This window comes from Oncorhynchus mykiss, chromosome 23, assembly GCF_013265735.2.
Source record: "Oncorhynchus mykiss isolate Arlee chromosome 23, USDA_OmykA_1.1, whole genome shotgun sequence".
In the NCBI taxonomy this organism is placed as follows: Eukaryota; Metazoa; Chordata; class Actinopteri; order Salmoniformes; family Salmonidae; genus Oncorhynchus; species Oncorhynchus mykiss.
The window spans coordinates 37,282,804-37,541,291 of record NC_048587.1 but is presented as its reverse complement, the minus strand read 5'-3'; the positions used below and the strand labels follow the sequence as shown (position 1 = coordinate 37,541,291).

General features: G+C 42.2%; 5 protein-coding genes across 21 annotated transcripts in view; 4 read left to right on the top strand and 1 right to left on the bottom strand.

The window, feature by feature from the left end:
- Window positions 1–48,684: 48,684 nt before the first annotated feature.
- LOC110502682 (KH domain-containing, RNA-binding, signal transduction-associated protein 2-like) lies at window positions 48,685–176,967 on the bottom strand. Of its 5 annotated transcripts, XR_005039183.1 has the most exons (14): window positions 176,635–176,967; window positions 155,162–155,289; window positions 114,482–114,598; window positions 103,201–103,347; window positions 84,061–84,191; window positions 80,692–80,866; window positions 70,636–70,718; window positions 63,402–63,460; window positions 63,107–63,183; window positions 61,009–61,092; window positions 59,116–59,159; window positions 53,207–53,322; window positions 49,753–49,810; window positions 48,685–48,958 (listed from the first exon to the last, which is right to left on the bottom strand). XR_005039183.1 is itself a non-coding variant. In XM_036960398.1 (10 exons), the coding sequence occupies exons 1-10, from the start codon at window positions 176,723–176,725 to the stop codon at window positions 60,979–60,981; spliced, it is 1,122 nt and encodes a 373-aa protein (XP_036816293.1). In that variant the 5' UTR covers window positions 176,726–176,967; the 3' UTR covers window positions 60,139–60,978. The 5 variants fall into 5 exon arrangements, 3 of the variants coding, with proteins under 3 accessions (XP_036816293.1, XP_021436582.1, XP_036816294.1); XR_002470359.2 differs by lacking the exon at window positions 63,107–63,183; XM_036960398.1 differs by lacking the exons at window positions 48,685–48,958; window positions 49,753–49,810; window positions 53,207–53,322; window positions 59,116–59,159 and having other exon boundaries at window positions 60,139–61,092.
- Window positions 176,968–187,267: 10,300 nt separating this feature from the next.
- On the top strand, window positions 187,268–202,025 carry si:dkey-103j14.5 (isoaspartyl peptidase/L-asparaginase). The gene is given in 7 exon segments (XM_021581453.2): window positions 187,268–187,454; window positions 188,860–189,002; window positions 195,956–196,119; window positions 199,421–199,552; window positions 199,656–199,749; window positions 199,752–199,776; window positions 201,495–202,025. Coding segments are annotated over 7 exon segments (951 nt in total). The 3' UTR covers window positions 201,701–202,025.
- Window positions 202,026–213,616: 11,591 nt separating this feature from the next.
- Window positions 213,617–238,484, top strand: LOC110502679 (exportin-5). Of its 5 annotated transcripts, none has more exons than XM_036960396.1 (34): window positions 213,623–213,947; window positions 216,033–216,154; window positions 216,284–216,356; window positions 216,597–216,734; window positions 217,035–217,217; window positions 217,316–217,342; window positions 217,504–217,689; window positions 217,928–218,004; window positions 218,102–218,146; window positions 218,316–218,412; window positions 221,996–222,079; window positions 222,264–222,389; window positions 222,673–222,763; window positions 222,915–223,043; window positions 223,480–223,595; window positions 228,348–228,503; window positions 228,621–228,662; window positions 228,792–228,881; window positions 229,128–229,327; window positions 229,423–229,519; window positions 229,687–229,868; window positions 231,366–231,466; window positions 231,601–231,697; window positions 231,842–231,978; window positions 232,788–232,885; window positions 233,160–233,206; window positions 233,315–233,412; window positions 234,468–234,527; window positions 234,625–234,725; window positions 234,812–234,919; window positions 235,417–235,554; window positions 235,870–236,037; window positions 236,314–236,466; window positions 236,511–238,484. In XM_036960396.1, exons 1-33 carry the CDS (start codon window positions 213,843–213,845, stop codon window positions 236,464–236,466), a joined length of 3,672 nt encoding a protein of 1,223 aa, XP_036816291.1. In that variant the 5' UTR covers window positions 213,623–213,842; the 3' UTR covers window positions 236,511–238,484. The 5 variants fall into 5 exon arrangements, 4 of the variants coding, with proteins under 4 accessions (XP_021436579.2, XP_036816292.1, XP_036816291.1 ...); XR_005039182.1 differs by having other exon boundaries at window positions 213,624–213,947; window positions 236,314–237,471; window positions 237,713–238,484; XM_036960395.1 differs by having other exon boundaries at window positions 213,624–213,947; window positions 236,314–238,484.
- Window positions 238,485–242,816: 4,332 nt separating this feature from the next.
- On the top strand, window positions 242,817–249,266 carry LOC110502678 (rho GTPase-activating protein 19). The gene is made up of 11 exons (XM_021580903.2): window positions 242,817–243,243; window positions 243,640–243,875; window positions 244,016–244,096; window positions 244,584–244,793; window positions 245,393–245,619; window positions 245,834–245,920; window positions 246,178–246,243; window positions 246,388–246,570; window positions 246,959–247,054; window positions 247,158–247,271; window positions 247,749–249,266. The coding sequence occupies exons 1-11, from the start codon at window positions 243,227–243,229 to the stop codon at window positions 247,803–247,805; spliced, it is 1,374 nt and encodes a 457-aa protein (XP_021436578.2). The 5' UTR covers window positions 242,817–243,226; the 3' UTR covers window positions 247,806–249,266.
- Window positions 249,267–251,806: 2,540 nt separating this feature from the next.
- The window catches only part of slit1a (slit homolog 1a (Drosophila)), a 163,775-nt gene continuing 157,093 nt past the window's right edge, over window positions 251,807–258,488 (top strand). For 6 of the 9 annotated variants that reach the window (XM_036960393.1, XM_036960389.1, XM_036960386.1 and 3 more), the window contains exon 1: window positions 251,808–252,420. In XM_036960393.1, coding sequence (XP_036816288.1) covers window positions 252,218–252,420 — 203 coding nt within the window. In that variant the 5' untranslated portion in view covers window positions 251,808–252,217. Of the gene's footprint in view, window positions 252,421–258,488 lie in introns of all 9 variants that reach the window. The other 3 variants (XM_036960387.1, XM_036960388.1, XM_036960391.1) reach the window with 2 other exon arrangements.

Below are 258,488 nucleotides of genomic sequence, written 5' to 3'. Positions count from 1 at the left end.
AAATGCAGCACAATATTAATTATAACACTGCCTTGTGATTCTTTTCCTTTCGAATTTACTCCAATAAGTCTACGCACAGCATGTCCACAATACCCTATGCCCCCCCCACCCACCCTCCTAGATGTTTCAGTAATGGTGTTTGTGTTCTCCTCCATCCTTCTCACTGTGCCCTATACAATCTACCCTCTCACTCACTCTGCCCTCGCCTGTACAAGCTCGTCACCCCTCTCTCCCAGTGCTCTGTAACAAGCTCTGCAGGCTAAATGTAGAGTCAATTAGAGACCCAGAGGAGAGGGACCTGCATTGTGAATTTAAATGGGTCCCCCTGGTAGGCCAAGGGAAAGTAATGGTGCCTTTTCTGCAGTCAAATTCCCTAATGGCCTTATGGGTGGAATGTTATTAAGATTTTTCATAATGAATAAACACTTTTTTTTTTATGCCAAACGTTCTGTGTTTCTATGTCAAACGGTTTTGTTATATTTCAGTCTTCTGTGATGTGTATATAAAGTGTAATATTGGGATGCAAACTCAAAATGGAATACAGTTCCTCTCTATATCTAACATGGTACAGGTGTATTGTTTTTAAGCCCGTATCCATGTGTGTGAGGTGTATACTTTTGTTTCAAAGTAGATTTGTTTAAGACTACCAAGAAACACTGTGACCCTGTTTTAGCCCACAATAGTAAAAGGTTCAGGGACAAATTGAGCTATTAATACTTACACCTTTATGTAACTGTATATTACTTAAACTTTTTTTTGTAACAAAGGCTGTCCAAGAATTCATGTAATTCAGTTGAAGTCATGGAAGGTTCAATCACTAATGGTTTATGGTAGCGTGATGGTACTTGAGTGACTTATTTTTGATAGCGGATGCTGTGGCTCGGGTAAAAAGTTTAGAGTTAGGTGCCATGGTTTTCCTGTGGTAGCTGTATGCAGAAAATAATTCCATATGTTCATCAAATGGTATTGTGCACATATTCTGTCCGTATTCTAAAACATCTACAGTGCCTTGCGAAAGTATTCGGCCCCCTTGAACTTTGCGCCCTTTTGCCACATTTCAGGCTTCAAACATAAAGATATAAAACTGTATTTTTTTGTGAAGAATCAACAACAAGTGGGACACAATCATGAAGTGGAACGACATTTATTGGATATTTCAAACTTTTTTAACAAATCAAAAACTGAAAAATTGGGCGTGCAAAATTATTCAGCCCCTTTACTTTCAGTGCAGCAAACTCTCTCCAGAAGTTCAGTGAGGATCTCTGAATGATCCAATGTTGACCTAAATGACTAATGATGATAAATACAATCCACCTGTGTGTAATCAAGTCTCCGTATAAATGCACCTGCACTGTGATAGTCTCAGAGGTCCGTTAAAAGCGCAGAGAGCATCATGAAGAACAAGGAACACACCAGGCAGGTCCGAGATACTGTTGTGAAGAAGTTTAAAGCCGGATTTGGATACAAAAATATTTCCCAAGCTTTAAACATCCCAAGGAGCACTGTGCAAGCGATAATATTGAAATGGAAGGAGTATCAGACCACTGCAAATCTACCAAGACCTGGCCGTCCCTCTAAACTTTCAGCTCATACAAGGAGAAGACTGATCAGAGATGCAGCCAAGAGGCCCATGATCACTCTGGATGAACTGCAGAGATCTACAGCTGAGGTGGGAGACTCTGTCCATAGGACAACAATCAGTCGTATATTGCACAAATCTGGCCTTTTTGGAAGAGTGGCAAGAAGAAAGCCATTTCTTAAAGATATCCATAAAAAGTGTCGTTTAAAGTTTGCCACAAGCCACCTGGGAGACACACCAAACATGTGGAAGAAGGTGCTCTGGTCAGATGAAACCAAAATTGAACTTTTTGGCAACAATGCAAAACGTTATGTTTGGCGTAAAAGCAACACAGCTGAACACACCATCCCCACTGTCAAACATGGTGGTGGCAGCATCATGGTTTGGGCCTGCTTTTCTTCAGCAGGGACAGGGAAGATGGTTAAAATTGATGGGAAGATGGATGGAGCCAAATACAGGACCATTCTGGAAGAAAACCTGATGGAGTCTGCAAAAGACCTGAGACTGGGACGGAGATTTGTCTTCCAACAAGACAATGATCCAAAACATAAAGCAAAATCTACAATGGAATGGTTCAAAAATAAACATATCCAGGTGTTAGAATGGCCAAGTCAAAGTCCAGACCTGAATCCAATCGAGAATCTGTGGAAAGAACTGAAAACTGCTGTTCACAAATGCTCTCCATCCAACCTCACTGAGCTCGAGCTGTTTGGCAAGGAGGAATGGGAAAGAATGTCAGTCTCTCGATGTGCAAAACTGATAGAGACATACCCCAAGCGACTTACAGCTGTAATCGCAGCAAAAGGTGGCGCTACAAAGTATTAACTTAAGGGGGCTGAATAATTTTGCACGCCCAATTTTTCAGTTTTTGATTTTTTTTGAGTTTTTGTTATAATTTAAATAACATTTTGCTTTTTGTATTGCTCTTGCAATACTTGCCTAGTTAAATAAATAAAACATGTAAATTGCTCTTGCAATCTCGAAACTTGCCACTTAAATTTGCGCATAAGCTTAAAATCCCCCTTCTCATGTTACCACCGTTTTAAAAAGTGTTAAGTCTACCTGGTTGTTTTATGAAACCTTACTTTGGCAAAGTGGCCTGAAGAGAGCTGCAGAGTAGCTCATCAGGCTACAGTGCATCGCAGTCTCACACATGTAATGCTAAAGCATTAACGCGAGGCTTGCTAGGTGCCTGCCTGCACCCTGCCACATAGCTAAAATTAAATTAGTTTTTGGAATCCGAGCATGACGCTTGGCAGAGAGGATTTACGCACAAATAATAAGGTGAGTGGATATGAACAGTGCACAGCTGCGCTACTGTCAGCAAGAGACCTTGATGTTTCATATTTGGTGGAGCTTGACTGCTTTTGACAAAGCTGTCCCTTCTCTAGCGGCTTGCATCAGTTCACCGGGGCAGTGTTCACCTCGACAAATGGATTTACAATCATTAGCCATATTATAAACTTCACTGGTTCACGCTGTGATTTGTTCTCTTCCATTAGTCAATACCTGGACTAGAAGCCTAGTGGGGATGGGTGCATTCACTACAAAAGGCTGATAGGAAATGTATAATGTATTCAGTAAAAGCAAGGCCCTGTGTTTCCTGAATGCCGAGGCACCATTTTATTCAGCTACACAGGGATAATTCCGTTCCATGTATCTTGTGGAGAGTGAGATAAATGTATTTACTGTGCTGTGTGTCTTGGTGTATGAAATGATCCAAAACAGATTTGATTTGGGACTTTTAGGTCATCTGGTTCCCCAGCAAATCCCATCGCTGATATTCTACGCCATTCAAAACCCATTTGTACTGTACATGACCTTGTATAAGGGTGCTCTTGTAACAGGGTAGAGCTGCTGAACATACCCCTATGGCCTGTTGTTAGCTTTGAGGACCTCATCTCATGATGCTTAAAGGTGGCATAGTATGGCTACAGTACATTAGATATACTGTATGGAATTTGGAATATTAATTGGTATGTGTTTTCTATATTCTCTGTTTATTTCTATGGAATTTTTAGGTCATTTTATGGATTCTGCTTGCATGTTAGTCTATCTTCTATGAAATGGTGGACTGAGCCTGGGCAGTACCAGGTTCAGTTATCTTGTGGATGCTTTTATTGACTCTTGGTATAATTCTTCCTCCTCTAATATTTTAAATAGTACACTGGAAATGTCATAAGCACCTTTTCAGTTGTTTTGGTTCCACAGGGAATAAGTCTGCACTTTGAAACACTTAACGTCATAGTGTTGAATAGAGGGCTATATTCCTCACAGACACAAGTTTTGTGATCAGGCATGATTTACAGAAAAGCAGTGTTTGTGTTGACAAAGGTGTGAGATTTTAGAATGATAAATAAGAGTATACTGAATAATGCATTTTCAAAAAGGACATTGCTCAATTACTTAAAAATAAACTTATTTGCTGAGCATGTTCTTGAGTATGTGACCAAATGAACATCTTTTTCTGTCAACCTCTCCTGTCCTCTGCATCAAATGCTCCTTTTACCTGACACTGAAAGTCATAGTGATTGAACCCCATCCAGCCAGAGCGCAACACCCTCTACCTCTCTTAATGTGTCTTGACGTTGACTAATTAACAGGGGCTACCAGTGCACATGCTGGCCTGCAGAGGATTAAATTCATCTCACGCTGATGGCCGCTTTCTCCCCCTTTTTTTCTCTTCCACACCTCTTCTCACAGCCTCCCCACCTAAACTCAGATCTCATGCATAAGAATGAGCGAGGGAGAAGTCGGGAAGGCATCGATGTTGTTGACTGATGTGCAGGTCTTTGTTAGTGCATTTTGTTTGTGATGTGTTGAAGTGTGGAGGGGAAGTTCAAGGCTGCTGAGGAGGAGAAGGAGGGCGTCGAAATAGATTATATCGTGCAGCGCAGAACTGTTGACAGTGACAGCTGCACTCGCAGGGCGCTCATAGCTGGTGTGGAGAGAAGATGGAAAGGTTCCATTATCATACGATGGACATGGTCCTAAGAGGGTTTCCGATGCTCGGTCCTTGGGAGTAGAACCGGCCATATTTTTTGTCTCCCTTAAGAACCTGTGGTTTAGAGTAGCCAAACATGCTCCTCAGATGTTTTGCGATTGGGAGAATAGGTTGTTTGGTCGAAGTTCAAAGCCACAGACACAATGTGAGTGTTTGTTCATTTGGTTGTAATAACAAGTTCAAATGAAGGATGATTCAGATTGCTTTCTTCTTGTGCTTGGAGATAGAATATCAGTTAAGTATCCAAGTGTAAACGGGCCTATTCCCTCTGAAATTTCAAGCAAATAACAGCATGGCCTACAACAACTTACCCATGGAAATTAATTTGTTCCTTGAAGCCCAGAATGTCTGATCTCCTCGCCCTCGAACCAAGGGAGAATAACAAAGGACTTGTGTCATGTTTACAGGCATAGAATGATTACAAAGGCATAATCACCCTGCTGCACAAAAGGATAGGAGAGATTTGAGGGATGCTACTGTATTGCTTTGCACCCAAAATTCTTCATCAAAGAGCCTCTACCTACTAATTACTCAAGATTTTGGGGCGGGCGGGGGAGGCCTGGATATACCAAATTGTTGATTTTAAATAGCCCCAGCATCCTAATATCTTTGAATTTTCCAATCTCTTGGAAGCAGCTTAACTACGCAGCCTGGTCTCATAGACTAGACGTAACATAGTAATTGTAAATCCGGGACTCTCAAACTAGTATAATACGTTTGGTATGGTTACGTTTGGTATGGTTACATAAGACAGATGGTTACTTAAGGCAAAAACTAAAGTAGGGTGGTTCGTTGGGGTGGATGGGTGGGCATATAATGCAAATGCCTAGCAACCCAAAGGTTGCGAGTTCGAATGTCATCACGGACAACTTTAGCATTTTAGTTAATTTACATATTTTCATCTACCTACTACTTTTTTAGAAACTTTGCAACTACTTAGCATGTTAGCTAACCCTCCCCTAATCTTAAACATCTTAGCTAACCCTAGCCTTAACCCTTTTAGCTAACCCTTCCCCTAACCTTAACCCTTTAACCTAACTCCTAAACTTAACTCTAACCCCTAGCCTAATCAACGTTAGTTAGCTAGCTAGCTAGCTTTAGCCACCTACCTAGAATTCATTACATTACATTTTACAAATTCATAACATCAAATCAAATGTATTTGTCACATACACATGGTTAGCAGATGTTAATGCGAGTGTAGCGAAATGCTTGTGCTTCTAGTTCCGACAATGCAGTAATAACCAACGAGTTATCTAACCTAACAATTCCAAAACTACTACCTTATACACACAAGTGTAAAGGGATAAAGAATATGTACATAAAGATATATGAATGAGTGATGGTACAGAGCGGCATAGGCAAGATGCAGTAGATGGTATCGAGTACAGTATATATATATGAGATGAGTAATGTAGGGTATGTAAACAAAGTGGCATAGTTTAAAGTGGCTAGTGAGCTTAGTGGGACTATCATTTGTTTTTCAACAGGACAATGACCTAAAACACACCTTGACTGTGTAAGGGCTATTTGACCAAGTAGGAGAGTGATGGAGTGCTGCATCAGATGACCTGGCCTTCACAATCACCCAACCCCAACCCAATTGAGATGGTTTGGGATGAGTTGGACCACAGAGTGAAGGAAAAGCAGCCAACAAGTGCTCAGCACACCACATGGAGGTGCTAAAATGTCATTTCCTGAGGACAACAGAGTAGCCTATGCTGTGGTGGTTTATTTTGTCATGTAATACTTAAAAAGGACTCTATGTTTGAAGGTAAGCCACAAATAAACCAACTGGCCCTCGAAGGCAAGGGACCTGCTCTTTTTCCACATTTCTCTTAACTCAAAGTCTAAACCCTGTCAAAGCCAGGGCTCGAATGTTACAGATGATTTTGTGAATGAACTATAAATAAGCCTCAAAACATTATAAAAACATGTATTTTGATATCATGGATGGTCGGTCCTTGCATCCATAGCTGTCTATTCATTTGAGAGTGGTTACATTCCTCCTGCCCAATCCCTCAGCTTTTTACGTTTAAGGGCCCTCAGCTGATTGCCCCTTTAAGGGCTTCAGAGACCGGCTCAGTGAAGTGTATGGGAGAGAAGACGACAATAATAGTGGTGCAAGCAATAAGACTACCACAGTTAGATCCTTTTTAATTGGAGCATTATGTTTCATATGCATTTTTTTTTCCTACTTAGCTTTGTCGGAACATAAACCTGTAATAAATTATGTAGATTATTCCTTTAGTATCAAAGTCCCTTGTCACCAGCTGGTAAAACTCCATGGTGGATAAAGTGTCCAAATACTCAGGTGCCTCAATTAATTGCGCTAAGGTTGGGAACATTCCAACTCTTACCCACTAGAGCCCAATGGACAAACAACTGCCAAAGCGCTTACTACAAATATACAGTCTAAGATAATTAAAATGTTGACCTTGTCGTACAGTCTTTGACACTGGACTGAGAGACTTCTGAAAGTAGGGTGCAGGCTTGTTTGGAAGGGCAAAGAGTAGCCTCACATTTCCAAATTTAAACGCTTGCAGAAAATGTACGCAATACACAATAATTATGGGTGAAACACATTTCTAGTCTTCCAAAAAGTGGGTAAAGAAGCAGGTGTTACGTTGAGTTGATTCATGGATGATAAAATAAAGTTATCTTTCAGTCAGTCCCTTCAAGTGCTGAACATTTTCTATCGCCAGCGTAGCATAAGGGGCCAAATCACAGTATATCTGTTCCTCTGCAAACCAGCCATTTCCCAAAGTACAGGAGAAGAAACGTGTAAATTCCTCGGCCCTTTACAGCACACCTGTTCAATGCAGTTGACTTCATGGCAGTCTTAGAGCGCATGAAGTGGGCCATCATGGCGGTTAGCATATTTTTGTGACAATGGGAGGCCAGAGGGAGTTGAAAGTCCTAATACTTTGGAGGACTGGCACCTCTTGAAGTTTCTTACCTGGCCCTGAAATGCAAATTGCTCTCTGAGGTCAAAAGGAAGTTAACGGGCCTATTTTTCCCCTTGCCGTTCAACTCTGAAAGGGACTAGTACCAGTCTTCAACAAAAGTAAGTGTAAAACTTGTTACTTTTTGTCTGTTTCTATTACCAAAACATGTACTAGATTACACAATACCCAGGTGTAATTTTGCCATTGCGTTATGCTAAATCTTCTGACAAAGTTAATGGCATGTTTGGCGCAAGGTTTTGTTAACAAGACCACAAAAGTGCACTTTGAAAGCAGAGTAATTGTCGAATGCCTCCTTACAATGTTAAATAGGCAAATGAGTTGACCCTTGTCAATCAAGGGTGAACTCATTTGTCAATCAAGAAATGTCAATCAAGAAAGCAATATTGCCTAGTTATCCTCTGGGTCCAGTAAGAAAAATCACTGATTCTTAGCCCCTAGTAACATTCTAGTACTGTCCTCACATGCTATTTCTCCCGCTGAGCTTGTACCCTTAGCAAACAACATATAAACAATTGACAGTTTCAAATCACTGTCTTAGCTTGCTGGAGGGACAGATGGAAAATACTGTTATAATTTTGAGTGCAGGGGCATCAATTTGGTATGGCAGTTGCTATACCCTAGCTCGACTATTCCATTAGCTCTATTCCAGATGTTATTATGAGCTGTCTTCCTCTCAGCAGCCTCCACTGCTCCACACCAACAATAAAAATAGGATACTAAAATCATTCCAATCCCAATTAAAGGCAAATGCAGTTTAGCGGTATTACTGGGGTGAATTTAGGACCATGCAGACGCCTGGGAGAGGGAGGGAAGGCTGGTTGTATGGATGGCTAGCTGGCTGTATGGATGGCTAGCTGGATTTATGGAGAGTGCATAGGCGCAGCTGCAAGGAACAGCACAACTTCTTCTAAAAACAATACAGAGCTAAAGATGGATGTAGTTGATGGCTTTGGCTATGTAACTACTGTTTGACTTGCCAATCAAATAAACTAGAGTTTTAATCCTGGTGCAGAGCTAGTGCGTAGCAGCTAATTATTGTATGTACAGTACAGTACCAGTCAAAAGTTCGGACACCTACTCATTCAAGGGTTTTTCTTGAATTTTGTACTATTTCCTACATTGTAGAATAATCGAGAAGACATCAAAACTATGAAATAACACATGGAATTTGTATTTTTTTATTTTTTTTATTTCACCTTTATTTAACCAGGTAGGCTAGTTGAGAACAAGTTCTCATTTACAACTGCGACCTGGCCAAGATAAAGCAAAGCAGTGTGAACAGACAACACAGAGTTACACATGGAGTAAACAATTAACAAGTCAATAACACAGTAGAAAAAAATAGTCTATATACATTGTGTGCAAAAGGCATGAGGAGGTAGGCAAATAATTAAAATTTAGCAGATTAACACTGGAGTGATAAATGATCAGATGGTCATGTACAGGTAGAGATACTGGTGTGCCACTAGAAAGTCATAACTGCAGAGGCGGAACACCAGCGATTAAACTGAAGATAACTCGAGAAAACTCAACATGAGTCTGTTTGTCAACCCTTTTTAAAGTCCTAAAAAGTAAATAAATATAAACAGTATGGGGATGAGGTAGGTAAATTGGGTGGGCTATTTACTGATAGAATCATGTAGTAACCAAAAAAGTGTTAAACAAATCAAAATATATTTTATATTTGAGATTCTTCAAAGTAGCAACCCTTTGCCTTGATGACAGCTTTGCACAATCTTGGCATTCTTTCAACCAGCTTCATGAGGAATACTAGTCTTGAAGGAGTTCCCACATGTGCTGAGCACTTGTTGGCTGCTTTTCCTTCACTCTGTGGTCCAACTCATCCCAAACCATCTCAATTGGGTTGGGGTCGGGTGATTGTGGAGGCCAGGTCATCTGATGCAGCACTCCATCACTCTCCGTCTTGGTCAAATAGCCCTTACACAGCCTAGAGGTGTGTTGGGTCATTGTCCTGTTGAAAAACAAATGATAGTCCCACTAAGTTCAAACCAGATGGGATGGCGTATCGCTGCAGAATGCTGTGGTAGCCATGCTGGTTAACCTTTTCACACGTGAGTTCCAAATATCTCTAACGGTCGCTCCCAGAGTGAGTTGTTTTATGCATGTGATTTCAGAATGCACTCACTGTTCCAAAATGTGATTATTACGCAACAGGACAGTTAACATACGTTGCCTGCTTATTATCTATAGGCTATGTTTCAACTTGTCCATTTCAAATTATTTTCTAACAAGTTGTATTTTCTAACAGTTTCAATTGAGGTGTGTTCCACCTCCTCATTAATTCACATAGAAGTAGTCCATTTCAGCATTGCGGACAATTTATGTTTGAGGCTTTATTTATTTTATTTCACCTTTATTTAACCAGATAGGCTAGTTGAGAACAAGTTCTCATTTGTAACTGCGACCTGGCCAAGATAAAGAAAAGCAGTTCGACACATACAACAACACAGTTACACATGGACTAAACAAACATACAGTCAGTAATACAGTAGAAAAAGTCTGTATACAGTATGTGCAAATGAGGTAGGATAAGGGAGGTAAGGCAATAAATAGGCCATGGTTGCGAAGTAATTACAATATATATATACTGGAATGGTAGATGGGCAGAATATGTATATATGTACATGTGAATGTGCAAGTAGAGATACTGTATTTTAAATAAATAAATACAGTTTGGGGATGAGGTAGTTGGATGGATTATTTACAGATGGGCTATGTACAGGTGCAGTGATCTGTGAGCTGCTCTGACAGCTGGTGCTTAAAGCTAGTGAGGGAGTTATGAGTCTCCAGCTTCAGTGATTTTGGCAGTTCGTTCCAGTCATTGGCAGCAGAGAACTGGAAGGAGAGGCGGCCAAAGGAAGCTTTGGGGGTGACCAGTGAGATATACCTGCTGGGGCGCGTGCTACGGGTGGGTGTTGCTATGGTGACCAGTGAGCTGAGATAAGGCGGGGCATTACCTAGCAGAGACTTGTAGATGACCTGGAGCCAGTGAGTTTGGCGACGAGTATGAAGCGAGGGCCAGCCAACAAGAGGGTACAGGTCGCAGTGGTGGGTAGTATATGGGGCTTTGGTGACAAAATGGATAGCACTGTGATAGACTGCATCCAATTTGTTGAGTAGAATGTTGGAGGCTATTTTGAAAATTACATCGCCGAAGTCGAGGATCGGCAGGATGGTCAGTTATACAAGGGTATGTTTGGCAGCATGAGTGAAGGATGCTTTGTTGCAAAATAGGAAGCCAATTCTAGATTTAATTGTGGATTGGAGATGCTTAATGTGAGTCTGGAAGGAGAGTTTACAGTCTAACCAGACACCTAGGTATTTATAGTTGTCCACATATTCTAAGTCAGAACCGTCCAGAGTAGTGATGCTGGACGGAAGGGCAGGTGCGGGCAGCGATCGGTTGAAGAGCATGCATTTAGTTTTACTTGCATTTAAGAGCAGTTAGAGGCCACGGAAGGAGAGTTGCATGGCATTGAAGCTCGTCTGGAGGTTAGTTCTTTGGACACAGTGTCCAACGAAGGGTCAGAGATATACAGAACTGTGTCGTCTGCGTAGAGGTGGATCAGAGAATCACCAGCTTAACTGAGCTGGATAAACTTCTCTCTTCCAGCAGAGCCCAGCGCACTTCACTCATGTTTGCGCAGATCAAGTATGCATATATTTGCGCAGTCTTGCAAGAATTTGAACATTTTCTTGCTGGCGCTCGCTTTGCCTTGTTGTTTTCCTTACACAACTTTGGACATGTGTGCATTCCTATCAAAGTAAGTTCTTTATTTTCTGTATATTGTGTTGTTGTTTCTACTGTAGGTGCATACAGTATGTATGTATATATGTATGTATTGAGCATAATGTATTTACAGTTTTATTCCCGTTTTCAATTACTGGTGACAAATATTGCATTCCGATTATTGCATATATTGCAATGCAATAATTTTTGAAGGTTGTACTGATTTAAATGAGCTAAGCTGTTTGCCAGCTATGTGTGGCGCCATGTTTGTTGACATTATACAACGCATTCTGGGTGCCACGTAATCTGTCAGACCAAAGATGTTATAATGAGTTGAAGGAATGGTTCACTCATCTTTTGGGTAAACTTCCGGAAGTGAATGAAGGGAAGTGGATGATCGTAGATGACACACCCCCTTCAACATGCATACTATAAACAGACCAAACTCATCTTGTCTCCTCTTATTATCTTTGGTTCATGCAACAAAAACAAAAAAACATGGCGGTGCGCACAAACTACTCATCGTCGGATTACTTTTGATTTCTAGAAAGTGTTTTACTCTTTAGATCAATGGTGAGCTCACGCGTGATGTGATTAATTATAAATAGTAATTAGCTAATTAGCTAAATCATATTGTAGTTTCTGTCAGCCGAGAGTTATAAAAATATGACCGCTTGTGTTATGTCAATCTTTCCTCAGTTAGTGCTAGGACAAATGTAGTCTACATTTTTCCGGTTTGGATGATTGTGTTATACTGTAACTACTTCTGTGAACATTGGATCCAAAAATAAACTGCATTTGTGCAAATGTTTCTGAAAAAAAGTGTGCTCAAATGCTGATTGTTGCTTCATTCAAAACTGGACGTTGGTCACACTGGTTTGATCGTACGCTACATGGACCACTGTAGAATGATCACACCCTTGTGTTGGTATGTGTGAAAAGCTTGTGTGCCTTGAATTGTAAATAAAAAAAAGCACCATCACACCACCTCCATGCTTCACTGTGGGAACCATACATGCAGAGATCGGTTCACCTACTCGAAGCAGGGGGGGGGGGGGGGGGGGGAGTCAGGCTATAGACCTGAGCCAACTCCCCGTGCTTACCGGAAGCAGAGTGGTACTGGTCAGGCACTGTGTTATGCCCTCAACCAAAATCCAACAGTGTGTCTGCATGGAGAGAGAGTCTCCTCCATGAATGGGGGAAAGGTGTGTCCCGGGACATGAACATTCAGGAACAGGGAGCACGAGAGAACACGTCAGCAACGACATAAACAGTCCCCCTAATGTGCCGCACGAAGATGGAAGGCTTGTAAAAATAAATCTCATTTATAAAAAATAAAAAAATTAAATCACATCTCATTATCCTCTGGAGCCCAAATCTCTCCGAACGCCCCCACTCACTCCGAATAAGGGGCTCTACAAAGACACTTTTGTGAGTCAAAACATACTCATCCGCCAAAACCGCAGCTTCGGAGACAGTCTTCATTTTCATTCATGTATGTGGCTATACAATCAAGGATTGTGTCCTTAAATTGCTCTAGCATAATCAGATCACAGCCACTAGAAAGTCATAAACGCAGAGGCAGCGGTTAACCAGCGATTAAACTGAAGATAACTCACGAAAACTCAACATGAGTCTGTTTGTCAACCCTTTTTAAAGTCCTAAATTGTTGGTGGTAAGCCTCAGGAACCAATTGGTAAATCTGTAACAGCCATTTTAACCTGATCATAACTGACACTGTCGGCTCCACCAAGAGATGAACATGCTTCCTGCTCTTTACCAGTCACACTGCAACAAAGTGCGATCAGAATCCGGCCAATCTTTGCGTCAGCATCATGCTCAAACAGCGAAAAGAAAACCAGGGTCCTTCTCATAAAATTTCGGCAACAACTAAGTTTCCAGCAATATCAAATGAGTCTGGGGCACGACCGAGAAAGGAATGACCCCTAGGTAAATCTGTTGACCTTCTCAGAGCAAACTCTGCCCTGAGAGCTTTCTTTCCCTAACCAACTCTAGCCGCTCTTGTTGCAGCTTGATTTTAGCACGCTCCAAATCCTGTTTAGATGCCAATTATTTTTCATAATTTACACGATCATGCTCTAGCTTAACACGATCCTTCTCACGATCATGCTCTAGCTTAACACGATCATGCTCTAACTTAACACAATCTTTTTCACGGTCATGCTCTAGCTTAACACGATCCTTCTCACGATCATGCTCTAGCTCAACACGATCTTTCTCACGATCATGCTCTAGCTTAACACGATCCTTCTCACAATCATGCTCTAGCTTAACACGATCCTTCAAACGATCATGCTCCAGTAGTAACAGAAGCACTTCTTTCTGTTGTTCAAAAGAAAGACTACTAGGGCTAACAGACAGAGCGGCCATTGAAACGAAACGGGGAGACAGCTGGGGAGGTGGCGAGTCCTTGGCAGAGGCTGCTCCAGTGGGAACTTCAAGAATACCACTTTCCATCAGATTGGCCATCAATATCAACCTAACAGAATTTTAGGCATTTATCATGTCAACCTTGTAGTGTTCATCGATCTTCAACAGCTGTTCTTTAGCACATAATTCTAACAGTTCCTCTGATGAAAAGCGAATAAACGCATCTACATTAGAAGCCATAGTCACAAGTAAATGCTAAAAATAATCTCGCTCTTCCCCTCTGCTGAGCACACCAGACAACAAGAGAAATGCCAATCACACTGGGCAACACAGGAGAGAAATGAGATATAAGGAGCTTCCCCAAATGTTACAATAACTCAACCCTAGTCTTCATGCAGATTCACGGTGGGTAATTACACACTGTAGCCCGCTGACATGGGAAAAAAAATTATACATAAAAAAATGTAAAAACAGCAAGCTGGTGGATCCCCCTCAAGCCCCGGATGTGCCCCCGAGACAACTGCTCAGTCCACGGACACCACACAAAAACAACAAAATAACCATGCTCAACGTATTCCAAAGTGAAACACGTCACTTAGCCTCTCTTTTACCCTGTTAGGCTATAGCTCCAGGTGGCAAATGGCACTACCTCACCTGAATCTCACACTGAGGTACACAGCCGATTGTACTCACCTCGGACCAATGTCCCAACAGCGAGTAGTTTCCAGCTTGGGAAGGGGCCTGGACACTAACCAATGATACTCTCTCCCACACAGCCAGCTATCCACCACAGTGGCACATTTACCAACCATAACAAAGGCAACCAACACTGGGCACCAAACATTACAACTCAAAAAAGCTGTAACAAAAGATGCAATCAAAGCACCTACAGAGTTTACAAACATTAACTCCACATTTTCTCCCAAATACAATACTCATACCAGTAAGCCCAACAACATTACTATTAGGCCCACTGGCATACTCTAGCAGGCAACGCACTTGTTTAATGACATCACAGGACAACCAAAATCACTCAAACGCATCTAAAGCACTATACCAAACACTTATAAGAATATGCCATGAATACAAACCAAAGCACATTCCAATAAGCATTAACCCATCATAATGCAACAAAATACTACCTACCAAATGTCTAGGAACCAACTTTATGATCCTGGATGAGCCCCCACTTGTCACGAACCGGCTCGAAGCCCTTAACAAAAAGACAACGTAGAGATCTATTTATTAACTGAAGTAACATATATACCATTAACAATGGCCCATGTAGTCAGTAGTGTGAGTGGTTGCATGCAGAGATGTGATGAGGGGTGTTGAAAGGTGCCAAAGCAAGGAACCGGGTGTGTCCCATTTCGCTGACAACCCTCCCGGCTCTGCCCACCGACATCCTATTAAGGAAAGCAGGAGCAAAGATAAAAGATTCGGCAAACAGAGTGGGAGGGTCGTCATACAAATCACATTTTAGAGTTTTTAAATTGTGTAGAAATGCAGTAAATGAGCTTCAAAGGTCACTTTGTGATACAATACCCTAGGTTTAACTGAAATGATTCCCCTGTGTGGGTGAGTTTTGGAGCTGGTTAAATTACAAAGACTCTAATTTGTCCCCCAGTCTACAAGTCCTCATCATTGATAGAAGCATCTCTAGCTACTTGATACCACATCTTCCTATAATTTCCCATTAACTTTTAACCCTCCAAATTAATTAATGAAGACAGCTGACTTAATAAAAAAAACAATTTGCATAGCACTGACCTTTACACTGTTCTGCTTAAATTTCATAAGAAGAAAAACCCACGTGAAATTTGAGAGAAGAAATAAAAAAGAGGAGAAGCCCGATAATGCAGTTATATACAGGTCAGTGCCAGTACCATTAATGCAATGTGCATAGGCAGTGGTGGGAAAAGTACCCAATTGTCATACCTGAGTAAAAGGAAACATACCTCAATAGAAAATGACTCAAGTAAAAGTGAAAGTAACCCAGTAAAATAATACTTCTAAATATAATATAATACGTCTAAACGTATTTGGTTTTAAATATACTTACAGTGTATTTGGAAAGTATTCAGACCCCTTCCGTTCTTCCACATTTTGTTACGTTACAGCCTTATTCTAAAATTGATTAAATTCTTTTTTTCCCTTCAGCCATCTACACACAATACCCCATAATGACAAAGCGAAACAGGTTTAGACATTTTTGCTAATTCATTACAAATAAAAAACAGAAATACCTTTTTCACATAAGTATGCAGACCCATTGATATGAAACTTGGAATTGAGCTCAGGTGCATCCTGTTTCCATTGATCATCCTTGAGATGTTTCTGCAACTTGATTGGAGTCCACCTGGTGGTAAATTAAATTGATTGGACATGATTTGGAAAGACACACACCTGTTTATATAAGGCCCCACAGTTAACAGTGCATGTCAGAGCAAAAACAAAGGTCTGAATACTTTATGTAAGCACAGACTAATTGTTTGGACTGAGACTATATTGTTTAACACAAATAAGGCATGATACGTTTGTGTGGTGGAGATGTTAGTGGATGAAGCGTCAGTGGGATAACAAGATGACTGGGAGGGAGGTGGCTTTAGCCTGCAGTCGGTCCCCAGTGGTTTCCTGCTGTGGAAACAGAGCGGGAAAACAAATTAGCTGCTCTCTTTCTCCTCATTCATCAGCAGGGAAGCTAGCGTTCCTCTCTCCCACGAGGCCCGGCCCCTCTCCTGTCGTACAACCTCCCATCCTGTTCGGCTCTCTTCTCCTCATGGTGTAACCCCCCCCCCCCCCAACCCCCTCTCCCATCTAAGAAAAATGAATACTTCTATTTCAAGTTCTTTGGAGGGTAAAATAAACAGTAGTGAGACATACAGGTAACTGCCAAAATAAAGGAAACACTTGTGTAAACGAGGGATACAAAGTATAATGAAAGCAGGTGTTTCCTCACAGGTGTGGTTCCTGAGTTAAGCAATCAAATCAAATCAAATTGTTTTGGCCACAATCACATGGTTATCAGATGTTATTGCGAGTGTAGCAAAATGCTTATTAATATCCCATCATGCTTAGGGTCATATATAAAAATGCCCAGTTAGCTATTCTGGCTAGAAGAAATCTCTGTGACTTTGAAACAGGGGTCTCAAATAAGCAGTGGGGGCGTATGTGTCAGTGTGTCACTCACCTGGGGTTTATTGATTACGGATATTGTTTACAGAGCAAAACAAGAGTTTCTATTGGACATGTTCAGGTAGGTCCCTCCCTATTTTGTTCTGTTGGTGTCACGATCGTTAGAATGAGTGGACCAAGGTGCAGCGTGGTAGGCATACATTTCCCTGAAGCTAAATAATAGTGCTAACAGGCAACTATCCATAGTCAAGATCCCACAAAGCACAATGGGGAAATGGCTGCCTAAATATGATCCCCAATCAGAGACAACGATAAACGATAATATAATTTTTTGGTACTTTTACCCCTTTTTTGTGATATCCTACTGGTAGTTACAGTCGTGTCACATCGCTGAGAGGCAAAGGTCGAGAACCATGCCTCCTCCGAAACACGATCCTGCCAAGTCACACTGCTCGCATAACCCAGAAGCCAGCCGCACCAATGTGTCGGAGGAAACACCGTCCAACTGGCAAACCGGAGTCTGCTTGCAGACTTCCTGCGTCAGCTTGCAGGCTCCCGGTCCGCCACAAGGAGTCGCTAGAGCTGGATGGGACAAGGATGTCCCGTCCGGCCAAACCCTCCCCTAACCCGGATTATTGTGCACCGCCTCATGGTGTTTTGCGGGTGATATTTAATGAAGCCGCCAGTTGAGGATGTGAGGCGTCTGTTTCTCATACTAGACACTCTAATGTACTTGTCCTCTTGCTCAGTTGTGCACCGGGGCCTCCCACTCCTCTTTCTATTCTGGTTATAGATTGTTTGCTCTGTTCTGTGAAGGGACTAGTACACAGCGTTGTATGACATCTTCAGTTTCTTGGCAATTTCTCGCATAGAATAACCTTTATTTCTCAGAACAAGAATAGACTGACGAGTTTATGGCAATTTTGAGCCTGTAATCTACCCACATATGCTGATGCTCAACTAGTCTAAAGAAGGCCAGTTTAGTTGTATTGCTTCTTTAATCAGAACAAGTTTTCAGCAGTGCTACCATAATTACAAAAGTTTTTTTTAAATGATAAACTTGGATTAGCTAACACAATGTGCCATTGGAACACAGGAGGGATGGTTGTTGATAATGGGCCCCTGTACGCCTATGTAGATATTCCATTAAAAATCTGCCATTTCCTTCTACAATAGTCATTGTAGCTGCCGCTGCCGCCTAGTGGTTAGAGCGTTAGTAACCGAAAGGTTGCAAGATCGAATCCCCGAGCTGACAAGGTACAAATCTGTCGTTCTGCCCCTGAACAAGGCAGTTAACCCACTGTTCCTAGGCCGTCATTGAAAATAAGAATTTGTTCTTAACTGACTTGCCTAGTTAAATAAAGGTAAAATATATATTTTTTTACAACATTAACAATGTCTACACTGTATTTCTGATCAATTTGAAGTTATTTTAATGGACAAAAAATGTGCTTTTCTTTCAAAAACAAGGACATTACTAAATGACCCCAAACAATTGAACTGTAATGTATATTATATAATTAATGGATTATATTTAAAATGTCCATAAATGTGTGGTTAATGTGTGTACATTTAAAAAATATATTGTTCAAAACAAGCTTTTCCGTTACCTACTACTCTGCCAACAGCAGCCCCGGGTGCTCGGCCTGCTCCCCAGCGCTTGGATGGCATTGCCAGATATTACATTGCTTGCTAATGGGGGGACGGCACCAATGAGATTGCAGGATTTTATCACAATTTTCACAGCCAAAAGTAAATGAACCATCCTTGGGCGTTGAAATGAACGCCCAGACCTTCTCTATCAGCTACTCAACAGATGGCGCAAATTGCAATGGACTTGTGAATAAATAATAATTGGGAGCCTCAGCCTGGGACCTGATAAACCAGACATCTACATCCATCAACAGTTGAAGGACAGAAGGCACACTAGCTAGAACCTTCTTGCAGACCTAGTAGGACAAAACAACCATGGCTCTGTGCCCAATTCGCAACAAAGTTTTTGGTTTCCCCGGCTGTTTATCAGATGCTAGCTAGTGGACACCAGCTGGCTCGCATGCCAATTTCAAGTCTAACTAAAGTTATCTGTTGAGCTCATCATGCTTTGTGACATTATGCTAGTTATCCCCAGTTAGATCATTTGTTTTTACTTGTCGCATCTGTGCATTGATGCCTTTTCCCTGTGCTTGTTTCACCGATGCACTAAAATAGTTGGTCATCAAAACAGTGGCAGCATGTGCAGCTGGGGTGATTCTGTTTTTACATGCAAAAGGGAAATAGGTGTATTTATGCTGTTGTTCAAATGCACAGGTCACTTTATGTATCTTCCCAAAGAAACAACCGGTCATTTGAAAACTTGGCATAATATTTCTGTCATGCTGCTTTGTTGACAACTCTCCCTCACCCCAACCCTCGCAGCCCAGTATTCGCCCAATCAACGGCCACCACTGCATATTACTTCATGTACGTAAGACCATTTGGTGTAAATGGATGGGTGCTGGGAATCTAATTAAAAAGAGGAATGTAAAACTGCACAAATAATAATCTGCAGCTTGATTCAAATCAACTCCTCTCAAATACCACATTGCTTAGCTATTCTTACCGCCTTCACGGCAAGGTTAATTAACTGCGCCCTCAATCTGATGCTTAAAAATGTACTCCTTTGTGGAGTTTGATTTGGGAATGATTGTGTATTTTGATACTCATCTCTCCTTGTCATTCAACACATAACTTGGAAGCTATGTTATGTTTGGATCTGTTTAACGTCAATAATAAAATGTTCACGATAGCATGCCAACCTGAACTGAACTGGCATTCCATAGTAGGGGTGACTTTAGGACATTTTGACTGTTACAGTTTATCATTAAAGGTAAGAATCAATATGAAACATCATTGTCATCAGCATAGATCTCCCAAACTGTCCTTCGGTGTAGTAGATCTCCCAAGCTGACATCAGTGTAGTAGATCTCCCAAGTTGTCATCAGTTTAGTAGATCTCCCAAGTTGTCATCAGTTTAGTAGATCTCCCAAGTTGTCATCAGTTTAGTAGATCTCCCAAGTTGTCATCAGTTTAGTAGATCTCCCAAGTTGTCATCAGTTTAGTAGATCTCCCAAGTTGTAATCAGTTTAGTAGATCTCCCATGTTGTCATCAGTTTAGTAGATCTCCCATGTTGTCATCAGTTTAGTAGATCTCCCAAGTTGTTTTACCTTCGTAAATATCTTGAAATAATGCAGAACTTTGTCATTACTCTATTTTTCATGCTAGTGTTCATTTGTTCTGAACAGTTACAGAGTAAGATCTAAACCATGAACAGAACACCATGTTTATTTACCCTTGAACTGAAACTGTAGGGAATCTAATAAAAATACCTAACTTTTCCAAGACATTTTATTCCTTAATTGGCACAAACAAGGGTATTCTGGGTGCACATTTTTCAAAAATAATTACTTTGAATTGGAATGCCATTGTGAACAAGTACCTCGGAGTGAGTCTGACAACATGAACTCAAAAATTATGGAGACAGAGATGGCGCAGGTAAATTTGAAACCCATTCTCATGTTATTGTACCCACAACAGGATAAAGTGGAGTTATAGAAACTATATGTCACGACTTCTACTGAAGTCGAAGCCTCTCCTTGTTCGGGCGGTGCTCGGCGGTCGACGTCTCCTGTCTTCTAGCCATCATTGATCCATTTTTCATTTTCCATTGGTTTTGTCTTGTCTTCCTACACACCTGGTTTCAATCCCATTCATTACCTGTTGTGTATTTAACCCTCTGTTTCCCCTCATGTCTTTGTCAGAGATTGTTTGTTATTCAGTGTTGTGTTGTTTTGTATTGGTGCGCGACGGGTCCTCGTACCCATTTTGTTTATTGTTACATTTAGTGTTTGGAGTATGTTTTGTTTATTGCTATTAAATAACTCCATTACACTGGGTTTGATTCTCCTGCGCCTGACTTCCCTGCCACCTACACACTCTGACACTATATCAATTTGTGTTAACCTTAAAATTGTTCCAGTTGGAAAAAACTGTAAAACAAGGATTTGTTGTCACAGGAGTGACCATGCATGTTGTGAAGTCACTGTAATTTTCACAGCCTTAATTTGTTTTCTTCTCAGTATCACAACTGGAAAAACGTCCAAGGAATATCTGCAATGACCATCAAATCAAGACTGTGAAAGCATATTCAGTATTGTATCACCTTGAGTTTCAAGGGGTGAATAGAGAGACACTCCTTGTTATTCACTCTGAACATCCCAAAGTACCTATAGTGTTTCAGGGTCTCAGATTTCCTGCAGGCTAACTGAAGAGTCTTGGTATGTACTGTTAGTCACAGCTACAAGTCTAAACTTCAAATACCAACCTTGACTCAAGGGTAGACGTAATAAATGTAAATCCGGGACAATTATGTTACGTTTCTTATGGTATGTGTATTTTTGTGGATATCCAGCATCCATTTCGTATGATACAGTGTCTTCGGAAAGTATTCAGACCCTTTTTTCACATTTTGTTACGTTACAGCCTTATTCTAAAATGTATGATGATTTTTTAAACTTAATCCATCTGCACACAATACCCCATAATGTTGATGCACAGATCTGGGGAAAGGTACCAAAACATTTATGCAGCATTGGAGGTCCCCAAGAACACAGTGGTGTCCATCATTCTTAAATGGAATAAGTTTGGAACCCCCAAGACTCTTTCTAGAGCTGGCCGCCAGGCCAAACTAGACAATCTGGGGAGAAGTGTCTTGGTCAGCGAGGTGACCAAGAACCCAATGGTCACTCTGATAGAGCTCTAGTTGCTCTGTGGAAAAGGGAGAACCTTCCAGGAGGACAAAACATCTCTTCAGCACTCCACCAATCAGGCCTTTATGATAGAGTTTTGTAGTGGAAATGTTCTGTATTTACCAAATCATGAGAGCAAACCACACACAAGTCAGAGTTAGTTATCACAAAGTCCATCTTTAATTATATGAGCTCCATCACAACCCTGTGACTCTCAGATCAATTCAGTGTCTATAAATGAATTCTCTGAGAGTCCCTTACACATTGCAACTGAGATCCTTTATAGCAAAGACACACATAGCCAGACAGCATTGGCATAATTTATCGTTCAGCTTTGTCTCCTAAACTATGTTATTTTCTCAAACTCAGAACCATAAACCAATCCTCCATATCAACAGGCATATATCAAATCCATCCTATCTTGACAAGATCACAGAGACACATTGACTGGCACACAGACATTGTGGAGTCAAGAGATACACGCTTGACCTCTCCCCTCTCTGCAGCCCAAATAACTTAGTCTTGACAGAGAACAGATACTGCAACCCTGCCACAGTATTATACAAACACATTCTGATGAGAAGTAACTTACAAACATATGATGAATATAAAACATCTTACCTATGTTACCAACTAATTCTGATTATTCCCCAACAGTGGCCAGACGGAAGCCACTCCTCAGTAAAAGGCACATGACAGCCCGAATGGAGTTTGCCAAAAGGCACCTAAAACAAGATTCTCTGGCCTGATGAAACCAAGATTTAACTCTTTGGCCTAAATGCCAAGTTTGGAGGAAAGCTCGCACCATCCCTTCGGTGAAGCATGGTGGAGGCAGCATCATGCTGTGGAGATGTTTTTCAGAGGCAGGGACTGGAAGACTAGTCAGGATTGAGGCAAAGATGAACGGAGCAAAGTACAGAGAGATCCTTGATGTAAACTTGCTCCAGAGCGCTCAGCACCTCAGACTAGGGTGAAGGTTCACCTTCCAACAGGACAACAACCCTAAGCACACAGCCAAGACAATTCAGGAGTGGCTTCGAGACACGTCTCTGAATGTCCTTGAGTGGCCCAGCCAGAGCCCAGATTTGAACCTGATCAAACTGGAGAGACCTGAAAATAGCTGTTCAGCAACGCTCCCCATCCAACCTGACAGAGCTTGAGAGGATCTGCAGAGAAGAATGGGAGAAACTCCCCAAATACAGATGTGCCAAGTTTGTAGTGTCATACCCAAGAAGACTCAATGTTGTAATCGCTGCCAAAGGTACTTCAACAAGGTACTGAGTAAAGGGTCTAACTACTTATGTAAATGTAATTTTTCTTTTTGACATTTTTTTAAATAAATTGGCAAACATTTCTAAAAACCTGTTTTAGCTTTGTCATTATGTGGTATTGTGTGTAGATTGATGAGGGGAAAAAAACAATTTTATACATTTTAGAATAAGGCTGTAACATAACAAAATATGGAAAATGTCAAGGGGTCTGAACACTTTCCGAAGGCACTGTATGTTTCGAATTACAATTCGTATAATATGTTACGAATTACAATTCGTATAATATGTTACGAATTACAATTCGTATAATATGTTACAAATTACAATTCGTATGAAATGTTAAGTATTTGCTAACTGTATGATATTTCCAATTTGTTGTGGCTAATGTTAGCTAGGTTCCTAGGTGGTTAACACTAACTTTAGCTAGGTGGCTAACGTTAGCTAGGGGTTAAGGTTAGGATTAGGGTAAGGGTTAGCTAGCGTGTAAAGTAGCTAAAAAGTTGTAAGTAGTTGCAAAGTTGCTAATTAGCTAATATTCCCAAATTGTCCGTGATGAGATGTCTTATGTAACCATACCAAACAATATATACAGAATCAAACTAATCTGAGTGTCCAAGATTTACATTTACTATGTTATGTTTGAGACAATGCTGAAAATACAGACCTTCCACTCATCCTCCAGCTTTTCATGCAGTGTTGTCATACAGTATGGTGAAACTATTTATTGTTGGTTGCAAAGTTAATTGGTGTACATGACCAATACGCGTTGATTTGACTTGATTTGAACTATTCATTGTTGGTTGGTGTCTTATGAATATCATGTTCCATGATCAGCCAGTGACTCGAGCTTGGTTAGTGACAGTTACTATCCACCGTAGCACTGGGATTGGCTCATCAGCCAGTCAATCAAATGCTAAAATGTTTTGGGGCGTGTCTTGATAATGGGTCAATTGGACCGTTGAGCCTTTTCAAAATATATTGTATGGCTCTGGATATCATTTGATCAATTCCATTCTATAACTTACATTGCATCAGCATGTCTGTGAATTCCTTTTTTAACATTGATATATAGATGGGGTTGGTGTGGATCTGAATAGGCCCCAGATGTTCATTTATGATGATTACTTTGACATTATTCAAAGGATTTGAAATTGGGTAACCGTGCACATGAATGCATTTTACTGCTCTCAATAGTGTGTATGGATTTGTAATGATTGGTTAGAGGAGCGTCAACTTCACACATCCACTCCAGACGTTAAGCACAATAGACCTCTCTTCACTGGCCAGAGAAAACAGGAAGAGGGGGACCACTAACAGCAAGTTCCTAGCAGAAGTAGTCCTTCCTCCCTTTTATTAATTTCACACCTCCAGGATACTGTAGGACAATGCCCAGGACAATACTCAGACAGCTTATAGGAGACACAAAACCAGCAGGGTCCTGATGAAGAGTGATGATGACTGCAGCTCAGCTAAGGAGATTCTCCATAGGAATTGATGGACTACACACAAAGTGCCTCAAAAACTTAAGAAACAGCATAAATGGACTGAAAATTACATGGTTGAGGTGTGTCTTGATTTTGCTGAAGGAAGTTGTGAGCCATCCAAATAATGTAAATCACTAATAGTCTAATAATATATCCGTGGAGCTAAAATCCTCTGGTGACAAAGAAATGTAAAGTTGTTTAATACATCTTTGTTTTATAAAGTATCTAATGTTCTCTGAGAATGTATTGCCTTGTCATTTAAATAACTTAATTACCTTCAGAGGATAATTGTAGTTATAATTGTAACTATTTTATAGTTTCTTGTTGACTATTAACAAACATGTTGCCCTAAATGAATTAGACGTTATCATATAGACCCTTCCTCTACAATTGCAACAGGATCATTCATATACAGTATGCTCTCATCAGAATTCTAACCTTGTATTGGTTCTCACGTACAGTACCTCACCTAGTATAAATCTATTGATTCTCGTGGTGCCGAGTCAATTAAACCACTGTTCGATGTGCATAATCTCCAAGGGAGAAAGACGTTTTTGTCGTCTTCAAAATGAAAGAAAAATGGCATTTAGCATCAAAGTCCTTCCTCTTGGGACATAATTAGCCCGGGCTGTGTGATACATAAAAACCCCCTGCTGGGTCTAAAATTGGATGCAGACTTCCTGGGGCTGTAGGTAAACTTGTTGTTATTGTATCTGGTTTTACTTCATTAACCTGGCAGACTCGTGAAACTGCTGCACATTTGATTTACTCCGCTCCCTAACTCTTCACTAGTCTCTCTGTGAGCTCCACCTGCAGCCATGCTGTCACTTCTCATTACAGGGACACATCACAACCCCTGAAAGGGATATTTCAAGCAGCATCGAATAAATGTCTCTAATACCACCACCCCCACCACATCGTTTGAGAGGAAGTGTTCAGTTTGATAAACATGTTTTAATTTGCTCAAACACCATCATGCCTTTTCAATCATACTGTCTTTGGAAGCACTTTACAGCACAGAATAAAAGGGTAATGACATGGTAATAAAGTGGAAACTAGTTGAACTGTGCTGTCATAATCTTTGTAATGTAGATAGACTTACAGCAGTTGGAGAAGGAAATAGTGACCTTCACTGTATCATTGAGATCTCTTTTTGCACAGAGTGAGAGATTCAAGTACATTTGTTTCCCCAGAGAATTTCCCATAGAATGGGGGGAGAGAAATAGCTTGCTCATCCACAAGGAATTTCCCAATAGAAACACTATTGGGCATGTAATTAATTTTAATTGGGATATTAAGTGACAAAAACAGACCATAATAGAGGTGGAGGAGCTGTTAGTGGGTTGTGGCCCTGTCTGCTCGGGGTTCTCACCCACGTGTGACACGTGTATTGATAGATCATCCCTTCTGTTATGAAGTTTAGCTATAAACTCCATCTCCACTTTACTGCCTGAGATGCCTATTCTGGAACACACTTGAGAGAGGTAGGCCTCATCAAAAGTTGTCATTGGGGGAGGGGAGGAGGGAGTTCTATAACTCTGGGAAATAAGTCTATCCCGTTCTTTTGGTAGATAAGTGGATCCTGTCACACGTATTAAAAACAAGTCCACATCAGTGTGACACATCAAAGAGGAAAATGGGAACCAAAACCCCTTGTTATTTGAGTGAATTGTGCGATCAGGGAGTCCTTGGATGATGTTAGGAGGACATAATGTTACTGACAATCAACCAGCTGAGAGAAGAATTATTCTCTTTTTTTCTATAGTGTGTATGTGTGTGTGTGCGAGTGCATGCGTGCGCATGCTATGTGTGTGTGCAGCCAGTCAGACAGAGCACCAGAGCTTGGTTATAGGCTCCCCATGCTGCTGCCGAAGAGTTGGAAGGCACCCTGAGTAGAATGGAGATAAGCACCAGAAAGATGTAAGGAGACACAGTTCACAGTAATCCTTCTGATGGCCTCTTTGACATTGATAGATTACAAAACATACTTCCTGGTTCTGTGTTGACAGTGTCATGGCTCTAAAGCTTTGCCAAGTTGAAAGGCTTTGGAAAATCAATCTCATTGAGTTCCACGCCAATGTACTGGACATAAAAATAAAGAGTCTTCCAAGTTTTTCATCCTCTCAGACTCTCAAATTTGGATCTTTCACAAAGCGAGAAAACGGTTTACACATCTTTCTGTACTGCCAATGATAAGCATAGCTATATTCAGTTTTAAGGAAAGGCAACAACTTACAGAATAATTCATAGTTTGGAAAGATAATGGTATTTATTTTTTAAATGTGGTGACATTTGTTTAAAGAACTCTGGTCTCATCCTCAGACTTCTCATGTTCTACAAACTTTCTTGCAAGAACCAGAAAGTCTAACCCATTTATTCCATTATTGTCATTTGTATCAATGTAATAATGGTGGGCATGGTCAGTCCACATTTGTATCAATGTAATAATGGTGGGCATGGTCAGTACACATTTGTATCAATGTAATAATGGTGGGCATGGTCAGTACACATTTGTATCAATGTAATAATGGTGGGCATGGTCAGTACTCATTTGTATCAATATAATAATGGTGGGCATGGTCAGTACACATTTGTATCAATGTAATAATGGTGGGCATGGTCAGTACACATTTATATCAATGTAATAATTGTGGGCATGGTCAGTACTCATTTGTATCAATGTAATAATGGTGGGCATGGTCAGTACTCATTTGTATCAATGTAATAATGGTGGGCATGGTCAGTACACATTTGTATCAATGTAATAATGGTGGGCATGGTCAGTACACATTTCTATCAATGTAATAATGGTGGGCATGGTCAGTACACATTTCTATCAATGTAATAATGGTGGGCATGGTCAGTACACATTTGTATCAATGTAATAATGGTGGGCATGGTCAATACACATTTGTATCAATGTAATAATGGTGGGCATGGTCAGTACACATTTGTATCAATTTAATAATGGTGGGCATGGTCAGTACTCATTTGTATCAATGTAATAATGGTGGGCATGGTCAGTACACATTTGTATCAATGTAATAATGGTGGGCATGGTCAGTACTCATTTGTATCAATGTAATAATGGTGGGCATGGTCAGTACACATTTGTATCAATGTAATAATGGTGGGTATGGTCAGTACTCATTTGTATCAATGTAATAATGGTGGGCATGGTCAGTACTCATTTGTATCAATGTAATAATGGTGGGCATGGTCAGTACTCATTTGTATCAATGTAATAATGGTGGGAATGGTCAGTAGTCATTTGTATCAATGTAATTGTTTAAATTATTTCACCTTTATTTCACCTTGAAGTTAGTGAGGGAGATATAAATATCCAACAGTGACTTTTGCAATTCGTTCCAGTCATTGGCAGCAGAGAACTGGAAGCAAAGGCGGCCAAAGTAGGTGTTGGCTTTGGGGATGACCAGTGAACTATACCCGCTGGAGTGCGTGCTACGGCTGGGTGTTGCTATGGTGACCAGTGAGCTGAGATAAGGCGGAGCTTTACCTAGCAGAGACTTATAGATGACCTGGAGCCAGTGGGTTTGGCAGCGAATATGTAGCGAGGACCAGCCAACGAGAGCATACAGGTCGCAATGGTGGATAGTATATGGGGCTTTGGTGACAAAACGGATGGCACTGTGATAGACTGCATCCAATTTGCTGAGCAGTGTTGGAGGCTATTTTGTAAATGACATCGCCAAAGTCAAGGATCGACAGGATGGTCAGTTATAAGAGGGTATGTTAAGCAGCATGAGTGAAGGAGGCTTTGTTCAGAAGTAGGAAGCCGATTCTAGATTTAATTTTGGATTGGAGATGCTAAATATGAGTCTGGAAGGAGAGTTTACAGTCTAGCCAGACACCTAGGTATTTATAGTTATCAACATATTCTAGGTCAGAACCGTCCAGAGTAGTGTTGCTATGCGGGCGGGTGTGGGCAGCGATCGGTTGAAGAGCATGCATTTAGTTTTACTAGTGTTTAAGAGCAGTTGGAGGCCACGGAAGGAGTGTTTTCTGGTTAGTTATCAATAACATGCACATATTTAATCCCATATAGCACATGCTCCGGTACTTTGGCGACTAAGAGAGTATGTTTTAAACCTCCCGCTTTGGGCTGGATGTATCAATGTGTAGTTCACATGCATAATTTGTGAACAGAATTACTGCCACCAAATCGCTAGATTGAAGCTGTGTATTGACATTTTCCTTACATTTCACAACACGATGGCCAGACCTCTAGCAATTTCAGTTCTAACCAATGAGTTTCAGCCCCTCGCATTTGAGTGACAGCTAGCAAGAGGCCTTCCCAACATTATCCAATGAGGTTGCAGGGCAGGTCCAATGGCTCAGGGGACACAGCAGAGTGAGAGAGCAATGACATGGTGCACATATCTGCACCAGTGGCGACCCGTCATTCGGGGCAGGTGGGGCTGAGCCTCAACAGTGTTGCCTGTTTGGTTTTTTTGCATGTTATTTTGGCATTAATATGTGCCACATATCAGTTTGGAAACAATGTAAAAAAAAATATATAAAAATCATTGAGTTAATAAAGCTGCATGCAAACATGGTCTCTTTTTTGCTTTCTTGAGTAAGGAAGCTCCAAAATGCAGGTGTTTCAGCCTAGCTCAGTGCTTTCTGTGGTGGTGGGGCAGTCAATGAAAAAGACGGAGCATAGGGGTTAGTAATGTTCTCTAGTTGCGCCGTGATTGGCTCAGTGTTCTGTCTCTCATTGGGACACTACGTAAATGCCAGATCTAAGGGTAGAGCTCGGAAAATCAAGCACCTTGGTGCTGCCATAGAGTTACATTGTAAGTGTTCGTCCAAGAAGGCTCAAGGTCATTGGCCACAGAATAATAGTAGCTTTAATAGTAGCTTTGATTGGACTACCCATGTCAACATCCTACTTTGAAAATCTTAGCAAGTAGTCATCATCATGAATCAAGTCAACAATCTACTAGCAAATACTTTTTAATCCTTGTCATATGAAGAGAAATAATGAATAGAAATGATAGATAAAACGTATCGGTGCTCATTGGCCGTTGGAAATAAACATTACACAACAAGTTGGAAATCGCAAATTCAACAATGAGTGGTTTGGAAGGAATCAATGGCTAACTGCAAGCATTGCAAAGCAATCACTGGCCTGCTATTCAGTGCAGTGGCTGTGTAGTCCCAAGTCTGGGTTTAAGGGTCTCTTTTCAATATTGGCCAATACTGTCAATCCAGCATGATTTCTGCCACGCTCAATCAACTGTTAACTCGGAACTGGGAAATCTGAATTCAGTGAGTTCAAGCCAACTGGGAACTCGACGAAAAAAAGCTCAGACTGGGAAAATAAGTTTTGAACAGTCATCCAACTCGGAATTGTAAGTTCGCGGGCCTCTTTCTAAAGCTGACCTGAAGATCACTGATGTCATCATGATTCGACCTTGTTTTTTTGTCTTGAAAGCATCATAAATCCAGAGAATGCCAGACTTTACTGACAAAATTTGCCCACGAAGGACTGCCGCGCCATGTTCCTGTTCAAGTGAGCACAGCACAACAAAGTGAGTCCAAAAATGTCTTGTATGCTGCTGCATAAATGATGTAATATGCCAGGGAGATACAGTATGTATACTGTAGCTAAGAAAGTAATACTACTAAGTGTATGTTATGTAGTATGCTGTTAGTAGCCTATGCGCTTCACCATAATAATTTGGTCTATTTTCCCCTCTTAATTTTGCCTAATGTTCTGACTTGGTGGTACACATGTAGCCTATAACCTGTTTTAGAGAAATGTAATCATCAAATATTATAAGAGCTTTCATTGTCTGCTTACATGCCCCCTTTATTTATCATACGGTTCTGACTTGGTGTACAAGGAGAATACTGTAACAATGGCCCTTGTTCTGAATTTTGTTACTGTACATTTCAAAAGTTCAGCATAAATAGTTATATTGACTACATACGTCCTAGCTGACTCATTAATGTCTTAATCGAAATTACAGATTGCCTCTTATCCGCTTGTTATCCCCTTATGCCATATTTTGTACATATCAATTGTCAGTAGAGACCACATTTGTTTTAGCAAGTCAGCCATATCAGCTATGTTTTTTTTAAAGGCAGTAAATGAGGCTGAATGAACTGTTTCACTGCCAGACAAGGCTCCGCTGATAGGTGTAGCAATGGTAAGGTGTTGGGGCTGCTGTTTGGACTTTCTGCAGGCCTTAACAGTTTATGGGCACGGTTTGTCGCCGTTATAGTGCAATTAATGTATTGTTTAGTGTTGTGTTGTGTAGTGGCTTTGCTGCCATGCATCCCCACATTTTTTGTTTGTTTGCCCCACCAAAATGTACATGCTAAAATCGTCACTGTATGTGACGTAGTACACAATTATTGGGGAACACATTTGGCTCGTGAGTGCTACTTTCAGAACTACTGGCTAAAAAGTCTGCAAATGTATCAGAGAATCTCTAAGTTTGATTCTGATTGTGTGAAGGGATGTATAATGTGTGTAAGATTTTTTTACAGTGTTTATTTTGATTTGATTAGTTTTAGACCACATGAACACACATTTCCTTGAGGCAGCAAGTCATCTGTGAGATTGTGATGCATGGTTTCACCCCTCACCATATGTCACAGAATCTGTTTCATACATTTTCTGTGGAATAATAGTAAAAACGAAGCTAGCTACCATGGGAACCCCCATGCAGGCAGGCAAATTGTTTTGATTTTGTTTTAGTCTTATAGGTAACATTTCTCATTACCTTTGTTTGTTTTTATTCAGGAGTCTGTTCAGCATCTCTCTGGTGTGACACATTGTGAGTGAGAAACATGAATGAACCATGCCAGTGTTGTTTGTGACCAGGGAGACTGTCTTCGGCAAGGCTGTTGCTAAGTCGACAGAAAATAATAGTTTATTGTTTACCTGACTTGAGTTGCAGCGGGTCCCTGTTGTGGCTAGAATATATTTTAAGCTCTGTTTAGATGGGAAACATGTTTTTCCTCCTCCAACATATATATTTCTGTTTAGGAACAGATAAGGCTTAAAAAGTAGACGCATCCCTCACCTCTCACACAGCAGCAGTGTCAATTTCCATCCTGTGGTTCATACAGTAGCTCCCTCGGCCACTCCTCAGGGAGCATGGCTTTATCACTTCTGAAGGCCATTCTCTGTCCTGTCTGTACAGGGACTCCAGCAGCACTCAGTACAGAGAATTACAATGAGGAGCTTCCTTCCATGGCTTAAAGTAACAGCACAGTGTTTCCAGATTTCTATGAAATGTGACCTATAATTACTTACAATATGAGTGAGGGGGGGGGGGTCATATTTTAAAACAAATGTGTGTGTGTGTGTGTGTGTGTGTGTGTGTGTGTGTGTGTGTGTGTGTGTGTGTGTGTGTGTGTGTGTGTGTGTGTGTGTGTGTGTGTGTGTGTGTGTGTGTGGGGCAGTTAGCTGCCTAGTGGCTATTCAGCAGCCTGATGGTCTGGGGGTAGAAGCTATTGGTCAGTCTGACAATTGAAGTCTGAGGACTGAGAACGGATGCTGGTGGAAAGAAAATGGCTGATTAGAAAATGTCAAAGTGCTGCTGTTCTTTTTGCAGTTCCCACACATTTCCCTTTTGTTCTTTCCAAAGAAAATTAGGTGCAGTGTTTTCACTTTAGACAAAGCAGAGCACATGCAGCTCCAGGGTTTGCCACATTGATAAGGTGAGGTCAATGTAAGCGCCTAATCGACTTCAACAGCTTATAGCGCTAACCCTCTGGGCATTTCTAGCCCAGAAACAAAGCACTGCAATGGAAGTAATAATCCAGTAATATCTGGACTGGGGCTGGGGACTGCCAATACCATGGCTGTTAATAGGAAAAAGGTTCAGAAGCAAAGGACGTAGAATGGGGAGAGTTACAGTGATTTATTGGCACTCCGTGAAGGATTGGATAAGTTGCAATCCCCCAAGCAGCTTCCCAAATGTCATTAAGCTCAGTGGTAACTCATTACTTGTTGTGAATGTAGAAACAACTAGCTGTGGTTAAATGCAATTGGTGTCCAAACTGCTTGGGCCCCGTAATGAATTACCAGTTGAGGGATCTGAGGCTCAAATCTGTAGCATGTGCTGCAATGTGATTAGTGCATTAGTACAGCCAGTCTCTTGTCCCATGTAGTCATACATCAAAGACAGGGAAATTTGATGGTCTGTTTTTATTTTATTTAACCTTTATTTAACTAGGCAAGTCAGTTAAGAACAAATTCTTATTTACAATGATAGCCTACCTGTCACGACTTCGGAGTCGGTCCCTCTCCTTGTTCGGGCGGCGTTCGGTGGTCGACATCACCGTTCGGTGGTCGACATCACCGTTCGGTGGTCGACATCACCGTTCGGTGGTCGACATCACCGTTCTTCTAGCCATCGCCGCTCCACCTTTCATTTTCCTTTTTTGTTGTCTTGTTTTCCTGCACACCTGGTTTACGTCTCCTCATAATTACTATGTGTATTTAGCCCTCTGTTCCCTCCATGTCTGTGTGGGGTATTGTTTATTGTTGAGGTTGGCACGCTTCCGGCTGGTTAGCACCGGGGTTGATGTGTACCTGTGTTATGTGGCAGCCGGTACTTTGTACTTTGTTTGTGGTACTTTGTGCTGCCTTACTTGTTTTGGGCATTTGTTTTTGTGACGCTGTTGCGTTCTGGTCTTACAATTTGCCTCAGTAAAGTGTTTCGTGTCCACTTATCTCTGCTCTCCTGCGCCTGACTTCTATGCACCAGCTACACCCACCATATGACACTACCAAAAGGCAAAATGCCTCCTGCGGGAACAGGGGCTGGGATTAAAAATTTAAAATAAATAAAATATAAATATAGGAATAAATACACATCACGACAAGAGAGACAACACTACATAAAGAGAGACCTAAGACAACAACGTAGCATGGTAGCAACACAACATGACAACAACATGGTAGTAACACAACATGGTAGCAGCACAAAACATGGTACAAACATTATTGGGCACAGACAACAGCACAACGTGCAAGAAGGTAGAGACAACAATACATCATGCAAAGCAGCCACAACTGTCAGTGTCCATGATTGAGTCTTTGAATAAAGAGATTGAGATAAAACTGTCCAGTTTGAGTGTTTGTTGCAGCTCGTTCCAGTCGCTAGCTGCATCGAACTGAAAAGAAAAGCGACCCAGGGAGGTGTGTGCTTTGGAGACATTTAACAGAATGTGACTGGCAGAATGGGTGTTGTATGTGGAGGATGAGGGCTGCAGAAAATATCTCAAATAGGGAGTGAGGCCTAAGAGGGTTTTATAAATAAGCATCAACCAGTGGGTCTTGTGACGTGTATACAGAGATTACCAGTTTACAGAGAAGTATAGAGTGCAATGATGTGTCCTATAAGGAGCATTGGTGGCAAATCTGATGGCCAAATGGTAAAGAACATCTAGCCGCTCGAGAGCACCCTAACCTGCCGATCTATAAATGATGTCTCCATAATCTAGCATGGGTAGGATGGTCATCTGAATCAGGGTTAGTTTGGCAGCTGGGGTGAAAGAGGAGCGATTAATTACGATAGAGGAAACCAAGTCCAGATTTAACTTTAGCTCAAATGAAGATGATCCCATTTGGAAATGGGTCAATCGCTAAATGAATGATGTCCTTCCTTATTGCCATGTTGAATTGGACAGGGTGGACAGGGTGTACAGATGACCCTAATGTAGCAAAAGTAAGTAAAAGGAAGGAAATTACACTTCTAGCTATACTTATGTGTGTGTGAAGTGAGACTGTTAGGTTGCAATTGCCTCAACGGGTCAGTTGTACAGAGCTGCTGGAGATAATCGTTATGCGCAAAACATGAGATCCTCGCCTGATCATCTTCATTGCAGTTGAGCTCCTGACACCGGCGCAGAATGTTGCAACAAGGTTAGGCAAAGTCAAGAACCTAACTAACAGATCCACAATAGAGTAATTGCTAATGTACCTGTCTTGTCACCATAGATGTAGAGATACTTTCCCCCTGGCTAGGGCTCTGTTTTGAAAGGTTGCCTGGTTTTAAAGACGTAACATAGTAAATGTAAATGTAACCCCTCCAATTAGTATGATATGTTACGTTAGTATGTTTATATAAGACAGAAGGTTACTTAAATAAATTGAAAAGTATGTTAAAAACGAACCCATAGCCTAGCTAACATTAGCCACCTAGCTAACGTTAATCAAATGCATATTGCAAATCCATAACATATTGTATGAATTTGAGGACGTAACATATACGAAATGGATGATGGACATAATACATATCATATGAAACTTAACATATCATACTAAATGGAGGCTTACAGCCTACATTTAAAATTGATTCAATTGATATGTTGTGTCACTGGCCTACACACAATACTGCATGATGTTAAAGTGAATTATGTTTTTAGAAATCATTCATTAAAAATGAAAAGCTGAAATGTCTTGAGTCAATAAATATTCAACCTCCTTGTAATGGCAAGCATAAATGAGTTCAGGAGTAACATTTGCATAATAAGTCACATGATGATTTGCATGGATTCACTGTGTGCATTAATAGTAATGTGCATTCCATGTGTACAAAGACTCACAGCTGTAATGTCTGCTAAAGGTGATTCTAACATGTATTGATTCAGGGGTGTGAATACTGATATAAATGAGATATTTATGGATTTAATTTCATCAATAGATTTGAAAAAAAGTATAAAAATATGTTTTCACGTTGTTATTATGGGGTATTGTGTGTATGTGGGTGAGAGAAAAAAAATATTTAATACAGTTTTAAATCAGGCTGTAACGCAACAAAATGTGGAATAGGTCAAGGGGTATGAATACTTTCTGAAGGCACTGCTTATCACTATAGTCACCTGTGTGATCTTACCAGTTCGGCGGTAAGCAATATGATACCTTGAGATCATCAAGGACATCAACCACCCGAGCCACTGCCTGTTCACCCCGCTATCATCCAGAAGGCGAGGTCAGTACAGGTGCATCAAAGCTGGGACCGAGAGACTGAAAAACAGCTTCTATCTCAAGGCCATCAGACTGTTAAACAGCCACCACTAACACTGAGTGGCTGCTGCCAACACACTGACACTGACTCAACTCCAGCCACTTTAATAATGGGAATTGATGGGAAATGATGTAAATATATCACTAGCCACTTTAAACAATGCTACCTTATATAAATGTTACTTACCCTACATTATTCATCTCATATGCATACGTATATACTGTACTCTATATCATCGACGGTATCCTTATGTAATACATGTATCACTAGCCACTTTATACTATACTATGCCACTTTGTTTACATACTCATCTCATTTGTACATACTGTACCCGATACCATCTACTGTATCTTGCCTATGCTGCTCTGTACCATCACTCATTCATATATCCTTATGTACATATTCTTTATCCCCTTACACTGTGTACAAGACAGTAGTTTTGGAATTGTTAGTTAGATTACTTGTTATTACTGCATTGTCGGAACTAGAAGCACAAGCATTTCGCTACACTCGCATTAACATCTGCTAACCATGTGTATGTGACAAATAAAATTTGATTTGATTTGATTTGATTTGAAAACTGAATAGGTGAAAACATGACCTTGAATCTGAAGAATCAATTGCCAAAACATATTTTTTGTAAGGGATGTTTCACCCATCCATCTTGGCATGACAGACTTGACACCTAGCTCAAATCCAACAATGGTGCATCTTCCTTTAACTGTGACAGGGTTGAGCAAAAATATTTTTCGCAGATGTCTTTGTCCTGGAATCTAGTCTTCCACACCAAGGTCTGACTGGTGAGAGAGCAATCTTGATCTGACCCAGTCTGATACTAAAAGGCCAGGATTCAATCAGATCATCTGTAACCCGCGGTAGATGACAAAAGCATAGCTTATCATTGCTTTTGTTCAGGCAGTGTCTGAGGTCTGAGTTGGAGCTGTCAAATCAGTGAGCGGCTGCTCGTGTGGTCCTTGTCACAAACCCACCCCTGTTAGAAGTTCAGAACGAGATGTTGTTATGTTATTTAGAAATAATGACACTCAAATTGAAAATCATTAAGCAAAATAATAAGGATTTATATCAGCCTAATCAATATGTAGATTACATCACAGTTGTTGAACATGTAACACGGCTGTATATGATTTCTACTAATGCGACTCGATGTGCATCCAATGGCAATGTCAGAGATAAGCATAATGCTGGAAGCCGCTTGTGGATTTGACAGCTCCAACACAGTTACACCTTCGGCTCTGCCTAAACAAAAGCAATGATAAGCGGGTTGCTGCTGACCTGATTGAATTCTGGCCTTAGTCATAGTTTAGTGCAATAACAAGTTGCCGAAGTACACACTGTGGAATTGGAAATCTCTTCATTGCTTGATGCATTGTACACCATCAGCAATTGGCTCAATCACTGCCTCACAATGCTTGTGTTGCTACTGTACTGTATCAGGGAGTGGTGTATGTAGGGGTGGTATACTGTATCTGGGGGTGGTATATGTAGGGGTGGTATACTGTATCAGGAGGTGGTATATGTGTGGGTGGTATACTGTATCAGGGTGTGGTATATGTAGGGGTGGTATACTGTACCTGGGGGTGGTATATGTGGGGGTGGTATACTGTATCTGGGGTGGTATATGTGGGGGTGGTATACTGTATGTGGTGGTGGTATACTGTATCAGGGAGTGGTATATGTAGGGGTGGTATACTGTATCTGGGGGTGGTATATGTGGGGGTGGTATACTGTATCAGGGGGTGGTATATGTGGGGGTGGTATACTGTATCAGGGGGTGGTATATGTGGGGGTGGTATACTGTATCAGGGGTGGTATATGTGGGGGTGGTATACTGTGTCAGGGGGTGGTATACTGTATCAGGGGTGGTATATGTGGGGGTGGTATACTGTATCAGGGGTGGTATACTGTATCGGGGGTGGTATACTGTATCAGGGGGTGGTTTACTGTATCGGGGGTGGTATACTGTATCAGGGGGTGGTTTACTGTATCGGGCAGTGGTATATGTGGGGGTGGTATACTGTATCAGGCAGTGGTATATGTGGGGGTGGTATACTGTATCAGGGGTGGTATATGTGGGGGTGGTATACTGTATCAGGGGTGGTATATGTGGGGGTGGTATACTGTATCAGGGGTGGTATATGTGGGGGTGGTATACTGTATCAGGGGGTGGTATACTGTATCAGGGGGTGGTATACTGTATCAGGCGGTGGGTGGTATACTGTATCAGGGGGTGGTTTACTGTATCGGGCGTGGTATACTGTATCAGGCAGTGGTACACTGTATCAGGGGGTGGTATATGTGGGGGTGGTATACTGTATCAGGAGGTGGTATATGTGGGGGTGGTATACTGTATCAGGGTGTGGTATATGTGGGGGTGGTATACTGTATGTGGTGGTGGTATACTGTATCAGGGAGTGGTATATGTAGGGGTGGTATACTGTATCTGGGGGTGGTATATGTGGGGGTGGTATACTGTATCTGGGGTGGTATATGTGGGGGTGGTATACTGTATCAGGGAGTGGTATATGTGGGGGTGGTATACTGTATCAGGGGGTGGTATATGTGGGGGTGGTATACTGTATCAGGGGTGGTATATGTGGGGGTGGTATACTGTGTCAGGGGGTGGTATACTGTATCAGGGGTGGTATATGTGGGGGTGGTATACTGTATCAGGGGGTGGTATATGTGGGGGTGGTATACTGTATCAGGGGGTGGTATATGTGGGGGTGGTATACTGTATCAGGGGTGGTATATGTGGGGGTGGTATACTGTGTCAGGCGGTGGTATACTGTATCAAGAGGTGGTATACTGTATCAGGTGGTGGTATACTGTATCAGGCGGTTGTATACTGTATCAGGAGGTGGTATACTGTGTCAGGCGGTGGTATACTGTATCAAGAGGTGGTATACTGTATCAGGGGGTGGTATACTGTATCAGGGGGTGGTATACTGTATCAGGGGGTGGTTTATGTGGGGTGTTAGTTCCTCTATTTTTTTCTCCTTGTGGAGCATGGGACTGCAGCAGAGCATGGGACTGCAGCAGAGCATGGGACTGCAGCAGAGCATGGGACGACAGCAGAGCATGGGACGGCAGCAGAGCATGGGACTGCAGCAGAGCATGGGACTGCAGCAGAGCATGGGACTGCAGCAGAGCATGGGACGGCAGCAGAGCATGGGACGTCAGCAGAGCATGGGACGTCGACAGAGCATGGGACTGCAGCAGAGCATGGGACTGCAGCAGAGCATGGGACTGCAGCAGAGCATGGGACGGCAGCAGAGCATGGGACGTCAGCAGAGCATGGGACGTCGACAGAGCATGGGACTGCAGCAGAGCATGGGACTGCAGCAGAGCATGGGACTGCAGCAGAGCATGGGACGACAGCAGAGCATGGGACTGCAGCAGAGCATGGGACTGCAGCAGAGCATGGGACCGCAGCAGAGCATGGGACGGCAGCAGAGCATGGGACGTCGACAGTGCATGGGACGGCAGCAGAGCATGGGACGGCAGCAGAGCATGGGACGGCAGCAGAGCATTGGACGGCAGCAGAGCATTGGACGGCAGCAGAGCATGGGACGTCGACAGTGCATGGGACGTCGACAGTGCGTACGAGAGGGAATTCCTAAGGATGACCAGCTGGTGAGAGCCGTGGTGAATGTCATTAAATAACTATTCTCCCTGCTCTGACGTGCCGCCATGGTGTAACGGCATGTGGAAGGAACCACGTGGACATTTACAGACTTATAATTTTTCTCTTTGGTTTAGGAGTAACTGTGTTAGGCAGCTTTTGGTTTTGAAGATATGTGGTCGATATTTTGCATGTATTTATTGGTTTGATATACTGTACACACTGACGTTTCTGTAAAGTAATGCCAATGTGAGATTCCAAACGTGGATATAACATCTGAAACTGAGATTGTTGTTTGCTCCTCTTTTATGTGGGGTGTAAAATCATTGTTTTCAGCAAGCTCCTCTGACATTCCCGTGCTTGTGCTTGCATATTTTTATGCAAGCACGGGCATGATAGCCCATCAATTTATTCATCTTTTGTGACCTATTTAATCCTATTCATGTCAGAAGTGTGAACTAGAGGCATGGTTCCTGAGGAATTTGACAATATCATGCTCTTGAATGCTCAACATACCGTTGGGTTTCTAAACACATTTACTACAGTCTACCCAGGTTGTGAAACTTGGGTGTACATCCATTAAATACTCGTCAGAAAATAAATACAAATAGCTTGGGAATAACACGACTAAACAATGATAGCAACGCTGTTGTGGGGGCTATACAAACCCTGCCAACAAGATGAGTTGGTTTTGCACACATTTTACTGTGGCTGAACATTGCTCTGGGCTGGAGTCTGTCTCTGTAAGAGTGTGTATTTTAGGATTCATTATATCTGTACCTGTGGCTGGCTGATGTGAACATCCCTGAGCATGTTTTGACCTGGTGTGTTAGAGATGGACGGTGCAGCGGCTGAAAAAGAGACGGCCCGGGGGAAATACCGCAGGGGCCATCTTGGCGAATGATGCAAGACTGAGCTGGGCTGTCAGTGGTACGGAGATACCAAAATCACCCAATTATCACAGTAATTGAAAGGTAGACCAGACCTGCACATACGGTATGTTCCACAGTAGCCTATGGTTGTTCTATATTAAAGCACGTACATTTTGTACTATAGATATTGCGCTATACTCACTGTATTGTGTCCTGCCTTAACATTTAACCCCATGGTCACAATAATGCCAGTGTAACTCTGTTCTACTTTACATTTATAGGCTCTAGAAAAGTTGTACGTATAAACAAATGTGTCATATATTATGCATAATCAAGGTGTCTGGTATCATTATAGAAGTTTCATATGAGTTCTCAAAATGGTCTCAAGCATATTTCTGAAATGTGTACTTTTACAGACAGATTTGGCACCACAAGTCTACATTCAACAGCTTAAAGGACAAATATATTGTTTAAAAATAATGTTTTGGTCAACATAATATTTAAAAGGTCTAGTTAACATGTGTGATTTCATATTCAATACAGGGTAGACCTGTTTTATTTGAGTATGAAGCTGTATGTCCATGAATTGACCTGGTTTATATGAGTAATGGGGTGTAGAGATGTACCAGGCTCATCTTGCCCTTTCAAATCCTTATAATGTATCTTAAGTTATATACAGATTTTCTGCAATTGCCGTCACACCCTGATCTGGTTCACCTGCCCTCGTGATTGTCTCCATGCCCTTCAGGTGTCGCTTATTATCCCCGGTGTATATACAGTGCCTTGCGAAAGTATTCGGCCCCCTTGAACTTTGCGACCTTTTGCCACATTTCAGGCTTCAAACATAAAGATATAAAACTGTATTTTTTTGTGAAGAATCAACAACAAGTGGGACACAATCATGAAGTGGAACGACATTTATTGGATATTTCAAACTTTTTTAACAAATCAAAAACTGAAAAATTGGGCGTGCAAAATTATTCAGCCCCTTTACTTTCAGTGCAGCAAACTCTCTCCAGAAGTTCAGTGAGGATCTCTGAATGATCCAATGTTGACCTAAATGACTAATGATGATAAATACAATCCACCTGTGTGTAATCAAGTCTCCGTATAAATGCACCTGCACTGTGATAGTCTCAGAGGTCCGTCAAAAGCGCAGAGAGCATCATGAAGAACAAGGAACACACTAGGCAGGTCCGAGATACTGTTGTGAAGAAGTTTAAAGCCGGATTTGGATACAAAAAGATTTCCCAAGCTTTAAACATCCCAAGGAGCACTGTGCAAGCGATAATATTGAAATGGAAGGAGTATCAGACCACTGCAAATCTACCAAGACCTGGCCGTCCCTCTAAACTTTCAGCTCATACAAGGAGAAGACTGATCAGAGATGCAGCCAAGAGGCCCATGATCACTCTGGATGAACTGCAGAGATCTACAGCTGAGGTGGGAGACTCTGTCCATAGGACAACAATCAGTCGTATATTGCACAAATCTGGCCTTTATGGAAGAGTGGCAAGAAGAAAGCCATTTCTTAAAGATATCCATAAAAAGTGTCGTTTAAAGTTTGCCACAAGCCACCTGGGAGACACACCAAACATGTGGAAGAAGGTGCTCTGGTCAGATGAAACCAAAATTGAACTTTTTGGCAACAATGCAAAACGTTATGTTTGGCGTAAAAGCAACACAGCTCATCACACTGAACACACCATCCCCACTATCAAACATGGTGGTGGCAGCATCATGGTTTGGGCCTGCTTTTCTTCAGCAGGGACAGGGAAGATGGGAAGATGGATGGAGCCAAATACAGGACCATTCTGGAAGAAAACCTGATTGAGTCTGCAAAAGACCTGAGACTGGGACGGAGATTTGTCTTCCAACAAGACAATGATCCAAAACATAAAGCAAAATCTACAATGGAATGGTTCAAAAATAAACATATCCAGGTGTTAGAATGGCCAAGTCAAAGTCCGGACCTGAATCCAATCGAGAATCTGTGGAAAGAACTGAAAACTGCTGTTCACAAATGCTCTCCATCCAACCTCACTGAGCTCGAGCTGTTTTGCAAGGAGGAATGGGAAAAAATTTCAGTCTCTCGATGTGCAAAACTGATAGAGACATACCCCAAGCGACTTACAGCTGTAATCGCAGCAAAAGGTGGCGCTACAAAGTATTAACTTAAGGGGGCTGAATAATTTTGCACGCCCAATTTTTCCGTTTTTGATTTGTTAAAAAAGTTTGAAATATCCAATAAATGTCGTTCCACTTCATGATTGTGTCCCACTTGTTGTTGATTCTTCACAAAAAAATACAGTTTATATCTTTATGTTTGAAGCCTGAAATGTGGCAAAAGGTCGCAAAGTTCAAGGGGGCCGAATACTTTCGCAAGGCACTGTATATCTGTGTTTCCTGTCTCTCTGTGCCAGTTCATCTTGTTTGCCAAGTCAACCAGTGGTTTTCCTTGCTCCTATTTTTCCCAGTCTATGTTTGTTTCTAGTCCTCCTGGTTTTGACCGTTGCCTGTCCTGACTCCTAACCCGCCTGCCTGACCACTGTGCCTGTTCTGACTACCAGCCTCCTATCCCCTTGTACTGTTTTGGACTCAAATCTGGTTTCTGACCCCTGCCTGGCATGACCTCGAGACTGCTAATCGTCTGGTACTGTTTGGACTCAGACCTGGCCTGTCCCCAACCTGCCTTTGCCTACTCCCTTTGTTATTATAAATATCGGAGCTCTACCATCTGCCTCCTGTGTCTGCATTTGGGTCTCTTATATTCCCTATATAGATTGCCATAAGTAATGCAAGCATATGTTGTATACTAGATAATCTCAGAAGAATCGCAATAAGAAGTTACCTTATTTGACTTTCCTGTGTACTGTACCGGACAAATAGCTCACATGTCAACACTCTGCATCAATCAACTCTGTGAAATATAGACCTCATGAGCTGGAGAAGGGCAAGACCTGTGCAGAAGTCAACCTAAATCTGATACACAGAGCCAGAGTAGCACAGAACTTCCTTGAGCTGTCAGCTCACCCTTTAACGGCCAACATTTTGTCACCCTTGCCTGGATCCCAGCCAGCCTTCAAGAAAATACGAAAAATCATCAAAACATGTCAAGGACTCTGCAAACTCAGCAAACCGGTTTCATAATAAATCCTCTATCGGGGAAGTGCCTTTTTAACTCTTGTGAGGATCAGCGCTCCCTTCCATTCTGGCTCATCAGTGTGAGAAACTGTTTAAGCAAAGCTGGGTTTTCTCAAGTACCTGTTGTCACGCCCTGATCTGTTTCACCTGTATTTGTGCTTGTCTCCACCCCCCTCCAGGTATCGTCTGTCTTCCCTATTATCCCCTGTGTATTTATACCTGTGTTCTCTGTCTGTTTGTTGCCAGTTCGTCTTGTTCGCTTAAGCTTTCCAGGGATTTTCCTGTCAGCGCCTATTGTTTCCCAGCCCCTCTTTGCTAGTCCTCCCGGTTTTGACCTTTGCCTGTCCTGACCCTGTACCTGCCCGCCTGACCTCTCTGCCTGCCTGCCATCCTGTACCTTTGCTCCAACTCTGGATTACTGAATCCTGCCTGTCCCTAACCCTGAGTCCACCTGCCGTCCTGCCCCTGTTTGCCTCAATAAACAGTGTTACTTTGACAGTCTGCATCTGGGTCTTACCTTGATTCCTGATAGTATGAACTGGCCATGACTGACCCAGCAGACTTGGACCAGCTCCGCTACGCCATCTCCTCGCAAGGTGCCACCATTGGTAGGCACAAGGAGTTGCTTCGCGGCATGATGGAGGGGTTCCAGGTCACTGCCGATCGTCACAACCAAGCAATGGACTTGTGGTCCGTGGGTTGCCTACTAGGCAGCCGACCACGACAGTAACCTTCCAGCCCCTCTGTAACCCGGCTGGTAGCAGCGCTGTCACCCCGGTTTCCCGGGAACCTCGCTTACCTCCCCCAGAGTGCTATGATGGAAATTCCAGAACCTGCCAGAACCTGCATTTCTCTCCCAGTACTCCCTTGTTTTCGAGCTGCAGCCTTCTTTGTTCCCCTCGGACCGCTCGAAGATAGCGTATACAATTACGCTGATGTCCGTGAGGGCACTTGCCCGAGCCCCGGCGGTTTGGGGGCAACAATCTGCCGTCTGCCTCAGTCTGGAGGTATTCGTGGCGGGGGTGAGAAAGGTGTTTGAGGCTCCGCTGTCCGGGAGAGAGGCTGTCCGGAAGTTACTCCAGCTTCGGCAGGATACCCTCAGTGTGGCAGACTATGTGGTGGAGTTCCAGCTGCTAGCAGCGAAGGGTACCTGGAACCCGGAAGCGCTGTTCGACACTTTCCTGCATGGATTATCGGAGAAGGTAAAGGATGAGCTGGCAGCCCAAGAACGACCGATGGATCTCGACTCACTCATCGCTTTAAACGTTCGGATCGATGCTCGGCTATGGGAACGAAGGAGGGAGAAAAGGTTTGATTGCGGTCCCAATCGCTCACTCGGGGATCCCACCTTGCAGCTGATAAACTCCAGAAGTCCCAGTGTCTACGTCCCCGAATGGATCCGTGCTTACTTCGAGTCCCTTCAAGAGCCTCCGGAGACTGCCGATTCACCCCGAGCCAATGTAGCAGGGCTGGGCTGTCTCCAGCCGAACGTGTACACATACTTGAGACCCAGAGTTATTTGTATTGCGGAACTGATGGTTAATTTGTGTCTACTTGTCCCTTCAAGAGAGGTAGCTCATTCATTGGAGTGAGTACACTGGTGGGTCTGAAAAATAATTGTTCTTCTCCCCTTACTCGCCCCCCTCTATATGCCACCCTGCTGTGGGGCGACCAGTCCAAGTCTCTCCAGGTACTCATTGACTCGGGGGCCGATGTAAGTCTCATGGACTGTGGCAAAACTCTTCAAGGTTAGGAGCGTTTGTCACAAATTAAGTGGTAAACTGTCACCAAATCACCCAAGAATGAGAGTTCTTTCGAACAGGACAGTACCTGTGTGTTTGTTTCTCCGTCCTGGTCCACCCAGGCCGTAGGCGAGGTCAAGGATAGCAGGGTTCGGTACACGAATCGGGTTCTCGGTAGGTCCAGGTCCAAACGCCAACAGGTAAGTCCAAAACAATCCAGCTCATACACGGTAAATCCAGCCAATCTCTATCGTCTCTTTCTCTATTGTTCATAGATCCTTCCAGCACCCTCTCTCCCTCTTCCTGGTTTTTCTTGACCCTTTATCTGTGGGTCAGCTCCACCTTCTGAGGGTTCCCCTTGCTTCTGGGACTTGTAGTTTTGGCGGTCGTCCATTTTGTGATCTGTAGTTCTGACAGGGGTGGCCATTTTAGTGATCGGGCAGAGACCGTTTATTACTTCTGCTCTCACATATCTGCCATTTATCACTCGACCCCCTTCTTTGCCACATGGACGTTACCCTGGCGTCCGAGCTGGGCATCCCCACTCAACCCCTCTCCATTCCCATGGGTGTTAGAACGCTGGACGGGCGCTCTATAGGCCGGGTCACCCACCAGAACAGCCGTCAGCCTACGAGTGTCGGGGAAACCACAGCAAGGATATCCAATTTCTACTGGTGGAGTCTCCGCAGGTCCACGTGGTATTGGGATTCCCTTGGCTCCAGCGACACAATCCCTCCATTGACTGGGCTACTGGTGCCATCGTGGGCTGGAGCCCATCCTGCCACACTCATTGCCTGAAGTCAGCTCTGCCTGCCCCGGGACATCTTCCTGGAGGCTTGTAAATTGCCCAGGACCTCTCTGCAAGCTCCGCAGAGTACCAGGACCTCCGGGAGGTGTTCAGTAAGGCCCAGGCCACTTCGCTTCTGCAGCACCGACCGGTATCCAAGAAGGTAAAATCTGAGGCACCAGCACATCGCTACAGGGCCGTGTCTACACCCCCGGAGGCCGAGACCTGTCCTTCCCGCTCCAAGATCATTAGATCATTAGCCCCTCTGCTGTTCGTCCTCTGTTGCCCTGTACCTTCCGTATTTTAACCTACATTTTTTGTGTCTAGAGTCAAAACCATGTCTGACTGCCCCTTCTGTTTCTATGCCCATCCCTCCCCTCGTGTCATCAAGTGGCAGCCAGCGTACACGGTGAGACGCCTCCTGAAGGTTCGACCACGGGGCACTGGTTTCCAGTACCTAGTTGACTGGGAGGGTTATGACCCGGAGGTGAGGTGCTGGGTTCCTGCTAAAGACATCTTGGACCCGGCCCTCATCGCCAAGTTTCACCGCCGGCACCCCAGTCAACCAGGTGGAACGCCAGATGGCGTCCCTAGAGGTGGGGTACTGTCACGCCCTGATCTGTTTCACCTGTCCTTGTGCTTGTCTCCCCCTCCAGGTGTCGCTCATTTTCCCCATTTTCCACTGTGTATTTATACCTGTATTCTCTGTCTTGTTCATTCAAGCTTACCAACGTTTTTCCTGTCAGCTCCTATCGTTTCCCAGCCCCCCTTTGCTAGTCCTCCCGGTTTTAACCTTTGCCTGTCCTGACCCTTTACCCGCCCGCCTGACCTCTCTGCTTGACCCTGAGTCTGCCTGCCATCCTGTACCTTTGCCTTACCCTGGATTTTCCCCTGCATGCCTTGACCTGTCTTTGCCTGCCCCTGTTTGCAACAATAAACAGTGTTACTTTGACAGTCTGCATCTGGGTCTTACCTTAATTCCTGATACCTGTCTCTGCCAGGCAGGGTGAATTCACTGCTGCTGTGTGTTTCAAGTGTCGCCCTGCACTGTCTTGCATCATTGAAAATTTCTTCTGGATATCTGCCTGCTTCCTGACCCACTTTCTCTCCTTCGTATTTTCAATATGTAGATCAAGATATATGAAGGCAGATGAAATGTGGCGTCGGTGGAGTGAATCGCGTTTTGAGGGAATATATCAATATTACATAAAGGTTTGAATTATGAATGTCTTTATTTAAGATGTCCATGGGGCGAGTTTCTCCTTATAAAATGTATAGGCTAAGTGAAATGGGATTCTGTCCTCCAAGTTCTTATTCTAGTACATGTTGAATAGCATCAGTGTCACTTATCCACATGGCTCAAGGCTCACCTGGCAATCTTCATTAAAGATATATAGTCCTTGGCAAGGTTACTGTACATGTCGGTTGTTTTGCTCTAGGACACCCACAAGCCTCACGAGACTTGTCTGAAAGTTTTAAAAAACTGAATGGAATAATATACGGAAGTACTTAGTGCCAAAAAAAAGTGGTTGAATATGGATATAATTTATTTGACAATCTGATCTCTCAGATATAAGAAAAACACTTCAAAACATTAATTTTGGACTATCTGTTTTGCCATGTATGAATATGAATATGTTAGTTTTTATGGAATAATAGCAGTAAGGCCAAATTCAATGTTTCATCAAATATTTATTTTTCATATCTGTTTTTATACTTACAGGGGTCCTACAATTCTAAATCACATAGCTAAATGATCACATGACGTATGACCATCTTAAAACAATCCTATATGTTAGCTTAGTAGAAACCCAACCCCTGGCCCTTAGACCTTAGGGGGTCCTCATTAAGATCCCGTAAATCACTTCATTATTCCCTTTTTGCTTACAAGGCTCTACTACAATAGCTTCTGAAATACCTAACTTCGCATTTAAAATATAAAAACATGAGATAACGAACCCGTTCACAAGGTTGGATAACTCTTGAGGTTCCTCGGGTCTCCACCAAACTAAGTAAATCCGCTTTTAGTTTTAAAGCACCTCATTGCTGGAACCAACTACAAAATACATTACAATTGGATTTCATGGTGCCGCTCTGGGAATTTTAAATATTGATTGAGGACCTTCTTATTGAGGAATGTCATTGTTTTTCTTGAATATTTGTGTTGCTCTGAATTTGACAAGTTTTATATTGTATTAGATTTTTTATTTGACTTGTATATGCAGGGCTCCCTTGTGAAAGAGACCCTGGTCTTAATGGTGACTGCATGCTTAACTGAAGGTCAAATAAAAGTTACAGTACTATATAGTACAAAGGATTGCAAAACCCCTACGTACCATCTTTGTTATAGTACTATAGTACAGAGAATGGCCAAACAGAAATTGGCCCTGGCAATTATTAGCCAAAAAGGACCAGCCCATCTGGCTCCTCTGGCCAGTCTGCCCCTATATACTATCTTCGTTATAGTACAGAGCATGACAAAAGCCCTATGTGCCAGCTGTACTGTCACCTTGCACTGTCTTGCTTGTGTAGTTAATCTCAGGTGTTAATCATGGCATACCATATGCAGACGTCCAGACACCAACATTCATTATCACAACCCCCCCCCCCCTTAGAAAGGAGTCTGAGGAACACGCCATAGCTGGCCACTGTCATTTGTTCAGTTTGCACTGACAGGCCACTGTATTAAAGTGTCTGTGACATCTGGTCTGGGTGCCAGCGGTAGGCTCGACTTGCCTAATGAACTAACATGCTCATGTTGGCACTACCAAGCACCATTTATTAGCAAGCCTGGCTGGATCACACACAGGGTGCACTCTCAGCCTGTGTGGCAGACAGGGTCGCAGTGCTGCGGACTTGGTCATGTGTTTTCTGAATGTTCGCTGCTGTTTGGTTTTAAAATGGGTTTTAAACCAGGATAATATATTTGATATTTTGTTAAAAATATAGTTGGGTTTTATTAGTGAGCTAAGAGGTCATGCCTACGGGATTTGAACAAGGATATCAGTTTCAACAATAATCATACATACATACATACATACATACATACATACTGTATAACAAAAAGGACTGTTCCTTGCAAAATAAACATACAGAGGCACATTTTGTTGGATTAAAAGGGATTTTAATGTAAATACATTAGCAAATTAGCTGCATTAAAATGTTTCACCTTTTATGTTGATGTCTTAAAATTGAAAAATGACACAGGACACTTTAAACTGCTTAGTTTACTTACAAACCTCATTACAACCCTGCATGTCAGCATTTGAGTGAAAGCAAAACACATTTCCTGTTTGTCCTCTGTCCCGTCTGTTTCCTTGTTCAGACACAGTAGAATCAGAGCAGAGGAAAGACGTAATACACAAACAGCATGTATACTTCACTGCCTGAAGTGAGGGGAAATAGAAAGAAAGAAACGTCACAGACATCTGAGGTCGAACTACAGTTAAGTAAACATCTAGTTCTGCATGCCTGTATCACCGCCTGTAATACATTTTGGGGGGCTTTTGTGGAGAAAATAAAATTATACAGAATGATTTAGAAACATAGAAAATAACTGAAATGTATAAATAGGACATACAAATAAAGACTCATCACTTATTTTTGAATGGATTCTGAGTCAACAGTATATACAATACATGACAGATGACACTATTATCCTTAGTTTGTTTCAACAAGATAGTGTGCTTCCGCACTGTTAGCTTTAAAGGTATCTGTCGAGCATCATGGCTGGTACGCCTGCAGTCACTACCATATTCCCTTTGACCGTATCTCTCTACAACCCCTGGCTACTCTCTGTCAATGTGGGTTTGACATCATGGGTGCAGTCAGCCTGTGGGTGAGGGGCTTTGGGGCAGTGGGGCTGTGCTTTCCCCTAGGTAACACATCATGTCTGTAGTAATGATTTGCTCTCTGGGATGGAAAAGGTGGGAGAGGTGATACTGGTGCAACTACAGTATGATTACTATGGTGAAACCAAGGTGAAGGGAAGAGTATAAGTTCTGATAAACTTTTCAGCATTAATAAAAGTATCAAATGCAAATGCAAATCCAATCAAATCTACTATATAAGCATGTCATTCATTGAAGGTTGTATGGAAGCACAACATGCTAGTATGATATGACTAACTTAATCAGAGTGATCAAACAGACTACATGCATTATATAGTCTATGCATTCACCTGGCCAGGTTGACTTGGACAGCGAAGATGCTACACATCCACAGAACCATACGCATATCTGAAAGAACAGGTAAGAGACAAAGTTTGACAATCTTATTGTAGTTATTGTTGTTATTATAGACTTTGGATCAGGTAGAGGAAACATCGCCTGGTGACTATTCTTTGTGATTTGAATTTGAAACAGCCATTCATGAGCTACTGAGTAAGTACACAAGGTGTTATCTGGAACCTAAAAGGGTTTTTCGGCTGTCCCCATAGGATAACTTTTTTTGGTTCCAGGTATAACACTTTTGGTTCCAGGTAGAACCATTTTGAAAAAAAGGGTTCTACCTGGAACCAAAAAGGTTTCTCCTATGGGGACAGCTGAAGAACCCTTTTTTTCCTTGAAAAAATAGGAAAGTTGTGGTTGATGAGCAATGACTCACTGACGGCTCAGTCTAGTCCAGACAAGATCGGCTATGAAAAGCCAACTGACATTTATTCCTGAGGTGCTGACCTGTTGCACCCTCTACAACCACTGTGATTTATTATTATTTGACCCTGCTGGTCATCTATGAACATTTGAACATCTTGGCCATGTTCTGTTATAATCTCCACCCGGCACAGCCAGAAGAGGACTGGCCAACCCTCATAGCCTGGTTCCTCTCTAGGTTTCCTCCTAGGTTCTGGCCTTTCTAGGGAGTTTTTCCTAGCCACCGTGCTTCTAGAGCTGCATTGCTTGCTGTTTGGGGGTTTAGACTGGGTTTCTGTACAGCACTTTTTGACATCAGCTGATGTAAGAAAGGCATTATAAATACATGTGATTGATAAGAAACTTCTTTGTGTGCTGAGCTGTGCAGACACCATCCTTGCTATGCAATCGACCCAGATGCCAAGGTAATTTGTGAACTGGCAGGACTGGGGGGCTGTACACCCCAATAGGTGCAACAACAGTAATTTAGTTGTCTTTCTCTATCTGTGAAATAATCAGGGAAAACAAACAATAATGAAAAATGAAATCTTTTCATGCATGGATAAGGCACTCAGCTGTAAACTCAACAAATTGTGTTGCTTATTAACTTGTGTGAGTGAATATTTTCCCTGGTAATACACCTAGATCTGCTCCAACTAATCTCCCTCTGCATACCAATTTTTCGATTTCTAGAGTGGAGAACATTCATAAGTATTTATATAAAATAAGTGCTATCTGCAGTATTACTATGGTATATATACTGTACTGCTTTTTAACATAATCATGCAGAATATAACATGGGGTTACTCCTTTTATTGTCAATGGTTAGTATTGGATTGAAAGCCTTGTAAATGCTTGTAAATCATTCCTTCCCAAATACCCAGGTTTACTCTGCCAAGCCAAGTGCATTGTGTCATGTTTGGCTAGTCGAACTCTTCATTGAGACAGTGCTGAAACATCAATCTATGGGCGAGTCACTGCCACATTTTAATTTGTGCCGAAATCAAAATTTAAAGAAAAGTTATCTTGCAAATTCAGCAGGCTATGGTGTGAAATAGGCTTTTAAAGTGGCGTCTAAATTTGACAATGTATCATTAATTCCGTCTTTGGCGTTCTTATCAATGCACCTATCACTCCTTCTTCTATCTGTGGAACAGCTTGTTGCATTGTGGCCATAGACATATAATCTATAGAAAGGATTTGGAACCTCTAACCCTGGCTTTGACTGTTAACCTCATGGCCACGCTAGCAATGGCTGCCAGTCTTGACTTGAATGGGAACTGCAATCTATGGATTATATGTCTATGGTTGTTTGCAGCTGTCGGTTTATTTAGAAAATTTCAAAATACAATCGCGCAAAAAATGTACTGTTTGGAAAGCCAATGCTGTCATTACTAAATGTGTAATGTGATAGGTATTTTAACATTTTTTTACACACAAAAAAAACCTTGATTAATAGAATATTTAATCAGTCGTCTTCCTCAAATGAAGGGATGACACAATCTTTGCCAGAGGGAGGGTATCTGATTTCATTGGTCCTCAACTCGTGGTTCAGACACTTCCTTCAGGATAAATTAGTTAACCCTGAGTTAACCTGTCCTGGAGCACTCCTCAAACTACATATGTACGTATGTAGTATAGGGCACTGGTGAATCAAATTGCATAGGACCACGTTACAATTATTCAACATGGGTCCATTTAACATAGTATTAATGAAATAGAGGTTTGCTCAGCTGTCATTTTTCTACAAAAAAAAGAGTAATCTGAGAAGCCTTGAAGCACTTCGGTCTTTAACAATTGCTTACATCACATCTAACAGAACAATGACTAATGGAATTCTCTTTGGGAATCCAGCTCTGGTAATGACTCACTGGAAATCTGTATGTGGGAAGGTTCTGAACAATGGACCATACTTTAAGAAATGTACACCAACATTCAAAGCAGGCTTGGGGATTTGAGCTCTTGGCTTGTGTCAAGCTGGCGACACGCTTGTTATGAAAATGGATCTGAGAGTGTTTTTGGCAAAGCCTTAATGAATGGTACTGGCAGACTTCTTTTAGCCCAGCAACAGAAATCAGTCCTAGTCATAACGGCAAATAAACAGCCCGCCATGCAAATCTGGTCTGGAGGCCTCCTAACGGGATGCACCTGCTGAGAGCCAAGTGCCTCATCTACAGGGAGAAGAAGATGGCTTTCAAAGTCAAGGGCAAAGAAGAGGACAGCTGTTCATAGAAAATAATGAATCGTGAAAAATAATACTTTTTGGGGAATTATTCAAAAGCCTTTGAAAGTAGGCCTATTGTCCTTCAGCAGTTGTCCTTAAGCAAATCCTTTGATGTTACAAGAGTGTAGAACAATAGGAACTAGATCCCTCTCTTCAGGCTTAATGTAACTGTTTCAAAAGCTTTTCAAAATCAACAAAGAACCCCAAACAGATGAATTAGTAGCCTTTTTCTGAAAGCTAAATATGAATTTCTGAACCCTGAATATGAATTTAAAGGCAATGTTCCCGCGTTCTCAGACTGCATTCGCGGTACACTCTGCATATGTCAGCTCAACTGCTATAGCGCTGAACTTCTGCGATACGGATTGAAGTGAGCCCTCCGATGTACCTATTCAACTCCTAATTACTTGGAGACACCTAACTGCTGTGAAATAAACAGTATTTTATTTGTGTTGTAAAGATCTTTTGTAGTTCACATGGTTTTCACATTTTGGATTGCAGCACAAATAGAAGTTATGGTTCAGAGCTCTTCAATGGATCAACTTAACCCTTCTTCCTCATGGCTTCCCACAAACTCACACATGTGAGGAGAGCAGAGAGCTACCACTTAAATAAGCACTGGCTTGCTCTCTGAATGGCTTATAGAGTTAATTAACAAAAGGCTGTGCCCTTCTTTGTCAACCCAACCCCTTTAGTTTTTGTAGAGTTTTAAAAAAAATAATGAGGACAAAATTAATTCATTTTACAGCAGGTGTGCAAGAAAGATTCCAGATACTTACCATGCTCATTTGCACCAGGCTAATTTATGATGGTGCCCAGCGCTTCTGGTAGGTTAAGGGACTCCACAGTCCCTTGGGAAGAGTTTACTGTGTGCTCCATACTGAGAGTTCAGAGACTAGAACAGGAAAGAAAACAGAGTACACAATATGTAAATGGTAATACAAAAGGAAATAGAGAGAGGAGGAAGGGACATACCCAAAGAAATGTGGGAAACATACAGTGCTCAAGGCTATTGTAAACGCAGCTATTTGAGATTGACTACTGGATCTGCGACTCCAGAAAATCGCTATTCACTTATGAATGTAGCCAACCAAAGGCTCAATTAATGGGCCATAGTGGCACCCTCCTCTTCCTTGAGAGCTGCTACAGTTCCTCATCAGCTAATTGTGCTGTTGTTATCCTCCTGAATTCAATTACAGAATCAGCAAGATACTTCTCTGGAACCGTGCTGTTCAACTAGAATCCTTTTAACACTCAATGAGGTGTGATATTTTCTATACAAAACAGTTTGATATCTTACATCTGTTTTATTGGAATCTGAGATGGATCACGACTATCTTTTATGAATTTAGCATCATACTGCAGATAATAAAGGCTGGATCTTAACTTACAGCTAGACATTTACAGCACAGTTTAAATGAGTTATGTTTCTTTATGGACTGTTTAAATGAAGAGAGTGTGTTTTCTGTGCCATGTTGGCCCACAACCACGTTATCTTGGCCAGAAAAAAAGGCAATTGTAAGTAATCCATTAAACAGGTTCTGTACCAGTTCTATGTGTAGCCAGTTTCATTGACTACCATGACACTCCACAGAGAAGACACATTAGTTTGGCTGTGACAAGGCTTTACCAGAAGCATGACTGGAAGATGGCAATCTTTCCACCTCTGTGACACTGATTTGAGCAGACTCAAAGCCCTGTGTACAGTACTGTACCTGTCTGGTCAAACATGTATGTCCTATCCCACTTTAGGATCAATACATTCGCAGCTTACAGGGAGTACAGACATACACTATCACTCAAATGTTAGGACATACCTACTCATTCCAGGATTTTTCTTTATTTGTATCAAAATTATGAAATAACCAGTGGTGTAAAGTAATTAAGTAAAAATACTTTAAAGTAATATTTAAGTATATTTTTGTTGTATCCCTACTTTACTTTACTATTTATATTTTTGACAACTTTTACTTCACTACATTCCTAAGGAAAATAATGTACGTTTTACTCCATACATTTTCCCTGACACCCAAAAGTACTCGTTATATTTCGAATGCTTAGCAGGACAGGAACATTGTCCAATTCACACACTTATCAAGAGAACATCCCTGGTCATCCCTAATGCCTCTGATCTGGTGGACTCACTGAACACATATTTTCGTTTGTAAAATATGTCTGAGAGTTGGGGTGTGCCCCTGGCTATCCGTAAATAAAAAAAAACAAGAAAATTGTGCCATCTGGTTTGCATAATATAAGGAATGTATATAAGGAATGTGAAATGATTTATACTTTTACTTTTGCTTTGGATACTTAAGTTTATTTTAGAAATTACATTTCATTTTGATACTTATATATTTGATACTCATATTTAAAACCAAATCCTTTTAGACTTTTACTCAAGTAATATTTTCCTGGGTGACTTTCACTTTTACTTGAGTCATTTTCTATTAAGGTATCTTAACTTTTACTCAAGTATGACAATTGGGTACCTTTTCCACCACTGGACAAAACACAAATGGAATCATGTGGTAACCAAAAAAGTGTTCAACAAATCAAAATATATTTTATATTTGAGATTCTTCAAAGTAGCCATCCATTGCCTTGATGACAGCTTTGCACACTCTTGACATTCTCTCAGCCAGCTTCAAGCGGTAGTCACCTGGAATGGTGTGCCTTGTTAAAAGTACATTTGTGGAATTTCTTTCCTTCTTAATGCGTTTGAGCCAATCAGTTGTGTTGTAGGGGTGGTATACAGAATATATTTATATTTGGTAAAAGATCATGTCCACATTATGTCAAGAACAGCTCAAATAAGCAAAGAGAAACGACAGTCCATCATTACTTTAAGACATGCTCAGTCACTGCAGAAGATTTCATGAATTTGAGCGTTTCTTCAAGTAAAGTCACAAAAACCATCAAGCTCTATGATGAAACTGGCTCTTATGAGGGCCGCCACAGGAAAGGAAGAGTTACCTCTGCTGCAGAGTATAAGTTCAGTAGAGTTACCAGCCTCAGAAATTGCAGCCCAAATAAATGCTTCACAGAAATCAAGTAACAAACACATCTCAACATCAACTGTTCAGAGGAGACTGCGTGAATTAGGCCTTTGTGGTCGAATTGCTGCAAAGAAACCACTACTAAAGGACACCAATAAGAAGAAGAGACTTGCTTTGGCCAAGAAACACGAGCAGTGGACATTAGACTGGTGGAAATTTGTCCTTTGGTCTGATGAGTCCAAATTTGTTTTCCAACCACCGTGTCTTTGTGAGAAGCAGAGTAGGTGAACAGATGATCTCTGCCTGTATGGTTCCCACTGTGAAGCATGGAGGAAGAGGTGGGATGGTTTAGAGGTGTGGAGGTGCTTTGCTGATGACGTTGTCTGTGATTTATTTAGAATTCATGGCACACTTAACCAGCATGGCAACCACAGCATTCTGCAGCGATACGCCATCCTATCTGGTTTGTGCTTAGTGGGACTACCATTTGTTTTTCAACAGGACAATGACCCAACACACCTCCAGGCTGTGTAAGGGCTATTTGACCTAGAAGAAGAGTGATGGAGTGCTGCATCAGATGACCTGGCCTCCACAATCACCCTACCTCAACCCAATTGAGATGGTTTGGGATGAGTTGGACTGCAGAGTGAAGGAAAAGCAGCCAACAAGTGCTGAGCATATGCGGAAACTCCTTCAAGACCGTTGGAAAAACATTCTAGGTGAAGCTGGTTGAGAGAATGGCAAGAGTGTGCATAGCTGTCATCAAGGCAAAGGGTGGCTACTTTGAAGAATCTCAGATATTAAATACATTTTGATTTGTTTAACGCTTTTTTGGTTACTACATGATTCAAATGTGTTATTTCATAGTTTTGATGTCTTCACTACTATTCTACAATAAAGAAAAACCCTTGAATGAGTAGGTGTGTCCAAACTTTTGACTGGTACTGTAGTATACTTTGAATGTCCAACTCAGGGTTAAATGCTGCCATTAGTAAACTATAGTATGAGTCTAGTAATCTGATTCCATGGATGACAATCAATCTCTCTGTCTGTTACCTGTTACATTGTTTATTAATACAGACTGACATTTAAATTGAAATCCATGTGTTGAAAGATAATAGAGAGAATGGAGACCAAGGGTTTACTAATCAAAGGGGTCAAATTAAATCTTCTTACATTACATTTTTTCCATAATGATGAGAACTGATGTCTGAGGATTTAAGGTAATCTAATAACTTAATACGTAATTCCCTATATGATCCTACACCAAGCGTATGCCCCCAAGCTACTGCAACATGCTTTAACAAAGTCCATGTTAGAGTCAATTATTCATGATCCTTCACACCTGCAGAGCACCTGAAGTAATACGCGTTTAAACCAAATACATGTTACATATTGAAGGATCTGTTTTTCAGAGTTGAAGCCATAGCACCAGCTGGGTCACATCTTTATAATCAGCTCTGTAAATGAGATCTCCAGTATTGGCAAGTGCTTTTGCAATCAATACATTGAGGATGGTTTGCAGGAGGTTTATCTAATATCTAGTTCAGAAGTAAATTAACTATCTATTTAATGTCACATCTTTATCAAGATCAGCCTGCCGACTATGCCATCGCTGCTTCAGAAAGACATTAACGACAGGAAGCATCTGAGCTGGCCAGTGGCCATTATCACTGCATCTATGTGTATCTGTATTGTAATAAAGATCCCAGCTCAGCCCTTAAGGTATTTAAGATTAACACATTTCTACTTAATGTTATTTGTATGACTTCAGGTAAGGCATATAATGGTATCGTACTCCAGAAAGGTATGGAAAGTGTTAGGAGTGTAATGTGAGCCACCAGATGCCAATAAATCCACTGGCATATTGAGATTGATTTAATAACTTAAAGGGCCAATCAACGGTTGAAACAATAACAAAGAGTACACCTGGCTATTGTTTCCGTAAAAAACTGACCATCCATGATATCAAAATTATAGTTTTAACCATGTTTTACTTTGTTTACAAACATTGGAGTACAACAAGCTTATATTTTGGGTTCTGATGGGGTACGACAGAGAAACTAAGCTCATGAGGCTAATATATAAGTTATAATCTTTGAGAATCAATGGGTACAAAAATGTAAAAAAGAAAAAAAACATGTAGCAACTGCAGATTGCCCCTTTAAGGGAAATGTGTTGATAGTGATGCCACTAATGAGGAAATGAATGGTAAACAGAAAGTAGTTTACCGATATTAATGCAGCGGTTTTAGATGCCTACATCTCTACCAATGTTTGTTTATGTTTGTTGTCTAATATAGTTTGAAGGACCCTGTGTTAAAAATAGGCAACCAGTTAGGCTACCACAAACAAGTCACCTCCTACAGCAGATCTCCCACAAATAATATGCTTCATTAAGTGTTCTCTAACTAGATATTACTTTACCATTTGATTTGCCTTGCTAATACTGCTGCATAATTTTTAATTGAACTTTTAATTACCCATATGTTAGAAGCATTGCAGTAGAAGGGCACAATTCCATTAGAGCAAAGATACTCCCAAAAGACTGACATTCATGTGTGTAATTAATATGAATATTCTATCCAACAAGACTGCATTCTTCAGCACAGACTTTACCTTCGAGCAAACCCCATGTATCTGCTGCTATGTTGTTCTGCTAAGTAGATTATTAATTGTATTGTGTTAACAGACTCCAACATGCAGTTCTTTTAGTTGCTGTATTTGAAACCAAGGCTGTTATGGAGGGGAATTCTGTACATTTGAACGAAAGGACAATTATTTTCTCAGTTCATTTTCTCCATTGTCAAGGGAATTCTATAGTATGTAGCGAAATAAACTGCAAATGTCCAACAGCAAGCCATTCCTGTGTTTTCTAAGTATTCTTTTCTGTGTTACAGTAACATATCTATCCCATGTGTTTATTCAAATTATAAAATCGTGTCACTAAAAATGAACATTGTATATGAGGTGTCATTGCTATTTCAAAAGCAAGCATATGTATAGTGACGTTTATGGTAGCTGTACATTTGTTTTTTGTGTTAATGAAATGTTTTAATGTGCTGGGTGGAGCAGTGCGTATATTTCTCTACATTTCCAAAGGTACACAATGCATTGAACAAATACATTAAGATGAAAATACTTGCAAAGCATTGAGCACATAACAACAAGCACGGACACAATCTGCTTTCCCCTCACACAATAGACAGATGGACCAGTCCCCTTCCAAGGAACAACAAGCTAGCTTTAGTATTCAGCACCGCTTACATTGCACTATTGGAAATGTATGTACATATTAATTGCTTTCCCATTTTGTTGTGGTGAAGTAGCACTACCCAGAATTCAATATCATGGTAGAATTGATCCTTTTAAAAAATCAGAGCGGCAACACAGAAGTTTCAGGTCTCTCAGGGCTGCTCTATGTTTTACTGTTGAATCTAGAGACATCTATCAGCTTCCCTCAGGCAAAGTGGGGACTGAAATAGGATGCTTGCCAAACAACTTCAAAGCTCTTTATCATGGTAAACTGCCAGATTACAATGTATGTTATTCATAACTGAGGGGGGCTATATTAAATAGTGTAGTAAAAGAGAAATATTGATTGTGATTGGTTGAGGCAAGACGATACAAAATAATAAATAGTTAAATGATAGTTTAGAAATGAATTCATGGATGAGGAATTAATACATTTACCTCTCACACTCCCCTTATCGAACAGTTCACACAATATGTTACACCTGTTGGGGGAAAACAATGTCATTATGACTGGACAAACCATTTCAAATAGTATCAAATATGAAGAAAAAAATTGTCAGACTGGAAAATACCAATTATCTTAACTACTTCATGATCGCATGCAATGCAACATTATGGACTCTACACAGGATGAGAAGCCTAAAGTATGTTACTGTCAAAAAAGTAAACCAATTCAGGGTAGGACAAAAGCCATAGGAATATGACAATTTAATTTCAGAAAAACTATTTGGTCGTTTTGTGTTCTGGTTATATAGCTAAAGTTTAGCTGGTAAGACATTCATTTTAGTTTTAGTGTCTTTAATTGATTGTTGTGTTATTTTCTTAATTTTGACGAGTCATTTTTTAAGTCTCTAGTTAACATGAATTAGTGGTTTTAGAGTGCCTCTTATTTGGGGGTTAGGAGGGACAGGTTTACTTTTTTAAGTGTAAGTAACTTTTTTATAGTCATTTATAAATTGGCAAACGCAAAATTAGAGTTATTATTAGGGTTACCTGCTTAAGGTTTAGTCATCCTTTGAGTCCCGCGATCTACTGCCTTAATAAGCCTTCAGTCTTCATGTCTACTAGTCACAAAACAGAATTCAGATCTCTAAACGGCCATCGGCGGAGGTGATATGTAAAAGCACTGGAAATTACAGCAGCTTTCTAAGGTAGAATAAGAAAAATGGAAAAGAGAAAGACAGCAGAGACACTGATGGGTTGCTGATAAAAGACACAGCAATCTAAGTCCATCCCATTCATTCACTCAGTGATGGCATACGAGTGTGAATGTCTACAATATTCACATACTGTTTGTCGAGAACTGTATACGAGCCAAGTTCAAAAGGTTGAAGGCATTTAGACAATATTATGGTAGTATAGGGGGACTTTCTTACCTCTTTTATCGCCATATCATTCTCAGAGACATGCTAGTGCAAACAATTCAATCAGAATTTGTGTTTAATAAGATCAAACTTAGAGAATAGCTTAAAAATCCATTTATTAGTCTAAACAGTTGCTTTCCATTAACATGTTATACATTTAAAATTACTAACCAAGATTCAAGGAACAATTTGGCTCTTACTTTGAAAGTATTTAACAAAAGATTCTTTATCGTGTTACTGCATGTTATCTACACAACAATTACGAAAGACAAGTCTCGAAAATTCTTTTTTTTTTGTTGACTTTCTGTATCAAAAAACATTTTAGCAATGACCTGAAACCAAGCAGGCATTTAGTGCTAGAAACAAGTACTTCAAATGTTTCTGTTTTACCAAAAAGGTTCAGCTTTATTAACAAATTATGGCAAAACAAATTTACCAATTTATGGCCACCTATTTAGAGAAGCGTACACATGGTGCTTTATGTTATTTTAATATATGTTTTATTTACAAATACAAGTTAAACACAGAACAGAGCACTTAGTAAGCTACATACATAGCTGAATGCTTTCAACCCAACACGAAAAAATGTTTAATTAGTTTTACAAGATCAAAATCTAACATCATAACAAATATAGAAAAAAATAAGTTATCACCTAGGTTAACTTTACTCAATAGTAGCAACCCATTTTCATCCTGAAATCAAAGTTCCCTAAGGGCTATCAAGAAGCATCAAGTTCTGTGACAACTTCATGCTTTTATTTTTCGAGGGACAGACAATCATTGACAACCAAGAACAACATTCCAATGTTTATTGAAACACAAGTGTATTTCTTTTGTTTTCTCTACTAATTGTTCTAAAAAAAGAGTCCATGTTATAAAAAAATCTAACATTTCTGGGAGGAAATTAAACAATCATATGGTTGTCTTATGTCAGAGGTCACAGGTGTGGAGCCCCTTCAATATCTACCATAGGGATGTTCTCTGTAGCCCACACGTGAGATCCTTGCTGCTGGGGCTTTGAGTGTTGGACGGGTTGTCGTCCACTCCTCTTCTGCAAGAGGTAGAGTTCAGACAACATTATATACTGTAGTAAGATACTAACTCATATCAAGTTCAAAGTAAGGAACTACTGTAATATTCTGTGGTAGACCAAAGACAAACTATAATAAGTCAAAGACAAACTAAACTTTGAATTCAATTCAACCTGTCTAAGCAATGCTTATGTTTTGTTTACATGTCTAATTGTGACATTTTTGTTTGCCAAAGTTTATCTATAGGTGGGTAATAATGCAGCAAATACATTTTCGCTGTAGAAATTGGTCTTGGTCAATGACCAATTCAATGATTCCCTTCACAGACGTGCTTTTGCTTCACGCTCGCTGTTCTTTCCACTTCAATGGTTGAGTATGCAATGTCACCCTAATTTAATGATCAATATGCTTCATTCATAATATGTGCTTGGGATCAACGCTCTATGGACTTTACAGAACATACAATACAAAGTAGTGTGTCCCTAGCCACTCCTGTTAGCCCTCATCCACATGTTATATCAAGTTATAAGACCAAGTCATTCTATTTCTATGGGCAATACTGCATCACATGATACTATTATGTGTATAAGGCAATACCATGTAACTTGTTGTCACGTGGGATGGGACTATAGCTTCTGGGGGAGCTGCAAAAGGGTTACATTAATACAGGCTATTCAAAAAATAGAAAATCCTTGTCATATCTTGGGCATTAATCCTTCTTAACAAGGGCATGCATGTCCATGAGAGTATTCTCAGGTCCTTGTTTTCTACTGCAGGTACCACTGGGGTTACTGCTCTCAGCACTGTAAATTAAGTACATGAGCGTTCTGTCCTCTGTCGGCCCAAAACTGAGCTCTGGCTCATTCAGGCTGTAGTTTCAAGTTTTAATGTCACGTGCACAAGTACAATGACATGCCTTTCTTGCAAACTCTAACCCCAACAATGCAGTAATCAATATCAATGCAGAGCTAAAAAAATAACATAAGGTAGTGTGTGTGTGTGTGCGTGTGTGTGCGTGCATGCGCGCGTGCGTGTGCCTATGTGTGTACGTGAGTGTGTAGAGTCCTGTGAGTGTGCATAGAGACAGTGAAAAAAATGTAATAAAATAAAAGGGTCAACTCAGCCATTTTGTTACCAGTCTTATAGCTTGGGGGATAGAAGCTGTTCAGGAGGTTGTTGGTGTCAGACTTGATGCACCAGTACTGCTTGTCGTGCGGAAGCAGAGAGAACAGTCTATGGCTTGGGTGGCTGGAGCTCATTTTTTGAGTCAAATTACATAAAGAGCAAATTCCTTCACTGTGCAGAGCTCTGGTTCTATGTCGCAAAGTGTTTATGGAGCAGAAAATCAAATCATTGGTTTTTGTTGCGTCCACACTTCATCGTGCTGAAAATGAATGACCGTGATGTAGCAGACCTACACTGGAAATCAGCTTCAGTGGAGAGCAGAGGGCTGAGAGCCAAGAGCAGAAGCATCCCTGATCTGGTATCCAATCTAATCCACAATGAGGGCACATGTTCAAAAGGCAGAACGCTGGCGGAACATCCACCTCCACCTTTTCAATAGGCATCAGTCAGGCCCCTGGGCCTTCACTGGCGCACATTGTGCTGTGCTGCATCTCTAATCAAATCCTGGCCTGTAGCTAGCTTGCTAGCCAAAGGGTATGATGGGCAATGCATACAAAAGCTGATCCTTGGACCTGAATGAAGCAGGTTGACCTTAGTCATGAATCTTGCCCTGGAGGGAAAACTGAGCGATTTCCGCTAGATGGGCCAGCTGCAAAGTCAAAATTGTCTATATCGTAAAAATGTATGAATGTTTTATTTATTTGGGGTCTTAATTTAAGGCATTAGGGTTAGCAGTGTGGTTAACGTTAGGGTTAGGTTTAAAGTCAGATTTTATGACTTTGTGGCTGTGCAAGCTAGTAACCCCTCTGCAGAGCTGATTCATGACAATAAATGCCTACTTTCCTGAATGACCAGGCCTAGGCCAAAACTATGGGCATCTTTCTTTATCTCTCAGCTGTGAAACATTACCTCCTCTATGGATCGTGATGGAGGAGCTGCCAGTATTGTCCAGTGAGAGCTGGGAGCCATGACTTTCGCATCAAAGCCTAGCAGGTAGACCCATTTAAAGGAAGGAGAAGCCATTCAGGTTATATAATGGAGGTGGCTTGAGGCAATGAATGACTTGGTTTTAAAGAACTCTCATGAATATTCAACCATTGGTAATAACACCGGGATATTGTCCATTAAGGGAGTCGGTTTGTGGCCTTCATTTCAGGGCTTCGGAACAGTGTAAATAAAATAAGTAAATGCACTATGGTTTTACCGTAATTGTTGTAGGCTTCGTCATTGGTTCCATGGCCATATTCATAATATTCAGAAATGCTGAAAAATAAAAAAGGTTATTAAAAAACAATGTTGAGACAAAGAGGAGCGTAATAACTTCCATTAGTCAAGCTCTTTACAAAGGGCTTTGGGCCTCTCACTAATGCAGTACAGTATACAGTTGAAGTCGGAAGTTTACATACACTTAGGTTGGAGTCATTAAAACTCGTTTTTCAACCACTCCACAAATTTCTTGTTAACAAACTATAGTTTTGGCAAGTCGGTTAGGACATCTACTTTGTGCATGACACAAGTAATTTTTCCAACAATTGTTTACAGACAGATTATTTCACTTATAATTCACTGTATCACAATTCCAGTGGGTCAGAAGTTTACACACACTAAGTTGACTGTGCCTTTAAACAGCTTGGAAAATTCCAGAAAATTATGTCATGGCTTTAGAAGCTTCTGATAGGCTAATTGACACCATTTGAGTCAATTGGAGGTGTACCTGGGGATGTATTTCAAGGCCTACCTTCCCACTCAGTGCCTCTTTGCTTGACATCATGCGATAATCAAAAGAAATCAGCCAAGACCTCAGAAAAAAATTGTAGACCTCCACAAGTCTGGTTCATCCTTGGGAGCAATTTCCAAACGGCTGAAGGTACCACGTTCATCCGTACAAACAATTGTACGCAAGTATAAACACCATGGGACCACGCAGCCGTCATACCGCTCAGTAAGGAGGCGCATTCTGTCTCCTAGAGATGAACGTACTTTGGTGCGAAAAGTGCAAATCAATCCCAGAAACAACAGCAAAGGACCGTGTGAAGATGCTGGAGGAAACAGGTACAAAAGTATCTATATCCACAGTAAACAAGTCCTATATCGACATAACCTGAAAGGCCGCTCAGCAAGGAAGAAGCCACTGCTCCAAAACCGCCAGAAAAGAGTGCACATTGGGACAAAAATCATACTTTTTGGAGAAATGTCCTCTAGTCTGATGTAACAAACAAAAAAGGAACTGTTTGGCCATAATGACCATCGTTATGTTTGAAGGAAAAATGGGGATGCTTGCAAGCCGAAGAATACCATCCCAACCATGAAACACGGGGGTGGCAGCATCATGTTGTGGGGGTGATTTGCTGCAGGAGGGACTGCTGCACTTAACAAAATAGATGACATCATGAGGGAGGATAATTATTTGGATATATTGAAGAAACATCTCAAGACATCATTCAGAAAGTTAAAGTTTGGTCGTAAATGGGTCTTCCAAATGGACAATGACCCCAAGCATACTTCCAAAGTTGTGGCAAAATGGCTTAAGGACAACAAAGTCAAGGTATTGGAGTGGCCATCACAAAGCCCTGACCTCAATCTTCTAGAAAATTTGGGGGCAGAACTGAAAAGGAGTGTGCGGGCAAGGAGGCCTACAAACCTGACTCAGTTGCACCAGCTCTGTCAGGAGGAATGGGCCAAAATTCACCCAACTTATTGTGGTAAGCTTGTGGAAGGCTAGGTTTGACCCAAGTTAAACAATTTAAAGGCAATGCTACCAAATACTAATTGCGTGTATGTAAATTTCTGACCCACTGGGAATGTGATGAAAGAAATAAAAGCTGAAATAAATCATTCTCTCTACTATTCTGGCATTTTACATTCTTAAAATAAAGTGGTGATCGTAATTGACCTAAGACAGGGAATTTTTTACTAGGATTAAATGTCAGGAATTGTGAAAAACTGATTTTAAATGTATTTGTATCACGACATCCGCCAAAGTCGGCCCCTCTCCTTGTTTGGGCGGTGTTCGGGGGTCGACGTTACCGGCCTTCAAGCCATTGCCGATCCACTTTTCATTTTCCATTTGTTTTGTCTTTGTCTTACACACCTGGTTTCAATTCCCCAATTAGGTGTTCATTATTTAACCCTCTGTTCCCCCATGTTTGTTTGTGAGTGATTGTTTGTTTTGTATTATGGTCTGTTATTTTGGGCTCAAATATTTTGTGCTGTATTTGTGGAATCTTGAGTAAATACGTTTATTACTCATATCTGCTGTCCTGCGCCTGACTCCTCTACACCAGCTACACACAGGCTTTATTACAGAATCACTCACCTAACTAATGGAGTCAGCAGGAGCAGAAGCCCTCCCTGTGGCGGTAGAGGAGCGTGTCCAGCAGCAAGCGACCATGTTGCAACGTCTGGGCACCGCCATGGATCGCGTGCTGCAGACGATGGAATGTTGGGAGAGAGGAGGAGGTCTTCCAGCGCCTCCACCAGCCTCACTACAGCAAGCCCCACTGTCCACCCCTCCTTCACCCAGTCCCAGCGGGAATCGGCTCGCGCTTCCGAGGGAGTATGATAGGACAGCTGCCGGATGCCAGGGGTTCCTACTCCAGCTGGACCATCCACCCGGCTCCTTCGGGACGTGAGAGCGTGTCCGCCCTCTTCTCCTGCCTCTCAGGCAAAGCCCTGGAGTGGGCCAACGCCGTATGAAGGAGACGCGGATATGGACCATTACGCAGAGTTCACCTGCCGCTTTCGGGCAGTTTTCGGAGAAGGAGAAGGATAGAGGATAGAGGTCTGCACCCTTGTATTGACTATCGGGGTATCAATCAGATCACTGTGAAGTACAGCTACCCGCTGCCTCTCATCGCCAGTGCGATCGAGTCAATGCATGGGGCGCGCTTCTTCACAAAATTGGATCTCAGGAGCGCTTACAACCTGGTGCGTATCCGGGAGAGGGACGAGTGGAAGATAGCATTTAGTACCACATCAGGGCACTATGAATTCCTTGTCATGCCGTACAAGTTGATGAATGCTCCATCAGTCTTCCAGGCCTTTGTTGACGAGATTTTCCGGGACCTTCATGGGCAGGGTGTAGTGGTGTATATCGAAGACATTCTGATATACTCCGCTACACGCGCCGAGCATGTGTCCCTGGTGCGCAGGGTGCTTGGTCGACTGTTGAAGCATGACCTGTACGTCAAGGCTGAGAAATGTCTGTTCTTCCAACAGTCCGTCTCCTTCCTAGGGTACCGCATTTCCACTTCAGGGGTGGAGATGGACAGTGACCGCATTTCAGCCGTGCGTAATTGGCCGACTCCCACCACAGTAAAGGAAGTGCCGCGGTTTCTAGTGTTTGCCAACTACTACCGGAGGTTTATCCGGGGTTTTGGTCAGGTAGCGGCTCCCATTAACTCACTGCTGAAGGGAGGACCGGTGCGACTGCAGTGGTCGGCTGAGGCGGACAGGGCTTTTGGTCACCTGAAGGCTCTGTTTACCTCGGCTCTCGTGCTGGCTCTTCCAGATCCATCTTTAGCGTTCATAGTGGAGGTGGACGCATCCGAGCCGTGCTCTTTCAGGGCTCGGGCACGCCACCAAAGCTTCGCACCTGTGCTTTCTTTTCGAAGAAGCTCAGCCCGGCGGAGCGAAACTATGATGTGGGGGACTGGGAGCTGTTGGCTGTTGTCAAGGCTCTGAAGGGGCGGAGACATTGGCTTGAGGGGGCTAGACACCCTTTTCTCATCTGGACTGACCACCGCAATATGGAGTACATCCGGGCGGCGAGGAGACTGAACCCTCACCAGGCAATGTGGGCCATGTTCTTTACCCGTTTTGTTTTCACTCTGTCCTACAGACCAGGTTCCCAGAATGCAGAATGCACTGTCCCGGATGTACGACACAGAGGAGCGGTCCATGGATCACACTCCCATACTTCCGGCCTCTTGACTGGTGGCACCGGTGGTGTGGGAGCTGGACGCGGACATCAAGCGGGCGTTATGCACAGAGCCCACTCTCCCCAGTGTCCCGCTGGGCGTCTGTACATTCTGTCTGCTGTCCGCGACCGTTTGATCTATTGGGCCCACATGTAACCCTCCTCTGATCATTCTGGCATCGGTCGGACGGTGTGTTATGCCTTAGTGAAAGTACTGGTGGTCCACCTTGGCCAAGGACGTGAGGGTTTATGTTTCCTCCTGCTAGGTGTGCGCCCAGCATAAGGCTCCCAGGCACCTGCCCAGAGGGAAGTTACAACCCCTACCAGTTCCACAACGGCCGTGGTCGCACCTGTCGGTGGACTTCCTGACGGATCTTCCTCCATCACAGGGCAACACCGGCCTTCTAAGTCCGGTTTTCTAAGTCCTGCCGTTTCCTCCCTTTGCCAGGTCTCCCTACGGCCCTACAGACTGCGGAGGCCCTGTTCACTCACGTCTTCCGGCACTACGGGTGCCTGAGGACATAGTCTCTAATCGGGGTCCCCAGTTCGCGTCCAGGGTCTGGAGGGTGTTTATGGAACGTCTGGGGTCTCGGTCAGCCTCACCTCAGGTTTTCACCCCGAGAGTAAAGGGCAGGTGGAGAGAGTAAACCAGGATGTGGGTATGTTTCTGCTGTCATATTGCCAGGATCAGCCGGGGGAGTGGGCAGCGTTCATCCCCTGGGCAGAGATGGCCCAAAACTCACTCCGCCACTCAGTACTGGGGTATTAGCTGGTTCTGGCACCTTGGCATCAGAGACAGATCGAGGCTCCTGCGGTGGACGAATGGTTTAAGCACTCGGAGGAGACCTGGGACGCCGCCCATGTGCACCTGCAACTTGCCGTGAGGCGGCAGAAGGCGAGTGCCGACCGCTACCGCAGTGAGGCCCCAGTGTTCGCACCGGGGGACCAGGTCTGGCTCTCGACCCAAGGTTGTGGAATTTTGAGTAAATACGTTTACTCATATCTGCTGTCCTGCACCTGACTCCTCTAAACCAGCTACACACAGGCTGGTTTACAATTTGGCTAAGATGTATGTAAACTTCCAAATTCAACTGTATATACATTTGGTCTTTTATTTTGAACCTTCATTTAACTAGGCAAGTCAGTTAAGAACAAATTCGTATTTACAATGACATCCTACCCCGGTCAACGCTGGGCCAATTATGCGCCGCCCTATGAGACTCCTGATCACGGTTGGTTGTGATACAGCCCGGGATCGAACTAGGGTCTGTAGTGACGCCTCTAGCACTGTGATGCAGTGCCTTAGACCGCTGCGCCACTCGGGAGCACTCAGAGGATGATTCATCATTGTAACAAACACCACAACCAACTACGCCACTCTCTGATGGCACTTTCACCGTAAAAAATGCTGCAATGCCGATTCATGATTCAGTATTCCAAAATTGTTTTAGATTACCTTCCGTCCTGATTGACTGTCTAATACAAATGGTACAGTTATTTCGAAGGGGGGAATATGGGGCCTTAATACTGATTATGTTAGTCCAATATTTACAGATGGAATGTGACGTGTGAAGTACAGAATATTGTACAGTGCCTTGCGAAAGTATTCGGCCCCCTTGAACTTTGCGACCTTTTGCCACATTTCAGGCTTCAAACATAAAGATATAAAACTGTATTTTTTGTGAAAAATCAACAACCAGTGGGACACAATCATGAAGTGGAACGACATTTATTGGATATTTCAAACTTTTTTAACAAATCAAAAACTGAAAAATTGGGCGTGCAAAATTATTCAGCCCCCTTAAGTTAATACTTTGTAGCGCCACCTTTTGCTGCGATTACAGCTGTAAGTCGCTTGTTTTCCCATTCCTCCTTGCAAAACAGCTTGAGCTCAGTGAGGTTGGATGGAGAGCATTTGTGAACAGCAGTTTTCAGTTCTTTCCACAGATTCTCGATTGGATTCAGGTCTGTACTTTGCCTTGGCCATTCTAACACCTGGATATGTATATTTTTGAACCATTCCATTGTAGATTTTGCTTTATGTTCTGGATCATTGTCTTGTTGGAAGACAAATCTCCGTCCCAGTCTCAGGTCTTTTGCAGACTACATCAGGATTTCTTCCAGAATGGTCCTGTATTTGGCTCCATTCATCTTCCCATCAATTTTAACCATCTTCCCTGTCCCTGCTGAAGAAAAGCAGGCCCAAACCATGATGCTGCCACCACCATGTTTGACAGTGGGGATGGTGTGTTCAGCTGTGTTGCTTTTACGCCAAACATAACGTTTTGCATTGTTGCCAAAAAGTTCAATTTTGGTTTCATCTGACCAGAGCACCTTCTTCCACATGTTTGGTGTGTCTCCCAGGTGGCTTGTGGCAAACTTTAAACAACACTTTTTATGAATATCTTTAAGAAATGGCTTTCTTCTTGCCACTCTTCCATAAAGGCCAGATTTGTGCAATATACGACTGATTGTTGTCCTATGGACAGAGTCTCCCACCTCAGCTGTAGATCTCTGCAGTTCATCCAAAGTGATCATGGGCCTCTTGGCTGCATCTCTGATCAGTCTTCTCCTTGTATGAGCTGAAAGTTTAGAGGGACGGCCAGGTCTTGGTAGATTTGCAGTGGTATGATACTCCTTCCATTTCAATATTATCGCTTGCACAGTGCTCCTTGGGATGTTTAAAGCTTGGGAAATCTTTTTGTATCCAAATCCGGCTTTAAACTTCTTCACAACAGTATCTCGGACCTGCCTGGTGTGTTCCTTGTTCTTCATGATGCTCTCTGCGCTTTTAACGGACCTCTGAGACTATCACAGTGCAGGTGCATTTATACGGAGACTTGATTACACACAGGTGGATTGTATTTATCATCATTAGTCATTTAGGTCAACATTGGATCATTCAGAGATCCTCACTGAACTTCTGGAGAGAGTTTGCTGCACTGAAAGTAAAGGGGCTGAATAATTTTGCACGCCCAATTTTTCAGTTTTTGATTTGTTAAAAAAGTTTGAAATATCCAATAAATGTTGTTCCACTTCATGATTGTGTCCCACTTGTTGTTGATTCTTCACAAAAAAATACAGTTTTATATCTTTATGTTTGAAGCCTGAAATGTGGCAAAAGGTCGCAAAGTTCAAGGGGGCTGAATACTTTCGCAAGGCACTGTATATTCAAAAAATATAAAGGAAACACAGCTATTACTATGCAATAAGTTAAAAAGTGCTAACGGGCTTATCTGAAACGGCCAAACTTCACTAAAAACCTTTTGAATAAGACAAAGTGCCCTCAGGAGAGGTTGTTTCACAGTACTATTGCAAATACTGCAGTTAAGAACAAAAATCTATATTGGGGAGGAAGACAAAGACTGAGAAATTGGCAATGTTCTAAACAAACGAGAATGGTCTGCCAATTATGTACATATGTATGCAAACAATTTTCATACTTCATCAAAATTACGTTTACCTTGCAAAAAGAGGAACGCTTAAGTATGCAAAGCTGGCCTTCTGTTAGCTAACTCACCTCTTTGACTGATTGCTGTAGTTCTCCTCATAGGCATCATAACTCTGGTCATCATATTCACCGTCATATCCATCATCATAGCCCTGCAGGTCAAAGAAAAAGCTAGAATAAGAAACCTCTGCCAATGTAAAAGCAGCTCTGTTTCAAACCTAGCAGGAGTCTTAATTGTTTAGGGTTGGGACATTTAAAAAAATCAATGCTTAATTCCATGGGCGAAAGATCTCTGTTACACATATAGTCCCTGAATGGGAGGGGTGACAACACTAAATCATGTCTAACACGGACTATTGATTAGGGTTTGCAGGGAAGCTGTCTTGCTAGCAGGGTGTATCAGACACTCTGTTCACCTCTGACCTTTAGCCAACACTAATACGGCCTTTACTCTTGATCAGTGACTATTGTAATGATCAACAGAGAAAAAAGTAACTTCAATATAAACCTGCCGCTCATCAATGAAGTACACAATAATAATGTAGTAAAATACATATATAATGTGTATAAACATGATACTATAAGGTCTGTGTACCGCTCGTCAAAAGGGCTTGTAAAGCAACAATACAAAAACAAGATCCCACAAACAACAGGTGGGAAAGGCTACCTAAATATGATCCCCAATCAGAGACAACGATAGACAGCTGTCTCTGATTGGGAACCATACCCGGCCAACATAGAAATACAAAAACTAGACTACACATAGAAATAATAAACTAGAACACCCCCCAGTCACGCCCTGACCTACTCCACCATAGAAAATAAAGGCTTTCTATGGTCAGGACGTGATAGTCTGACAACAAAGAATATCAATCCGGTTGTACATGATCTAATTATTGTAGACTGTACACTATTTTGTATCCAAGGAATGGGGAAAGCATATAAAAGGAGAAATGTACTGCTATTCGCTTCATTACTATTTAGTTCAAGTCCATACTTTAACTAAATAGTTGTAGAAACAACACTTGCTATCCTCGTGTCATGATTGCGAAACACTTTCCCCAGACTTCACTGTCAAAAACACCCACAATTCCCAGAGAGCAATTGTTTCAGCGACGATCTTCTTATTTTTAGTTCTAATACTTATATGATCATGTTTACTGTAATGTCTTCCCAGACACTGGAGAGAACAGGAAAATAGGCATACAGTATATCTTCCTTTAATGAGCCTGGCTGCACAGAGGCTGCAGACAGTCCGTGTTCATATTATGACAAGGCTGTTGCAGCAGACCCAGGCTCCAGGCTGAGCTACTCTTTTCAAAGTGTGCTACTGCTGTTTAATCCTCTCTGCTGTCACTGCCATGTTTATTTCTGGCCCTGCTATCTCCTCTGTCACATTTCTGAAGGTGAAGACACTTTCTAATCGTTGGATCTTGCTTATTTTAAGCGTTTTGGTTGGTTTTCAAAGTGCCTACTTTCTGTCAATCATCATCATCCTGTAATCTCCTGGGGTCTTCTCATCCTTGTACTCACACAAAAAAATGTCTGCCATTGCAAATTACAGTCAAATTATTTTCTCTTTCTTTTGATTAATAGCTTCAATATCCATCAAAGTTGGAGGATCTTTTTGTTTAACAAGGCAAGACAGTTAAGAACAAGAACAAATTCTTATTTACAATGACAGCCTACCCCGGTGACACTGGGGACAATTGTGCGCCGCCCTATGGGACTCCCAATCATGGCCGGATGTGATTCAGCCTGGATTTGAACCAGGGACTGTAGTTCACCTCTTGCGCTGAGATGTAGTGCCTTAGACCACTGCCCCAATCGGGAGCCCCACTGATGCCATCGGACTGTTTTAAAATCCTACCAGAAAATACAAGGGTTTGGTGCTACAATAATAACCCTGCAATAATCTTCTCCAAAGATATGAATATTATCCAACTACATGGATAGCTCTATTGCTATGAAAACCACTTCTGCCAAGACTTTCATGCGAGACTACTCATCAGCTGCCTTATGACAGACAGTCTTCATGTGACTTTAATAATTCCCTTCCCTCACAGCTACTTGGAATATATATGAAATAACAGTCTCTATTTTAATAACGCATGCTACAGTAGCGTCTCTACATAAAGTATGTTTAATAAAAAAAGGAATGGAAAAACTTGTCAAATGAAGCTTTAGTCTATTGAGATATCCGCCTGTCTCTTTTGTTGGCTCAAGACTTTTTAAATTCTGCTGTGGGCTCTTGTGTGGCTTTATACAAGTATGAACATGGATTTGACTAAATTGAAGTTAGGGATTATGTCAGGGATTAAGTTGTTCAGGGGATCTAATTTCACTTCCTCTCTCTATGAGTATTTTCCATAATGACAGGGTCAGAGGCCTACCTATCTCATTAACTGACCGTTTTGTTAGCATTCCCGGCTGACAGAACGCTCCACATCGCCTCGGCACTGTTTGCCGCTGACATGTAAAACAGTCAGGGGAGAGACGGCCAGGATCATGTCAATATAGGACAATTCTGCAATTACATATTGCTTCAATTTCAAGGTTATCATGTACTTGCGTTGTAACAGAATGGAATGGAATTTTCCCTACATTCTCCAGACATGTCCTAAAAATAAAAAAATGATTTGGTGACAGATTACTTTAACTCATTACGTATAATAAATATACTGCTTTCCAATTTCCACTACCATGACAGCTAGTCTGAATGACTGTTGTTGACGTTTTTCAATGGAAAAAAACATGAAACATTAAAAATTTAAATGTGACCTGACCTGTGAACTGTTCCGAACTACGTTGGATGTCAAAGGTGAGATACGGTCTAGCAGATTTTGATTGGCTACTGTCTTGCTACAGTATCACTATATCAATATCACGCTTGTTTACAGAGCTGTGGATTTTCACCTCGCTGAACTTTACATGCTTTTGCAAGACGCAATGCATAGCGGGTGCTGGGGTCGGCCAGGCCCTCTAGTTAATGAAGCATGATCCTTATATTTCAACGCTCATTTGAAAAACCAATTAACGCTGGTGCTATTGAACAAGCAAGGAGGAAATAAATCAAGTGTTAACACACGGGCTGGAGAGTCCTGGCTCACTGTAATTAGGACAGCGAGGAGCGCAAGAAGCTAAAGGCCGTCAGCTCTATGCTTCATTATCAATTGACAACCTGTATGTCCCGTGACAGTGACTGATCTGCACACAGGGCTGCCTCTGAATGCAGAGCTCCAAAATGAGAAAGGAGAGTAAATGAGTGGTGGGTTCCTTTGTCTTTCTGCTTCAACCCAGTTTTTGTGGCTGAACGGACTTGATTTTACTCCTCTGCATATTCAAGCGACACACTCTGCTTTATGCATTTCACATTTATTGCAGCATGTGAGAGACATAAAAAGAGTCCACAAAAAGGGAGAACTTCTCAAGCTGTTATTCAGTCTGGGAGTTTTCCTTCTATTTGAATCAAATGAGTAATATAAAGTAACATAATAAACATACAAATCCAAATAGTGAAGACCTTGGAGGACACTGTTCTCCTGACCAAATAGGGTTATGGTCCTAACTGGTCTCATAGAGAAATAAGAATATGTTGTATTTGCCAAATGTATTTTGTATCTTTCCTCCTCTTCTAAGGCTGTCGGGAATCCCTTGTATTGCAACTGATACCAAGGCTTTTGGGTATTCCGCCTACTTCTGAGTCAGAGTATGAAATGATTAAACAATCTATTTGAGGTGTGTGTCTTACATGTGTTTTATTAAACAGGGGAGTTGTGCATGGAGAATTCCATTTCCATAATTAGTTCACAAATGGGAACTCAGCAGTGTAACCAAGCCTATTGTTAAAAAGCAATTACTCCAGACGTGCATGCCATCCTTAAAGGTAGCCCAAGAAAAGCAATTTTGTTCCATTTTATCATGCATGGTGTTCCTAGAATGCAAGCTTTTCCCATATGTAGAATAGTGAGCATAAAAAATAGGGTGCGTAAAAGAGCTACATCAATATTTTATCTGACACCACATTTGAGAAATACACACATTTATTCAACTATTAGAATTTCACATATCTTTGGAGATCACATAGAGAAAAGAGTGTTCCATTTCCACAGTGTGACGTTGGGTTATTATATCTATTCTGTTCGGGGATAAATATATGTATTTCAAAGCCTCACCAAGCCCTGCATTTAATCACATTATGGCCTTCTCTGCGTAGCCTCTGTAGAGTTGGTGTGTTCAGGTTTATAACACTAAGAAATACAATACACATTCTTTAATTTTCCTTTTTCATGTGTATTGGCCTTAAGACTTATCAAGCCCACAAGAATCTGGTTTGGATCTTGGCCAATGATCTCGGACAAGAGTGTTGAGCTTAGTTTAGGTCAGGATCAGACCTGGGTTCAAATACTGTTTTAAATATTTCAATTACTTTCACACACATTTCCAAGTAAGGAATGTGGAATGTATGGAATGTATTTGGAAATATATTTGGAAAGTATTGTCATGTATTTTCAAATACAAAAATGTAAATGCTCCATGTATTTGAACCCAGGTGTGTTTGGTCCTCGTGTATTAAGGCATGTATTTGAACCCAGGTGTGTTTGGTCCTCGTGTATTAAGGCATGTATTTGAACCCAGGTGTGTTTGGTCCTTGTATATTAAGGCATGTATTTGAACCCAGGTGTGTTTGGTCCTCGTGTATTAAGGCATGTATTTGAACCCAGGTGTGTTTGGTCCTTGTATATTAAGGCATGTATTTGAACCCAGGTGTGTTTGGTCCTCGTGTATTAAGGCATGTATTTGAACCCAGGTGTGTTTGGTCCTTGTATATTAAGGCATGTATTTGAACCCAGGTGTGTTTGGTCCTTGTGTATTAAGGCATGTATTTGAACCCAGGTGTGTTTGGTCCTTGTATATTAAGGCATGTATTTGAACCCAGGTGTGTTTGGTCCTCGTGTATTAAGGCATGTATTTGAACCCAGGTGTGTTTGGTCCTCGTATATTAAGGCATGTATTTGAACACAGGTGTGTTTGGTCCTCGTGTATTAAGGCATGTATTTGAATCCAGGTGTGTTTGGTCCTTGTATATTAAGGCATGTATTTGAACCCAGGTGTGTTTGGTCCTCATGTATTAAGGCATGTATTTGAACCCAGGTCTGGTCAAGAGGTCTGCTCTAGATCTTGTGGTGTCTGGAACTGATGTGGGTCTGTGTAAGTTGTGTGTAAGTTCTTGTAGTCCCCTCTTTTCCCTTCCTTTGTACAGGGTTAGTATTATTTATTATTTCCTCTTATTTTTGGTGGAGTCATTGTATATGATATATGTTTAGTAATTCTATGATTCATTCTATTTAAAAGACAATTGTTGCTTGATATGCATAATTGTAACAAGTCTTCTGTTCAGTCTGGTCTAGACATCGATTGTCAAGCCCAAATCATGGAATCCCAATCACAACACCTACCGAAAACGTTTGTGATACAGTTTAGAAATAATTCAGTTCTGCCACTGCCAGTTCTGCCATAGTTGGCAAGCCAGTAAATTGCTACATTTCCTCTGAAGTGAGTGAATTCACAAAATAGCAGGATACATTTAGGTTGTTTTTTTTGTGAATTGTTGTTTGGCTTAAAGTGGGAGTGGGTGACAGTGAAAGCAGGAAAATAAACAGGCTTTAGCTGTGCTAAACCACGGAAGAGCTATGATTACCTGGATTTCAATACGTTGATTTGTTTAAACAAAAGAAGAGGTAAAGCCATGCAACATGATGTTTATTCATAGTATGTTACGGCATAAGCTAGGTAAATCTACGGGATACAAAAACAACAATTCATAGGCAGATCAATGACATTTCGAGATCTAGAAAAGCACTCAAATACAAAAATACCAAGCACAACAACGAGGTGCTTTCACTTCCTTTTACACTGTATATAATGTTTCAAAATATAGAGCAGGAATGGAACCTTGAAATTCAACCTCTCTCTCTCTCTCTCTCTCTCTCTCTCTCTCTCTCTCTCTCTCTCTCTCTCTCTCTCTCTCTCTCTCTCTCTCTCTCTCTCTCTCTCTCTCTCTCTCTCTCTCTCTCTCTCTCTCTCTCTCTCTCTCTCTCTCTCTCTCTCTCTCTCTCTCTCTCTCTCTCTCTCTCTCTCTCTCTCTCTCTCTCTCTCTCTCTCTCTCTCTCTCTCTCTCTCTCTCTCTCTCTCTCTCTCTCTCTCTCTCTCTCTCTCTCTCTCTCTCTCTCTCTCTCTCTCTCTCTCTCTCTCTCTCTCTCTCTCTCTCTCTCTCTCTCTCTCTCTCTCTCTCTCTCTCTCTCTCTCTCTCTCTCTCTCTGGATTGCAGCTGTGAATCAATACTATGTGTAACAGGTGTGATTATGGTCATTATATCAGTTTTATGAGGGAGACTGACAACCTGACAGAGGCCATAGCTTCCTCTGGAGAAATTCCTATTATAACCACAAGAAGTGTGTACTTCATGACATAGACTGACCAGCTGAATCCAGGTGAATGCTATGATCCCTTATTGATGACACCTGTTAAATCCACTTCAATCAGTGTAGATGAAGGGGAGGACAGGTTAAAAAAGAGCAAGACAAAATACTGAAGTGCCTTTGAATGGGGTATGGTAGTAGGTGCCAGGCACACTGGTTTGAGTATGTCAAGAACTGCAATGCTGCTGGGTTTTTCACACAGTTTCCTGTGTGTATCAAGAACGGTCCACCACCCAAAGGACATCCAGCTGAAACTGTGGGAAGCTTTGGAGTAAACATGGGCCAGCATCCCTGTGGAACGCTTTCGACACCTTGTAGAGTCCATGTCCCGACTAATAAAAAAAAAAAAGGGATGCAACTCAATATTAGGAACGTTTATATTGTTTTGTACACTCAGTGCATATTCAGTATTCAGCATATACAGTATGTCTTTACAACGACAAATAGAGGAAAGTAGCGACAGGAAAATAAAAACTTTTTGAAGATTTAGTCTACTAAGATACTCGCCTGTCTCTTTTGTTGCCTCAAGACTATTTAAATTCTGTGTGGCTTTATATGAGTTTGAACATGGATATGACAAAATTAAAGTTAGGGATAAAGTTATGTCAGGGATTAAAATACTTTTGTTGATTTATCTTGACCATGACCATATTCTGCACCCCCATCAAGAAGGAGGTACTGGTTGAGGACAGAGAACAGTCGCTAAGGCATCACAGCATCCTGTATACTTCAGTGGGAAAAATACCTTGACCTTATAGAGAGAGAGGTCTGCATACGCTCTGGGAAAAACACTCTGAGAGAAAAATGAGTCCTGGAGTAGAGGATAGAGCAAGGTGAGATTCGTGGGGGGAAAATAAGAGGGGAAGAAATGTTCTGGACAAACTCCTTCATTCTTTAATCCCCTGGTATCTGTCTGTGCTCCCACCTTCACTCCAAACCCCCAATTACTGTGGAGAAAAATGTCCAGCTTTTTGCCTCTCAAGAAATACACAGGCTCTCGCTCAGAACTCAATTCGGCTTTGGTAATGAGACTGTGCTTGTGCATTTCCCCATGCAGACAGGCCAATCTTCCAATTGCCAGCACACACAGAGACTTCGCATAGCGGGAAAGCTCGGTGGAAATTGACTAGTGAAAATATAGCTTTTTTCATTAGGTTACAATTGAATGTTCACCTTGTTCAACTCTTTTAACATGACTTTGAACGTCCCCGAAATCTGAGGGATTTAAAAAAAAATCTAAAATTGTAAATTGTTCTTTATCTGTAGGTCTATGTACTCTTATCATCATGTATTCTAAATTAAATATTTTCCATTTAGTCTAATTGCAATAAAAAAGAGCTGTTTAATTTTGTTTATATGATTTCAGTTATATGGACTGAAAACAACTTGCACACAGCAAGGCTGGGATAGAATGGACTGTGTTTTTACAGTCTACCCTTTCATGTTTCATTAATCATAGAGCAGCAACTGATGAGTATTTTGATACTTACCTCAGCAGATTTCATAAAGTCAACTGAGGTGAAACTTTTAATATCTTTCTGCTTGTCAGATATTCTCTGGCATTAACATTAACTACCTCATTATATACGTTCTTTTAAAGTTGTTTTTTGTATTTGTTTGCTGTTGCTGTGCAGAGGAACCTTTGGCCTATATAACATGACACTTTGGCAATGGATCATCTCTTCCAGATGTGCACCTTTGTTCAACACAACATTCCATAAAGTACATACACAGTATGACCTGACTTTCAGTTTAAGATGGAAGGTGGTCCCCTGTCATCAATCACTTACAGTGCATTCGGAAAGTATTCAGACCCGTTGACTTGTTACACATTTTGTTACGTTATGGCCTTATTCTAAAATTGAGTAAATAAAAATGTTTCCTCATCAATCTACACACAATGTACCATAATGACCAAGCAAAAATAGAATTTTGAAATTTTGTGCAAATGTATAATTTTTTAACTGAAATACCTTATTTACATACGTATTCAGACCCTTTGCAATGAGACTTGAAATTGAATTCAGGCGCATCCTGTTTCCATTGATCATCCTTGAGATGTTTCTAAAACTTGATTTGACTTGATGAAAACTTGTGCGTCCTTTCCCCAAAACAAAACCCAACCAAGCCGCACTGCTTCTTGACACAATGCCCACTTAACTCAGAAGCCAGCCGCACCAATGTGTCAGTACACCTAGTGACCGTGTCAGTGTGCACTGCGCCTGGCCCGCCACAGGAGTTGTTAGTGTGCGATGAGACAAGGACATCCCTGCCGGCCAAACCCTCCCCTAACCCAGACGACACTGGGCCAATTGTGCGCCACCCCATGGGTCTCCCGGTCGAGGCCAGCTGCGACAGAGCCTGCCTTAGACCACTGCACCACTCGGGAGGAATAAGGTCCCACAGTTGACAGAGCAAAAGCCAAGGCACAAGGTCAAAATAATTTTCCGTAGAGCTCCGGGACAGAATTGTGTCGAGGCACAGATCTGGGGAAGGATACCAAAAGATTTCTGGAGCATTGAAGGTCCCCAACAACACAGTGGCCTCCATCATTCTTAAATGGAAGAAGTTTGGAACCACCAAGACTCTTCCTAGAGGAGGCCGCCCGGCCAAACGCCCGGCCAAGCAATCAAGGAGGTGACCAAGAACTCGATGGTCACTCTGACAGAGCTCCAGAGGTTCTCTGTGGAGATGGGAGAACCTTACAGAAGGACAACCGTATTTGCAGCACTCCACCAATCAGGCCTTTATGGTAGAGTGACCAGACGGAAGCCACTCCTCAGTAAAAGGCGCATAAGACAAAAGGCGCCTTGAGTTTGCCAAAAGGCACCTAAAGGACTCAGACCATGAGAAACAAGATTCTCTGGTCTGATGAAACCAAGACTGAACTCTTTGGCCTGAGTGCCAAGCGTCACATCTGGAGGAAACCTGGCATCATCCCTACAGTGAAGCATGGTGGTGGCAGCATCATGCTGTGGGGATGGAGACTAATCAGGATCGAGGCAAAGATGAACGGAGCAAAGTACAGAGATCCTTGAAGATAACCTGCTCCGTAGCACTCATGACATCAGACTGGGGCGAAGGTTCACCTTCCAACAGGACAACGACTTTAAGTACACAGCCAAGACAACACAGGGATGGCTTTGGGACAAGTCTCTGATTGTCCTCGAGTGTCCCAGCCAGAGCCCGGACTTGAATCCGATTGAACGTCTCTGGAGAGATCTGAAAATAGCTGTGCAGCGACGCTCCTCATCCAACCTGACAGAGCCTGAGAGGATCTGCAGAGAAGGATGGGAGAAACTCCCCAAATACAGGTGTGCGGCTTGTAGCGTCATACCCAAGAAGACTCAATGCTGTAATCACTGCCAAAGGTCCTTCAACAAAGTTCGGAGTAAAGCATCAGAATACTTATGAAAATGTGATACTCTTATTTTGTTTTTACAACAAAAAAATCAAAACCAGATTTTGCTTTGTCATTATGAAGTATTTTATGTAGACTGATAAGGGGAAAAAAACTATTTAATACATTTTAGAATAAGGCTGCATCGTAATAGAATGCGAAAAAAGTCAAGGGGTCTGAACACTTTCCGAATGTACTATATTCAACATCAAAATTGAGTGGGGAAAAGTGGGTCAGACTTACGTAGTCGTCGTATGATTCGTGTGTTACGGGCAACAGTGGGGGTCTGTATCCGGGGTTCCCTGGTGTTCCCCTTGCCCTGGGAGTGGGTACTCCTCTCGCTAATGTGGCTTGTGGCATTGCACTCCGTGTACCCGCTGCCCCTCTGGGTGCAACTGCACCTCTGCCTCCCCGTCCCCTGTTTAAAAAACAAAACATCAACGAGAGATTAGATCACAACATGATATTACGTAGTCTGGTGATCTTGAACATTGACATTGTCCCTTGTGAATTAAGTATATTCAAAAAGCCCATGTGTAGCGTACTCCGAATATGTTGAGCAAAATACCGATGTAGGATCTTAATATGATCACCCTATTGCAATGCAGGAAACGTAAAACTTATAGTGTATTTAAGGTTTAAAATGGCTTATGAAGTTTGTAACTTCCCTTTTCCCTTACAAAAGATGTATCAATCCTTACACACATTTCCATTAATTATAATCCACATAATAATTCACATTTCCTGTTGTTTTAGGATTATTTCCCCGCTGTAGCAAACTGGCTCAAATTAAGATCCTACATTTGTATACCAGAAACCACCACTATGGGTATTGATGGCATCTCAAAAATGTGTGGAAATGAAATGGTCCTCACTTGATTTCAAACAACTATGTGCAACAATGGAATGGAAATTCATCAATCAGAATACCAAGGAAGCAAGTTCTGACCTCAACACTTGTTTCTAATGTATGCAGATGCAGTATTATACAGACTGCCTCAGTCAGAAGCTTGAGTGTTGTCAAGTGGAAGATAAGCATAACCTTTTCTGCTCAGACAGATTTAGTCATAATGATGTTTGAAGCAGAACAGTTATCATATCGCTTTTTTCCCAGACAAGCTATTCATTCAGAAGCTGCACTGTTATTCCAATGACCTGGAGAATCAGCTCTACCTACATTTGTAGAGAATCCTGAAGCAGCCGTTCCGGCAAACATTCCCAGTACATTAGCTAACATTCCCATTACGTCATAGTTAGGGTTTGGTAACATTAGGATGATAACGTGCCACAAATATTCAAATAATGTTTTTAACTACTCCCCCCCAAAATTGAATTTAAGTATCCTTTCAACATTCACCCAACATTCACTAAAATGTTGTTCACAACGTCTGTAAAAACTACCAGAATATTCCCCATAAGGTTCTCATTAGGTTGTCATTAGGTTGCCAGGGAATGTACACAATGTGTACACAATGTTCCGGTAATGTTCTGAGAACATACTGCCGCAAAAAAATGTGGGAGCAATAGAAGTGGTTAAGAGGAAACATTACAGGAATAAATGAACAAGACATTTTCATGTGATTTGCCATATATTTTTTGCTCCTCAACAGTAAGGTAACACTAACACAAGAAAGAACAGAAATAGTTCAAAACGAAATTGTAACATTCTGGGCAAATAAGAATAACATTCTGAGAACATTGAAGGAATGTTTTGTGCACCCTGATACAAACATTGTCAGAATGTCATAACAACTAGACAGATTTTGTGCTTTGGGAACCTATCTCTTGTGATGTACCCACACTGTTCCCACAACCTAATTAAATGTTCTGGGAACCTTTAAAGAACTCAAGATGGCTGTTTTGTCAATATTCTTGCAACATCAAAGGAATGTTTTTTTGCACATACAGTCAGATACATTATCTGACTGTATGGGGGTGGCAGGGGGTGGCAGGGTAGCCTAACGGTTAGAGCGCTGGACCAGTAAGGTTGCAAGTTCAATCCCCCGAGCTGACAAGGTACAAATCTGTCATTCTGCCCCTGAACTGGCAGTTAATCCACTGTTCCTAGGCTGTCATTGAGAATAAAAATTTGTTCTAAATTGACTTGCCTAGTTCAATAAAGGTAAAAAAAAAAAAAGCAGGATAGTTTTATTGTTTTGGGAACCTATCTCTTGACATATCCCCACAATGTTCCCAAAACCTAAGTAAATGTTGAACAAAATTGGAAAGAACTTATCAGGTGAATGTTTTTGGCACACTAAAATAAACATTATATAATCATCTGCACAACTGGATGGTTTTTGTGTTTTGGGAATGTCCCCACAATGTCCCGCCAGACTGTTCCCCTAACTGAATGAAACATTATGATAACCTTTAAAGAACAGACTAAATGTGTTCTGGGAATATTCTTGCAACATCAGGCGGATGTTTATACAAACATTGTATAATCATTGGCACAACTGGACAGTTTTTGTGTCATGAAAAATATTTTCCGCAACCTAACGAATGTTCTGGGAACTTTCACAGAACACAGAAGCAATTTTGGTTTGCTGGGCTGGCAGAAAAATTATCCGGGTCCCACTGACTCCCTGTGCTTATCCCAGTGAGGGAGGCTATACTTTTCAGGGTGCATTGACAGTAATTTGACTGTGCACACAACTCGCACCGATAGTCACAGATCAAAAGGCAAATGGGCCCGGACGCTGGTGTGTCTGCGCTGAAATTAGGGTGTTGGGAGGCAGATGCTGGGATGCTCTATTCGGTCCTGAGATTTTACTGCCTAAAAGAGCCAGAGGAGCACCACAGGGAGTGCAGGGTGGATTTAAGGTCATAAAGCTGTCTATATTTGGAGAACATCCAGACGTTTTAACACTAGCAAGATGGAGGAGGCCGAGATACACAGTCTTCTGGCACTGCTGATCCTTCACTAAAGCTAGCAGTCAATTATGATCCGAAAATACAAAGACTCCAAGGAGCATTACGGCCACATTACCGGTGCATATTTCTCATGGAGATTTACAGTAATAGCTTATCAGCGCAGCATAAGGAGCAAATCAGGGGAGGAATGTGGTGGTGATTCTAAATGAGCAGAATCAGTATCACGTGAGAACACGGGTGTGTTTATTTCCATTACCACCTGAGGTAGTATAGTGCAAGCTGTCACCGTACACTCAAAATCCTTCAGGGACTGTCACACTGAAGAAATGGCCATGGCCGGTGAAGATTGTATGAAATATGAATTATTGAGGTATGTCATGTCGTCTGAGATATTAAATATATAAATGATGAATATGTTACATAATGAATAATTAACAATATGTGCTTAAAACTAAATATGAATCATTCATCAAACGCGGTGTGACTATTAGAAGCAATAAAGCCAAGATCACATTTTGATTGTGATCGTTGAGTTAAAGTTCACACAGATGCAAAACAAAACCACACAAATACACACACACACACACACACACACACACACACACACACACACACACACACACACACACACACACACACACACACACACACAATCAATGACCAGTAATGATTTGGGATGGAAACCAACAAGCCAGCAGATCATAATCAACATGGCTGGTCTTTGCAAATACATACCGCGTGGTTGTCGTGGAAGCCAGCCGTAAGCCCCGCCCCCTTACTGTCCTCCCTCTGTTGGTGTCCTCTGATCCTCCGTTTAAGTAGGAGAGCTCCCTCAGCTGCTCCTGTCTGATCTCATCATTGTAGTCCTGTGGGAAAGATTTGTCATCTGAATGCAACAAAGTGCAAACTGCAACAAAGTTCTCCCAAATAAAAATTCTGAGGATATTCACAGGAAATGCATGATTTAGTTTAACACTGAATGTTCATTGAGAGAATGTTCTGGACAGATTAGTTTAGGGGATCAAGTCTCAGTCTACTGAGAGTTAGAACAAAAGTCACCAAAAAAAAGGCATTGTTTCTTGCCTTAAACTGGGCATCATTCACAAGTGATAATATACTGTATAATTCACAAGTGATAGGCTAATATGGTCAACCATCACACTATTCTTGATTTAATCTTGTCTTTACATATACTAAATAATATCTGTGTGAAATTTGTTTTGATTTAGAATGGACCATTATCATACACCTGTCACGAAACAGGGACAGGGGGAAAAATACATGTCATCTATGTACTTAAATAGCGAATGGAGGTCGCGTTTCCCGTGGTTAATTTTCATGCCAGCCAGGTAGGTTATACTCTTGTTGTAAAGATAAGCAACGTGCTTAATATTAGGAAAGTTGATGGGATCCTCCTCTTTTTAACAGAGGCCATCACTGTTTTATTTAGGAGAACAAGTCTCAGTCTACTGAGAGATGTTAGAACATTTTAGAACATTGAAATAGACGATGGGAAATTCAAGGACATAAATTAAAATCTCAGAATTAATAGTTTCTCAAAAGATAATGCCTGACAGCATTCCAAAACACACACAAACACAGAGGCAAACAGAGTGAAAATTTGATAACACTTTCTTTACTGTAAGGCATAAACATATAGCTAATGCTTTATAAATGCATTTATCTGCACCATAAGTCATTCAAGGTCCATGGCTTTGTCTAGCTACATCATGTCCAGCTTCTGTCCGTCCTCCCTCAATTAGGTCACAGAACTCAAAGGGCTGAATGGGTTAAAAAAAACAATGTTATTAGACACTCTGAGTTTCAAAACTCTGTTGGGCTTTTAGAGGGTCACGTGAGGAACCAGGGGAAACAACTTATAATATTTGTCCTCATTTGCACTAATAGCGGGTTGGGAGGGCATTGGAGGCCATATTGAAAGCAGCTATTACATTGTTCTTGTGTGTGAATATTGGGCGGCAGGTAGCTTAGTGGTTAGAGCGTTGGGCCAGTAACCGAGCTGACAAGGTAAAAATCTGTCGTTCTGCTCCTGAACAAGGCAGTTAACCCACTGTTCCTAGGCCATCATTGTAAATAAGAATTTGTTCTTAACCGACTTGCCAAGTTAAATATAAAATAAAAAACATTCCATTGCTGCCTCTTGATTCATCAATATTTCTCTCAGTCAGTCATTGAACATGAATAGGATCTGAATCACAGGCTAGATAACAGAGTGGATGAAACATCTGTTATTATCTTGTCAACAGGCTTAGACAGATAAACAGGTCTCTTTCCTCCAACCACTTATCCTCGTCCTGTTTGCAAAGCCAGCTAGGCTAAAACAAATATGAGAGATGGCATTGTGGACAGCACTCAGCCTCTACTTAGTTTAACCGCCCTGTACCGTTTTGGACTCTGATCTGGTTATGAACTCTTGCCTGTCCCCGACCTGACTTTTTCCTACCCCTTGGACTATAATAAATATCAGAGGTCAAACCATCTGCCTCCTGTGTCTGCATCTGGGTCGCGTCTTGTGTCGTTATAGTACGAACTGGCCATGATTGACCCAGCAGATTTGGACCAGCTCCGTCACGCTATCTCCCTGCAATGAGCTACCATTAAGAGACAGGAGGAGCTACTTCAGAACCTGATGGAGGGGTTCAAGGCGTTAATGGAGCAATTACATGAATTAGCTCACAGGGAGCATGGCACAACTGAGACCTCCAAGCCACTCAGTAACTTCCCTACTACTGGTGGGTTTGTTCAGCCTACCCTGGCTCCCCGAGAATGCAGCTTACCTCCTCCGGAGAATATGCAAGCGATCCTGGAACCTGCCGGATGTTTCTTTCCCAGTGCTCCCTCATTTTTGAACTACAGCCATCTTCGTTCCTTTCGGATCGATCGAAGACAACGTATCCAATTACGCTAATGTCCGTAAGAGTGCTCTCCTGGGCGACGGCTGTTTGGGAGCAACAATCCGCCGTTTGCCATAACCTGGACGATTTCATGGCGGAGGTGAGGAAGGTACTTGATTTTCCGGTGCCTGGGAGAGAGGCGGCCCGAAAACTACTGAAGGTACATCAGAACTCCCGTAGTGTGGCAGACTACGTGGTAGATTGTCGCACATTGGCTGCTGAGAGTGCCTGGAATCTGGAAGCTCTGTTCGATGCCTTCCTTCACGGACTCTCGGAGGAAATAAAAGACGAGCTCGCAGCTTGGAGTTGCCATTGGACTATTGGACCTTAATTCCCTCATCGCTGTTACGATTAGGCCATGTGGTGCAAGGACAACAACCTCTCCCTCAATGTGATCAAGAGATGATTGTGGATTACAGGAAAAAAAGGACCGAGCACGCCCCCATTCTCATCGACGGGGCTGCAGTGGAGCAGGTTGAGAGCTTCAAGTTCCTTGGTGTTCTCATCACCAACAAACTAACATGGTCCAAGCACACCAAGACAGTCGTGAAGCGGGTACGACAAAACCTATTCCCCCTCAGGAGACTGAAAAGATTTTGCATGGGTCCTCAGATCCTCAACACGTTCTACAGCTGCACCATCGAGAGCAACCTGACTGGTTGCATCACTGCCTGGTATGGCAACTGCTCGGCCTCCGACCGCAAGGCACTACAAAGGGTAGTGCGAACGGTCCAGTACATCACTGGGGCCAAGCTTCCTGCCATCCAGGACCTCTATACCAGGCTGTGTCAGAGGAAGGCCCTAAAAATTGTCAAAGACTCCAGCCACCCTAGTCATAGACTGTTCTCTCTGCTTCTGCATGGCAAGTGGTACCGGAGTGCCAAGTCTAGGTACAAGAGGCTTCTAAACAGCTTCTACCCCAAGCCATAAGAATCCTAAACACCTAGTCAAATGGCTACCCAGACTATTTGCATTGCCCCCCCCCCCCTCCCCCCTCCACTCCACTGCCACTCTCTGTTGTCATCTCTGCATAGTCACTTTAATAACTCTACCTACATGTACATACTACCTCAACTAACCGGTGCCCCCGGACATTGACTCTGTACCGGCACCCCCTGTATACAGTGCCTTGCGAAAGTATTCGGCCCCCTTGAACTTTGCGACCTTTTGCCACATTTCAGGCTTCAAACATAAAGATATAAAACTGTATTTTTTTGTGAAGAATCAACAACAAGTGGGACACAATCATGAAGTGGAACGACATTTATTGGATATTTCAAACTTTTTTAACAAATCAAAAACTGAAAAATTGGGCGTGCAAAATTATTCAGCCCCCTTAAGTTAATACTTTGTAGCGCCACCTTTTGCTGCAATTACAGCTGTAAGTCGCTTGGGGTATGTCTCTATCAGTTTTGCACATCGAGAGACTGACATTTTTTCCCATTCCTCCTTGCAAAACAGCTCGAGCTCAGTGAGGTTGGATGGAGAGCATTTGTGAACAGCAGTTTACAGTTCTTTCCACAGATTCTCGATTGGATTCAGGTCTGGACTTTGACTTGGCCATTCTAACACCTGGATATGTTTATTTTTGAACCATTCCATTGTAGATTTTGCTTTATGTTTTGGATCATTGTCTTGTTGGAAGACAAATCTCCGTCCCAGTCTCAGGTCTTTTGCAGACTCCATCAGGTTTTCTTCCAGAATGGTCCTGTATTTGGCTCCATCCATCTTCCCATCAATTTTAACCATCTTCCCTGTCCCTGCTGAAGAAAAGCAGGCCCAAACCATGATGCTGCCACCACCATGTTTGACAGTGGGGATGGTGTGTTCAGCTGTGTTGCTTTTACGCCAAACATAACGTTTTGCATTGTTGCCAAAAAGTTCAATTTTGGTTTCATCTGACCAGAGCACCTTCTTCCACATGTTTGGTGTGTCTCCCAGGTGGCTTGTGGCAAACTTTAAACGACACTTTTTATGGATATCTTTAAGAAATGGCTTTCTTCTTGCCACTCTTCCATAAAGGCCAGATTTGTGCAATATACGACTGATTGTTGTCCTATGGACAGAGTCTCCCACCTCAGCTGTAGATCTCTGCAGTTCATCCAGAGTGATCATGGGCCTCTTGGCTGCATCTCTGATCAGTCTTCTCCTTGTATGAGCTGAAAGTTTAGAGGGACGGCCAGGTCTTGGTAGATTTGCAGTGGTCTGATATTCCTTCCATTTCAATATTATCGCTTGCACAGTGCTCCTTGGGATGTTTAAAGCTTGGGAAATCTTTTTGTATCCAAATCCGGCTTTAAACTTCTTCACAACAGTATCTCGGACCTGCCTGGTGTGTTCCTTGTTCTTCATGATGCTATCTGCGCTTTTAACGGCCTCTGAGACTATCACAGTGCAGGTGCATTTATACGGAGACTTGATTACCCACAGGTGGATTGTATTTATCATCATTAGTCATTTAGGTCAACATTGGATCATTCAGAGATCCTCACTGAACTTCTGGAGAGAGTTTGCTGCACTGAAAGTAAAGGGGCTGAATAATTTTGCACGCCCAATTTTTCAGTTTTTGATTTGTTAAAAAAGTTTGAAATATCCAATAAATGTCGTTCCACTTCATGATTGTGTCCCACTTGTTGTTGATTCTTCACAAAAAAATACAGTTTTATATCTTTATGTTTGAAGCCTGAAATGTGGCAAAAGGTCGCAAAGTTCAAGGGGGCCGAATACTTTCGCAAGGCACTGTATATTGTTATTGTTTTTACTGCTGCTCTTTAATTACTTGTTACTTTTATCTCTTATTCTTATCCATATTTTTTTGAAACTGCACTGTTGGTTATGGGCTCGTAAGTAAGCATTTCACCTGTTGTATTCGGCGCACGTGACTAATAAAATGTCATTTGATTTGATTCGTATCTACGAAAAAGCCGGAGTGAGAGGAGTTCGGGTCTCGGGAACATGTGTTCCTCCGCTGCTGCTTGCTAACCTCCAAAGGAATCTGGAAGTCCCCGGAGTGTGCATTTCCAAGAAGAGCCGAAGCCACCCGAGTTCCCTCGAGAATCATTGGCGACGAGTGAGTCGGTTACTCCTGAGCCTATGCAACTGTTCAGAGCTGGATTATCGCCTAGGGATCATTCCCGTAGGCTGAGCTCCAACTGTTGTCTGTACTGCGGGGCCAGCTATAGCCAGCTTCCCTGTTAAGAGACCTATATCTTTAGTAGGTACAAGTACTCTGGTGAGCCAGACTGGGAATTATCCAATTCCCATCACCCGCACTCCTTTTCTTGTGATACTGCTCTGGCGAGACCAGTCTAAGTCTCTCCGGGCGCTCATTGACTCTGGGGCGGATGAGAGTTTTATGGATGCTACCCTAGTTTCTGAATTAGGTATCCCCACTCAACCCCTCTCTGTTCCATGAAAGCTAGAGCACTGGACGGTGGCTCCATTGGAAGAGTTACCCATTGCGCTGTTCCCGTTAATCTGCGGGTTTCAGGAAATCACAGTGAGTCAATACAGCTTCTCCTCATTGATTCCCCCTATGTTCCTGTTTTTGGATTTTCTTGGGTTGGAGTCCGTTCTGTCATTCTCATTTCCTTAAAGCGGCGCAGCCTTCCCCAAAACGTCCTCCTCAGGGCTTAAGTAAAGCCTCGGATTTCTCTGCCGTTCCTGCAGAGTACTACTTCTCTTCCCCCGCATTGTCCCTACGATTGTGCTATTGACCTTCTTCCAGGCAACACACCGCCTCGTGGTCGGCTATATTCTCTATCCGGCCCGGATACCAAGGCCATGGAGGAGTATATTGAGGACTCTCTGGCTGCTGGAGGGCATCCATCCTTCTGCATACCCTGCCGGCCCAGGTTTTTTCTTTGGGGAAAAGAAGGACAAGACCCTGCGTCCGTGCATTGACTACTGGGGTCTTAATGATATAACGATCAAGAATCGTTACCCCCTACCACTCCTCTCCTTGGCTTTCAAACCTCTCCAGGGGGCTACCAGCTTCTCAAATCAAATCAAATCAAAGTGTATTTGTCACGTGCGCTGAATACAACAAGTGTAGACCTTACAGTGAAATGCTTACTTACAGGTTCTAACCAATAGTGCAAAAAAGGTATTAGGTGAACAATAGGTAGGTAAAGAAATAAAACAACAGTAAAATGACAGACTATATACAGTAGTGAGGCTATAAAAGTAGCGAGGCTACAAACAGACACCGGTTAGTCAGGCTGATTGAGGTAGTATGCACATGTAGATATGGTTAAAGTGACTATGCATATATGATGAACAGAGAGTAGCAGTAGCGTAAAAGAGGGGTTGGCGGGTGGTGGGTGGGACACAATGCAGATAGCCCGGTTAGCCACTGTGCGGGAGCTCTGGCTGGTCGGCCCAATTGAGGTAGTATGTACATGAATATATAGTTAAAGTGACTATGCATATATGATAAACAGAGAGTAGCAGCTGGACCTTCAGAATGCATACCACTTGGTTTGTATACGTGAAGGAGATGAGTGGAAGACAGCCTTCAACACTGCCAGTGGACATTATGAGTACCTTGTCACCGGACTCACCGCTGTCTTCCAGGCACTGGTAAACATGTTAAATCGTTTCGTGTTTGTCTACCTCGATGACATCCTTTTTTTTTCCTGTTCTGCCCATGAACACATCCTCCATGTTCGACAAGTGCTTCAGCGCCTCCTGGAGAACCAGTTATTTGTGAAAGCGGAGAAGTGCGAGCTCCACCGTTCTACGATCTCCTTTATGGGATATGTCATTGCTGAAGGAAATGTCCAGATGGATCCTGAAAAGATGAAAGCAGTAGTGGATTGGCCCCAACCTACGTCCAGGGTGCAGCTACAACGTTTCCTAGGGTTCTACCTCCGTTACCTTTGTTTATTTGAGGCTACAGCACCCTGACGGCCCCCTCTCTGCACTCACCTCTCCCAAGGTACCGTTCACATGGTCCCCAGCTGTTGACAGAGCCTTTGGGGACCTGAAGCATCAGTTCCCTACAGCACCCATCCTTGTCCATCCAGACCTGTCCTGTCAGTTAGTGGTTGATGTCGATGCTTCTGACGTTGGAGTGGGGTCTATCCTGATCCTGTCCCAGTGATCTGCCCAGGACCAAAAGTTCCATCCCTGTGCCTTCCTGTCACGTCGTATCAACTCTGCAGAAAGAAACAATGACGTAGGTAACTGAGAACTCCTGGCAGTCAAGATGGCACTAGAGGAGTGGAGGCACTGGCTGGGAGGAGCAGAACATCCATTTTTGTTTTGGACCGACCATAAAAATTTGGAATATCTCCGCATAACCAAGCACCTTAACCCCAGGCAGGCCCGGTGGGCTCTGTTATTCACCAGATTCAACTTCACCATTTCCTACCACCTAGGTTCCAAGAATGTTAAACCTGACGCCCTCTCTCGCCTATACAGTTCCGCTGCCATACCCTCTGAAACCGAGACCATCCTCCCTACCTCATGCCTTGCGGCTTCTGTGGGTTGGGGTATTGAGACCCTTGTCCGCAAGACACAACATTCCCAGCCTGCCCCTGGAGGGGGCCCGGCTAACTGGTTGTTCGTAACTAATTCAGTTCGGTTCCGGGTCTTGGAATGGGCTCATTCTTCCATGCTTACCTGTCATTCGGGTTCCTGTCGAACCCTGGCCTTCCTCCGACAACGTTTCTGAAGGCCTTCGTTCCCGCATGCAATTTTGTGCTTAGAATAAGACTCTGTGGAAAGCCCCGTCCGGCCTCCTTCAGCCACTACCTGTCCCTCATCGTCCCTGGTCCCATATTTCCCTGGACTTTGTCACTGGGCTCCCTCCGTCTGACAGCAACACGGTCATTCTGATGGTAGTGGATCGGTTTTCCAACGCTGCTCATTTCATCGCTCTCCCCAAACTACCGTCTGCCAAAGATGGTGCAGCACGTCTTCTGGATCCATGGACTCCCGGTGGACATGGTCTCCGACCGGGGTCATCAGTTCTTGTCTCGGTTTTGGAAGGCGTTCTGCACCCTTATTGGGTTGTCAGCCAGCCTGTCCTCCAGATTCCATCCCCAATCCAACGGCCAGTCGGAGCGAACAAACCACAACCTGGAAACAACCTTAAGATGCCTCGTATCGACCAACCCCACTACCTGGAGCCGACAACTGGTCTGGGTGGAGTATACCTGGACAGTCTCCCCTGTTCGACCACGGGACTCTCCCCTTTCGAGTGCTCCATAGGGTATCAGCCTCCGCTCTTCCCAGAAGAAGAGCAGGAAGTCAACATACCCTTGGCACAGATGTTCATCCACCGCTGTCGGTGTACCTGGAGAAGAGCTCGGGCGGCACTCCTCAAGACCAACTCCGGGTATCTTCGACAAGTAGATCGCTGCCGAACTCCAGCTCCTCTCTATTGCATTGGGCAGAGGGTATGGCTATCCACACGGGACATGCCCCTTCAGGTGAAGTTGGTCCTTTCCCCATCTCCAGAATCCTTAGTTCCACTGCTGTTCATCTTTTGTTACCCCGTACCCTCCATATTCACCCTTCGTTCCATGTGTCTAGGATTAAGCCCGTGTCTCATAGCCCTTTGTCTTCTGTTTCCAAGGCCCACCCCTCCTCCCCGTGTCATCGATGGTCATCCGGCGTACACGGTGAGATGCCTCCTGAGTGTTCGACCACGCCTCCTGAGTGTTCGACCTGAGTGTTCGACCACCAGTACCTGGTTGACTGGGAGGGTTATGGGCTGGAGGGGAGGTGCTGGGGTCCCCGCTAGAGACACCCTGGACTCAGCCCTCATTGCTGACTTCCACCGCCGGCACCCCGGTCAACCAGGTACGCGCCCAGGTAGGACGCCAGGTGGTGCCCCTAGAGGGGGGGGTACTGTCACACCCTGATCTGTTTCACCTGTACTTATCTCCATCCCCCTACAGGTGTCGCCCATCTTCCCCATTATCTCCTGGGTATTTATACCTGTGTTTCATCTTGTTTGCCAAGTCAAGTTTTTTCCTCGCTCCTGTTTTTCCCCAGTCTTTTTTTTTTTGTCCTTCTGGTTCTGACCCTTGCCTGTCCTGACTCTGAGCCCGCCTGCCTGACCACTCTGCCTGCCCCTGACCTCGAGCCTGCCTGCCGCCCTGTACCGTTTTGGACTCTAACCTGGTTATGAACTCTTGCTTGTCCCCGACCTGCCTTTTGCCTACCCCTTGGACTATAATAGATATCAGAGCTCAAACCATTTTTAAAATTTAACTAGGCAAGTCAGTTTAGAGCAAATTGTTATTTACAACGACAGCCTAGGAACAGTGGGTTAACTGCCTTGTTCAGGGGTATACATTTTTTTATCTTGTCAGCTCGGGGATCCGATCTAGCAAACTTGCAATTACTGGCCCAACACTGTAACCACTAGGCTACCATCTGCCTCCTGTGTCTGCATCTGGGCCTTGCCTTATGTCCTTATAGTCTGAGACAGTTGTGGGATGTGATAGATCCCAAATTAATACAACCACTAGCCTCAAAACCACTTTTTGTCCACAATGTGGCTGACGCAACAGACCAGAACGTTTAGCTTAAAATGTTGATAAACTATTAGGCTATTCCTTCCCATTATAAGCGTAGTAGGCTATAAGCGTGAATGTTCCATTAGCGTAAAAACACCATTATCAAAAGTGACCGCAAATGTGATTATGCATGTAATGCTTTTATTATAAAAGGTGCATTTTTATGGTGAAAATTATCTTCCCAAAACTTGAAACTCAGGCGCTGTTTATGTATGCCAGTTAGGCTCTACACCCCTTGTAAAGCAGATTAATGTGCTTCATTTTAAGAAGTTATTTGGCCACTTTAGTTGTGATGCTAACCTTATCAAATCATATAGGCCTATGGGCTAGGCTACATTAGGTGTGTGATTATGATTAGAAAAAGTCACAAAAAAGGCATTGTTTCTTGTCTTAAACTGGGCATCATTCACAAGTGATAATATTTAATTCACAAGTGATAGGCTAATATTGTCACCCATCATACTATTCTTGATTTAATCTTGTCTTTATATATACTAAATAATATATGTGTGAAATTTATTTTGATTTAGAATGGACCATTATCATGCACCTGTCTCGAAACAGGGGCAGGGGAAAAATACATGTCATCTATGCACTTAAATAGCGAATGGAGGATGCGTTTCCCGTGGTTTATTTTCATGCCAGCCAGGTAGGTTATACTCTTGTTGTAAAGATAAGCAATGAGCTTAATATTAGGAAAGTTGAGAAATAAATCATGTAGGCCTAGCCTATAGAAAGCCGATGGGATCCTCCTCTTTTTAATAGAGGCCATCACTATGTTCTCTCCCGCAATTGCATAAGCTATAGAAATGTTGAGCAACATGAGCTCAAGGGCTCTCATGAAGTGTTTGATTAGATTTTGAAGACCTTTGCATTGACGTCAGAGTGATTAGAGTGACAAGAGAGTGCTGTTAGCAGGTTTGGCAGGCTACTAATGACCAGCAGTAGCATAAGAGCTTGGAGAAGCCTAATTACTGTGACTAAACGGTCACGTGGAATTTGACTGCCTTTATGACTCGTGACCGCCGTTGTGGCAGTAATACGGTCACCGTAACAGATCTAGGTGTGAATATTTTCTGAAGGCACTGTATGTGTTCCTTTTCTCCAAGTTGGAAAGGGAAATGTAGATTGCAATAGAGATTGAATCATCTGTGGATCTGTTGGGGTGGTATGCGAACTGGAGTGGGTCCAGGGTGCCTGGGATGATGGTGTTGATTTTGTATTTGTATTTATTAGGGATCTCCATTTAGCTGCGGCCAAGGCAGCAGCTACTCTTCTAAGTGTCCAAACACATTAAGGCACTTACATCATACATAAAAAATAAGATAAAACAGTACACCATATAACATTATTACAACACTACATATCTACAGTACAATATGTATGATACCACCATACAACAATATTACAATGTATGTGTGTGTAGAGTGAGTGTACTAGCGTTTGTCTGTACCTGACTCTTCACAGTCCCTGCTTTTCCATAAGGTGTATTTTTCTCTGTATTTAAATCTGATTCTACTGCTTGCATCAGTTACCTGATGTGGAATAGAGTTCCATGTAGTCATGGCTCTATGTAGTACTGTATGCCTCCCATAGTCTGTTCTGGACTTGGGGACTGTGAAGAGACCTCAAGTGGCATGTCTTGTGGAGTATGCATGGGTGTCCTAGTAGTTCAAACAGACAGCTAGGTGCATTCAGATTGTCAACACTTCATACAAAAACAAGTAGTGATGAAGTAAATCTCTCCTCCACTTTGAACCATGAGAGATTGACATGCAAATCATTCATGTTAGCTCTCTGTGTATATGTAAGGGCCAACCGTGCTGCCCTGTTCTGAGATAATTGTAAGTCCCTCTTTGTGGCACCTGACCACACGACTGAACAGTAGTCCAGGTGCGACAAAACTAGGGCCTGTAGGACCTGCCTTGTTGATAGTTTGGTAAGAAGGCAGAGCAGTGCTTTATTATGGACAGACTTCTACCCCATCTTAGCTACTGTTGTATCAACATGTTTTGACCATGACAGGTTACAATCCAGGGTTTTATTTTTTATTTCACCTTTATTTAACCAGGTAGGCTAGTTGAGAACAAGTTCTCATTTACAACTGCGACCTGGCCAAGATAAAGCATAGCAGTGTGAACAGACAACACAGAGTTACACATGGAGTAAACAATTAACAAGTCAATAACACAGTAGAAAAAAGGAGAGTCTATATACATTGTGTGCAAAAGGCATGAGGAGGTAGGCGAATAATTAAAATTTTGCAGATTAACACTGGAGTGATAAATGATCTGATGGTCATGTACAGGTAGAGATATTGGTGTGCAAAAGAGCAGAAAAGTAAATAAATAAAAACAGTATGGGGATGAGGTAGGTAAAAATGGGTGGGCTATTTACCGATAGACTATGTACAGCTGCAGCGATCGGTTAGCTGCTCAGATAGCAGATGTTTGAAGTTGGTGAGGGAGATAAAAGTTAGTCCAAGCAGTTTAGTCACCTCAACTTGCTCAATCGCCAATTTCTTCATTAGATTATTTAGTTGAGGTTTAGGGTTTAGTGAATGATTTGCACCAAATAGAATGCTTTTAGTTTTTTAAATATTGAGGACTAACTTATTCCTTGCCAACAATGCTCAAAGTAACTGCAGCTCTTTGTTGCAGTCATTTCAGTCACTGTAGTAGCTGACGTGTATTTTTTATTTATTTGTATTTATTTTATTTCACCTTTATTTAACCAGGTAGGCTAGTTGAGAACAAGTTCTCATTTGCAACTGTGACCTGGCCAAGATAAAGCATAGCAATTCGACACATACAACAACACAAAGTTACACATGGAATAAACAAAACATACAGTCAATAATACAGTAGAACAAAAGAAAACAAAAAGTCTATATACAGTGAGTGCAAATGAGGTAAGTTAAGGAAATAAATAGGCCATGGTGGCGAAGTAATTACAATATAGCAATTAAACACTCGAATGGTAGATCAGCAGAAGATGAATGTGCAGGTAGAGATACTGGGGTGCAAAGGAGCAAAATAAATAAATAAATAAATACCAGTATGGGGATGAGGTAGGTAGATAGATGGGCTGTTTACAGATAGGCTAAGTACAGGTGCAGTGATCTGTAAGCTGCTCTGACAGCTGGTGCTTAAAGCTAGTGAGGGAGATGTGAGTCTCCAGCTTCAGAGATTTTTGCAATTCGTTCCAGTCATGGGCAGCAGAGGACTGGAAGGAAAGACAACCAAAGGTCGTCTTGAGTCATCCGCATACATAGACACACTTGCTTTACTCAAAGCCAGTGACATGTCATTAATAAAGATTCGAAAAGTAAGGGGCCTAGACAGCTGCCCTTGGGAATTCCTGATTCTTCCTGAATTATGTTGGAGAGGCTTCCATGAAAGCACACCCTCTGTGTTCTGTTAGACAGGTAACTCTTTATCCACAATATAGCAGCAGGTGTAAAGCCATAACAAAGTTTTTCCAGCATCAGACTATGATCGATAATGTCAAAAGTCGGACTGGTCTAACAAAACAGCCCCTACAATCTTTTCATCATACATTTCCCTAAGCCAATCATCAGTAATTTGTTAAAATGTGCTGTGCTTGTTGAATGTCCTTCCCTATAAGCGTGCTGAAGTCTGTTTGTTTACTGTAAAATAGCATTGTACCTGGACAAACACAACTTTCTCCAAAAGTTTACTAAGGGCTGGTAACAGGTTGATTTGTCAGCTAGTTCAGCCAGTAAAGAGGGCTTTACTAGTCTTAGGTAGCGGAATTACTTTTGCTTCCCTCCAGGCCTGAGGGCACACACTTTCTAGTAGGCGTAACTGCTTGACTGAGGGACCTGAGCCATGACTGGCCTTTCAAAGTATTTCATGGCTACAGATGTGAGTGCTACAGGATGATAGTCATTTAGACAGGTTACATTGGCACAGGGACTTTGGTGGTCTGCTTGAAACATATAGGCATTACAGACTAGGTCAGGGAGAGGTTGAAAATGTCAGTGAAGCCTCTTGCCAGCTGATCGGCGCATGCCCTGAGTACACGTCCTGGTAATCCATCTGGCCCTACGGCCTTGTGATTGTTAACCTGTTTAAAGGCATCGCTCACAAGCACGCCCGTTGATTCATAGTATATATAAACAAATGGCCTTAAGAAACGTCTTGGTGTGAAGGAACGTCTAGCATCTCTCGTAATTGGAAGTGTGTAGCTTAACCAAAGCGCAACAATCTGATTGGGCTTGTGAAAGTTGGGTGTTGACAGAGGCTTTGAGAAAAACAAACAACTAAAGTCTACAAATAGCTGTAGGGGAGAGTGGGATAGGTTGAGCCAAAGAGGTAAGTTGAGCCCCCCTTGTTCCTAGGAAACCATACACACAATTAATAAATGGACCAAAAATTTAGGAAGAGGTCATAATTTCATGGAGTTTGTGAAGGAAGACACCACATGGAAAAAGTGGTAAATTAGGTCCAAAAAAAGGATTTTCCCCAAGTCAAATGAATTTATTGTGTTAGAGGTTTCATGATGCTTGTATCTAAACCAAAATAGATAATTTTAAGATTGTTCTATAAGCTTCAATGTGAAGTCATAAACCTAGCATGAAAGCGCATCCTTGTAGCTGTGTGGGTTAATCTAGTCAAAATGTTTGAGTTGAGCCAATGGTTGAGCCAATGGCAAGTTAAGCAAATGTATGTGTTTTCCTCCCAGGTGTAATGCCTGTGATGTAAAAAGTACATCATTGTCATACTTCAGTAAAAGTTAAGACAGATAACTTGTTTTGGTCACTTGATTGTGAACAGTACAGACGTCATGCCATGTAGCAACTGGCTACACTTAAGGACACTGAAAATGAAAGGCTAACATCACCCCAATGATGTCAACAATATTCACTCATTCATGCCTTTCCCTTCCCATCAGTGATTAATTTTGCATTTTGTGTATAATGTCCAAAACATATTGACTAGTGACTTGAGGACATCCAGACGTGATCAAAATGGCTGTTTTCCAACGAGTGAATGAAGTAAATGCAATCAAGCCTTTTCCTAAATAATTTGCTCTGCGAAAAGGAAGCAATGCCTTGAATTGCTTCAAATGAAATCACTTGATTGCACCAAGTTTCCCCATAGTCAAAACTTGATGGGCTCAAATTGGATCGCAAAATAAATGCATTCCGAGATGAATAGATGTAATGGCTAGCCTGATGAGATCATTATGGAGGCCGTTGGGTGGCCAGGCTAGGCTAATTAGCCTCTGAATGAAAACTGAGTGGTGAAATGCTTGTGACTGAACCAGGAGGCAACAACTTGGAGACAAAAAACAGTGATTGAGCTTCGGTTGTGAACTATTTCCAGAGAAGATAATGAAACACTGGCAGAAAGAAAGAGAGGTTAAATGTGCCCTTATAATAAGATGACCAAAATACCTGATATACAATATCATCAAAACAATTTTCAGAAGATTTCACATGAATTGTTTCCCTTTTAGACAATAGTGGTGGTAATATTATTGTATACTGTAAGGGGAGCCAGACATTGCAGTGAAATACATAACTAGAGCATTCTTACAGTACATTGGGGGATATGTGTGTTGTGGCGTACAGCACCCTCATTGGGTCTCCGTTAGCAAGTGAGAGCCTGTCTACTGTCAGTCTCCTCCCTAACAACGCCTCTGTGGTCCATACTGCTGATGACTGAGATATAGTACAAACACACCTTTATTAAGTATTAATGCTGCACATTGTGCTGCATGAATCACTACTCTTCTGGTACCAAGTGACAGTACATGATGCAAGTCCCAACTCCTCACATACAATTTGAGCCCATCATAAATGCTGTGTCTCCCGCGTGCTAGCGTAGTAACGACTACCCCGCGGCTTCCCTGTTCCGTCTATTGCTGTTCACTGGACCCTATGATCACTTGGCTACATAGCTGATGCCTGCTGGACTGTTTATTAATCACGGTACTCTATTTTACTTTTTGTTTATCTGTCGGCCCTGTGTGTAGTTAACTGACCCTCTCTACCCATTCATAGACATTTTACCTGTTGTTGTTGTCTTAGATGATTAGCTGTTGTTGTCTTACCCGTTGTTGCCTTAGCTAGCTCTCCCAATCAACACCTGTGATTGCTTTTTGCCTCGCTTTATGCCTCGTCTCTCTCAAATGTCAATATGCCTTGTACACTGTAGATTAGGATAGTTATTATTGTCTTAGTTTACTGCGGAGCCCCTAGTCCCACTCAACATGCCTCAGATACCTGCTTTGTCCCACCTCCCACACATGTGGTGACCTCACCCAGCATAACTAGCCCGTCCAGAGATGCAACCTCTCTTTTCATCACTCGGTGCCTGGGTTTACCTCCACTGTACCCGCACCCCACCATACCCCTGTCTGTACATTATGCCCTGAATCTATTCTACCATGCCCTGAAATCTTCTCCTTTTATTCTCTGTCCCCAACGCACTAGACGACCAGTTTTGATAGCCTTTAGCCGTACCCTCATCCTACTCCTCCTCTGTTCCTCGGGGGTGATGTGGAGGTTAACCCAGGCCCTGCGTGTCCCCAGGCACTCTCATTTGTTGACTTCTGTAACAGAAAAAGTATTGGTTTGTTTTACTCACTGCTTTAGCACACTCCGCCAACCCTGATGTCCTTGCCGTGTCTGAATCCTGGCTAAGGAAGGCCACCAAAAATTCGGAGATTTCCATCCCCAACTACAACATTTTCCGTCCAGATAGAACTACCAAAGGAGGAGGAGTTGCAATCTACTGCAGAGATAGCCTGCAAAGTTCTGTCATACTTTCCAGGTCTATGCCCAAACAGTTTGAGCTTCTAATTTAAAAAATGAATCTCTCCAGAAATAAGTCTCTCACTGTTGCCACCTGTTATAGACCCCATCAGCTCCCAACTGTGCCCTGGACACCATATGTGAATTGATTGCCCCCATCTATCTTCAGAGTTTGTTCTGTTAGGTGACCAAAACTGGGGATTGCTTAACACCCCAGGCAGTCCTACAATCTTAGCCAGATGCCCTCAATCTCCCACAATTTATCAAGGAACCCACCAGGTACAACTCTAAATCCGTAAACATGGGCACCCTCATAAATGTCATCCTGACCAACTTTCCCTCCAAATACACGTGTCACCACCAATAAATCCACGATAATCGAGAATTTCAAAAAGCATTTCTCTACGGCTGGCCATGCTTTCCTCCTGGCTACCCCAACCCGGACAACAGCTCTGCACCCCCCGCAGCTACTTGCCCAAGCCTCCCCAGCTTCTCCTTCACCCAAATCCAGATAGCAGATGTTCTGAAAGAGCTGCAAAACCTGGACCTGTACAAATCAGCTGGGCTAGACAATCTGGATCCTCTCTTTCTAAAATGATCCGCCGCCATTGTTAAGAGTCTTTAGGTGCCTTTTGGCACTCCAAGTGGGCTGTCATGTGCCTTTTCCTGAGGAGGGGCTTCTGTCTAGCCACTCTACCATAACGGCTTGATTGGTGGAGGGCTACAGAGATGGTTGTCCTTCTGGAAGTTTCTTCCATCTCCACAGAGGAACTCGGGTTCTTGGTCACCTCCCTGACCAAGTCCCTTCTCCCCCGATTGCTCAGTTTGGCCGGGCGGACAGCTCTAGGAAGAGTCTTGGTGGTTCATAACTTCTTCCATTTAAGAATGATGGAGGCCACTGTGTTCTTGGGAACCTTCAATACTGCAGACATTTTTTGGTACCCTTCCCCAGATCTGTGTCTCGACACAATCCTGTCAATTCCTTCGACCTCATGGCTTGGTTTTTGCTCTGACATGCACTGTCAACTGCAGGACTTTATATAGACAGGTATGTTCCTTTCCAAATCAAGTCCAATCAATTGAATTTACCAACAGGTGGACTCCAATCAAGTTGTAGAAACATCTCAAGGATGATCAATGGAAACAGGATGCGCCTGAGCTCAATATCGAGTCTCATAACCAAGGGTCATAATACTTATGTAAATCAGGTATTTCTGTTTTTTATTTTTCATACATTTGGAAACATTTCTCAAAACTTGTTTTTGCTTTGTCATTATGTGGTATTGCGTGGAGATTGATGAGGAAGGCTGTAACATGACAAAATGTGGAAAAACTCAAGGGGTCTGAATACTTTCTGAATGCACCGTACCTAATGAATGGTCTTTTCACAAATGTCACCTGCCCCTTTTAGGGAAAACCCTCTGAACCAGATTACACATTGTCTGACTACCATGGCAGTTTGTTTGTTTGCAAGGCGAGTTTTGGAAGAAGTCCATTGATTCTAAACTGAGAGATGAATATAGAGACTAACAGGATCTCATGCTTTGGTAGGCTGTAGTGGGTGGGCATGCCAAGGAAAATGCCAAGCGTTGGATTGGCTACTTTGGTCCTCCTCCATACTTAATTTGAAATAAAGATAAATACTTCAAACAAAAAATGATCCTCCTCCAACTCAGTTGCATTTAGGTGAGATTATCATCAGGCTCTGGAAATGAGTCTCCATGAAATGAGACAAATGGCATGGCGGGGAAAAACGAATCCCAAAAGTAGAAGTACATTCAAACCTTACCAACGCAATAATACTTGAGGGGTACACACAGGTGTCCTTCTACTTGACATTCTAGTCTGGTGGCGACTATGAACAAAGTGGAGATATTAAATATATATTGTCTGGTCTGAGCTGGGGGGTACAATGACCTGATCAGTGCAGCTGCCGAAGCTGAAGCATACCTCTGGCCCTCCAACAAAGCTAAGATTCTGTAATGTAAACCCTAAGGAAAGGAGGGGAAGCACAAGAAATGCCATAAGGAAACTCTCATCCAGCCCTTCTACCAGAGGGATTGGCAGACACTGCAAAGATGTATTAATATTTACAGCCTCAGCTGAGCATGCCTACACAGTACGCACATTAATTACCGTTAACTGCTGTAGGCTCAAAGTCGGCAGAGCCTTGCAAGTGGCTCCATACTGAACTTGTTAATTGTGGAATAAATTAACTAACTTGTTAGCTAGATGGGAACGGGTGCAGGGAGGTGTGTGTGTGTGTGTGGGGGGGGGGGGGGGGGGGGGGGGGGGGGCAGAACAAAGGGAAAGCTTTTTTATGTTGTAATATAAAAAACATTACTATAGCAACCTGCCAGAAAATATAGCAAGTTATGTGAAAAAAGTTCTTCATTTTCATTGTTGAGATATTTCATTTGGGGTTGTGCCAAAACTTTGTCAATGTCCAACATCCAACCTCAGTCGGTCTGGAGCTGTTTTAATCACTTTCTTAACCCTGTAAACGTTCAATTACATCTGAGAGTGCAAAAAAAGCCCCAGTAGAGGAATCCACAAGAGCAGAAGTGCACAGACCCATCTGAATGTACAACTCACAATTACCCTGGAGGAATTTGAGTAAATGAAATGGTTTAAACAAACTTACTGGAACTAGGAATTTCTTAATCTCCTCCAAGGCATGGCTCATGCGGGAATAGGCCTCTCCAGGCGGAGCGAAGACTTCAATTAAAACATGGAGATCGTTACTCAAATGGGCATACTTGGCTTCTCCACTTTTCCTCAACTCTTCTTCCTGAGGAAAAAATTGAAAAAAAAAAATCAGGTTAAATATTATTGTGGGGTCTGAAAGGAGAAAGTGAAAGCGATAATTACAAATAGTACAGTGGGTATGATGGAGATATCAAGTGAAGCATGTGGGGTTTACAAGAATCATTTGTAGCCCACAGCTGCCTGTTGATAAATTCAATCTCATCAGCATGTTTGCATTGACTTCCTCCCTCAAGCATTTGGGAGGTTGGGAGGGAGATGTCCCTGTTGCATGCCAGCCAGCCTATCAGACTGCATCCACCCACTGTGATTTACACCATGAAGCTGTGGCTGAATCATATTGCTGGTTTTGGTTTACATTATAAATAAGATACTACAAATTTGAATGATGTGTGAACCGTATTTGTGGTCTTCAATGACATACAGGGGTTGCATCCTAACTTGGAATGTATGTATTAGTGTGTGACTAACTGTGATGTTAATCAGTCATTACGCAACAATGCAAACACACCAGGTAGGAAGAATGACCATCACAAATGTGAGCTAAACCTCCTCACAGTGTGGTTGACAAAGCATTTGGACATTTAGTAGTGTGTTATATTGAATTTGTGAATGACTAAGAGATCCTATCTTCATCAGACAAACTACACTACCTCCCACTCTGAAGGACCAGTCACCATTCTAAAGTGTCCTGATTGCTGAAGGTCGCCACTACAAACTGTTCTTCAGAAAGCCGGTAATTACTTCAGCCAGCATTACCTTCTTATGTTGATTACCTTGGGCTCTGGCACACATTCAAAGACTGGAGGTGCTTTGATGTGGAAATTCTCCCTGATGCTTGATCAGTGGTGTGGTGCACTCCCTCATCACATCAGCCCTCTTGTTCATTTCTTAATAAACACTTCTTGATTCCCAGAGCGTACGACATGACAGGCTATGATGACCTAAGAATATATTGTATAGATAACTTCATTTGGTTCCAAGGTGAAAGAGTCACTTGAGCAAATGTATTCTTGAAACCCATAGCTACCCTAAAGGGAGGTAACCTAATGGTGTCGGTCTAAACATTCGCAAATTGCCAGAGTTTTTTAAGGATACATTTGTCTTCAAAATAATCCCGAGTGGCGCAGCGATCTAAGGCACTGCATCGCAGTGCTTGAGGCATCACTACAGACCCGGGTTCGATCCCAGGCTGTGTCGTGACCGAGAGTCCCATATGGCGGCGCACAATAGTCCGGGTTAGGGGAGGGTTTAGCCAGGGGGGCTTTACTTGGCTCATCGCTCTCTTACGACTCCTTGTGGCGGGCTGGGTGCCTGCAAGCTGACTTCGGTCGTCAATTGAACAGTGTTACCACTAACACATTGGTGTGGCTGGCTTCTGGGTTAAGCTGGCGGGTGTTAAGGAGCGTGGTTTGACGGGTCATGTTTCAAGGCAAGGCACATGTTTCAAGGCAAGGCACACATCGAAATATGTTAATGAGCCAGAGATTCTTTCCAAACCCAGTTCTAAACCCAAACAACAGTACCACCCATGACGTGCGGCTCCAGCCGTGCATCGACACCGGCCTCGGGGACGACCCGGAGGGCAAGGCGCAGGGCGATCCAGACGAAGACGGTGGAACTCCTGCAGCATAGATGGGTCGAATCCACCACCAGCCTGAGGAGAGACACATGGAACGAGTGGTTAATATGGTAATCGGGTGGAAGCTGTAACCTATACCAACCCTCGTTCACTCTCCTCAGGACTTTAAATGGCCCCACAAACCGCGGACCCAGCTTCCGGCAGGGCAGGTCGGAGGGGCAGGTTTCGGGTCGAGAGCCAGACCCGGTGCGAACACTGGGGTCTCACTGTGGTGGCGATCTGCATTAAACTTCTGGCTTGTCATGGCCTGCTGAAGGTGGACACGGGCGGCTTCCTATGTCTCCTCCGCAAACAAGGCCTCCGCAGTCTGTAGGGCCGTAGGGAGACCGGGCAGAGGGAGGAGACGACAGGACTTAGAGAAACGATCCGCTGTGGAACGGATAAGGGGTGTAGCTTACCTCTGGGCAGATGCCTAGGACCCTTACACTGGGCGCACACCGAGCAGGAGGAAACATAAACCCTCACGTCCTTAGCCAAGGTAGGCCACCAGTACCTCCCGCTCTAACAGCGCACTGTCCGACCGATCCCAGGATGACCAGAGGAGGGTGACGTGTGGGCCCAATAGATCAACCGGTCACGGACAGCAGACGGGACGTACAGACGCCCAGCGGGACACTGGACGGGAGCGGGCTCTGCACGTAACGCCTGCTCAATGCTCGTGTCTAGCTCCCACACTACTGGCGCCACCAAGCAGGTGGCGGGGAGTGGGATCCATGTCGCCCAAACAAAGAGAGGGACCAACTTCGGCGGAAGTCGTGACATGTGTCTGGAAACTTTGTTCCCTTTTATGCCAATCTGAATAGCAAAATGCTCTGTTGTTTTAAAAGCTGGGCTTGTCTTCCAACGTGAATGTAATTTTTTAAATGTTTTATTAGTTCAATATGAGTACAGCAGAAGTTGAAGATAGTTGAAGGCAATATGAATAGGTCTCATAGATAGACAATGGCACAAACAAATATGACTGTAGGAAATGGATGATTGGTAATCTGATATGCAACATTACAGGAATGTTGCATATCACATTTTATAAATGCTATTAATAACACTGGTCTACTATCTAGTTAAAGTAATTATTAGAACAGATTAAAGACACCACTTATTAATTACAATTACACACTGATTACAAAATAATCAACTTCCACAAGTTAGTAACAAATAATGAATAATCGATAGGTAGGTTATTAGCTGGATTTATGCTACTGTAGAAGAGTGTCATAGCACTGGTATGACAGGTCTGTTAAAAAGCACACTGACAATAAACGTTAAGGAAAACACAGAGTCAAAGTTTATCTGAGAACTGTTCAAATCATATTGCATTTGGAAGTTCTCCTCTGACAGCCAGGGACTTTATTGATCACAAAAAGACACAGGTCTCTGGCGTGTTTCTGAGGAATACGGAGAAATACAATGATGCTGCCTGCTGTACTGTACTGTATAGAAACACATATCAAAGGAGTGAAAACCACTTCACCCTGACACTTTTACTTAGTTTAATAGAATCTTATGACCCAGTTTCAGCAGCAGTTAGTCAAGTGCCACATGCCAAAGATCCCTTTATTTCAGGATTCCCAACTGCCACTGAGGTTGTTCTCATTAATATAACAGAACATCGTGTGACTACTTGTATGTAGGACTAGTTATGAAACCCTGGAATCACTGCCCTACACAATAATCAATAGCTTCAGTAGAGTTGAAATGCATTAAAATCTAAAAAACGTTGCTTATCTTGGGAAACAAGAAAATAAAAGGCATAAACCAGAATGATCAACTAAAACAATTATTTGATATCGTAATAAGATTATTTGCATTTGTTCCTTCATTATAGAAAATGGCTGTCCATGCCAATGAAAGTATTCACACCACTTTACTTTTTTTGGGGATTAAAACTGATTTAATTGTTCGTACATTTGTAAAAAAATAAATAATAATAAAATAAAACACTAGATAAGTATTCAATACATGTTTGAATCACCTTTGGCAGAGAATACAGCTATGAGTCTTTCTGGGTAAATTTATTTCTACCCCTTTTTCTCCCAAATTTCATGGTATCCAATTGGTAGTTACAGTCTTGTCTCATCGCTGCAACTCCCGTGCGGACTCGGGAGAGGTGACGGTCAAGAGCCGTGCATCCTCCGAAACAACCCAACCAAGCCAGCAGCTTCAATAAAGAGTACCCGCAAAAGGGTTTTCTAATGATCTATTAGCCTTTTAAAATTATAAACTTGGATTTGTAATGAACATGATGGGAGACAGAGAGCTGGTTTCAAGCACAGGGCACAGCAGGTGTTTATTGCAAAGGACCACAGGAGGAGGTATGTAGCTGGGTCCAGGGGCAGGCAGAAGGTCATGCACAGGGGGTCCAAAAGGGCAACAATACAGGCAGGGAAAAGGCTAGTAAAGTAGTCCGGGAGATCAGGCAATAGGTAGATAACAGGAGATAACAGGAAATCCGATAAAGTCCAGGCAGGGAATAGGCAAAAGGTGTCGTTAGTGAGGCAGGCAAAAACTATCATACACGGGAGGAGTAAATCACAGGAAACCAAGGGCTCAGACAGACGTGTCACAAAACAAACAATACCTCACAGTGAAGGGGTGCAAAGAACTGAACTAAATAGTGTGGGATAATGACATACAGGTGTGTGAACAGGTGATTAGAATTCAGGTGATTGGGATCTGGAGAGTGAGCTGCGTTCAGGGGATCTAAAGTGTTTGAGGGTGTGAGTTGGAAGCAGGCGTTACAGGATTAGCTAACACAACGTGCCATTGGAACACAGGAGTGATGGTTGCTGATAATGGGCCTCTATATGCCTAAATAGATATTACATAAAAAAATCAGCCGTTTCCAGCTACAATAGTCATTTACAACATTAACAATGTCTACACTGTATTTCTGATCAATTTGATGTTATTTTAATGGACAAAAATGTCCTTATCTTTCAAAAACCATGACATTTCTAACTGAACCCAAACCTTTGAACGGTTGTGTAAATTATTTACCTTCAGAGGTGAATGTATCACACCAGTTGCCATGATACATATTTTGTTGTTGTTGTGCACTCTACTCAAGCAATAGCATGGCCATTTTTCACTGTAATAGCTACTGTAAATTGGACAGTACAGTTAGATTAACAATACTTTTTTTTTCTGCCCATATAAAGCATGTCTATGTCCTGGAAGGTTTGCTGTTACTTACAACGACATGCTCGTCACATTAGCACATGTTAGCAACAACCGTCCCTGTATAGGGACACTGATCCTGTAGATCCTTAAGAGTTTTTAACATTAGTCATCTAAAAAATAAATATTTTAAGGAATATGTTTTAATATATTTTTCTACGTTTTATTTGTATGTTTAGCGCACACTATATCATTTAAAAGTATGCATTTAGGTGTCTGTAATGGAATAAATGTGGCAAAAACTAATCTAGGCATTTATGTCCCCACTAAGACAAAAAATGTACTTTTGTCCTTGAAACATTTAATTTAAATAGTGTAGAATTCCATGAATCCCTATGGAGGACTGCTCCTACTGGGGAGTGCCAATATGGCCGAGCGGTGGCCTCAAAGCCTCTCAATAGCCAATTCATAGCATCAACAATCCAGGGTTTGTATGCATCATTGGTCCCACCACTATAAACATTCCTTAAACACTAAATGGGAGAGAGGAGTTTACTGGAAAGTATGACATGGAGGAAAAGTAGTAAGACTTCATACATAGATATAACATGTGGGCTGACAGCTGACCTCTAAATATCTATGCTACACGCATCCAATGCATAGCAAATGAGTCAGCCTCGGAGAGTAGCGTTTGAAAATGCTTCCCTAAGACTTAAAGCATCAATTATGCAGCTTGTTTGGAATGAAAAATTGCTTTCATTGCAGAATATTCCTCGAAAATCAAACAAGACACCCTAGAATCCCTTGCCTTGTAGTCATTATTATTATTAGCATAAAGTCTAAAAAGCTGTTTGTGAGTCTGCCCGTAGGTTATGATACAGTAGGCTACAGTAGAAAGGGCATGAAATGTTTTTATTCCCTCCCTGTAGAATAAGCATAGGAATGTCTCATGTTACCAGAGAAGTAATAGAAATAGAGCTAGATACTGAAGAGACATACAGTATCACAGCAGTAAGTGGTATTTACCCCCAGAGAAAAAAACAAGAGAGCAGAAGATATCATCATTATGTACTGTATCTGCAGGGTATTGCAGATCTATAATGAATCAATCAAAACAGTGTGCTCATGTTTCTACTTGAGCACTGTTAGATTTACTTTGAATGAAATTGTTGTGTAACATTCAAGAAAGACATTGAAGCTCCTATTTTCAAGTTTTCTGTATCCATTTGAAAATCATTGCTCACTCAGGCTACATATTCCGCCGACGTAACAACACTGTGGTATCTGTTGAAATCAAGAGAATTTCATGACATTACTCAAACAAGGGTCAGTTGGATTGTCTGAAATCCCCAACATAAGTGTGGCAGGTAGCCTATCGGTTAGAGCGTTGGGCTAGTAACCGAAAGTTTGAATCCATCAAGCCGACTAGGGGAAAAATCTCTTGACTTGCCCTTGAGCAAGGCACTTAACCCTAATTGTCAATAATGGTTGATCCCTGGCTGTGACCCCACACTCCGAGGGTGTCTCAGGGGAATGGAATATGAAGAAAAAATATATATATTTTACACCACACATTTGTACATTTGTGAAACAGGACAAATATAAGCATCACCTATTTGACCCTTTGAGATCATTATTTATGCAAATATATGCATGCTCAAATATTCAACCTGAGAATCAGTACACAAAAATATGCATGTACCACCTCAATAATCAAATTAGATATGAAATACAAATGTCTGTGAAGTTCTGATGCGGAGCTGAACTGCTCTATGAAGCTAGCAAAACCAACATGTCTATACACACGGACTGATGAGGGTGGAGATGTTATGCCTTGATGTCTTAAGGATGTTTTTCACAATCTACTCTTGGCACGTCATCAACGCAGATGGGATTCAGGAGAGATGTCAAACTGCGCAGTAGGAAGGCAAGAAGCATCATCTCCTTCAAAATACATAAATCAGTGTTCAAATCGAGGCTAAAGAATAGTAAACATTGTGCATGTTGACTTTTTAGGGTGACCTACAGCATGGCAGGTGTTCCTGAGCCCTGCCACGAAAAAAACACCAGAACAAGTGTGTTGATTTGATTGTAGTCAATACAATGGATCAAGTCCAATATAATATTCAGGGTATTCATACACCATCTTATTGTTACAGTTGAGGTTGAGGTGAAAAATAATGATGTCGCAAGGATGTTTACTTTGCAATATGAGCATATGAGCTTTTCACAATCACATTCACCCATTTATATTCATGCTCATTTCATATAAAGTCAATTGTAAATGTGTCTGCAATTTATTGCAATGTTGTGCTCATAAAGAAGGGACATTTGATTTGGTTCCACAAAGAGCAAATCATGTTTACTCTAAGGCATCATCATTGCCTTGCTACAGTGTCAATTGTTCACCACTGAAAATAGTCATTGGAGGTGTATTGTTTGTAGGCATGTTTACTGTGTATATCCATTGTAATACAGTAAGGTTGTCTATGCAAGATGTAAGAAAAGGTGAAATGTAACAAATATAGAAGATAACTTCATGAGATGCTTGTACTGTATGTCACAAATAATGGACAATCTAAACGATGGCTGAAAAAGCAACCTCTCATAAAATGCATTGACTATTGTAAATTCTCTAAATACCAAATGTATGAAGGGAACAACATTCACTAAATGTAGAACATTTTAGAGGTTCAATACTGGGTAGAAAGAAACTATTTCCCAATCTGACCTCATAAAACCCTAACGATGCTGGTACTAAGACCATACTCCACGAGCTGTATATGGCCATAAGCAAACAAGAAAATGCTCATCCAGAGGCGGCGCTCCTAGTGTCCGGGGACTTTAAAACTTTAAATCCGTTTTACCTCATTTCTACCATATGCAACCAGAGGGGAAAAAAACTCTACACCACCTTTACTCCACACACAGAGACATGTACAAAGATCTCCCTCGCCCTCCATTTTTTTAAATCTGACCATAATTCTATCCTCCTGATTCCTGCTTACATGCACAAACTAAAGCAGGAAGTACCAGTGACTCGCTCAATATGGAAGTGGTCAGATGATGCAGATGCTAAGCTACAGGACTATTTTGCTAGCAAAGACTGGAATATGTTCTGGGATTCATCCGATGGCACTGAGGAGTATACCACATCAGTCACTGAATTCATCAGTAAGTGTATTATAGGAAATCCCACTATGCCCTCCGACAAACCATCAAACAGGCAAAGCATCAATACAGGACTAAGATTGAATCCTACTGCACCGGCTCTGACGCTCGTCGGATGTGGCAGGGCTTGCAAACTATTACAGACTACAAAGGGAAGCCCAGCCGCGAGCTACCCATTTACATGAGCCTACCAGATGAGATAAATTACTTCTATGCGCGCTTTGAGGCAAGCAACACTGAAGCATACATGAGACCACCAGCTGTTGCGGACAACTGTGTGATCACATTCTCTATAGCCGATGTAAGTAAGACCTTTAAATAGGTCAACACTCAAAAGGCCGCAGGGCCAGATGGACTACCAGGACATGCACTGACCAACTGGCAAGTGTCTTCACCGACATTTGCAAGTCTGTAATACCTACATGTTTCAAGCAGACCACCATAGTCCCTGTGCCCAAGAACGCCAAGGTAACCTCCCTAAATGACTACCGACCAGTAGCACTCACGTCTGTAGCCATGAATTGCTTTGAAAGGCTGGTAATGGCTCACATCAACACCATCATCCCAGAAACCCTAGATCCATTCCAATTCGCATACCGTCCCAACAGATCCACAGATGACGCCATCTCTGTTGCATTCCACACCACCCTTTCCCACCTGGACAAATGGAACACCTACGTATTAATGCTGTCCATAGTGCCCTCAAAGCTTATCACTAAGCTAAGGACTCTGGGACTAAACTCTGCAACTGGATCCTGCACTTCCTTATGGGCCGCCCCCAGGTGGTAAGGGTAGGCAACAACACATCTGCCACGCTGATCCTCAACACGGTGGTCCCTCAAGGGTGCGTGCTTAGTCCCCTCCTATACTCCCTGTTCACCCACGACTGTGTGGCCAAGCACGACACCATCATTAAGTTTGCAGAAGTTTGCAGCCTGATTAAAGACTAAACAATGATACGGCATATAGGGAGGAGGTCAGAGACCTGGCAGTGTGGGGCCAGGACAACAACCTCTCCCTCAACGTGATGAGAAAAAGGAGGGCCGAGCACGCCCCCATTCACATTGACGGGGCTGTAGTAGAGCAGGCGATACAGAGGGTAGTGCGTACAACCCAGTAATTCGCTGGGGCCAAGCTTCCTGCCATCCAGGACCTCTATAACAGACGGTGTTAGAGGAAGGTCCTAAAAATTGTCAAAGACTCCAGCCACCCTAGTCATATACTGTTCTCTCTGCTACCGCAAGGATAGCGGTACCAGAGAGCCAAGTCTAGGTCCAAAAAAGCTCCTTAACAGCTTCTACCCCCAATCCATAAGACTGAACAGTTAATCAAATGGGTATGCAGACTATTTCCATTGACCCCCCCCCCCCCCCCCGTTTTTTTACACTGCTGCTACTCTCTGTTGATTATATATGCATAGTCACTTTAACCCTACCTACATATACATATTACCTCAATTACCTCAACTAACGCATCACCAGGGGCAAACTACCTGCCCTCCAGGACACCTACAGCACCCGATGTCACAGGCAGACCAAAAAGATCATCAAAGACAACAACCACCCGAGCCACTGCTTGTTCACCCCGCTATCATCCAGAAGGCGAGGTCAGTACAGGTGCAACAAAGCTGGGACCAAGAGACTGAAAAACAGCTTCTATCTCAAGGCCATTAGACTGTTAAATAGCCATCACTAGGCAGCTTCCACCCAGTTACGTAACACTGCACCTTAGAGGCTGCTGCCCTACATAGACTTGAAATCACTGGCCACTTTAATAATGGAACACTAGTCACTTTATAATGTTTACATATTTTTGCTTTACTCATTTCATATGTATATACTGCTTTCTATTTTGCTGTATTTTAGTCTATGCCACTCCAACATTGCTCATCATAATATTTATATATTCCTTAATTTCGTTATTTTACTTTTAGGTTTGTGTGTATTGTGTGTATTGTTGTGAATTGTTAGATATTACTGCACTGTTGGAGCAACAAACACAAGCATTTCGATACACCTGCAATAACATCTGCTAAACATGTATATGTCACCAATAAAATTTTAATTTTTAGATTTTTTTAACCTGTACTGGTTGGGCACATTGACTTGGTACCGGTACCCCCTGTATATAGCCTCATTAATGTTATATTATTTTACTTTTTTAAAACTTTCGTTTATTTAGTAAATATTTTCTTAACTCTTCCTTTCTCTTAAAACTGCATTATTGGTTAAGGGTTTGTAAGTAAGCATTTCACAGTAAGGTCGAAACTTGTTGTATTCGGCGCACGTGACAAATAACATTTGATTGGATTTGATTTAACAGCAGGCAGAATTAAAGTGTTTACTGTGTGAGGTGTTAGAGAACATAGTTGTCCCTTTCCATCACTGGGGTTGTACTGCAGGTCTTTTATCATCCTGTATAGATGTGTGTTTTAATGTGTCCAGGTCGAACAATAGCTGTATAATTCTATACAGCAGCACTAGGACCTACTGAAGCTCCTGTAATGACCTGAGCTACTGGACCACCAGCCCTTTGTTCTCTGGGCCGGTGTTGATCCTCAGATAAGGCTGGTTTCAGGGGACCACGAGTCACTGAGAATGAATAGCCTGGCTGAGAAGCAAAATGCTATCTATACTTAAAACCCTATTACATTTATCTTGGCTATAGTAGTGATAACATAAGGATATTGTGGCGCATCCCTAAACCTTTTTTAGTTTACATTAATCTTGTTTTGTATTTGAATGCATTTCAGTTGGACTTTTCATATAAATATTTTGTGCAATCAAGCTATCACTTGTCACAATACATGGGTATATGTAATGAATGTCATTGTACATAATTCAACATATGCATAATTCAACATATGCATAATTCAACATATGCATAATTCAAATAATTTGAGAGATGTTCGTTCCTACCCCTTTTGACCATGAGTAAATAGCAGAAATGTAATTGCTTCATCTATGATTATGAATCTGTTTGTGTTCTATGATCATGTTTTGTATTTTTTTTCTTTGTATTCGTTGATTGCATTTCGTATTCGTATTTGATGTGTGTATTTTTTATTCTGCAAGGCTCGTTTGAAAAAAGAGCCCTTGGTCTCAACATGACTCCCTGTCAAAAAAAGTGAATAAATGTTAGCTACATGGGACAGTAAGTATTCCATTGAAGGTAAAAAAAAAACTAAGACAGTCAAAGAGCACATTCTAAGGAGGTGTTGTCATCATACCTTTACTTTGTCCCTCATGGAGCCTTTTCCGAGGATGGACATCTTCGCTCCGGTTTCTTCTTGTAATCTTTTCATGGAATTGCCCCGTGGTCCCAACAGCTTCCCAACAAAATTAAACTGCAACAGAGGAGAGGAAAAGCAATGTTTCTCAAACAGATTCCTTGACTGTTTTCAATTATATACCTTAGAAGTAAATGGAAATTAGGTTATATATTGCAAGGGAAAAAAATATTAGATAAAAATATAGATTACAGTTGGCTAACAATAAACCTTTTAAACTAAATATTATCATTTTATTCAGAATGTCTGAATTGAAAAAAATACCTGGGAAAAAAACTGTACAACAAATCAATAACGCTGAGCCATGTGTGCTGCATGACCCAGGTGAATGGGTCTCAGTCTCATCTGAGGTAGAACATAACAGGGGCTGAGTCCCAAATTGCAACCTATTCATTTTATAGTGCACTACTTTTGACCAGGATCCAAAAGGTAGTGCACTATACAGTATATGGAATAGTGTGCCATTTGAGACTCAGCCACGGTCTTCAGTTATCAGCTCCATCCCTTTGTTGGACCACTGAGGTCTAGTCAGTCCCCACTGGGCAAAAACTGGTTGACTCAACATTGTTTCCAGGTCATTTCAACCCACCAAAAATCTGTGATGACATTGAATCAACGTGGAAAACTGATTGGATTTGCAAAAAGTCATCAATATAAGGGCTTTTCGCCTTTTTGTTTTACACAACTTTTAACCTAACTCCAAAGATATGGTGCCATTTTTTTGTTGATTTCATGTTGAATTCACCAAATGTAAATCAAAACTAGACATTGAACTGATGTCTGTGCCCAGTGGGTCATGTGTCTTGTTAATGCAGCACGGTCATCAATGTTGTATGGAGAGGAAATAAAACGTGTGCACCAGCCAATAATGTCCCTGGCAATGATCGAGAGGCCAGAGCTGGGAGAGTGAGAAATAATGAGTTTCTTCCCAATGGGAAATCAAGGAATACTATCCAGATGAGGAACTATCAAACATCTGCCTTCAGCACTGGCCAACATAACATCTCACTGACCGTAGACTTGCTGTTGGTCATAAAACATAGCCCTTTGGGTTCTTACTGTTACTGTCTTTTTTCTTTATCACTGTTGGAGATCAGCACTGACCACAATGGTGACCCTCAACATCATAATAGCAGTCATTTAGTTGAGTCATTTGCTAATTGAAAATGTATTATTCTAGGTCTATTCATGCATTAAAACCACAATCAGAACACCAATTTGAAACACCCCATGTGTTAATAAGTCATTTAGATTTCCAACTACCGCCCCCAAATCCTGCTGAGGTCTCTTGTTCTCATTTCTCGACCACCCCAACAATATTTTCAAATGAATGACTTGACCTTCAAATGTTTGGTGTGACCAGCTGAAAACTCAACCTCCTCCAGAGCTGAACAGCTGTCAGCTGGTCAACCACCCATTTCAACATCACCTGCCTTGGCCTCAAAAATGACTATAACCTATTCACAACACTACTCAAGCCCCCCCACTGAGGCTGAGCACACAACTCAGCCAATAAGAGCCATGGCCAACTGTGTTCTGTATTGCAGCAGCCGTCTGACAAATACCAAAGAGGCACATGACTGCATACTCAGCTTATCTTATCTCTGACATCATGAAGGAGCACTGCATCCCAGGTCTGCATGAAAAGCAAAAGGATACGGTTGGGTGCTGAACAAAGCACCTCTCTACCTCCATCCCTTCATCCATCCATCCCTCCTTTCTGAGGTGATTGAGTTGAGGACCCTGGTGGGTTATTCTGTCTTCTCTGGGGCTGCTTTAACAGGAATATCCTACAGCTGGCTGGGAGCCCTTGAGCAGATGGCCGCCACGGCTACAGTAAGAAGTAGCTCGCTGGGCGGCAGCAGAAGAGTGTCCTGTTCTCATTACACTAATGAATGTCTGGAGCCGCTCTGAGGCTCCGTGGTGGGCAATTTGGGCTTTTAAGGGGGCACGGTTCAGAGTTAAATTAGGTTTGAAATGAGGCAAGGCACCCCCTGCCGCCCCAACACCGGTAGGCCTGAGGATGTTAGAAACTGGGTGTGTTACTAATTCAGCAAGTATGTGGAAATACTGCATGCATTACTATAAAAAAACTATTGTGTTTATATGAAGAGTATGATTATGATTGTATGCACATAGGATATCAAGTTTGTTGATGCTGAAAAGCAAAAGGATATATTATTTCTGTGACACTTTATTTTAAGGTACACATATTTTCCACTGGTTTGTAGTTTATAAGAGGCCTTATATTCACAGGAGGCCTTTTGTCTTTTGGTAGGCTATCATTGTAAATAAGAATTTGTTCTTAAACTGACTTGCCTAATTAAATAAAGGTGAAATAAAAAAATAAGGCCTTTATTATGTCTTATTATGTCTTATTAGGCCTTAATTAAGTGTTTTCTTATTCAAACATTATACATCATGTATTACTGGCCACTCCTTAATAACATCCTTGTTAGCTATAATAAAGGCAAATTAATAGTTAATACATTTAAAGTTACACAAGAAACAGACTCTTAGTAAGATGTCTCAATGGAGGACTAATAATGGCATATTACCTATGTGTTCCATATAACGAGGTGAGACAATATTTTTACTTGCAGAACATTTTTACAGAAACGACCTCATTGGATAGAAAGGGCCACACCTCCTCTCATATATGCCATACAGCCAACATTCAAGTAAAAATTTGATGTTAACAACTAAAGTTCCTTATATACATCCATATATATGAATGTCGGCTGTATAAGATTATATTATGACTTGCAAAGGGGCACACCTCCCCACATCCCTGAGCAAAAGCATATAATGTTTGTCTGAAACTGAGGATTTGTGTAGTTTAATGACATAATAAATGGTTTTCATATTCAGTTTCAGGCAAACATTATATGGTTTTGCTCATGGGTGTGGGGAAGCCATTGCCGTCATTGACGTCGGCTAATGGGGATCCTAATAAATCAAATCAAAGTGTGGCCCTTTGCGATTCACATTATATCGTTATATGCCATACAGCTGTGTATGCAAACCTATGTATGTATGATATATGGAAGCTTAGTTGCCAATTGTTTATTTCAGATTTTTTTTTGACTTGATTGTTGGCTTTATGGCATATATGAGGGGAGGTGTGCCCACCTTTGTGTCCAATGAGGTCATTTCTGGAAAATAACTATGCATGTAAAAATATAGTCACAATTTATTATAGAGAACACATACTGTAGGTACTATGCCCTTATTAGTTCCATATTAAGACAGCTTTGTAAGTGTCTGTTTCTTGTATAACTTGCTCTTTATTAACTACAAATATGCCTTTATTATAGCTAATAATGAGGTTATTAAGGATTGGTCAGTACTACATGACATAATGTTTGAATAACTAATCACTTAATTAAGTCATATTATATGGCTATTAAGACATAATAAAGGCCTTAGAGGTTACTTATATACATACTTATATACACTACAAATTATAGGGTAATATGTCCACCTCAAAATAGTGTTATCCTTATTTCCATTGCTAGTCCTGACTTGGGGTCTCTTTACAGGTCATGAATAGTGTGTTCAAAATGATTAAAAAAAATTAAAAAAATTAATAAGGGTACAGTAGTTGGACTGGGCACCTTTAAGGTGGAGTTGAACCTCCCCAATATAACTTATCTGGTTGAAAATGGCATATGTGGAATCAATATTAGTCAGAAACATTGATTATAGTGCCAAATATATACTACAAAGTGTACAAGCTTTATAAATAATGTATCTTCCAAAAACAGAGATTTTAAGAAAGTGATGATGTTCCTAAAACCTCTGATATTTGAGGGGTTGGGTTTTGATTTCAATCATGCCTTGTCATGCTCACTTGCCCACCAACACAGGGTGGTAACGCCTAGGGACAGTTGTCATGGACGGAGAAACAGCTGCGCTGAGTGCGCTTTATCCAATTGTAGCAGCAGAATCAACCGAAAGACAGACCTACCCATTTCTTTACAGACAACAGAAATACCAAATAGGACACAGCGTCTCTGACTTGTTTACATGAGACAACATACAAAACATCGTCGAGGCCATGTTGAAAGAACAAGACTTGGCTTTAATAAAGGGCTATTTTTTTTTTTTACTCAAACGCCTTCACAATCATAAGCTAACGTTAGCATCACAAACACAACTGTCATCAATGATACTCTATTGGGGAAATTAATAAACGCTCGGCGCTTCGGATGATCACTTTGTCATGGTGCGTCCCGCAGTTGCTAAGCGATTCATCGCGCAAAGTATGGTGTCCTTTTTGAGATATTTGAACTAGGGTGACTAAAGAAGGACAAACAACAAGAACTGCCAGGGTACAGCGAACATAACACATGCACATCGCACATCGAACAACACCCCCAAGACGCAAATCTAGTTTTTCTTATGAGTAGCAGAAATGTCCCTGCCGCCTGTTTCTTAAAGGCCCAGAGCAGTCAATATCAAATCAAATGTTATTGGTCACATACACATGGTTAGTAGATGTTAATGCGAGTGTAGCTTCTAGTTCCGACCATGCAGTAATATCTAACAAGTGATCTAACAATTTCACAACAACTACCTTATGCACACAAGGCAAGATGCAGTAGATGGTATAGAGTACAGTATATACATATGAGATGAGTAATGTAGGGTGTGAAAACATTATATAAAGTGGCATTGTTTAAAGTGACTAGTGATACATTTATTACATCCCATTTTTTATTGTTAAAGTGGCTAGAGATTTGAGTCAGTGTGTTGGCAGCAGCCACTCAATGTTAGTGATGGCTGTTTAACAGTCTGATGGCCTTGAGATAGAAGTTGTTTTACAGTCTCGGTCCCAGCTTTGATGCACCTGCACTGACCTCGCCTTCTGGATGATAGCGGGGTGAACAGGCAGTGGCTCGGGTGGTTGTTGTCCTTGATGATCTTTATGGCCTTCCTGTGACATCGGATGGTGTAGGTGTCCTGGAGGGCAGGTAGTTTCCCCCCGTGATGCATTGTGCAGACCTCACTACCCTCTGGAGAGCCTTACGGTTGTGGGCAGAGCAGTTGCCGTACCAGGCGATGATACAGCCCGACAGGATGCTCTCGATTGTGCATCTGTAAAAGTTTGTGAGAGTTTTGGGTGACAAGCCAAATTTCTTCAGCCTCCTGAGGTTGTTGTGCCTTCTTCACCACACGGTCTATGTGAGTGGACCATTTCAGTTTGTCCGTGATGTGTACTCCGAGGAACTTAAACTTTCCACCTTCTCCACTACGGTCCCGTCGATGTGGATAGGGGGTATGCTTTGTTTTGTTGACGTTGAGTGTGAGGTTATTTTCCTCACACCACACTCCGAGGGCCCTCACCTCCTCTCTGTAGGCCGTCTCGTCGTTGTTGGTAATCAAGCCTACCACTGTAGTGTCGTTTGCAAACTTGATGATTAAGTTGGAGGCGTGCATGGCCACGCAGTCATGGGTGAACAGGGAGTACAGGAGAGGGCTGAGAATGCACCCTTGTGGGGCTCCAGTGCTGAGGATCAGCAGGGGGGAGATGTTGTTTCCTACCCTCACCACCTGGGGGCGGCCCGTCAGAAAGTCCAGGGCGGGGTCGAGACCAAGGGTCTCAAGCTTAATGACGTGTTTGGAGGGAACTATGGTGTTAAATGCTGAGCTGTAATCGATGAACAGCATTCTTCCATAGGTATTCCTCTTGTCCAGATGTGGCAGGGCAATGTGCAGTGTGATTGCGATTGCATCGTCTGTGGACCTATTGGGGCGGTAAGCAAATTGGAGTGGGTCTAGGGTGTCGGGTAGGGTGGAGATGATATGATCCTTGACTAGTCTCTCAAAGCACTTCATGATGACGGAAGTGAGTGCTACGGGGCGATAGTAGTTTAACTCAGTTACCTTAGCTTTCTTGGGAACAGGAACAATGGTGGCCCTCTTAAAGCATGTGGGAACAACATACTGCGATAGGGATGGATTGAATATGTCCCGTAAACACACCAGCCAGCTGGTCTGCATATGTAGTTTTTCCTGTGATTTGTATCATATTGAACAACAGTTGATGAAACTAACAGTGTAAAAGTATGAAACAATGTAATCAGTGTTATTTCCTGGTAGTTGCAATTTCCTGAAATATAATCTCCACAGGACCTTCTAATCAGCAGGTGTTGCATGGGTGGGAGTTTCATCTTTCCATGCTGACATCACCAGGCAAAATCAGTACGTTCAGCCCCTCTTTAAACCTCCTGTAAGACTGTAAATGTGTTGCATCTACAGCTCGTCAGTCATGCTTCTGTGAATCTGAGGACCTGTGAGGCCCTGGTGAGCAACACGTTTTTACACGGGTCTCTGTGACGGAGACCTGCTTCGTGGGCAGATGTTTTTTTGAAGTAGATGGCATTGATTTTTCTAAATGTTTTCACAGACTGTACACTGCAAGCCACTTTTACCACTCAACTCAAATATTGCATGTTTTGAGCTCGAATTAGTATAATTCTCTTACAAATCTATTGCAATCCATTTACAAAATGGTTAAGCATAATCTGTTTGGAGATGTTTCCTGTGACTAATATGTTTCACATCCCACAGTGTCCCCAGTACGCCCTGCTCTACAAATCACTTAGATAGTGATGTGCTCTGTTCACATATGTGAAATGACACACCGTTGATGAATCATTGGCTTACCTATTTCAAAACATACAGTACTTTGAAAGAGCAACTTCTAAACCCTTGTTTCATCAGGTTTTGTGAAATTTCTTTGATAGATGATTATCTTACCAAATGCAAGTAGCCCATTCAGAATGCGTGCAAAAACTTAATTGAAAATCCAGTGTGTATTGGCTTATACACAACTTTACAATTTGGGCAATTTAATCGGTGGAATGTCTGCATCTAACAAGTAAGTGAATCTTTCAAGCATAAACTAAAGTCACAGGTTTAGATCCTGGATTGAAATGAATGCTCTTACATCAACAGCTTTTCTTTGTGATAAGTGACTGATGTGGCCTTTAAACAGACTCCCAGACACTTGCAATGCAAGGACAAAGATTCACATCTCCTTAGAGATGAGCCCTGAGATTTCAATAAAACAAAAAGGTGAAGCATCTTCAATAAACACTGTGGCAGCATTCCCACTGAACGTCACACTGGAGGAGAATTGGCTACAAATGACTGTCTTGTCATGCAGCTCACAAAGGAAGTTAACATGGCTGTAATCTATTTAGCCTCTCTCACAGCACATTTGTCTTCTGACTTCAGCGCTTCACACTTGGACAATTTGAAATGCATTATTCTCCATCTACATTTAACTGCCGTCTTTGGTTTTATTGCGTTTTCTGCTTGCTGAATAGCTGTCTATTTTGTTCTTCGTTGCCCTTGTTTACAACTGTATTAATGCAAATTCAGCTTTTTGTGTAGACTAGAAATTGTTTACAGAAGAGGCACGTTAACACATTGTATGCTTCAAAAATGATCCATCTCCATCTCACCTGTTAATGGACCAATGTTTAAAATGGCATTATCATTAAATTAGCAGAACGATAGAGCTGTTTACCTCTGTATTACAACAATGTAGTGGTTAATCCTACAGTAGTATTGTTAAACATTAAATTCACTACAATGCCGATGGTAATATCACGAAGGAGCCATTGTCATTGACATTCAGAATCCTCTTTGCCTGTTCCAGAGGGAAAGGTTTGAAATAGGCCTCATCTCCAATGCAGCCGTTTTTTAAAACTCAAAATCATATAATTTCTGGGTAACAATTGTTTTCAAATAAAATGGTCAAAAATAAACAAAAATAGCTTCTTAGCGAAGGGCAATTTCTCAAGTAAGAATTTTGCCGGGACTGTCTGATTGTGGTCTGAGTGGGGAGGGGAAACAAAACTAGGCCTATTAACTATTAACTAATTCACTGTATGTTGATGTCTTCATGGAAGGCCAAAACTCAATCCCACCAAAACAGGCTGAAATTGCAGGCAGTCTTGTCAAACAGCTCTTACCCTAAAAGGGCATTATCATAATTTCACAGTATTATTCCAACCTCATAGTGTTGATATATAAAATACAAGAAAATCATGTTTTCGACTGTACTGGGCCTTTAAGAAACAACTGAAAATGGAAACCTTACAGGTGAAGAATCTTATTTTGATCACCTTTGTTGCTGAACATTTTCACACTCAATCATCAAGTTTGCAGATGACACTACAGTGGTAGGCTTGATTACCAACAACGACGAGACGGCCTACAGGGAGGAGGTGAGGGCCCCCGGAGTGTGGTGTGAGGAAAATAACCTCACACTCAATGTCAACAAAACAAAGGAGATGATTGTGGACTTCAGGAAACAGCAGAGGGAGCACTCCCCTATCCACATCGACGGGACAGTAGTGGAGAAGGAAGTATAAGTTTTAAGTTCCTCGGCATACACATCACGGACAAACTGAATTGGTCCACCCACACAGACAGTGTGGTGAAGAAGGCGCAGCAGCGCCTCTTCAACCACAGGAGGCTGAAGAAACTTGGCTTGTCACCAAAAGCACTCACAAACTTTTACAGATGCACAATCGAGAGCATCCTGTCGGGCTGTATCACTGCCTGGTACAGCAACTGCTCCGCCCACAACCGTAAGGCTCTCCAGAGGGTAGTGAGGTCTGCACAACGCATCACCGGGGGCAAACTACCTGCCCTCCAGGACACCTACACCACCCGATGTCACAGGAAGGCCATAAAGATCATCAAGGACAACAACCACCCGAGCACTGACTGTTCACCCCGCTATCATCCAGAAGGTGAGGTCAATACAGGTGCATCAAAGTAGGGACTGAGAGACTGAAAAACAGCTTCTATCTCAAGGCCATCAGACTGTTAAACAGCCACCACTAACATTGAGTGGCTGCTGCCAACATACTGACACTGACTCAACTCCAGCCACTTTAATAATGGAAAAATGTATGTAAAAAATGTATCACTAGCCACTTTAAACAATGCCACTTAATACACTGCTCAAAAAAATAAAGGGAACACTAAAATAACACATCCTAGATCTGAATGAATTAAATATTCTTATTAAATACTTTTTTCTTTACATAGTTGAATGTGCTGACAACAAAATCACACAAAAATGATCAATGGAAATCATATTTATCAACCCATGGAGGTCTGGATTTGGAGTCACACTCAAAATTAAAGTGGAAAACCACACTACAGGCTGATCCAACTTTGATGTAATGTCCTTAAAACAAGTCACAATGAGGCTCAGTAGTGTGTGTGGCCTCCACGTGCCTGTATGACCTCCCTACAACGCCTGGGCATGCTCCTGATGAGGTGGCGGATGGTCTCCTGAGGGATCTCCTCCCAGACCTGGACTAAAGCATCCTAAAGCATGGATGGAGCGAGACATGATGTCCCAGATGTGCTCAATAGGATTCAGGTCTGGGGAACGGGCGGGCCAGTCCATAGCATCAATGCCTTCCTCTTGCAGGAACTGCTGACACACTCCAGCCACATGAGGTCTAGCATTGTCTTGCATTAGGAGGAACCCAGGGCCAACCGCACCAGCATATGGTCTCACAAGGGGTCTGAGGATCTCATCTCAGTACCTAATGGCAGTCAGGCTACCTCTGGCGAGCACATGGAGGGCTGTGCGGCCCCCCAAAGAAATGCCAACCCACACCATGACTGACCCACCGCCAAACCGGTCATGCTGGAGGATGTTGCAGGCAGCAGAACTTTCTCCACGGCGTCTCCAGACTCTGTCACGTCTGTCACATGTGCTTAGTGTGAACCTGCTTTCAGAGCACAGGGCGCCAGTGGCGAATTTGCCAATCTTGGTGTTCTCTGGCAAATGCCAAACGTCCTGCACGGTGTTGGGCTGTAAGCACAACCCCCACCTGTGGACGTCGGGCCCTCATACCACCCTCATGGAGTCTGTTTCAGACCGTTTGAGCAGACACATGCACATTTGTGGCCTGCTGGAGGTCATTTTGCAGGGCTCTGGCAGTGCTCCTCCTGCTTCTCCTTGCACAAAGGCTGAGGTAGCGGTCCTGCTGCTGGGTTGTTGCCCTCCTACGGCCTCCTCCACGTCTCCTGATGTACTGGCCTATCTCCTGGTAGCGCCTCCATGCTCTGGACACTACGCTGACAGACACAGCAAAACTTCTTGCCACAGCTCGCATTGATGTGCCATCCTGGATGAGCTGCACTACCTGAGCCACTTGTGTGGGTTGTAGACTAGACCACTAGAGTGAAAGCACCGCCAGCTTATTGTCAATCAGTGTTGCTTCCTAAGTGGACAGTTTGATTTCACAGAAGTGTGATTGACTTGGAGTTACATTGTGTTGTTTAAGTATTCCCTTTATTTTTTTGAGTAGTGTATAATGTTTACATACCCTACATTACTCATCTGATATGTATATACTGTACTCTATACCATCTACTGCATCTTGCCATCTTTATGTAATACATGTATCACTAGCCACTTTAAACTATGCCACTTTTATGTTTACATACCCTATATTACTCATCTCATATGTATATACTGTACTCGATACCATCTACTGCATCTTGCCTATGCCGTTCTGTACCATCACTCATTCATATATTTGCATGTGCATTTGTGTGTTTTAGGTAGTTGTTGTGGAATTGTTAGGTTAGATTATTACTCGTTGGTTATTACTGCATTGTCGGAACTAGAAGCACAAGCATTTCGCTACACTCGCATCTGCTAACCATGTGTGTGTGACAAATACAGTTTGATTTGATTTGATTTGAAATGCATGAGCTTTATGATTTACAAGAATTCACTGAAAACCCGCACTAACCAACGTTATATTAACAGCATTGCACTTTTAATGTAACCTTATTTTGGCCAGCTAAGGCTATATTAACAACATGATACTGTTCATTTAACTGTGGGTTAGTGTGGGTTTTCAGTGAATTTATGTAAAGCAACATTATGGACTAAACGTTCAAATCCTGCTGCTACTGCAGGATTATTTTGCTGCAACAAAACTGGTCAAATTAAGAGTCAACACCTGTATGACACACTTGACAGATCAAAGCAACAGAGTAACATTAGAGAGTAATGTCCTTGCAGGATGCTCTTTTAAAGACAGCTAAATATGTCATTACGCTCAGTCGCATGGAAAAGACTAGAGCCACAGATGAGAAAATACTTAGGCCACAGTAGGTGCAAGAAAATCAACCATAAACATAAACAATACAATTTCACACAGAACACCAGAAGATCATTTTTTAACACCATCCAACGGTCTGGTCTCCCCTAGACTTGTTACATGGTCCACATGGTTATGTATGATTAGACCTAAACAATGGGGTCCCTCTTTGTTGGATTTCAGGTGGGTGGTTGTGCACTACACCCTAGCTACCAACCCCAGTTATGTACAGCTAGATGAGATCCGCAGATGGTCTGAGACAGTCAGACCGTCCCTGCCAGTTTAGCCAGCTGTGCTGCTGTGCTATTTGGTAAACCCAGTTCTGGCCTGATAGGGGGATTATAGCCTGAGGCGGAGGTCTGCCTCCCTGCCTGCCTGCGCTTTAGTGGCTGAGGGATGACTGGGCGTCAGTGTGTCAGAGGACAGCAGCATTAGTTGCACAGATTTTAGACAGTGGCAAAGAGAGAGAGAGAGAGGGAGAGAGAGAGGGAAAGCAGCACTCTGCTAAGTGGCGTCTAGGGGGCTAATGAGCCCACAGGAAGAGAACTGGGATAAGGAGCTATGATAAACTCCAGGAAGTAATGTCTGCACAGACACTAGAATATGTCTTGGGTTTAAGGAATGGGTGAAATGTAATTGTTTAGAGAAATGTTGCTGACAGTTTTGTAATGGTTCTGTTTAGTTTTTTTTTTGTTTTAGCTAGTCTGATGAGCTTTTATCCACTAATTCAGTAATGCTCCTATTGATTCAATACAACATGCACTCCAAAAAGGTAGTAAGTAATGCTGTAGACCAGGGGTATTCAACTCCTGACCCTATGGGGTCCGGAGCCGGATGTTTTTTTGTTCTACCTGATAATTAATTGCACCCACCTTGTGTCCCAAGTCTAAATCAGTCCCTGATTAGAGGGGAAGAATAAAAAACGCAGTGGAACTGGCTTGGAGGTCCAGAGTTGAGTGTGAGGGCTGTAGAGAGTGGAGTCAAGATTGCAAGTTTACTCCAAGAAAGACGCAGTAGAGTCAATGGCTGCTTCTTCAGTCTACTCGGAGGCAGTAGAGTCAATGGCTACTTCTTCAGTCTACTCTAAGGCACTAGTGTCAGTAACTGTCTTGAGCTCAAGACTCTTGACAGTGTAAATACTTGATCTCATCCCGAATATGAGTAGAATTTTAAAAGAAGATGCTGCAATATGATCTTTGAAATCTATGCTTGTAATTCAATTGGAAAGGAAAGTTGTAGGCTAAATTATATCAACAGAACCGCTTGCAGACAACTAAGGAAACCCAACTGGAAATGCCTCAAATAATGATCAGTTCAAGTAATCATGAGAATCAATGCCTTCATCCTGACCTCAGCAAATAGAAAATATGGAAAACATTTGGAAAGGACAAAACAATCCTGGGGATCGTGTGTGTGTGTGCGTGCGTGAGTGAGTACAGTATTTAGGAGATATACTGAATTTTCTCACATCGATCCCCTATGAAACAGTGATGAAAGACGCAGAATGCAAAGCAACAGCAGGAAAAAGCTTGTGATGAATCTGGTGCATTAATATACACATTGAGCCTTGGCACAGGGGGCCAGCAGCACAGATGTTGTGTAAACAAACAGGACATTAGAACTCCTTCCTGTGAAGGGGAAAAGCTGACAGGTTACTAAAGCCATTATCCATACAGATGAGGCTCACCAACCCCACAGTGAACGCTGCTGCCTCCCAGTCTGAGTGGCCAAAACGATTTTGGACCATGAAACAGAGAAAAGCGTGACAGTCTTACGCTCTCCAAGATCAGCAGTCAGCCACACAGTTTTCTGGAGGAGAAATAACATGATGAAATAATGTATCTATAAATTGTTGTTGTATCTCAATGTATTTATGCTTGCTAGCTCTTTGACAAGCTGTTAGTGTCCAGAAAGAACTGTCTGGGTATTACTAATGATTCATCCTACGCAGTGTCAAAAGATGACAATCTAGAATACAAACGTTTCTCCACAGATCAGAATGTTTGGGGGCGTACAAGTTTTCCGCCGGAAGCAGATGGTCAACTGAACTATTTACAAATGGGGAGGAAGGACCAAACACTCAAGACCTCTGCTTTGCTCTCTGAGGAAAACAATTTATGCCTGAAGCCTCTCTGCAGCAAGCAAAACAACTTTTTATCACTACTTTTGTATACTATCTCATAAACAGCTTTGTGTAAAACAAAGAAACCAACAGAAGTGTCTCAGCAGGTTTCCAAAGCAGAACCGAAGATACCGTCTTACATCCACTTAACTTTTCCTACAATGTGCTGTAAGGTCCTATTGAGGCGCTTATCTATGTTAAACACCTTTCAACAAGGTAGGTCCTCCTTTGGGACAACGGATTTCTTTGGCAAGACAACAATGGGATTATTCTATGTGCAAAGTGCAGATACGCTGCTATGTAAAGGTCACAATAACTGAAGACTGATAAGAAACCTGAATCGGTGAGGCCCACAGGACCAAATGTCATTGTATGTGTACCTGGAGGAAGAATTTTCATGTGGAAAATATCTTAATGCCCTTAAAGGCTCTTAAAACCCAAACACATGACTGGGAATACTTCAAGCTTAAGGAGCTGGGGTTTTGTTTATCAGGGCACACAGGTATAGATGCAGGTATAGACGGAGGAAATGCAGATGACTTTAGTAAATTACATAAATTGACTGAAAACCCACACTAATACATGGTTATATTAACAGTATTTCCCTTTTAATGTGGACTACTTTTGGCCAGCTAATAGCCTAACCACCTATCAAGCAACATGGATTAAACGTTCAAATACTGTTGCTGCAGGATTATTTTGTTGTGACAATATAGGTCAAATTAAGATCCTACATCTGTAAGCAATTTTGAGAAGAAAAAAACATGTTATATTTGTATCAGTACTAGCATGGTTTGTTTATATTGTAGGTATTACATATTTGAATGTTTTAATCTACAATATATATATTGACACGGTTAGTCTTTTTGTCATACACATGTCAAGGACACATACATATGCATATATACAGTGCCTTGCGAAAGTATTCGGCCCCCTTGAACTTTGCGACCTTTTGCCACATTTCAGGCTTCAAACATAAAGATATAAAACTGTATTTTTTTGTGAAGAATCAACAACAAGTGGGACACAATCATGAAGTGGAACGACATTTATTGCATATTTCAAACTTTTTTAACAAATCAAAAACTGAAAAATTGGGCGTGCAAAATTATTCAGCCCCTTTACTTTCAGTGCAGCAAACTCTCTCCAGAAGTTCAGTGAGGATCTCTGAATGATCCAATGTTGACCTAAATGACTAATGATGAAAAATACAATCCACCTGTGTGTAATCAAGTCTCCGTATAAATGCACCTGCACTGTGATAGTCTCAGAGGTCCGTTAAAAGCGCAGAGAGCATCATGAAGAACAAGGAACACACCAGGCAGGTCCGAGATACTGTTGTGAAGAAGTTTAAAGCCGGATTTGGATACAAAAATATTTCCCAAGCTTTAAACATCCCAAGGAGCACTGTGCAAGCGATAATATTGAAATGGAAGGAGTATCAGACCACTGCAAATCTACCAAGACCTGGCCGTCCCTCTAAACTTTCAGCTCATACAAGGAGAAGACTGATCAGAGATGCAGCCAAGAGGCCCATGATCACTCTGGATGAACTGCAGAGATCTACAGCTGAGGTGGGAGACTCTGTCCATAGGACAACAATCAGTCGTATATTGCACAAATCTGGCCTTTATGGAAGAGTGGCAAGAAGAAAGCCATTTCTTAAAGATATCCATGAAAAGTGTTGTTTAAAGTTTGCCACAAGCCACCTGGGAGACACACCAAACATGTGGAAGAAGGTGCTCTGGTCAGATGAAACCAAAATGTAACTTTTTGGCAACAATGCAAAACGTTATGTTTGGCGTAAAAGCAACACAGCTCATCACCCTGAACACACCATACCCACTGTCAAACATGGTGGTGGCAGCATCATGGTTTGGGCCTGCTTTTCTTCAGCAGGGACAGAGAAGATGGTTAAAATAGATGGGAAGATGGATGGAGCCAAATACAGGACCATTCTGGAAGAAAACCTGATGGAGTCTGCAAAAGCCATGAGACTGGGACGGAGATTTGTCTTCCAACAAGACAATGATCCAGAACATAAAGCAAAATCTACAATGGAATGGTTCAAAAATAAACATATCCAGGGGTTAGAATGGCCAAGTCTAAGTCCAGACCTGAATCCAATCGAGAATCTGTGGAAAGAACTGAAAACTGCTGTTCACAAATGCTCTCCATCCAACCTCACTGAGCTTTAGCTGTTTTGCAAGGAGGAATGGGAAAAAATGTCAGTCTCTCGATGTGCAAAACTGATAAGAGACATACCCCAAGCGACTTACAGCTGTAATCGCAGCAAAAGGTGACGCTACAAAGTATTCACTTAAGGGGGCCTAATAATTTTGCACGCCCAATTTTTCAGTTTTTGATTTGTTAAAAAAGTTTGAAATATCCAATAAATGTCGTTCCACTTCATGATTATGTCCCACTTGTTGTTGATTCTTCACAACAAAATACAGTTTTATATCTTTATGTTTGAAGCCTGAAATGTGGCAAAAGGTCGCAAAGTTCAAGGGGGCCGAATACTTTCGCAAGGCACTGTATATATATATGCATATGTGTGTGTCCTTGACATGTGTATGACAAAAAGACTAACAGTGTCAATGTCTTAAGTGTTTGCAGCGATACAATAAGTAAGCAGACTGAGTAGCAGACCAGTGGAGTTGGAATAGTGCAGGTAAGATGTGATTGTATCGGTAGCAGTAGGACACAGTCTGCAGCATTGTGTATGTGCAGAGTTTGTTTACTGTTTAGGATGCAGTTATCCAGGCGTGATGAGGTGAATGCATTCATTCATTTACATGGATGAATCTTAACAGACTGTAGGTGAGTATAATTATGTTGCTGTGATGTACAAGCTGCATACAGGATGACAGTAAAAGTCCACAAGTTTATTACAACTTTGAATCCAAGATTAAATAAAACACATGTTATCAGTTGTTGGTCTGGTCCTGTATTTAATCCATATTTGATTAATACATCATAAAGGCTTTTAAAATAAAATCTTATTTCTTTCATGCATACTATGTCAGGCTAGGTTTGACGTACAAGGTTTGTATGTTCTTCCAAACCAAAACCCTGTCTGCAGAAAATAATAAAGAATCAAGTGTTTCTTGGAGATCAGAGCCCCTGAAAATCTATTCCAAGCCATGGAAGTATTTGATGTGAATCAATTAAATCTCATTAAGAGAGCGGAGGGAAATACAAACAAACTCAATTGAAGCAATGGCATAAATAAATAAACAGCATTCAAAATGTGATTTATCCCTGTCACGCCTGCTCCAGCTCTCTCCCCCTTGTGCTCGTGGGTGCCAGGCTGCCCAGCACTGCGCACTCCTGCCACCATCATTACGCACACCTGTTTCCCTCGTCACCTGCATCAGAAAATTATTGGACTCACCTGGATTCAATCACCTGTTTTTTTATCTCCCCTATACTTGTCAGTTCCCCAGCTCTGTTTCCCGCTGCTGCATTAATTGTTGTATGTCGTTATGTCACCCGGTGCTGACGCTGGTCCTGTCCTGTTCCAAATTAAATGTTGACCCCCATACCTGCTTCTCATCTCCAGCATTGGTCCTTACAATGCCAGTGAGTTGTTAATTATCATGGCAAAGGTATGATGTGTAGATAGACATACAGAGAGCTCTGAGCTTCTGTGTTTGGTGACCATTTGTTGCATCGCCTGTTCAGGGGCAGAACAACAGATTTGTACCTTGTCAGCTCAGGGATTTGAACTTGCAACCTTTCAGATGCAAGTCCAACTCTCTAACCACTAGGCTACCCTGCCTCAGCTTCCTCCTCTCATCTGTGCTGGCTGTAAAAATGACAGGACGACTGCCAGCAGGGAGGATTCAAAAGTGGACAGAAAAGACAAATAAAAAGTACTTCCCAACTGGGAAGGATTGCCTCTTGGGGACCTGTTAAAAGACTGCACGCTCCGGAAAACAATGTAATGAGAAAGTTAGGTGGTGCAGCTTTATTCAGGGCCGGACTGGGAACAGAAATCAGCTCTGGTGTTTCTAACACAGCGGCCCATTTTCCCCCCCCTTGAGGCTCCACACGGCCCATTTAAAAAAACTATGCCCCAACAACAGCCCTTTTATTTGACTCAGGTCTCCATTAGCCCAATAATTATCATTTGGTGCAAAAAATAGAAAGATAACTAGTATGACAGGCCCACTGGGCTAATAATAGACCAACCCATCTGGCATTTTCCCAAAATGCCAGATTGTCAATCCACCCCGGTTTTATTAGCGGAACGTGCAGCATCAGCAAAGGTGTCAAACAAGCCTGTTATGCCTGACGCAGCTTGTAAAATTGTGCCTTTTTTCATCATCTTCAGGGAGTGCTGTCCATGGGATTATAGATAGGCCTTCAGTAAATCAATCAAGGGTAGCTAACATGGTACTTTATTTCTCTCAACAACCCAGACTCACATCACTCGCAAAACAGAGAAGTGTTTCATTTGACTAAAGATTGACTGTCAAACACTGACATAATTGTTTTCTTGCTGTTGTGTGGCATGGTTGTGGAAAGAAATAACATACCAAGTTAGCTACAGGCTTTGGGTGGGTCAAGCAGTCTATCTGACACCTTGGCCAATCATGTGGAAGGCCTGTGAAAACATTGGGTTTGATGGTGATGCAACGAAGGTCAATACAACACAAGCTAAATCTCTCTTTCCACAGTTATTGATTGCTTTCAAAACATTCACAGTCATCTGAGAAGTGATGAGATACGAACAATCTCAAACTATGACATCAAGGATAAAATGTTTAACGTGCTGCAGTACAGCAAGTAAGGGACTTCATTTGCTGACTAGGCAACTTTTCTGCAGTACAGTAATTGTTGTTAGACAACTCTTGTATCTAATGATCAGTCCCCGTGGATTGCTCCACGCTTGCTTACTTTGCAGTGCACCCCAGAGGGGCAGTAACTTTTTCTGCTTAGCCTTAGATATAAATTAAGATGGTATTTTCAAGATTTATGCTACTATATCCATCTATGATGGTTGAGCATGTATTCTAACATTAACAAAATAATGAATGGGGAATCTTTTAACAATTCTTTCAACAGGACACAGCTGATGAGACATTGATAGATGGTACACAGTCATCTGTAATGCCACTATTCCTGCCAAAGATAACATGTTCTAAAATCTCTCAATTTTCTTTAGTGGTGTCTTAAAGTATCATAATAATCTTTATAAACTCAAATACTACAAACTCTATCATGTTATCACTTGACCAATCAGGGCACAGATAACAGTATCGCAATAAGGTAATACAATTAGATTCCCATATTCTCTCACAGAAAATATCTGACAATTTACTGTAACCAAAGGATTTACTGTAACCAATATGGGATTGAGATAATCACGATTCAATAAAACTATTTGGCTAAAATACTGAAATATCCATTGATTGATAGATTCTCCCCCACAAACCCCCTACACACTCCTAAATCTCCAAGTGTAATATGGGTGTTTCCATGGAAACCCCATCTGCTGACATTACTAGTTAGTAATGTTGGTGAGCCCCATTCGTTTCTCAGCCCCTATTTCAATCTACAGGAAAGGTCCTTGACTTATATCGCTGCTGTATGGCATCCAAGGCCTCAGGAGCCTGTGTCAGCAGGGACTGTATCTTTCAGTGGTAGCTGGCGCAGTGTGGTAGTGGCATACCAAAACGGTTAGGGATTCTTAGAAAAGATAGACAGCTGCAAAAAAAATGGAGCCTTACACTAGCTGCTGCTAAAGAGTGATGTTACACAAATATACTGTATGGAGCTGAGTGGCTTGTCATTTTGGGGTTTCTGTTCAGATAACATTACCAGGGAGGTAAAGACAGATAATTAATTCTGTGTTATCTAATTGTAATTCAAGATTATTGGAATACTTAACTCTCAAAATTATTTCATTTCCCACTGTAACTCTATGGTGGCACATAATGATGAGTTTGGAGAAAGTCTGGAATTAAGTGTATCGCAGGCATTGCCTATCTGACCCCACCTTATGCCAAGGTACAGCTACAGTATAATATGGGTTATGAAGAGTATAAAAGCTTGAAGTTAAAGCTGTGTTTTTCACCTTTATTTCATAATATCAATGAAAGGACACAACATAAGAGCTGACTATAATTAGTCAAGATGTCTCAGTGGACACAGCTGTCCAGAAATATAGTACAGTACTGGGAGGGCGGATCAGTTTGGCACATCTCAGATGGGGACCGAACAAAAACAGCCTGCACTACTTTATGCAAATGCCGAAATTAAAATCAACCTACTTTAATGAGGACATCAAAGTGGCGCCATGCAACTGGAACTGACTGCAGAACCAGAGAGATTCTGCTCCAGTGCTAGAGAGCCCCCTCTATTATACACTTCTGAACACACAGGGCCACTTGGCTCTGGCTCTTAAATCAAATCAAAGTTTATTTGTCAAGTGCGCCGAATAGAACAGGGGTAGACTTTACAGTGAAATGCTTACTTACAGGCCCTAACCAACAGTGCAATTTTTAAGTAAAAAATAGGTATTACAGTGCCTTGTGAAAGTATTCACCCCCCTTGGCATTTTTCCTATTTTGTTGCATTACAACCTGTCACTTAAATTGATTTTTATTTGGATTTCATGTAATGGACATACACAAAATAGTCCAAATTGGTGAAGTTGTAAATTGGTAAATTAAAAAAATTACTTGTTTCAAAAAATTCAAAAAAATCAAAACATAAAAGTGGTGCGTGCGTATGTATTCACCCCCTTTGTAATGAAGCCCCTAAATAAGATCTGGTGCAACCAATTACCTTCAGAAGTCACATAATTAGTTGAATAAAGTCCACCTGTGTGAAGTCTCACATGATCTGTCACATGATCTCAGTATATATACACCTGTTCTGAAAGTCTGCAACACCACTAAGCAAGGGGCACCACCAAGCAAGGGGCATCACCAAGCAAGGGGCATCACCAAGCAAGGGGCATCACCAAGCAAGGGGCACCACCAAGCAAGGGGCACCACCAAGCAAGGGGCATCACCAAGCAAGGGGCATCACCAAGCAAGGGGCATCACCAAGCAAGGGGCATCACCAAGCAAGGGGCACCACCAAGCAAGGGGCACCACCAAGCAAGGGGCACCACCAAGCAAGGGGCATCACCAAGCATGACGACCAAAGAGATCTCCAAACAGATCAAGGACAAAGTTGTATAGAAGCACAGATCAGGGTTTGGTTATAAAAAAATATCAGAAACTTTGAACATCCCACGGAGCACCATTAAATCCATTCTAAAAAATATGAAAGAATATGGCACCACAACAAACCTGCCAAGGGAGGGCCGCCCACCAAAACTCACGGACCAGGCAAGGAGGGCATTAATCAGAGGCAACAAAGAGACCGAAGATAAAATAGGAAAAATGCCAAGAGGGTGAATACTTTCGCAAGCCACTGTAGGTTAACAATAGATTAGTAAGGAAATAAAATACAACAGTAAAAAGACAGTGAATAATAACAGTAGTGAGGCTATATACAGTAGTGAGGCTATATACAGTAGTGAGGCTATAACAGTAGTGAAGCTATATACAGTAGTGAGGGTATATACAGTAGTGAGGCTATAACAGTAGTGAGGCTATATACAGTAGTGAGGCTATAACAGTAGTGAGGCTATAACAGTAGTGAAGCTATATACAGTAGTGAGGCTATATACAGTAGTGAGGCTATATACAGTAGTGAGGCTATATACAGTAGTGAGGCTATAACAGTAGTGAGGCTATATACAGTAGTGAGGCTATAACAGTAGTGAGGCTATATACAGTAGTGAGGCTATATACAGTAGTGAGGCTATATACAGTAGTGAGGCTATATACAGTAGTGAGGCTATAACAGTAGTGAGGCTATATACAGTAGTGAGGCTATAACAGTAGCGAGGCTATAACAGTAGCGAGGCTATAACAGTAGTGAGGCTATAACAGTAGTGAGGCTATAACAGTAGTGAGGCTATAACAGTAGTGAGGCTATATACAGTAGTGAGGCTATATACAGTAGTGAGGCTATAACAGTAGTGAGGCTATAACAGTAGTGAGGCTATATACAGTAGTGAGGCTATAACAGTAGTGAGGCTATATACAGTAGTGAGGCTATAACAGTAGTGAGGCTATATACAGTAGCGAGGCTATATACAGTAGTGAGGCTATATACAGTAGTGAGGCTATAACAGTAGTGAGGCTATATAACAGTAGTGAGGCTATATAACAGTAGTGAGGCTATAACAGTAGTGAGGCTATATACAGTAGCGAGGCTATAACAGTAGTGAGGCTATATACAGTAGTGAGGCTATAACAGTAGTGAGGCTATACAACAGTAGTGAGGCTATATAACAGTAGTGAGGCTATATACAGTAGTGAGGCTATATAACAGTAGTGAGGCTATATACAGTAGTGAGGCTATATACAGTAGTGAGGCTATAACAGTAGCGAGGCTATAACAGTAGCGAGGCTATATACAGGCACCGGTTAGTTGGGCTAATTGAGGTAGTATCTACATGTAGGTATGGTTAAAGTGACTATGCATATACTGTATGATAAACAGAGAGTAGCAGTAGCGTAAAAGAGGGGTGTGGTGGGTGGCGGGACACAAGAGATTTGAGATCTTAGAGATTTGAGACTTGTTTAAACACAGAGAGTTCCTGACGAAGACAAAATTAACTTCCTCACAGATGATCAACCTGAAAATGAGAAACATTGGATCTATACTAAGTCATGATTGTTTTACTGTAAGGTTTCACACCAAGCAAATCAACCCATTGTGTAAAAGGCCATTCAAACAGTATGTTGCATACATTGACCAAAAGGAAAATGCAGCCTTTTTTTAAGTAACTTGGAAAAGGCCCCTTAATTAACCATCTACGGTATACGAATTATGTTTAAATGGATCACCCATAATATTATTTAATAACAGTATTCACTGTCAAGCCTCACCTTAAAGTTTTGAAGCACTACTCAAGCGCTATCACAAGGATGGAAGCAAGAAGGCTCGTTATTACAGTAACCAGTAGCTGTTGAGTGTGTCAAAGGTTGACACTTGCAATGCAGCAGCAACTCACCTTAGCGTGCATTTGTATGTGTGCCTGCCTGCCTACCTGTGTGTGCGTGTTTGATGGTCACTTGGCTGTCTCTGGATCTAGCTCTCACCCTCTTCACCTCTGCACCTGTCTCTGTCTCATGGCACCAATTATTTAGAAGAGAGCAGGACCCACGCAGCAGCACTGAGCCAGGTCAGTTCTACAGAGTTACCTCTTCTCTGCAGGAGTCACCCTGTCAAAATAGCATACAGCTCTGCTAGTGAGCTGCCCCAACTGTCAACTCTACAGAACTGATTGAACAGATTCCATCATTTATACCCTGCACGTTTTCAAGTTTTTCAAACCCTAACCCACAAATTCTAATATTTCACCACTAGCTTTAATTGTCAATCATATCAATAGGCCTACAGCCCCTCTTTTCCTCCAGTAAGTGTTTTATTACTGCATGATATTCCCAGTTTTTGACTGATAGGTTTTCCCATATTAGAGAGATGAACTGTGTGGTAATTGAATAGCTGGAGTTGTTCCAGTGCTTTGGATAGCAGAACAGCGTGTCTAATACAGATGAGCCAGATGACACCACTACTTTTATCCAGAGGCGTCCAGATAGTGTTACAATATTAAATGAGATACATTATGTAGTTTTGGCGTCAAAGAGCCAATGCTTTTGGAATATCATTTTTGGCTCCAGTTAGTCCGTATAATTTAGCATCAATCACCAGGTGCATACCCTTAGGGCAACAGATTGTACAATGACTTCTGGTGACTAATATGGGTTGGTATGTGATTTTTGTTGTTGGTGTAAGACATACGTTGATAAATACAACTTGATAAAGGACACGTAGCAATTTATTCCTGCTTAATAGCCATGCAGACTTAATTTAACTTAGACAAAAGTCTTGCAAACAGTGCTGAATATTGGCATTTAGAATGGATTTTCTTACTGCATTCTAAATACAGTTATCGGGCAACCCACAATGCATCCTCTAAATCTCATTTCAGTCAGTCACAATCTTGGTTGCCAGCAGCTACAGAGCCTTCAGAAAGTATTTACACCTCTTGACTTTTTCCACATTTTGTTGTGTTACAAATTGGGATTCAAATGGATTTAATTGTAAAAGAAAAATTCAACGATCTACACAAAAAGAAATCGAAAGTGGAAGAAACATGTAGACTTTTTTTAACACTAATATATCTTCATTAAACAGGTGTTCAACCCACTGAGTCAAAACATGTTAGAATCACCCTTGGTTAATTCTCTAAGAGCTTTGGACACCTGGATTGTACAATATTTGCCCATTATACTATCTTCAACTTTTCAAGCTTTGTCAAGTTGGTTTGTTCATCATTGCTAGACAGCCATTTTCAAGTATTGCCATAGATTCTCAAGCCGATTTAAGTCAAAACTGTAACTAGGCCACTCAGGAACATTCAATATCATCTTGGTAAGCAACTCCAGTGCATACTTGGCCTTGAGTTTTAGGTTATTGTCCTGCTAAAAGTTGAATTTGTACCCCAGTGTCTGTTGGAAAGCAGAATGAACAAGGTTTTCCTCTAAGATTTTGCCTGTGCTTACTGTAGGTCTATTCTGTTCATTTTATCTCCCCCAAAAATGCCCTACTCCTTGCAGATGGCAAGCATACCGATAACATGATGCAGCCACCATCATGCTTGAAAAGATGAAGAGTGGTAAATAGTGATGTGTTGTATTGGATTTTGTAATCAGGACAAAAAGTTCATTTCTTTGCCATATTTTTTGCAGTATTACTTTAGTGCCTTATTGCAAACAGGGTGCATGTTTAGGAATATTTGTATTCTGTACAGACTTCCTTCTTTTCACTCTGTCATTTACGTTAGTATTGTGGAGTAACTACCCTGTTGGTGAGCCGTCCTCAGTTTTCTCCTATCACAGCCATTAAACTCTGTAACTGTTTTAAAATCACCATTGGCCTCATCGTTAAATCCCTGAACGGTTTCCTTCCTCTCCGGCAACTGAGTTAGGATGGACGCCTGTATCTTTGTAGTTACTGGGTGTATCCAAAGCATAATTAATAACTTAATTAGTTAATAACGCCTATGCTTTTTTATCTACCAATAGGTGCTCTTCTTTGCGAGGCATTGGAAAGCTTCCCTGGTCTTTGTGGTTGAATCTGTGTTTGAAATTCACTGCTCGACTGAGGGACGGCTCTTACAGATAATTGTATTTGTGGGGTACAGAGATGTGGTAGTCATTCAAAAAAATTATGTTAACCACTATTATTGCACACAGAGTGAGTTTATGCAACTTATTATTTGACTTGTTAAGCACATTTTTTACCCCTGAATGTATTTAGACTTGCCATAACAAAGGGGTTGAATACTTATTGGCTCAATACATTTCAGCTTTAAATTTTGTATTAATTTGTGAACATTTCTCAGAGCAAAATTCCACTTTGACATTGTGTGTAGATCAGCTGCAAAAAAATCTTAATTTAATCAATTTTAAATGCAGGCTGTAACACAACAAAATGTGGAAAAAGTCAAGGGGTGTGAATACTTTCTGAAGACACAATACAAAATAGTAGTTCCTAGAAGTTGGTTGAATTAGGGCCCCTTAGCCACAGGTCACATGTGGCAGACAAAGAAAAGTATGAAAGGAAAGATTCACTCATGTGAACTGGTGTTTGGTCTAGTGTCCTTGAAATATATGGTCAAAATGTTTCATAGCATGAATGTATTTTCCCATGTGTGACCATTGAGCACCTCTAGTTTTCATTCTATATTGGAAGAGTAACATAAAGGCATGTATGAAGGTTGGCAAACTACTTAACTATAATAAGTACTATTTTCAACTGTAAAAAAAGTACAGCTTATTATCTGTAGAGAGTGCATTAACGTAGGCTAGAGCAGGGGTGTCAAACATTCGGCCCGAGGGGGGGAACGACCTTAATATAAATCAAATCAAATGTTATTGGTCACATACACATGGTTAGCAGATGTTAATGCAAGTGTAGCGAAATGCTTGTGCTTCTAGTTCCGACAGTGCAGTACTATCTAACAAGTAATCTAACCATTTCCCCAACAGCTACCTAATACACACAAATCTAAAGGGGTGAATGATAATATGTACATATAAATATATGGATGAGCGATGGCCGAGCGACATATGCAAGGTGCAATAGATGGTATAAAATGCAGTATATTCATGTGATATGAGTAATGTAAGATATGTAAACATTATTAAAGTAGCATTATTTAAAGTGGCATTGTTTAAAGTGACTTGTGATCCATTTATTAAAGTGGCCAGGGGTTGGGTCTCTGAGTTAATGATTGCTATTTAGCAGTCTGATGGACTTGAGATAGAAGCTGTTTCTCAATCTCTCGGTCCCTGCTTTGATGCACCTCTATTGACCTCGCCTTCTGGATGGTAGCTGTGTGAATAGGCAGTGGCTCGGGTGGTTGTTGTCCTTGAGGATCTTTTTGGCCTCCCTGTGACATCGGGTGAGGAAGGTGTCATGGAGGGCAGGTAGTTTGGCCTCGGTGATGCATTGTGCAGACCGCACCACTCTCTGGAGAGCCTTGTGCACCACCCTCTGGAGAGCCTTGCAGTTGCCGTACCAGACAGTGATACAGCCCGACAGGATGCTCTCGATTGGGCATCTGCAAAGGTTTGTCAGAGTTTTGGGTGACAAGCCAAATTTCTTCACCTTCCTGAGGTTGAAGAGGCGCTGTTGCGCCTTCTTCACCACACTGTCTGTGTGGGTTGTCCATTTCAGTTTGTCTGTGATGTGTACGCCGAGAATATTAAAACTTTCCACCTTCTCCACTGCTGTCCCTTCAATGTGGATAGGGGGTGCTCCCTCTGCTGTTTCTTGAAGTCCACAATCATCTCTTTTGTTTTGTTGACGTTGTGTGAGAGGTTGTTTTCGTGACACCACATTCCGAGGGCCCTCAACTCCTCCCTGTAGGCTGTCTTGTCGTTGTTTGTAATCAGCCGTGCCTAGGGTTAACACAGCAGCCTTGCGAGGGTTAACACGTTTAAATGTTTTACTCACATCGACAACAGAGAAGGAGAGTGGGGGGGGGGGGGGGGGGGGGGGGGTAGCAGTCCTTGCTAGATGGCCGCGACCGTGGCAGTGTATTGTTCTCAATGCGGGCAAAGAAGGCGTTTAGTTTGTCGGCAAGGGTGACGTTGGTGTCCGTGACGTGGCTGGTTTTCTTTTTGTGGTCCGTGATTTCCTGTAGACCCTGCCACATACGTCTCGTGTCTGAGCCGTTGAATTCTGACTCCACTTCGTCCCTGTACCGGCATTTTGCTTGTTTGATTGCCTTGCGGAGGGAATAACTACACCGTTGATATTCAGCCATATTCCCAGACCTCTTTCTATGGTTAAATGTGGTGGTTCGCGCTTTCAGTTTTGTGCCAATGCCACCATCCATCCACGGTTTCTGATTAGGGTTGGTTTTAATAGTCACAGTGGGTACAACATCTCCAATGCATACTTACTCACCGAGTCAGTGTATAGGTCGATTTTGTTCTCTGAGGCTGACCGGAAAAATATCCCAGCCCGCGTGATCAAAACAATCTTGAAGCGTGGGTTCCGATTGGTCAGACCAGCGTTGAATGGTTCTAGTCACTGGTACATCCTGTTTGAGTTTCTGCCTATAAGATGGTAGGAGCAAGATGGCGTCTTGGTCGGATTTTCCGAAGGGAGGGCGGGGGTATGCATAGCGGAAGTTAGAGTAGCAGTGGTCGAGTGCATTAATCAACATGCTGATAGAATTTAGATAGCATTGTTCTCAAATTTGCTTTGTTAAAATCCCCAGCTACAATAAATGCAGCCTCAGAATATATGGTTTCCAGTTTACATCGAGTCCAGTGAAGTCCCTTGAGGGTTGTCTTGGTGTCTGCTTGAGGAGGAATGTACACAGCTGTGACTATACAGTGCCTTGCAAAAGTATTCATCCCCCCTGGCGTTTATCCTATTTTGTTGCATTACAACCTGTAATTTACATTTATTTTTATTTGGATTTCATGCAAAATAGTCCAAATTGGTGAAGTGAAAAAAATAACTTTATTTAACCAGGTAGGCTAGTTGAGAATAAGTTCTCATTTACAACTGTGACCTGGCCAAGATAAAGCATAGCAGTGTGAACAGACAACAACACAGAGTTACACATGGAGTAAAAAAATAAACAAGTCTAAAATAGTCTATATACATTGTGTGCAAAAGGCATGAGGAGGTAGGTGGATAATTACAATTTTGCAGATTAACACTGGAGTGATAAATGCTCAGATAGTCATGTGCAGGTAGAGATACAGGTGTGCAAAAGAGTGGAAAAGTAAATAAATATAAACTGTATGGGGATGAGGTAGGTAAATTGGGTGGGCTATTTACCGATGGACTATGTACAGCTGCAGCGATCGATTAGCTGCTCAGATAGCAGATGTTTGAAGTTCGTGAGGGAAATAAAGGTCTCCAACTTCAGCGATTTTTGCAATTCGTTCTGGTGCCACTAATTACCTTCAGAAGTCACATAATTACTTAAATAAAGTCCACCTGTGTGCAATCTAAGTCTCACATGATCTGTCACATAATCTCAGTATATATACACCTGTTCTGAAAGTCTGCAACACCACTAAACAAGTGGCACCACCAAGCAAGCGGCACCATGAAGACCAAGGAGCTCTCCAAACAGATCAGGGACAAAGTTGTGGATAAGTACAGATCAGGGTTGGGTTATAAAAAAATATCAGAAACTTTTAACATCCAACGAAGCACCATTAAATCCATTATAAAAAAACTGAAAGAATATGGCACCACAACAAACCTGCCAAGGGAGGGCCGCCCACCAAAACTCATAGACCAGGCAAGGAGGGCATTAATCAGAGAGGCAACAAAGAGACCAAATATAGCCCTGAAGGAGCTGCAAAGCTCCACAGTGGAGATTGGAGTATCTGTTCATAGGACCACTTTAAGCAGTACACTCCACAGAGCTGGGATTTACGGAAGAGTGGCCAGAAAATGCCTTTGCTTAAAAAATAAATAAGCAAACACGTTTCGTGTTCACCAAAAGGCATGTGGGAGACTCCCCAAACATATGGAAGTAGGTACTCTGGTCAGATGAGACTAAAATTGAGCTTTTTGGCCATTAAGAAAAACGCTATGTCTGGCGCAAACCCAACACCTCTCACCACCCTGAAAATACCATCCCCACATTGAAGCATGTTGGTGGCAGCATCATGCTGTGGGGATATTTTTCCATCGGCAGGGGCTGGGAAACTGGTCAGAATTGAAGGAATGATGGATGGCGTTAAGTACAGGGATATTCTTGAGGGAAACCTGTTTCAGTCTTCCAGAGATTTGAGACTGGAACGGAGGTTCACCTTCCAGCAGGACAATGAACCTAAGCATACAGCTAAAGCAACACTTGAGTGGTTTAAGGGGAAACATTTAAATGTTTTGGAATGGCCTAGTCAAAGCCCAGACCTCAATCCAATTGACAATCTGTGGTATGACTTAAAGATTGCTCTACACCAGCGGAACCCATCCAACTTGATGGAGCTGGAACAGTTTTGCCTTGAAGAACGGGCAAAAATCCCAGTGGCTAGATGTGCCAAGCATATAGAGACATACCCCAAGAGACTTGCAGATGTAATTCCTGCAAAAGGTGGCTCTACAAAGTATTGACTTTGGGGGTGGTGAATAGTTATGCAGGCTGAAGTTTTCTGTTTTTTTTTGTCATATTTCTTGTTTGTTTCACAATAAAAAATATTTTGCATCTTCAGGGCGGTAGGCATGTTGTGTAAATCAAATGATACAAACCTTTCCAAAAATCAATTTTAATTCCAGGTTGTAAGGCAACAAAATAGGAAAAATGCCAAGGTGGTGAATACTTTTGCAAGCCACTGTAACTGACGAGAATTCTATTGGGAGGTAAAATGGCTGGCATTTAATTGTAAGGAATTCTAGGTCAGGTGAGTTCCTGTATGTTGTTATGATTACACCATGAGCTGTTAATCATGAAGCATACACTCCCGCCCTTCCTCTTCCCAGAGAGGTGTTTATCTCTGTCAGCGTGATGCACTTAACCCTCCTGTTGTGTTCGTTTTATGTTAATTCATTCTGTGTTCCTGGTCCAAAATGACTGCACCATTATAGCTGATTATAAATCCATAATAATACATATATTTGTTATGTATGGTACGACCTGCTGTTTTCATACTGTACGTTATTATGATTTGAGATAGTGTGTTGTTTGAGAGATGAATGGGTTGTCAGGATGAGTGCCACATGTCATTAAACGAGATAGTGATGTGCAATGTGAAACTGTGCGGATGTGCGTTCTTTTTTATTTGTTTTTGAATGTTTTTGAATTTTACCCCTTTTTTTCCCCAATTTCGTGGTATCCAATTGTTTTTAGTAGCTGCTATCTTGTCTCATCGCTACAACTCCCGTACGGGCTCGGGAGAGACGAAGGTTGAAAGTCATGCGTCCTCCGATACACAACCCAACCAAGCCGCACTGCTTCTTAACACAGTGCCATCCAAACCGGGAGCCAGCCGCACCAATGTGTCTGAGGAAACACCGTGCACCTGGCAACCTTGGTTAGCGCGCACTGCGCCCGGCCTGCCACAGGAGTCGCTGGTGCGCGATGAGGCAAGGATTTCCCTACCGGCCAAACCCTCCCTAACCCGGATGACGCTAGGCCAATTGTGCGTCGCCCCACGGACCTCCCGGTCGCTGCCGGTTACGACAGAGCCTGGGCGCGAACTCTGAGTCTCTGGTGGCGCAGCTGGCGCTGCAGTACAGCACCCTTAACCACTGCACCACCCGGGAGGCCCCGGATGTGCGTTCTTTGACAGCTAAGCTAAATATAACATTGGCGACGAAGATGGCTGAATTCAGCTTACCACCACCAGAACCATTCCTCGCCGTGCTTGGCGAACCTCCAGTCCCGTTGAATAACTGACTTGAAAGTTTTAACAATTATCTTGAAGCTATGGACTTTTCTACAATCTCCGACAAGCGGAGGACAGCACTGCTCCATCACTGCCTCAGTACAGAGGGACAGAGGATTTTCAGAGCGCTTGGATCGGCTCCTACATTCACACCTGCAGTCAGCCTCCTACGGAACCACTTCGTTGGGAAAGAGTGAGTGCTCCTCCAACGCTACCGGTTACGGAACAGACACCAATGCCTGGGTGAGTCCATTCAAAGCTGCGTGGCTAGATCATCAGGGATCAGCTGATAGAGGGGACATTATGTGAAAAGACAAGAGAGACACTGCTTTTGGAATCAGATATTTTACAACTTGATGGAGCTATTAAAATAGCACTCCAGGAATCAGCTTTGGAATGCTCTACTATGATAACAGACAGCTCTGCAGGATACACTTGGCCCCCAGCCATTCTCACACAGCAGCTTCAGCCCGAGCATGTGCACTACAACGATCACACGCTGCGCACGCCCTCCCACGTCAATAGATGCATGGACACAGACACCACCATGCCTGTGCAGCAGTCACACAGACAAACAAACCGAAGTAGCAGTGGCAACTGTGGGGCTAGCTCTCAGAATTCAATGGCTTCAAACTGCCCAGCCCGTGGGAAAATATGCAAGAACTGTTCAAAATACAATCACTTTGCTAAAGTGTGTCGTTCTGCCCCAACTGCTAGTTCCACCCAGAACAGGCCCTTATTTGCATCTCGCTCTCACCATGAACACAGTGAAATCAGAACCGTCTCACTATCCATGTGTCCTTCAAGACATGTACTGTGCAGCTGGGTGAGGTGGGTTTGCCTTTGCTACTGGATACTGGCACTGCGGTGTCGTTGCTCAACCTTGCAACTTACTACAAGTTTTTCAGTCACCTACCACTCCAACAGACCTCAACTGCACTGTGTGGGTATGGTAGATCCAAGATAGACATTTCAGGCACCCTCCAGGTCCCAGTGCACTACAGCGCCAAGCACCTGCCATCATTCACATTTCACGTTGCAAAGTGGGGTGCCAAGCTCCTGAGCCTCAACCTCTTCTTAAGCTTAGGGTTCACACTAAGAGATGACAGTGGGTCAGCTATCCACCAAGTTACTGGCACATGGCAACAGAACCGGCCAACTCTGTTTGATGGACTGGGCTGCCTCACAGCTTTTACACACAGGTCCCTAGTGAACCCGGACGTGACCGCAGTCATGCAGCCCCTGCGGCGCATTCCCTTTGCACTGCATGATGACGTCACAGTTGGAGGCAGGTGTCATTGACAGGGTCAACGCTGCCCCTTGGATTTCAACCTTGGTCATCACAACCAAAAAGTCAGGTGGAATCCGGACTTGTGTGGATCTCTGTGCTGTGTACAAGACTGTTGTCCCGGATAACTACCTCTTGCCTACAGCTGAGGAGCTGACCTCACAATTTCATTGCTCCAAGGTCTTCACGAAGCTTGACCGGCGTCAGGGTTAACTTTAGGTGCCCCTCCACCCAACCAGCAGAGACCTCACAGCCTTTGTCACACATGCTGGTGTGTTCAGATATACACGCATGGCTTTTGAACTTAGCTCCGCCCCCAGCTGCTTCCAGAAGGTGATGAGCACCATCCTCACTGAAAAACCCAGGGTGGCAGTCTATCTGGATGACATTATGGTCCACGGCCCTGACCTCCACATCCATGACCATTGACTCCAAAGAGTATTCAGTGCTTTACTGCGGAACAACCTGACCCTGAACGGTGGAAAGTGCACCTTTTGCAGCTTCAGCCGTCGAGTTTGTGAGTTTCCGCCTGTCGTCCAAAGGCATTGCCCCACTCATGTCGAACATTGAAGCCATCCTCCGCATCCCGGAACTGACCTCAGCCTCTCAGGTGGCCTCATTCTTGGGCATGGCAGCCTACTACCTCCGGTTTCGGCCCCACTACTCTCAGGCCACAGCGCCCCTGCACCAGCTCCTCAAGAAGGACGAGCCTGGACGGAAGCCTGCTCAGACTCAATGAAGCGCAAGTTTTGGCTCACATTAACCACATCTGCCCCACCATTGTCACCTGTGACGCCTCAGCTGGAGCACTAGGAGCTGTCCTCTCATAGCTGCAGAATGGCATTGAGAGGTTGTCGCCTTCGCCTCATGGGCCCTGAGCCCCACTGAACAATGGCACTCTGTGGGCGAACGAGAAGCACTGGCCTGTGTCTGGGCGTGTGAAAGGTGGCACCTCTACCTATACGGCCAGCTGTTCACGCTCCAAACTAACCACCAGTCCTTCAAAACGCTACTGTCAGCATCAGGAACTGGCCACAAGCCACTTCGGCTGCACAGATGGGCCGACCACCTCAGACAGTATGACTATCAGCTGAAGTTCACTCCGGGGAGGGATAACGTGGTGGCAGACCTCCTCTCTCGATCCTTTGACGCTCCTACTCTGACTGTCTTGCCAGACGACAATGTAACAGAGCTCGGTCAAATGCTCTACACTCCCCTTCAGTCTCACTGGAGGAGCAGAAGTAAGCATCGGAACAGGATCCCACACTGTCTACCCTGCACACCTACATATGCACTGGATGGCCAGCACGTGTGCCAGAAGAACTGGCGATTTTCGCCAGGGTGAAGCACAAACTTTCTTGCTGGGAAGAAGTCTGTGTCTCTCGAGGGTTTTGCACTGTGGTCCCGAGTGGCCTGCGTGCATATGTTCTATCAATGGAGCACGAGGGTCACTTGGGCATAGGTCAAGCAGCAATGTCGAGACCTTGTGTGGTGGCCAGGCATCGACCACGACATTGAAGCCCTGGTCAGGGATTGTGCTGCATGCCTCCTCAGTGAGAAAACAGGAAAGTCCGCCCCACCCCCCCTGCAGCCTCTCGCGTGGCCGTCCCGCCCCTGGGTGCACATCCAGCTGGACATCTGTGGCAAGATCCATGGGCACGCAGTCCCTCACCATCAGCACTTCCTGGTGGTGGCACATTACCTCCACTCTAAGTGGCCAGAAGTGGTTCCTGTCGGAACTGTCACAACACAGGCCATTGTGGACATCCTAGACAGCCTGTTCACAAGGTGGGGCCTACCCCTCACCCTCACCACGGACAATGGGCCCCAGCTGACCTCGAGTTCTCCTCCTATCTCATCAACAAGGGAATCAAACACATCCGCACGGCCTACTACAACCCACAAGCTAACGGAAGGGTGGAACGCTTCAACCAAATGCTGAAGAACGGCATCAGCGCGCACCTGGTCCAGGGATGCACGTCCAAACTGCTTTGAACCAAATGCCAATTCACTACAGAGCAAGAAAACACACAACAACACAGGTCTCCCCAGCATCTCAGACTCATAACACAGACAGTAGCGGAACCTATTTGCTATTTATGGCCTGTAAGCCTCATTGACCTGAGATCATACAACTCGGTTTTGAAGGAAAAAAGCATAATGTATGGATTATTTTGACTATAACAAATACTCAGATGAAACATATTGTGCTATTTATCACAGACTACTTTGTGTCAAAGTTTAACAAGGACTCTCTCCTCCTCACCAGTGTCATGAGCCTCAAGAGCCTCACATACAGTATATCGTTTGGTCATTGTGCTGCCACAGAATTAATTGTGAGCAAGGCCTCAAAAAAGCTTTATATACCAAAGCTGCGAGAAAAGTTCTATATATTATTGAAACAATGCTGCGATTGTTTGTGAGAATGCCAACAGGTGTTGTTCCATGGGGGAAAGATTCTATTGCGGTACCCGTGGGGGTTGCCATGGAAGCCAAGAAGGGGAGTGAGGTGTGTGTGTGTGTGTGTGTGTGTGTGTGTGTGTGTGTGTGTGTGTGTGTGTGTGTGTGTGTGTGTGTGTGTGTGTGTGTGTGTGTGTGTGTGTGTGTGGTGTGTGTGTGTGTGTGTGTGTGTGTGTGTGTGTGTGTGTGTGTGTGCTCAAACACACATGTATATGGGGATCTGGGAGAGGAAGTGTGTCCATCTGATGAATGGACATGTGCCTGAATTCAATTTTATACACTAATTGTAGTCTCACCCATTCATTTCTAATGACCGGCCATTTTAGACCGGGAACACCACAGGTGTACAAAAGTTAAATAAAACATCCAAATGTAATCAAAATCATCAAAATGTATGACAATCAGATTAAATTAACTACATTTTTCAGAGAGAGAACTTGTAAATCGGTCCAATTCGACCGGAACACAGCAGGAGGATTAAAATTACTGTTAAATTGACTGTGTCCAGCTCGCTAATAATCAACTAAATGAAAGGTAGACAGCCAGGGAGCATAGAAAATTCCCCAAACAATGGATAAAGGACAATTTTTTGCACATTTTGACAGCGAAGAAATATCATCAATTGAGACAGTGTGGCCCTCCGGACCTCGTTGAAGACCGAATGCGCCCCCCTGGGAAAAATGAGTTTGACACCCCGGGGCTTGAGTATTGATATTGTGCAGCATGTACAGTTGCCATGGTACAAATCTCTGAATTTCACAAAAGAAGATGGCCTAATTTATACACATTCCACTGAGCTGAGCTACAGATGAAAAGTAGGGCAGGATTGGAAAGTTTGGTTAAACACAGTGGCGCAATATAACTACACTGATATCTCTTTGTCAGAAACTCACAGGGGCACAAAATAACAAAATAAATCAAAAATCAAAATCCCAACTTACTTTCTGATGGAAATCACAGTTTTCAGGTTTTTACTTTAATTATTCTATGTTTCTATAGACCATAGCATGAATAAGACATTATTCTACCCAGAGGCCTCCCCAATAATAATAATAAATATAGGGGAGAATGGGGTACAATTTTTTATTTTTCACTCCATCAAGAGAAATATAGTATTCTTGCAAACAAAGATAGCAGGATTAATCAGAATTAATGTAAACATTACAGTTTTGAGAACATACCTTGTCCAAAAAAAGTTGTCTCATGGCACAACATTTTGACTATATTAGCCCACACAGCAACAGATGCACTTTCATGCTAGGTTTAGGACCTCATGTTGAAGGTTATAGATACCTCAACTGGTGTATAGAACAATCTTAAAATGATCTACTTTGGTTTAGATCCAAGCGTCATGAAACCTCTAACAATCAGTGGCGACCCATCATTCAGGGCAGGTGGGGCAGAGCTGTTTTGAGCCCCACATTTTTGTTTTTGTTGGGGCTTGCCTGTTTTGAGCCCCACATTTTTGTTTTTGTTGGGGCTTGCCTGTTTTGCTTGTTATTTTGGGATTAATACGTGTCACATACCAGTTGCAAACAATGTAAAAATATATATACAGTCTCTGTTTTGCTTTCTTGAGTTAGGCAGCTCCAAAATGCAGGTGTTTTAAGCCTAGCTCAGTGCTTTCTATGGTGGTGGGGCAAACCAGCAGAAAATATGGGGAGTGTTGCGCCGTGATTGGCTCAGTGTTCTGTCACTCATCGGGACACTACGTCACCGTCAAGTCTTATGGGTAGAGCTCAATAATTTTTGCTCCTTGGGTGCTGCAATAGATTTACATTAGAAGTGCCCATCCAAGAATGCTCAAGGTCATTGGCCACAGATAGAATGACATCAAATCACATTATATCTACAGTACCATTGATTGGACAACATCATACTTTCAAAATCGTAGCTAGCAAGCTAGCAGTCATCATCATGAATCTAGTCGGCAATCTACTGACAAATCCTTTTCAATCCTTGTCAAATGAATAGAAATGAAAGCTAAAACGTGGACATAAAGATTACACAACAAGTCGGAAATCGCAAATTCAACAATCAGTGGTTTGGAAGGAAGCAGTGACTAACTGCAAGCATCTCAAAGAAATCACAATTTTGCTTCCCCTGCCTGTTATTCAGTGGAGAGGGTGTGTGGTCCAAGTCTGGGTTTAAGGATTTAAAACATCTGTCTGAAAGGGTTTCAAAACATGAGAATTGTGTATCACATATAGACAAAGCTGTTAAACTTGGATTACTGGGGAAATCAAACGTTGTGGCTCAACTACACACCGCATATAGACGGGCCAACGACCTTCACAACCAACAAGGAGAATAGGTACGTGCTTGACATAGCATGCATTCAATTGTGCAGAAATTGTGAGACAGCACTGAGGGGCCATGACTAGTCGGCCGACTCCTTGAACACAGGCGTTTCATGTGTATTTTTGAGACAATGCTTGAAGGAGATTACAGGCTAGAAAGGCATTATGACGACCAACCAATGTTTAAGGGTACATCAAGCACGATCCAAAACAAACTTTTGGATTGTATGTATGAAGTGCACAGAGAAGCTAAGGAGGTGTCTGAGACACCTTTTGCGTCTGTACAGGCAGACGAGACCACTGATGTCTAGTGTAAATCACAGATGGTGATAGTGCTGCACTACCAGACAACAGTGTGTGTGAGAGGTTTATGGAGTTTGTAGAGGTGAAGGACAAAACTGGTGTTTGCCTCTCTAACATTATCAAACAAGTCCTAGTGCCGCTGAATGTCAAGGAGAAGCTGGTTGCACAAACCTACGACAGGGCAGCGGTAATGAGTGGTAACTGGCACCCCCCTTTGAGTTGTGCCGTGGGGGAGATCTTTGTTGGCTATACCTGGCCTTGTCTCAGGATGGTAAGTTGGTGGTTGGAGATATCCCTCTAGTGGTGTGGGGGCTGTGCTTTGGCAAAATGGGTGGGGTTATATCCTGCCTGTTTGGCCCTGTCTGGGGGTATCATCGGACGGGGCCACAGTGTCTCTCGACCCCTCCTGTCTCAGCCTCCAGTATTTATGCTGCAATAGTTTATGTGTCGGGTGGCTAGGGTCAGTCTGTTATATCTGGAGTATTTCTCCTGTCTTATTCGGTGTCCTGTGTGAATTTAAGTATGCTCTCTCTAATTCTCTCTCTTTTTCTTTCTTTCTTTCTTTCTATCTTTCTTTCCTTCTTTCTTTCTTTCTTTCTTTCTTTCTTTCTTTCTTTCTTTCTTTCTTTCTTTCTTTCTTTCTTTCCTTCTTTCTTTCTTTCTTTCTTTCTTTCTCTCTCTCTCTCTCTCTCTCTCGGAGGACCTGAGCCCTAGGACCATGCATCAGGACTACCTGGCCCGATGTCTCCTTGCTGTCCCCAGTCCACCTGGTCGTGCTGCTGCTCCAGTTTAAACTGTTCTGCCTGCGGCTATGGAACCCTTACCTGTTCACCGGACGTGCTACCTGCTGTTTTCAACTCTCTGGAAACAGCAGGAGTGGTAGAGATACTTTGAATGATCGGCTATGAAAAGCCAACTGACATTTACTCCTGAGGTGCTGACCTGTTGCACCCTCTACAACCACTGTGATTTATTATTATTTGACCCTGCTGGTCATCTATGAACATTTGAACATCTTGGCCATGTTCTGTTATAATCTCCACCCGGCACAGCCAGAAGAGGACTGGCCAACCCTCATAGCCTGGTTCCTCTCTAGGTTTCTTCCTAGGTTCTGGCCTTTCTAGGGAGTTTTTCCTAGCCACCGTGCTTCTACACCTGCATTGATTGCTGTTTGGGGTTTTAGGCTGGGATTCTGTACAGCACTTTGTGTAGGAAGTGCTTTATAAATACATTTGATTGATTGATTAATGTACGCGGTGTCCAAACGCTACTGAAGGAGACTTACCCAAACGTGCAATTTGTGCACTGTTACGCACACCAACTGAATCTAACTCTTCAGCAACTTTGTGCTGGTAGAGTGAGCATGCTTAAAAACATTTTTTTTTGCAGACCTATCCTCCTTTTCCACCTTTTTCACGGGGACACCCAAAAGACTCCACTCTCACGGAATCAACGAACAGACGGCCAACCGGGTACATGATGGAACTTCAAAAGCAGAACCGTCAATGCTGTGTGGGAGGACCGTGGGGCACTGGCCCAGTGCATGGAGGACATCCACACGCAGCCTGGATGGGATGAGATCACCATTAGCGAGGCTTATGGCCTGTCCATAAAACTCAAGGATCCCACATTTCTACAACTGCTAGAGTTATTTTCCTTGGTCATGCCAGAGGTGGATGTTTTGTACAACAAAAAAGCAGAAACGAACCATTGATGCAGCAGGAATCGCCGGAGCAATCAACAACTTCAAGGTGAACATTCAAAAACATTTGCGAGCAAACTGATGCACTTGCCAAAGGACACGTTGTTGCCACTGAACCAAGGCGGAGAACTTAACACTGCACCCGGGATGGAGGCATGCGACACAATCGCTGCTCATGTGCAAGAAAGGTTTTCTGAAAGTGACCACTTAATTGCAGCAAAGTTGGTGGACAGCTCATTTTCCCCAGTATGTACAGTCCTTTCAGCACCGCAGAACTCCAGTGTGCTACCAAGCTAGGGCCTGTGGGCAACCAGGAGAAGATGAAAACAGAGCTGTCCACTCTCTACCGGCATCCTGAGCTGCACACTGGAAAGACAGCACTTTCTTTATTAAAATCCATCTACGAGAACAACCTGCAGGAGGCCTTGTCTGAGATGGTCTCTCTTCAACCACAAAGTTTAGAGAGAAACTTTTCTACCCTTAAAAGGATAAAAACCTTCACATGTAACTCCATGGGCCAGAAAGGGTTAAATGCATTGGCCATGCTGTCAATCCAGCATGACTTCATCCAGAGAATGCCAGACTTTGATGACAAAGTAATTGAGAAGTTTGCCCACAAAAAGGACCACCGTGCCAACTTCCTGTTCAAGTGAGCACAGCACAACAAGGATGAGTCCATAAATATGTCTAGTATGCTGCTGCATAAGTGATGTAATATGCATACTATAGCTAAGAAAGTAATATTAAGTGTATGTTGTGTAGTAAGCAGTTAGTAGCCTATGGGGTGACAGGTAGCCTAGTGGCTAAAGCGTTGGCCTTGTAACCAAAAGGTTGCAAGATCGAATCCCAGAGCTGACAAGGTAAAAATCTGTTGTTCTGCCCCTGAACAAGCCAGTTATCCCACTGTTCCTAGGCCATCATTGAAAATAAAAATTTGTTCTTAACTGACTTGCCTAGTTTAAAAAAAAATGTGTCTCATCCTAATAATTTGGTATTATTTTAAAAGTGCTGAACAAATAGGTATATAGCCTACTGTTCTGAATTGGTAGTGCACATGTAGCCTATAGCCTGTTTTAGAGAAATGTAATTATTGTATATTGTAAGAGCTTTCATTGTCTGCTTATGTGACCCCGTTATTTATCTAACGGTTCGGACTTGGTGTACAGGGAAAAAACCTGTAAGAACTGAATTATGTCGCTGTCACTCTCGGGACAGCTTTATGTAGACCCTAAATGTTTGTGGGCATCATTTGTCAGTTATAGTGCAATTAATGTATTTTTTAGAGTTGTGTAGTGACTTCGTTGGAATGCATCTAAAAAAAATTGTTGTTTGCCCCACCAAGATTGACATGCTAAAATCTCCACCGAACACAATTGATTAATTTGACTTGGTGAAAATCTGTGTTTTGGACCTAACTTGCTTACCACTTTTTCCTTCACAAACCCCATGAAATGATGACCTCATCCTAAATATTTTGTCAAATTATACATTTTGTGTATGGTTTCCTTGAAACATGGGTGGCTTAATTTACCCCTTTGGCTCAAGTTACCCCACTCTCCCCTACAGCTGAATACACAATAAATGCATGTCAATTGATTAAAACTATAACGCGCATACATCGATTCTCAACATTATCTATAAAGAGAAGCACTTTCAGCAGCACATTGATAATTACTGTGTGTGAGCATACAATAAGCGACAAACAAATATGATGATGACTAATGAATTAATAGCCCTAGCTATCTTTAACATGTCTCCCAGTCAATTAGCTATATTTTTCTGCATCAGACAGCGGGGAGGGAGGCAGGCAGGAACCACCCTGACCCCATATGAGTCAGATGCAATCATATGCTCCCCTCGCCATGCCTAACACACCCACCATCTAGGGCTAGAGAAGGTTGATCAAACCCTGGAGCTTTCCCCACACTGTCCCACTCCCCCGAACAGAGGGCTGCAATGTGATCATCAACACACACACACACACACATGCACACATGCACACACACACTGGCCAGTCATTCTCACAGTACAGTCAGATGTATTGACCACAACATGGGGTGAAGAGGTCCGCACTCTTGGCATCAGAAATGATTTACTCTTAGCCCCCAAGATGGCCAATATGGTCCCAACTCCATCTGTGTCTTCATCCACTGTCAAGAAGTATGTTGATGTTGTATAGAGTTTCTAACAAATGAGCATTTAGTATTTTTTTATTTGTTTGTGGTTTTAATGGAATAATAAAAAGGGATCAAACATAACGATGTTGGGTTGTCTTACCTTTGGGTACTGTTGAACTGGGATTAGTACTCTTTCCAAGAGCTTGATGTTTTTGTTACTGATGATATCGAGGTATTTCTTCACATCACCGTCTTTTCTCAACTCATCCCCCTCATACTTTGTGATTTCTGTAGGAAAAGAATAAATTATTAGGTATACAAACAGAACTTCAACAGAAAGGTTAAACAACGTTCCTCAACATCCTTATCATTGACAGAGACGACCTGGGTTCAAATGGTAGCCTATTTGTTTTCTTTATTGGACGCCCATAGTGTCTCTTTGGTTCTCCTTGGTTCTCCTTGGTTCCACTGTGCCATCAAATGCACCTTATTTATTTGTATTATAATGTGAACCGAGATCTGTGACAGCGTAATCAGGATAATTCCGTTCCTAAACATACCTTCCGACTGGTCATCATAATCAACGTTTTTTCTAGTGTCTAAATGGTGAGAGGAGTAGTTGACATGAGCTGTCAGGTCAAGCATACATAACCTGTTTGAGTGAGACAGTCATGAGTTGGGAACCCACTGCACCGAGCAGTGATTTCTTGCTTGATACATTTTATAGCACTTGAGAGAGTTGAGTAAAAGGCGTACAGCCACCAAACCGGAGATGGAAATGAAGCTGTCACCTGTCCTCTCTGGGGATACCACTCTGTCACTGGCAAATTAATGCTCAGCAGAAATATGCATTATCAACCCGCGCCCTGCGCCACTCTTGTATAACAATACTAGGGAGACCTGGGCAAGGGAAAGATAGGAAGACAGGCAGCAGGGGGTGGGGTGATCTCTCACTAGGACAGCCACCCCCTCCTCTCGTCCTCAGCAGTTCTGATCTAGAGCAATGTAGCTCCATCTATTTCTACACTTCTATGACAAACAAAAGGTGTGAGGAAAACGGGGGTAAAGTGCATCCTGTTGGCAGAGCTTCCTGGCAGGTGGCTTTAGAGGGTGGGGGATGGCATGGTTGTGTAAGGTGCTACTGCATTTGTCTCAGTTGCAGATGAACCTGAAAGGCTTTGTTCCTTCTAAAACTCCAGAAATTCTACAGCAGAATGATGCTTCTATTCTACATTCCATTCAGGCCTTAAGCCTCTGTGTAGGATGATAGTTATAATACCAAGGCAAAAAATGAATAGTGAAAGCAAAGTAAAGCAACTCAAACTGAGCCGATAGCATACAGCTTGTAAGGGTAAAACAATGTTCATGAGAGGAATTCTGGACATACTGGAGCACGTACTGTATAACCTGAGCAGGGTTGAATTCACCTCTTTCCAGGCTTTGCCTCTTCTCTGCTTTTCCCCTGAAAACCGAAAGCTTCTGGTTTCTCTGGCCCCGTACAGTATGACTCTTTGGGCTGGATTCAATCAATGCCTCTGTCATACTATGCAGTATACGTTTTTACAAACTACCTGTGTCCACAGAACACACACAAAGTAGAAGCACCTGTGAGGGGAATCTACTGTACCGAGTTGTGTAGCCAAAATGTAATTTTATTTAACCATTGGGGACGACACACCATAAATGCTACAAATTGCGTTTGATTGAAATGCACCGCTTGTGGCCCTAACTGTTAGTGTGTGTAATGATATTTTGGGGAGAACTGTACATTGTGTCTCCACAAAGAAAGCCAAGCTTACAAAGTCTGGAATGTTGGCTCCGGTTCAGGCTATGCAGTTCCCTGTGTGAAGAAGGAACCACATGGCATTTCAAGAGGCTGGCTGTAAAGTAATCAACTCATTATGGTCTGATTTATGTTTCCAGCTACTGTAGTTGGGTTTCCTTGATGTCTTTCCTGCATATTAAACATCTTGGCTTAATGATTCCTCAATTTTGCGTCAGTCCTTTATCCTTTACAGTCATCAGTGCCCTCAGAAAAACACTGATGTTGCTTATGTCAAGGTACCAGGAGCTAAATTCAGAGTGGATTTAATGTCGGTAATACTTAGGTTTCAGTCGAATGCATTTATCAGATATTGCTGATTGTGCATTTCCCAGACTGACAGGACAGTCCCAGTAATGTGGTTGATTCAGAGAGGTTTTCATCAGATTGAACTACATGGCTCTTTCCAACATGACAGAATCTGTTTGATTGTATCACATGTGCTAGGGAGATTCTTTGGATTGGAACACACTGCCAGTGCTGTCTTGTTCCCACAAACTCACTTGTTTCAACAGTCTCACGTAAAGGAGCTCAACTGAGCTCCTAATGAGACATTTCCAGTGTGTGCCGCTTTGAAAATGCCATGATGTTGTGAATTTGATTCAGCAAAGCTAGTGTCTGGTTATAGGAGTGTTGAGGCTGTAGCAAACAGCACAATTTTAAACTGCCTTTATGTACCAAACTGAATAGGGTTTAGAGAGCTTTCCTACTTTGGAGTGATACTTATGCATATAATTATTTCTAAACACTGTGACAATTTTATTGTGCCAGGGATTCACATAAGATCATTTTAACAAAAATTAAATTATGCTGAGGTACCGAGAAAAACACTTTTAACTTAATCACCTTCTCTCCACGTAGACACACTTACAGAGGCCAAACTGAGAAATGTTGAACATGGAGAATTGTGATCTCCTCGTCCTGCTCACCAACCTTTCTGACTCTGAAAGGAGCAACCCACTGCTAAGTGAAATCAGAATTCTTACTCATACTCTCCAACACCTGCTGACACTAGCCACTATGTACCCTTTAATCCCTAACATCTGCTGATTCCATATGCTCTGGCTGGCTTGGTGACACCTGCCTTCTCCAGGGGATGTAGTAAAGTAGGCAGGTGACCCCAGGCCGCATGCAGGCAGGTCTCACACAGATATCTAACTTTTTAAATATTTAAAAGAGCCAGCTGAGATGGTACGAGCAAGAAGGCCCTTTGTGAATACAAAATTTGGAAAGGATTGATTAGTTATTCTCTTGAAAAAAATACTGATTTTAACTGCCTATGAGATGCAGATTTTGAAAAACATTAAATTTAACAACAATAAACACAAGGACATCCATCCTCTTGTCATATTGGTTCTATAGAAAACAATGTTACCAACAACTATTGAAATACTGAAAGTTATTTAATATATTGTGCAAACCTAACATGGATACGTTCTGAATGAACAGTAACGGCCTTCTATTTTTAAAGCACAATGTGGAGGCAGCAAACTGTTACTGTCACTAATAAGCCTTGCACTGTTATGTCTGTAAAAACCAAGTTAATAAGTAGCATCTACATAGCATGGCTCTTGCAATGCCAGGCCAGTGGGTTTGAGTCCCCGGGCCCACCAATACGTGAAAAATGTATGCATGCTCGACTGTATGTCACTTTGGATAAAAGCGTCTGCTAAATTGCCTACATTATTACATGTCAAATGTGAAAATGTCTCTGGGTTGACAGCAGCATTTCTTTCTTTCTGGTCCTGACGAGAAGAAAAAAACTTTTGGGGGGGGGGTTCTCTTCTGCACTGTTCAACCAATCCAGTAAATGTGGAGGAGGGGTTAAGATCGAGCGTTGCTCTGTTAAGTCCAAAAGCGGTAGCAGCAAATCGGATGCATCCGGGATGTTATCATCCCTGCTGAGGGTAGTGCTTTAGAAACAAGTACTTAAAACCTCTTCGGGCTAGGGGGCGGTATTTTCACATCCGGATGAAAAGCGTGCCCAAAGTAAACTGCCTGCTACTCAGGCCAAGAAGCTAGGATATGCATATATATTGGTAGATTTGGATAGAAAACACTCTAGAGTTTCTAAAACTGTTAAAATTATGTCTGTGAGTATAACAGAACGTATTTTGCAGGCGAAACCCAGAGGACAAACCATCCAGGAAAAACATTTTTTGAGGTGACTGTTTTCAATTGGTTTTCTATGTGAATCTAGATTTCTGAGGCATCTGGTTACAGTTCCCATGGCTTCCACTAGATGTCAACAGTATTTAGAAATTGGTTGATGTTTTTCCTTTGATAAATGAAGAAGTAGCCCTTTCCTTTCTGGGTGTATAGCCAAGTGGACTGTTTTGTTTGGGGTGCGTGACCTGGTGCTCGCTCCACTTTCATTTTATCCGCTATTGAACACAGTTTATCCCGTCTTAAATTTGATTGATTATTTACATTTTAAAATACCTAAAGTTGGATTAGGAAAGTTGTTTGAAATGTTTGGACAAAGTTTACAGGTAACTTATTAGATAATCTGTAGTCATGTTGGGCGAGTTGGAACCTGTGTTTTTGTGAATCAAACGCGCCAAATAAATTGACATTTTGGAGATATAACGGGGGAATTTATCGAACAAAAGGACCATTTGTGATGTTTATGGGACATATCGGAGGGCCAACAGAAGAAGCTCTTCAAAGGTAGGAATTATATCGTTATTTCTGAGTTTTGTTTCGTGCCTGGCGGGTTGAAATATGATTGTCATGTGTTTGTATGATGGGGTGCTGTCCTCAGATAATCGCATGGTTTGCTTTCGCCGTAAAGCCTTTTTGAAATCTGACACGGTGGCTTGATTAACAAGAAGTTAAGCTTTAATTTCATCTATTGCACTTGTGATTGTATGAAAGTTAAATGTTTAAAATATCATTTTTTAAATTTCGCGCTCTGCAATTTCACCCGGATGTTGTTGAAACGTTCCGCTAGCAGAACCCCTAGCCGTAACTGGTTTTAACAGTTGGGCACACTATGCCGTAAACAGTCAAACAATTTAAGGGATGCCTATAGCGTGTTTGACAGTTGTTCTCGCTTGAAGGATCCTAACTATGTTCATTTGGCATGTGTGTGAGTGTATCAAAGCGTCTCTTTCCCCAGTCATGAATATGTATAATCTAATATATTCCAGATGACAGGGAGAGTTAGAGTTCACCTTACTATGTTCCACTGGGATGCATATTAAAGTGTTATATCTTCCTTGGATCTCTCCTACCTGTTGGAGGTAATTTGTTATTATGGTGCTACATCTTCATGCACATTACTGAATCTCTGTCTGTCTGTCTGTCTGTCTGTCTGTCTGTCTGTCTGTCTGTCTGTCTGTCTGTCTGTCTGTCTGTCTGTCTGTCTGTCTGTCTCTCTCTCTGTCTGTCTCTCTCTCTGTCTGTCTGTCTCTCTCTCTGTCTGTCTGTCAAAAAGAGATCCAGTGAATCTTCAAGTGCGTTGGTAGAAAGATGCCAGCACATGTCCTTGAGCTATCAAGGAAAAGCTGGAATCTGACAGACATGAATTAAGTCGGAATAAAGACTGAGTTTTGACCATAGAGATCCTATTAAATTACTAGAAGGGCTATGTCATGAACCCTCAAAGTTCCAGAATGGGGTGTAAAATGGCAGCCATATCGTGCAGGGAGAAATGCAAAACAATCTCATTGGAATGAATGGCAGTAGAGGCATAATCCTGATTTGACTAACGCAGGAACATCAAAGAAAGGCATGTGATATATCAGAAATGGTGTAATAGAACTATTGTCAACTTATAATTTTGCCATATAATTACAGTGTATATTGAATGGGGTAGATTTTCAGTACCATTAGGACACGATTATCTACGGCTGCGATTCCATTCAAGGTGTATGAAACAGTCTTGCATAAATTTGGCAAAAGGAGCTTTTGGTGACAAAAACCTGTGTGGTCCTGTATGGCTCAGTTGTATGGCTTCAATTCCTAGGGCCAACCATATGAAAAAATGCATGTACGCATGACTGCAAGTAGCTTTGGATAAAAGTGTCTGCTAAATCCCATATATTATTATTAAACAATCTAATCTGCATCGCAATTAGCTCCACGAGGGGGATATACCGGTGTTTCATCAACACATTATTTAAGTGTTTCATCAACACCATTTGCGGCAATTAATTATGTTATTCATTAGGACAACATGATCTATGGATCCTTCTTGAATTGCGGTGGCATTTTAGCATGGCATTTTGGAAAAATTACTTCATTTGTCTTTTTATTTCAAATGTATTTGGGTAGATACATAAATCAACTGGCAGCTTAATGACTTTAAATAATTTGTACTATTATGATAACATTGTGCCACCAGTAGTGGTAACACCAATGACTGAAATAACAATGACACATTTTAGGTAATTGAGGATATTCTTAAATGAAGGCCACAGATGCTCAAATCTAAGATCCTTAAACCATACATAACGTTTTGCAGAATAAAGGACTTTCAATACGTTTGATCATTTAATAAAAGTTCAATATGAACAAAAACATGTAACTACAGTATTTGTCATTTTAAAGTGTTTTTCATGGTTGCAAAAGCAAGTGATGCACATTCCACCGCAATTCAAAATGACCCCTACAGCTGTGATCACACTCTGGGCGTATTAAACAGCCTTGCATAAATTTGGCAAAGGGAGCTGTTGGTGACAAATCATCTAATCTGCATCGCAATTAGCTCCATGAGTTGGATATTCACTCTTAAGCACTTGTTAACCCAAACCTTGATGCACAATAGTTAGATTGTTCAAACTTTATGTTTCTCATTGTTTTTGAGAGGACAATTAGAATGGGAATTGTTGTCTCCTGTTTATTAGTTTACCAGAGGTTCAAGAATCTCTCAAAATTCATAATTATCTCAATTGTGCAGTCTGAACACTCAGTCAACGCTTTCAGCAAACACCATTTTAAAATGATCCTTAAACCCCTCCTCCACCTACTAATTAATTTGCTGTGAATTTACTTTTCACATTTTGATCATATAAAATGTTCTACACCTTTAAAAAAAATATGTATTTTACCTTTATTTTACCCGGTTAGTCTCATTGAGATAAAAAAATATATTTTGCAAGAGACACCTGGACAGAAATGGAGCACACAAAATTTCAAACATTTACAACATAAAACACAGAGCACCACAGTTTAAAAACATCAGTTTACACATTGAACAGGCACATTGGTTTTGGGAGGAGTGTTTCAACAAGGGATCAGAACATTGATAGCCCCTAAATTATTTTCCACCATACTTTGTAATGTATCGGCCTTAGCATTTCAATGTATAAAATATATTCCTGCCCTCTACACATTTTAAAAGTTTGGGTTAGATAGAGGCACAATAAAAAAGTTAATTTGACTTACGAAAAATTGACTAAAAACACAGCCACAGACGAAGACTGACATGCTGCCATTATGGATAGACAACTCTACTGTATGACTGCATGATAAAGATAGCCTTTGAGGCATAATCAATGTATTGAATTATTTCAGGAATTATGGTTGGCTTGGGGATCTTGGTCTAAGTATCACTGTTCTGAACAATTAGAGAGGCAGTATTATCTCATTTACCTCCCATACATTCCTATCATACAGTACATGTATTTTATAACAAAAGAAACAGTGAATCAATCATAATGTTCTTTGCTTTCTGTAGGATAGACATCCAGGGAGTTTGTCATCATCATTGATCATATTTCCTGTGTGATTTCAATGTGCCGCTTCTAACATAACGGCTGAATAATTTATTTAACAGCGCAGGACCACATCCTAAGAGCTGTCTTCCTGGCCTGATTAATATCTGGTACAACCATTATTATGAAGCAGAAGAGAAAGCAACAGAAACATCTATCACCTCCAATATTCAGCTCTGAAGAAAAAATAATTTCCTCTCAACAATAGGCTATACACGTCAATAGGTGCAACACTATGTGCAACATGAGACATGGGTCAATGGACCATATCTACTCAGATACTATATTTTCAGGTATGAAAGTGTAGCGGAGGTGGTTCGATAAACTACACTTGTGTGATGAGTAACCTTACCGAAGACCGGAACACTTGTGCTAGCTCCCAGTGGGATAACAGTCAGATAACAGGGTTTTGAGTGAATGACCTGGCTCGATAAGTGGTTGGCCAAATACGCAAGATTAAAATAAAAGCAGCCAACTGAAATGCCCTTAAACGTGTGCCATTTCTAAACAATTTATTCAATCCATGAAGATAATTTACTGGGTTGAATCAATGTAAAATACTTTTTTATGTTTAAAGTAAAGGCCAAATGTATTCTCCACAGGAAAATATAACCTTTTTTAACAGAACAGATAATAGGGAACATGGTGTAAGGCTGACTACATATCTGCAGGCTAAACAACGAATGGTCAAATTTCCAATTCCCAGTCGGGTCGGAGATTGTACACCTTGAATTTATTTGAGGGAGAAATCACAATGGACGGATGCTCTAGTCTAAATACAACCTTTTAGCATTGTTTACCTGCTTACAGGTACATTATGTGTGACTCAAGGTCTCTCTCTAGTGCCAAAGAGAAACTGGAAAGAAAGGGAGTCCATACCCAATCCTCACCATGATTTCATCTTCAATTATTTATGTCTCAAAATGTCACAAGATGTCTCAATTATGTCTCAACATATCAAGACATCTTAAGACAACAGGCTGTGTATGTCTGGGACAGTGGAGGCTGGTGGGGGGAGAATGGGTATCATTGTAATGACTGGAATGGAACGGAATCAAACATGTGGTTTCAATATGTTTGATGTGTTTGATACCGTTCCATTGATTTCATTCCAGCCATTACAATGAGCCCATCCTCCCATAGCCCCTCCCACCAGCCTCCTCTGGTTTAGGTGTGTTTTTGGGTGGGCTTTTAGAGAGGCAGGTATTTGTGGTCGGGCAAATGCGAATATCATGAGACATGCACTTTTAGATACTATAACTACTGATGATTCATATTCATCTCATTTTCATCTCTTGAGAAAATATAACCTATAGTTGCAAATGAAACTCATGAGCCACAGCAGGCAGAGCAGAGTACAGCAGAGCCACTTGAGTTCCCCTGGAGTGTTTGACTGGAGCCTGACATAGACCCCAGGGGAGAATTAGGTCTCCGGTTCAACAGGATTACACATCCCTGTACATGATCATAGGGAACATTCTGCTCTGACAACACTAAGCCTAGCTCTCGTTGTGATCTGGATCATACTGTGTAGTGCTCCTCTGAGATCTAGATTCTACTGTGTAGTATGAACAGTTACTATCTTTGAAGTCTTTGCTCTACATAAGGACTATGCAGTATGAGTATGGGATTGAGACAGAGAACAAAGATACAAAAAGATTAAGATGAGAAAAGCTTGTCATGGTCATTTCGACAATTATGTAGATCATTTAAATGTAAAGTTTTGATACCAAAACCTGTGTGGTTTTGGTATCAGTTCCGACCAATAATTTTGCTTATAAATCGTTATGTGGACACCATAGATCGAAATGGCTTGAATTGAGTGTTAGTGCTGATTCTCGTGGACAGGAATATGTATTTTTCTGCCTGTGTGAAGCAATATGTGAAATCTGACACCACTTGAAGCTGGGATGGCCCTCCTACCGTTTCATTCGCTCTTCCGTCTGTCCATCAACTCCTGGCTGAACCTATATGTCACAGCCACTAACCACGCATATGCCTGGAATCCTTACATCGTAACGATTTATAGCCAGTAATCTAAAATAATAATAACTTTTAAACAAAAAACACTTTCTGTTTGTCCTAACGAGTTCAGGAAGCCAAGCTAGAGTTCTGTGAGACGTTCACAGCAACGGAGGCAGACGTTTTGTTGAAGAGAGACCTTTTGAAAATCTGCGCATTTTCTCTAACACTAAAATATACAAATAGGTATTTTACAGTTATAAGGAAGCTGAAATATTAAAGTTAGTTGTTTTATAAATGTAGAAAATATAGAAGTAATTTCAAGCTTTATTCATACAGCTTTGTTAAATAGGAAATACATCATATCGAATATTGAATATTTTCATCATATTTGTACTGTGTACTTGAGCTTGTGTCCTCAAAAGTGACTAGACCTCAGCAATTTATAACTATTTCTACCAGAAAGATGAGATTTTAACCTTTTTTGGAGTATTACTAGTTAATGTTTATGGCCCTCTAATAATAAACCATTACTTTTGGGGTTTACGTAGATTACATTTTCGATTACATTTAGTTACACTTAATGTAAGGAAAACAAGTTTGACTAAGATGGTGGGGTTCAATGCTGTTTACTCCATCCACACTCTGGATTCAATGCCACTTAGGGATTCAAACATGATTTTGAGAATTAGATCTCACAGTCTCACGTCAGAATTAGACGACCAGGCATTAACTCCGAATTCTTAAGGTTAGGCATTAACTCAGAATGGTTAAGGTAAAGGTTTGGGATATGCTTAAAACCAAAATATAAAAAACAACTTTCTATTGATGGATTTGAACATGCAATCTTTGGAACCAGAGGTAGAGACAAACCTGTCCACAACCTCCTTGCAAAACCTAAGCCTACTTGAAGGTAACAGCGCTCACTGTTGCCCATAGTGGCCAGGTTCCATGTCATCTCACAATGTCCTCAGACTTGGATGGACATCAAATACTGACTTGTATCACAGGTGACCTGCCTGGGTTTTGAACATGTTTGCTGAAAGTTACCAACCACATTTTATGCTCTGTTTTTTTGGGGAGTGACTGTAATGCTATTACTGATTCATTATGTGCAATCATGGACCTGAAAGTGAATTTGGTCAAAACATGATCATTATTCTGTATGGATTGTTAAAATATGCTGCATTACAAAATGACTGGAATGTATCGCTGGAGCATTAGTGATTAACCTTCACAGCACATATAGACTACATTTAAAGGCTCAGTACAGTCAACAATGTGATGTTCCTGTGTTTTTTATGTATTCACACTATGCGGTTGGAAAAATACAGTGAAATTGTGAAAATTATGATAATGCCCTTTTAGTATAAGAGCTGTTTGAAAAGACTGCCTGAAATTTCAGCCTGTTTTGGTGGGATGGAGTTTTGGCCTGCCTGGTGACATCAGCGGGCGGGAAATTCATTAATCAACCAATAAGAAAGAGAATTCCAAACTAGAGGTCTGCATGGGACTGATTTCTTCATCCCGCTCCCACCTGCCCACACCCACAGCTTTTCACACCCGGCAGCACCCGCTGGCTGTCTGACTCCCACACGCTAGAACTGGTCCCAGAACCCAACAGCAGTCCCGCAATCTTATTTCAGGCTTGACGCAGCTCACTTACCAGCCATGGTCTCAGCTATGTTGTTCAGATAGAGAAATATGGGTGATCAATATTTTATGTAGTAAATCATAGCCTAATCACATTTAGGAAGTACAAAAGATAACTTCCCCATGCTTCTCCATCCATGCATAGGCTATAAATGACTATTTAATTGAGACCACACGTGCACCTGATCTCGCACGTATGGCTACAGAAATTGAAGCAGTAAGAATTATGACAGCGACACTTGTTACGTTTTACATATAGGCTGTGGCCTACCTTTTAGGAGGACGAATTGCAGGCAGAGACAAATAATTGGTTCATCAATACTTATTGAAAATGAAAAGGTGCAACGCTCACCATAGTAGTCTAACCTATGTGCACGTTGTGCCTTTTCAATGATGATTAAATGTTTTGATTGCACCTCGACTCACATTGGTTCAGCACCCTCCACTTCTTTCCATTATCAACATTTATTTACAAACACTGTTGCAAACTACAGTCTAATCATATTTCAATTAATTTCGCATTTAAGTTCACTGCTACGTGATTCTCCACCCATGCAGGCAGCCTACTCTATTTCAATGAGACCACACATACTCACTTGAACTCAGGCTCACTTGAACTCGCACACCCAACTAATTAGGTGAGGAGAGGGAGGCTACTGAAGTTCAGTGTCTGAATAATGCATATAAAAATATGTGCTTTCAATACAATTGGTAGGCTAACGCATACAAAGCAAAAAGACGAATGTTTACAAATAATCTGAGGGACAACAGCATGAAAAATGCAGACCGCACTGCAATGATCTCTGTCGGGAGAGAGAACACCATCTATTATTCCAAACCTCTTTGCCAATAACAGATGGTTTCCAGTTTCCCCCTCCCCACTCAGACCACTACCAGACAATTCTAGAAGAATTCTTGCTTGAGAAGTTGCTCTTCGCTAAGAAATGTAGTTTATTTTTCTTCATTGTTGCCCAGAAATGATTTGCTATTGAGATAAAAATGGCTGCATTGGACCTTTAACACAATACAGAATATTAGTACAAGGACATGAGTCTATGTTTAAAACCCATTATGCGTCTTTGTTTGTTCATGTAAAGATGATGTGTGCATTAAAGATTTTTATTGACAATTCCTTGGGTATCACTATGACTGGGGATAATATTACAGCACATTATTCAGCTAATGCCTCAGCTGATGCAAATGTTGTCCTGTAATTACTGGCTTCTGGTAAACTGCTCCTTCATTTTCCCTGCAATAATATAATAGTCTTCTAGAAACGCTGATTACTTACACTCAAATGACAGCATGCCAATGATCTTTGGCTAATATGCCTAATCCTGAGGAATGAACATCCAAAATTAGCAACAATATCCATCACCTTCAGAGCGCTCTCTGTTTTTTTCTGAATGTGCAGTTCTCTATTTCTCTCTGCCAGTATAACACACTATTATAATCAAACCTCAACAGCTGTGACGTCATGAGACATGAAAGATCAAATTGTTTATAATGACATATTTTACAATGATCCTGACTCATGGTGGTAGTTATTATAAGGCCTTCGTTATAGTTAGACCTATGTACCGTACTACAGTGAGTGTACAAAACATTAAGAACACCTGCTCTTTCCATGACATAGACTGATCAGGTGAATCCAGGTGCAAGCTATGATCCTTATTGATGTCACTTGCTAAATCCACTTCAATCAGTGTAGATGAAGGGTAGGAGACAGGTTAACCTCTATAAAAGTCTAAGCTGTTGGGGGGAGGGGGTTCTATTAAGCTAACATGGAATTGTTTTAAGAAGGTCACAATTTAGCTATTTGATTTTGAATTTTAGGACTCCTTTAGGTATATTGAAAAAATATAATTTGATAAAATATTGAATTTGGCTTAAATTACTTACTACTATAGCCCATAGAAACGCATTGAAAAACATATTCATAATTGTCAGGAAAGACAGTCAAAAAATAAATCATAAGGATTAAGGTTTTTAAGTGTCTGTCCTATATCTATATATATTTTTTTTTTACACATTTAACCCCTTGTTTTTGTTTGCACAAAACTACCTCCATATATCCATTAATTTGTATGGGTTACGTTCAAACGAGTCCCGTGACACGTATGGGGGTTGTAGCACCATCATTTTCTCACCTTTCCATAAAGTCGTCACATTAGTAGGCCAAGCCGTTCGGACGCTACACAGGTTTTCATGAGAAGACCCATTTTCGAGCTGTCTCATGGTCTAACAAACACCACTGTAGCTCGGCCATCTTCCACCACAGATGCGGAAGGCCAACATAGGGGGATGTTATGGATTGAGACACAGCCAATAAAAAGAAGACTGTACGTACATACCCCAATCAGAAGTCATGGATTAATGGCAACATCCGCAATGATCTAAAGGGTAGAGCTGATGCTTTAAAGGAGTAGGACTCTACCCAGACTTTTATAAGAAAGCCCGCAATGCCCTCAAACGAGCCATTAAACAGGCAAAGATTCAATACAGGACTAAGATTGAATCCTACTACTCCGGCTCTGAGGCTCGTCAGATGTGGTAGGATGAGAGAACCAGCTGTTCCGGACAACTGTTTGATGAAGCTCTCTGTAGACGATGTGAATAAGACCTTTAAACAGGTCACCATTCACAAGGCCAGACTGATTATCAGGACGTGTACTCATAGCATGCAATGACCAACTGGCAAGTGGCTTCACTGACATTTTCAACCTGTCCCTGACCGAGTCTGTAATACCTACATGTTTCAAGCAGACCACCATAGTGCCTGTGCCCAGAACGCCAAGGTAACCTGCCTAAATGACTAACGACTCGTAGCACTCATGTCTGTAGTAATGAAGTGCTTTGAAAGGCTGGTCATGGCTCACATCAACACCATCATCCCAGAAACCCTAGACCCATTCCAATTCGCATCCCACCCCAACAGATTCACAGATGACGCAATCTCTGTTGCACTCCACACTGCCCTTTCCCACCTGGACAAAAGGAACACCTATGTGAGAAAGCTCTTCATTGACTACAGCTCAGCGCTCAACACCATAGTGCCCTCAAAGCTCATCACTAAGCTAAGGACCCTGGGACTAAACACCTCCCTCTGCAACTGGATCCTGGACTTCCTGATGGGCCGCCCCCAGGTGGTAAGGGTAAGCAACAACACATATGCCATGCTGATCCTCAACACGGGGGCCCCTCAGGGGTGCGTGCTTAGTCCCCTCCTGTACTCCCTGTTCACCCATGACTGCGTGGCCAAGCACGACATCAACACCATCATTAAGTTTGCAGACGACACAACGGTATTAGACCTATTCACTGACAACGATGAGACAGCCAATAGGGAGGAGGTCAGAGACCTGGCAGTGTGGTGCTAGGACACAAACCTCTCCCTTGATGTGATCAAGACAAAGGAGATGATTGTGGACTACAGGAAAAGGAGGACCGAGCACACCCTCATTCTCATTGACAGGGCTGTACTGGAGCTTCAAGTTCCTTGGTGTCCACATCACCAACAAACTATCATGGTCCAAACAAACCAAAACAGTTGTGAAGAGGGCACAACTATGCCTATTCCCCCTCAGGACACTGAAAAGGTTTGGCATGGGTCCTCAGATCCTCAAAAAGTTCTACAGCTGCACCATCGAGAGCATCCTGACTGGTTGCATCATCACCTGGTATGGCAACTGCTCGGTATCCAACCGCAAGGCGCTACAGAGGGTAGTGCGGACGGCCCAGTACATGACGGGGGCCAAGCTTCCTGTCATCCAGGACCTCTATACCAGGCGGTATCAGAGGAAGGCCCAAAAACTTGTCAAAGACTCCAGCCACCCCTGTCATATACTGTTCTCTCCTCTACCGCACGGCAAGCGGTACCGGAGCGCCACGTCTAGGTCCAAAAGGCTCCTTAACAGCATCTACCCCCAAGCCATAAGACTGCTGAACAGTTAATCAAATGGCTACCCGGACTATTTGCATTGACTCCCCTCCCCCTTTTTAAAAGCTGCTGCTACTTGCTGTTTATTATTTATGCATAGTCAGTTTACCCACACCTACATGTAGTTTAGTAAATATTTTCTTAACTCTGCATTGTTGGTTAAGGGCTTGTAAGTAAGCATTTCAAGGTAAGTTTTACACCTGTTTTATTCGGCGCATGTGACAAAAGCCTTGAGACAATTGAGAAATGAATTGCGTATGTGTACCATTCAGAGGGTGAATGGGCAAGAGTAACACAAAATACTTTCTTGAGCAGCGGTCACCAACCTGTCGATCGTGATTAACTGGTCGATCTCCAGTGCATTCCTAGTCAATCGCCAAACATTTCTGTAAATATCCCAACGATTAAGCCTTGTGTTCCTATTGTGTTTTTTATTAATCTCAGGTTGCGCGCCGGGAAGGCGAACTGTTGCCATTTTGAACATTTAATGTGTTTGAAGATACAAACTCTGCCTTCCCGGCGGGCCCTGAAAGCAAATCAAGTGCATTATAGGCCTACCGCTGGCCAATCAGCTGGCTCAGATTACTGTGTCTGGAGTAATGTAGCAGGCATAAAAGAAAGCTGCAGCAAAGTTTATACTGTGAGATTTCAAAACTTGAAAAACGATGACTAGAGAGAGACTGTCAATGAATATGTCAAAGAGCTGCTGTTTTTATGAATGAGTTCATGTTTAAGTTCTTACTCAGCACTGTCAACACTTTGTATTCAACACTTAAACAAGCCATAAAATTTGTGTTCTTCCTATTTCCACTCAGCACTACAACTAGCACTGCAGCAGTAATGAATGAGTAGGAAAGTGTATCTATAGGCTTGCGTTGTTGTTATTATTAGCAGCTTGGGTATTTTTTAATATCAAGGAATATTTCACTTTCTCTGTTCGTAGGAGTAACAACATTAATTTGTGCATGAGGCAGAAATAATGCAGTTCGATTCGTGTTTTTCGCCATCATAAATCACACCGCATAGCCCTTGGCATTTATGGATCTGTGCCATTTACTTTGATCTGGATTGTGTTTACAGCATGAGCGGTCGTGAGTAGATCCGCTTGTTTTGAGATCAAAGCGAGAGCTGCATGTAGCCACATGTGCACATTTTTGTTCATATCTTTGCTAGTTAGTTATAGAGCAAAAAGCTCAGGTAAAATAGCTTTTTGTCTTAAAGGGGCAGTTTGAACAAGCTAAGTAGCCAATAGGCAGAGGGTAGCATAATTTGTATGATTCTTTGTAATAATGGTACGACAATAATAGAGCTTTTTATATAAGTGGTTTCTTGCATCAAACAACACAACAGCATTTTCAGTCACCTCCTCGTCTGAAGGACAAGTGGATAAACATCTTAATGTCAAGCCCTGTATGTTTTTTTCTAGTCTCATGGAATGTAGATTTACATTGAACACCACACATTGGCTGCTACTGTAGGCTGAATGATATAACATCTATTTATTTATGTGTTAAAATGTTATGGGATGCATTTTCTCAGTTGTTTTTTATGGTAGGCCACTCTGGTAGGCCTACATTATGATCAAATAGCCACAGTAGCCTACATGGTCACTTTTAAAACTGTAACTTGTGGGTACACAGGATTTTGCACAGTTGCACAGGATTTTCACAATGTTCAAGTCTGCGCTCAGCAGACCTGAAATTTGCTCAGTGGTGGAAAAAATTTGAAGGAACATTGGTAGTAGGTGCCAGGCGCACCGGTTTGTGTCAAGAACTGCAACGCTTCTGGGTTTTTCACACTCAACAGTTTCTCTTGTGTATCAAGAATGGTCCACCACCCAAAGGACATCCAGCCAACTTGATACAACTGTAGGAAACATTGAAGTCAACATGGGCCAGCATCCGTGGAACGCTTTCCACACTTTGTAGAGTCCATGCCCCGGAAATTGAGGCTGTTCTGAGGGCAAAAGGTAGGAAATGCAAGTCAATATTAGAAAGGTGTTCCTAATGTTTGGTGCACTCAGTGTATAATTCCATGATACCTTTTACCACCTCTTTGACACATTGACCACCAAAATAGAGGGAACGGTATCTCCTAGCATGATGAATATAACTTCCAACATATATAATAGTGCAGTACTACGCACAGTACACAATAATGTGCAATAATGAAAACTAACTCTGCAATTATCAATTCATATAAATGCACATGCCGTGAGCCATAGCAAGCTCCAATTTTGACCACCACAGTGTTATTCATATCATTACTTTCCTATCCTATAAGCTATAAGGCCCGAGCGGGTGTGGTATGTGGCCTATAGTGTACCTGAATACTTATTGTCTGAAACCCATGTTATATGAGACTGTATATCATGGGTATGACAAAACATTTATTTTTCCTGTTCTAATTACGTTTGTAACCAGTTTATAATAGCAATAAAAATCAGAATAGCCTATCGGGATTTTAAGATTAAACCAGCTATTACTAATGTCTGAAGGGGAGAAAATTGTCTGTATGTGTGTAAATTGCTCCTTCCCATTAACTGGTAGAAATATATGGCCAATATAGCACGGCTAAGGGATTTATCCAGGCACTCCATGTTGCTCATCTCAAGGTGAGTGCATTACAGATAGAAGCACACCACACAAGATCTATAACTATACTGAAGAACACTGGTGAGCATTGATACAGAATCAGTCCAGGTGAATGGCAGTCTCACATCGCAGGTAACCAATAACTTTTTGTCTCTGGGACTTCCCATCTCATCTGTAGGACACTACTATTTACCACTTCCTGACAAGCACAACAAAACAAATATGCACAGCCCCTTTAAGGTGCTCTGTGCAACTCCACCAGCAAATAGCCCTACATGTCTACATCCCTGTGAGTAAACCTTTAAAATCTTATGATGTGATACACTCTTATCACATGCAGTGGCTCCTTAAGACAAATGTCCACTGCCAAATAAATTAATTTCACTGGTGTCTCCATGCAAATGACTGATTAGAACCTTTGTGGAATTCCTTACATAATCGCAATGTGGGAAGAGAGACCCTGATCAACCCAGTAGATTATCACCTGCTAATTATTTCTACCAGTTAATGGGAAGGAGCAATTTACACACATACAGACTATTTTCTCCCCTTCAGACATTAGTAATAGCTGGTCTAATCTTAAAATCCCGATAGGCTATTCTGATTTTTATATGCAATGATTTACATTTACATTAACATAATACATAGATTATGTAAGCAAAACCTATACAGTGCTTTCAGAATGTATTCAGACCCCTTGACTTTTTCCACATTTTATTACATTACAGATTTGTTCTCAAATTGTTTAAATAATATCACATTTACATAGGTATTCAGACCATTTACTAAGTACTATGTTGAAACTCCTTACAGCCTTAAGTCTTCATTAGGTATGACACTACAAGCTTGGAACACCTGTATTTGGGTAGTTTCTCCGATTCTTCTCTGCAGATCCTCTCAAGCTCTGTCAGGTTGGATGGGGAGCGTCGCTGCAGAGATATTTTCAGGTCTCTCTAGAGATATTAGATTGGGTTCAAGTCCGGGCTCTGGCTGGGCCACTCAAGGACATTCAGAGACTTGTCCCGAAGCCACTCCTGTGTTGTCTTGGCTGTGTGCTTAGGGTCGTTGTCCTGGTGTGGACCCCGCCCTGTGCAACTGGGTCCTGGACTTCCTGACGGGCCGACCCCAGGTGGTGAAGGTAGGTAACAACATCTCCACTCCGCTGATCCTCAAAACTGGGGCCCCACAAGGGTGCGTTTTCAGCCCTCTCCTGTACTCCCTGTTCACCCACCACTGCGTGGCCAACTCAATCATCAAGTTTGCAGACGACTTGATTACCGACAACGACTAGACAGCCTACAGGGAGGAGGTGAGGGCCCTCAGAGTGTGGTGTCGGGAAAACAACCTCTCACTCAATGTCAGCAAAACAAAAGAGATGATTGTGAACTTCAAGAAACAGCAACGGGAGCACCCCCCTATCCAGATCGATGGGACGGCAGTGGAAAAGGTGGAAAGTTTTAAGTTCCTCGGTGTACATATCACCGACAAACTGAAATGGTCCACGCACACAGACAGTGTGGTGAAGAAGGCGCAACAGCTCCTCTTCAACCTCAGGAGGCTGATTTTTTTGGCTGATACAGTAGTGGTAGCAGTGGAGGCAATAGCACGTTTGTACCAAGGGTAATGGAGGCACACTTTTTTAAAGACTGTATTGACACATGGCTTAGAGGTCTAGTTGTCAGCTTCTGAATTACAACTCTTTTTGTCTTATTAAATTGCTGAACAAGCTGACTCTTACGGTAAGACCACATTAATTTCATGTGATCACATGTGAAGCCACATGTGATAACATGATCCCATGTTAAATGAATTTGAAATAAATGTGACAACACTGGGATTAAAAATGTCAACATGTGAGAACATGAAATTACACGTGACAAAATTTGGGCACATGTGAAGCCCAGATGTCAAATGTCATTTAATTGACATACATTCAATTTAAATGATCATGGTCCCCCTGCAGGTTTTGTCTAGTTCAATGTTTGTTCCATGGACATCCCCAAATATGTTTTTAGGATATTCTCAGAATGTTGTGTCATGGTCCCCTGGAGGTTTTCATCAAGTTGCTGTGAATATACATTAAAAGGTGTTAATGTTAAAGGACAGTATGATGATTATTTGGGACTAAACCTCACTTGGGATTTGAACTCCCTCTTGGTTGCTAGCTTCCTGAAGATCCTGCTGAAGCACCAGGTCTATGGACATAATGGAGATTGGCTATATATTGGCTATGTATTGCCAATAATACATTTCATACATTTCTGCACTAGATTCTATCAGCTCTGCGCTAACGGACACCTACATAGCGGTTGTTTTGGTGGCGCCAGTTAGAGCTGTCAAATCCACAAGTGACTCCCTGGCATGAAACCTAAAGCGGACATTGCAATTGGCTGCACTGAGCTGTACTAATAGAAATTCCATGCAGCCTTGTTTAGAAGTTGGAACACTGTGATATGCAATCTACATCTCGATTAGGCTGATAGAAATCCTAATTTTCTTTAATGATTTAAAATTTAAGTGTCATTATTTCTATATAGCCTACACTTTCTCGTTCTAGAATTCTAACCCGAGGAGGACAGGTGTAGCTTTGTGACAATGACCACACGAGCAGCTGCTCACCAGTTTAACAGGTCTAACGCAGTTACACCTCTGACACCGCCAAAACAACAGCTATGCAGGTGTCAGCAATCGCGTGCTTGATCTGATTAAATCTAGCCCTAATGTCAAGTGTCCCTGAGCACTGTTACTTTTTAGTTGGGGTTGTCAGATAATCGCGTGATGATTAACTTAATTCCAGGCAATTTTTAGCTTGAAATCATGATGTGATAACATGAAACAACACTGTTAGCCATTGCTGTTATTTTTGGCATTGTGACGTTTCACATGTAAAATCATGTGAAAATTAGTTTGCAAATGTGAAATGTCACATGTGAAGGATTCAAAACCATGTTTTCACATGTGAAATGTTTTGGAACACTGTCACATTTAATATTTCACTGAGGTCAAAACCACTCTGTAAAATACAGTCCTGAAGATCTACTGATGCCAAAGTCACCCATCAGCACAACTGAAGCATAAAATCTCTGCTTCTATGGATTGGTCCATTGGGGGCAATAGTTAGGCTACTTCTCAGGGATGGGAATGTATAGGATGGCAAAGCCCCGCTATAAAGGAATCACCAAGGTCAAATTTTCTGTAGGAACACACCCCTCACCCCTTTTTAAAAGTGTAAGAACACTTAACCCGACTTGCCATTCAAACAGTCAAGTCTCTATTTAAATATTGTTTGTGTGTGCATGCGTGTGTGTGTGTGTGTGTGTGTGTGTGTGTGTGTGTGTGTGTGTGTGTGTGTGTGTGTGTGTGTGTGTGTGTGTGTGTGTGTGTGTGTGTGTGTGTGTGTGTGTGTGTGCATGCGTATGTGTGTGTGTGTGTGTGTGTGTGTGTGTGTGTGTGTCTTATCTTCATCTGAGCGTCTGTGACGATAGTCTGACATGAAGTGACAAGCTGTCATATATTCGGGGAAAAATAGTACTATTTAGTAAGACGGAATTGAGGTCGACATTGAATTTAACTTGGGGAAAGTTTCTCTGACGATCTGTCTCCCTTACAAATCCAGTAAAATGTCCTGTATTCTCTCTCGGATGGCACTGCCAACACCGATGAATAAATAAGTTATTATAGCTTGGCTACCTAATTAATTTTAACACACCTTAGGTTACATTAGTCTGGTTCATTATTACAGATAAATCCACTATTTACAGTATTGTGCTCAACAAATACGCAGTAGCTAATCAGTACAGGTATCCACCCCTTCATCTCCAAAAATACAGTGTGGCTGATGCTTGTGAACACAATGGACTAGTAGGCAAAACCCTTGAAATCATCTACAACACATTGATTGATAATTGACATTCAGAACCAGCCAACATAATGACCCGTTACCTTCGGCAAGCAGACGCATCGCATGAACAAACGAGGAGTCCAGCGTATCTTTTTCGGCCATCAGCTCCGGTAAGTATTTCTCCTGATCCATGGCAAGTGCCTCTCCTGATCACCGCTTGTGCAGGTGAGTCGACAAAAGTGATGAGCTTCGGAATGCGCGTCTCTCTTCCACTTGGTAATTGTCTTTATAGGTACCGCAAGAAAAGCCGTAAGGAATCTCTCCAATTTCTTGACTGAGAATTGAAAGGAATTCAGAGCTATAAACACATCTCCCCAAATCCCGCTCAATCGCTACTCCCTCCTGAAGAACCACCCACCTTAGCTACAGAGGGACTGCGTGGTGATTCCCGCCCCTCTGAAACATGATTGGCCATATCACAGGACAGACTATTCGCAAACAACAAATCTCTACACTGTTATGATAATACGATGTTGTAGTAGGCAACACCGAAAATGTTCCTCCCTCCCCCACTGTCCATGGTGCTGAAAATGTCTCATTTGGAAGCAAGCAGTTGGGTGAAGATAGGCAACACAATGCACCTCTTTTATATGAATGAAATGCCATTTCTTAGGCTATACATGTGTTGTGTCCTTGTCTTGTCATTAGAATTCTATTTATTTTACTATACATATTTTGACAACACGTGTGGCAGGTGAGAACTCCATGGCCAGTCTGGAATTCGGTTGAACGTATGTAAAGCAAGAGACGTCTTACACTAATCAAACACCTCAAGGCATTCCTGATATTACAGTTTTTCTCAATCCTACAAGCATTTATTGGAACAATGTTGTCGATTTTCAAAACAGAGTCCAGGAGACCTTTTGCCAAACAGTAAATGTGTTTTCAAAATGCAATTGTCTTCTCAAAACATAAATAAATTCATCAAACTATATTATACATATGTAGGATTTTTATTTGATTACCCTGTTGCAGGATAACTTTCCTATAATGCAGGACACTTAAAAAGGCTTCTAAAGTTTGCAATTTCCACTTTGAAATTTCAGACATTCCCTTATGAAAAATGTATCAACAGCTTTTATTGGTGCACAGAAACACAATCCACAATATAAATAAGGAAAGGTGAATGCAATGAAGAAACAACTGATATGAATGTATTGGCCTCAATCCACAAAGCTTTATAATGGAAGGTCACAATATCAAAAACAATGACTCAGGGCTCTATTCAATCAGATCTGCTTTAGCCGTCATGCACATAGCGGTTGTTTTGGCGATGTCGAAGGTGGAACTACGTTAGAGCTGTCACATCCAGAAGATGCTCCTGCCATTATACCTAAAGCGGGCATTGACATTGGCTGCACTGGAGTCACATTCAGAGAAATCTCATGCAACCTTGTTCACAAGTTCGAACACTGGAATGTGAGATCTACAGTAATCTACACCTCGATTAGGCTGATAGAAATCATCATTATTTTGTCAATATTGCCTAAACTTGATTGTTCTGAACTTCTAAAGCAAGTGAAATGGGTGTGACTTCATGACAATGATCAAGAGCAGCTGCTCACCGATTTGACAGCTCTAACGCAGTTACACCTCCGACACCACCAAAACATCAGCAATGCGATTGTCAACTATTGCCAGAGACAGATTACCGCATTTAGGGCCCCGGGCACTGACCTCCGGCTACACATTTTGTCATGAGGCTAAGAGAAAATGTTGCCGTTTTAAAGCAAATTTCCTGTAATTCTGCAGTTTTTGCCATGGGGCAGGGAAAAACATTTGCTGTTTTATAACTCATCTCATGCTTTTGTTCACATTTTACCATGAGGCTATAGCAGGTTAACTCGATCTGATTGAATCCAAGCCTTAGGAGTAAACCAAAGTTACTTAGAAGCAACCTAACTTCATTCTCTGCATCTCTGCATGTCCGCAATATTGAAAAAATCAGAACAACGGTCCCCATTGCCTAGAGATATTTCCATATATTGTACATGGTATGACACTGATGTGGTGAATTAGCATGTCGTGCAGTAGTATTTACTGATTGCTGGAAACAGTGAACACAGTTACACACATTTCTCTTCTGATTGAAACAACGTGTTAATATTTTGTGAACAAAACACTTAACCATGAATTTTGTATTCACTGATGACATTTGTATTTAACGTTTTGTAAAAGGTATAAGATTTGCAAATCAGGTACTAAGGCAAGAAATGTATTTGAGCATTTGATCATTGCTGTTCTGCTACCGCTATGTTTCAACACAGACCAAAAAATTGCTTGTACATGATTGAGAAAAACTGTATCCACACAACATCCTTTACCCATTACAGTTGTCACAATAGACTTCCAACTAAAGGCAGAAATATTCAACGTCAATCTCCATTCTATTTGTGAAAATCATAAATACTTGGGACATGCTGGCCAAATACTGCACACGCATGTTTTTTTTGTTAATCCATAGGAAGGAAATGTGAAAATATGTTATTATGTAGATGTTCCCTCAAGCCTGCTCATGGTTTGAGTCATCTTATTTGGGTATGACTATGAATACTAATCAATGGATTTGTTGTGAGCTTCTACTTGTTGGATTAGAATGTGTTGACAACCAATCTAAACAATATGATCAGCAGAATCACGCACACACGCACACATTGAATACAGTAACCTCTAATGGTGTACAATAGAAGATGGGTAAGTCATAATGGATTAGGTTTCTTGCGGTGAAGTGCTCTCTCTGGGAGGCTGAGGAAGAGAGAAAGTTCCAAAATCCAAGGACAAAGACATCCCCACTAAACTCAAAGGCTCTGTGATCTCATAGTTTAGGGAGAGCATACTACAAAGCATAAGGCTACACAGAGCAACCCTTTACATATAAGAGCAGATTCTATTTGAGTCTGAAATGTGAATGACAAGACTAAGTATATTTGTTATGTAGCTATGTATGCTCCTTGGAGAAGTAAAATAAATACTGTTGTAACCTGCATTGGAAGTGTAACCAGTATTTCAATGCACTGACAAAATACTATAAACTGTATGCTTTCTGAACCAAAATGCCAACTTGTCTGTCTTTGAGAAATACATGAAAAATATATGTTTGAACTAAGAAGATATAATAGATATCATTTTGATTGATGCTCTGTGTTTGGCAGATAGGATAATCAAAGGAGGGAGACAAATATCCCATTTGGTGATTTCTAAGAATTCTCCACAAGTGGGATTGAGGGAATCAACATTCTCCAGATGTCAGGAATAATGGTCAGCATTTTCAAAAATGAATATTTTGTGAAATGATTGCTGATATAGTATTGATCCCTCTCAGTCTCTCTCACATTAAAGTTGACCAAAATGAAGCTTTACTTTGGAATGCTACATCGCTGTCACATACTGCACGTTGTTCTGCTCGGTGATGTTAGGAGGGACGTAAAGTCCACCATAATGCATGTATGATAGCAGCACAAACATTAGGAAAGCATAGACTAAAGGAAGGGATGAGTATTGCAAAAGGGACTAAGACAATCCCTGAGAAGATAAAAGCACTCATTTATAAAGAATTTATTTGAACTTTGATCAGACAGTATCTCGAATGCTCTTCTTTCAAAGCACGACTTGAAAGGGTCTGCTGTGGTGTAACTTTCACAAGCTATAACAATGATCTTACAATTCCAGTCATGTCCTCATAAGGCAGGTTGCAACTTAATGTAGGCATATTGCAAATACTTTACTAAAGTTCAGCTTTTTCTTTTAAAATCACTTTTATTGGATGTTATTCCAATAATAAGATCATGAAAGACAGTATGGTACAAATCACTCACACTGCCACAGTCCCAAATACATTTATGTTAATTTTGAGTTTGCCACCTGATATGAAATGGATGGATTCTTGCAGCTCTCTAGTGGCCAAAATGTAAAACTGCATATTCAGAGCAGTCCAAACATGTTAGACAATCCACATTGATTGATGATTTGCACTTACACTGAGTATACGGAACATTAAGGACACCTGCTCTTTCCATGACATAGACTGACCAGGTAAATCCAGGTGAAAGCTATGATCTGTTACTGATGTCAGTCAGTGTAGATGAAGGGGAGGAGACAGGTTAAAGAAGGATTTTTTAAGCCATGAGACAATTGAGACATGGATTGTGTATGTGTGCCATTCAGAGGGTAAATGGGCAAGACAAAATATATCAGTGCCTTTTGAACAGGGCATGGTAGTAGGTTCCAGGCGCACCAGTTAGTGTCAAGAACTGCAATGCTGCTTGGTTTTTCCACGCCCAACAGTTTCCCGTGTGGATCAAGAATGGTCCACCATCCAGAGGACATCCAGCCAACTTGACACAACTGTGGGAAGCATTGGAGTCAACATGGGCCAGCATCCCTGTGGAACGCCTTCGACACCTTGTAGAGTATATCCCCCGTCAAATTGAATCTGTTCTGAGGGCAAACGAGGGGGTGCAACTCAATATTAGGAAGGTGTTCCTAATGTTTGGTATACTCAGTGTATATTGTCCTTAAGATTCGGAGAGAAACAGTTCACACCATTTGTGGCCAAAAATTACAGAACAGCTCTGAACCATGTCAGCAGCGCATTTTAGAAATCATGTGTGGTCCTCCATGTTTCTGAAAATGGTCACGTTGATTTTGTCCTACTACATACTGTATTGCATGTGTTACAAAATAAATAGTCATTTTCAAATAGCTGGTTTAACGCAAAGTTGACAAACACCACCTGAATATATTTTACTATCAGCGGAACATTCTGAACTGATTTAACATCTGGTATTTTCATTCAATTATATAAAACCCCCACAAATTAAAGTCCACTGTTATTGCAAATACAAAATGGCACAAATTCCTGATTTTCAAATGATTACAAGCACTGCAAAATTACATCTTATAATGAGATCTGGCAGTATAACAATTATACTGCAAGGAGGGTAAAAGTATTTCTTGACAGTAAACCTATGTAATGTATTGAAAATCTATAATGCTCTCACTAGGTAGGTGCAACCGGGTGTGTATCAAAACCCAGTGTGAATGTAACAGACACGGGGATGATGGATGTGGAAATGCAATATCCCTGTGTGTGAATTATTAACTAGCATGGGTTAGTGAAGGAAAGGGGATATTAAAGCTAGAATCCTTTGGTGAAAATATAACAAAGCTGTCACCCCTCCTCTGTTTTGGTAAAAAGCTGAAGTATGGGCCTGGATAATTGTAACCACTCTCAAATTCATAGACAGAGCTATGGATGCAAGGACTGACCATCCATGATATCACAATTACAGTTCTACTCATGTTTTTGAGGCTATACTGTGTATGTTTACATTTACATTGTTTACAAACATTGGAGTAAATCAAGTATATATTTTGGAATCTGATGAGGTATTACAGTTGATCTAAGCTCATGAGGCATTTATAAGTTATATTATTCAAGAATCAATTAGTATATATCATTAATTTACAAGAAAAAAATGTACAGTGCATTGGGAAAGTATTCAGACCCCTTGACTTCTTCAACATTTTGTTACGTTACAGCCTTATTCTAAAATGTATACAATTATTTTATTTTTCTCTCATCAGTCTACACACAATATCCCATAATGTCAAAGCAAAAACAGGTTTAGAAATTTTAGCAAATGTATAAAAAAAACAACAACAGAAATATCACATTTACATAAGTTTTCAGACCCTTTGCTCAGTACTATGTTGAAGCACATTTTGCAACGATTACACCTTTGAGTCTTCTTGTGTATGACGCTACAAGCTTGACACACCTGTATTTGGGGAGTTTCTCCCATTCTTCTCTGCAGATCCTCTCAAGCTCTGTCAGGTTGGATGGGGAGTGTCACTGCACAGCTATTTTCAGGTCTCTCCAGTGATGTTCGATCGGGTTCAAGTCCAGGCTCTGGCTGGGCCACTCAAGGACATTCAGAGACTTGTCCCGAAGCCACTCCCTCGTTGTCTTGGCTGTGTGCTTAGGGTCGTTGTCCAGTTGGAAGGTGAACCTTCGCCCCGTCTGAGGTCCTGAGCACTCTGGAGCAGGTTTTCATCAAGGATCTCTCTGTACTTTGCTCCGTTCATCTTTCCCTCGATCCCAGTCCCTGCCGCTGAAAAACATCCCCACAGCATGATGCTGCCACCACCATACTTCACTGTAGCATTGGTGCCAGGTTTCCTCCAGGCCAAAGAGTTCAATCTTGGTTTCATCAGACCAGAGAATCTTGTTTCCTTTCAATTCCAAGCTGTCATGTACCTTTTACTGAGGAGTGGCCTCCGTCTGGCCACTCATCCATAAAGGCCTGATTGGTGCAGTGCTGCAGAGATGGTTGAGATTCTGGAAGGTTCTCCCATCTCCACAGAGAAACTCTGGAGCTCTGTCAGAGTCACTATTGGATTCTTGGTCACCTCCCTGACCAAGGCCCTCCTCCCCAAATTTCTCAGTTTGGTTCCAAACTTCTTCCATTTAAGAATGATGGAGGCCACTATTTTTGTGAGGACCTTCGATGCTGCAGGAATGTTTTGGTACCCTTCCCCATATCTGTGCCTCGACACAATCCTGTCTTGGAGCTCTAATTCCTTCGACCTCAAGGCTTGGTTTTTCCTCTGACATGCACTGTCAACTGTGGAACCTTATATAGACGATGTGGGCCTTACCAAATCATATCCAATCAATTGAATTTACCACAGATGGACTCCAATGAAGTTGTAGAAACATCTCAAGGATGATCAATGGAACCAGGATGCACCTGAGCTCAATTTCGAGTCTCATAGCAAAGGGTCTGAATACTTATGTAAATAAGGTATTTCTGTCTTTATTTTTATATATGTGCAAAAAAAAATGACAAACCTTTTTTTCCCTTTGTCATTATGGGGTATTGTGTGTAGATTGATGAGGAACATTTTTAATATCATCCATTTTAGAATAAGGCTGTTTCGTAACAAAATGTGGAAAAAGTAAAGGGGTATGAATGGTTTCTGAATGTGCTGTATGTAGCAACTAAGGATTTGAACTTTAAGGTGTGGTCAATTTGGAACGAAATGGTTCTCCTAAGGTTATTTTTCAACAGCCCCACAATCTCTTTAACCGTCTTTGTTAATTTGTGGTTTCTCTTTCTTTCTCACACTTGAAGGAGAAATGCCCCCTAGTTTCAACAAACACAACCTAGCAACGTACAGTACTGATTAAATCACTGAGGTGGTTTCTGGAGTGAACCAAGGTTTTGTATCAACATAATTGTACTATAAGTATCCAGGGTAAACTACCAATGGTTCATGTTTTGCAACTCAACCATAGCTTTAAAATAATGTCTTTGCCACACTGAGTGATATGAATGTAACAAAGGTCAGTATACCAATCAAGCGCCTCTGTCTCTGCTGGTGTTTTTACAGGAGTAGCCTACATTGGTATAGAGCTGTGAATAACAACAACATGGAGAGGGGCCAGGGCTATACCTCTGAATCTACAGTAGGCTGGTTCAGAGTACAGCCTTGGGCTAATAATCCCTGCTATTTCTCCTGGCTAAAAGTGTCAACATCACCAGCGCTAGTTGGAATGCAGCCTTTCAGGATTCAGACAAGCCAATGCCATTTGTCATCCGCAATTATGTCCAGTGTTAGCTTCCTGGTAAAAGTGAGTTTAATAATTGCCTCTGGTAAGAAAGAAAAATGTGGATATTAGACCTCACAGAGGTAATTGAAATTCCTATTTTTAGTACTTCAGAGGGCTGCAATACTTATCAGCAATTATTATGGACCATGGTCCTTCCACACATGTTTTTTGAAACAGCTCCCATATTCTATTTCCTCATTCAAATACTATTTTGTTTTGTGTTAAATTGTTTTCTCATTTGAAGCAAAAAAACAGCTATGAGAATTAAATGTAACGCATTGCCTTGCGAGGGAATTTGACTACGCATTTTTTCCTAAAGTATATATTTTTTTCACATTTTCTGTGTGTAAACCAGTTACTGATATAAACCCTCTGTTTAAAGCCAAACCCATCTGATGTCTAAATATAACTGACAGATTAATGGGAGGTGGAAAGGGTCAGTGGATTACCCAGTTTATTGTTGGATCAGGGGATAAAATCTAAATGTATTTTGTCAGTAAACAAAATCAAACTGTGCCTCCCTTCAGGAGCAGTATATTAATGCAGCTCGTATAATGTGATTTGTAAAACTCTAAAATACATTTTTAAAGTATTAACTCAATAATGTGTTGTTGGTGCTGCCATGAAATCAGGTATGACAGGTTCTTTCAAGGCTGTTCTGTGCTGTTCATAAGGGTTAAGGGAGATACAGATGAGACCTGTATTGAAAGCTAATGTACAGTATCGGAGCAGTTTGTTCCCTGGAATTTATGATCCTCTCCAGAGATGGTGTTTATAATGACAAGATGGTCTTGTCAGCCTCTACCCTAACAATGGGAGTCGTTGTCCCAAAGCCGGGAAGACAGATGGTCTGCTTATCAGTCTGCTTATCGGTCTGCTTATCACTGTATTCTCACGTGGACAGATTTTGATGGGGTGGACCCTCTAGCTTCACCTCTTCCTCTCTGTCCTGACTGAGTTCTATAGAGTGAAGAGTCATAGGAATCAGTGTCATAGTTCATTCACTATATGTCCTTCAAGGGTACGAAGGCCAAACATCTCTGCTCGTACCCACATGAAGCATACGTGTTTAGAAAAAGTGGGAAAAATAGTGGTAAGGCCCTTTCAAAAAGTTTGTGTTTGTGATGACTCATAATTGAAGAGCTGAAGAACAAGGTTCAAATGTTCATGTATTATTTGAACACTTCTGTGTGTTCATCAAACAAATCCTGTGGAATATAACAGCATAGAAGGAAGGTACAGTATCCATAAGGTGAACCCTTCATGTCTCCAATCTCTACTTCACATATTTCATATTAGCCAGGAAACAGATGATGTGAATTGAAGGTTCACATTTTGTCCATAATGACTGTGCTGCCTGTAGCCGATCTCTCACTTGCAGTTCCTTTGGATTTTCCATCTTGACACGATTCATGATTCTTTTTCACTTTCTGACAAAATGATTACAATGAAACGCCATGGTGAGCCTGAGCCATTATAACCTCATCATGCATGATTAAAGAATGGAAAACTAAGGGAGGGGAAGTTAGCCTTTGACATGAGCAACATCAACACAGCATAGATCAATAGCATCAGCAAATCCCATTTTCTATTGTGGTTTGCCATAATAATTCAATAGAATATGTGCAGTTGATTCTGAGGTACAAATGGTTTTGAAGTGTAAATGAGTTGGAAGGAGCAGCTAAAACCATATATCTACTCATACATCACATTGTGTTTGGATACAACAACAGATCACTGGGAGGAACTTCCTGTAATAATGTGTCTAGTGTCATTCTCTGGGAACCACACTGGCCAGATTGTGTTACCCAACACATTACGGCAGAACCACATCTAAATAAATAATCCATACCTTAAGTGTTTGATCCCCCAGATGGCTTCTTTAATGCATAAGAACTGTTTAGATCAATAAGTAAGGTCTACCAGGAGAAATATGAGGCCTTTATTCTTCATATCCCACTGAGATTGTGCTGCCACACGTGTAACACCAGGACACTTTACTCTTTAAAATGCACTTCCTTGCACTTTCCTTACCTCACACAGTCCCAGGTATGCTCTCAAAACTGAAAACTCAAAGAGCCATGGCACCATTTTAAAAGGAAAGAAAACCATTGTAAGTTCTGTATATACTTTTTAATAGGGGCATTTATATGTCATAATTTTCAGCATTTTAAACAAACATTTAGGAATATCCTATGTAGGCCTTTTTTCATAATTATTTGTTTATAACCTACACATTCTCTTGGGGCACAAACCAATCTGTTAGCCTGAAGTCAGTGTGATTGTGTGAACTCTGCCCTGTCGATGGGTCATGCGAAGAAAATCACACGCACACACTTTTCTTCTCACGTTGTGAAAATGCGACGTAGACTTCCGATTGAAAAGTTTTCATTCTAGAGCTATTGAAGTGAGTGCTACGCTACTTCCCGAGTTTTTCCTGCTTCTATGTGTAATACTTTTTAAACGAAATTGTAGTGTATTGAAAATCACGTCATATAAAGTAGGCTACTGAGAGAAGTTTGAATTTTTAACACCTCTCATAAATATGCGTTGATTGGATTGAGGGTTTCCTGTAGCGCCGGTGTTATTTTGCCTAGCTAACGTTACTTGATCACGTTTTCCTGCTGAGGGAAAACAATTTGACTGCTAGCCTAATAGGTATATTGCTCTCTTGCGAAAGTGACATTTTAGCTACAAATAGGCCTATGCACTCAATTGTTGAAGGGTGCCTTCAAAGAGATTAAATGTGCATTGCATTGTGAAGACAGTAGGCAATATAACAATATATGCCATACCAGTGCATTCTGATGGAAATATTGTAGGTGCAGTCTAAACCTAAAAGATGTGGCGCTGAAAATAGCCATAGGCTATATATATATATATATATCAACCAAAGTAATGTAATCAATAGACACGCACAACTTGGAGCAGAAATATGTAATTTTACAGTAGCCTATACTGTAGGTGAAAATACACAAGTATTAATCGTTTACTCAGGACATTCTTCTGACATTTTTGTCAAGAGTGATTTGTTTTTGTAGGCTTTGTGAGACCTGAAGATGAAGCCAGTAATAGTTGTGCATGGCGGTGCATGGGCCATCCCGGATGATATGGCTAAGGCATCAGTGAATGGGGTGAAGTCAACAGCTACTGCAGGCTTTCTGGCTATGAAGAGAGGAGGCAGTGCATTGGATGCTGTTGAGCTAGCTGTTAGGGCCTTAGAAGATAACCCAACCTTTGATGCAGGTACTTTCCCTGTGCTGCTGGTGTGGTGATTTGAATTGTATTTCCAATGGTGATAGTTCTCTATTGAAACATATCATAGATAATTTCATATTTTTTGCAGAGATCGAAATGAGTTCAAATTTCATTCAAATTAAATGTAAATGTTTTACAATTGGTTCAACATAAACGTTTACTTTAGGCTTCAATTATATAGCTTGTAAACTCCATTTGCGATAGTGAATTATCTCTGGTCTCATATTCAGATGCATTTTAGTGAGAGCTGCTCATGATTTTTTTAAATCAATAATTCAATTAAGTTTGATTTCAGCTAATGCCACATTTAAAACACTATCCACTGACCCTATTTAACTTTATAATCTTAAGCATTTTTCAAAGTGGGCCTGAATATTTTCCCATTTTCTGATGTAATTTCCAAAGGTAGAATATGGTAGTATTCAAATGAGAAGGGTATCATGACATGTGATAAGTTCCATGTAACACATGTCATCTCTCTCACATTCCACTGTATTTCCTTTTGTACTTCTGACACCTCGATCACTCTGACAGCATCGTTACATTTTGGTACACCAGAAGTACATTCATTTCCAATGGAATGCTGTGTTTGCCTTGCAGCATTGTGTTGCTGAGGCAGTTGCAGTGCGTTCTGTGTGGTGGATACGTTGGATTTATCGAACGTATGTGTAGACGGCTATGATAGAAATGGTAGCAGAAGGTAAATGATTAATTTTTGTTGCATGCATATCCAGATGATGCTGCGTACTATTTTGCGCTATGATCTGTGTGATCAAGGCGTAAGGAGTCTACTTAACGATCAGTCTAATGGCATTGAACGGTTTGGAGCAATCATCGGATTACACCAAACCATAGGGAAGCACAAGACACTTCATTAACACACTCAGCTTATCGGGACCCATCTAGTTTGTGATGGCTAACTGCCACGTTAGGTGAAATGCCAGATCCTCTTTAAGGCATTGGAGCGAAATCAGCACTTCATCACAGGATAATTGTATACACTGAAGCAGTTGGCACTCAGGAGCAAGGTCTAATCAATAGGCGACTAATGCAATCTCACTTTGGGGGGAAAGACTGCAAGTTACAATGACCTCTGGGTGTAGTGAAGAGACCTGATATTGTGTTATTACACAGCAATAGGCAGCTCTTTGTACTCCATTGACATTGATAAACTTTTCTATCAACACACTGTTAGGAAGAAGAAAGTGTTTCAAAATATGCAACTACGCTGCCACAAATATCAAGAGATTTTCAATTTGTCTGAAGTAAGAAATGGCAAAAAAAAAACTATTTATTTTGGGGTTGAATGACAAACTCTTGACCAACTCTTTCCTTTAGTCATGGTCTGAGAGAGCCTGACCCCTGATGAATGTGACCCACCATTTCATTTCAGGTCATGGAGCAGTACTGAATACTAATGGAGAAGTGGAGCTGGACTCCATCATTATGGATGGAAGGACTCTAGCTGCTGGAGCTGTGTCTTCGGTGAAGAACATCGCCAACCCTGTGTCACTGGCCCGTGCTGTGATGGAAAAGGTTATCTTTCTCTTTGTCCAATCTTTTCTTATTTCCTCTTTCTTATCTCAACTAAACAATGCATGCTGGTTACGTCTCCTAGAAGAGAAGGAACGCTGGGTACAGTATTGATCAGGCTGTAGCCCGGGTCAATCATCCTTTTTGGTTTGGAAGAATACTATGAAATGGTGGATTTTGTTCCCTCTTCGTCCTGTTGCGATTAGTGCTTTTTGAGGTTGGTTTGTATTCGTTTCGATTATGAAAATGTAAAAAAAATACTGTTTTCCATTTCGGGTTTTATTTTTTGCAATAAATGCACTATGCATTATGTGGTTTGAATGCTGTAACACAGAATACAACAATTAATAAGAATATCATAATGGCAGTGACTGCCCATTACTGCTTATACCTTATTGTCCTTCATTTATTCACGTTACTTTACTTTAGTAAAATATCTCAGATGTTGTGTATATTACAATTGTTATATTTGATGACTTTATTATTTAATTCCAAGTCATCATCTCATCTCTATAAAGCTGCTGCCTATACTGTCTGATAAAATAGCTTCCCCAAAGCTTGGCGGACAGGAGCTTTGGGCCTGTAACCGAAAGGTTGCTGGATTGAATCCCCGAACTGACGAGGTAAAAATCTGTTGTTCAGCACCAGAGCAAGGCAGTTAGCCCACTGTTCCCCTGGCGCCGATGACGTGGATGTGGATTAAGGCAGCCCTCTGCACCTCTCTGATTCAGAGGGTTTGGGTTAAATACTGAAGACACATTTCAGTTGAATCTAGGTATCACCTTTTCCATTTCCCTAAATAATGCATTATTTTACGACACCTGAATACCAACTATCAATCACTTAGATTATGTACAGTTGAAGTCAGAAAAATAGCAGAGAATGATCTATTTCAGCTTTATTTATTTCATCACATTCCCAGTGGGTCAGAAGTTTACATACACTCAATTAGTGTTTGATAGAATTGCCATTAAATTGTTTAACTTGGGTCAAACGTTTCGGGTAGCTTTGCACAAGCTTCCCACAATAAGTTTGGTGAATTTTGTCCCATTCCTCCTGACAGAGCTGGTGTAACTGAGTCAGGTTTGTAGGCCTCCTTGCTCGCACACGATTCTTCAGTTCTGCCCACAAATTTTCTATAAGATTAAGGTCAGGGCTTTGTGATGGCCACTCCAATACCTTGACTATGTTGTCCTTAAGCCATTTTGCCACAACTTTGGAAGTATGCTTGGGGTCATTGTCCAATTGGAAGACCCATTTTATTTATTTGTTATTTTACCAGGTAAGTTGACTGAGAGCACGTTCTCATTTGCATTTTATTTATTTGTTATTTTACCAGGTAAGTTGACTGAGAACACGTTCCCATTTGCAACCAAGCTTTAACATGTCTTGAGATGTTGCTTCAATATATCCACATAATTTTCCTCCCTCATGATACCATCTATTTTGTGAAGTGCATCAGTCCCTCCTGCAGCAAAGCACCCCCACAACATGAAGTTGCCACCCCCATGCTTCAAGGTTGGGATGGTGTTCTTCAGCTTGCAAGCCTCCCCCTTTTTCCTCCAAACATAACGATGGTCATTATGGCCAAACAGTTCTATTTTTGTTTCATCAGACCAGAGGACATTTCCCCAAAAAGTACGATATTTGTCCCCATGTGCAGTTGCAAACCGTCTGGCTTTTTTTATGGCGGTTTTGGAGCAGTGGCTTCTTCCTTGCTGAGCGGCCTTTCAGGTTATGTCGATATAGGACTTGTTTTACTGTGGATATAGATACTTTTGTACCTGTTTCCTCCAGCATCTTCACAATGTGCTTTGTTGTTGTTCTGGGATTTATTTGCACTTTTCGAACCAAAGTGTGTTCATCTCTAGGAGACAGAACGTGTCTCCTTCCTGAGCGGTATGATGGCTACGTGGTCCCATGGTGTTAATACTTGCATACTATTGTTTGTACAGATGAACGTGGTACTTTCAGGCGTTTGGAAATTGCTCTGAAGGATGAACCAGACTTGTGGAGGTCTACAATTTTTCTTTTGGTTTCTTTTGAGTTTCCCATGATGTCAAGCAAAGAGGCACTGAGTTTTAAGGTAGGCCTTGAAATTCATCCACAGGCACACCTCCAATTGACTCAAATTATGTCAATTAGCCTATCAGAAGCTTCTAAAGCCATGACATAATTTTCTGGAATTTTCCAAGCTGTTTAAAGGCACGGTCAACTTAGTATATGTAAACTTCTGACCCACTGGAATTGTGATACAGTGAATTAGAAGTGAAATAATCTGTCTGTAAGCAATTTTTGGAAAAGTTACTTGTGTCATGCACAAAGTGGATGTCTTAACTGACTTACCAAGACTATAGTTTGTTAACAAGAAATTTGTGGAGTGGTTGAAAAACGAGTTTTAATGACTCCAACCTAAGTGTATGTAAACTTTCAACCTTATATTCAGGTAGAGATACCTCGTGAAGCAACTTCTCTCATCATGCATTCTTCTGTCTTTTCTCTTTTTCTCCTTGTCTTCCCCACACTAACCTAATGTAACAGGCGTAAAAGAAACACACAAGACCGGACAAGTAGGCGCGCAATGGATTATGGTCATTGTAGTTAACCATGTTTTCTGCCCTAAACTATGTAGAATATTGGCCTGTAGGAAACTACAGTTCCCTATGATTTATCTCAACAGAAACTGCACAATGTGCTCATTAAGTTCAAATAATTTAACCAATGTTGGCCAATTAGTTGTTTAAGAATGAAAAATGGAATGAAAATGTTGGTTAAATTGCTCAGCACTAGGTGCCAGGTTAATTAACCGTCTTTAGAAATATCCCACTTTTGTTTGTGTCACCCTTTTACTACCTTTTGTGCCTCTTTTCCAGTACTAAAGGGCTTTTATTCTGCTAACCGAATATAGCACTTCACTCCTGAGCTGCTGAAAGTGCAAAGTGTAGGAAAGTATTCAGACCCCATAACGTTCGACCTCTAGTCTGGGCTCTGGCTGGGCCACTCAATGACCGAATATAGGGCCACCACAGCAGGGCCACCACAGCAGGGCGCAATGAGACAATTGTGCGCTGCCCCATGGGCCACCCGGTCGCAGCCGGCTGCGACAGAGCCTAGGCTCGAACCCAGAATCTCTGGTGGCACAGCTAGCACTGCGATGCAGTGCCTTAGACCACTGCGTCACCCGGGAGGCCACAGAGAGACCCTTGATGAAAACCTGCTCCAGAGAGCTCAAGACCTTTTTTACCTTGTCAGCTTGGGGATTTGATCTTGCAAGCTTTCGGTTACTAGTCCAACGCGCTAACCACTAGGCTACCTAGTTCTAACCACCACCTGCCGCCCCAGATGAATCACATTGATCAGGCACACAGATTTACCAGAGCTAGACATTGTGAATAATTGATAAATTACATGATAAAACAGCTTACTGAAAGGTGAAGAACCATTACATCTGGATGAATTTGGATAGTAACTGATATGGTTGTCATTGATACAATTTTGAGTGTGAGTTCTGTTAGCTCTCCTGTTTTACGGTTGCAATTCAACTGAGTACTTTGCTATAAAAGTCAAGTCCCTGAAAATTATAACTTGAAGGCTGATTATTTACGAAGGAATTTGGTTTGAATGCAATGATAAAGATAGCTATAGGGGGCTATACAGAATCTACTGTGTATCTGGGCTCTTGTGTAAGAGATGTCATTGAATTGACTTCTCTACACATGGTTATTGCCATCCTTCAAAACTTGACCATTTCCTTTTAGCAGAAATCAAAGGATAATCAATGGAGGCTGGTTTTTGATTGATTTTAATCTCGATCCTTTCAGGTGATGAGAATTATAGTTTGAATATATGATTTACTCACAAGGGACATTAAGGAGTAACTCATTGAAACATGCAGATCTATTATGTGATGTAGCACTGAAAGTGATGAGATTATGGAGTGACGCTGTCCGTTTCAGATGTCACAGAACAGAATGAACAGAACTATTTGATCTAACAGCTAGGAGGTTATTAACAGGTAGAATGTGTAGGGCGGGAGGCATCTCTGTTCTCACTTGGCTACTTGGTAATCTTGTAATGCTGTCAACTAATACCTCACTCCAGATGCTATCTGAAAATGGATGGGAAACACCACTAAGATGAAGGCCTGTTGCAAAAGACTGACAGCGTATCGTATTAACATAACATCTTCCATGATTTATTAATTTGCCTGACACCTTCCATCAAAATAACTGACAGGGTTTATAATGAATTGTTTGGGATACAGATTCTTCTCATTTCCTCTGGTGAAGTCTGCTCAGCTGCTGCGGAGATACACATTTGAAGTCATGAATCCCCTTCTAGACTCTTTGAAACATAACCACACAGCGATATTGCTACAATTTTGTTTTCTGAATAGCCATTGTAAAGAATACAATCTTCGGAGTCTCTGAAGTTAGGCAAGCCCAGACAAAAATAACAGGCTTTTTGTCTCCTAGTTTTATCCAACAAATCAGTGCATTATTAGCTAGCCTGACAATTCAAAGAACTATGTGTTTATACCGGCGAGATTCCAACCATCCTAGTTTACCCCTTTTTTCTGCATGGATTTATATTCTCAGTGTGCTGGTTTTCTACTGCATTACCCTACCAATTTAAAGATTAGATACTAACAAATCTTTCATCATGGAACCTAAAAAAACATGGTGAAACTTCACCTTGTCACTCAGGGAACACAAAATAGTGGCCAAATGTCTGAGAGAATGGATGATCTTGGGCTCCTGTCACCACCCTGAAAGACCATAGTCCTGCTCTGATCTGTTTAACAGCTTGTTATTAAAAATTCATCAGGGCATGATCAATGCAGCGATCAAGCTTCACTGGCCCTGTGTTCCTTCCTGTTATCTAGAGTGCACCTGGCCTGACAGAGAGAAATTACATGAATAACCATTTTAATATTTAAAAGTTTCTAATGGTGTTCTCCTGTCTCCCATTACAGTACACACAGGACAAAAGACCGTTCTACATTTAGAACAGTTGAGAATGTACAGGTAACTGCCAAAATGAAGAATTAAATGTGTTAAATGTGTCTTAAAAGGGTATTGGGCCAGAACAGCTTCAATGCGTCTTGGCATAGATTCTACAAGTGTCTCTCTATTGGAGGGATGCGACACCATTCTTCCAAGACAAATTCCATCATTTTGTGTTTTGTTGATGGTGGTGGAAAACACGGTGTCGGGTCCCGCTCCAGAATCTCCCATAAGTGTTCAATTCGGTTGAGACTGGTGACTGAGACGGCCATGGTATATGGTTTACATCGTTTTCATGCTCATCAAACCATTCAGTGACCACTTGGTGCCCTGTGGATGGGGGCATTGTCCACCTATGGGGGCATAGCCATGGTAGCCAAAATAATGGCCTGCCCAGCATTTTTATATTTGACTGTAAGCATGATGGGATGTTAATTGCTTAATTAACCCAGGAAACACACCTGTGTGAAAGCACCTGCTTTAAAAATACTTTGTATCCCTCATTTACTCAGGTGTTTCTTTACTCAGGTGTTTCCATTATTTTGTCAGGTAACTATGTCTTTTTTATTTGAATTATTTCACCTTTATTTAGCCAGGTCGGCAAGTTGAGAACCAGTTCTCATTTAAAACTGCGACCTGGCCAAGAATAAAGCAGAGCAGTTCGACACATACAACAACACAGAGTTACACATGGAATAAACAAAACATACAGTCAATAATAGAGTTGAAGAAAATATATATACAGTGTGTGCAGATGAGGTAAGATAAGGGAGGTAAGGCAATAAATAGGCCATGGTGGCGAAGTAAATTACAAAATACCAATTAGACAATAAAGTGATTGATGTGCAGAAGATGAATGTGCAAGTAGAAATACAGGGGTGCAAAGGAGCAAGATAAATAAATGAATACAGTATGGGGATGAGGTAGTTGGATGGGCTATTTACAAATGGGCTATGTATGAGCTTAGAAAAACTTTAGCAGTTTTAGTTGCTCTCTAGAAACGTGTGACATTCACATTCCCTCCATTGCCGGAAATGAAAAGAGTAGTAGTGAGAGAAAGGAGAGGTGCAGAAAGAAATAGAGTGATTACAGCACAGAGACCTTTTGGCCTCTTTGGTTAGAAGTGTGGCTCCAGAAACATGTACATCTTTTCATAATTTCAATAGAACGTAAAGAGTAAATCACACTCTTTTGTTAGGTGCAGCAAGTGGCTAAACACTGAAGACAGATATCCCTAATTTCCTGGCTAAAGATTAAAATATTAAAATAGTATCAGTATTACAACCAATTCCATCCCCCCAGAAGTGTATCAACATCCTCCTCCCCATTATCACAAAGAAATGAACTGTATCGCTTTCCTTCTTGTTGTCCATAGAAATCTCATGTCAGCTATATAGGTGGAAATACCATGATAAAGGCTGATAAATATTAGATTGAACAAGACGGAATTGCACTTTGGATGAATGAAGGCCCATCACGGTTTTGTTTCAGGGGAAGGTGTGAGACTCATGGCATTCACACAACAGGTATGGATTTAAGATCAGATGTGGCTCAGATGCTATGGATAGTGTTATGGGACATAACAGGCAGGTCAAGGTTACCTGCCAGGTTTGTGAGCCAGGCTTGCTGATAGGCTTAAATGGGCCGTGATGCTACATAACCAGGGGCTAATAGATTTGCTCTGAGGGAAATGTCGATTTAGCATAATGGATGACAACTAACTCACTGCTATATAGTGCCTGGGATTACTAATTTCTTCAGAAGAGGGGAAAAATTCCCAGTTAGATTATTACCATTTTATTTTCATTTTTTTGCACACAATTCAATACTGGTAACACATGTAACATTATTACGGTCTAATGTTCAAAAAACAAACCTAAACTGCATTGATTTAAATTTTCTGTTTTTCCTTTTTATCCCCTATGCTTGCTGTCATCGGGATGCACTCAGACCGACCACATCATGTTGACAGACAGAGGTGCAAACATGTTTGCTGAAAGCGTTGGCATACCTGCAGTCCCTACAAACGCCCTGGTGACAGAATGTGAGAGAACGGAGAGGGAGAAAGCCAAGTATTATGCTGTTGAAGTGAAGGATCTCTTCAACTCTCAATGGTAAGACGAATCTCCATTCATTTGTTATACCTTGGCTTGGACATATAGTTTGCAACTATTCTGTAACACCAACGTAAGAAATACCATAAAGTCAGACTAAATTATAACCTGCCTTTCTGACAAGTTATATTCACATTACAGTATGTTAAATAGGCTTTTCATCCTCCTGAAGACCGCAAAGTCATTACAGCAGATGAAAACGACATCACCGAGGCATTAAGCCTGCCATGCAGCGAAGCGCTGGAGAGATGTGCAACAACCACCCAGAAATCCTATGAAATGAATTCTCCCTCTATAGAGACAGCTGTTCCATCGCTGCACACTGCCAAGGAACGAGACAAGTTGACACAGTAGGGGAAGCATTCTGTGAGGCAGGCTGAATGTGACAGAAGCAGCGGCAGGCTGTGTGATAGATGATCTGACAGTTACGGTGTGGTAATTTTGGAGAAGGCTTCCATTCCCATTGAGTGACATGTCAGAGCTAAGAAACTCAGCAACACTGCAAAGTGGTGTCATTGTTGAACAACCCCAAATGATAAGCTTTTTACTGTATGAGAGATAGGAGAACAAAGAGAGGGGAGAGAAAGAAAGACGAAGCTGGGAATGTAATGGCCTTAAGCTAGTCTGCAAGTAGAAAGCCGAGATATTGATAATTCAAAGCTGACAAAGTTAGATAAAGTAATTGTGCAGTGTTTTCTGTGGTGTGTGTGTGTGAGTGTGTAAATGTGTCTGAATAGAAGGATAAGAATACACCTGCAACACAGCCTTCTCATCTCTCCAAAGGAGATTGTCTGGTCAGACACTCACTACTTCGCTAATTTTCCCTTTCTCACCATTTCTCAAGGTCTGTAGTTATCTGTAGAGTAACTCTGGCAGCCCAGCAATTTCTGATCTGCATGACATAGTGGAAGCACTAGACTAGACTCTATTGGGAAATTGTGAGACACATAGCCTGGGGTTTGCCGTGAACCCACTCTCCGAGGGTGTCTCAGGCGGAGTTGGCTTATGCAAAAAAACAAATTTCCAATTCACACGTTCATAATAATACACGCTTGTACATCTGTTTTGGATGGGAAGCATGTGGACACCTTAACTCCGACAACCCCAAGCCCGGTGGGAAGAAGTAGAACAAATAGTAGGCTGTCTGGAAGTGCTGAGTGACAGTTGGCTAAGCTACAGCCTTTCCTCTCTCTGCCTCACCCTCTGCTTCCTAATTCATGGTGTCCTGGTGTTCAAGTCCAATGCATTGGCTCTTTATGTGTTTTAATACAGAGCCCTTGGAACTAATTTACTCTCGGACTTCATTTAAGGCGATTATGCCGAGACCCTTTGCCCAGTCGAATTGACCCTGGTCAGTATATAACATCAGTAGCGTGGAGATGATAGCGCACAGCTAGGTGTGTGCTGCTGACAGAAGTTGGCGAGGTTATTCGTATGCTCCACGGCTGTATTCAACTACAATGGCAATTAGCTGTGTCTTTTAGGGCCCACAGGGACATTATATTAGTTACATTTACACCTCAGCTGGCTATATGGCCCCTGAGGATCAGATTTCACTTTGTATAAATTATTCTTGCACTTTTCACTGAGGTCACAAGACATTGCATGTCTTAGATTATTGAAGTTTTATATCTCCTAAGGTACTACCAGAATAATGGCTTGGTGGTGATTTAAAAAGTAGAATTGATCCCATAGAGTAACATGTTAGATAAAGACATCAATCTTCCCTGAGGATTCCCAGAATATATATACATTTAAAGATTCACCACAAAACTGCTCTTCACTTACAGGAGTTTGAGAATAGAGACAAACACTTTCTGTTTTCACCTGAAACCTTGAGCCAGATCCAGCTATCAGTAGTGATGTAATGGCGCAATCAGCCACCTGTCAAATGTGATTGATGTCAGCCATCAGGAATCTTCCCTAACTGGTTCTCACAAATATTCCTTTTAAAGTGGTGGTAAACCACTTTACTAGCTAAAACATTAGTTTGGATGTTATTTGTTTTGCCCTTGACCTATATCACTTACCCATATACCTGCATGTCTTACATACAATGCTGTCTGTGTTGAGTATTTTAGTTTCATTGAAACAAAGAAAGAGAAAACCCTGAAGTATTGTATTTAGTTCAAGGTGTTGATTTTGCCAGGAACTAGTATCCAGAACAAGTATAAAAACTGAATACTAGTAAACGACGACCTTGACTTCAATATAGTTGTCACGACTTCCACCGAAGTCGGCTCCTCTCCTTGTTCTGGCGGCGTTCGGCGATCGACGTCACCGGCTTTCTAGCCATCGCCGCTCCATTTATCATATATCCATTTGTTTTGTCTTGTTTCCATACACACCTGGTTTTCATTCCCCCAATCAATCTACTTGTATTTAACCCTCTGTTTCCCATCATGTTTTGTGTGTAATTGTTTTATGTTATGTGGTGTTAGTTTACGCGCTTTACTTTTATGTTCCGTTTTTTGAGGGCGTTTGATTTATGTAGTGCACTCGTTTTTGGAACTTTATTAAAAGTGCGCCTGTTCATTATACTCTGCTCTCCTGCACCTTCGCCTCCAATATACCATGGACAATAGTTCTTATTTTTCATTTCAAGGTGCACGGACGATCAACACGTTCTATCTACACAGGAAACATGGTGTTCATTTATGCACCTTGCAATTAAAAATCTAAAATAAATTGTCAAGTCAAGGTCAGTCACCTACTAGTGTGTGGTTTTTACACTTGTTTTGGATACTCAGTTGTATCATTGTTGTCACAAAATGTGTTTATCAACAAGCGTTTCAACATTTATTCCCCAGAAATCATCTTAATGTATTCCAGTATATTTCTGGATATGCAGCACAAATACAGTAGGCAAGATACAGGACCACTTTGAATGTTTATCTTCTCTTTCCTGTCATTGTATACAGGCAGTTGATGATAGGACATATGCAGAAAGGCTTTCTGAAGGGCAGTTTTTCGAAGGAAGTATTTATTTAAATGCTCCCTCTGTCACAGCGAGCATTTACCTTGTCAAAACTGAAATTGCACCGCACATTTGTAGGGAAAAAACTGACTATTGCTGTTCCCTCTGCGTGTACAGAACCATCAATGTTCTTTCTCATTTTGTGAAAGGACATTGTGAGGTTTGGAGAAATTGAGGTACAAACTAAATTGACCATAATGTCAACCCTATTGTTTATCTGTTTTGATAGATTCTCAGATTTTTTTGGAGAGTTTCCACAAATAGCTTTATACTATGTGCTCTGTTATCACCTGCAGAATATACTGTAGCTCTTTCTCCATGTAGGGGCCACGATACTGTTGGAGCTGTTGCTGTAGACTGTTCTGGTAATGTTGCATGTGCAACTTCCACTGGAGGAATAAGAAACAAAATGGTGGGCAGAGTAGGAGATCATAGGTAATAGGTAAGTAGCTGTTTATTAACCTATCCTCTTTCATGCCGTAATTGAACTGGATTAATCTGAACAGTTTATGTATGTTGATTTGAAGTTTTATTGACCTTCTCTTGTCTCTGGTAAATAAGGGTCTGGTGGGTATGCAGACAACCTGAGTGGTGCAGTATCCTGTACTTGCCATGGAGAGTCCATCCTGAAAGTCACCCTAGCCAGACTCTAACCCTAACCCTAACCCACCTAGAGCAAGGTAATGTAAGCCTAATCGGAATCACTTTGTAAATATTCACAAAGTCACTTGGGTATCATAGTCACAGTTATCTTATTATTGAATGTAATATATCTACAATTTGATATGTGAAAGTAGGCGTTTGATAAATTGCCCATATTGATGATTGTTTTGATTGCCAATAAGAATAATCCTGCGTCTGGAATATCAACCTCTTAATTGTTGGGTCTGGTTAATGAAAGGCCTGGTGGATCGGATCGATTATGTGCCAAAATATTTTCCACCAACATAATTGGCCCACTTAACTTTGGCAATTTAATTAGGAAAGTGTCAGACAATCTGGTTGTCTTCCCCAGGCCAGACAGTATGTCATGATGGATGTGCCAGGTCTTTGCATTAGGAAATCGAATGATTCTATAACCAAAAACTCAGATGCAAACACAGTTCAGTGTCAGATTGGATATAGAGAGGTGTTTGAAACTAATGCACTGTCAAATACAAACATGATACAATAGGAATAGTTAAATGAATAGTTAATGAGACTGGGTTACATTCTCCTCTCTGTAATAGCTTCCGTTAATTAAAGTAATTTTGTCATTTAAATATCTAATTAGCACCTCCTCTTGGAGAAACAGAATGTTCAGAGGCCCTGGGAAACTTTAGAACAATTAGATCTACCGATGCAAGAGACAAGTTGATGTATCATTGTATGTATGGTTCCTACTTCTACCTGACAGCTCTAAGATTTCAGATAAAATCTCTAAAATAGACTAACAGTATTCAATCTATGCTAAAAGTGAATAATAACAGCCTATCGGCTCACACGGCTGAAACCCTGTTTGAATTTGAATCAGAACAACAGAGTCCCATCTGGATTGGATCCTGCAAGTGACTTTGCCTCTTTTTCACATCCCCTTTTTCACATCCTTTTACACCAATTCTGGTATGTAGCAATGGGACCTCTGACACAGAGACAGTAGATGCATCTAAGTACTCTCAAACTATTCTCCATGATGTTTTGTTTTCAAGCAGTGCTTTCTTTCCTTAATGACATTGGTTGTTGTGCATAGCCACGGTAGCGTTACATAGATCTGATTTTTTTTTGTTGCTCACAGGTAGTTGCACATTTACACTAACATCAGCTTACGTGTGGCCATGCTCAGTGGGTGCAAACATTGTGACGTTTTGACATTGCCACTGCCAATCATTTTTAATTGGCAAGCAGTAGAAAGAGGTGACTGAGCAGAGTGGGGCTGCAGTGGGCTGATAATGAGGCAACGTCTGTAGAAGGGTCAGCGGGGCCAGTGTTGGTTACATTGTCCTCTGGTAATGACACAGGGAAATGGGAAGAACGGCTGCTCTGTCTGCTCTGTCTTTGTGAGAGGTTTCTTCTGCTTCGTTAAATGGCTGCACTGCCCACAGCTACTGTGCCGTTCCTTTCTTTAGGCTTTGAATTAGAAAATGTTTTCCTGGTTGCTTTAGAAGTAGCCTAGATCCTAAAATGATTTCCCCCCACTGACAAATGACCTCGCACCTTTTATTATCATTGCAGTGACTTGTTTATAATAACAATGTGTTTTGACAAGAGTTGTCAGGCTGGCTTATGTTTCATTTCAATTGATGTGAATGTTAAATATGACTGGGCCCGCAATGTCCTATGGTTTTGATAGGTCCCTATAGTAGTAATTCAGTCTGTATGCATGTGGGACCAACCCTCACTTTGTTTCCTATTTAAACAGGTAAACGTGCTCCTGAGGCTGTAGAGGTCTCTTTGCGTTACATGGGTGATCGGGTACAGGGAGGAGGAGCTATATTAGTTTCCCGGACAGGGGAGTGGGCAGCCAAGTTCACCACAGAGCGAATGGCCTGGGCAGCAGTGGAGAGAGAGGTTCTGTGGTATGGTTTGAACCCAAAAGAAGAGTTCAAAGAGACACTAAGACAATAACAGCTTATTCTGTATTTTGTTGGGGGAGGGGGGATACATAGATTTTAAAAAGTGTTATTGCGGAACACAGTGCCAGATTGACATATGGAGCCTACTCACTGGAATTTTGTTGGCAAGAGAATTTAAAGGACCAGAGAAATCCATATGTGTTTGTGTTTTCAAAATGTTGTGGCATTTTATCACAGAATATATTTGATAAAAGCTTGGTCAGTTTGAGAGTTTTAAAATGGTTTAATTTTCTATGTAAATGTCATGATTTATAAATGTTTAATGGATTATGGATGTTTTTGTAATAATTAAAACCTGAGGAAAAAAAAAATTTAATTAAAGCAATTTTAAATAAATTACTTTCTCTCATCAATATTATCAATTATTGAGCAATACAATGATGCTAGTAATTCATAACTGATTTATCAGAAACCTACCAAACATCAAAGGCCTTTTTGGTATTTCATTTATATTGGTCTCTATATCTAGCTAATGATTTAATTGTGACGTGACCATTACAATAACTCTGTGAGGAAAGGAAAAAGATCCTACACATGAGCCCAGACTCGTCATTCCTTCATGTCAGGATACAGGGAATTAATTAGCCTTGGTTTCCCTCATGGCAGCTTCATTTTCATGAAATCACAAGTGCAATATACCAAAACACAGCTTAATTTATTGTTAATCCACCTGGCGTGTCAGATTTAAAAAAGGCTTTACGGTGAAATAAACCATGCGATTATGTGAGGATAGCTCTCAGCCGACAAAACATTACAAACAGCTAGCAGCAAAGTAGATTGGTCACGAAAGTCAGAAAAGCAATAAAATTAATCGCTTACCTTTGATGATCTTCATATGTTTGCACTCACGAGACTCCCAGTTACACAATAAATGTTTGTTTTGGTCGATAAAGATTCTCTATATATCCAAAAACCTCCATTTGGTTGGCGCGTTTTGTTCAGAAATCCACAGGCTCGGGCCTCCCGGGTGGCACAGTGGTTAAGGGCGCTGTACTGCAGCGCCAGCTGTGCCATCAGAGTCCCTGGGTTCGCGCCCAGGCTCTGTCGTAACCGGCCGCGACCGGGAGGTCCGTGGGGCGACGCACAATTGGCCTAGGGTCGTCCGGGTTAGGGAGGGCTTGGTCGGTGGGGATGTCCTTGTCTCATCGCGCACCAGCGACTCCTGTGGCGGGCCGGGCGCAGTGCGCGCTAACCAAGGTTGCCAGGTGCACGGTGTAGCCTCCGACACATTGGTGCGGCTGGCTTCCGGGTTGGATGCGCGCTGTGTTAAGAAGCAGTACGGCTGGCTGGGTTGTGTATCGGAGGACGCATGACTTTCAACCTTTGTCTCTCCCGAGCCCGTACGGGAGTTGTAGCGATGAGACAAGATAGTAGCTACTACAATAATTGGATGCCACGAAATTGGGGAGAAAAAGGGGTAAAAAAAAAATTATAATAAAAAAAAAAAAGATATCCACAGGCTCGTGCGGTCACGACAGGCAGACGAAAATTCCAAATAGTATCCGTAAAGTTCATAGAAATATGTCAAATGTTTTTCATAATCAATCAAATAATCGATAATATTTCAACCCGACGGTAGCCTTTTCAATAGAAGAGAGAAAGAAAAGGTCTCGCTCCAGGCGCGCGCAAGCACAAATCTGAGGACATCTGGCTATCCACTGATGCGATGTGATCATTTTCGCTCATTTTTCGGAATAAAAGCCTGAAACTATGTCTAAAGACTGTTCACACCTTGTGGAAGCCATATGAAAGGAATATGGTTGATATCCCTTTAAATGGAGGATAGGCTTGCAATGGAAATTAGTAGTTTCAGAAAAACAGCACTTCCTGGATGGATTTTCCTCAGGTTTTCGCCTGCAATATCAGTTCTGTTATACTCACAGACAATATTTTGACCGTTTTGGAAACTTTAGAGTGTTTTCTATCCTAATCTGCCAATTATATGCATATTCTAGCTTCTGGGCCTGAGAAATAGGCAGTTTACTTTGGCATGTTTTTCATCCAAACATCAAAATACTGCCCCCTAGCTTAAAGAGGTTCCATGTCTGAAGCAAAGTGTGTGACCGATGGTTCGCAAGTAACTATTTCATTTCATACAGACTTATTGCTAAATTGGAAGGTTAAATTAACATAATTTATTCATCCATAGTTTAACAAAAATACAAGAACTAAAAACAGTTTCAGAAACTTCACAGGTTACAAATACCTATTCCTGTAACGTATTATCAATGTAAAATCCATACTGTATTCGAGGTGCTAACTGAAGCACTACGGTTTAAGTCGGAAGTTTACATGCACCTTAGCCAAATACATTTAAACTCAATTTCTCACAATTCCTGACATTTAATCCTAGCAAAAATTCCATGTCTTAGGTCTGTTAGGATCACCACTTTATTTTAAGTATGTGTAATGTCAGAATAATAGTAGAGAATTATTTATTTCAGCTTTTATTTCTTTAATCACACTCCCAGTGGGTCAGAAGTTTACATACACTCAATCAGTATTTGGTAGAATTGCCTTTAAATTGTTTATCTTGGGTCAAACGTTTTGGGTAGCCTTCCACAAGCTTCCCACAATAAGTTGGGTGAATTTTGTCCCATTCCTCCTGACAGAGCTGGTGTAACTGAGTCAGGTTTGTAGGCCTCCTTGCTCACACATGCTTTTTCAGTTCTGGCCACAACCTTTCTATAGGATTGTGGTCAGGGCTTTGGGATAGCCACTCCAATACCTTGACTTTGTTGTCCTTAAGCCATTTTGCCACAACTTTGGAAGTATGCTTGGGGTCATTGTCCATTTGGAAGACCCATTTCCCACCAAGCTTTAACTTCCTCACTGATGTCTTGAGATGTTGCTGCTATATATCCACATAATTGTCCTCCCTCATGATGCCATCTATTTTGTGAAGTGCATCAGTCCCTACTGCAGCAAAGCACCCCCATAACATGATGCTCCCACCCCCGTGCTTCACAGTTGGGATGGTGTTCTTCGGCTTGCAAGCCTCCCCCTTTGTCCTCCAAACATAACGATGGTCATTATGGCCAAACAGTTCTATTTTTGTTTCATCAGACTAGAGGATATTTCTCCAAAAAGTACAATCTTTGTCCCCATGTGCAGTTGCAAACCGTAGTCTGGCTTTTTTTAATGGCGGTTTTGGAGCAGTGGCTTCTTCCTTGCTGAGCGGCCTTTCAGGTTATGTCGATATAGGACTCGTTTTACTGTGGATATAAATACTTTTGTACCTGTTTCCTCCAGCATCTTCACTAAGTCTTTTGCTGTTGTTCTGGGATTGATTTGCACTTTTCACGCCAAAGTACGTTCATCTCTAGGAGAGAGAGAACACGTCTCCTTCCTGAGCGGTATGACGGCTGCATGGTCCCATTATTGTTTGTACAGATGAACGTGGTATCTTTAGGCGTTTGGAATTGCTCCCAAGGATGAACCAGACTTGTGGAGGTCCACAATTTTTTTTCTGAGGTCTTGGCTGATTTCTTTTGATTTTCCAATGATGTCAAGCAAAGAGGCACGGAGTTTGAAGGTAGGCCTTGAAATCCATCAGAAGCTTCTAAAGCCATGACATCATTTTCTGGAATTTTCCAAGCTGTTTAAAGGCACAGTCAACTTAGTGTATGTAAACTTCTGACCCCCTGGAATTGTGATACAGTGAATTATAAGTGAAATAATCTGTTTGTAAACAATTGTTGGAAAAATTCCTTGTGCCATGCACAAAGTAGATGTCTTAACCGACTTGCCAAAACTATAGTTTGTTAACAAGACATTTGTGGAGTGGTTGATCGAGTTTTAATGACTCCAACCTAAGTGTACAGTTGGGCAAAAAAGTATTTAGTCAGCCACCAATTGTGCAAGTTCTCCCACTTAAAAAGATGAGGTAATTTTCATCATATGTATACTTCAACTATGACCGACAAAATGAGAAAAAAAATGAAATCACATTGTAGGATTTTTAATACATTTATTTGCAAATTAAGGTGGAAAATAAGTATTTGGTCACCTACAAACAAGCAAGATTTCTGGCTCTCACAGACCTATAACTTCTTTAAGAAGCTCCTCTGTCCTCCACTCGTTACCTGTATTAATGGCACCTGTTTAAACTTGTTATCAGTATAAAATACACCTGTCCACAACCTCAAACAGTCACACTCCAATCTCCACTATGGCCAAGACCAAAGAGCTGTCAAAGGACACCAGAAACAAAATTGTAGACCTGCACCAGGCTGGGAAGACTGAATCTGCAATAGGTAAGCAGCTTGGTTTGAAGAAATCAACTGTGGGAGCAATTATTAGGACATGGAAGACATACAAGACCACTGATAATCTCCCTCGATCTGGGGCTCCACGCAAGATCTCACCCCGTGGGGTCAAAATGATCACAAGAACAGTGAGCAAAAATCCCAGAACCACACGGGGGGACCTAGTGAATGACCTGCAGAGAGCTGGGACCAAAGTAACAAAGCCTACCATCAGGAACACACTACGCCGCCAGGGACTCAAATCCTGCAGTGCCAGACGTGTCCCCCTGCTTAAGCCAGTACATGTCCAGGTCCGTCTGAAGTTTCCTAGAGAGCATTTGGATGATCCAGAAGAAGATTGGGAGAATGTCATATGGTCAGATGAAACCAAAATATAACTTTTTGGTAAAAACTCAACTCGTCGTGTTTGGAGGACAAAGAATGCAGAGTTGCATCCAAAGAACACCATACCTACTGTAAAGCATGGGGGTGGAAACATCATGCTTTGGGGCTGTTTTTCTGCAAAGGGACCAGGACGACTGATCCGTGTAAAGGAAATAATGAATGGGGCCATGTATCGTGAGATTTTGAGTGAAAACCTCCTTCCATCAGCAAGGGCATTGAAGATGAAACGTGGCTGGGTCTTTCAGCATGACAATGATCCCAAACACACTGCCCGGGCAACGAAGGAGTGGCTTCGTAAGAAGCATTTCAAGGTCCTGGAGTGGCCTAGCTAGCCAGTTCTTTTTATTTAGAATGTCACCAACAAAACCGACCGTGCCGCTTACTAGGGCTTTACAGACCACTAACAAAGTCAACCACCCACCACTAAGGTGGCAAAACATGCTGCCTAAGTATGACTCCCAATCAGAGACAATGATAGACAGCTGTCCCTGATTGAGAACCATACCCGGCCAAAACATAGAAACAGAAAACATAGAAATAAAGAAACTAGAATGGCCACCAATGTCACACCCTGGCCAAACCAAAATGACACATGAATTCAACATGAAATCAACAAAACAATTTCAGTGTGTCATTGGATGAAAAAATGACTAAAATGCCGTACGTTGATGACTTCTTGCGAATCCAATCAGTTTTCCACATTGATTCAACATCATCACATAGATTTTGGGGGTTGAAATGACGTGGAAACAATGTTGATTCAACCAGTTGTTGCCCAGTAACTGACTAGTGTGCATCACTGTCACTGGAGATCATATTGCCGAGTGCTATTCTTGTTTCTCCGCTCAGACAGTCTTTTATCAGCTTATGCTGGGAATATTTTGTGATGATGGAGCAGAAATACTGTCTCTTTCGCAGAAAAAAAGCTTTGCACTCAGAATTTTGCTCATAACAGATCACATCGGAATGAGACCTTTCTTCAGATATACTTTATTCATAAGTTGGGAATATAGTGGAAATATGGTACACCAGATACTGTAGCCTTTATATTCTTTGCAAAAAGTGTCACCACTGGAAATGGGCACTTTAAAGACCCAGCTTTGAGAACATTTTGATGAGGTTTCATCTTAAGGTTTCAAAGACAGTCAGATACTCTGAACAAATTTAATTTCATCAACTGTTCTGACGTTGCAATTATTATTCTCTACCCATTCACTTCAAAGACCAAATTTGGAAGAAAAATAGGCCCACAATAGAATAGGCCTACAACAAACGTTGTGTGTTGCTGTCTGCCTCCCCTGTCGACCAACCATCCCTGCACCCCTAGTGACTGATGCCTATCTCTCCCAATGGCTACTGTCTCCAAGGCACTTGGCCACCGTTCTCCCGACTGTGATATCAACCACTGCTGTTACTGCTCCCCAGGGCAGCTGTGCAGAGCCAGTAAATAAATAAATAAAGGCTTTCATTGTTCCAATTGGCCAAATGATGGGGAATATAAAGGTACAGATGTAAGCAGGAAGAGGAGGTCCCAGACTACTGTAGGCTTATCAGTAATCTCACCGAGAGCCTGGCCTGAGGTTGTGGAAGAGCTAAGCATAGTGTTTGTGTGATAACGTACCTATCTTTATCCCTCTAGGGGCTGCCATATCATAACCATCATCTCTTCCTGACTTACTGTTTATGTCTTGCCAAGGAAGGCTGAGAGCTGTTGTGAGTCTCTGTTCACATCCCAACTTGAAACTGTTCAATTGTAGGTTACTAAGAACAACTATTGCAATGGATTGAAAGCATGTGCATTATACATTAATATTAGCATTTTCTGTGTATGGTGATATACACTGAGTTTACAAAAAATTAAGAACACCTGCTCTTTCCATGACATAGACTGACCAGGTGAAAGCTATCATCCCTTATTGATGTCACTTGTTAAATCCACTTCAGTCAGTGTAGATGGTGAGGAGACAGGTTAGAGAAATATTTTTAAGCCTAGAAAAAGTTGAGACATGGATTGTGCATGTGTGCCATTCAGATGGTGAATGGGCAAGACATAACATGGCCCAGCATCCCTGTGGAATGCTTTTGAGGATTCCCACTCTGGGCACAAATGATGTCTGTACCCAGAGAGGGAATCCTCTAAATGAAAGTTTATTTCATGTCTAGCATGTCTTCTTTGCTTCTGATCAAAACGGATACATTGTATTACAAATCATCAATTTGATGAAAAGTTTATTTGTTTGTTGAAATTACACGTTTTTTCCCCAGTGAGTTGTTATTCATTGTTTCACGCCAGTGTCTCTTTTTATGGCATAAAATCCATTTGCAAGGATTGTTTTTTTCTTATCTCCAATATGATGAACGCTTCAAGGCAGTATTTTTAAGACCATTGTCATCTCATATGGCTTTCGATCAAATATACACTGAACAAGAATATAAACGCAACATATAAAATACTGGTTTCATGTTTCATGAGCTGAAATAAAAGATTCCAGAAATGTTCCATATGTACAAAAAGCTTATTTCTCTCAAATGTTGTGCACAAATTTGTTTACATCCCTGTTAGTAAGTATTTTATGCTTTGTCAAGATAATGCATCCACCTGGCAGGTGTGACATATTAAGAAGCGGATTAAATAGGATGATCTTTACACAGGTGCATCTTGTGCTGGGGACAATCAAAGGCCACTCTAAAATGTGCAGTTTAGTCACACAACACAATGCCACAGGTGTATCAAGTTTTGAAGGAGCGTACAAGTGGCATGCTGACTGCAGGGATGTCCACCAGAGCTGTTTCCAGAGGATTTAATTTCAATTTCTCTACCAATGTTGTTTTTGAGAATTTGGCAGTACATCCAACCGGCCTCACAACCACAGGCCACGTGTAACCACGCCAGCCCAGGACCTCCACATCCGACTTCTTCACCTGCCGGATTGTCAAAGAGGGAAGGTGGGGTGCTGAGGAGTATTTCCATCTTTAATAAAGCCCTTTTGTGGGTAAAAACAAATTCTGATTGGCTGGGACTGGCTCCCCAGTGGGTGGGCCTTTGCCCACCCATGGCTGCACCCCTGCCCAGTCATGTGAAATCCATAGATTAGGGCCTAATGAATTTATTTCCATTGACTGCTTTCCTTCTATGAACTGTAACTCAGTAAAATATTTTAAATTGTTGCATGTTGCATTTATATTTTTGTTCAGTGTACATTCATCTCAGATCCATCATTTCTCATTTGATCCAGTAAGAGATTTACATTGAAATACCCCTAATCATTGCCCAAAAAATGTATTGGACTCTTATTGCAGTAGTATCGCCAGAAAATGTAAATAGATTATGATCACAACCTCTGGAAATGAACATCAGTTCTGCTTATATGACATCTACAGAACTCTCAAGTAAACTTTTTATTGGATATATCAATTGTCGTACCTTGGAATACTTTTATTGGCCAACAGTAACTGCAACTGTGATAAGAATGTATGACTTTGATGGCCCCATAAGAAAGTCGTGTCTGGTTCATGTAAATGCTTTTAAAAAAGAAAATGTTTTTTTTTTGTTGCATAAAGGCAACACCTGTAGGGGGCAAAAGTACGATAGAAAACAATTATTATAATTTGTAAACAAAGCTATTTTCCCTCCACGTCTGTCTCCATGGTGTCTTATGAACTCACCCCCAAGGAACATGTTGTACTGTTTGATCTGGAGGCATTGAATCAGACTAGTTTAAGCCTTAACTTGGGAACAGAACATCCTCTAAGATCAGCAAACACATCTGATAGGACACATGGATCAAAGCAAGAACCTAACAAATAATAATTATGCTTTTGTAACTTAGTGGGCATAAAAAAGAGAGAACAAAGTCAGACAAACATATTGTACATTATTAAACGAAGAACAGCGAGAATCCACTGCAGGATTCATAAGTGGGTCAAAAACAACCAAACAACAGTTACAGAGAAAGATTTGTTCACCCTCCTTTTTTAAGCCCTTTTCAGCATTGGACCCGATCGATGATCCCAGAGAATCATTTGTGGTGTTTTTTCTTATACTCTTTTTAGTGCTGTAGGCCTAAATACTCACTGCCAAATCCACATCTACTGTAGAAAATGGTTTGCTTAGGTTTCTCAGAGATGGATACATTTAGGATTTTATGTTCTCCTATTTTTTTTTAAATACAATTAAAATAGGCCACACATCGACATGCAAAGTAGGCCTACAATGTTTGATGGAGAGAGGGGACTGTTTAGTATAGATCACGAGGCATTCCTTTCAAGCTTTTGCTAATGCCATGTTATTAAATTTGTTTTTACTGAAGCATCTAAAATGTTAATGGAAAATTACATGATGAATATTCAATATTAAGCCTGTCACTCAGTGTTCAATTCATAAGCTACTGGTAGATAGATTGAAATAGGAAATTAAACATAGCTTACCCACCTCAAAATTACCCACCTGCTGCGCCAGGAAATTGCATTTAATTTAGATTGTCTTTAAATTGGGTTATTTTTTGTATTTTTTCATGATTTACTGAATCCAATGATGGCAAGCCCTACACTGCTTTGCTTCACCCATAACATTTCCTTGCCTATGTTGCCCTCCAGTGGCCGGATACTGTATATTATGTAGGTATACCTTGTCAAACTGGTCTCCGAGCATTTCATATTATTCTGAATGTAAATAGGAACCCTCCTTTTAGTATGATATGTTACGTTTTGTATGGCATGTATTAATTTGTGGATGTCCATCATCCATTTAGTATGGTATGTTACGAGTTGCAATTTATACAAATGTTACATATTTGCAAAACGTACAGTATATTACACATTTCCTAAATGTAGGATATGTTACAAATTCCAATTTGTTGTTGCTAACATTAGCTAGGTGGCTAACGCTAACGTTAGCTTGCTGGCTAACGTTAGCTAGGCTAGGGGTAAGGGTTTAAGGTTATGGTTAAGGTTAGGAGATAGGTTAAGTTTGGGGGAAGGGTTAGCTAAAATGGTTAAGGGTTAGGAGACAGGTTAGCTATCATGCTAAGTGCAAAGTAGCTAAAAAGTAGTAAGTAGTTGCAAAGTTGCTAATTAGCTGAAATTATAAAGTTGTTCATGTAGAGATTTGAACACACAACCTTTAGGTTGCTAGACGTTCACTTTCTACGCCTGACCAACCACCCTCCTTTTGATTTTGCCTTAAGTATTCTTCTGTCTTATTATGTAACCAACCAAATCTAACATCATCCAATTTGAATGTCCCAACTTTTTGCTTACTAAGTTACATCTAGTCTATGAGACCAGACAGACTATATAGGTCAGTAAAGCAATTCATCTTCAATCTATCCATCAATAAAGTGACCAAAAACAGTTGCAAACAAACTTCTGAATGAAAGAGAAAACATAGCTGCATGTACGAAATAACATCACTTGGCTGAACGCGGTGTGCAACATCCTATGTTGTCCAAAAAAATCCTAAAATGGTGGTGGAAAATTGTGTTTTATTAAGACAGTGCACATATTTTTCCAGTTTCTTTCCGACGACACACCATTGACGCTAGTTAAGGAGGGAAATTATGCTTTTGCAGCCTGAATGGAAGATGTGAGCCAGTCCACGGTCAACACAAGTGTGTGTATTCAAGGCTGGCTATGTCAATTAATCCTAGAAGATTTAGCACCCACTATTGGCTGCCTTGTCTAGCGAGAATCGACACTGGCCCAAAAGTCACATTTAAAAAGACCAAATCTGTGTGCTGACACAATCCTTTGACTTAAATTAATTATTTTAATCTCTTGTCGGAAATGTTTGAGTTTCCTATAGTTCCGACTAACACAAAAACGCGGCATTGAGCCTCCTCTGGCAGTAGCCTTGACCCCTCGATCACACCAACAGCGTCATTGCCTTTGGTACATTCCTTTCCAATGGAACACTGCGTATGCAGAGGCAGTTGCAGTGTGTTCTGCATACATTGGATTAATCGAATGTATGCGTCAAACTGTATGCGTAGACGGCTTGACAGAAATGGTAGCAGAATTTTTATTTTATTTGACTAGGCAAGTCAGTTAAGAACAAATTCTTATTTTCAATGATGGCCTAGGAACAGTGGGTTAGCCTGTTCAGGGGCAGAACGACAGATTTGTACCTTGTCAGCTTGGGGGTTTGAATTTGCAACCTTCCGGTTACTAGTCCAACGGCCTAACTACTAGGCTACCCTGCCGCCCCGGAGTAGAAGACAAGGACCGGTCCAATAATGCATTTCTTATTGGACTGCGTTTTCTGGACAACGAGATTAATTTGGGCAGTGGGAAAGGAGGATTCAATCAAGGTGTCTAGAAGCATCCTTGTTTTGTACTGGGGTAGCAGTAAATGTAAAGGTTCCCCAACTAAAGGGCAAGATTCCTGGTGTTTGTGATGCTCGTGGTTTGGTGCGACGCAGACAGGGTGGTGTGAGTGGTGAAACAGAAGAGTCATTGTCTGTTCTTTTGAGTTTTGATATTGAGTCTTTGCCCGACCAAGTGATATCAGGATATGTAAGTTATCCTGTACAAGCTTTTGTGCCGAATAGATTACGTTGTTACAGGTGTCAAGCTTTTGGGCACGTGGCAGCAGTGTGTCGGAGGGAGGTTCCTAGGTGGGAGAAGTGTGCAGAAGGGCATGAGTCAAAGGAATGTGTAGCATTGGAGAAAGTAGTGGAATGTGTTAATCAAAAATGTCCCGAGCGAGAGAGGCAGGTGGAGGTTTCCAGGATTAGAGTAGTGCAGAAGTTGTCATATGCTGAGGTATCAAAGAAAGTAGAGGAAGATGGGTCAAGGGGGAGGGATCCTGAGAAGAGTGGTGTGAGTAGTGTATCTGTACCAGTACAGAGGGATAGGCCAACAAGTGATATGTGTTTCAGTAAGATTGGATTTTTAGCATTTATAGCAATAGTTATCAACTGTACTGCAGGGATGGAATGTAAGTCGCACAAATTTGAGGTTGTGGTGGCAACTGCAGAGAGGTATTATTTAATATATTATTCTATATATATTATTCTATTATATATTATTTATTTAGGTGTGTGAGACTTGACATCAAAAGAGTTACAAGGTGTGTTAAGTGGTGGTGTCCCATCCTTTCAGGTTGTTGGCCTGAGGTAGGAGTAAATAGATTTAATTAGTTGAGTAGGGTGGTGTTATTTTCTATTATTTGATCATTATTTTTTTCTGAGTCTTGTGTTAGATGTTAAGAGTATTTCTTTATTTATTCAAGCAAAGTATAAGGGAGTACTCCACTCTAGTAGGGGGCGGTAATGCAACATTTATTGGATGCCAACCGCCGTTAAACCTCATTGAAGAAGAAGTAGTTTCGCTACTCTCGAACACGGCTGATGCCTATGGTTACGCCTGTGTAGCTAGCTACATGCTAATTCTCAAAGCGCACTCAGTTGACCTATTTTGCAGGTGTTTTACATGGTGCGGTACCGCTAGCTTTCATCTCATTTTTTGAAGACGCTACTCAATATGATGGGTGAACCGGTGGCTGATATGTGTGATCAGCTTGTTAAAGCTGTGAACGTGATGATGGACGCGGAATCTAGCCAAATATATCGCTTGGAGGCCCTAAAGGTATCTTGATTTCTAGATGCTAGCTTGCTAATGTTAGCTGGTAAGGTAGCCCAAAGGCCGGCAGATGGCTAACTAGCTCGCTTTCCTACTTGCGATGTGATGCGATTGCTTGACTGAAAATGTGCATAGATGCATAGCTATAACTTCACATTATAGTTCACATGTCCATTGCATGCGGCTCCCGAGTGGCGCAGCATCTCAGTGATAGGGGCGTCACTACAGTCCCAGGTTCGAATCCAGGCTGTATCACATCCGGCCGTGATTGGGAGTCCCATAGGGCGGCGCACAATTGGCCCAGCATCGTCCGGGTTTCGCCGGGGTAGGCCGTCATTGTAAATAAGAATTTGTTCTTAAATGACTTGCCTTATGAAATTAAATCATCAATGGGCGTAGCTAGATAGCTAACGTCACATGGCTAGCATCATAACGTTACCGTGTCCAGCTGCGGATTTCATTCATTGCACGTCGCTAGTTATCTAGAGCCATTGCTGCTGACTGATGCCCTCAAACTGAATGAAAGATAAGCTAACGTTATGTCAACCATTTAGCCTAGTTCTATTGATTGCGTTAAATCAACTGAGTTGTGCATTGTTTCGAGAGTTTAATTCACTTCTCTCTGTAAAGCTCCATAAACTACATTGATAGCTATGACGGATATCATTGCAAGTTCACAGTTTTCATGTTTTATTCATCCATTCAAATCAAATTTTATTTGTCAAACATACACATGGTTAGCAGATGTTAATAATGGGAGTGGAGCGAAATGCTTGTGTTTGTAGTTCCGACAATGCAGTAATAACCAACGAGCAATCTAACCTAACAATTCCACAACAACTACCTTATACATACAAGTGTAAAGGGATGAAGAATATGTACATAAAATATATGAATGAGTGATGGTACAGAATGGCATAGGCAAGATGCAGTAGATGGTATAGAGTACAGTATAAAGTGGTTAGTGATACATTTTTACATCAATTTTTCCACTATTAAAGTGGCTGAAGTTGAGTCAGTATGTTGGCAGCAGCCACTCAATGTTAGGGATGGCTGTTTAACAGTCTGATGGCCTTGAGATAGAAGCTGTTTTTCAGTCTCTCGGTCCCTGCTTTGATGCACCTGTACTGACCTCGCCTTCTGGATGATAGCGGGGTGAACAGGCAGTGGCTCGGGTGGTTGTTGTCCTTGATAATCTTTATGGCTTTCCTGTGTCATCGGGTGGTGTAGGTGTCCTGGAGGGCAGGTAGTTTGCCCCCGGTGATGAGTTGTGCATACCTCACTACCCTCTGGAGAGCCTTTTGGCTGTGGGCGGAGCAGTTGCCGTACCAGGCGGTGATACAGCCCAACAGGATGCTCTCGATTGTGCATCTGTAAAAGTTTGAGTGCTACCCTTTCCACTACTGTCCCGTCGATGTGGATAGGGGGGTGCTCCCTCTGCTGTTTCCTGAAGTCCACAATCATCTCCTTTCTTTTGTTGACGTTGATTGAGTGTGAGGTTATTTTCCTGACACCACACTCTGAGGGCCCTCACCTCCTCCCCGTAGGCCGTCTCGTCATTGTTGGTGATCAAGCCTAACGCCACGCAGTTGTGGGTGAACAGGGAGTACAGGAGAGGGCTCAGAACGCACCCTTGTGGGGCCCCAGTGTTGAGGATCAGCTGGGTGGAGATGTTGTTACCCACCCTCACCACCTGGGTGTGGCCCGTCAGGAAGTCCAGTACCCAGTTGCACAGGGCGGGGTCGAGACCCAGGGTCTCGAGCTTGATGATGAGTTTGGAGGGTACTATGGTGTTAAATGCTGAGCTGTAGTCGGTGAACAGCATTCTTACATAGGTATTCCTCTTGTCCAGATGGGTTAGGGCAGTGTGGTTGCAATTGCGTCGTCTGTGATTGGGGTGGTAAGCAAATTGAAGTGGGTCTAGGGTGTCATGTAGGCTGGAGGTGATATGGTCCTTGACTAGTCTCTCAAAGCACTTCATGATGACGGAAGTGAGTGAGATTGTCCTACACGTACCTGGCTAGGTATATACAGTAGCTAACTGATTGAGTGCATGTTATTAACTTGTCCATGCCGCTCTTTTATTTTTAGTTTTGTGAAGAATTCAAAGAGAAGTGTTCCTTCTGTGTCCCATGTGGGCTACAGTTGGCAGATAAAACTCAAACAGCAGTGGTGAGGCACTTTGGTCTACAGATACTGGAGCACGTTATCAAGTGAGTTATTGAGTATATTGCACAGTCTATAATTCACATAGTTATCCTCAATGATATCAAGACATCCCCCCTACACATGTGCCAATGTGTTCCCCAAAACCTTGTTGTTTTTCTTCATGTTGAGAATAGGTTCAGATGGAACAACATGCCACAGCAAGAGAAAGTCCAGCTGAAGAACTGTGCTATGGGGCTATTGTCAACTGTGAGTCTGTTTGGGTGATAAACACCCTGTTAGTGTCTTCATGTTTCTATTCCTCTAGAAGAAAGTATGTGGCAGATAAGATGACGGGTGGAATTACTGGTGGTCTGTCGACCCAATTACAAATATACTTTCAAAAAGTCAAACAAATTCCCCATTGTTGTGCGATCAGTTAAATGTGCATTAATGAATATGCTGACTCTAGTCTGTTCCATGACTCTGGCACACTGCCTCCCTCTGCAGGGCACATATCCTATCCTGGAGGAGGAGAGCCACATCAAGGACGTTCTCTCGCGGATCATAGTGGAGATGATCAAGAGAGAATGGCCTCAGCACTGGCCTGACATGCTGAAGGAGATGGAGGCACTCACCAGTGTAGGGGTGAGTCGGCACGTTCCCGTTCAGTGTTTCCCCTGGGGTTTTATGCTGGTGCGGTGCCAAGGCCCCCAGAGCAACTTTCAGGGATGAAAACATCACAGCATTCAATTGAAGAGAAACAAAACTGGGGGGGCTTATTGAAAATGGAAGGGAGCAAGGATTTGGTTTGTAATCCATCCACCAGCGTAAGGGTGAGTCGGCACGTTCCAGTTCAGTGTTTCCCCTAGGTTTTTATGCTGGCGGGGTGCCATGGCCCCTGGAGCAACTTTCAGGGCTGAAAACATCAGTGTTCCTCCCCCCCAGGAGGCCCAGACAGAGCTGGTGATGTTGATCCTGCTGCGGCTGGCGGAGGACGTGATCACCTTCCGGACCTTGCCCACTCAGCGCCGTCGGGACATCCAGCAGACCCTCACCCAGAACATGGAGAGTATCTTTAGCTTCCTGCTCGCCATCCTGCAGCTCCACGTCGATGAGTACCGCAAACTGGTAAACAGACAATGGTTATAACTGTCTTGTTAAAAAAAAATATGCGGAAGTGTTTTTGACCTCTTTTTATTGATATTCTCTTTTTGTACCTCTTCCAGAAAAGAATACCTGGCCAAGAATTGCAGGTAGGAAAGTGTTTTTGATGTACAATATCCACTTTCTGATGTTATATTTACATATTATATTCACATTTAGACACCCAGCTAGAGACTTTTCTGTTTTGTGCACGTTACCCCCTCCCCCCTCTCTCATCTTAATCCCCCTCTTCTTCTCTCCCCCTGGTCAGGCCAAGGCCCACTGTCGGGTAGGCGTGGCCACTCTAAACACCCTGGCAGGCTACATAGACTGGGTTGCCCTGGCAAACATCACCAATGACAACTGTCGCCTGCTGGAAATGCTGTGTCTATTGCTCAGTGAGACAGAGCTGCAGCTGGAGGCTGCAGAGTGCCTGCTCATCGCCATTAGCCGCAAGGTTAGTACAGACTACACAGTACTAGACACTCCCCTTTCTGCAGTCAGGCCTTGTAGGACATGACATGCCCCTTTCTGTTCGGACACACCCCTTTCTGCAGACTACTCTGTAGGACCGGACCAGATATTTTTTCAAGACATTGGAATGAATAATGCAGGTCTACAATTACTGTATTATTAGTCAGGTACATCACAGGGCAGAGAACTGTTATCTTAACATGCTTGGTGTGTCTCCGTAGGGGAAGCTGGAGGACAGGAAACCACTCATGGTGCTGTTTGATGATGTTGCCATGCACTACATCCTCTCTGCTGCACAGTGAGTACATTCCCCTCATCACCCACAAGGCCTGGGTTTACACAGCAGCATTACTAGCTCATTCTGGCTTCTAATTCTCATTGGTTTGTGGCTACAGGTCTGCAGATGGAGCAGCAATATGCAACAAATCCTCTCCAACACAGTGAGTAGCCTACACATGTTGGTATTCAGCGTCAACGTTCTTGTCCAGCTTTGTTATTTAGCATTCCATTTAGCACTTGAGTTCATGGGGCTTGGTACTTTTTTTCTTTCAGTGTGCTGCGATGCTTAAAAATGCACTTTAAGTAAAGTTTGATTTGATTTCCCCCCAGGCCAGTGTGGGCGGGGGTGGTGGAGAGACACTACACCTTCCTGAAGAGGCTATGTCAGGTCCTGTGTGCCCTGGGCAGCCAACTCTGCTCATTAGTGGTGAGTCTGGCTCAGGGTTTCCATTAGGAAAATGTGATGCCGCAGAACTTGACCGGGAAGATATACATTTTCCTGCCATTTGAGAAATGTAGCGTACCCGTATGTATTGGGTGCATAATGCATTAGGGCGTCCAGCCACGGTGCTCAGAATGACACTTTTAGATTATTTTAATTCATCTTAACAGAACATGCAACTCATGTAATGAAGCAGTCAATGAAACACATTTTCAAACTCTTACCAAAATGCAATTCTTAGGAAAACATCATTATTAACAGAGCACCTGTTAGCGGTTCCATATGTGACAGAGATGAAAATCTCTGTTAGAAACTTAGAAAGAGGGGAATCTAAAGAGGCAATAACAAGAATGGGTTGCTAATATGACTAGGATTGTTGATATGAAAACCAATAGAACAGGAGAGAAATGGCACATCGTTGGGTCCAATACCGAAGTACATTTGCCCAAGTTATATAATTACTCCTGTCTATACAGAAACAAAATACCTCACCAGAAAGCATGACTTAGCCACAGAGGAATCGAGCTTCTTAATTTTTTTTGCTGTGGATTGTTTCAAATCACAAGCTGATAGGCCTATGCTTATTTGGAAAGCCTGCAGTTTGGGCAGTGTGCGTGGGGCTATAGTTCTGGCTGATTGAGTTGTGGCTGTCAGTGAAAAGATCTAAAATATGTGTAAAGATAATGTGTCTTGAGTATAATTTAAACTGTTGAGACAAGAAGGGGAGTGGTGTGTGGCAAAGTCTCTCCAGAATGGCTCAGCTATCTCCTGCCAATACTTGCATATTCATTGTGTGAATTGTTTGCCCTTAGATTTCAATTTTTTCATCAATTCCCCATCACATATGTCACCAGTAGTAAATGTAACGTTAATCCCGTCATTTTTAACATTTCTGTTAAAGCATGTGTTAATTACAGTCATTTACCGTTCTCATTCTCGTGGAAACGTTGCTTTCAGAGTTCACAACCTGCTACACTTGTGAGAGACAAGTTTTGGTTTATTTCATAACCATTTATGAGATTTGTACATTTTATTCATTGTCTTTTGTTTGAAGTTCTCCACGTGAGCAATGAGCATGTGTTTGGTTTCTCTGTCCTGATAACTTTGAGGGAGCACCTGCTTGAGCACGCAAGTACTTGGCCTGCTGCGCAGAAATATAGGAAAGTGGGTTTTTTAACACTCATTGCTAATGATAATATATTAAAAGTATAGTTCCTCACAGTAAGCTATTTGAAAAATCCTTCCAATCTCCCCCTCGATAATCACCAGTCCTCGGTATGAAAGAGCAATGGAAGTTATAGGCCTACTGCCGCTTTTACCTATAGTCTATGAGTTCCATGAGCTCATTTATTTAGTCGCCAAAGGCTGTTATCCAATCAATGTGTCCCTGTGGCAGAGGTTGTGGATCTCGCATTAGTTTACTTTTTAAAGTTCTGATTTTAATTATGATTTGTATGATTAACCACCTGACATTGATTTTGAAAAAAGAAAACTTTATTATTTAAATAACTGTTCCACCAAAATGTACCTATGGAAATCATAGGCAAGCGGGACAGTAGATATGTTAAGAGAAATTGTAATCTTCCCCAAACTTGAAACTCACGTGCCACCTATGAAGTCTTTATAAAATTGCCTCTGTGTTTCCATGGTGGGATTTTGCCTGTAGGCTACTTTGAAGCAAGGTAAGACATGCCTCATGATATGAAGTAAAAACATTTCAGGTTTCAAACAATGAAGTATGTTTTCAAAATGCTTACTGCCTCCAACTCACATTGTAAAGTGGATGCGCTGAAAGCCTGTCGCCTTGAATGATGAATAGGAGGTGCGTTTTAATTACCGCTTGAGAAATACAAATAGTAGCTCTTTTTAATTGTGCACCAAAACAGTTAACGTGCGATTGCATTTAGAATTATTGCACAATGGATGGGCTTAGAAAAGCCCATGGATTTCTCCTGCAGCACCTCAGGTGGTTGCTGCTGGAGTAAAACATCACAAAATAGGCTCTGTGTGATAGTTGTTGGATAAGTAAGGTACATGATGACTAACGAAAATACTCACAGGCCAATTTAATTCCACTAAATAATGCAAATGAACCTATAGACTGAAGCATGATGGTCACATGTATTTACAGTACCGTTCCAGAGTTTAGGGTCACTTAGAAATGTCCTTGTTTTTGAAAGAAGAGCAACAAAAAAATTGTTCATTAAAATAACATCAAATTGATCAAAAATGTAGTGTAGACATTGTTAATGTTGTAAATGATTATTTTAGCTGGAAGCGGCTGATTTTTAAAACATTTTTTAATAGAATATCTACATAGTTGTAAAGAGGCCCATTATCAGCAACCATCACTCCTATGTTCCAATGACAAGTTGTGTTAGCTAATCCAAGTTTATCATTTTAAAAGGCTAATTTATCATGCAAAAACCGTTTTGCAATTATGTTAGCACAGCTGAAAACTGTTGTTCCGAATAAAGAAGCAGTAAAACGGGATGCTGGCCTTCTAGGCAGAGTTGCAAAGAAAAAGCCATATCCCAGACTGGCCAGAGGAACACAGACACTGGACAGAGGAACTCTGCTTAGAAGGCCAGCATCCCGGAGTCGCCTCTTCACTGTTGACGTTGAGACTGGCATTTTCTTGGCAATCTCTCGCATAGAATAGCCTTTATTTCTCAGAACAAGAATATATTGACGAGTTTCAGAAGAAAGTTCTTTGCTTCTAGCCATTTTGAGCCTGTAATCCCTCTCTATTTAATGAAGCTGTCAGTTGAGGACTTGTGAGGCATCTGTTTCTCAAACTAGATACTCTAATGTACTTGTCCTCTTGCTCAGTTGTGCACCGGGGCCCCCCACTCTTCTTTCTATTCTGGTTAGAGACAGTTTTCGCTGTTCTGTGAAGGAAGTAGTCAACAGTGTTGTACAAGATCTTCAGTTTTTGGGAAAGTTCTCGCATGGACTAGCCTTCATTTCTCAGATCAAGAATAGACTGACGAGTTTCAGAAGAAAGTTCTTTGTTTCTGACCATTTTTTAGTTTGTAATCGAAACAACAAATGCTGATGCTCCAGATACTCAACTAGTCTAAAGAAGGCCAGTTGTATTGCTTCTTTAAACAGAACAGCATTTTTAAGCTGTGCTAACATAATTTTAAAAGGGTTTTCTAATGAACAATTAGCCTTTTTAAAATGATAAACTTGGATTAGCTAACACAACATGCAATTGGAACACAGGAGTGATGGTTGCTGACAATGGGCCTCTGTACGCCTATGTAGATATTCCATAAAGAAGCAGCCTTTTCCAGCTACAATAGTCATTTACAACATTAACAATTTTAATGGACAAGAAATGTGCTTTTCTTTAAAAAACAAGGACATTTTCTAGGTGACCCCAAATGTTTGAATGGTAGTTTACATTGACTGTTATTTCCATCACTGAATAAAAAACATTATTTTGTCATTTTGGCCGGCAAGTTTTCTGCTTTTTGTTTGTTTTAGTGGCCAAAAGCTGTACAAAAAAAAGTGCACGTGGGTGTCTTGATTGTGTCGTTTGTGCTATGTGTTTCTAATGCAGGGTTCAGATGTGGAGGTAGAGGTACCAGCAAACCTTAGCAAGTACACAGAAGCGTTCCTGGCCTTCACCACACACCCAAGCCAGGCGAGTTACCTACTGTTAAAATAAAGTACTAGCCAGGTAGCTAACACTACTGTTTCTCCATATCCCACTTTGTCAGATCTGGTCCTCGAGCACTGAACATTGAGACATAGTATTCTTACATTTTTTTGATCTGTTCTGATAAACTACCCTACTCTGAACTAAAGTATTTGTCTTTTCCCACCAGTTCCTTAGGTCTTCCACCCAGATCACATGGGGAACTTTGTTCAGACATGAGATTCTCTCCAAGGATCCTGTCATCATCCAGATGACCATCAAGTACTTTAGAGCCACCATGACCAACCTAGTCAAGGTGAGACAGGCTACAATGTACATGCATCCAAGACTTTGTGCAGTTGCACATTAAAGCATCAAAATGTTCATTAGAAAAAGTGAGCATGTAAACGACTCACAAATCGATCTACACACGAAGGCAGAAATTATACATCCAAAATATAACTACACCGAAATCCAAAATACGTGTAACAACTACACGGAAAGGTTTAGCTCTTCCACTATGTAGACTTTGTCTCTACATGCAAGGTTCTTTTAATTGTATGAATTGCTGTTCTATATTGTTGTGTTCCTCCTGCTAGACTGGTTTCCCTTCCAGTAACGACAGTCCCAGCTGTGAGTACTCCCGTCATGACTTCGACAGTGATGAAGACTTCAACTCCTTCTTCAACTGTAAGCAATGTGACTCCTATTGTGTTTGAATACTTTAGACTTAAACAATATTAATATAATACATTTTTCTTGCCATTAAAGAATATTTTCTCCAGTTCGTTCCTACGGATCACGACCCTGATGCTTGTGTCCGTGTTCCGATGTCTTCCAGCGTTCCGAGCGCAGCAGGGGGAGGTGGTCCGGAATGCGTGTCGTATTGTCCCCTTGGAGGCCTTCCAGATTGCAGCAGAGTGGCTGCAGTATCAGATCAGTGCGCCCATCGATATCGGAACCACTGTGTGTACGTGCTGCTTCTCGACTGTGGCTCATAGTGGCGATCTGGGGAGGGGGATCTCCTGTGTGTGTGTGTGTGTGGGGGGGGGTCACTGATGGTGAATGTGTCAGTATGAAACTGATTGAATGTCTTGGAGTCCATTTGATTGCTCAAATCAAGAGTTTCTCATATCTTGGAAGGAGGAGTTTGAGGAGGTTTTTAAAAAGGAAATGCGTCTTTATTTGTATGAGATGAGTTCTCACGATTAACAAAAAATACATTCATTCTCGTAACCACTCTGAAAGGGCGCCAAGTGACAGGAAATGATGGGTCGAGAGATACTGTTGATGCATGTTAACTAATCAGCCTGATTAACTATACTCTCTCTTTTCCCCTTTTTACTCCTCCTGACTTGTTTTTTTCTCTCTTTTCGGTCTTTCTGTCTTCCTCCTTTTCTTTCCAGCTAAGACGGCTGAGGGGCTGTGTTCTATCCTGTCTCCGTCAGTGGTCCAGTGGGATGCTATGACCTTCTTTACAGAGAGTGTTGTGGGAAAGATCTTTAAGAACGTGGAGGATGAGGTACAAGCTGCCAAATGAGAATAGCTACCCACAGCAGAGAGATTGAGAGAGCAAAACTAGTATTTTACTGAGGAGGCTAAGAGGGGTAGAGAGGGCAAAGTGTAAACGCTACCAGGGGGGTGCCCTAGATAGCAACAAAATGTGTAGGGATTTTTGAAACGCATAACTATTGATTCATATTTTTTCCCCCCATCGTCAAAAACATAAACTAATGTTGGTGTAACTTTATCTGAAGTCCGTAATAAGTTATTTATAAGGCAGTCACAAACTGATCACCATTTTATTAATTACTACTCCTACATTTGTAAATGTTAGTAAGGTAGTCATTCAGAACAACAAAATGGATATATACTGAACAAAAATCGAGGGATTGGCTGAACAGATCGTTGGTTCTGTCTTTGTCTCCCTCGACAACGTGCCTGACCACAGACTCCGCTCCATATCCTTCTTTCCCATTTAGCTGCCAATCACATACAGTGGGGCAAAAAAGTATTTAGTCAGCCACCAATTGTGCAAGTTCTCCCACTTAAAAAGATGAGAGGCCTGTAATTTTCATCATAGGTACACTTCAACTATGACCGACCAAAATGAGGAAAATAAATCCAGAAAATCACATTGTAGGATTTTTAATGAATTTATTTGCAAATTATGGTGGAAAATAGGTATTTGGTCACCTACAAACAAGCAAGATTTCTGGCTTTCACAGACCTATAACTTCTTTAAGAGGCTCCTCTGTCCTCCACTCGTTACCTGTATTAATGGCACCTGTTTGAACTTATCAGTATAAAAGACACCTGTCCACGACCTCAAACAGTCACACTCCAAACTCCACTATGGCCAAGACCAAAGAGCTGTCAAATGACACCAGAAACAAAATTGTAGACCTGCACCAGGCTGGGGAGACTGAATCTGCAATAGGTACAGTGCCTAGCGAAAGTATTCGGCCCCCTTGAACTTTGCGACCTTTTGCCACATTTCAGGCTTCAAACATAAAGATATAAAACTGTATTTTTTTGTGAAGAATCAACAACAAGTGGGACACAATCATGAAGTGGAACGACATTTATTGGATATTTCAAACCTTTTTAACAAATCAAAAACTGAAAAATTGGGCGTGCAAAATTATTCAGCCCCTTTACTTTCAGTGCAGCAAACTGTCTCCAGAAGTTCAGTGAGGATCTCTGAATGATCCAATGTTGACCTAAATGACTAATGATGATAAATACAATCCACCTGTGTGTAATCAAGTCTCCGTATAAATGCACCTGCACTGTGATAGTCTCAGAGGTCCGTTAAAAGCGCAGAGAGCATCATGAAGAACAAGGAACACACCAGGCAGGTCCGAGATACTGTTGTGAAGAAGTTCAAAGCCGGATTTAGATACAAAAAGATTTCCCAAGCTTTAAACATCCCAAGGAGCACTGTGCAAGCGATAATATTGAAATGGAAGGAGTATCAGACCACTGCAAATCTACCAAGACCTGGCCGTCCCTCTAAACTTTCAGCTCATACAAGGAGAAGACTGATCAGAGATGCAGCCAAGAGGCCCATGATCACTCTGGATGAACTGCAGAGATCTACAGCTGAGGTGGGAGACTCTGTCCATAGGACAACAATCGTATATTGCACAAATCTGGCCTTTATGGAAGAGTGGCAAGAAGAAAGCCATTTCTTAAAGATATCCATAAAAAGTGTTGTTTAAAGTTTGCCACAAGCCACCTGGGAGACACACCAAACATGTGGAAGAAGGTGCTCTGGTCAGATGAAACCAAAATTGAACTTTTTGGCAACAATGCAAAACGTTATTTTTGGCGTAAAAGCAACACAGCTGAACACACCATCCCCACTGTCAAACATGGTGGTGGCAGCATCATGGTTTGGGCCTGCTTTTCTTCAGCAGGGACAGGGAAGATGGTTAAAATTGATGGGAAGATGGATGGAGCCAAATACAGGACCATTCTGGAAGAAAACCTGATGGAGTGTGCAAAAGACCTGAGACTGGGATGGAGATTTGTCTTCCAACAAGACAATGATCCAAAACGTAAAGCAAAATCTTCAATGGAATGGTTCAAAAATAAACATATCCAGGTGTTAGAATGGCCAAGTCAAAGTCCAGACCTGAATCCAATCGAGAATCTGTGGAAAGAACTGAAAACTGCTGTTCACAAATGCTCTCCATCCAACCTCACTGAGCTTGAGCTGTTTTGCAAGGAGGAATGGGAAAGAATTTCAGTCTCTCGATGTGCAAAACTGATAGAGACATACCCCAAGTGACTTACAGCTGTAATCGCAGCAAAAGGTGGCACTCCAAAGTATTAACTTAAGGGGGCTGAATAATTTTGCACGCCCAATTTTTCAGTTTTTGATTTGTTAAAAAAGTTTGAAATATCCAATAAATGTCGTTCCACTTCATGATTGTGTCCCACTTATTGTTGATTCTTCACAAAAAAATACAGTTTTCTATCTTTATGTTTGAAGCCTGAAATGTGGCAAAAGGTCGCAAAGTTCAAGGGGGCCGAATACTTTCGCAAGGCACTGTAAGCAGCTTGGTTTGAAGTAATCAACTGTGGGAGCAATTATTAGGAAATGGAAGACATACAAGACCACTGATAATCTCCCTCGATCTGGGGCTCAAAATGATCACAAGAACGGTGAGCAAAAATCCCAGAACCACACGGGGGGACCTAGTGAATGACCTGCAGAGAGCTGGGACCAAAGTAACAAAGCCTACCATCAGTACACTACGCCGCCAGGGACTCAAATCCTGCAGTGCCAGTACATGTCCAGGCCCGGCTGAAGTTTGCTAGAGAGCATTTGGATGATCCAGAAGAAGATTGGGAGAATGTCAGATGAAACCAAAATATAACTTTTTGGTAAAAACTCAACTCGTCGTGTTTGGAGGATAAAGAATGCGGAGTTGCATCCAAAGAACACCATACCTACTGTAAAGCATGGGGGTGGAAACATCATGCTTTGGGGCTGTTTTTCTGCAAAGGGACCAGGACGACTGATCCGTGTAAAGGAAAGAATGAATGGGGCCATGTATCGTGAGATTTTGAGTGAAAACCTCCTTCCATCAGCAAGGGCATTGAAGATGAAACGTGGCTGAGTCTTTCAGCATGACAATGATCCCAAACACACCGCCCAGGCAACAAAGGAGTGGCTTCGTAAGAAGCATTTCAAGGTCCTGGAGTGGCCTAGCCAGTCTCCAGATCTCAACCCCATAGAAAATCTTTGGAGGGAGTTGAAAGTCCTTGTTGCCCAGCAACAGCCCCAAAACATCACTGCTCTAGAGGAGATCTGCATGGAGGAATGGGCCATAATACCAGCAACAGTGTGTGGAAAACCTTGTGAAGACTTACAGAAAACGTTTGACCTCTGTCATTGCCAACAAAGGGTATATAACAAAGTATTGATATAAACTTTTGTTATTGACCAAATACTTATTTTCCACCAAAATTTGCAAATAAATTCATTAAAAATCTTTTAATTTTCTTTTTTTCATTTTGTCTGTCATAGTTGAAGTGTACCTATGATGAAAATTACAGGCCTCTCATCTTTTTAAGTGGGAGAACTTGCACAATTGGTGGCTGACTAAATACTTTTTTGCCCCATTGTATGAACGCAACATACAACAATTTCAACGATTTTACAGTTCATATGAGTAAATCAGTTAATTGAAATGAATTCATTAGGACCTAATCTATGGATTTCACGTGACTGGGCAGGGGCGCAGCCATTGGTGGGCCTGCAAGGGCATAGGCCCACCCACTTGGGAGCTAGGCCCACCCACTTGGGATCTAGGCCCACCCACTGGGGAGCCAGACCCAGCCAATAAGAATGAGTTTCTCCCTACAAAAGGGCTTTGTTACAGACTGAAATAGTCCTCCGTTTCATCAGCTGTCTGGGTGGCTGGTCTCAGATGATCCCGCAGGTGAAGAAACTGGATGTGGAGGTCCTGGGCTGGCATGGTTACACGTGGTCTGTGGTTGTGAGGCGGGTTGGACGTACTGTCAAATTCTCTAAAACAACGGATCGGCAGCTTATAGTAGAGAAATTAACATTCAATTCTCTGGCAACAGCTTTATTTGAAATTCCTGCTGTCAGCATGCCAATTGCATGCTCCCTCAAAAGTTGAGACATCTGTGGCATTGTGACGGCACTTTTTTGAGTGGCCTTTTATTGTCCCCAGCACAAGGTCCACCTGTGTAATGATCATGCTGTTTAATCAGCTTGTTGATATGCCACACCTGTCAGGTGGATGGATTATCTTGGCAAAGGAGAAATGCTCACCAACAGGGATGTAAACAAATTTGTGCACAATATTTGATAGCAATAAGCTTTTTGTGCGAAATTCTGGGATATTTTATTGCAGCTCATGAAGTACTTTTCATGTTGCATTTATATTTGCGTATGTATTTTTAAAATGTCCTTAAATATCCTGTGTTGTGGGCTTATTCTTTTGCTAGGTGCTGCTGGAATGTTTACCAATGGCAGTAACCAATTACACTGGTCACTGAAAACATTTTATAAAGCATAAATAGTGCTCACTTTAGGGGCTGCAAAAGTACTTTACTGATGATTTGTAGAGGGTTTATAAATGTGGTAGTAATGATTAATAAATGGTGAACACACACTATAAATGGTTTATTACAGACCCTTTAAAATAGTGGTACCCAAGTGTTATGAATGAAAAGAAATTGACGATGTAGAAGAAACTCTGACTCTAGTGTCCCTTTGCCCCTGCTGTAGAAGTTGCCAGTAGACCAGGGCATTGAGCTGCTACAGGCTGTGTTGAACTACAACACCCAAGACCCTCTCATCCTGTCCTGTGTCCTCACCAACGTGTCCGTCCTCTTCCCCTTCGTCACACACCGACCTCACTTCCTGCCTCAGGTCCTCTACAAGGTGAACACACACCTGCGCTCAAAAGCATGCACACCGATCTACAATCTCTCTCTCCTGACCTTTTGTGGATTGTGTCCACCTTTTAAAACATTAACTTGTTCTTCTTTTCCTTCCCAGCTATTTGCCTCCATCACATTCGAGGTGGTAGAGGAGAGTAAGGTGAGCCGTCTTAAATATTCTTAGGAGGGACGACAGATGTGTTCGTTGGGATTGTGTAGAAGCAATAGGAATCCGAGGCTAAGTAGTAGTCCATCCAATCATCAGTCTGATCTGGGATGTCATTTTCAGGCACCACGGACGCGTGCGGTGAAGAACATCAGAAGACACGCCTGCTCCTCCATCATCAAGATGTCTCGAGACTACCCACAATTCATTCTTGTATGTGTCTGCGGTCAAGTTCATCCTACTCCTAGAGAAGGCTCATCCATCGCTGTGCAGTAGAATGGAACAGCTGCTTTAAGTAGATACTGATGAAACCGTTGGCTATGACTTTTAGAACCAGTGTACAAATCTATTGCAAATCTATTGCATCTTACAAGTGTATGTGTATCTGTGGGGGAGGGATGTTTGGGTGTGTCTGTTTTTCATGTACATCTCTCACTCACTCTCTCCGTCTCCATTCAGCCGTGTTTTGACATGATGTATAACCACGTGAAGAAGCTGTTCTCCAGCGAGGCTCTGTTGAACATGCTGGAGAAGTGTGCTCTTATGGAGGCCCTGGTCCTCATCAGTAACCAGTTCAAAGACTACAACAAGCAGAAACAGTTCCTGGAGGAGCTCATGGCCACTGTGGCCGCTCGCTGGACCTCCGACGAGATGAGGCGGTATGTACACACACACACACACACACACACACTAAACTGTATACACCCACTTGCACTGTATTATACACTGGTTGTTCTCTCTTTGTGTGCATCAGTGTGCTGTGGGATCCTGCTCTGTTCCTGGACTTCGTTGGTGCTGATCAGCTGGCAGCTGAAGGCACAGAACACACAACGGGCATCAACAGGTCACGGGTAGGTGTGTGTGTGTGTGTGTGTGTGTGCGCACACGTGCGTGCGTTCATGGCTAAGTGCTAAAACTTTTTATGTGATGTCAGGCTTGCCAATTCAACCAGTTCTGCCAAAACGTCAACTGTATTGAAACATTTCCTATTCACTGTTTGTCTCACCCTGCCCTCCAGTTGAGTTTCTGTGTGTACACCATCCTGGGGGTGGTGAAGAGGGCCCGCTGGCCGGCTGACCTGGAGGAGGCGAAGGCAGGGGGCTTCGTAGTGGGCTACACCCCTAATGGAGCCCCCATCTACAGAAACCCCTGCAGCGCCCAGGTCCTGGCACTGCTGCCCAACCTGCTCGCCCTCATCAGGTAAGGGGGTGGGGGTGCTGTAGAGAAACATTGTGGGTTTTTGATTAAGATGGTGATGAGGATGATAATAGTGTTTGTGATAATGGTGCTGTTTGTGATTGTGGTGATAGTGTTTGTGGTGATGATGATCGTGTTTGTGATAATGATGGTGTTTGATTGTGGTGATAGTTTTTGATAATGATGGTGATGGTTGTGATAGTGTTTGATGATAGTGATTGATGATGGTGTTTGGTGGTGGTGATGATAGTGTTTGTGATGGTGGTGGTGGTGGTGATGATAGTGTTTGTGATGGTGGTGGTGGTGATGATAGTGTTTGTGATGGCGGTGGTGGTGGTGATAGTGTTTGAAGGTGGTGGTGGTGATAGTATTTGTGGTGATGATAGTGTTTGTTATGATGGTGGTAATGGTGAGTGTTTGTTTGTTATGATGATGGTGGTAATGGTGAGTGTTTGTTATGATGGTGGTAATGGTGAGTGTTTGTTTGTTATGATGGTGGTAATGGTGAGTGTTTGTTTTGTTATGATGGTGGTGGGAATGGTAAGAGTGTTTATTATGATGGTGAGTGTTTTTGTTATGATGGTGGTAATGGTGAGAGTGTTTGTTTGTTATGATGGTGGTAATGGTGAGAGTGTTTGTTATGATGGTGGTAATGGTGAGAGTGTTTGTTTGTTATGATGGTGGTAATGGTGAGTGTTTGTTATGATGGTGGTAATGGTGAGAGTGTTTGTTTGTTATGATGGTGAGTGTTTGTGTATTATTTTGGTGGTAATGGTGAGACTGTTTGTTATTTTGGTGGTAATGGTGAGAGTGTTTGTTTGGTAATGGTGAGAGTAATGGTGTTTTTGTTATGATGGTGGTAATGGTTAGAGTGTTTGTTATGATTGTGATAATGGTGAGTGTTTGTTTGTTATGATGGTGAGTGTTTGTTTTTTATGATGATGGTGGTAATGGTGAGTGTTTGTTATGATGTTGAGTGTTTGTTTTTTATGATGATGGTGGTAATGGTGAGTGTTTGTTATGATGGTGAGTGTTTGTGTGTGATGATGGTGGTAATGGTGAGTGTTTGTTATGATGGTGAGTGTTTGTGTGTTATGATGGTGGTAATGGTGAGAGTGTTTGTTATGATAGTAAGTGTTTATTTGTTATGATGATGGTGGTAATGGTGAGTGTTTGTTAGGATGGTGGTGGTAATGGTGAGACTGTTTGTTATGTTGGTGGTAATGGTGAGTGTTTGTTTGTTGTGATGGTGGTAATGGTGAGAGTGTTTGTTTTGTTATGGTGGTGGTGGTAATGGTGAGACTGTTTGTTATGTTGGTGGTAATGGTGAGAGTGTTTGTTTGTTATGATGGTGGTAATGGTGAGAGTGTTTGTTTATGATGGTGAGTGTTTGTGTGTTATGATGATGGTAATGGTGAGTGTTTGTTTGTTATGATGATGGTGGTAATGGTGAGTGTTTGTGATGAACATGATGATAAAGAGGATGATGTTTCTCTGTAGAACCCTCAACAGTCTCTTCCTGCCGGAGAACATTTGTCGTCTGAGTGAGACGTTCTCCAAGGCCTACGACATGATAGAGGTGGAGAAGAACATGGTTCTAGGTGAGAGGAACCACACTGATCCAATGGTTATGCCCTGTACTTAGAAACCCTATATCAAAGGTTGGTAACCCGTGGCTATAATTTCCCCTTTGAAGGATAATAAACAACCATGAATATTGTGTCCTGACCTGTAGGCCTGCCTCAGCCAGCCCTGGACATCTATGACCCTCCAGTGTATAAGACTCATCTAGAGCGCATGCAGGGATTCTTCTGTACCCTCTACGACAACTGGTGACTTCCTCACTTTGGATAGTCTTCTGCTTCCTCTATCTCCACACACACACACACACACACACACACACACAACCACCAGTCTCGCTCTCGTGCTCATTTCCCCCTCTTCCTCTCGCTTGCGCACCCCCATTCTCTCTCTAGTTACCATACCCTGGGGAAGGCAGGCCTATCATTGCAGCAGGACTTCTACACCATCGAGGGATTGGCTGAACAGATCGTTGGTTCTGCCTTTGTCTCCCTCGACAACGTGCCTGACCACAGACTCCGCACCATGCTCCATATCCTTCTGTCCCATTAGCTGCCAATCACATGTGAACGCAACGTGCAACAATTTCAACGATTTTACTGAGTTACAGTTCATATAAGGAAATCAGTCAATTGATATTAATAGGCCAGTAGGCCCTAATTTATGGATTTCACATGACTGGGCAGGGGTGCTGCCATGGGTGGGCCTGGGAGGGCATAGCCCCACCAACTTGGGAGTCAGGCCCACACACTGGGGAGCCAGGCCCAGCCAATCAGCATGAGTTTTTCCCCACAAAGGGCTTTATTACAGACAGAAATACTCCTCAGTTTCATCAGCTGTCCGGGTGGCTGGTCTCAGACGATCCCGCAGGTGGACAGTCCTGCAGTCAGCATGCCAATTGCACACTCCCTCTAAACTTGTGTGACAAAACTGCACATTTTAAAGTGGACTATTGTCTCCAGCACAAGATGCACCTGTGTAAAGATCATGCTGTTTAATCAGCTTCTTGATATGCCACACCTGTCACGTGTATGGATTATCTTGGCAAAGGAGAAATGCTCACTAACAGGGATGTAAACAAAATTGTGCACAAAATGTGAGAGAAATAAGTTTTTTGTACATATGAAACATTTCAGGGATCTTTAATTTCAGAGCATTGAACATGGGACCAACACTTTGCATGTTGCGTTTATATTTTTTGTTCAGTGTATATATTAATTTTGTTCAGACAAAAAGGGATTATAAAGTCATTGTTAGTGATCAAATACATTGATAATAGCATTGACTTTACATGTACAGTATCCATTCAGTCCAACTGTGTTCCTTAATGTGTGTGTGAACGGGTGTTCCTGAAGCAGCTGGTGGTGTCATGTCCTCAGGAGTGCTACAACAGTCTGCTCTGCCCCCTGCTGGGCCCTCTGTTCGCCTACATGCTACAGGTCTGAACTCTCACGCTTTTCCCCCTTGTGCCTGTGAAGCAATATACCAAAAACATTCTTTGCATGTTAAAAAAATTAAACAATTTAAAAAAAACACACAAAACAAAGTACTCACAACAAAAAAGGTTAACTGTGGTACAACTACCAAACAAACAGAAATCAGAGGCTGATCAAACACTCCGAGCTTATTGTCATGCGCACTAGTAATCAGTCACTATTAATAAGAAATGGGACAACTTATCATGTGACGTGTTGACTCTGTTTATTTATACAGAGACTCAATCTCAGGTGGCAGATCATCAACCAGAGGAGTACTGTCAGGTAAGATGTGTCCATCTGTGGGTCCTTATGAAGGCATGTGGTCTCTTTCAATGCGTAGGTTTTCTTGTGCTAGTGGTATGTTGACAATCTCCTTCCCTCTGTGTGTAGTGAGGAGGAGGAGGAGGACGAGTCGTGTGAGGAGAATCAGGAGATGCTGGAGGAGCAGCTTGTTCGGCTGCTCACCAGAGAGGTTCTGGACCTGCTCAGTAAGTCCACACTTTTGGGAGAAAGGTCAGATTATTGGGATGCAGGGAGCGATTAAGTAGCACTTTCAATTAGAGGCCTTCAAGGGTCCAAATAAATAACTCCATTCAGAACATTAAGTAGCAGCATACCGGTTGGCTGTCGGTCATTGTAGCCTGTCCTTCTCCTTTAACTTTTAATTCCGTCTTCCATTGATTAGATGTCTCCTAACTTTTGCCCCACACACAGCGGCTCTGACTGTTAGCCTATCGCCATGTTGATGACTTGTGATTGGCCAACAACAAGCTACACGCACCACACTCGTGAAAAGCAAGAGCAGCAGCATAAATGATCACATTTCTCTTTCAGCATTCGAATCTGTACGTGTCCTTGCAGTCAAGTCAGTTAAAATTACACTTGACAATCAGATCAGACCCGTGACATTATTTAGAATTCTTGATCCAGACCCTCTTGGGTATTCGTCTACAGGTGGATCCGTGAAGACTTTCAGTTCAGCTTCTCCATTGAGCTTGTATTTATTTATTTATTTATTGTCCAGGAGAAGGATTCATCTAAGTCTGAGAAACTGGACCTATGAATTTAGCTCTGCTGTGTATCCATATTTGATAGATTTGGGGTATATCAAAAATCTAAGTCAAATGTATTTATATAGCCCTTCGTACATCAGCTGATATCTCAAAGTGCTGTACAGAAACCCAGCCTAAAACCCCAAACAGCAAGCAATGCAGGTGTAGAAGCACGGTGGCTAGGAAAAACTCCCTAAAAAGGCCAAAACCTAGGAAGAAACCTATAGAGGAACCAGGCTATGAGGGGTGGCCAGTCCTCTTCTGGCTGTGCCGTGTGGAGATTATAACAGAACATGGCCAAGATGTTCAACTGTTCATAAATGACCAGCATGGTCAAATAATAGGTCTGGGACAGGTAGCACGTCCGGTGAACAGGTCAGGGTTCCATAGCCGCAGGCAGAACAGTTGAAACTGAACTGCAGCTCCAGTTGGGGTTTATGGAGTTTATTTCAGTCTAGTCATGTGTCCTAACATTGATCCTTTCCCATCAGCTCACGCCTGCATAATGAAAAAGGTGCCTGCGCCAGCAGGAAACAAGGAAGATGTGGATGGTAAGTTCACTTGTTTTCTAGGTAAGAAAAGTATTACTCAGGTCCACCCCCTTCTCACTCTTCCCCTTCCTTTTTATGTCCTATCCTGTGTGTGTAGAGGAGGAGATGATGTCCACTGAGTCCCAGGCAGTCGCTGTCTCCCCTGCCCAGCCAACAGGCGAACTGACGGAGCTGGGGAAGTGTTTTCTCAAACACGAGGTCAGCACAACACACACACACACACACACACACCGGAGCATCTAACCATGGCAGTGTGATGGGACTATTTCTCTCTCCCTCTGCAGGACATCTATATGACCTTGTTGACCATCTCATTCACCTCTCTGTCCTGGAAGGACACCAGTAACTGTCACCGCAGCGCCTCTATCGTGTGCTGGACCCTGCTACGACAGGTAGGCTACACACAGGACAGACTGACAGCAACTTTCCATCCTGAGCACTCCCTATCCATTTAGCTTCCTTTTCCTCTCGCTCCCTCCTTACTCAGTGTCTGTCTGACCGTGTTCGTGCTTCACTCCTGTGATTTGAAGATTCCTCCCTCCCTCCACTCTGCTGTCTCTCCCTCTCTCTCTTCACTGTGCCTCTCTCCTCCTCTCTCTTCACTGTGCCTGTCTCTCCTCCTCTCTCTTCACTGTGCCTGTCTCTCCCCCTCTCTCCTCCTCTCTCCACTGTGCCTGTCTCTCCCCCTCTCTCCTCCTCCCTCTCTCTCTTCACTGTGCCTGTCTCTCCCCCTCCCTCTCTCTCTTCACTGTGCCTGTCTCTCCCCCTCCCTCTTCACTGTGCCTGTCTCTCCTCCTTTCTCTCGCTTCACTGTGCCTGTCTCTCCTCCTCTCTCTTCACTGTGCCTGTCTCTCCCTCTCTCTCTCTCTGACTCTGTTGTTGTGTTCAGGTTGTAGGTGGGAACCTTTTGCCAGAGGCGGTCACATGGTTCTATACCAGTGTTCTGAAGGGACTGCAGATGCATGGGCAGCATGAGATCTGCAACTCAGCCCTCACACAACTGGCCCTGCTTATGTACGAGAACCTGGTGAGAGTCACATTCTCTCCCTCCTAACTCTTTCTCGCCTCCCTGGGTCAGCGGCCGCGGTACATGGAGCTGAGGACTGTGATGACTCAGATCCCCAACATCACTCACTCTTCTGTCTCCTGTCCTGCTCCTCCCTTCCTCGACAACTAACCCTTTCCTCTCTTCCCTCCCTCCCTGGGTCAGCGGCCGCGGTACATGGAGCTGAGGACTGTGATGACTCAGATCCCCAACATCACTCACTCTTTTGTCTCCTGTCCTGCTCCTCCCTTCCTCGACAACTAACCCTTTCCTCTCTTCCCTCCCTCCCTGGGACAGCGGCCGCGGTACATGGAGCTAAGAGACGTGATGACTCAGATCCCCGACATCAATCTGGAGGCTCTAGACCAGTATGACCAGCGGTTGCTGGAGCCCAGCTCCGCTCAGAGGTTGGGAGAGAAGAAGAGGAAAGACCAGTTCAAGAAGCTCATTGCTGGCGCTGTGGGGGTAATACCTGCCACCAGGGGGGGGGGCTCTATTTAGTTTTTTCTGTAAAATGACCTGCAGCAAAGACCTAGAATTATTTCATTGAAAATAATGTCTGAAATGTGTCCATTGTGACTTTTGAAATAGATTTTAATTAAAGGATGTAAGTTGCACTGTATTGGCGAGTGCTGTCAGTATTTTAATAAGTTTAATTGAATAGGGCCTGCACGCTCCTATGTAAGACGACCATTCAATCCAAACCGATTCTAAATTGTTCTTGATCTCTCCTACCCACAGAAAGCTCTGGCCCAGCAGTTCAAAAAGGAGGTACATATCCGAAATCTTCCGTCTCTCTTTAAGAAGCCGAAGCCCGAGAAAAGGGACATTCTGGAGACCAGTGAGTGTGGAGCACTAGCAGCACTCTTCTCCCCAGCGTTGGATGACATCTAGGAGCCCTAGCAGCACTCTTCTCCCCAGCGTTGGATGACATCTAGGAGCCCTAGCAGCACTCTTCTCCCCGGTGCTGAATGACATCTAGGAGCACTAGCAGCACTCTTCTCCCCGGTGCTGGACGACATCTAGGAGCCCTAGCAGCACTCTTCTCCCCAGCGTTGGATGACATCTAGGAGCCCTAGCAGCACTCTTCTCCCCGGTGCTGAATGACATCTAGGAGCACTAGCAGCACTCTTCTCCCCAGCGTTGGATGACATCTAGGAGCCCTAGCAGCACTCTTCTCCCCGGCGCTGGACGACATCTAGGAGCCCTAGCAGCACTCTTCTCCCCGGCGCTGGACGACATCTAGGAGCCCTAGCAGCACTCTTCTCCCCGGTGCTGGACGACATCTAGGAGCCCTAGCAGCACTCTTCTCCCCGGTGCTGGACGACATCTAGGAGCCCTAGCAGCACTCTTCTCCTCGGTGCTGGACGACATCTAGGAGCCCTAGCAGCACTCTTCTCCCCGGTGCTGGACGACATCTAGGAGCCCTAGCAGCACTCTTCTCCCCAGCGTTGGATGACATCTAGGAGCCCTAGCAGCACTCTTCTCCCCAGCGTTGGATGACATCTAGGAGCCCTAGCAGCACTCTTCTCCCCGGTGCTGGACGACATCTAGGAGCCCTAGCAGCACTCTTCTCCCCGGTGCTGGACGACATCTAGGAGCCCTAGCAGCACTCTTCTCCCCGGTGCTGGACGACATCTAGGAGCCCTAGCAGCACTCTTCTCCCCGGTGCTGGACGACATCTAGGAGCACAGAGGCCCTCAGTCTGGCCTAACACACACACACTACAATCAGCTGTTACAGGACTTCGACTGGACTAGCATACACACAAACATGCATACACTTTCTATCCTCCCGGGGACTTTTACTCCTGAAGGATTGGTTCAACAAGTGTTCGACGTTTCTACCCTATCGATCGACAGTGGGATGAATGTGGCAGCCTCCCCATTTAGGACAAAGGTAATCAGAATATTCTGTCATGGACTGAACCCTGCTAACTGCTCGATAATATTTATCCAAATAATGTGTGTCTGTCTGCCTTGATCAGAAATATAGAACAGTATGATGATGGTGATTGTCCTTCAACAGGACATTGCTTTTGCCATAAACCCTGCAGGTTGTAAATATAACAAAGAATTGTGTTTATACAGCACATTTCCTCACTAGCACAACACATTTAGCTTTAATTGTGTTTTAGTAGATCCGCAAACATGGACCATCCACCTGGGTGCTCAACGACTGCAGCCATTTTGTGCCAGAAGAACCTGAATGGGACCCAGTGAGCATGTCTGAGGTGTTAGACTTCAAAGTAGTCTGCTGTATAAGGAGAGCTATTTTCAAACCAATGTTTTGTACAGAATCATTACTCTGTTGATGGTTGAAGTAGAATTGTCATTGACTTTTTGTGCACTGCTTCTCCCAGCTGTGAACGTATGAGAAGCCAGCACTGCATTCCACCTATGTTCATGGAAATAGTTTGCCGCAACATCGACTTTTGTTCGGCGGTATTGTTTGTGAAAACTGATCCAACGTGGTCAAGATCCCATATTTTATACCATCTGTTTTGTAGGTCATATTTGTGTGCATTTGGAAGAAGCTGCAGGCCTGAATCTCAAATCAATTGGAAAAATAGGCACCAATTGCTGTGAGGTTTCTATGTTGCCAGTCTGTCTTTCCCATTAATATGGGACCAAAGCTGATTTATCCAAATACATACAGAATGATCTGAGTTTTTTGATGGCATAAAATATAATAGTCAGGGGACTTTGTTACATAATTTTGGGAGGAATCTTAGATTTTTGGTATGAACTACCCCTTTAAATCTCCCAACCCTGTCAATGATTGATTGTGGCCAACTTTTTTTCCTTAATGAATGTATAAAAAAACAAACTTGTACAGGGGGAAAAGTATTTAAAACTGTAGTGCTGTTTTTATATTTTGCTGTTTTTAAATAAAGGTAGACTTGAGTCATTTTAAATGTTACTTTTTTTTAAATATTTAAGGTTATTCGTTAGTAATCCGTCCCTCCCATTGGTTCATCTTCTAGAGTCTGGCCGATTATGGTATGGAGTGATTTCAGTGCCAACAGAGATTGGATTTGAATTTTATCATTTTGAATTTGGTTTAGGATATTGAGTTTGATATTTTTTTTATGTTTAATGCACAACTTGAATCATTGAATTCATACATGTTACTTGTATTTCAGGATTTGAAACTGAATTCTATGAATATTTATGGTGGATATTGTATTCATTGTCTGTATCAAGTTTACAAACCATCTTTTGAAGTTATTCAACTTCTCAGATTCAGTTTTCAAATTCAGCTCTAAATCCAGCTTCAAAACCACAGCCAACATCCTGATACTTTGCCAGCAAGGAAAGGTAGAGGAGAACGGATACTTTTGGTCATGTAGTGTATGTGGACACCTGCTTGTCGGACATCTCATTATAAAATCATGGGCATTAATATGGAGTTGGTCCCCCCCCCCCCCCCTTTGCTGCTATAACAGCCTCTACTCTTCTGGGAAGACTTTCCACTAGATGTTGGAACATTGCTGCGGGGACTTGTTTCCATTCAGCCACAAGAGCATTAGTGAGGTTGGGTGATTAGGCCTGGCTCACAGTCTGTGTTCCAATTCATTCCAAAGGTGTTCGATGAGATTGAGGTTAGGGCTTTGTAGTCCAGTCAAGTTCTTCCACCCTGATCTCCACAAACAATTTATCTATGGACCTCACTTTGTGCACTGGGGCATTGTCATGCTGAAAAACAAAAGGGCCTTCCCCAAACTGTTGCCAAAAAGTTGGAAGCACAGAATTGTCTAGAATGTCATTGTATGCTGTAGCGTTGATTTCCCTTCACTGGAACTAAGGGTCCTAGTCCGAACCATGAAAAACAGCCCCAGACCATTATTACTCCTCCACCAAACTTTACAGTTGGCACTATGCATTCGGGTAGGTAGCGTACTCCTGTCATCCGCCAAACCCAGATTCTTCTGTCGTACTGCCAGATGTTGAATTTAGTAAAGGATCTAGTTGATACTTTCTTAACTTATTTTTTCCTAACTGCATTGTTGGTTAAGGGTTTGTAAGTTAGAATTTCACTGTAAGGTTGTTGTATGTTGTATTCTGCGCATGTGACAAATACAATTTGGTTTGTATTTTGATTTGATTGGAAGTGTGATTCATCACTCCAGAGAATGTGTTTCCACTGCTCCAGAGTCCAATGGCGTTGAGCTTTACGTCGCTCCAGCTTGTGTGTGGCTGCTCAGCCATGGAAACCCATTTCATGAAGCTCCCGACGAACAGTTATTGTGCTGATTTTGGTTCCAGTAGTGAGTGTTGCAACCAAGGACAGACAAAAAAAAATGTTTACCCCTTTTTTTCCCCAATTGTCTCATCGTTGCAACTCCCGTACGGACTCAGTAGAGGCAAAAGTTGAGAGCCTCGTGTCCCCCGAAACACAACCCAGCCAAGCCGTACTGCTTCTTGACACAATGCCCGCTTAACCCGGAAGCCAGCCGCACCAATGTGTCGGAGGAAACACCTGGCGACCATGTCGGCGTGCACTGGCCCGTCACAGGAGTTGCTAGAGCGCGATGGGACAAGGACATCCCTGCCGGCCAAACCCTCTCCTAACCCGGACGATGCTGGGCCAATTGTGCGCCGCCCCATGGGTCTCCTAGTCGCGACCGGCTGCGACAGAGCCTGGACTCGAACCAGGATCTCTAGTGGAACAGCTAGCATTGTGATGCAGTGCCTTAGACCACTGTGCCACCCGGGAGGCTGACAGACTATTTTTTACACGCTTTTCAGCACTTGCCAGTCCCGTTCTGTGAGCTTGTGTGGCCTACCACTTTGTGGCTGAGCCGTTGTTGTTTCTAGACGTTTCCACTTCACAATAACAGCGCTTACAGTTGACCAGGGCATACATTGATGAACTGACTTGTTGGAAAGGTGGCATCCTAAGACTGTGCCACGTTGAAAGTCACTGAGTAAGGCCATTCTACTGCCAATGTTTGTCTATGGAGATTGCATGGCTGTGTGCTCACTTTTATACACCTGTCAGCAACGGGTGTGGCTAAAATTGCCGAATCCACTAATTTGAAGGGGTGTCCATATACTTCTGTGTTTATAGTGTATAATCAAACACTCTCTGTGGTAAACGAAGCTTCTGGCAGTTTCTGAAGCCAATGTGCCATGTTGAATATATTTTCTTCCAATGAATTTCGCTCTAGCATTTGAACAGTTTTGGTTATAAGCTATTATGACCCCATTTCTGAAACATAAGACTCTCTTGAGCATGGCTTTCTGTTCCCCTCTGATCACGGGCCGTGTTAGAAGGGAGTGTCAAACAAAAAACGCAATTCGGCCCCGATAAGAATATAATTTGCCCTCAGAAAAGCCTCAATTCGTCAGGGCATGGACTCGACAAGGTGTCGAATGCGTTCCACAGTGATGCTGGCCCATGTTGACTCCAATGTTTCCCACAGTTTTGTCAAGTTGGCTGGATGTCCTTTGGGTTGTGGACCATTCTTGATACACATGGCGGGGAAACTGTTGTGTGAAAAACCCAGCAGCGTTGCAGTTCTTGACACAAACCGGTGCACCTGGCACCTATCCTAAGGCGATTTAAATATTTTGTGTTGCCCATTCAGCCTCTGAATGGCACACACACAATCCATAAACTTCTGTTATGAGTGTGGGAACTTCCTGCCTCTACCAAGCTGCAGGAGACAGTCTTCTGGTCCCACAGCGAGGAAAGAGAGGAAGAATGCATCAGAGGTTGAGGTTGAATTTCATGACGAGTGATTTCTGGGGTAGTGTTAAGTGTGGAGGTGGAGGCATTGAAGTTGAAGATTCCCAGTGTTTGTGACGCCTGCCATTTGGTGCGACCCAGACCTGGTAGTGAGCGTGGGGAAGTGAAGGAGTCACTGTCAGTTTTTAGACAACGAAGTCATGTTAGGATATATTAAGTTATCCTGTTTAGAGTTTTTGAGCCGAACCCACTGCAGTGTTTCAGGTTCCACTTGTATGGTCAGTTGCAGCAGTGTGTAGGATGGACATTCCAAGATGTGATAGTGTGCAGGAGGGCATGGGACAGATGAATGTGATGTTTTGGTGGGACAAGTTGTGTGTGTGTCAACTGTAGGAGTGCCCATGTAGCTGGGGATAGGAAGTGTGTGTTGTGAGAGAGGCAGGTTGAGGTGGTCAGAGTAGTACAGAAGTTGTCATATGCTACGGGAGTGAAGAAAACAGGAGGATGGGTTAAGGGTGAGGGATCCTGAGAGGATGACCTTGAATAGTAGATATGTGTAGCACAGAGGGATAGGTCAACAAGTGATATATGCTTCAGTAAGGTTGTATTCTTAGTGTTCATACAGTGCATTCTGAAAGTATTCAGACCGCTTGACATTTTACACATTTTGTTACGTTAGTCTTATTCTAAAATGTATTATTGTTTTTTTCCCCTCAATATCCCATAATGACGAAGCAAAAACAGGTTTTTATAAATTTTCGAAAATGTATTCCATTTAAAAAAAAAAACATAATCACATTTACATAAGTATTCAGACCCTTTACTTTGTCGAAGCACCTTAGGCAGCAATTACAGCCTCGAGTCTTCTTGTGTATGACGCTACAAGCTTGGCACACCTGTATTTGGGGAGTTTCTCCCTTCTCTGCATATCTTCTCAAGCTCTCTCAACTTGGATGTGGAGCGTCGCTGCACAGCTATTTTCAGGTCTCTCCAGAGATGTTCAAATGGGTTCAAGTCTGGGCTCTGGCTGGGCTACTCAAGGACATTCAGAGACTTGTCCCAAAGCCACTCCTGCGTTGTCTTGCCTGTGTGCTTAGGGTCGTTGTCCTGTTGGAAGGTGAACCTTCGCTCCAGTCTGCCTTTTGGCACCTAAAGGATTAGATGCAGTGGAGGATTAGATACCGTTCCATTTATTCCTCCTATAGTTCCTCCCACCAGCCTCCTCTGTTTAGGTGGTAGGGTAAAAAAAAAAAAAAAAAAATCATTGTGTGGATCAAAATATAATGGCTTTATACCCCAGTCTAGTTGGTGGCGGTAATGCAACATACATTGGATGCCATCTGCCGTTAAACCTCACCGAAGAAGAAGGGTTGGGTCCAGTGGTAGCAAAGATTTCTAACTAACCCAAGATAGTTCATCTGTATCGTTTACAGTGGAAGCAAATGAAGCATTGTGGGCAGAACAAGCAAGGAGGTGGGTAAAGCGAATCACGAACTATCGAGATCCTATTGGCGCGTTGTAGCATATATTTGCATATTTCCATTAAGGAACGCCTCCTCTGTGAAGTGCGTGTGTACACAAACTAATTTCGACCGTGCACTCCTAAACAGCAATTTTAAAAAATAATTTGGGAAAAAGTGTAAAGTATATAAACCTTAGTGCACTGTGTTCGTAACACATTTTAGTTTGGGAACATAAAAATGAATTGAGATCAGATGTTTCATCGATTAGAAAATTAGCAGAACGTTGGACCAGTTTAGCCGACTTCCATCCATTCCAACGACCCGCGACTGGACTTCCTCTCACCACCATGTTTGGTGGTGAAAAAAACATTCTTCACAGATGCGTCAGATTTATGGCCCTTGTGAGGTGTCTGGGTTACCCCTTCAGTCTGTGGTGCTGATAGTAGTTTCAGCATCCAAGGAGGCGGGGTAAGGAATGGAACAGCGGAAGATTCAAAATGGACGAAAACGTAAGGTAGGCATATCATCTAACAATTGTGACCGCCAAACAGTTTGCACTGTGCATGATAACAACATAATTACACTCATTATGTGGACATGACTGTTGCTATCTCTCAGATACGCCTAACGTTACTCAACCGGCTGGAGAGAGATTTTACTAGCAACTAGCTAGCTAACTTCCCTAGCCATCTAGCTAGCTACGTTCGTTACTATCCAGCTACATACTTGATCGTTATAATGGGTTTGCAAATTGGTACTTGCAAGACTTAGTTGCTTGTTGGCTCTTTGACACATCAGACCTGAACATTATTTTTAGGTAACATTAAGTAGTTAATTAGCTACTAAACAATAACAACCAGACTATTTGTCTCCACTCTCTCCCCTCCCACCCCGGATGGACCGTGTGCAGTGTAGTGAACTCTCAGGACCCTGCACCACAGCTGGTCATCTTCAACCCAGACTTCTTTGTGGAGCGTCTGAAACATGAGCGTCCCCAGGTGTTCACCGAGCTGGTCCTCAGTAACATCACCAGGCTCATAGACCTGCCAGGGGATGAGTTTGCCCAGCTCACAGGAGAGGCAGACCCCAGACTGCCCACAGCACACACAGGCTTCCTACGCTCTTTCAACTTCCTCAAACGCAAAGGTGAATTAACCATAATGTTGTGTACTCTACACACACACACACACACACACACTGAGGTCTTTGTGTAGTTTGCAGTCTGTGCATTTCAAATGTCCTGTGCTGTCCATTCACTACACATCTTTTTTTGTGGTGATTTCCAGATAAAGGAGTGGTGTTTGGTGCTCCTCTGACGGAGGAGGGCATAGCACAGATCCACCAGCTGATTGAATACCTCAGCAAGAGTGAGTTCTACAGTTATCCCATCTTTACAAGTTCACCTTTCAGCCTGCATCTAGAAAGAAACATAATTTGCTTTCAACGTTTTGTAGAAGTGTTCTAATTTTACCAGTTCATGTCCTATTTCTGTCCTCAAAATCCTGGCAGGAGCACCTAATAGGCGTTCTGTGTGTTATTTTCTGGCCCAGTCTGTCTAGTGTTAATATCTCGTCTTTAAGTCTGAGCGCTGAATGAGTGAGTAGGTATGAGCTCATGGTCTATTTCCTGCTCTAGTGATGTCAACGTCTGAAAGTGGACACTGGGATAGAGCAGGGGAGTCAATAATTCATCTGAAAACACTTTACTCTCCTTTTTTCTGTTTCTGTCTGTTCTCTCCTCTATTTTGCATTTCTGTTTGCTCCCCCCCATTCACTCGCCACTGCTTCTCTCACTCTCATACACCTAATAATCTCTTCCCCTTATCTCTATCCATCTGTAATCCCTCTCTCTCAGATCTCCATGTGGAGGGGTTGTTCCGTGTGCCAGGCCACAGCCTGCGGCAGGCGGCCCTGCGAGAGATGTTGAACGCCGGGACAGAGATAGACCTGGAGACTGGGGACTTCCATCCTAATGATGCTGCCACCCTGCTTAAAGCATTCCTAGGAGAGCTGCCTGAACCCCTACTCACACACAGACACTACCACGCCTATCTGAAGATAGCAGGTAACATACACAACAAGCCATATAACCTAAATATACACGAGTACACCCCCTCCCCTTGCCCTCAGAACAGCCTTAATTTGTTTGGGCAAGGACTCTACAAGGTGTTGAAAGCATTCCACAGGAATGCTGGCCAATGTTGACTCCAATGCTTCCCACGTTTTTTTCAAGTTGGCGGAGTGTCCTTTGGGTGGGGGCCTGTTCTTGATAAACACAGGAAACTGTTGAGAGTGGAAAAACCAAGCCGCGTTGCAGTTCTTGACACAAACCGGTGTGTCTACTACCATACCCAGTTCAAAGGCACTTAAATATTTTTATCTTGCCCATTTACCCTCTGAATGGCACACATGCACAATCCATGTCTTAATTGTCTCAACGTTTTAAAATCCTTTAACCTGTCTCCTCTTCATCTACACTTATTTGAAGTGGATTTAACAAGTGACATCAATAAGGGATCATAGCTTTCACCTGGTTCACCTGTCATGGACAGAGCAGTTGTTCTTAATGTTTTGTATGCTGTGTAAGTGTTAAATTTTAAACTATTTGTGGATGCAAGTCTGCCAAAAACCAAACGTTATGAAAATAGGGGTGATTATCTCCAGAGCTGACCCAGTTTGATGAGAAGGGGAACAAGACTTCAGTGCCGGATAAGGAACGTCAGATCGAGACCTTCCAGCTGCTGTTCATGCTGCTGCCTCCAGCCAACTACAGTCTGCTCAAACTGCTCTTGGACCTGCTCTACCACACCGCTCGCAACCAGCACAACAACAAGATGTCTGCCATCAACCTGGCCACCATGGTGGCTCCACACATCATCTGGCCCAAACATGTACGTCTTGTTCAAACCAAAGTTTATTGGTTGTGTACACAGTTTAGTAGATGTTATAGTGGGTGCAGTGAAATGCTTATGTTACTAGCTCCTAACAATGCAGTAAAATGTCAAACCAGACAATTACTTTCTCTCTCCCTCCCCCTCACCATTCCTCTCTCCCATTAGTTGATTATTGTTGTTTCTTCTCATTAGTATTGTGTGTCTTTTCCAGGTGCAAGCCAGTGACCTCCAGGGGAATATTAAGAAGCTAAACAACTCTGTGGCTTTCCTCATCAAGCACTCACAGAAACTCTTCAGGGTGAAAATTGACTGGCTAGCATTCATTCTCCAGTAGCCATTTTTAATCAATATCCCTATTCATTACCCTCCCCTCTGTCGCACTCAATCATCTGGGTTCTGGAACAATAACTGTCTGGGGATTTTCACCTGAGTCAATACTGTGTCTGCGTCAGTCAATCATTTCACATGTCAATCACAGTTTGGTCGCCTGAAACCTGTGAGTTTTGTTTGTCTAAACAATGACAAAGGTGGTAATTGTCTGTGTTTTTCCTCAAGGCTCCTGCGTATGTCAAAGAACTCGCCCGCATGCATTTTAAAGGATCAACCACCTCCCAGTTTACGGTGAGTACACTACAGAAACTCTGTCTAGTTGATTTCCATCACTATTTGACTGTTGGGCAACCTAAATCGATCGTGTCTTCTATCAGGGAATATCTCAAACTCAGCGAAGACCTGTTATCAATTCACTCCTCTCCTCCCTACCAGGATGGCCTGGCTCTGTGTGGTGTGGGTGCTCACCCCTCCCCCTCTAAGAGGGCTGGTGGGGCTGTGACGAGTACAGACGGGACCACCAGCAGTAACACACACACTGAGCTGGCCCTCAGAGAGCTTTACCAACAGGTCAGCAGCATGCCTGAGTCTGCCAAGAAGAAGAAACTCATCAGACAGGTGGGACACACACATGCCTACACCTGTATTTGCAGAATGTGCAGAAATAATGAGTGTTTGGCCAAAAGGGTGGCAGGTAGCCTAGCGGTTAAGAGCGTTGGGCCAGTAACCGAGAGGTCGCTGGGTCAATTCCCTGAGCCGACTAGGTGAAAAATCTTCCAACGTGCCCTTGAGCAAGGTACTTAATTCTAATTGTTCCACGGTCACCATCAATAATGGCTATTCGCTGGCCGTGACCCCACTCAAGGTTTCTCGGGGAGTGGAATATGCAAAAACAAAAACATTTCACATGCATATACTACACACTTGTGAAATAGGATAAATGTACAGACCCACCTAATTATTAGCATTATTATTAAGACTTTCACTGTTTTTGTGTGTTGTGTAGTTTGCTAAGCAGATCCCTGGGACGCCATTGAGTGACCAACAGACACTGTACTCGAATAGGAAACATCGCCGCTCACGCTCCTTTGGCGGAATCCGGGTATCATCCATTATTTAAAATAATAGCTAAATGTTCTGTCAATCCCAGGAAGATGTTAGACAGGATGTGTGATTTTTGAGAGCTATGTTTGTGTGTGTACCAGAGGAGAGCGTTAGGTACCCAGGGCCCGGTGGAGAAGTCTAGCAGTAGCCTGGTGACTCCAGGACCCAGCAGCTCAGCAGACAGACAGGAGGAGGAGGACAGCAGCTTTGGATGGGTAAGTACTATACATCTCCATAGCTGAATCACTGTATGTGTGCGTAATAGGAACGGTATAGTGAAGTGTTACTTTGTCTCAGGTTCAAACCAAACAAATGAAACTGTCTGTTTGCCTGGTTAGCATCATGATTCACAGCTATAAACCTGTCACCAGTGGGTGACTGCGTCGTTCTCCCCATTTACTAATATGATAATAATGGTAGAATATGGTCATAATATGGTAATTTAGAGTGACATATATGCAGGGCTCCAACCCACAGTCCTGGTGAGCCAGTTAAACCATGACTACTGCGTTGTGGTATGGATGGAGTGTATTACCATTAGCTCACCAACCAGTGGCTAACCACAGGGCAAACTCCCTCCCTAAACTCTCCCCAATGGGGTTTATTTGAGTGACATTTTCGGATGGGTTTGGCGCCAAGGTTAAGTAGAACGGACTCTGAAATACATGAGGTTATTCTCTCTCTTTTCTCAGGATTCCTCGTCTCTTAAAAGGATGTGCTTCTCGCCAACGCAGGAGACGTCGGTCTAGCAGTCAGCTCAGCTCATCCACAACTTTCTCCTCTCACTCTCAAAAACATTTATCTAACTTGGTTTTAAAATGAATCTTTTAACAAACAGGGAGACACCCTGAGAGAGTTAAACAGTCAAGTCATTTACAAGCCAAATAATGTGTTGTCTTAAAAGCAGTAGAACCATGTAGACCAGTAAATTAGTTTTCATCTCTTCCTTGTTCTGTTTGGAAAGACACAACACATGTACACCTCGGTCATTCTGGTCAAGTAGGAGTTAGAATGACTAGAAAAACCAGTGAGAACCAATTGAAAACCCACATTTTTGTGGTTTAAACTTTTGCATGTGTTTTGAGTTAGTTACTACTGTGTAGAGCATGCCATGTGGACAAACATTGTCTCGGGTAGGTAGAAGTAAGCTGGATCTATAGGGAGTTTGTGCTGGTTTGTAGTAAACGTTTAAGCTAAGCAAAGTGTTTTGAGTGCCTTAAAATTATATTAGCAAAGTAGTAAAGTTAATGTGTGATGCATTATATTGAATTGAATCTTTATTTAAGCCTAAGTCCCATTTGAGATAGTTTAATGTATTCCAGTTGGTGTGACTGTGGAGGCAGTAGCATCGTCTAATGTGTTCAGACTGAGCAGAGATGAGTGTGAAAGAAAGATAGAGGGAGAGGTGAGTGAGAGTAAAGTCTTGGAACATGGTATGTAGGGCTATGACTGGTTTTCCTGGTCTGGTCATGTGTTAAGGAAAACCTAGTAGATGTGAATGAGACCGTAGGAGTAGCTAATGGTCTGCTGTTATTACAACGTGTGTGAACTCACTGTTGCTTTGTTTGGGAGTGTTTCTGTAGCCACGGTCTTAATCTGTCAACACTGATTTATTTTTATTTTTTCTCTCTTTTTTTCTGTCTCTCTTTAAATACTTTTTTCATTTTTACTGTGTTTGTATTTTTAACTTTTTTTTCTGAGACTACAACCAAAATGTGTATTAATGGTATTATTTTTTATCCGCTTATGTTTTATGCAATATCTGTCCTTTTTGATACTGTTACAGAAAAGTTTTTCTATGCAATCTGTTACAATATTTGTTATTTAATATCACATGTTTTTATCCATGGCCTATCTGCATTGGTTCTGTTTATAGCTATTTTCAAAACCAGTCAGACATTGAGTGCTGAATCCTGACAAGATTCAACCATATCTTCACACAAATTCTCTACCAACAATAATTTTTTATTTTTACGGAAATGTGAATAATTTACATCTGTTTCACGATTTCCTTTTTCTAGTGGCAACATTAACTTAACATTTCAGTGTCGGCGGCATTTCCATTCTACTGATCTGACTATTGAGCATCAGAATTATGTCTGTCAAGCTGTTTCAATGTGAATGTGCTACACTTACAACAGCACGTCTGTCATTATTGGCGCTACTGTGAAGCTATGCAACAAACTGCCATTAAAATACAATGAAACAAACATCTTTATTTCCTTTGTGCACAAATAATTTATTTATTTATTTAACTAGTCAAGTCAGTTAAGAACACATTTTTATTTACAATGACGGCCAAACCCTCCCCTAACCTGGACGACTGGGCCAATTGTGCGCCGCCCTATGGGACTCCCGATCACGGCCGGTTGTGATTCAGCTCGGGGACTCTACAGGGTCTGTAGTGACGCCACTCGGGAGAACTTATTGGTTGTGTGAAATATTGATAATCAATAGCGTTGCTACTGAGAAGCTATGCAACAAACCGCTGTTCAAAGACAATGAAACGAACATCTTTATTTCCTTTGTGGTAAAATGTGTTATTGGTTGTGTGGAATATTGATAAAAGAGGCAATGTTTTAAACTGATACGATGTCATGCTGAAGATTGACCGTGATTGAAGATTTTATAACATAGCAAGGTTTTATGTACATGTTTGAACATTTAATTAATTCACAGGTATTTGGTGAATATTTAGTTCTCTTTGATTTTGTCTGCTTAACTGACTGGAACTAGTGACCGGTCTGCAGTGACCGAGTGTAGTTTAGTTTTAACCACAAGATGGAGCACTTGAGATGCAAATGCTCAGCCTTTTGTAAAGATGCCCTGAAATCACTTTGGTAGATGTTTAGTGTTAAATCTTTTCTCACAATTATTTTTCAGCTTGGAAACGTGTAGAATTTTACTTTGTTATAACTGAGATGTTCCCGAAAAAGGGAATGTACTTTTCAATAAGAGTGTTTATCTTGTCCCTGGTAGTTTATGAAAGTGTGATATCATACACTTTCCTTACATTCCAGGAGCAAAAGTCTAAATTAAAATGCATCTATTTTTGTCTGCAGTTTATTTTTCTCCTGGAAATTCTGTGAATAAGCATTAGGTTATGAAAGAAAGGGGGACAAGGAACTAAGAAGTTATCCACAATGCAGGTGGTTGGAATGTGTGTGTCATGATTGTGTTGTTGCATGTTTGGTATTAGAAGTATACACAGTGCACCTGTGTGTGTGCACATGCCTCTTAATGTGTGTGTGTCGTGTATGTTGTACACAGGTTTTACAGCCCTCCAGCAGGGGACTGCTGCCACTCTCAGGTCCTGTAAATACACAACAGGACAGCAGTGACTGTGCTGGAAATACCAATGGTCACTACTGTATATAGTTACCAGGTCAAATTCTGGTTTTATTTAGAATGTGTTCTCCGCCCATTCTCAGTCAGACACACATCCATGCCAAACTTTGGTTTTAGAGAGAACTTTTATTTCAAAAAACTTTTTTTTTTAATCCAGTCGGATAAACACTCCAAACAGCCTACCCGACCACACGGAGGCAAACCATTGCCTCATTTTGTCATTCCAATCCCATTCTAATGATAAAACTGTGGGGGACCAAAATGCAATTTTAGAATGTGGGTTGGACATGTCCCCAGTGAAAGTTGCGTCCCTGATACATAGTAGTGTTTTAGATTAATTAAACTTCACACAACTCTTCTATTTTCTCCATTTGGTAAACTCTAGTTACTACTAAATTACTTCACAATTACTACACATAAAAGAGACATGCACCTGAGCCTTGAGGTTGACTTATTTTATTTCCTATATGAGTTGTGGTACTGTTTGCTAGTACTCTTAAGTGCAAATTGGTGTCGTCTCTTCCCACATCTCGGACAGAGAGGTGTGTAAGTGTATTCCATTCACAGCTCTGTAAGAGAGTGGAGGGACAGGGAGAGACGCCCTAAACACCACCCTCTCCCCTGTGTTCAGGACCCATGTTAGGAAGATCTATACAACACTGACACTTTTACTGGGCCAGATGGATCACTCTCTCTCTACTACGTGTGCGTGTGTCTGGCGGGGCCTAGGAAGAACGGAACACACTTCTCTTTTTGTTCGTACAGTACCTCATCTCCATCAGTCTCTCTGTCTTTTTCTCCTCCTTTTTCTTTGTAAGCCAGAGATTGGGCTTCCAGGGTTCTTCAGGTTCTGTTATAGTGTTTTTACGTTGGGATGGCTCCACCACAGTGCGTGCAGGAAGAGCCGGAGCACAGAGGACTTTATTTCATTGTTTGGAGAGAGGTTGGAGACTAACCTCCTCCTAGCCACCACTATGGACTTCAACAGTCTACTAATGTCCAAGTCCTTATATTAGGTGGTCATAAATGTACATTTTGTATGTATGTATTTAAACACACATACGTACACTTACACAGACCCTTGTGATACTGGGGACAGGGGTTGAACAGTGTCACAGGTTACTGCTCTCTGCTCTATACGGGCTGCCTGGAGGCAAGCCTGGGAGAGAATGAAACCGAATAAAGGACAGAGAGAGAGTTGTGAGGGTGAGAATAAGAGAGAAAATGAGGGACTAAAAGACAGATTGAGAGAGAATGAGAGAGTTCAGGCAGGGTTCTGTGTGTGTGTGTGTGTGTGTGTGTGTGTGGAGGGGGGGGGGGGGGAGGAGGGAAAGAGGAGGGGGAGGGGTGGAGTCAGGGGTCTGCTATTTGTAGCTCCTTGTGATGGATGACTGCTGTGTGTGTAGGAGAGAGAGATAGGCTTTTCTTCATTCTGCTCTATCCCCATTCCCCCTAGTCAGACAAGCAGAGCAGAGCGGGACAGAGAGAGAGAAGAGTCGTGAGCGAACGAGTGCAGAACAGAACAACTCCACAAAGAGAAGAGAGAGGTGGATAGTTCCCTTTGCGAGAAAAAGAGAAGAAAATCAAGCCTTTCAGAATACATTACCAACTGAGGACATTACTTATTTCTAGCCCTGTTTTATGTTGTAACAGTGAGAGTTCTTTCTCATTCTACGTGAGCCTACACACTGATTGTAAAAAACTTGTATTCTGTAGTAGGAATTGGGGATTTTGCAGAGAGAAGGAGAAAGAAAGAGAAAAGGCTTTTTTGGAGCCAGGTTTTGAGAAGCAGGAGGCTGCAGTCGTGGAGATCATGCCTGGTAGAGGAGCTTGTTCTGGGGCAGGCGTGGGGAGGTTGCCTGGGTACTGGGTCTGTGTGCTGGTTCTCTGTGCCCTGGTGACAGGCTACGTCAGCTCGTGCCCTGCCCTGTGTACCTGCAGTGGCACCACGGTGGACTGCCATGGGCTGGGCATCAAAACCATGCCCCGGAATATACCCCGCAACACCGAGAGACTGTAAGTGTTTACTTCTGTACCATACCTGTGTGTGTTTGTGTGTCCGTCTGTCTGTTTGTCTCTTTACTATATCTGTTTATTAGTCTGTCTGTCTGTCTGTCTCTTTACTATATGTGTTTATTTGTCTGTCTGTCTGTCTGTCTGTCTGTCTGTCTGTCTGTCTGTCTGTCTGTTTGTCTCTTTACTATATGTGTTTATTTGTCTGTCTGTCTGTCTGTCTGTCTGTCTGTCTGTCTGTCTGTCTGTCTGTCTGTCTGTCTGTCTGTCTGTCTGTCTGTCTGTCTCTTTACTGTAAGTGTGCATTTGTCTGCCTGTCTGTGGTTCTATGTCTCTGTGTGTCTGTTTCTGTGTGTGTGGTGGCGCACATGACTTTGCTGAAACAGAGAGAGAACAATAGCCCTGAGTGGTGTGTGTGTGTGTGTGTGCATGCATAGCATTCCAGTCAGGTATAAATAGGCATGAGAGACTGGAACGAGCCGGAGTAGATGTATGCCGTTCATGTGTCCATGATTGACATACCTGCCGTTGTTGTGTGTGTGTGTGTGTGTGTATGTCTACAGGCTCACACATACATACATGTTCACCGCAAAATGTGGAAATGCTCCACTAATTAGTTTAATATAATTACTACAATTGACTGTTGATCTTCACTATTTCCCCTTTTCTATGCGGCAAAATGTTACTGTGAGATGATTAAATCAGTAAGCTTCTATTTTGATGTGGTGGTATGGTATATGTATTTATGAGCTGAATTTCACTCCATATTTGCATCTTTTTTTATTTCAATCTTCTCTATTAAAATAATCCATTGTTAATTTGACTCCCTCTAGACGAGATGTAAATGTTAGCCTACATTCTCTTGGTTTCAGGACACGGTGTATTCTCCTGATGATATAGTTAGTTCACTATCTGTAGACTGGATCTTCTCTTTCTCTCTCTTTCCCCCTCCTGCACCGGCCCTCCCTCCCTCTTGCAGACCCCCCTCTCCCCCAAATTGTTAAATCATGTAGAAAATTAAGCAAATCTGCTCCTTAAGTGTGTCCTGCCTGTGAGAAGATCTGCTGGACGTCTTGTAGCAGGAAGGAGAAAGTGGAGGGATGATGAGAGAAGTGGAAAGAGATTTCTCCTTTTATGGATTTCCTTTTGAAATATTCATCTGTAAATCAGTGGTGAGGAGGAGGATAGGAGAGGTGAGGGAAATAGATTGTTCTGTTTCAGCTTCTAGAATAGCTCAGATGAATAAAAGATGTTGTGGGAACGGAGGAGAGAGAGAGAGAGGAGAGAAACACTTGTGTCAGAAGCAGCGTTTGCGTAGCGGGAGCTGACTGCATATTTCATGAACTCCATATTTCATTTCTAAGAACACCTTTTTGTAGCGGATGCATGTGTCAGAGCTGCTTGTATGTTCACAGACAGAACACACACACACACACACACACACACACACACACACACACACAGACACACGCTTGGGACATTTTCTAGGGGGAAACATGACGATTTTGTGGTTTCCTTTTACATGAACAGCCGTATGCTCTGAGAGTGTACCGTAGTTAAACTGAAGTGTGTTTTATGTGTTGTAGTTAGTTTATATATGTGTAGGTCATGTATACTAGCTGTTATACCTGGGATTTGTAATGTGATTTCATGCTTCAAACCGTCTTGCTAAATAGGATGGATTTCTGTGCCTCTCTAAATGCTTCTGTCTGTGTGTCTGGCAGACCTTCACTCTTTGGCGGTTAGACTTTTAAGTAGTCAAGCGTTTCAAGTTTTCTGTCAATGCGCGCGCGTATGTGTGTGTGTGTGTATGTCATGTAGAAGGTTCTTGGTCTCCATGAATTGGTTAGTTAACAATATAAACTCTCTGTAATCCAGGGTTGGTATATAGGGTGATCCATCAAGATGATTGAACAAGTCAAACCCCCCCCCCCCCCCCCCGCTGGTCCGCTGGGTCTGTGTGTGTGAAAACACCGCTAAGGCTGATAATAGTGCAATATTGGTGAGGGGTATTGGGGTAGACAACTACTGGGGCAGAGAACAGGCCTTTACATTGACTTCAGGTGGAGAGAGGGGAAGGTATGAAGGAGGTTAGAGGGACACAGCCTGTCTGGACAAGCTTTATTGGCCAATCCTGGAATGCTGGGGCGATTTGAGGGGAAAGTGTGTGTGTGAACGATGTGTGTTGGTCAGTGGACCGTGAGTATGTGTGTGTGTGTGTGATTTGGGGGAGGTCTTGACACTGACTGCAGTTTCCCATTTACACTTGTCACTGTGGGTTTGGATCAGCCCTGACCTCTGACCTCTGACCTCCACAGACTGTATCTCAGCTCAGCTCAGCTCCAGGTGTTAAAATCACACCACACACCTTCTCCTGCATTGGCTAGGATGTCTTCAGCCTGCCGTCCATTCTTAGTCCAATTCACAAACAAACCTCTCTGCATCACTCATACTTAAACTATGCCATGGATTGGTTTGTATAGGCCTGATGCAATTCAACAGGTATTTAAATATGACATATTTTGGTACACACATATACAGTATATGCACACATCCCACAAGTTTCAGAAATGGCCGTCCCTAGCTTGCATCTATTTCTCTATTACCACCCCTTCTTATCTGTTTCTCTTATCTGTGTTATCTCTCTAATGGATCCAGCTATGGCTGCTGGACAGCTCTGATAACACTGTGGACTATCTGTGTGGAGTGGCAATGAGCTGATAATGGGATTGGAATGACTGGGCTGGCCTCGTTCATCCTCTCTTCAGCAGAATACAGCTCTCCAGCCACCTCAGGGTCAGACTCATCGCAGTGTTGTCTCTCTTATTTACAATGTGTGCTTTGTCCTATATTTTATTTTTAATCTCAGCCCCCGTAGGAGGCCTTTTGGTAGGCCGTCATTGTAAATTCAAATTTGTTCTTAAATGACTTGTCTATTTTTTTGTTTAACTAGGCAAGTCAGTTCATTAAGAACAAATTCTTATTTACAATGACAGCCTACCCCGACCAAATCCGTACGACACTGGGCCAATTATGCGCCATCCTATGGGACTCTCAATCACGGCCGGATGTGATACAGCCTGGAATCGAACCAGGGACTGTAGTGACGCCTCTTGCACTGAGATGCAGCGCCTTAGACCGCTGTGCCACTCAGGAGCACGTGTTGGGCCTAGTTAAATAAAAATAAATGAAAAAACTATGTGTGTTTTTGGCTGGTGTGTGTGTCTGAAGGGTAGTGTTAGTAGAAGATTATCTTTATGCCAGAGAATGCCCTGCTCTGGGATACGGTAGAGTGTTGGACTCACCCCAGACAAGCATGGACTCCATGTGCATTCATTGTCTACAGCCTGTCTGCCTGTCTGTATGTGATGGTGTATGTGTGTACATGTACAGTACCAGTCAAAAGGTTTTTTGTGTGTTTTTTTTTAACAATTTTGTACATTGTAGAATAATAGTGAAGACATCAAAACTATGAAATAACACATATGGAATAATGTAGTAATCAAAAAAAGTGTTAAACAAATGGATATATAGCCACCCTTTGCCTTGATGACAGCTTTGCACACTTGCCATTCTCTCAACCAGCTTCACCTGGAATGCTTTTCCAACACTCTGAAGGAGTTCCCACATATGATGAGCACTTGTTGGCTGCTTTTGATTCACTCTACGGTCCAACTCATCCCTAACCATCTCAATTGGGTTGAGGTCGGGTAATTGTGGAGGCCAGGTCATCTGATGCAGAACTCCATCACTCACCTTCTTGTTCAAATAGCCATTACACAGCCTGGAGGTGTGTTGGGTCATTGTCCTGTTGAAAAACAAATTATAGTCCCACTAAGCGCAAACCAGATGGGATGGTGTATTGTTGCAGAATGCTGTGGTAGCCATGCTGGTTAAGTGTGCCTAGAATTCTAAATAAATCACAGACAGTGTCACCAGCAAAGCACACCCACACCACTACACCTCCTCCTCCATGCTTCACGGAGGGAACTTCACATGCAGAGATCATCCATTCACCTACTCTGTGTCTCACAAAGACATGGCGGTTGTAACCAAACATCTCAAATCTTGACTCATCAGACCAAAGGACAGATTTCCACCAGTCTAATATCCATTAATCGTGTTTGTTGGCCCAAGCAAGTCTCTTCTTATTATTGGTGTCCTTTAATAGTGGTTTATTTGCAGCAATTCGACCATGAAGCCCTGATTCATGCAGTCTCCTCTGAACAGTTGATGTTGAGATGTGTCTGTTACTTGAACTCTGTGAAGCATTTATTTGTGCTGAAATTTCTGAGGCTGGTAACTCTAATGAACTTATCTTCTACAGCAGAGGTAATTCTGGGTCTTCCTGTCCTGTGGCGGTCCTCATGAGAGCCAGTTTCATCATAGCGCTTGATGGTTTTTGCGACTGCACTTCAAGAAACATTCAAAGTTCTTGACATTTTCCGGATTGATCGACCATCATGATCTTTATTCGGGGTGACAGCGTAGCCTAGCGGTTCAAGTGTTGGACTAGTAACCAAAAGGTTGCAAGTTCAAATCCCCAAGCTGACTGGTCATTCTGCCCCTGAACAGGCAGTGTTCCTAGGCCATCATTGAAAATAAGAATTTGTTGTTAATAGACATGCCTAGTTAAATAAAGATTTAATTAAAGTAATGATGGATTGTCTTTGCTTATTTGAGCTGTTTTTGCCATAATCTTTACCAAATAGGGCTATCTTCTGTATACCACCCCAACACTGTCACAAACACATTAACAAGGAAAGAAAAATGATACCATAAATGAACTATTAACTAGACACACATGTTAATTGAAGTGCATACCTCATGAAGCTGGTTGAGAGAATGCCAAGTGTGTACAAAGCTGTCATCAAGGCAAAGGGTGGCTACTTTGAAGAATCTCATATATAAAATATATTTTGATTTGATTAACACTTTTTTGGTTACTATGTCATTCCATGTGTTATTTCATAGTTTTGATGTCTACACTATTATTCTGCAATATAGAAATTTGTTTAAAAAAAAGAAGAAAAAATAGAAATAAACCCTTGAATGAGTAGGTGTGTCCAAACTTCTGACTGGTACTGTATGTGTGTATATGAGTATGTACTTGTGTGAGATAATAAAGAATGGAATAGATAGATTCATGTGGGGGAGCTTGGAGGCTTTGATGGCCAGGTTTTTTCCAGGGCTGTGCCAGTGTGTGTGTGCCTGGGGATGCCTGCAGTGTTTTTGGCACCACCCCACAGCCGGTATAAGTGACAGTTCTCTGCTCATCTGATCCATAATTTACTCTTGACAAGAGAGAGAGAAAGAGGGAGGGGATGGAGAGAGGGTTCCTGGGAGATGGGGAGGGAGGGAGAGAGAGGGCGGGGATAGAGAGAGGGTTCCGGGGAGATGGGGAGGGAGGGAGAGAGAGAGGGAGGGCGGGGATAGAGAGAGGGTTCTGGGGAGATGGGGAGGGAGGGAGAGAAAGAGAGAGGGCGGGGATAGAGAGAGGGTTCCGGGGAGATGGGGAGGGAGGGAGAGAAAGAGAGAGGGTGGGGATAGAGAGAGGGTTCCGGGGAGATGGGGAGGGAGGGAGAGAGAGAGGGAGGGGATAGAGAGAGGGTTCCGGGGAGATGGGGAGGGAAGGAGGGAGGGAGAGAGAGAGGGAGGGGATAGAGAGCGGGTTCTGGGGAGATGGGGAGGGAGGGAGAGAGAGAGAGAGGGCGGGGATAGAGAGAGGGTTCCGGGGAGATGGGCAGGGAGGGAGAGAGAGAGAGAGGGAGGGGATAGAGAGAGGGTTCCGGGGAGATGGGGAGGGAGGGAGAGAGAGAGAGAGAGGGAGGGGATAGAGAGAGGGTTCCGGGGAGATGGGGAGGGAGGGAGAGAGAGAGGGAGGGGATAGAGAGAGGGTTCCCGGGGAGATGGGGAGGGAGGGAGAGAGAGAGGGAGGGGATAGAGAGAGGGTTCCGGGGAGATGGGGAGGGAGGGAGAGAGAGAGGGTTCCGGGGAGATGGGGAGGGAGGGGATAGAGAGAGGGTCCCTGGGGAGATGGGGAGGGAGGGAGAGAGAGAGGGAGGGGATAG

Excerpts from the sequence above, each read along its gene's own strand:
- LOC110502678 (XM_021580903.2), top strand. Across the intron at positions 245,620-245,833 it reads ACATCATCTGGCCCAAACAT|GTGCAAGCCAGTGACCTCCA; the intron begins GTACGTCTTGTT and ends TGTCTTTTCCAG. Across the intron at positions 245,921-246,177 it reads ACTCACAGAAACTCTTCAGG|GCTCCTGCGTATGTCAAAGA; the intron begins GTGAAAATTGAC and ends TTTTTCCTCAAG.
- LOC110502679 (XM_036960396.1), top strand. The coding sequence starts at position 213,843 with ATGATGGGTGAACCGGTGGCTGATATGTGTGATCAGCTTGTTAAAGCT. Across the intron at positions 217,218-217,315 it reads TCGATGAGTACCGCAAACTG|AAAAGAATACCTGGCCAAGA; the intron begins GTAAACAGACAA and ends TACCTCTTCCAG. Across the intron at positions 218,147-218,315 it reads AACAAATCCTCTCCAACACA|GCCAGTGTGGGCGGGGGTGG; the intron begins GTGAGTAGCCTA and ends ATTTCCCCCCAG.
- LOC110502682 (XM_036960398.1), bottom strand. The coding sequence starts at position 176,725 with ATGGATCAGGAGAAATACTTACCGGAGCTGATGGCCGAAAAAGATACG. Across the intron at positions 103,348-114,481 it reads CCATGAGGGACAAAGTAAAG|GAAGAAGAGTTGAGGAAAAG; the intron begins GTATGATGACAA and ends TTTTTTCCTCAG. Across the intron at positions 61,093-63,106 it reads CATCACGATCCATAGAGGAG|AAGAGGAGTGGACGACAACC; the intron begins GTAATGTTTCAC and ends TACCTCTTGCAG.